This window comes from Neodiprion lecontei, chromosome 6 (genome assembly GCF_021901455.1).
Source record: "Neodiprion lecontei isolate iyNeoLeco1 chromosome 6, iyNeoLeco1.1, whole genome shotgun sequence".
Lineage (NCBI taxonomy): Eukaryota > Metazoa > Arthropoda > Insecta > Hymenoptera > Diprionidae > Neodiprion > Neodiprion lecontei.
This window is the reverse complement of record NC_060265.1, coordinates 27,031,930-27,266,804: the sequence shown is the minus strand read 5'-3', so window position 1 is coordinate 27,266,804 and position 234,875 is coordinate 27,031,930. Positions and strand designations below refer to the sequence as shown.

General features: G+C 38.4%; 22 protein-coding genes and 2 long non-coding RNA genes across 42 annotated transcripts; 14 read left to right on the top strand and 10 right to left on the bottom strand.

The window, feature by feature from the left end:
- Positions 1–14,752: 14,752 nt before the first annotated feature.
- Positions 14,753–20,437, bottom strand: LOC107225236 (erythroid differentiation-related factor 1). Of its 2 annotated transcripts, none has more exons than XM_046743364.1 (9): positions 20,054–20,437; positions 18,771–19,806; positions 18,252–18,671; positions 17,364–18,146; positions 17,067–17,243; positions 16,623–16,990; positions 16,175–16,493; positions 15,780–16,083; positions 14,753–15,667 (listed from the first exon to the last, which is right to left on the bottom strand). In XM_046743364.1, the coding sequence occupies exons 2-9, from the start codon at positions 19,786–19,788 to the stop codon at positions 15,499–15,501; spliced, it is 3,558 nt and encodes a 1,185-aa protein (XP_046599320.1). In that variant the 5' UTR covers positions 19,789–19,806; positions 20,054–20,437; the 3' UTR covers positions 14,753–15,498. The 2 variants fall into 2 exon arrangements, with proteins under 2 accessions (XP_046599320.1, XP_015521122.1); XM_015665636.2 differs by having other exon boundaries at positions 20,087–20,437.
- Positions 20,438–20,577: 140 nt separating this feature from the next.
- Positions 20,578–23,769, top strand: LOC107225212 (charged multivesicular body protein 7). Its single transcript, XM_015665596.2, has 6 exons — positions 20,578–21,103; positions 21,194–21,878; positions 21,991–22,095; positions 22,238–22,463; positions 22,557–22,637; positions 23,408–23,769. Exons 1-5 carry the CDS (start codon positions 20,817–20,819, stop codon positions 22,622–22,624), a joined length of 1,371 nt encoding a protein of 456 aa, XP_015521082.1. The 5' UTR covers positions 20,578–20,816; the 3' UTR covers positions 22,625–22,637; positions 23,408–23,769.
- On the bottom strand, positions 22,654–29,079 carry LOC107225221 (modular serine protease). The gene is made up of 8 exons (XM_015665614.2): positions 28,840–29,079; positions 27,664–27,739; positions 27,194–27,583; positions 26,088–26,515; positions 25,118–25,339; positions 23,848–24,152; positions 23,430–23,763; positions 22,654–23,360 (listed from the first exon to the last, which is right to left on the bottom strand). Exons 1-8 carry the CDS (start codon positions 28,889–28,891, stop codon positions 23,119–23,121), a joined length of 2,049 nt encoding a protein of 682 aa, XP_015521100.2. The 5' UTR covers positions 28,892–29,079; the 3' UTR covers positions 22,654–23,118.
- A 1,743-nt stretch (positions 29,080–30,822) lies between these two features.
- Positions 30,823–54,294, bottom strand: LOC107225209. The gene is made up of 37 exons (XM_046744080.1): positions 53,850–54,294; positions 53,480–53,773; positions 52,889–53,277; positions 52,515–52,739; positions 52,124–52,425; positions 51,700–52,033; positions 51,353–51,593; positions 50,776–51,176; positions 50,181–50,402; positions 49,772–50,073; positions 49,340–49,673; positions 49,027–49,257; positions 45,560–45,716; positions 45,163–45,492; positions 44,673–45,046; positions 44,310–44,534; positions 43,920–44,221; positions 43,496–43,829; positions 43,151–43,391; positions 42,347–42,981; positions 41,831–42,052; positions 41,423–41,724; positions 40,991–41,324; positions 40,666–40,905; positions 39,340–39,527; positions 38,047–38,128; positions 36,487–36,562; positions 35,983–36,281; positions 35,626–35,847; positions 34,818–35,122; positions 34,409–34,742; positions 33,541–33,778; positions 33,010–33,383; positions 32,179–32,400; positions 31,771–32,078; positions 31,343–31,676; positions 30,823–31,258 (listed from the first exon to the last, which is right to left on the bottom strand). The coding sequence occupies exons 1-37, from the start codon at positions 54,005–54,007 to the stop codon at positions 31,023–31,025; spliced, it is 10,347 nt and encodes a 3,448-aa protein (XP_046600036.1). The 5' UTR covers positions 54,008–54,294; the 3' UTR covers positions 30,823–31,022.
- A 3,129-nt stretch (positions 54,295–57,423) lies between these two features.
- On the bottom strand, positions 57,424–78,410 carry LOC107225235 (serine/threonine-protein kinase SIK2). Of its 2 annotated transcripts, XM_046743365.1 has the most exons (12): positions 78,256–78,410; positions 76,988–77,194; positions 76,619–76,765; positions 76,207–76,527; positions 75,990–76,113; positions 75,517–75,740; positions 75,280–75,428; positions 74,078–74,610; positions 73,532–73,944; positions 58,172–58,258; positions 57,905–58,050; positions 57,424–57,782 (listed from the first exon to the last, which is right to left on the bottom strand). In XM_046743365.1, exons 2-12 carry the CDS (start codon positions 77,111–77,113, stop codon positions 57,713–57,715), a joined length of 2,340 nt encoding a protein of 779 aa, XP_046599321.1. In that variant the 5' UTR covers positions 77,114–77,194; positions 78,256–78,410; the 3' UTR covers positions 57,424–57,712. The 2 variants fall into 2 exon arrangements, with proteins under 2 accessions (XP_046599321.1, XP_015521121.1); XM_015665635.2 differs by lacking the exons at positions 57,424–57,782; positions 57,905–58,050; positions 58,172–58,258 and adding an exon at positions 69,605–72,459.
- Positions 58,265–59,967, bottom strand: LOC107225241 (tRNA pseudouridine synthase A). Its single transcript, XM_046743367.1, has 4 exons — positions 59,782–59,967; positions 59,077–59,457; positions 58,553–58,847; positions 58,265–58,474 (listed from the first exon to the last, which is right to left on the bottom strand). The coding sequence occupies exons 1-4, from the start codon at positions 59,831–59,833 to the stop codon at positions 58,402–58,404; spliced, it is 801 nt and encodes a 266-aa protein (XP_046599323.1). The 5' UTR covers positions 59,834–59,967; the 3' UTR covers positions 58,265–58,401.
- Positions 62,749–63,986, top strand: LOC107225217 (probable N-acetyltransferase san). Its single transcript, XM_015665606.2, has 4 exons — positions 62,749–62,965; positions 63,105–63,261; positions 63,435–63,601; positions 63,711–63,986. The coding sequence occupies exons 1-4, from the start codon at positions 62,958–62,960 to the stop codon at positions 63,886–63,888; spliced, it is 510 nt and encodes a 169-aa protein (XP_015521092.1). The 5' UTR covers positions 62,749–62,957; the 3' UTR covers positions 63,889–63,986.
- Positions 64,112–67,992, bottom strand: LOC107225238 (hormone-sensitive lipase). Of its 2 annotated transcripts, XM_046743366.1 has the most exons (11): positions 67,852–67,991; positions 67,434–67,679; positions 67,148–67,349; positions 66,859–67,072; positions 66,500–66,690; positions 66,165–66,444; positions 65,780–66,002; positions 65,500–65,693; positions 65,082–65,428; positions 64,887–65,012; positions 64,112–64,804 (listed from the first exon to the last, which is right to left on the bottom strand). In XM_046743366.1, the coding sequence occupies exons 1-11, from the start codon at positions 67,854–67,856 to the stop codon at positions 64,733–64,735; spliced, it is 2,100 nt and encodes a 699-aa protein (XP_046599322.1). In that variant the 5' UTR covers positions 67,857–67,991; the 3' UTR covers positions 64,112–64,732. The 2 variants fall into 2 exon arrangements, with proteins under 2 accessions (XP_046599322.1, XP_015521125.1); XM_015665639.2 differs by having other exon boundaries at positions 67,434–67,992.
- Positions 68,455–69,799, top strand: LOC107225213 (39S ribosomal protein L41, mitochondrial). 2 transcript variants are annotated; one of them, XM_015665599.2, is made up of 3 exons: positions 68,455–68,616; positions 68,972–69,133; positions 69,278–69,799. In XM_015665599.2, exons 2-3 carry the CDS (start codon positions 68,974–68,976, stop codon positions 69,601–69,603), a joined length of 486 nt encoding a protein of 161 aa, XP_015521085.1. In that variant the 5' UTR covers positions 68,455–68,616; positions 68,972–68,973; the 3' UTR covers positions 69,604–69,799. The 2 variants fall into 2 exon arrangements, with proteins under 2 accessions (XP_015521085.1, XP_015521083.1); XM_015665597.2 differs by having other exon boundaries at positions 68,967–69,133.
- Positions 78,411–81,388: 2,978 nt separating the features above from the next.
- Positions 81,389–82,630, bottom strand: LOC107225216 (40S ribosomal protein S19). Its single transcript, XM_015665603.2, has 3 exons — positions 82,543–82,630; positions 82,220–82,290; positions 81,389–81,826 (listed from the first exon to the last, which is right to left on the bottom strand). The coding sequence occupies exons 2-3, from the start codon at positions 82,288–82,290 to the stop codon at positions 81,436–81,438; spliced, it is 462 nt and encodes a 153-aa protein (XP_015521089.1). The 5' UTR covers positions 82,543–82,630; the 3' UTR covers positions 81,389–81,435.
- Positions 82,631–82,729: 99 nt separating this feature from the next.
- On the top strand, positions 82,730–84,887 carry LOC107225214 (persulfide dioxygenase ETHE1, mitochondrial). The gene is made up of 6 exons (XM_015665601.2): positions 82,730–83,260; positions 83,432–83,576; positions 83,660–83,845; positions 83,914–84,002; positions 84,285–84,495; positions 84,582–84,887. Exons 1-6 carry the CDS (start codon positions 83,108–83,110, stop codon positions 84,644–84,646), a joined length of 849 nt encoding a protein of 282 aa, XP_015521087.2. The 5' UTR covers positions 82,730–83,107; the 3' UTR covers positions 84,647–84,887.
- Positions 84,888–87,032: 2,145 nt separating this feature from the next.
- On the top strand, positions 87,033–127,279 carry LOC107225228 (amyloid-beta-like protein). 3 transcript variants are annotated; one of them, XM_046743361.1, is made up of 15 exons: positions 87,033–87,316; positions 101,132–101,185; positions 101,888–102,019; positions 107,410–107,536; positions 113,447–113,537; positions 114,531–114,661; positions 119,588–119,798; positions 120,560–120,764; positions 121,168–121,350; positions 121,844–121,900; positions 122,216–122,406; positions 122,527–122,687; positions 123,115–123,341; positions 123,447–123,593; positions 123,709–127,279. In XM_046743361.1, the coding sequence occupies exons 1-15, from the start codon at positions 87,260–87,262 to the stop codon at positions 123,817–123,819; spliced, it is 2,085 nt and encodes a 694-aa protein (XP_046599317.1). In that variant the 5' UTR covers positions 87,033–87,259; the 3' UTR covers positions 123,820–127,279. The 3 variants fall into 3 exon arrangements, with proteins under 3 accessions (XP_046599317.1, XP_046599316.1, XP_015521111.1); XM_046743360.1 differs by having other exon boundaries at positions 87,034–87,316; positions 121,177–121,350; positions 121,829–121,900; XM_015665625.2 differs by having other exon boundaries at positions 87,034–87,316; positions 121,829–121,900.
- A 720-nt stretch (positions 127,280–127,999) lies between these two features.
- LOC107225237 (putative ATP-dependent RNA helicase DHX57) lies at positions 128,000–134,373 on the top strand. Of its 3 annotated transcripts, none has more exons than XM_015665637.2 (12): positions 128,000–128,212; positions 128,316–128,514; positions 128,606–128,790; positions 129,091–129,539; positions 129,652–130,175; positions 130,289–130,599; positions 130,861–131,350; positions 131,510–131,895; positions 132,083–132,204; positions 132,284–132,606; positions 132,690–133,301; positions 133,424–134,373. In XM_015665637.2, exons 1-12 carry the CDS (start codon positions 128,142–128,144, stop codon positions 133,565–133,567), a joined length of 3,816 nt encoding a protein of 1,271 aa, XP_015521123.2. In that variant the 5' UTR covers positions 128,000–128,141; the 3' UTR covers positions 133,568–134,373. The 3 variants fall into 3 exon arrangements, with proteins under 3 accessions (XP_015521123.2, XP_046599311.1, XP_046599310.1); XM_046743355.1 differs by having other exon boundaries at positions 128,001–128,212; positions 128,606–128,689; XM_046743354.1 differs by lacking the exon at positions 129,091–129,539 and having other exon boundaries at positions 128,002–128,212; positions 128,606–128,699.
- On the bottom strand, positions 133,884–136,708 carry LOC107225232 (H/ACA ribonucleoprotein complex non-core subunit NAF1). The gene is made up of 5 exons (XM_015665633.2): positions 135,713–136,708; positions 135,476–135,602; positions 135,120–135,388; positions 134,834–135,012; positions 133,884–134,725 (listed from the first exon to the last, which is right to left on the bottom strand). The coding sequence occupies exons 1-5, from the start codon at positions 136,555–136,557 to the stop codon at positions 134,298–134,300; spliced, it is 1,848 nt and encodes a 615-aa protein (XP_015521119.1). The 5' UTR covers positions 136,558–136,708; the 3' UTR covers positions 133,884–134,297.
- Positions 136,709–136,742: 34 nt separating this feature from the next.
- LOC107225233 (N-alpha-acetyltransferase 38, NatC auxiliary subunit) lies at positions 136,743–137,443 on the top strand. The gene is made up of 2 exons (XM_015665634.2): positions 136,743–136,952; positions 137,128–137,443. The coding sequence occupies exons 1-2, from the start codon at positions 136,887–136,889 to the stop codon at positions 137,368–137,370; spliced, it is 309 nt and encodes a 102-aa protein (XP_015521120.1). The 5' UTR covers positions 136,743–136,886; the 3' UTR covers positions 137,371–137,443.
- A 149-nt stretch (positions 137,444–137,592) lies between these two features.
- Positions 137,593–141,815, top strand: LOC107225231 (vam6/Vps39-like protein). Of its 2 annotated transcripts, none has more exons than XM_015665631.2 (11): positions 137,593–137,858; positions 137,977–138,150; positions 138,231–138,483; positions 138,579–138,811; positions 138,899–139,143; positions 139,226–139,669; positions 139,755–140,072; positions 140,191–140,617; positions 140,679–140,789; positions 140,891–141,120; positions 141,421–141,815. In XM_015665631.2, exons 1-11 carry the CDS (start codon positions 137,789–137,791, stop codon positions 141,445–141,447), a joined length of 2,532 nt encoding a protein of 843 aa, XP_015521117.1. In that variant the 5' UTR covers positions 137,593–137,788; the 3' UTR covers positions 141,448–141,815. The 2 variants fall into 2 exon arrangements, with proteins under 2 accessions (XP_015521117.1, XP_015521116.1); XM_015665630.2 differs by having other exon boundaries at positions 140,891–141,215.
- A 327-nt stretch (positions 141,816–142,142) lies between these two features.
- LOC107225218 (spectrin beta chain) lies at positions 142,143–169,791 on the top strand. Of its 7 annotated transcripts, XM_046743339.1 has the most exons (14): positions 142,146–142,477; positions 149,358–149,546; positions 151,131–157,037; positions 157,176–157,267; positions 157,613–157,717; positions 158,117–159,391; positions 159,703–159,845; positions 159,980–160,035; positions 160,679–160,735; positions 162,987–163,091; positions 164,843–164,998; positions 165,935–166,202; positions 166,340–166,522; positions 168,232–169,791. In XM_046743339.1, the coding sequence occupies exons 2-14, from the start codon at positions 149,411–149,413 to the stop codon at positions 168,233–168,235; spliced, it is 8,487 nt and encodes a 2,828-aa protein (XP_046599295.1). In that variant the 5' UTR covers positions 142,146–142,477; positions 149,358–149,410; the 3' UTR covers positions 168,236–169,791. The 7 variants fall into 7 exon arrangements, with proteins under 7 accessions (XP_046599300.1, XP_046599301.1, XP_046599297.1 ...); XM_046743341.1 differs by lacking the exon at positions 162,987–163,091 and having other exon boundaries at positions 142,145–142,477; XM_046743340.1 differs by lacking the exon at positions 160,679–160,735.
- A 5,254-nt stretch (positions 169,792–175,045) lies between these two features.
- Positions 175,046–185,940, top strand: LOC107225227 (sortilin-related receptor). Of its 2 annotated transcripts, XM_015665624.2 has the most exons (11): positions 175,049–175,313; positions 177,473–177,739; positions 178,259–178,420; positions 178,648–178,905; positions 179,023–179,279; positions 179,447–180,497; positions 180,747–183,957; positions 184,237–184,487; positions 184,574–185,051; positions 185,282–185,485; positions 185,679–185,940. In XM_015665624.2, the coding sequence occupies exons 1-11, from the start codon at positions 175,065–175,067 to the stop codon at positions 185,738–185,740; spliced, it is 6,450 nt and encodes a 2,149-aa protein (XP_015521110.1). In that variant the 5' UTR covers positions 175,049–175,064; the 3' UTR covers positions 185,741–185,940. The 2 variants fall into 2 exon arrangements, with proteins under 2 accessions (XP_046599302.1, XP_015521110.1); XM_046743346.1 differs by lacking the exons at positions 185,282–185,485; positions 185,679–185,940 and adding an exon at positions 185,136–185,275 and having other exon boundaries at positions 175,046–175,313.
- A 2,138-nt stretch (positions 185,941–188,078) lies between these two features.
- LOC107225215 (zinc finger protein 347) lies at positions 188,079–192,819 on the top strand. Its single transcript, XM_015665602.2, has 2 exons — positions 188,079–188,926; positions 189,081–192,819. The coding sequence occupies exons 1-2, from the start codon at positions 188,711–188,713 to the stop codon at positions 190,029–190,031; spliced, it is 1,167 nt and encodes a 388-aa protein (XP_015521088.1). The 5' UTR covers positions 188,079–188,710; the 3' UTR covers positions 190,032–192,819.
- Positions 191,919–198,401, bottom strand: LOC107225229 (kelch-like protein 18). Its single transcript, XM_015665627.2, has 9 exons — positions 197,117–198,401; positions 196,617–196,747; positions 196,026–196,166; positions 195,581–195,940; positions 195,322–195,500; positions 195,026–195,206; positions 194,683–194,899; positions 194,440–194,609; positions 191,919–194,306 (listed from the first exon to the last, which is right to left on the bottom strand). The coding sequence occupies exons 1-9, from the start codon at positions 197,519–197,521 to the stop codon at positions 194,096–194,098; spliced, it is 1,995 nt and encodes a 664-aa protein (XP_015521113.1). The 5' UTR covers positions 197,522–198,401; the 3' UTR covers positions 191,919–194,095.
- A 428-nt stretch (positions 198,402–198,829) lies between these two features.
- LOC107225230 (sterol carrier protein 2) lies at positions 198,830–201,725 on the top strand. Of its 2 annotated transcripts, none has more exons than XM_015665628.2 (2): positions 198,830–199,021; positions 199,390–201,725. In XM_015665628.2, the coding sequence occupies exon 2, from the start codon at positions 199,398–199,400 to the stop codon at positions 201,021–201,023; it is 1,626 nt and encodes a 541-aa protein (XP_015521114.1). In that variant the 5' UTR covers positions 198,830–199,021; positions 199,390–199,397; the 3' UTR covers positions 201,024–201,725. The 2 variants fall into 2 exon arrangements, with proteins under 2 accessions (XP_015521114.1, XP_015521115.1); XM_015665629.2 differs by lacking the exon at positions 198,830–199,021 and adding an exon at positions 199,062–199,282.
- LOC124295078 lies at positions 201,660–202,670 on the bottom strand. Its single transcript, XR_006904970.1, has 2 exons — positions 202,517–202,670; positions 201,660–202,411 (listed from the first exon to the last, which is right to left on the bottom strand). It is a non-coding gene; the product is annotated as an uncharacterized LOC124295078 (long non-coding RNA).
- Positions 202,363–206,289, top strand: LOC124295077. Of its 2 annotated transcripts, none has more exons than XR_006904969.1 (3): positions 202,363–202,418; positions 203,060–203,297; positions 203,562–206,289. It is a non-coding gene; the product is annotated as an uncharacterized LOC124295077 (long non-coding RNA). The 2 variants fall into 2 exon arrangements; XR_006904968.1 differs by lacking the exon at positions 202,363–202,418 and adding an exon at positions 202,771–202,886.
- Positions 206,290–208,005: 1,716 nt separating this feature from the next.
- Positions 208,006–234,647, top strand: LOC107225240 (CDC42 small effector protein homolog). The gene is made up of 3 exons (XM_015665641.2): positions 208,006–208,420; positions 229,483–229,822; positions 234,518–234,647. Exons 2-3 carry the CDS (start codon positions 229,562–229,564, stop codon positions 234,524–234,526), a joined length of 270 nt encoding a protein of 89 aa, XP_015521127.1. The 5' UTR covers positions 208,006–208,420; positions 229,483–229,561; the 3' UTR covers positions 234,527–234,647.
- The last annotated feature ends 228 nt before the right edge of the window (positions 234,648–234,875 follow it).

Sequence of the window (234,875 nt, the reverse complement as noted above, 5' to 3'; positions counted from 1 at the left end):
CTTTAAGAAAACTGCATTTATAAAACGATCGACGACTGATGATCTACAAGCAGTCCCGCAGCAGCAGGAACGGTTTGAAGTACTTACTGCGAATCGCTGCGGGGATGAGGAAGAGATTTTTTTTTTTTATCAAACCATGTACCCAAGACTCGCAGGGATTCTCGACGCGCCTGAAGGTGGGCACGCAGAATCCACTCGCGGCTTTCCGAACAATTAGGTTCACCTTCCCTTCCCTTCCCTTCGATTCCCTTACCGGATCCAGGATCCCCTCGCACCTCCCGATATAGATTTTAGAAGTCTAGAGGGACTGATTCGACGCTTGGAAAGGGGGAGGGGCTCGTTTTTTCCGGGTGTAAAACTGCAAAGTGCGTCAAGTCGTAAAGGAGCACCGATCCAGACCCGTCCTCGGCATCTTCGCCTCTACGCCTCGCACCATCATGCGAAACCATTCCCAGGAGGAGAGCTCTGCGTATACCTCTTATACCGCGGGACCCGTCGTTTATTTGCGGAGACAAAAGGGGCCGAGGGAGGAACGACGGGAAAACCGAAGACGATGGCGGAGATTAGAACCATGGAATCGGAAACGATGCTCCGTATCCGGATAAAAGTGTATTACACCCACGTGACGTGGAACATGAGTAATCTCGTGTGAATGTCCGTTTGGTACGACGGTGAAATTTTATGTTGTAATGATCACGGGGCGGGGTTGAAATTCTGAATTTCAAAACTTCCGGAAACGTCAGATTCCGAATTTTCTTATGGCGAAACTTGAAGTAAAGAAATCAAACTTTAACGAAACATCAAAGTTTCGAAAGTGCGAAAATGATCAAATTCAAAAACCTGAAACATCGAAATTCCGGATGATCGAAGATTTTCAGTTCTGTAAATTTCTGGCTTGGTGAAATTTCACTACCTTGATCTTTCTTTCTTTTGTTTTTGGATTTTCGATATTTTTAGGTTAGAAATCCTGATCATTTTGATTTTCAAAATTTGCACTCTATCCAAAGTTTACTTTTCGAAATTTTTCCAACCATTCGAAATTTTGTTGTTTCGTGAAAGTTTGATTTCTCGATTAGGCGCTTTCAGAACTTCAACCCCGCCCTATAATAATCCAAGACCACAAAGCTACCGTAATTTTATGAGCAAGCTATTAATTTTTCATTTCATTCCAATGACTACTCAATTTTCCGCGATTATAAAAATTTCATGAATATAAATGAAATTGACGAAAAGCAGCGATTTTACGTGGACAAAAAAATTAATTCTTCCAAATGCACTCATCGCCGAATATATTTCTGTTACGCAGGGGGAGGTTTCAAGTCGCGCGGCGAAAGTGGCCGAGACGTAAATCGTGGAAACTTCAACGACCCTCTCTATTCGGTATATCGAACAAAAGTCCAAGGGGAAAGCCTTTCAGTCCGCTGAAACGATCCATTTTTTTTCCGTTAAAGAGACTCGGCGATGGTCCCTACGCAAAATAGGATTACGTACTTACTTCGAGTAGTATTCGGTCCGTTTTAAAGAACTGATAAAGAACTACGCGTTTTTCAACCGCCCTGGACATTATTAAATACGTTTCGTTTTGTTCTATTTTACGTAACAGACATAACGACGAAAAGTGTGAAAAGCTCCTTTCAAGAGTTGGAAAATTTTGAAAATATTGCAGCGGGTGTATAATTTATCGATTTAGGCAGAAGCAAGCGCTTTCTAAAATTTTCGTAACAGCAGATGATTGCCGGTAAAAATAATCGAACTAATTCCCTGACTTTCCCTGATCAAATTTTTATTTTTTTCTGGCTTAATTTCGAACACCTTTCGTGAAAATTTCGGCATCGATTATGTTACAAGGTTCCGAATCGATCGGAAATGAAACGAAAATTTTATCTATCACCCATTTCCTAATGGCCATGGAACCGAGCACACGAACGAGAATTGTTCTTAAAATATCGCTCTTTTGTGACGTAACGAAGCTTTGTTCTTTCTCTCTCCAAACCGCCACAAAATTACCAAACTTTACCCTGCCTACCCTGATCATTTTTCAAATTCCCAGACTTTTCCTTGAATTACCAGTAGCCATGAGTAAATATATTTTGGTCGGGGATGAGACTTTCTAATTATGTCGTTGATCACCCTCCGCGCTTAGCGATTAACGCAATAATCGCCTTCAACGAGCCGATACACGCAGCTAGGTGGTTTAAATTAAAGTTTCGAACTGGATTTGGGCGCGGGATGGAAAAAGCAGGCGCGCGGATTTGCAGCCGGTCGAAAATCACGTCGTTATTAAAAAATGGCCGGGACGTGCCCGAGGGTGGAAATTACGAAAAAGGGGGTGTCGAAGCGCGGCGACGTTTGACGCGACGTCGGCCTCATTTATCATCTTGCAAATTTTCAACTCATGTATATTATTTTACACCCTCCACACATCCGTACATGCATGCGTGCATACGCGTACGTACGGCTATATTTACGCACCGTGTGCGGAAAAAATAGACATACAAACTGAGATGAATTTCATTTTTTCAAAAAACTGTTTAAATATTGTTAAAATTACGAAAAACGAGTTACGCCTAACCATTTTCCGCCATTGTCGTTCCTTTTTTGGTAATTGCAACGCACAATCGGTTTGTTCGGTTTACTCTACTTTTTTAGTTAAACAAGGCTTTAACGTTAATTTATTGTTGCACGAGCATTAAATTTTCGCAACAGTTGCAAGAAAATCTAGCAAGAGTGATCGTAATGAGAAAGAATAGTAACGGATACCAGACTTTCCGGTAACGGCTAGAAAACTAATTTTCATTTTGTACCTGCAGCTATATTTTCGATTGTGGTAAAAAAAATGAAAATAGTCAAGGTCTGAGCGGTAATCGGAACTAAAAATTTCTCTCAGTGCAAGAACCCTTGTAACACATATGTATGTGTGTGTGTGTTACGCGTTTTCACTGCACTCACAACGGGAATTTAAGCGAGACATATTCTTCTTTTTTCATCCCCCCTCGTTTTGTATAAATTGTCCAAAACGACCAGTCAGCGCGGAAAGCCACGCAAAGCGAGCCCCTTTTTTTTACCCCGTCGTTTTTGTTTCCCGCTTGTTTTTTTTTTTACCCGGTTATGGAGAAATCACCGCGCGTGCAGATTGACGAAACTTTTGTGCTTTCGCTTTATCTCCCATCATTTTTCATGTACATATAGTACATGTAACACAGTACGTACATACAAAGTTTCAGACATTATCGTTGAAAAAAAATCCCTGTATGATATATATCCATGATATATTATGTATATATGGAGAAAAATTTTTGAACCCGATATTTACTTTTCAGGAGATAGAAGTTAAAGTGAGAAAAACGAAATGAAACTTTGGAAACCAATATATATATATATATATATTAATTAATTATTTATTTATCGATTAACTTATAAGAATAATAACAAGAATATTTCGTGAGCCTGTTTGCAGTTTCTTTTCCTCTATTTTTTGGGCGGTTGTTCTCTGTAAACTTTCGTTTTTTTTTCTCTTACCAAGTATTTTCCCCTCTCTTATCTTACACGCCGGGTAAGCCTGAAGAAGAGGAAAAAGCGAAGAAGAAAAAAGAACTGGTCTAATAAATTACCCCGAAATGAAGACGCACCTAATTAAGTTCCGTTTCGGAGGAGTTTAAAAATCTGTTAAGCTCCGTCGAGCCTTTGAAAATGTCTTACATGTATATACTTACTTGCATTGCACGTGCTGAACTGCTTGTAACTTATACATAATACGTACATGCCTTTTCATATGCGTATTTATGCACAGTACTACTGGTAATATGGTTTAATAAGCACGTATAAGTATGCCAAAAGAGGAGAGAATAAAAGGACGTAGGGACGAGATAAAGTGAAACGGCGTGTAGGTGAAAAGACGAAGAGCATCGTGGGGCGAAAAATGGGACTAAATATGAAAGAAAAGAAGGAAAAAAATACGAGGACGCGGAGAATGGAACACGGACTTAAAAAGTTTCCTTCGCGTTTCGCCAGAATTCACTCGCAGCTGTCCTAAACGTTTACTTTCTCCTTCAGCCCGTATCTTGACTCAGAAAAAAAGATCTATTTGAATATGAATCTATTGGAAAATTTGCCGACTCGGAATAAGAATTTATTTGATGGAAATAAATTTCGATCGTACGTAACAAAATTTTCTCGCTTACGCCATGAAAATTGTCGTTTCGGTTTCTTGCTCCTAGACATTTTTCAGCGCGGTTGTCAAACGTTTACGTTACGTGTAATACGATATAACGTACGGTACATGTAGGTATGTTTTGTACGACGACATGAGGAAAGAGTGCGCCGCATGGAAAAATCTCATAAGCCGCGAGTAGGTGCGAAGAAAAAATAAAGAAACAAAGAAACCCTCGAGGATTGTCGCGTGCTTTGGAAGAGGCTTATTACGCGGTAGGGCGGAGCTTTCCTGGTGCACCGGAAACGACGCATTCGGGGAGAAAAATAAAAGAGAATTAGTCGCGGATTGTCTCGAGGGTGTTTCCGAGCGTTTCTTTCGCTCGCGCCGCGGCTGCAGCACGCAGGTGTCTTAAAGCGGTTCGTTTCCCGTTGGACTTCCGGTTCTGCAAGCAGCCGTCGCGGCTCACAGACTCGTACCTACACTTTTATTGTACGGAGAACAATGCCGGGGATAAATTAGGAGACAAACTACGAGCCGCCACGAATCCCGAGAAAAAATTAACGCGGCTGGTGTTGAAAAAGAAGGAGAAGCTTTCCTGGGTGTAAACTTGACGAGGAGACACCTCGAGGCTATTCGACTCTCAACTACTGACGCAACTCTGCGAAAGGTGAAATATTGTTTGCTTGGTTGAAAACAAAAAAGTGAATTATCATCACCACTCTTTGCGTGCGGACGAAAAATTGGGCGAGTGAACGTAAAAAGCTCCCGTGATGTGGTTTCTTTGAAGGAGAAACGGATCAGGGTTCAAAAATAATAATAATAAAAGCAGTAATAACAGTAATTACCGCGGTCGGTGAAATTCGAAAAACTTTTCTGATTGGAAGCTTGCGGGAAAACCGAAGGATTTTGTTACAACTGGAAAGGTTGGTTGGAAAAAATGTGTAATTTTGAGTAATTTTATTACGAGATAATTGTACGTCGAGTATTTGTCAAATCAATGTATTCGCGAGCTCCGGATATCTCTGATTTAAAATACAAGTATCGAAAATATTAGAATAATCAATAAAAGCTCGAGTATCGATGCTTCATTATTCAAAGCGCATGAAAATTGTTTTCAATCTAGCATAAAATCGTTCAATTCTATTTTACGAAAACTCGTTTTGTGGGGAAAAATATATTCCGGCGAAGATGCGAGAACCGCGTTTAATCGTACAACGCCAACAATAAAATAATGCACGCTACGCGTGTCAAACTGAGCTTTAGGTTAGGCCGGTCGGATTATACGCATTTACACAACTTGCGGCTGGCTGTTGGTTGGGTTTGGGATCCCGAGGGTGAAATCCGTCATCTCAAGGGCCGAGGGCCATTCGTTAGGATGCCCGCGCTCAGATCCGAGACCGTGTATAATATCGGCCAGGTTTCCGCCAAATCACTTCAATCAATTTACGCAGATCAAAGAGCTCCGCGTAATAAACGGCAAACTTCCGCAAGTTTCCGCGCCGGGCAAAGCGAGTCCTTTCACGAATGGCGACGCAATATCACGTACTTCCATTTTTAGTTTTCAATTACAAGGGTTTAGAGAAACGGCTCGGTTATTGCAAATTTAATTGAAACTGCCACACTCGTAGAAAAGTTTCTTAAAATCAAACAAGTTTTTGCACGAATTCTTATTCAATTTGAAACAATATATTGCACACCCTTCTTCATTCGATACAAATAAAATCGGTTTCTCCTCTCAGCAATACCCGTACTAGGGATAATCTACTTCGTTGATCGTAAAAACTGTCTTTTTAAATCATATAAATTCCTTGAGAAAAGAAACGAGTTAAAAATAAAAGAAACTATTTTTATACGCATTTCGGAGTTAAACAAAAGTTTGTTTGCTTTGGGCACATTTCAGCCTCAAGATTGAAGAAAATATTTTGATACGATGAGCAACAATCTTTCTCGTGCGATTTGGAAAAAACTAACACATTTAAAAGAAGCATAAATATCAGCAAGAAAATTTTTTATTCGTCTTTTGCTCGTAGCAATCTTTACTTTAGCGGCGAAGCCGCGCTTTGAGCTTTGAAAAAGAAGAACAAGAGCGCATTGTGCGACAAGTGGTCGCAGAATCATGGCACGCAAGGTTCCATCTCTTCGTTTCAACCGGCGCCGCTTAGTTTTCTTTTGTACATAGTTATCAGTTATCCGGTTGATACGATCGTCGCTGCGAGGAGATCGCGGCGGAATGTCGGTTGCGTATTTTTTCCCCCGAACCGCCGGACGCGTTATCTCTATACTACATCTTTATAGACATCTGCAGGCGTTAATTAATCCAATGAATAGTCTTTGGGGCGGGCGGCGAGCTTTTCGCCAAGGGAGAAAGGAATGCGCGGCAGCCACGCTCCTTAATCCCAGGTCGACGATGCCCGGATGATGAAATAATTCCTGCCAATTCCGAGCACTCGATAAAGCAAACGAGACTCGTTTCCATCTAGCTGTATGTAACCCGCGAGTATTAGTAACGGCTGCGAACAAAGTCAGACGTGCCGAAGATGAAGGGAAAAAAGCTCCTCTTCACCTCGCGGGGAAAGGTGGCAGAGCGGAGAATAGAACAGGGACGAGCTTTCGTATTTTCCGATTACGCAAAAGCTTTATAATTTATTCTCATCACATCGTGCTTTTCTGCTTCGTCCAACTTTCCTTTACCCTGACTCCTTGATGAAATAACTTTCAACTAGTTGATTACACCCTCTATGACACTTTATAGATGGGGTTAGAGGAGCTTTCCTTGAGATTTCATAAAAATCAGATCTGTAGTCGCTGATACAATCGATTCCAAACGCACGCATGTTTCTATTTTAAATATCATAATCACCTAGGCTAATACAATAAGACTGATCAATAACGGAAAAAACGATTCTCGTCACAATATAAATTACATTATAAACGTACAAGGAAAAGTCGGGCGATTATTAATTCATCTCTTGCAATGAAATTCTGTTTCCAATTCCTGGACGTGTTTTTAATGCTAGCAAAATGTTAATTAGCAGTACCGGAATTGCGGCCGCTTTTTTCATACGTGCTGCGCGAGCCTCCGTGACGATGCGATGGTTTGGTGAGGAATAAAAAAAAAAAAAAAAAAAAAAACAGCCAAACAGACAAACGGAAGCAAAGAAGATAAAAAGAGAAGAAAAAAACATCGGTGAAACAAAACCGAAAAGGAGCGGGAGAGGCGGAGGCCGGAAGGGGGGGGGGGGGTAAAAAAAACACTTGGGGGGAAAAGTTTCGCGTTCGGAGCTTTCGCTACCTACCGTCGTCGCATCGTCGCGCTAAGGGCAGCGTTGAGCTCGAGAAAGTGCTTTCCAGAAGCGCTCTCATTAGGAGGATCCTCCCAGGCCGCCCCTCTGCGTTTTCTTCCCCATCGACGTTTCCGTCCTTCTCCCTTTCTCCCAGCCACCCTTCCGCTTCTCCTGCCTCTTCTTCCTCTTTTGTTTACCGTTCTTTGTTCCGTGTCTGTGCGTATGTATACGCTATGCTTATATGTGTTATACGTATACACATATATATATTTAGAGATGAATAAAAGCCGAAAGATGAGAGACGAAGATATGCCTGGACAGATCTCGAGAATTAGTTTGCAATTTCCACCCCCACCCCCCCCCCCCCCCCCTCCCCCTCCTCACCTCGCCCTTTTCGTTTCCGTTACCTTTTCAATTCTGTTTCGCTTTTGCCCGCTTCTATACACCTGTATTTATACCTGCATTACATATATATATATATATATTTATAAGTATATATTCTTGACGAATACTCCGGCTGTAAGGATCGTTGGTAAGAAGAGCGTTCGGTTGAAATTAAATTTTCAACATCTTCAGAATCCGCGTTTTGTGCGTTGTATAAAGTATAGGTCTGGAAAATATTACATCAAAGTTTGATGTTTTCGTCGTATTATTAAAGCGTGTATAGAATACGCGAATAAATTATTTCAAGGAAGTATTCTCCGTTGTAAAAATCGTACGACTGGCTAGCCCGCGTGATCATCGCGTTTTTAATTATCTATGTAATTGTACGTACTTGCGTACAGGTTTGCGGAGAGAGTGAGAAAGGCAATTTCTTCAACCCTCGTCGATAAAAAAATACCGCACGCCGCGCGTAGTAAAAACAAAGGGTCAAAATAGAAGCTGGGAAAAGGTGAAAAGGGGATGCAAAGGGTGTGTGATGGCAGCTCGTTCCCACTCATAAATAAAAATTGAAGAAGTAACGCGAAGCGAGAACGACGTGGTCAAAGAAAGAGAAAGGGTTTCGACATCGGGGGAATACGTGTATAAAGTATAACGACAGAGTACGAAGAAAGAAGGGAGGAGAAAAAGAAGAAGAATAAAAAGATGAAGTCACCCGACGAGGGATGGGGCGAGTATACCAGAGGGGATGAAAAGTGAAGTGGCGTACCCGCGAAATGCGGGTTAAGTGTCCTCGGAAAGGAGGAAGGGAAAGCAAAATGAAGGAAAGGAACGAACGAGGAAAAAAGAGAAACAAATGTAGCCGCATCGCGAGAGCTTGCAGCTCGGCGGAAATGTCGAGGCCTCCGTTGTATCCTCGCAATCAGCGTAGGTATACACGCCAGACGCCTCGTGATTAAACATCAACGCTCTCCAAGTTTCAAAACTTCCCGTGAGAAGCGACGATTCGACCGAAGCCCCGCGGAATTCATCCCTTGTTTCGTTTCGTCCGCGCGGCGATATTTCACAAATTATAGGTACAGATCAAACGCGTATCGTATACACACAGGGGGGAAAAGCTCGGCTGTCTGTTGTAACATACAACCCGGCCGTTTCTTCTTTCTCTTATCATCCCTCTAATTTCTCATCGCAACCTTTGCGGCTCTGGTAACTTTCTCTGCTTCTCCTCCTGGCGTGATACCCGATTACGGATGGTTCGTACCATCGACGGTAGACCCTGAATACCGATTTTTGCTTCAAAGCTGCATCCCTGCGGCTGCGTTAAAAAATAATTGGTGCAAAACCGACTGAAAATGTTTCTTCGTCTTCTTCGCGGTTAAAACTTCTTCGAGACACTGAATTATAAAAACGTTGCTCGGAGGAATAATAAAATTGTTACATTCGGCTGAGATGTTTCAAATGTCCCAATTTGGATTCGTATTGATTCGAATGCGTAAATCATATTTATGCGTAAAACGCGGACGATGTTCTCAATTCTTTGTTTTTTTTTTTTTTTCCAACCCATTCTCGGCGCCAAAAGAAAAAGGAAATCGAAATCGAAAACCCGCGAATAATTTCCCCTCGATTCTGGATATCATGCATGTCAGAACTTTCGTAGGCGAAGCTCGCGGTAATCGCGGGAACCTGACAAGATTGGAAAATGGTTGTAACAGGATCGAGCCGCATCTTTTACTCGCTAAGAGCGATTATTCCTCATTTAGTTGAGGGGAGGAATAAAGGGATGTTTTATATATATATATATATACACGCATCCGTAGATCGAAGAAAATCGACGAGATCGGAAAGACCAACCATTAAGGGATAAAAGGTGCGCGTAGGTCACGTACAGAGGCCGAAATAACGTCTGGCAAACACGGCCTGTAGGCAATATCGCCAGTTTTTATATTCCTATCAGTACGTTTCTTTTCCTGCACCTCCGTTGTTCATTATTTTTTTTTTTTTCTTTTTATTTTTTATTTTTTGCGTACTTCGCCAATATTATCGCATTTTTCTCCTGTCCAACTTGCATTGTACTCTTGTAATATACCTAGCAGGCGCTTTCCTTTTGTGTCCCGTCGTGTCGCGTCGGTCATTTCATTTCTTTATTTCGTATATTTTAATACCTACATATTGTATATTTATAATATGTACCTATACCTGCCTGTCGCTTTTCTTTCACCGTCTCTCTTTTCACTTTCATTATCATTGATATCCCCTCACGACGAAATTTTATTGATAGAATTCCACTCGCCCAGTCTCGTCGCCTGTGTTCCCACAATTGCGGTATAATAATATTTGATACGGACTCGAGGGTGGTTTTCATAATTGAAGAATTAATGCTCACTCGGCGCCGATGAAGATCCAACGGTAACTAGATATATAATATATATACATGTACATGACGTATATAAAGCTCTGTATCTATCTACCGAACGAATAAATACGAAGGGGCACTTTCGTTATGGTACGAATAAAAGTTGAGTTTCTAAATGCCACGCGGTAGGTACACGCCCCCGTCATGCAAAGTATAAAAGGGAGAAAGAGACGCCCGACGCAGACTTAACCCGAGGCGTTTTTCGTCTTTCGGTTCGTCCGCTTTTACGGATAGAAAAGAGAAAAAAAAAAAAAACTTGCGTGTCCAAATAACCGCCGCCCTCCCCTGTGTGGGAGAAAAAAAAAAAAAAAAAAAAAAACTAGCAAAACATAAATTCCCAGGTTGTGGAGAGCTTTATACACTTTCCAATTGCAATTACAATTGTTGGCACAATTTTATACGTACGCGTGTATGTAACTTACTCTTTAAAATCATGTTATTGCGTTTCAAAATTTGTCAAATCGATGGATTTGAGGGGTGCTTGATTATCGGGTATACATATATTCAGCCCCTCTGCAAGAACAAACTTTTTCGTGATCACCAACTTGATGGCAAAAATTATTATACGATAGCGAGAATCGTACGTGTGCGTAAAAACGTAATATTTGATATTATTTCAATTCTGTTTTTGTGAAAAATGATTAAAAAAAAATCAATATTCAGTTATCCGCAGAACGAATCAAAGTGTAGGAAAGATAATATGCGAGTACACGTGGTGAATCAATAACGCTTGAATTAACTTCCTTGCCACAGTTCGTTCCAGAATAAATTAATCGAACGGATTTGCCCGGAGGAATTGTAGGCAGATAAAGGGTGAAGTGTAAAACCGTTGTTTGTGGCTGAAAGATAGATAGAGAGAGAAAGAGAGAAAGAAAAAGAGAGAGAGAGAAAGGAAAAAAAACAATAATCCCAACTGCCTATTCACGGATAATTGTATTACACGCGGCCGAAGCGGAAATAAAATAAAACTGCGAAAAAAGCCCCGGATCTCGCGTGTAACGCGTTCGCGGGGACGTCGGCACCTCCTATTATTAAACCGTGGTGGGAAAAAAATGTGAAAAAATGATGGAGTTAAAATAGGAAAAATCCCCCCCCAACGCTCTTCCGCAACTCTTTCGCCACTCTTCCGGCGTGTTTCGTTGCTTTCACTAGGCATTGTGCGGACAAGCAAGAGGCCCGAAAGTAACCCTGTACACTAGGAGAATAAAAAAAAAGAAGAAGAAAGAAAGGGACAGCAATTTTATTTCAGTCAAAGTATATATATATATATATATGTGTGTGTATATAATCGCGGTGACGAGGACCCGAGATTTAAGTATGGGAAAGCTACGAAGCGGTAGAAAAAAAAAAAAAAAAAAGGCGAGGCGTGGAAGTGAATGCTTGGCGATTTTTAGAGGGGAAAGACGCGTATAAAAGGGGGCGGAAAAGCCATCGGTCCAAGAGGGATGCGACTGACAGTCAATTGTTATCTCGCTAGGTGCCTTCGGCCGCCATTGATCATCCGAAAAGGACGGGAAGATAACCCCCAACCCTCGGGAATCCGTGGAGAAGCTACGGGAGCAGAGAATTACGCGAGTATACGTACGTGCGTGTATATATATATATATATATGTATTATATACCTACTGCGATGGAAACAATTTGTGCAGCGAAATAACTGCAGCGGGGTAAAAACTTTCCCTCTGTCAGGATAAATTCCGATCGAATTAGAGTTTGTAACGCGCGGGAATAAAGGGAAAGTTTGAAGAAAAATTCCGGCCGTCTCAATATCGGAGGAATGGAATAAGAGAGGACAAAAAGTATAAAAATAAAAATATTAAAAAAAAACCGTTATACGCTACCCAGCTACGTGAAAAAAGTAAAATAACTGGGTCGATCTGCTTCTGTATTATACGCAATATAGATGCGTATAAAGTATCGTTATACACATATATATATATACATATATGTATGTATGTATAGACGTCGCAGTGGGTGAGAGAAAAAGAACAATTCTCTCAAGTCACGTCGTTTCCCTGCAGTGCAGCAGTATAAGCGAGAGAGAGAGAGAGAGAGGAGAGAGAGAGTAGTGCGCGTGTGTAAAATCTACAAAGAAATTTGCCGAGTAAAGAAAAGATGATGAAAAAAAAAGGGCGGGGGTGGGGGGGGAATTTGAAAGAAAGAGAAGAAAAGAGAGATAAGGATAGCGGGAGGGAGGTGAAAGGGGGGAAAAGCTGTAAGCTGAAGCTCATTCCGATCCACCCCGCGTTCGCAAGCATCAGGGTGTCGGCATAAAAGCGGCGGCACGGCGGCTAGTCTAACGCGATCTGCACATCCAGTTAAAACAATTATATTGAATTCCGAGAAGCACGCGGTAAAATAAGAAAGAAGAAAAAGCCGGGGAGGAGATTATTATACGCGAATTACGTAAATGAAATCGTCAGACGAAAAAGGAACGCGCGGGAGTAACGCGCGGATGATACAAAAGAAAATGGTCAAAAATGAAGTTTAAAAAAAATAAATAAAAGAAAAGAGAGAGAAAAAACTTGAAAAAAAAAAAAAAAAAAACGACGAACAAGGAGGGGTGGAGGATTAGAAGTCTAGGCACGTCCAGCAGCCGTAGAATCGCCACGCGAGAAGAACAGACGGACGGACAGGCGAACAAAGAGGATTCCTCGGGTTGTTTGCTCCTTTTCTTCTCACTCTCTCCCGTTTTTTTTTTTTTTTTTTTTTTTTTTAACCTTTCCTTTGCTTTTTTTTTTTTGTTTTTTTTTTGGTTTTGTTCAGTGAGCCCGAATGAATTCCTCGCTCTCTCACTTCGACTGCAGAGTGTAATAACATTGAAAATGACAATCGTCGTGTCTTTGGATCGATTAACCAATCATCCGACGATCTAGAACGATCCGGATTAACGAAGAAACGAAGATAAATTAACGAGTGACTGAAAGTAACGAAGGGGGCAAATCGACTGCTGACTTTGAAAACACACAATTTCTTCCATTCGGACCAATAACAGAATTAGTCACTTGAACAAAAGCGTGTTTCGGAATAAAAAAATTCCCGTTTCACTAGTTGAGCATAATGAAATTGAGACATCATAATCTATGTGCTTTTGCCTATCGATATTTCTACTCTCCCTACGACTTGGAAGCTTTTTTTTCCCTCAACTTGAATTATATCGCTAATTCTCGTTTTGTCGATGAGAAATAAAAAAAAAAGAGACTTCAATTTTTGACAATCAAATTTTAATCCGACTAAATACCTCTGGTCTTGACTGCGTTATTCTTTATGCGATGGTTTATTTAAACTTCGCAGCAAATAAGGGAAACAGAAACTTGGCAACTAGCCAAGCGATTGCGCGTACGCAAAATGCAGGTGTAAAATATTTCCGCCGCGCAAGAGTTTTCTCTCGCAGGCTTCGTCCTTGCTTTATACTACTAGGTTTCGTGCAAAACGCGTGAAAATAGACCGTTTCGAAACAGAGCACGTAACGTCTGTTTATTCAAATTTTACCACACAGGAGCGGAAGGTGTTCGTTCCTCCCGGCACAGCAATTTGATACCATATTTCATCTACGGCCCCGCGATATCCCGTTATATCGTAAAAAGAATAAAAACGGGTCAAAAGATAAAGTAAAATGGAAAAAGGTCGAAAGCACGCCGTCGCGCTAGTTTTTCCTTTCATTTTTCACCATTTTCAAAGATTTACGCACTTTTCATAACACAAATGTTAAAAATTTTCACCCAACAATGCCCGCAGTGATATCTGCAATTCTTTAATCACTTACCTGGCTTCGGTAATCGACAAAATGAGAAACGGAACGGAGCTTTTTTACGAATTTTTACTTTCGAATACCCTTTCGCTACAAGGCACAAAATTTAAAAACACTCGCGTCAGTTTTCGAGGCAACGAAAAACAACCGCTTTCAAATTTTTGGGATGCTTTTAGAGATTAGCCGCAGTCTTTGAATTTGGCCCGGAAGATTTCTCCAAAGTTCAAAGTCCAAACATCTGCGTAAATTTAATTAGGGTTAATGATATTCGAAGTGACGATTGGCATTCGGAAAGATTAGCAAAATTTCTCACCCTTCCGGGCGCCTTTTTACCCAACGAAAGTTTCACGTCGTGATGGAATGGAAATTTTCGAATGTCTGATACTGCCATATTCCAGTATAAAATACGTTATTCAAATAAAGTCGAATTTAATTGCAAAACTCGTTTGTCGTCGAGGTTTTTACTTCATATTCAAACAATGCGTCAAAATGAAGACTGAACAATTTGTACGAAATTTTTCACGCCTTGATGTTCATCTAATCTAAACTTGAAACTGTGATCCGGTTCACTGTTCATAGCACTGAATTACTCGCTCATATTACAAAAATTATCGTTAAAGATCATTCGTAACGTATAAAGATTATTGTAATTTGATTATCACCGTAGAGGTGATTACAATAAAAGGATTTAGGATTTGATTGGTTATCATTTTTTTTTTTTTTTTCGTTACTTCTCTTTTTTATTATATAAATAAACTTTACTCGTTAAAACATTTATATAATACGTTTATTATGTACACGTTAAAAAAGTAAATATCGACTTTTACTCCGGCGAATATCGAGTAAGATTTCCTTAACGTCGAGCCTAATTATAGCAATACCCAAGAGACGTAGTGAGGATAAATCCGGTCACCAGCGGACAACCCTTCGGTATTATTCTGCTTAACATCTACGATCATATCACGTTGCGAAAGCGAAACAAATGACTCAGCTCACGGATTAGGAATAATCAGATACAACATCGCACAACAAGCGCTCAGTGGTTACTCTTCACCGGGCAGTTCACGGACGGCTAATAATGAATGTCTGATGAAAATACTTTTTTTGAAAATTTCAACACTAGACGCAAACAACCTCAGAAAAACAATAATAACAATAAAACAAAAAAGCAGTTCAATAACGATATACCATAAATATACACTGGTCCTCATGCATTTCTCAACGTCCATTACTATCACAAGTTATCGAATCTTTTCTCAAGTACAAGACGACTTTCTCTCTGAAAGCAATCGCTAACTTTATAGACACAAAGTGTTGATGAAAGAACCATTTCGACATGTATTATTGAACGGTCAATATACGAGACGATTTGACAAAACTTGACCGAGTTCTTGAATTATCTCAGTCATTTAAACACAACGATTTCACCGAATTTTCTAAAATTACCTTCAAGTGCAACCATTTTTCAGTAAAGAAGAAACTAGATATCCCATTTCAACTATGGACATACCTCGGATTATAGTCTAGAATTTGAGCCGCTGTGTTGTACTTCAGATCCGCTACTGCACTCTTGTAGGGTTTTCAGAAGATCTTTCATATGCTCGACGAGGGCGTAATTAGACAAACTTCTTGGTCTCAACGTTTTACTGTAGCAGCTTTTATACAGAGCAGCAAGGTCTTCGCATCTGTAATAAGATGGAAATTCGATACCGCATGTTAACATAGTTTCACAATGACTTACTTATGTCAATTGTGTTTATACAGTCATTATACGCAAGAAAATCTCGCTCTGCTTACTCTTTTTTTTTCCCACCGGGATTTTTGGCAATGCAAAGCTTGGCGAGAGACCGAAGCAAAAATTGCAACCTCTGTTCTAGAAGAACAACAAGCTTTTCATCTTCTTCCGTCAGTTTTTCGTCGTCAGTTTTCTCTGTGACTACAGATTTTTTTTCATTTTTATCATCACAGACTTCAGACATGTCTGGTTGAAATTTAACGCCCTTGTTTCTCTCGTGTAAAATTTCAAGGATGGGTCTACATTGCAGTATTAAATCCACCCCACTCTGATAGAATTTCAATTTACTGTTAAACGTTGTTGAGCCTGAAATATGAAGCAACAGGTTTATATTCAAACTGCTTAGAATCTATTGTAGCTGATGGTGCGTTATTTCATCTTAGACTTGCTTACGCACATTGTGCCTGAAATTCCACCAAAGCAACGCGCTCCATCTGTACAGTAAGAAACTCCGTAGTTTGTTCCAAAGACAGTAACAACTTTGCTGCTTTTTCATAGTACAGCTTGCAAAGTTGTAAAGTTGTTTTTCTCTTGTTCGCATCGACGTCTGCATCCATTTCTCTGTACACACGATGGTAAAAGGAAGCGAGTCGATGCTGAATATTCGCAGCTCTGAATTGATAGACAGGTTGCCTTGGACCCGGTGTCTCTGTGTCACAATGTTTCAAAGCTTTTTGAAGAACCTCAACTACCTCTCTTTCGAGTTCTTCTTTGCTCTGGAATATTCGAATGAATACAAATTTAAAGAATCACAATTAACTGTGACAGAATAAAACAGCAAATTCCGTGTATGATTGCAAAAAACTTTTTTTATTAGGAAATTTTTTGAACTTTCACATACCAACCTTATTTTCAGAAGTTGGATAGTCCTGTAACAACGAAGCCATTGTGTATAACGTTGTTGATAATTCCCAGGTGACTGTGTCCCAGATAACGGTGTTAGATTTGCGAGTTCCCAAAACTTGCAACGCTTTTTGATAGCTGATAAGTGCTTTGTTGTAAAAATACCTCTCTTGCGTTTGTTGTTTCATGTGAATGTGAGCGCAAAGACGCATGAGTCGCCCTGAATTCGAATGTAATAGAGCTAGATTTGCTTCATCGTGCACTGCTTCAAATGTCTTTACACCAGCCTCCAAGTGTGTCAAAGATTGATTAAGCAGCGTTGCAACATCCGTGGTTGTATCATCTGTACTTTCTTCTTGCTGATGGCAAGCTAAAACAAGTGTACATTAAAACAGATGACTAAAAATACACCTTATCATAGACGGTAAATCTGAAATATCGCATACCAGCTTGATTCATGTACAGAACACCCAACTCATTGTGGATGTTTCCCAAACGTCTTAACAAATTATTTTTATCATTTTCCAGAGGCGCCAGTGAAAGTGCTTTTTCATAGCATTTGTAAGAAGCCTCTAACATTACCTCGAGACTGTCCAAGGTTTGAGGCAACAGCTCGACACCGTCTGCAAATAATCATTTACATGGATATTAGTTTTCAATGAGTACAAAGTCAAGGAAGCGAGCGTTCATGGGGGAATAAAACTACTTAATATACTTCATCTCTATACTTGCTTATAACTCACCTGATTTTATATTTTTGACATGGTATATTTCATCGAGAATTTTTGGGTCAATGTTCTTTAGCTCATACTCGTTTCTGTGCTTATCAATGTTATTCCAGTCTTGAACAATCATAAAACAGCTGTCGCCAGCTCTTCCCAGTAGGTAGCTGATCAGTTTATCGTTCTTAATGTGACAGAACGTTTCCATGATTTCCTGGCACCCCAGAACTGCTAATATGTATCTCAACGACGCTCCGTAATTGTTTCTAGAATATTCGTTTTCTGCCAGTACAGTAAAGATTAAAGACGTTTTCTCATATAACAGGGTCTTAAGATGTGCATTCCAGTTAAGATTGTCGCTCGCTTTTGGGGCCTGCCAAGTTGGCAATGTTTCCACTGTAGATTTACACAGCAAAGCCTTCGGTGTGGCGTCCTGAACTGTTGGTTTTGACACGGTTCTGTCTCCCTTCTTGTTTTTCTTTGATTTTCCTTTGTTCTTTGGACTCATTTCTACATTCGACGATGTGTCATCCGAGGTCTGCTTCAAAGGCACATATGGCATAGGAATAGCCTGGAAAGGTTTCGCCATTCTTGGATGCTCTTCCTCTAATTCTTGCCCGTTTTGTCCACATGCTTCTTCGTCTTTTCTTTGCTCGTCGTCAGAGGAATGTTCAGTTGGAAAATACTCCAAGCATTCAAGTCCATTTTTAACGTGCTCCAACGCAGCTTTACACCTCTCTTCAACCGTGCCACATAATGGTGGCGGTTTATACTTCAGCTCCTCATTCTCTCGATATCCTTTCACTGAAATCAAGTTGAAAAACAGTCAGAAGTGCGTGAAAACTAAATGCATAGAAAAAAATTCTGCCAATAATTTAGAACTTTTTCAATCAAATAAATAATGCTTACTGGGAGCTAGGCTCAACGATTTGATGGCCACGCTAACTTCCTCATCAAAGTTGTCTATATTACTTTCTGCCTCTTGATTAGCACTGTAATCGCTTTGAGCATCTTCTTCGTCACTTTGATCCATTAAGCCAGGGCTGGCAGGATCTGTATCAGCCGGAATATATAGATCCGAAAGCATGTAGTGTGCCGAAGTAACAATTTGGGGATATTTTTTCTTTGACAGCAGCTCCACACAGTTTTTCAACAGCATTCTAATGGTTCCCTGCTGCCTGCGATAGTCAGACGAATATTTCATATTCCTAGCGACACGGTAGAGTAACATAGCTACTGGTACAGTGAATGGATTTTGTCCTTTTTCATCGGAGAAATCGGTACAGAGCGAAGTTAAGTCATATAATTTGACAACATCATCATCCTTGCCTTGAATGGAAAAAATATTCATTATGATTCCTATTTTCAATAATGTACAAAACTATCATAATGATCATAATAACATAAAAGATTATAAGAATGCTTTACCTTTGAACAGCCAATAAGTGTGCCCAGCTTTTGTTGCATTACTTTTTAGAAAGCTTAGTATATTTTGGGCTACATCTCTAATGACTTTAGGGCTGAATTTGGAATTGTCTAAATTGGGTAGATCCTCCGTTTTGATCAGCTCATACTTCTGGACGATTCCGTCGAGATGGTAGCACATAACAACTTCTGGTACGTTACACATAAGGTTGTCCAACCAATAATCGATTCCAGTTAAAACATTAATCGGCTTGGCCATATCCCTCAGTCTCAAGCTGATGCAGGGATGAGTCTGTCCACCGAATATCGGCATGTCTGTCCCAATCAGCATTTGGATATTTTCAAAAGTCCAAACAACATTTCTAGCAAAATTATGACTGTGATTTGGATCGGGTAATTTCTCTTCTCGTGTCGGCTCAGGTAGCTGTGGTTCTAGAGGCTCAACGGGCAGCTTCGGTTTCTCGCTTTGCTTCGTATTGTCGGCAACAACCAGAGAATGATAAAGAAACTTGGAGACAAGATTTTTTTGCTGCAACGTATTCCTGCTGTTCGTTTTATGAAACAGTCTCTTTTCTTTACCCCCGACGCTATTATACACATGTCCGTAGATAAATTTCTTAAGCCATTCCCAATCACTCTCAGCCTGGCGAAGCAGATACTTATGAATGTCAAAGTCATCAATCAGTAGAGTATTTTCAACTCTATGCACCATCATGGAAACTAATGCCTGACTGTAAGGTAATTTAAGGAGTTTCTTAATATTCTCTGCATCTGAAACAACATCCACTTCCCCAACGCAATCAGGAAACATGTGAGCCATTCGAAAGCTAGAAAATCCCGTATTGTGAGACCAAACGCTTTGAAGACCATAACTTTGCGCCGAAGTACTGAGCCAGTTACTCGGTGGTAGATTCAAATCTGTGTTACATTGCAGTGTAGCATAAGAGGCTGGCGCTGCTACCGCAGAATACTTGACAACAGCCGTTGACTTGACTGGCTTCTTGGGCGAGTCTGGAGACATTCTGTCACCTGTCTCTTCCTGAAAAAGGAGTATCACTTATACTACAAACAACGAAACAGATTATTCTTAAGCTTTGAACAAAACAAAATCGGCCGTCTTTGGCGAAAAGGATGTCTGGGTTTAAATTTTATTCAATTCTCTCCACCGGTTTTTCAACAAATTCCATTGGCTCGAAGACATAATCGAATGTTTTTCCGTTACTTCTGTTGATAACATTGGACATTCGTACGTACTAGATAGAGTATTGTTTTCATATTGATCTAACCTATTGTTTTGTAGCAAAGCAACTTGTTCTCACCTCTTCGAGGACGGTGTTCTCTTTACTAGACATTCTAATCGTTTTTATACCGTGGAATACCGTCACCGGTCACGACTGTATCTTCCAAACATAACTTTTAACGAACATAAACATCACGACACAACCATCACGCACAATGTTTCGTCGCCGATTGCCGAATGTTACCGAATGTCGGATTAACGGTTACTGTTAGGGGGTTCTGGAAACTACTAGCAAAATTGAGGTTATGTTACACGCACCACTGAAATGTATGTATAGAACTACATTTCAGTGGTACGCACCCCTGTGTAGATGCGTACTTGCGCATGCGCTGTAGACTAACTGACTTGACACAGATGATGATGGGTGGCTTGAGCGTAACGTCACTGACTGAATGCGCAAGCTTGTATGAAAATCGCTTATCCATCCGTCGAGCACAATCCGAGCACACGTGACTTCTCTGGACCAACCGACGTGATTCTGGCTAATTTTTTCACCTCATTGTCTGTATAAGCGTTCGAACGTGTTGTGGAAAAATTGCGCTTCAGTCTATTCAGTTCTAATGTTTAAACAGACAACGTTGTTAAGCACATCACACTTGCGCAAAGTTACTCAATTCTATACTCGACTCCTGCTTGGCTAATTTCGAAGTTGCAATTTAACTGTCAAATCATGTTTTAAAAACCAACCTCACATAAACAAGAGACTCTGTCAAATATTTTGAAAGCCTGTTTTTACAAGGTGAAATAAAATGCAGGCGCAACAGGATCTCAATGAGAGTCTACCCTTGCCGGCTGAGGAAATGCCTGAATGCTGGGAGAGGGATGATCGTATGAACTCCCTGTTTGCACAGTTTCGAAACCGCTCTGCTAATCCACAGGACTGGGACTCGAAGTATAGATTTTGGCGTGGTTTGATAGCAGATTGGTCAAAATACAGGAAGCGTTGCAGTTTCTCTCTATCCGATCTGAACAAGGCCTTCAAGCGTAACGGTAGATCCCCCGCCTGCTTGTCGATTGTCCTTCAGGAATTGCACAGGTGAAAGACACACTAGGATGTGCATAAGAATTTAATCATGATTACAAAAACTCGTCCGAATCGTTACTCTACTTTTCCTAATTCTTTCAGAAATGGTGAGATTGTTCCAATGTTGAATTTCATTCGCGAATCCCCCAATTCTTGGGGAGGGTGGGCGGTTGATACTCTTGTAAAACGACCGTTGTTCTGGTCATTTTCTGTGCTAAAAAACAGCATAGTAGAGACATCGGTAGATCCAGAGACCAGATATGTCCATTTAGAGACAGTCAAGGAATTAGGAGAGCTGATTCTCTCGACAATTAAGAAAAATGAAGAGAATACTCTTTTTTCTATGTCGGACATAACGAAAAATTGCATAGAGAAGGTGGATATAAAGAAAGGTAGTTTGTCTGATGATGATGTGAAACTTGCTATGATATGGTTGCGTCTCAACAAGAAAGCTGCATTTCATCTTAGTCCTGAACGAGACAGTAACGATACGCTAGTCAAGTTGTCAAACACCCATGTTAAAGAAGTAACAGAGGCTGAGGAAGGTTTATACCAATTGGAAAAGCAAGAAGAAACCTTGATCAAAAACTTGGAGTTATTGGAAATGGAAAAGGAAACCGTTATCAAGAATGCAAAAGCATATTTGGCCAATGGAATGCGACAAGTTGCCAAAAGTTGTCTAAGAAAAAAAAAAGAGCTTGAGAAAAGCATCGAAAAACGCGCAGCTGCAATTCAAAACATACAAATTATCATCACTAGGGTTCGCGACATGCGTTCTGACTCTGAGGTGAACAGATATTGATTTTTTCATCAATGACAATGCGACAGGAATGCAACCAAATATAACAGAACTTCTGTAAAATGTAATATGGGTCAATAAAATTATCGTTGTTTTACAGGTACTTAATTCCTACAAAGCAGGAGCTGCCGCCTTGAAGCAAAAATTGGCAGAAGATGGCCTTAACGAAGACAATGTTGCCGATACCATGAACGATCTTTCAGAGGTGAGCTGCACTGTATTTTTTTCTATCTTTAGTCCCAACTTCTGCAATTATATTTATGGAAAAATAATACGAAGCTCTTCAAAATCAACAGAACATTTCTGCATTCATCCTAATCCAAGTCTTTGTACGGATTAAATCTTAGGTACTGGAAGAATTTAGCGAGATGCAATCAGTTCTAACTAAACCAGTCGACTACTACGATTCCGATCTTGAAGACGAGTTAACCGAGCTGCTCGCGGAATCAGAACATGATGACTCAATCAACAATCCTGAAAATAATTCTGGTAAATCACAAAGTAACTCCAATGTGAACGGTGATAAGAAACAGCCAAACATTGATAAAGAATTCTCATCCCTGCGTCTGGAAGGTAATATTTTTAAATGCAATTTGCCATTTACACAAGCCCTCTGAATTATGATTTGTTTTTCTTCTATCCCCACTCACCGGTTTTTTGTTCTAGACCTTCCGCCGCCCCCAACAAAATACTCACCGTCTATTAAGTCCCCCGTACCTTCCGGGGGCGAGTAAGTTGATGTGTCATGTAAGTAGCGTTGTTGTAAAATTGTAAGTTATTTTATTTATGACGACGTTTTGTGTGTACGTATATTAATCATTGTCAATTTGTTACTCAGATGAAAATCTATTTTTTATCACAAGAGGTTTCAAGCTGGTTATTCCTGTAATTTCAAGTCTTATTTCAATATACGCTTTTATGTACATATACATATATTTTCACCAACACCGTACCTCCAGTTATTCTCTGATCAAACTGTAATAATCGTCATCTTCCTCTCATTCACTTTTCAGATTTCTAGTTCGCATATCTTGTTCAAGAAGAAACAAAAAACAAGTTTCCATTACCGCACAGAAACAAACGTCTTCCGAAAATTTTCTCTCTCACAACCTTGCATTACAAATCGATCCGTAAAGTAGAACTAACGACGACTATTCTCACATGAATAATTTTCTCCCAATGGTTAGCATCGACTGTTTTGGAATATCGTCAAGTTGCACAATCAATTTTAGACGTTAGATCCGCATGACCGGAAAGACTGGTATTGTTTCAAATTGAACATCACGTCTTGAATCCATGCCATGTAAGTGGAGACTTTGGTGTAAAGCGAGTAGGAATATTTGTCGCACGTCCTTTCTCCGTTGCTGGTGTCTACGCCAAGACCAACGCTGACGACCCCCATAACGTACCATAAGTCATTTTTCTTGAATACCAATCCACCCCCACTGTCACCTTCACACACAGCCGATCCTGAAACCAATAGCAAATTAATAATCGTTTCTAAATACATGCCTCAGCTCATCGACGATCCTGACAAACCATTTGTGTAACCGGCGCAGAACTTGTCGTTGCTGATGAAAACCTCAACCTCGGAACTGTTGCTGGAAGACTTGCACTGGCTGTAGGATATGTAAGGCAGAGTTAGAGTCTGCAGGACGGCACTGGTAGTGCCTGATGCTGTCCTACCGAAACCGGCAACTCTTCCAAAGACACCAGGCTCCAGTATCTGCTCACTAAATCCAGACACGTCCAAACAAGCGGGCTGCAGAATGCTAGAGAATACGAACGGCTGCCGAAGTTCCAGCAATGCAATGTCAGATGCGTAGTTTCCATTCAGTCCGTAATACTGACAATACAAGTAAACATTTTTCACCTGAAACAAGATGCGAATACATATTTCTTGCATTCAATTAACGGATAAATAGCAGAAGAACCGAGTATCACAGTGCAAACGGACCTCGGCCTTTCGAACGATGTTGGGATCGTGTAGCGGCGAGTCATAATCGCGGAACGCGTTTCCGGTGACGACGAAGAATTTCTCAGGCGATACCGCAGTCTTGGTGTTCTCGTCATAGACGCAATGAGCGGCAGTCAAAACCAGATTGATCTCAATAATTGTAGCACCACATTGAAATTCCTTTTTGGGTCCTTTAACCGTGTTCACCTCCTTGTAGAGGGTCGCATGCCACGGAAAGTCGCCGATGGTCGCCTTGACTCCGTTGTACACCAGTGGGGTCTGGTTGGTTCTTGCGATACCGCAAACTAAAAACACGACAGTTACAAGCTAAAATCTACGAAGTAGTCTCACCATGATTTCTTAATTTATGCGATTAGTTTGTGCAATCCCAGTATCAACCAGAACTTATTCACACGAAAGTGATCGCCGTGCTTGACTGTTATCTCTATAATTTACTTCTATGATGATTTCATAGAGATGTTGCAGACACTTGAAGTGCAAACGAAAGTAATCAGTGTCTGCTGATACTTTTGAAACAAGGTACTGAAGGTGATTGATATAAACGGCAGAAGCGCCCGTTGAGATAATTCACAGATTGGTTCGAAAAAGAAGTTCCCTTTACTGTAGTAACATAGAAATTTCAACTAACTTTGTTGGGTCTTGTCTTGCGAATCCAGCTGATCGGAAGGATACGGGTAACGGAGAGATATCTTGAGTCGGTTTCGTTGTATCTTCATTTATTGGAATCAATTATTTTTAACAATAGCATGGGTTTGGCGCCAGCCGTTTCTAAAATACAAGACTAAACATTTAAGGAACAACTAAATTGCACTAATCTATCGTGACAGAAATTCAAACTCTCACAGTCTACCTGAAGAAAACATAGATAGAAAATGAAAACGCGGTACAAGCGAATCAAATAAATAATAACTAATATTTGTGGTAAATTTGTCCTGTGAATTATCTCTACCGAGCTCGAATCGTAAAGCTATTCGTCAATCTCTCCCGCCTTATAGCTGCCATAAACTTCGTGGCAATTATGGCCGGATCAGAATGTCCTCAAACTTGCGGGGAATATGTGTCTCGGGAAGGGAAGCACTCAGCTTTACGTCAATGTTTGGTACGACATCGCTGTCACCCCGTTGACCGGTGTAGACGATCACTTTATTGCTGGTAATGTCAACCAGGTTAACGCCGCTCGCGTTCTCCGCATTTCTGGCAATCACCCTTATTACACCCCCCTCGATTTCAACGTAAATCGTAAGCGGACCTGGTATGCATCTGACGGGATCCGGTTCCCACTTTCCATTCGCATTGCACGTCACGGACGTTCTACGCGTAGTGAAGGAAGTCGTGTCCATCATGTATCCTTGACGGCAAGATAATTGCGCTCGAGTACCCGGAGACACCGCGGAGTCGCAGCTCACCCACTGGCCCTTGGAAGAACAAGCCGCCGTCGTCGACGGGGAGTTCAAAGCGCTGCATTTTATCTCTGTAACAACATTCGTTAAATGATCATCTGCAAATTGGTCTTTTCTACGGTTAAGATGGTGAATTTCCGACCCTGATCCGATTGTTCAGTGCACGAACAGTCCCAGCATACGTAATTATTCCGAAAGACTGTGATTCAAAATCCTCTTGGCTCTATGTTTTTTGATGCACTACTAAGTAGATGCTGACTGCATGGTGTACTATATGAGACAAGTCTGGAAATGCAATTGTTGCAAGTATCTAAAACCTCGATTATCCCAATAATTGGGACCGTGCCGAGTTCGAATGACCGAAATGTAAGTTTTGTCTCAAGGTAGAATAATATATATACATACAACACAAATTTAAATCGAACAGTCCGTATTAAACATCAAAATATATGTTGAACCTCATCCAAACAGTGAACGATTATTTAATTACTTTGGTTCTACAGGTATATGTAGTCGTTTATTGTCAATTGACGAACGGCTGCTCCACATACTTTAGGGAGCAACAATGTATACTTTGCACCAAAAATGTATTCTTTGACAGTCTTGGTCAGGATAATCGAGGCTCTACTGTACTGTCTGTTGGAATAAGCCACAGGCTGATTCGTGCGACCGTCACATCATCGATTAACTTCGTCATATGCCACCTCAAATGTGAAACGCTGTAGCAAAAATTTGCAAAACCAGTTCATCCGGTCACTTTATCATTCGAACAGACTTTCATTTTCGAATGAAATTAGCACCGACAGAATTTATACTCACCAACGCACACGGGTGTTTTCGACCACGTTCCCGTGACTGCGCAGAAGACTTCGGTGCTTCCTCTCGCCTTGTAGTTTGAATTGCAGGTGTATACCAGCTGGGTACCAGGCTCCAGCTCGACACCCTGAGGAATCTCGCAGTCAAGCTCGTTGCTGCAGAGTGTTCGATGGAGCTTCCAGTGGCCGTTACTTGGCTGCGGCGGCACCAGACAAGCCGACGGCCTCGCTACAGGCGGCCGGGACGACGGTCTTGGAGTCGGCGGTGGCGTCGGCGTCGGTGTCACGGGAGTAACGGGCCCCGGAGTGCCCGAACCACCGCAATGCAAGGGATCCTCGTCCGAGCCGTCGGCGCAATTGCGGACTCCGTTGCAGGTGAGGTCGCCGTCGATGCATGCGCCGTAATTGCACCGGAATACCAGTTGGCTGCAGCTTTATTGGATTTCGAAAGGGCTTTAGGCTGTCTTCATTATTCACGTATTATAATAAATCTTACATCTCTCGCCACAGGAATGTGCCAGAATAAATTCGGAGTGCGTACACAAGTCGATCGAAAAACTACCGTCGCGTTAATTTTGGAGATGAGGTCCAAGGTGAACGAACGATAAAATCGTAACTATAACATCATCATCAGCGTAGAAATTCTCGTGAACTAGGCTAATTGGAAAGACTCGCTTGATGTCTCGTTCTGAAATTTCTTCACGGACCTGAAGCAGATTCTCGTGATGATTTGCGGATCAGGTAACGTTGATGGACAACGATACCCCTGTAAGACCGTATTGTGCCGCAAACCAAGATACGATCTACTGAGGAGACATCAAGAAGGAGTCTACAAAATCTCTTACACCGAGATACCTGTATAGTACCTCTTCAAGATATGCTACTGATGGGTCTATCAGTACTCGCGTACGATTGTACCAGTGCAGTAACAAAAAATTTTTTTAAATCTTCAATCAATCTGGTACACATGTGACGATCTCTGTGAAGCTGAGTTCACTCTGCGCAGAATAACGAGGATATACATGTGTTGAACGCGAAAGTAGCTTTTGCAGATGACCTTATTGTAGGTTCCTGGAGAACCAACAGTAAAAAGTCTAAAGTGCAGCTTACGGAAAGGATCCGCAGGCAAGGGTAGTTTCGTCACTCTGATCGGCGCAGTCGACGATCCCGTCGCAGAGAGACGTCGAGTTTATGCACTGCCCATTCCTGCATCGGAAGTCCCCGATACCGCAGCTCGCCTCAGGGTCAGCTGCCGAAATACCCGGGCACCTGCTAAGTGCCTCGTCGCTGTTGTCGATGCAGTCCTTGACGCCGTTGCAGACCGCGTCTCCGTTTACGCAGGCACCGTAAGTGCACCGGAATGCGTAATCCGGACAGGTCAACTCTGGCTTTGTGCACTCGACCTGGGTCTCGTCGCTCTGGTCGGAACAGTCGGCTCTTCCGTCGCACAGCAATTCGCTCGCGATGCATTCCCCGTTTCGACAAGCGAACTGGTTCTCTCTGCCGTAAAGTTTTCGTCATTTGTTTCGGAAATTCCATGCCATCTGAAATATTCGAGTCGAATCGTGATATCCACTTACCCGCAACTCCTTCCGTTGACATTGTTCGATTGTGAATTTCTAACGACTTCTTGAGCGCTACCGGATGCGAAGAAGGCTGCGCACCGGAAATTCCGGGAAAAAAAAATTTCAGCAATTCAATGGTTATGGTTCCTTCAATGTTGTATTTCTAGTTTTTACTGACTGTTGTTAAAAAGTTTATCGTTTATAATTATGCGAAAATCGACAAAAGTTCACGGTCATTTTACGGGCCAATCAACGGGAGGTCAACCGCGCGTTAACCGGTTACACAAGTTCTTCGAGTTTTTTTTTTTTGTCCTTTATATCTGAACAGTTTTTAGATAGCGCGATGAGTAGCAACGATCACATGCATGCGGATTTAGAATGTGAATACTGAAGATTATCCTTCGTTCGAGCAGACAAGATGACGCGAGCATGGTCGTTTTAGATCCGGCTTAAGTCTGTTTTACAGATTTTCTAACTGTTGGTGAGAAACGGGTCTTTTTCTACGGTCGATGTTCCTCGGAACATGCTGAGTCAAGGATAAACGTCGTCTGTGTACACGTATTGCACGGGTATTTCCCATCGGTCGGAGAAGGCAGTCCAGAGAGTAAACATATTTAATATGATTGAGAAACACTACGAACCGTATCGACTTTGTTTGAATTCTCTGATAACCTTTGACCGCTATGGATCGCGAAAAATACAGAGAAGTTTTATACGTGTTCACGTTTGACGAAAATATTTCAAAATTTAAAAAGAATCGCTACATATTCTTTTGATCTAGCTATAAGAATGAAACGAGCCTCTCGTGTTTTACAATTCATGAGCAAATCGAACTTCACGATTCAAAAACCTGTTATTCAGTTTTCAGGAAAATCGAGCGTGAAAACTATGACGCGTTTCAGCAATAAACTTGGCCGTCAGGTTGCCACAACTTTCACAAAACTGTAATGAAATTGTTCGATTTCAAGTTCAACGCAGTTGTCCTCGTACACCGTTGTTACGAACACTCGTGGTGAAATACTTGGTTAAAATAAGAGTGAATTGAATCTCATTCCCACGTTACCGAAAGAGATTGAATTTAGAAAGTTTCATTAACTTTACAAGAATAACAATCTGTATTACTCGCGCATCCGGCTAAAAAATGAATGCATCTCCATCACTACACTAATAACAATGACGTCAATCACTCACCACAAACGAAAGTTAGAATAGCGGCACGTTTGACGGCGAGTATTGCCGTCATTATAGCCTCACGGACAATTATCGGTTGTAAATAACTGCAGTGTATGTCGAGCGTTTAGGAAATCCCAAACAACCTTCTACGGAACGACAGAACAGCAAGAACTACGTGCTGGCTCGTCGCGCGTGTTCTGCAGCTAACGAACCAACCTGCAGAGCGGTCAGCGTAGACTGGTCAGTTTGAGAGAAACAAGTATGGTCGAACTCTCTGCTGAGGAAGGAAAAAAATGCGTAGAACTGTAATAAAAATAATCATAAGAAGAAGAAATTCCCCGCTCAGAAAATCTCAGGCGGCGGATTCGCTGCGCAGCTCGTGTGGGCACGAGACTTTATCAACAGTGCTTAATTTATTATACCGTGTAACGCAATAAAAGGTAACATTCAAAGCTTTTCACGGAATACATTATAGCCCCGTCAATAGGGAATAAAAAATGTAATGATTTTCATGTATGTTATTTAGTTCCGGGCTCCGATTGTGTTAATGCGAAGTATACCTACTCTATCCACCGATTCAAATCTACACTCGAAACTTTTTCTCCTTAATGGGCACATTTCACCACCTCACCCCTGTACATAGAAATATAATAATGTAACATATCCAAAACGGATCTTGCATGAATTTCGGAGCGCGCGACGAGCTTTGTATGGAGTCTGACAGTGTTACCAACTAAATTTACGGTGAAAAAATTTCTCACGAGCGAAATAGCCGGCACTTCAAGAGCAATCCGAAATATAAGTTCAAGTGCAATCCGTTCTTAAAAGAAAATCCGAGACAGTCGGTTTTTCACGGTGCCTTCGATATAATCTATATTTCTAATGTCTAATCGCGGAAGCGATATGAAAGTGTATAAGAAGGGACAACAAATGGTACTATTTACGGTACACGATATCGTTTGTATCAACGAAAATATGTAGAAAACTGATGTTAAATAACGAGGTATTAAAGCAAAAACAGTACAGGTATAAAGACAATTGGCACGAACACACATCGATATAAAGACAAAAGTGTATAAGTAAAACGACTCTCTAATGAAATTGTTTAACTTTGACTTCAACAAAATCGCTCTTCAATCTCGTCATTTTCGAGACCTTAAGTAAATTAATCGGTTGAAACCTGAGAAAATTGAATCTTTTTCCCAGTTAATGAAATCGAATGAATTTGTAAAAAATACACCTCATTTGACAAGGATAGAAATCTCAATTGTACTTACGTGTATCCAGTTGTGTAAAATAAAAACTTCCACTACACTAGCAAGCATGGCATAATTCACTCACCACAAGCGAACAGAGTCAGAATTGCGAATACTACCGGCATTATAGTCTCACAGCAAATGATTGGTTTTAATCAGCTACCGTATAAGTTGAGCTATTGAATAATCGTAAGTAGATGTACACGAAGAATAAGGATAAGTTTTTGTCAGCTAAATAAATAATTGATCGTTCTGAGGAGGGCCCCTAGTCGGGCAGAAACGTTAACGATAATTTACGTAACGCACTTCTGACCGCTCACCAATATTGACCACTTCGCTTCAATAAGGATAACTACATGCTGGCTCTTCACGCCGGTTCTGACCAGCCAATCACCGCAGTCAGAATAGTTTGAGGAGCTTGAGAGAAACAAATATGATCGGAGTTTATGAGAAATATGGAAAAAATACAGCTGCAGTAATAATAATCATAAGAGGAAATAATCCCCCAGACGGAGACCTCCCCGCGGTCAGTAGGAGTAGGAGACTTTATCGATAATATTTAACTTTTGTACCTACCGTGTAACGCAACAAAGGATTCCATCCAATGGTTGTCAGATCATACATGTACGATGGATTCTCCTAGCTTGATCAGTGACACACAACGCATTACGACGAATGCTATGTATAGTTCACATTCTGTAATACAAATGTTTTCCATGTACACAATTTACAGGTTACTTCGATATTTATTCATATTTGTTTATTGATCGGGATTTGAGACATTTGCGCATTCTGCTCCCTCAAAATATTATTCAAACATTCAACCTTCCGAGTGAGTATTTGGTTCCTGTCTTACCTGATCTTGCACAACAGCCAGTTTTGTCGTGCTTCAAGAATATTTTACGTGACTGATGATAAAATATGGTCAATGAACAAATGAGATTATCAGGCTTTAGGTTTGCACGGTGGAAAGGATTGATGTTGTTCTAAACTTGACATCACTTTTCGAATCCATGACATGTGGGAGGGAACCTTGGTGTAAAGAGAGGTAGCGTTACCATTACAGGTTCCATCTCCACTCGACGGCCTAAAAGAGGTGCTCAAGACTCCCATGACGTACCACTTTCCGTCGTTTTCGAACACCAGACCACCCCCGCTGTCTCCTTCGCAGGCGTCCGTTCCTGGAATTTAATTGTAATTATACTTCCCTTCTATTCTGAGTTGTTACCTTGGAGTAAACATAAGTGGAAATCTTTTAGTATCACCGTTGCCGCTGCCAACACAGAACTTGTCGTTCCCTGTAAGCTCCAGGTTGTCTTCGTTGTTATTGGACATTTTGCACTCGCTAAGAGCTATGTAGGGGTTGTTTGTAGTCACAAGAGTTGCGGTCGACGGGCCGGTTCCTGTTCTACGAAATCCAGCCAGTCTTCCCACCATGCCGGATTTTAGTAGCTGCTCTTTGATACCCAAGGTATCCATACATGCTGGAGTTGAAATACCGGACAGTCGAAACGGCTTCTGTAACTCGATGATCGCGATGTCGGAGCCATAATTACCGTTCAAGCCGGAATACTCGCAAGGGATGTGGATGCTTTTCACCTAAACAGGCCATATTAACGAGTTACTACTCGGATAGTGTCGAGAAAAAAGGTATAATGTATTTCTGAAGGTGGATCGCAATTATGCTACTAACCGCAGCCTTCTGAACGATCCGTGAATCGTGGAGCGGAGAGTCATAATCGCGGAACTTGTTTCCAATAATCACGTGAAACCTTTCAGGTAACTCAACCGTCTTCGAAATATCGTTATAAACGCAATGGGCGGCAGTCAACAAAATGTTGTTTTGGATTATCGTTGCACCGCACACGAACTCCTTGAGGTGCTGGGAAGTTTTTTGCTGCTTGTACAACATCGCGTGCCATGGAAAATGTGGGAGATCGACGACGTTTCCATTTACCACGGTTCGAGTTGACTGCGCATTCAATATTCCGCACACTGGAACTGAATTCAACGGATACGTGATTACAACGATGTTAAAACGACCGTGTCAATGACTTGTTAACCATGTGAACGTCCTCAGTGAGATGCCGTAACCACCTACCTGGGAGGCAGGTGATCGGGTCGGGCTCCCATTCGCCGTTCAAGTTACACGTCACAGTTTTGCTGCTTGTCTTCTGAAGAGTCGAATCCACCTCGTAAGACGGTCGACATTCGAGTGAAGCCGTAGTGTTTGGTAGCACCGTAGAACCACACGGCGTCCCTTGATTCTGTATATAACAAGTCGTTGTCATCGAAGTAGAGTCCAGTGAAGGGCAGGTGATTTCTATAAAATACAAGTTAGAAGCCGATTTTTAATAGCCTGCTCCCTTCGCTGACAGTATCTTATCAATATACGTGCGTAAGGTGCCCCATTTCCGAACAGTGCGCTAAACGACGCAATTAGTTACCTGACCCATATTTCACACACTGTCAGTGACACCTTCGTTTCTTCTCAAATCGTATTTCCCTTTACACATGCTTGAAAGAATGGCGTACGTTACACGTGCGAATAGGCGATACCTGACTCATGTGATCCCAGCACTCGCCTTGGCTCATGCTGCAAATTTCACATTCATCGGCCCACATTCCGCACTTGTATCACAATGTACTATTTATTATCGTTTACATTTTTGTGAATAGCAAAAAACGATAGACTCTCGTAAAAATTTACAAATCCGACGTCTCAAGAGCGTCTCTTTCTCGGCCATTTACGGTGTAAATAGAATCGAACGGAACGTGCTTCGTTTTTCTGATGCCTATTACTTTACTACAGCTACCAAACTATGAAATGCAACTACCGGAGAATAAGAATAATTTTTTGAATCTATCTTCCGAGGACTGAGGAAACGTAACGAAGCATGCTACGTTCTACATACGAAAAGCTTTAACCCACCGATGCAGGTGGGTATCGCTGACCATTTTCCTAGCTGCAGTCTACAAAAAACATCAGGGCTGCCATTCATTCGAAATCCAGGTTTGCAGCTGTATAACAGCTGACTCCCGGGTCCCAGTGCTGCGCCCTCTAGAAGACTGCAATCCGCGTTTGCCTCGCAGAGAGCCGGATGAAGTCTCCGTTCGCCATTGGTAGGCTGGGGTGGTACCCGACAAGATCCTGGCGGTATTCGGAAGTCAGTGGGGTCCATAGTGCTCGTCTTTGTCGTTGTCGTCGGCGTCGGCCAAGTTCTAGAAGTGGAAGTGCTCGGCGTCGGAGTTGGGGTCACAAACGGTCGTGGAGTATGCGATCCGTCGGGCGTTGGTAGCGGCGAACTGTTTCAAGACAAGTTGCATAACCGTACGGTGAGATCATAAACGATGAAGAATAGAGAGATGCGATTATTCATCCCACCTAGAACTACAAGGCTGGAGTAATTGATGCAAGGGTAAGAATAAAACCAGCCCATAAATACGCGAAGAAAAATCTTACACGTAGGAACCGCATCCCTGGTAAGACTTGTATCGCTCCAAATGGAAAATCACGTCTTGAATCCACGACATGTAAGTCGAGACTTTGGTGTAAAGCGAGTAAGAATATTTGTCGCACGTTCTTTCTCCATTGCTGATGTCTACGCCGAGACCAACGCTGACGATCCCCATAACGTACCACAAGTCATTTTTCTGAAACACCAATCCACCCCCACTGTCACCCTCACACACAGCCGATCCTGAAATCAACCAAATATTACGGCCCTCCATATTTCTATTACTTCCTCTCTTATTTCCAACAGTTTCACTCGTTAAATTAGCTCCAAATTCAGCCAAAGAACTTCATATGTAACTCCAGCTCTCGTTCTCTATGAGAAACCGTATCAGTGAACAGTTTTTTTTCCAACTATTTTTCGGAACCGCTACAGCATATTCGCTGTGAGTTTCCATGTACAGGGAAACTGTATTTACAGATGAAATATAAAACTGGATAGCATGCAATACTGAATTGAATTTGAAATTAGAAAGTTATCGATATCTGCACGTTTGTGATTATAATGATAGAAAACCATGTCGAAAAAACAAATTTCGACACTTGTAGAAATATCAACTGTCCAAATTAGAGTATAATTCAAGTGATTAATTATTTTAACGACTTCCGAAGAACTGTAGAGAAAAAAAACACCAAGTAAAACTGTGATTAATGGCACGGTTCTCGTCGAGATAGAGAACTGGATAACACAGAAAAAAAAAACTTTGACGAATTTGGAACTGATACAGAGTCAGCAACTATAAGAATTTCAAAAGTACCCCAAATATGGACCGTACTGACAAATGCGTGCCTAAATTCATCGGGAATCGTAACGCACCATTTGTATAACCGGCGCAGAATTTATCATTGCTGATGAAGACCTCAGCTTCAGCATTGTTCTTCGAAGACTTGCACTGATTGTACGATATGTAAGGTAGCGTCAGAGTCTGCAGAACGGCACTCGTCTCGCCTGCGGCAGTCCTACCGAAACCGGCAACTTTTCCGGAAACACCAGGCTCCAGTGTCTGCTCACTGTATCCAGAAAGGTCTAAACAAGCGGGCTGAAGAATGCTGGACAATTCGAATGGCTGCTTAAGTTCCAGCAGCGCGATGTCGGTTGCGTAGTTTCCATTCAGTCCATAATACTGGCAATGTGCGTAAACATTTTTCACCTGAAAAAAGATGACCTTGAACTTGATTAAAAAAATAATAGCAAAAGAGCCGAATACGACGCATTACGAACGAACCTCAGCCTGTCGAACGATTTTGCGATCATGCAGCGGGGAATCATAATCGCGGAACGTATTTCCAGTGAGGAGGAAGAGTTTCTCCGGGTCCTCCGTAGTCTTACTGTTCTCATTGTAGATGCAATGAGCAGCCGTCATCACCAGGTTGGTATGAATAATCGTCGCGCCACAGTGAAACTCCTTTTTGAGCCCTTGCCGCATGTTCCTCTCCTTGTAAAGGGTTGCGTGCCATGGAAAGTCGCCGACGGACGCCTTTTCTCCCTTGTGTACTAATGGGGTGTGGTTGGGTATTGCAACGCCACAAACTGAAAACATGGTGAAAGGAAATCGATTGTGAGATGAACCAAGAACCAAATATTAGTTAGCGATTTTTTCATCATGATGCGAAACAAACAACTTGATCGATTAATCTGAAATTTGAATAAAAAATTATCTACATCTAGACGATGTTACAGTAATTTTTTCAAACCTTTTTTGCATCCGGTTTCAAAATTACGAACGTACAAACTTATAGAAAATTCGTAACTCCTACATTCTTAAGATCGTTAATTGAACTGTAAATTAAAATTTCAAGTAATTGAAACACATTTTTAAGCATCTTTGTGTAATATTCAATCGCATCGTTTACAATTTCTCCGTAAGTAGAATTCCAAAGGAACCACTGATTGTGATCGGCATATGTAGATATAATTATGCGCAGTTGAGCTTTACGCGAAAATGAAAAGCTTTTCGGATCGACCGCTTATATAGATGAGAAAGCGATGAAAGTATTATAAATACGTGGCCAGCACAAATCGTATGCGTATACTTGGTATGCATCTTATGGGGTCCGGTTCCCACGTTCCGTTCGGAGTGCACAAGATGATCTCTCTGCGACTCGTTAAGGAAGTCGTATCCGTCCTGTATCCCTGACGACAAGATACTTGGGCTCGTATACCCGGGGACACCGCAGAGTCGCAGCTCACCAACTTGCCCAAATGATAGCACGAAGCCGTCGTCGACGGGGAGTTCAAAGTGTTGCATTTTATCTCTGCAACATCATTCGATTAACGTTCATGTCCATCCGGTTGATCGACCGCTACTGCTGAGATGCTGCGTCACTTTTACACTCAAACCATCGAAACCATTCTCTAATCGTACAAGATTTGATTGAGATTGGACTCACCGATACATTCGGGAATTTCAGACCACGTTCCCTTGACTCCGCAGAACACGGCAGCGTTCCCTTTTATCCTGTAGTTGGGTCTGCAGGTATAAATCAGCTGGCTACCAGGCTCGAGTTGAAGACCTTGAGGAACGTCGCATTCCCTGTTGCTGTCACAGAGTGTTCGATGAAGCTTCCACTGACCATTACTTGGTTGCGGTGGCACCAGGCAAGGCGATGGCCGTCTTAGACCTCCTGTTTCCGTGTCTCTTTTAGAACGAATGGCCGACTCGACGGCAGTCGTATAATTGACTACACCACTGTTCGAAATGATGGAAGCATTTCAAATATGAACAATTCTGTTTTTCGGCAATGAGCCGGTGGCAGTTGATACGTATGAGTTTGATGACGCGATATGTCACGTGATAGAATAATCAAATCCTCATCTCGGCTGACGAATTAGCCTGTGTGGTTGTGTGTTGTGGACTGGATAAATATTTGAATCGAATTCTGATTTCCACTTACCCGCGATTCTTTTCGATGACATCGTTCGGTAGGGAATTTCCAACGACTTCTTGAGCATTATCGAATGCGAAGAGAACTGGACGCCGGGAATTGCCACCCGAAAATAAATTATTTCATTATTTGAACAAAAATGCATCTAAACATTTTTTAATATATATTTTTGTCTTGCAAAAAATTGTATATGATGAAAATTGTAACACTGATAATACTCGTAAGCTCTGGAAGCATTGTTGAATCTAACATATAAATTTCAGAATATTAAAGACTGATCGAATTTAAAGAAAATTGTCAATGATTTTTATCGAAACGAGAAAATAATTCTTCATCTACTTAATTTCACATTTCATTCACGCTGCGTGTTGCACATACTCGTATGGTAATGTGACTCAATATGCTCGCGCTTAACGTAACTTCCGTCACATCGTCGTCAGATGTACCGGAAAAAATTTTGCGGTTTCACTCGCATGACGTGCGTCATACATTTGTTAACTGTATTATAATCATGTGAAAATCAGTTTAGCTTTAGAGTCATTTTCCCGGCTAATCAGCATGAGGTCAACCGCTCGTTATTAAGTCACACAATTTATGAAAAGGAAGGGAGAATTACCAAACAATAGCAAAATCATTAGTGCGAGTAGAAGCGATTATATATGAGGACGCGGGCGTTAAACGTGAGCCTGAAAATCCCCGTTGCAAAAAAAATTCGACGACGCGAATTGCAGGTTACTCGGAATCAGACTTTAGTCTGTATCACGGATTGGCTGACTGTGGAAGAGAATGAATATTTTCCTATGGTTGATATTCCTGAGAACCTTCTTTGTCAAGGATAAACGTCGTCCGCCTGAGCGTATTGCGTAGATATTTCTCATCGGTCGCGAAGGACAACTCCGCACATGAATTTTCGTTGCTTTGTTACAGTGAGAAACACTGCTTGGCGTATCAACTTTGTTCAGATTCTTCAGTGACCTTAACGGCCATGGATCGAAAGAATCACAAACATGTTTCATTAACGCACTTAACTATAGGTATATAAAAACAATAAGCCATATTATCAAGAATATCGAAATTGAGAAAAAACCGGTTTCTACTTTCCCTGTACGTATGTACAGCTATTAAATAAAGCACGCCTTGTCTGATACGCATTAAATAAACAAAATAATTCTGTTGCCTGAACGGAAAACCTGTTCTTCATTCATCGATCTTTAAATCCGTTCAGTTTTCAGCGAGAGCGTTAATTGAAAAAAACCAATTCGCGTTTGAACAATAAATTCCATCGTCATGTTGCCACAACTTTCACAGCTATATGATGAAATTGTTCGTTTTCAATTTCAACACAATTTTCATTAAACTTCGTTATTAGAAACATATTAATCTAGATGAAATGATTTGGTCAGGACCTGAGCGAATTGGATCTTTTCCCAGTTACTGACGGTGCAGGTTGAATTCGGAAAGGATGAATGACTTTACAAGGATGATGACCCGCATTATAGATGCACCGAGTCGCATCGTGCACAACTATCTGTACCCACTACACTCAAAATCATGACGTCGATCACTCACCACAAATGAAAGTCAAAACTGCGGCACGTTTAACAGCGAATATCACCGTCATTATAACTTCACATTCAATTATTAGTTGTAATCAACTGGAGTGTTTGTTGCACGTTTGGGTCATCGCAGGAAACCTGTCCGGTAAGTCGGATGAGCAAAAACTACTACACGCTAACTTCGCACGCGTGCTGACCAGCCAACCCAAGCGGTCGGCGTAGTCTGAAGAGATTGCGAGAAACAAGCATGGACGGACTTTACGTCGAAGAAAAAAAATACACAGAAGTACATAATAAGAATAATCATCACAAAGAGGAAGAAATTCCCGGCGCAGAAAACTTCGCGTGGCCGATTCGACGCGCTCATGTGTGTATAAAACTTCATGGCCGATAATGCTTATTTGTTACCGTGTTACGCAGTAAAAGAACTCACTCATCGAAATGTTTTTGGGGAATATATGTGGGCATAACGTGGATCTTCCAAGTCATGATCAATTGACGTAATTCTGTAACGTAGTAGGCGATGTATAATTTAAGCTTCGTACTAAAAATGTTTCCAAACATAAGTTTGGTTTTATTGGTTGTTACATATTAGTAAAGTTTCTTGTCCAGACTTCTCGAAGCGAGGATTCTCGGAAAATCTGGCCTTACTCGAGGCGAGACAAAAGTGTCGAGAAATCGAGAAATCGAGAAATCGCGTCTTGATTGTACGTAAGTGTAGATACTGTATGCAAATTTTATTTAAAGATTGTTTCTATGGAGATACTGCAGGTACCTACTATTTTTTTTATATCAATGTCTGTGTGAATAATATTTTTATTTACCGCAGGAAGGAAGCTAAGATACATATTCAAAGTGGATACCTACTTTTCAATAAAAAGAAAAAAAGTTTTATAGAAATATACTCAGAGTTTACTTAGTTTAGTTAGTTTTGTTAGAAAATGTGCAAGTAATTAAAATTTTTATTTAAACAATACTGAATAAATAATAAATATTGACGATTATAATTAGGTTTAATTTTAGTTTGCATTTAATTAAAAATTTCATGATTTTTTTTCAGTTTTAGAGAAAACTTGGAAATTCGAGGATTCTCGAGTTCCGAGAATAAAAATAAGTCGAGGAATTACAAACCCAGGGACATTTTGGGTAATCATTCATTACAGACGTTAGTTTCGCATGACGGGTGATACCGATAACGTTCCAAATGGAACCTCACATTCCGAATCCACGATATGTGGATGGAAATGTTGGTGAAAAAGGAGTAAACATCACCGTCGCAGATTCTCTTTCCGTTTGACATATTCACCCCGTAAGTGACGCTCAATGGCAAACGGTCATCCCTGAAATTGCATTTAGATTTAGCTCGATTACAAACAAGAAACAATTTTTTACTACCACTTTGGCCTTCGACGCAAAACTTGTATTTTGTTGTGAGCCTCGAGCTGTCCTTGATACTGTCAGATATTCCGCATTCCGAATGTGGCTTTTGATAGCCTACCGATGTAATGAAAAGTTATAAATTTTGGCTAAATGGGCAATTAATTAAACTTTTTCGCCTAGTTTTGGGAATTTTTTCTAATCAAAGAGTGACCTGAACATATACGTGATATTAAAGTTTTACCGAAATACATTATTATATTGTCGATGAATCACGTCTATGTCTATATAATTTTTTGCGAGACAACGCCAAAGGAATTGACGTAATCCAAGTTATTTAGCTATTCACACCGAATTTTATAATTAAGAATCGCACAGTTGTGTTCATATGCTATTTTCAGCTTGTTCGGTTGGCTATTTCACCTTTAATCGCATCGGTCGTTGGAGTCTTAGTCTTAGTCCAAGTATTAGAATATGTAGGTGTTTGTATGTCCTTTAAAAGCGTTTGCTAACACTGAAATTTACTGGTCTAATGAATCATTTTTTTCCGTGAACAAGTTCGCTACATTTTTCACACTTACAAAGCAATTCGAATTGAAATAGTAGTGTTCAAGCTTTTGTTTATAATTTTGGTCGCTTGTTTCGCACCTTCAAAGGAAACGTGGTAGCTTACAAATATATGAATACAATGAATGTTCGTTGACATAGGACTAGTCCTAAAGTCTTAAATTTTCACTGAAGGTTATCGATTTTAAATCCGATTGACTAATTCGGCCGTTCGTGGACAACTGTTTCTTTTCGAGCGATCGCTTTATGTTCTTCACAGAAGGAAAGGGCAGGAGAATTCCGGACAATAACAAATTCTTATTTTCACTTAAAGTGGCTGGCATATGCATTACAGCCATTCCGCCGTACTTGGAATACTTGAAGTTACTGGTGTCGAATCAACGTGTCATTTCGTCTTTATCCGTGTATTGTTCACAGGGTGTTGAATCCGCAAAAAAAACTAATCAATGAATGCGCCGTACTTGCGAGCCTTCAAACCTTTTATCTACACTGCACATTTATATTGGAGGTCAAGAGTTCCTTGTTAAACTTTTATCTATAGTTGTATGTACAAGTTGCAATCACAAACAAACTTGATAAGTATTTGGTATGTAATCTGTGCGCTGCCGTGCGACAAGTAGGTCTTGTCACGGCCCACTCATATTTGCCACCGTCTGATTTAAAATTTTGTAAATTCACGTAACCATTTATCGACCAGATCCACACGACGAGTAAGTCTCGTATGTTTGTAAACTGGTCATCACGCTCCGAATCCACGGCATGTGGGTGAGAACCTTGGTGTAGAGGGCGTAAGAGTTAGGTATGCAGGTTTTCTGGCCATTCAACGTACTCGCCCCTAAATTGACGCTCAAAACTCCCATGACGTGCCACTTTCCGTCACTCTGAAACACCAGACCACCGCCGCTGTCTCCTTGGCAAACGGCCGCCCCTGGAATTAATGAGATCGAATCAAATTTCTTCCTTTCTTGGCCTTTTTCGCGAAACTGAAAATTAGTAACCGTGTATCTTGGTACCGTTTCGGCCTTTGCCGCAGAACTTATCGTTCGATATAAGCCCCACGTCTTCCTGGTTACCAACGGACATTTTGCACTCGCTGTAAGATACGTAGGAGATGTTCGTGGTCAAGAGGGTTGCGCTCGACAAGCCAGTTTCTGTTCCACCAAATCCAGCTATTCTTGCAGTCCTGCCAGGCTCAAGCAATTGCTCGTTGTTACCAACGACATCCATACAGGCCGGGATTAAGATTGCGGAGAGCTGAAACGACTCCCGCAACTCGAGGATCGCGATGTCAGAATTGTAATTACCGTTCAAGCCAAAATACTCGCAAGGGATGTGGATGCTTTTCACCTGAGCAAGAAACACAACCGTAACGTTACTACCCAAAATAACATCAAAACCTATGCAGGTATGTGTTTCCTGAGAAGGACCGCCATCATGCTACTAACCGCAGCTTTCTGTACAACCCGTTGATCGTGAAGCGGCGAGTCGTAATCTCGGAATTTGTTTCCCGTAATCACGTAAAAATTTTCAGCCAATTCAACCGTCTTGAATCTGTCGTCATAAACACAATGAGCGGCGGTGAGCACAAGGTTGTTTTGGATTATCGTTCCGCCACACTGAAACATCTTTGGACCTTCGGGCCGCTTCTCTTGCTTGTACAACGTCGCGTGCCACGGGAATTGTGAGATATCAGCGGGGACTCCACTCAACACGGTGGGGGTGAGCTGAGTATTCGGTATTCCGCACACTGAAACCAAATTGAAAGAATGCGTGACTCCAACCTACTGAAAATACACCTTTTAAGTGCCTGTTGACAATACGATTGAGCTAAACTAGGCGCTGTCGCTGCTTACTTGGAAGGCAAGTGATAGGGTTGGGCTCCCACTCGCCGTTCGCATTACATCTCACAAATTTACTGCCAGCTTTTGCAAGACTCGGATCTTCAGTATAAGCAGGTCGACATATGAGTGAGGCCGTGGTATATGGTAACGCTGAAGAGTTGCACGGTGTATAACTATTCGACTGATAGCAAGTCGCTATCGTCGATGCAGAATCCAGCGAGGGGCAGGTGATCTCTGTAAAATATCCCAGTCAATTGCGCATTGAAAGCAAATATTAAAGTACATCCTGTGCCCTTTCCATACAATGTCTTGGAGATCTTTTTTTATTTTCAGCAGAAATCGGGAAGAGTCGCCAACTCTGGTTAGAATTAACAAATCGTTTGCTCTCGTTCAGTGCGATTTCACGGTTTAGGGAGCGCGGTCGTTCTCTCATATCACATTGCGATTGTGAAAGTACAAGAATAAGAATTGGAATCTTTTGATCCCCCACAACATTCTATATTCAATGTACAACAAATTTTGACCCACCAATGCAGGATGGGATTGCTGACCAGTTTCCGTCCAATCCGCAGAAGACGTTTGAACTCCCGCTGATTCGAAACCCAGGTGAGCAACTGTATACCAGCTGACTTCCGGGTCCCAGTGCCGCACTCTCAGGAAGGCTGCAATCGGTTTTTCCATTGCAGAGAGCAGGATCAATCCTAAATTTCCCATTGGTAGGTTGTGGTGGTATCACACAGGGTACGCTTGGTGCATTTAGCGGCATTTGCATTTCAACCAAATCAGGAGTTGGCATCATCATCATCATCGGCGACTTTGCTGGCGACGGCGACGGCTCGACCGGTGTTATGGGATTGGCTACATCTGGCGATGATTGGACCTGTGTTATGGGATTGGCTACATTTGGCGATGATTGGAACGGTGTTATGGGATTGGCTCCGTTTGGCGATGATATGACTGGTGTTATGGGATTGGCTACATTTGGCGATGATTGGAACGGTGTTATGGGATTGGCTACATTTGGCGATGATTGGAACGGTGTTATGGGATTGGCTCCATTTGGCGGTAACTGGAATGGTGTTATGGGATCGGCTAAATTTGGCGATGATTGGACGGGTGTTATGGGATAAGTGGTGTTCTGCGATAGTTGAATCCGCGGTGGGCTGTTTCAAGACAATAAAAACAACGACACAGTGAGATTTATGAAAATGAAAAAGACAGATAGTAGAAGAGAATTACTTTCATGTATTTCATCTAGAACCAAAAGGCTCAAATAACTCATGCAAAGCTGAGAATGAAATCAGCCAAAAATATTGTGAAGAAAGAGCTTACATGTAGAAACTGCACACAGGGTAAGACTTGTATCGCTCCAACTTGAAGAAAACGTCTTCGATCCACGGTATGTAGGCAGATATCTTGGTGTACAGCGAGTAGGGATTTTCACCACAGTTCGTGCTGGTTGAATCCACCAAACTAGAGTGAAAGCCCACACTATAGATCCCTACGAGGTGCCACAGTCCGTTCTTTTGCACCACCAACCCACCCCCAGTATCCCAGTCACACACAGTCGTTTCTGAAATTATCAAAATTTTGCATGAGATCTTCCTCTGTTCCATTCACATGATTCCATTGATTGAGATCAGTACATACAGGCGTGTAGGATATTTATCTACGTACCGTTAGAATAAGCACCGCATAATTCGTCATTCTTTATTATCACTTGAATCCCAGAGTCTTTGTACGGCGTTCTACACTCGCTGTTTGACACATGACTGACTTCTACAGTTTGAAGTATCGGGCGAGATGCTGTGACGGAATTTATACCGAATCCATCGATCTTTCCTGGGACGCCGGATTCGAAAACTAGTTCACTTTGCCTCGAGTCGTCCAGACAAACGGGAAGTATTTTAGTCGCGAACTGAAATGGCTCCGACAACTCGATCAGCGCTATGTCCGAGGTGTCGTTGGGCAAAAGGTTGGAGTTCTCGCAATTTCTGTACACATTTTTCACCTGGCAAATGAAAACTGAACACCGTTAAGAATATAAGTACATTAGGCACTTAAATAGAACCAGAAAGAATACGAAAATGATCATCACTACCTTGTGAACGATCCACGAAACGCTGTGGAGATCACTCAGATCCCGATAAACATTTCCCGCAGTGACTCGAAGACGCCCAAGGTTTTCGGATGCCCCTGATGTTCTTTCCAAAACACAGTGAGCTGCGGTCAGCACGAAGTTGGGCCGAATAATGGTCGCACTACACCGGAATTCGTGCTGGACTATCCCTTCGGAGCTGATTTCCGTCCAAAGGTTGGCGTGCCAAGGAAAACCCCCAGTTTCTACAGAGATACCGTTTACTGTCTCCTGCTTCCGACCGGAACGATCATCCAGTCCACAAACTGAAATCGCAGCGTGCAGTTAAGATGTTTATAACAACAGTGAAAAGAACTTTGATACTCCAATTTCAATTTTCAATCGACATCATACTTGGGCGGCATGTAATTGGCTCCGGCTCCCACCTTCCGTTCTGATTGCACTCAACATCTTGTTCAACAACGGTCGGCACTGGGTTCGATTCCAGTCCATAATTTACCCGGCACGTAACCTTCGCCCTTGTACGGGGCAAAATGGAGTTCTGGCAGCTGACGCGCTCCCCAAGACGGGAACAAGTAGCCGCCCTTGAAACTGAGTTCAATGGTGTGCATGTGGTGACTGAAACATGTCCTGATGGTCAAAGAAGATCTGAACTCACGCGGAGACTAAGCGATAGTCAAAAGCAATGAGTTTGCATGTTTTCGCCGTTTAACACTCAAATCCATGCAGTCAAGCTTATGGAATCAATGTACCCACCGATGCACTCGGGAATCGGTGACCAATTTCCTCCGGCTCCACAATAAACGTCGGCGCTTCCTCTGACTCCGAAATCTGTATCACACGAATATACCAGCCGGCTACCAGGCCTCAACGCGATACTCTGAGGAATATTGCAGTCTTCGTTGCCCGGGCAAAAATCACGATGAAGCCGCCACTGCCCGTTCGGAGGCTGCGCCGGCACAATACAGGACGAGTAATTCGATGTCCTGATCGTTGAAACTCCCAGCGATGTCGACGGTGTCAATGGTTTCGAATCCTCGCTGTCGAATGCAATTGCCGGCACCCTGTTCATCATTGGACGCCTGACTTTGTATACAACCTTACGACGCGTTGGCTTTGTTTCTTTTTTGCTAGATAATGATCAACAATAGTTGAGGTGCTGCTGCTAGATCGCGTATTCAAAGTATTTCTGGACGCCATTGAATTTGTAGCACTAAAATATACAAAAAGACGTTAATTCAATTACCCAGGCAAAGTTTCAGGCTGTTCGACGTAATGATTTTCCGCCTCGTCATCAATTCTCACGTGAATTAACAACTCGCGTTTCTGCGAAGGTTTCGGACACTCCGCAAGGAGTTCGTCGCTGTTGTCGAGGCAATCCTTGACGCCGTTGCAAACTGTATCCTGGTTGACGCAGGCACCGTAATCGCAGCGGAATGCCGACTTCGAACAAATCCGTTCTGGCTTCGAGCATTCGGACCGAGTCTCGTCGCTCTGGTCCGAACAGTCGGCTCTTCCGTCGCACAGAAATTGATCCTCGATGCACTCACCGTTTCGACACTCAAATTGGCCGTCCCTGAAGGCATTTCACAATTAAAAAATCTCAATCCGCGGTGCAATATCGATTTGAACGTGGGTCTTACTTGCAAATCTTCTGAACGTCGACGACCTCAACCAGAGCCTTGCTCTTGGCGACGACGGTTTCGGTAATGCAATCGGGCCTTGCAAAGCTGAGGAGAAACGCTGCATTTAAATGCAGTGCGAAATAGAATATCTTCACCGTCATCGTCGCAGACAATTAGCAGGTTCGGCAAGGCGACAATCCGCCGCGACGTTTTGAAAAGCGAAAAGTACCGTCGTTCGGTGGTAATACGGTCAATTTTACTCAATCAATGAACCGTATTTCGATACGAGACTAAGATTCCTGTACTTATGTAGTTATGGATTACTACATTGGCCTGACGTGTTTATATACAGTGCGATTTTGCAATGCCTACGCAAACTACTGCTGCCGTTTATCTACTGACCAGACTCTTTATGCGAAACGCTTTATAACTGCCCCAAACCGACACTTACACACAAAACACGCAACCCGTGTACAAACGAATTAACGAAGGTTCATTTTAGAATACCGGTTTTCGAATATTCTCAGTAATAAACGGAAATAAGTTTCGAGATAGAATTTCAAACTTACAAGGCCCATGAAGAATCATCTTTCCATTGAGATAAAAGAAAGAAACTGAAAGCGGGGAAAAATTCTCCTTCAATTCCTTCAGCTCGCCGTAAACTTCGTTCGGTCAAATCGTTTGAATTTATAATGCATTTTCGAGAGGGCATGATCTTTGATAATATGTTATAGCTATCGCTTTAATAAAATCTTAAATTTTGACGTGCCAAGAATCTGTGAATTTTTTTTTTTCTCTTTAATTTGTCAACATTTTCTGTAGTCAAAAAATGTTCTGACGCATGCGTCCTTCAAGTTTTACCGAACTTGCAGCATCGATAAATCTATCTATTAAGATGTAAGTATTTGTATCTTTTCGCAACAAAGCACCGACGTAATTAACGTAATCCAAGTTATATAGCTATTCACATAAAAGTTTAAATTTCGGAATTGCATGAGAATGTTGAAATGCTGATGTCAGATACAGCGACTCTGGCTAGTACAAAGTACCCTTCGATTAGTTATTTCACCTTTAACCGCGTCGATGACATACATAAAAAATTTTTACCTTGACATTTTCGATGCCTATATTACATGAGATATAACGCACTTTTGTGGTGCGATACAATATACATTATGCTCAACACTGTGTCTATTTAAACTCATCGATTACAATTTTATGAAACTCCACCAGATTCGTGAGTCCCCATGCACGTGGTCCACAGTATTCCGCATAAGTGTATACACCTACAGGTAGAGGCGTGAACGTATGAACCGGTTTTTATATCCTAAAGAATTTAATGGGCCAAAAATAGATAATCGTTATTAATTTTTTTACGACGTAGTTATCGTATATTTAATGTTCATCTGTCAAGTATTCGTTACCAGGAGGTTGATTGAAGAAGAAAGTTTAGTCACGGAAGTCAAAATGCTGAACTAAGAACATCTAAGCAGGAACAGGTCGTCAAAATTTCTTGAGGATGGTCGGCAGGGCCCGGCCGAAACCTCGACAACGTTAAACATGTTGCGTTTTCCCAACAATTAAAATTTCTCCTTACCTGACCGAAATTTTCGACTAAACTTTCTTCTTGAATGTTCATCATATCAATATCTTCGTAAGCTACGATCGGACGTTTTACGTGAAAGAATAAAGAAACGTTTGACTCATAAATGAAATGGCTTGGATAACAATGTTTTGCTTCGAATCGCTTCAAAATCAGGAAAACCCAAGTGGATTGTTTCGTTATTATTCTACGGTGGTTAATTTCAATCAGGAACATTATTTCCACGATTCCACATGAAAACTTTTTTTCGTCATGTCGGCATCGTTAAATATTTAATTTTACAAGACGGCACCAATATTACTAGTAATACTGGATTGGCCTGCACTATAAAACATTTGTTGGAATGAACTCCCACATGATCTCACATTTTCAGCGCTCACGCAACAATCTTACTGGAGAAATATAGCGGGAATAACCCAATTACTGGTGTTAATTCCCCAATACTCCCATATTCGCAAAAATCCACACACCATACAATCGTACTCCACGCAGGTGGTGACTGAATCCACTCATCCTCAGCCGAAGAACCCAGGGTCAAATATCCGGGGATTTCCGCAGTCAGTGACGCGTCTGAACCGCGGTTTTCCGCATCTGCTCATGCCGGCGAGGTAGCTGCATTTTGAGCCTCTCCAACTTCATTCACCAGATCCACCACCGTGATGAGTAACATTGTCTCCCAACCTTCCGTTTTCAGCATCAGCCACACTCTTCAAATGTTCACATCGTCAGCCGTCAGTTAGCTGTGAAATTGTACGAATCGTATGATTACCCGCCCAGCGGCATAACCCCAGCTTTCGGTTTCGGGAAAACCTCACTAAGCCTAGGTTTGCTTCCTTTCCGTGCGTAATAGAAGCAGTTCAGCACGTGCTAAGCTTTTGCAGGCCTAAGACGTTGATTGTAACAAATCAAAGTTGAACTTAATTGAATTATTTATTCAAATTAGGTGTTATAATGTAATAAACTATGCTTAATGTTATGTAGATAATATCTTGGATATGTAGGTGATGAAAAAAGTGCCGTAGTAAATTTCCAACGTTTCGGATACGGTGTGGGACTTTCTCAGGGAATTTATTTTTTAACAAAACAAAGGAAGAATATGTATTTATACAATCCGCTATTACGCACAGCAACAGTAGATCAAATGATGGACATAAATTAAGTAACCTAACTTAACAAGATGTCAGTCAAAGATAAGACTCATACAACGTCGCAGCCTCATTTCTCCCGTAGAATATTCAAATTGCGGATTTATAACTAATAACGACCCAAATAGAATTTTTACATCAATTTCACATGTGTTCCTGTTTAGACACATATGAGGAGGAACGTACTAACTCAATATTTACAAGTAAGTCAATGATAAGGCTCGCATAGTCTTCCATCTCAGGTATCAAACTTGAAAGGTAAATCAGATACATATCATTCATTTTGTCTTCATTCAATTCAATATTGTACATTTATGCAGATGACCTACGAAAATTTCGATTTATTCGTAGAACTTAGTCTACCGACGAAGATAAAACTTCTTTGTTTTCGCAGGATGAGAGCGTGTGTGGTGAAATTTCCAATATTCATAACCGTTTGACGAATCACGCATTCCTACAAAGAATGATATACCGTTCAATATGCGATTGTGAACCAAATGCTTCTGAATATATATTTCAAGGTAGGCGTTATACTAGTTCAACAGATTGAAAAGAATCGAATCGAGAATTTCCGATTGATTAAGAATCGAGACGGTTGGTACGTGCCTCTTTCGAATTATGTTCAAAAATTCAACTTTCTAGGCGTTAGGTAATTTTTTAAGCCATTACAAGTATTCGCAACTTCTCACCTGATCGATCATTGCTATATACATACATGCATAAATACTACATGCTACCGCACGACGGGTAAGTTTTGTCGCGCTCTAGGTGAGTCATGACATTCCGAATCCACGCCATGTGAGAGGAAACCTTGGTGTAAAGGGAGTAAGCTTTAGCGTCGCAGGTTTTCTCTCCGTTCGACGTATCTGCCTCTAAATTGACACTCAAAATTCCCATGACACTCCACATTCCATCACTCTGAAATACCAGACCACCACCGCTGTCTCCTTGGCAAACAGATCCCGTCCCTGGAAATTAATTGAAATCAGAACTTCTGCCTCCGGCGCACATTTTCTAAATAACATATAAACAGCAATTTGCTTGTATAACCGTCTCGATTCCCGCCACAGAACTTGTCCCTTCCAATAAGCACTTTGTTATCCTCGGTAACGGCGGACATTCTACATTCGCTATACGATACGTAGGGGATGTTCGTAGTCAAGAGAATCGCGCTTGACAAGCCACTTTCTGTTCTACCAAATCCAGCAAATCTTCCGACTGAGCCGGTTTCCAGCAACTGATCGTTGTTACCCAAGATATCCATACAAGCCGGGATTAAGATACCGGACAGCTGAAACGGCTCGCGCAACTCCAGGATCGCGATGTCAGAATCGTAATTGCCCGCGCGTCCAGAGTACTCGCAAGGGACATAGATGTTTTTCACCTGAGAGGAAAGGGCCGAATAGTTACTGCTAGAAATGACATGAAAAATAATACAGGTATGCATAATCCGTAACGAAGGATCGCCGTTACGCTACTAACCATTGCTTTCTGAACTATCCTCTGATCGTGATTCTTAGAGTCATAATCCCGGAACTTGTTTCCGGTGACCACGTGAAACTTTTCAGACTTCTGAACCGTCTTATATGTTTCGTCATAAACGCAATGAGCGGCGGTCAGTAGAAGATTGTTCTGGATTATCGTGGCACCGCACTGGAACTTTTTAGGATCCTGAAACGGTATTTCTTGTTTGTACAATGTCGCGTGCCATGGAAATTGTGTGATATCGGCCGATGTGCCGTTCACTACGGTCGGAGTCAATCGGGTGTTTGGTATTCCACACACTGAAACCAAATTCAAGGATCATGTGATTTACAGGAAAATCTGAAATGACCGTTTCGATCGGGTATCGACGATGTGATCGTCCAGGGTTGGACGTCGTATCGCCTACCTGGAATGCAGGTAATCGGGTTGGGCTCCCACTCGCCGATCATATTGCACTTCACAGTTTTACTGCCAATCTTCGATAGACTCGGATCCTCCTTGAAAGCAGGGCGACACGAGAGTGAAGCCGAGGTGTTTGGTAGAACTGAAGAACCACACGGCGTCCAACTATTCAATCGATAGCAAGTCACCATCCTTGAAACAGACTCCAGAGAGGGGCAGGTGATCTCTGAAAAATGACTCAGTCAATTATACGTTAGAAACAGTTATTTAATTGCCTGCCCCTTTACCCTACAATGTCTCTTTGATATTTTTGTGATTCGAGAAGAAATAGCAAAGATCCGCAGCTGTGATAAAAATTGAGAAATCAAATGTTCTCGTTCATTGGTGATTCAAGATATTGAGATGTATCGTTTTTGCGTATTATATTACGTATAGGAGAAAACGAACCACAAACTTTATGTTTCTGATGCTCATTTCTTTATTATGGCTACCAAACTAAGCAATACAATCATGAAAGAATAAGAAAAACCTTTTGATCCGCTGAAGAAAGAGGAAAAGTAGTATATCACGCTACGTTCTATAAAAGGAAGATGACCCACCAATGCAAGTGGGTATAGCTGACCAGCGTCCCTGCCGTCCGCAAAAAACGTCAGGACTCCCCTTGATTCGAAATCCATTCAGGCAACTGTATACCAGCTGACTTCCGGGTGCCAGTGCAGCACCCTCAGGAATACTGCAGTTCTTGTTCTCCTCGCAGAGAAGCCTCCATTCTCCATTGGCAGGCTGCGGTGGTACCAGACAGGATATGTCTTCTACATTTTCCGGCATTCGTATATTGAAGGGCTTCGGAGTGGTGGTGGTGGTCGTCGTCGTCGTCGTCGTCGTGGTCGTGGGTGGTGGCGTTGGCGTTGGCGTTGAAGTAGTGGTCGTACCCCATGTAGCGTTCCACGTAACGAACGGTGGTACAGTCGACGGTGCGGTGGTCGTTAGTACTGATGGACTGTTACAAGATAACTCGCATAATTGTAGAGTGAGGTGTAGATTTCTTTACAGAATAAAATCAGCAATAGAGAAATACGTTGATTCATTTAATTCATGTAGAATTCCAAGGCCGAAAGTAAATAATGCAAAGATGAGAGTAAAAACAGCTTTCGAAAGCACGACCACGGAGCTTACATGTAGAAACTGCACACAGGGTAAGACTTGTATCGCTCCAATTGAAAGAAAACGTCTTGAATCCACGCTGCGTAGGCGGAGATCTTGGTATACACTGAGTACGGATTGTCATGACAATTTGTGCTGGTTGTTGGCACCGAAGTAGGGCGAAGACCCACGCTGTAAATTCCCATCAGGTGCCATAGTCCGTCTTTTCGCACCACCAACCCACCCCCCGTGTCCCAGTCACAGACAGTCGTTTCTGAAATTAACAGAATGCTCTGTATCATCCGTTCCTGTCACATTCACATGATATTAATAATTGAGATCAGGATAGTTATGTATGATATACTTAAGTATGTCCTTACCGTTAGAATAAATACCGCAAAACTCGTCATTGTTGATTACCACTTCGCCTCCATATCCACTATACGACATTTTGCACTCGTTGTTGGACACATGAGTGACTTTCAGAGTTTGAAGTATCGGGCTAGACTCTTTAATAGAGTTTCTACCGAATCCATTAATCTTTCCTATAACACCATTTTGGAAAGCTTCTTCACTATGGCTCGAGATGTCTAGACAAGCGGGAAGAACTACAGTCGATAATTCGAAAGGCTCCGACAGCTCGATCAGCGCTATGTCCGAGGCGTAACTGTGCACCAGGCCGAAGTACTCGCAATATCTGTACACGTTTTTTACCTACCAAACCAAAATTAAGTACTATTAAGTATACGAAACATTTGGGTAGCAAAAAATGGTTAGGGGATATGCGAAACGGATCATCAGAACCTTCTGAACGATCCATGGAATGTTTGTGATATCATTTGGATCCCGATAAACATTTCCCGCGGTGACCCGAAGACGCGCAGGGTTTTCGGATGCCCCTGATGTTTCATCGAGGACACAGTGAGCTGCGGTCAGCACGAAGTTGGACTGAACAATGGTCGCACTGCATCGGAACTCGAGCTCGGGTCCTCTGGGGGAGGTGATTTCTTTCCAAAGATTCGCGTGCCAAGGAAAACCCCCAGCTTCTACAGGAACCCCGTTAACTGTTACCTGTTTCTGTCCAGAACGATTTTCCAAACCGCAAACTGAAAGCGTGACACAGAATTGCTATGTGTATAACAAGGTGAAGAGCTACGATTTTTTAACGGCTGGTAGTTGTTAATTGACATCATACTTGGACGGCACGTTATGGGCTCTGGCTCCCATCTTCCGTCCAAACTGCATTCGACATCCTGTTCAACGAGGGTCGGCACGGGGTTCGATTCCAATCCATAATTCAATCGGCACGTAACCGTCGCTGTTGTGAGTGGAAGAATGGGGGCCAGGCAGCTGACGCGCTCCCCAAAACGGGAACAAGTAGCTGCCCTTGAAATCGAGTTCAAGGGAGTGCATGTGCTAGCTGAAACATGTCACCATTGTCAATGAAAGCGTCAGCCATATAGAAACTAATTCATAACTAAGCGATAGTCGAAACCAATTAGTTCTCGCAAGTTCTCGATCTCGTCTTCATTGCATCCAAGACCACATGCACAAAGTCGACGTACCCACCTATGCAAACGGGAATTCGCGACCACTTTCCTCCGGATCCACAATAAACGTCGGTGTTTCCCTTGGCTCTAAAACCTGCAGCACATGAGTATACCAGCTGGCTACCAGGCTTCAACGCGACACCCTGAGGAATGTCGCAGTCTTCGTCGCCCTGGCAAAATCTTCTATGAAGCCTCCATCGTCCATTTGGGGGCTGCGACGGCACAATGCAGAACGAGTACATCAGTGGTATCAATGGATCGAAAGCGCTGAAGGGGGTCAGCGCTGTTGACGGTTTCAATGGCCTCGGACTTCGTATCTGGCCTCTGCGTAACGCCGGCGTTCTTCCTCTCGTTTGACCCCTGATTTCGTAAAGAGCCTCACGACGCGTTGGCGTTATATCTCGATAGCTAGATAGGAAATACCAATTATTCAGAGGCTGCTGCGAGATCGTACGCGATAAAATCATTGCTCTAGATTTTGAATTTGCGAACATGAGCAATGGACCAGGAATCCCAATCTTTTCCTTCTTAATTGAAATTTCGACCCGACGTGTTTGACCGCAAGAACCAAAACAATGTCATCGCCAATAATAGAAACAAATAATCGTACTTTTCTAAGTCATCAATTCTCAAGTAAACCGGACGCCTGCGCCGCGATGGAGGTTTCGGACACTCCTCAAGGAGTTCGTCGCTGTTGTCGAGGCAATCCTTGACGCCGTTGCAAACCGTATCCTGGTTGACGCAGGCACCGTAATCGCAGCGGAATGCCGACTCCGGGCAAGTCAGTTCTGGCTTCGAGCATTCGGACCGAGTCTCGTCGCTCTGGTCCGAACAGTCGGCTGTTCCATCGCACAGAAATTGATCCTCGATGCACTCACCGTTTCGACACTCGAATTGCCCGTCCCTGAAAAAATTATGCAATTACCGAAATCTCCATCTCCGATGCAGATATACAATACGGACCCAAACGTGTAACTCACCTGCAAATTCCATGTTCCTGGTTTAATTCAGAGATGATATTCCCGTGGTCAACGATGATTTGAGGACTGCATTGAGGCTCAGCGAGACTGACGAGAAACGCTACAGCATTCAATTGCAGCACGCAATAGAATATGTCAATAGTTATCTTCACAGACATTTAGTAGATACAGCTAAAACGGTAAACAATCTGACCCGACGCTTTGAAAGCGAAAACTACCGCTGTTCAGTGGTCAGGGTAAATATTACAAGAGACGAGGATGTTGCAACGATCGGTTTCATAAGCGTGAGTGCACGTGAGGTAGGTTCGTGTTAATACACGCCGCACATTTTCATCTTCTGTACAATTTTGCAACGTCTACTCGAAATGCTGGTAGTCTACTGATCAGGGTTTTTGTTTAAAGCTCTTTGTCGCTACCTCAAAACAAATAGGTATACATGACATGCAATTTACGCAGTCTTGTTATGAATATATTAATGCGACTGACTAAATTATACCGGTTTCTGAAATCTCCAGTAAACAAAATCGAACGTTGAATCATCCGAAACTTTCATGGTATATCAGGCAATTAGGTAAAAAGAAGAAACTGAAGTTGATAGAAAAGAAATTTTTTTTTCAACATTCTTTTCAGCTCGTCATTATCTTGAACCAATTAAACCATCTGAGTTCATTATGCATATCCCCGTAGGCGTAGCATTGATAGCTCACTGTTATGTTGAAATAGTAAAAAATTTTTTTCCAAATATAGAAAATCCACGTTAGATGAAAATTATCTATTGCTCAACTACCGCAGCCGAAGTGAAATTCCTATTATAACAATACTTGACGCGACCTTCGCTGGCTTCGTTCTACCGATTTAATTTACTTCCGGGACTTTGCTGATGCGATAGAATTTTTTTCCCTGATTTTGAAAATTTTATAAGATCGACAAATATTTTGACATATGCGTGACATCAAAGCTTTATTGAAATACCTGATTACATCTTCGATACGCCATTCATAAATACACAACCAGATGAACTTTCGTAAGTATACGACGCCTATAAATTGATGCAATTCAAGTTAGCTATTTCACATTGAATTTTAAATTTGGGAATCGCCCGTCGATGGATATACACATTAGTTTCAGGCTACCGCAGCCTTGGCTGATTTGAAACATTCTCGTTATATCGACTATTTCACGTTCAACCACGACTGTGACACACAAAAAAAATGTTCACCTCAATATTTTCGGAGCGTATATGACCACGGTAAAGGTGGATTGTATAATACTCGCATGTATCTATTGACATTCATCTGACAAGTTGTCAAAATTTCAACACACTTACACCTCCCACGCATCCGGTGCATGTGTTCTGCATACGCATATTCGTAGACACGAGTGCGCAAACCGGTTTTTCAAATGTCCTTTAATTTCCGATGGTTATCTCGTGGTTTAAATTTATTATTATCTGATTTTAATGAGGTGTATCTATGCGGATAAACTATGAAGGTTCCAATTCATTCGTGGAACTGAGCCTTTGAATAAACAAAGACCTCGTTCAATCGGCTCCGGTATCGATCTACGTAGATACATTAATTTTCACGACAAATATGACCGTGGAGTCGAAAATTCGCAAATACGATAACACCAAGTCCATTGTACAGGGTGTAAAAAAATTATTAGTCCCCGTTTTACCAGATGAATCTCCAAGTCAAGATCGATGAAGATTCTGAAACATATACCTCCGCAAAATTGATCTTGATCTTGATTATCAACGACAAATGGGGTTGAAACATTTTAAGATCCTGTATAATTCTATATGTATATTCGTCGAGAGGAACGAACGATTCTCTCAGGCATCATGCGTCGCAAACAACTCGTTCTCACAGAAAATGGTCTTTGAACGTATAAAAATATCTATAAATTTAGGACAAAATTACAAATCGGCATTCCACCGTATTGTGAAATTATTTAGTGAATTCTCTTTATCTGTCAGTTCAACAAGCAGTTTTTCGAGACTCGGGTTCATGAGTTACGATCTAACTGATAAGAAAAGCGCCTTTAAGACTAACAGATTCGGAAACATAGAAACCCGACAAATATCAGCCCCACCATCACTTGCGGGAACGAGTATTCAAACGATCTTGACATTTTAGTGACAGTGAAAAATATGGTTACAATAAATAGTTAACTGATACTGATTCTTTTTAAAAACATTAACGGCAAAAAAATTAGAAGATAAATAGGTAAATAAATAAATAATTTTAACTGAAATTCTGTTACAAAAAAGTTCCACTTCGTATCAGCTTATACTATATTTTCATAAATGTTGTGTTCCAACAAAAGGTTAAAATCGTTTCAATACTCGTGCCTATGAACCATGCGGGTGCTGATATTCGTCGGGTTTCTGTTTCTTTTGTTTTGTCACTCTGAAATACGCTTTTTTTCCAGTTAGTTCGTAACTCATGAATCGAAGACTCGAAAATCCGTTTGTCGAACTAACAGATGACTGGAATTCACTAAATAATCTTACGATTCGGTAGAATGCCAAATTGTCATTTTTTTCCAGTAATACATTTTTTTATATGTTCAAAGACCAGTTTCTATTTATGAGTTGTTTGAGACGGATGATTCGTGAGAGACTTACGTTCCTTTCGACGAGTGGAATTTTTTCGGATCTTAAAATTTTTTAACTCCATTTGATCTCGATAATCAAGATTGAAACAAATTTTGCGGAGGCATGTCTTTTAGAATCATCACCATTGCAATCTCAACACGGAAAATCATTTGTTAAAACTCCGGTGCATAAGTTTTCTACATCCTGTACAACTTTTCATATACTCATATGTTTTTCTTTTAAACCAACCTCATTATTATACTCAATTACGTTAAACTCGCGATAAATCGAGTCCGGAAATGCATGTTTGAACGAACAAGAATTCCCCGATTCTTATTGACCGTCATTAATTTAACTTACGTTAAATTTTCATCTCGTCAGGTTTTTATAATGTTAGAATTTTGAAATTGTGATTTTCTACATGTGATCGATTTTTTGAGTCGCTAAATATTTAATGTAATTTTACTCAACTCACCAAAGACGGTCGTTAAACTTGCCAAAAATTTGATACTAATGAACAGGATCATGTCAACGAAAATATGAAACACTGTCTCGCCCTTCGGCGTGCCTCGAAAAGCGCCGGAAATCAGGAGTTCAGCACATATATATGAAAAGCCAGTCTTCGCGAGTCAAATGGTCGTACTGAACTGAAAGGATTGGGAGAAATATTGTCCGTGACAGCGCAGAAGAGAGAAAGAAATCAGTATAAACGCAACGCACGTGGTGGTGAAATCAGTGAAGGCTGAAGAGTTATTCGAAAAAATGAATGAAAGTGCAAGTTATCACAAAATTTATGTACGACCTTTACAATTCATTTGCTGCGTTGCATCAAAATAATTCTTTTTATAATCATCAATACCGCATCTGGACAAATTTCTGAATCGTCAGTAAATCGAAAGAGAAATGGCCGCTTCTATTTTTGAAACATTACGCAATACTATGCTGAAATATAACTGAATAATTAACAAGTTCGACGACATTAATTTTGGTTTTTATTAACCTTAATTAGTTTGTGTAAATTTAAAACCATTCCAGCAAATATGGAATTGATTAATCCTTTTCGCATTATTGCTTACTTTCACATATGCTCATACTAATTTTCTCTTCAATTCAATCCGTTATTTACAATAATAATTATTAGAATGTAAAACAAGAAATGAGGAGAATACTGTATGTCAAGGATTTAATACATTATACGTGTTATTAAATCAGGGTATATTGCATCTATTATATTATAATTGATAATCAATTTGGAAGCATGACATTAACTGATAACGCTGTCTTCGCGGATATCGTAGCTATGTCTGCACAGTGTAGCCAACCATTGAAGCATCCTAGGAATCGATTAAGGAAAATCTTGGAAGTGTATGATGAAACTTCTAACTTTGACAAGAGTATAAAATGAAAGATGAATAAAAGTATAGATTGTCACTAAAAGTCATCAGATCAAGGATACGACTTTTCACTCTGCTCGCTCTCACAGATGTAGTTCAGTATGTAGTCTTCCTTGAATTTGACAATCTCATCATTGACCTCTGGCCATTCTAGAGCCTCGTGAATTCCATCCGAACTATATCGTTTGTTATATCTGTCATAATGAACCTAGTGGCGATAAATATGATTCAACTGAACAAGTAAAACAAGGCGTTTTTGCAGAAAGTAAAAATACAAATGCGGTTCCAGAATTCAAGAAATTAATGAAGATATCGTATTTTTCTCGAACCTGATCCAAAACTAATCCTAAACTAGGCGCCATCGGAATGTCTAGCTTCCCTGGTCCAAAAGCTGCATTCAAAGTTTCTTCCGATGTCTGAGTTCTGATAATGGCTATAACCAATGCAACCATTTTTCGAATTTGGTGCAACATAAAACTTTGCCCCTTGATCTTAAGAGTAACAAATTCCATATCATTGATGACGAACGGATCGCTACACGAGCAATCTATCATATATCTCATTGCAGACGGATCCAATGGTTTTCTGCGAATAAAAATTCACCATTTGTTATTCGCGCTATTAACGTAAACCTGAAAAGGAAAATTCTATAAGCTCGTTGCTCTTACACTTTTGATGTAAAATTATGGAAATTATGAGTTCCTTCATACAGTTTCAGCACCGATTGGACCTTCTCAAGTACATCTGGCTGTATCCGGTACTTGTGGAATGGTTCACCATTGATAACAGAAAGCTCCTCAATTTTTTTATCAACGTCATATTCCTCGTTTAGCACTTCCGAATCTGGCGGTTTTTTTGCAAAAGCGAAAGTTGGCATCGTGTAGATATAAGACCGAGCATCACAGCTGCTTTTACTGTTGAAACCTTTCGTTACCCTCTTTATTCCAAAAACTCTGATTTCTTCGGGCAAAAACGCATTTATATCTTCCTTCTTCCCATGCTCAGCTGTGAAAATGATCTGAATGGTGAATCAATCCTTGATATAACTTTGAATATCTCGCCTAAGTACAAAACGTCGCCTATTAGGTAATTCAAGGCCAAGTATACATGTTGAATACTGAAAGTAGTCGAAGAGTCAGATATGTTTACTTCGCAGATCGGCTAACTCACTACCACAAGCGTATCTTAAAAATTCCATGCACAGTCGTATTTGCCAAAAGTATTTTAATCTTACGTAGTTTCAGAGAGACAACCTGTCTGACTGCAGAAACACCTTTGTCTGTTCTAGCGGCTCTTTGAAACTGAATTGTCTGTATAGTTTCAAAAGCTTCATCATTTATGAGCTTTGCTTGGAGTAAAGCCTGTATCAAGTCCTCCTCTATCGTTTTCATTTGTGGATTTCTCTGCATACCGTAATAATTTTTTCCCAAATAACCCAAAAGCATTGCCACTTTTCGCTTCTTCACTCTGTCCGCATTATCCAATTTTTGTTTCTTGTTATCGCTATCCTCTGGCGGCTCTTCTATCAGCCTTTTGTTATCCAGAACTGGAACAGCGACGTTCTCATCGACAACTGGGGCCAGGGCAGAGAACATTTTCCTGCATTTAAAAGACCCTAGGGAAAAGTTGACAGGTTATGTTCAGACAATGAAGTGAAATCTCAAAGTGTGGAAAATTTGAATTACACTAAGAGAAAACACAAAACTTCTATGCAATAATGAAATATGCCTTTTATTGGAATACTGAGAGATGTAACACGCAACATGCATACGGCTATTATCGATAAACAAGTCTAACGGATTCGAAATGTTTACGATGAAGAAAAATTTATTACGATTGGTACTTCTCAGCGAATAGGCGACTAGGTTATGAGCCCTGCACTGAGGAGTCGTAATGATGGACTGAAATTAAGTATAATATGGAATAGACTAGTACTTACGGAACAAGCAAAGATTATTGACAAGTGTCTCCTTGCAAATATAGCGATACATTTGTGGACGCAGTTTCCTTATGCGCAAAATTCACCTCGTTTACACGCGAGGAAATATAGATACCTTCAAGACATGCTCAAGTAAAAAGCTGCACAACCAGCATGCACATACTTATATCCACTGTGTATATAGAGATCCACACACTGTTGAGTGATCGCCTACGCCTATGGTGTGGTGTCATGGAGTAATCACATTCTGTCAGAGAGCCAGCCTTATGGGGATTTGTGTACGACAAGAATTGAATGGTAACTTACCGACATCAACAATTATGGCAATCAGTAAGCAATCTGTAGTAGCGGTACGGCTGATGCATTCACCTAGAAGATCTAGAATCATGCGTTTTTCTTCACTTTACAATGAATTTATTATCATTTGCTTCTACAGTCTTTAGCTCTATTATTTCTGTTGACAAGAAAAAATTATACGTTTCTTAATCAACATTAAGCCGGCTTGTAAATACCGAGCCTTCGACTTTTTCTAAGAAAGCTCCACTTTCCTTAATAACCAAAAAAATACCAAGTCGACGCGCTAAAGACGCGGTCAAACTTGAGAACTTTAATTAATCTGTAAAAAAACCTTAAATATCTAGGACTTGTCGGAAATTTCTGTCGAATCCCAATCCGCATCTGCGTCTTCTCAAATCCGACACATTACGATGCGGATTGTTTATTCTCAGATGCGAATCAAGTCCGGAAGGGAGGTTGAAAGGCATGCATTATTGTGTGGCGTGACGGTCGGCGGTCCTCTTCGACGCGAAGTCTTCGAGCTCAGCATCTCTCCCCATCCAGCGTACCACGGAACGCAATAGATGATCCAGAGATGCGTTTTGCCCATTCATACGATCACAGAGGTCAATCGAATAAAGCAATGATTAGTAATGACTGAATAATTGGATCGAATATCGTTAGGTTAAAAAGCTTATAAGCTTATAAATGATTCCAAGATTTTTGTACCGCGGAGTCGTTCTTATGTTTCAGGAGGGGAATCTCTGTGTTCGTTTGACGCTGTGGATTAAAAAAGTTAGTAACATCACGATACATCGCGGCCTTCCTACCCTCGCCTGATTCCCAACGGAACCACCCAACGGAGATGTTGAAAAGAAAAACTCACACGCAAATCCACTAACACAGCGACGGATCCCAAAACGACCACCTACGTACCCGGTTACCTATATTCGATCTAAACGATCCCCCATTTTTTCCAACACACATCATTCTTCCTCATTCGCGCCGTGGTCACTGTGACTTACTTTTTCGTTGATCACCTGTAGGGAGCAAAATGTTGCTGTACTGTAGTCAGCCAGGTGCAATAAATATACTTCGTTTAAGTATTTCAATGATGCTGGAAACTATTGGTACATCAACATTTTGTAAAATTGATTAGTAACATATCCTGTATGCTCATCAGTAATTATCTAAGCGAGCTAAATCTGCAGTTGATTTGTACTTGCTGAATCGTAAAAAATTCGAAATGATTCAAGGTACGGCATGAAATTCGATTACGTTACATTATGCCAGACTTTGAAATTTCATCAATTTAACGATCATGTGAATATGATTAAACGACCGTATAATTAACCCTCTGGTGAATCCATCGCAACGGGCAAAATTTCTAAATTCAAGTAAGCTACTGCCAATTAGATTGCAAAAATAATGATTTGACTGAAAGAAAAGCACCGTTGCGATCGTGAATGAACCTATCCAGGCAAGAAATCGAAACAATTTGTGTAACAATTGTTACCGCCACGCCACGTGACAGAGGAAAACCAGGGAAATACCCGTAACCTAACACATGCAAACTCACCAACGTTGCCAAGTAATGGAGAAGTTACTCGGATGTCTCTGCTTAACTCTGGAAACGACAAAAAACAAAACTCGAGTTAATTTAGCAAACAGTGCCGACGTACATGTAAGCTGGAGATTTTCACTACTCTAATTAATTATCACTGTTGTCTATTTCCATATTTATTCACCGCATGTTATTCAAGGACAAAAATTCGGTTTCAAAGGGACTATTTTGAGTTATTAAAAAATTATCACCCTAAGTATTCTTACTTTCTCCAGGTTGCTCCATACTTTGAATGTAGTAGTTCTCGTAGTAGCTGTTCAGGTTGAATGGTAACACACTTCTAATTAGGCTGTTATAAGGAAATAGTAGAATTTTACCCACACTCATTACACACGCGACAGTTTTTACGTCACTAAAGACTGTCCGTGTCAAAAAAAAACTTTTTCTTCGTAATATTTCAGTAACTTTTGATGCACTAAGAAATGAACTACGCAACAGAATAACAAAAAACTCATCACATCGGCACAAATATTAAATATCTACGACACTATTAGACATACCTATGCATTTTGTTGTAGCGATCGTATATCACTTCTCGTACCCGAAATAAACGCGACGAAATAAAAATGGAACGTCCTGAAGTGAATAGCATCGGATGATTTTTCTATGAATTCACCGAAAATATTTCACCAATTTAGTCATACAGTTGAAGTACGTAACAGTCGAATTGCTATCGTCATTTGTTCAGCGTTAGAAAATCCGGTCGCAGGCATACTTCACTGAAACGATCCTCTTGGTGACTTTGAACTGTTTATTTGACGATCAGTTCACAATGCCAGCCTCACAAACCGGGTTAATGACAAAAAAAATCCTCACACTAAGCAGAAATTCGCACAAATTCGACATTCAGCACGCGACCGAAGCACGTTCGAACTTCTCATCTTCCCAGAATTCCGTGAGTTACCTGAAGGCAGCCGCTGCAGAATCACGCTTGTGCTAGCGGTTGAGCGGCAAAATAAAAAAAAAAAGAACATCGCAATTTTGACTGTCGGTACGTCGACATGAGGGGTGTTCTACTTTGCTGACTGATACTGCTTGTAGATATCTTCACAGGGCGTCCACTAACCCTATCCCGCCTATTCGTATCTTTACCACCTTCACCTAGCTCCGACTGCAGACGAAATTTTCGGAGGGATTCGAAGTACCGCACGAATCGCTCATTTTGATCTGAATATTATTTATTGACGACTACAGTACCTTACCTGACTAGCGTTTTCACGCATTTATTTGTAGAAATTTATTTATTTTGAGATAGGTGAATATCTATTAACGTATAATGACAAGGTGAGTAACCGTGTGTCCCAAATTTGAGGTTAGACTGCCGACCGTTGCTGCATGCTCGACGAATTGTATTTAAAAATATTTTTGCCCATTATACCTTGCAACTATATAGCAATAATTATTTTCCTTTATCAACGCACAGATCAAAGATAGAATTGGGGGATGTTACACCCCACAACATAAAGCAATTGAAACTGCTTAATCAAGTCGTATTTCCTGTCTCGTATAACGAGAAATTCTACAAAGACGTCTTGGAGGCTGGCGAGCTGGCTAAACTCGCTTACTATAATGACATTGTGGTATGTTATTTAATTCGACTCATAGATAATTATATATCCCTGACAAGCAAAATTTAGTCTCCTTTCACACATGTGGTATTCCAATCCCAGCTACACAGATTTACGTATGAAACAGTTCGGATGTCACTAGCATAAATATTTTCAAACAGTTTATCTTCAAACACTAATTTCAGGTAGGGGCTGTGTGTTGTCGTGTAGATACCTCAGAGAACTCGCGCCGTTTGTATATAATGACTTTGGGATGTTTGTACCCTTATAGACGACTGGGGATCGGCACTGTTATGGTACAACATGTACTTAATTATGTCTCTAAAGACGGGAATTTTGACTCGATATTCCTGTAAGTTATTTGAGTTACTTATTTAATTTACAAAATCTCCACACATAGTCTAAATTGAACTGAGCGCATGAAGTTCTTTTATTAACGTGTTGCTTCTGCTTTTGATCAGCCACGTACAAGTTAACAACGAGGGGGCTATTGATTTCTACAAAAAGTTCGGCTTTGAAGTTGTTGAAACGAAAAAACATTACTACAAACGTATCGAACCTGCAGACGCACATGTGTTACAAAAAACTTTGCGCCCGCCAACAACAGCTAATCATCAAAATCAATCAGCAAGTCAATGAATAAATTCTCTTCATGTATCAATCTTCCATCATCTGTTTTCATCGTATAATGTTATCTGCTGTACAAATTGTCAATAAAAATTGTTCCTTATATCCAATTTTTGTATAACCTATCGTGAAAAATTTAGCACTAGTAATAAAATGGACAGTTCTAATCAATTTCAATTCGAATTGAACCACATACAAACAGTGTCAACACTGAAAATTGAACACGATCTAGGTGTTTACTAAAAAAACTCGAACATTTATTGTTTGGTTAGTGTACAACATAGATAAATTTAGTTAGCTTCATAATTTTTCAATTACATCTGTTACAACATAGATAAAATTCAACTCTGGTAGGGAGAAATTCTTCAATTCACGTAACTTTCACCGGTTCGTAATATAAATATAGCATCGTCACGTATTTGTTACTTATCACCAATAACACATGAATTATTTCTGGAAAACTTCAATATACATTCCCAGCATAATAAGTACTTCAAAGAGATTTCACCTTGAATTATTGTGTAGCTGCTTGATCTTACATATATTTTGGAATCTCACCTGTCCTGTACGGCTTATGACCGTATTTTGGAATACAACTAAATTGACTAAATTCATGTATAGAAATAGATCGCTCATTAGAATAAATATAATACAATTCATTTAAATATTAGATGTGCAAGCCAACATGTAGTAACAATTGAATCCTGTAGTTAGCAACCAGAAGCTTATTACCTAAATGGTTATTATGTGAAGCAGGTGCTTCGAGTGGCTTCAATAATCCACGATTCAAGACTAGTACTCTTTCACAACTTTCAACATTCGAAATTCGCAATGCACCTAGGTAATTGGTAAATAACTATTTATATTCCAACAGCTCTCGTATTCGTCTTACACAAAGATTAGAGCCATCACTTGCTTCCTTTGATACCTAAGAAAAAAAAGATTTCCAATTTATGGAGTAATATAAAATTTGACAATTTCATTAGCGTTTAATACTCTACACTATTTACCAAGCAGAAATTAAGAAACCCATGTGGTAATCCAGAAAGTATATCCAGCGTCACTGGATTTCCCAACGTTTTCAATTTTCTAGCAAACATCACACAATCGTCCAAACAAGGATCTAGTTCCAGAGTCTGCACACACCAAATAATTACTTATTCCACTGTTATTAAAGAAATACTAAAATGATACGTTATATTTACCAAAATTTTGACTGGCGGTATTTGTGCCAATGTACTGCCAGATGCTAAGTATGGACTTAAGTGTGGATCTCTAGGCACAGTGAAGACGAATTCATCAGAAGGACTTTTTTCGCCTTCAGCATCCAGGAATCGTGCCTTATTACCACCGCCGAAGCTCCAGCCAAATAAAGACCACGATTTCTCATTTCGTGGATGCTTTTCCTCTTTAGTTCTTTCCCCGTTTGAGACGGCTGCTAAATTCTCAGATGATTTATTTTTGTACAAATCTAAGAACTGAGTAATGTACTCCTGCGATTGCGTTTGTTCTCGCAAATTCGCCTTGCTAGGAGTAGCAGCATCTAGGGTGACTGAAACAACCAATTGTCAATGTCTTTCACATATCTCACTTCTCAATAAAGTCTTCTCCATAAATATTGACCTTGTACTGCATCAGCTTCAGCAAGACTGACCGAGTTCAAAGTAGAATCAGATGGGAATGAAGGCAACTTGTGCTCTTCATTAGTTTCATCACCATTAGGACTGAGTGCAAGTGCTATCAGATCGCTTTCGCTTACTTCTGCAAACGACTCGGTCTCTGATGCTTGACACTCCCCGTTCTCTCTCTCCTTAGCCCTACAAATGATAAATTGTGATTAATTTACTATCGCTATACACAGTATTCTACTGAAAAGTCACCCAACAAAAATTTTATCGTATACCGTTGAGACTGTTGACTTTCACCCGAAGCATAAGCTTTCAAACATCGCATCATAAATCCGAATGGCAGAAGCGGATCCGTAAGACACAACAAGCGGGCCGGAGAAGGTATGAACTCGACCAGAACTGGTGTGTATGCCATGAAAATTCCATCTGGTTTTCGAACATTCAGTTCTAAACATTTTAAAGTGGCTCCCAAGTTTAGATTAGCTCCAGCAGAGTCCCCTGTAACCATTTCCAATGAATAATTATTCCAGGCAAAGAAATAATATTGCTCCGAGAAGTGTTTTGGCTTCTCATAAACGTAGATGCTCAAAAATTGCAAAGTATTGTTTTTCACATTTAGTTGTGGTTCTAGCTGTATAAATTTACACAAATACGGCATACCTGCAAGGATAACTTTCCGCGCTGAACTTCCCAACAGTGTACTGGCATTTTTTAAAGCCCATGCGTAAGCATAAAATACTTCTTCCAAAGCTCGAGGATAAGGAGCTTCTGGAGCTAAACTGTAATCTATACTCAGAATTGGAACACCAAGCTGGACCGCCCAATCACGTAAATAAACTTCATGAGAACGTGAGCTTTGGGCCACAAACCCACCCCCGTGACAATGAATCACCAGTCCTTCTGACAGAGGCAATGACTGATCAACTCCACACGAGCCGATCTGCGGAATACAGTTATATGAAAGTTAGTTTTGGTCTGTAGACTGACAGGCTTACCATCCCTTTTCTGTGATGAGAGCTCAGAAGACGAACAGACAGAGGCATCTCTCCTAAGTGACTACATGGTACGGGAATGGAAACCATCGCACCATTTTCAGATTCAAGAACCAGTTCCTCGGGAGGGATTGAAATCATTTGGTTTACTGCAAGTGTGGGCATCATCATAGCAGGCAACCGTTGAACCAAATCTGAAAGGTTAAGACACTTATACCTGTCTGTAGTTGCAATAGTGTTAAAAACGAATATTTACAATAAAACAAAAGTTTCAACTTTGGTAATTCGTAATGTAAATACTAATTTAGAAATAAGAGTTAGAAATATAGTTTCAGCAGTAATTGATTAACAATATTATGCACCTGTTTCATTGAGCAGCCAGAAGTCCTTGCAAAAATTGATGTCAGCACATTGAGAAATATTAACTATACGCCGTGCCCTTGCCTCTGGATCGACTAGATATTTTAACGAATTGGTACACCTTCCGATAAGCGTTCCATTCGCGTAATATACTTCACTGAAGGAGACCATGCAAAGTGATATTGTTTTCAGCACTCGTTTAATGCTGTCGCAAAACTGTAAAGATAAATGGCATATCTCGAATCAAAAGAAATCGATAAGTTCATATATAAAATTAGTAAAATTATATACCTGGAATCCTAAGCATCTCCCATAAAAACTATACTGATTGACACTTTCCGTTTGATCTAAGAGCTCCTGAGGACTGTGAGAATCCGAAGAAAACAGAGAGGGCTTTTCATTGACAGGTGTATCGCTCCATAAATAAAGAGTTTTCAAATGTTGTAAGCATGTGCACAAAGATGCTAACAATTGCAGACAAGCTTCTACCTCTCTGAAAATAGTTAAACGTAATGTGTGAAAACATTGTCGCTATTGAAATAATCTTCAGGAATCGATCGTTATTTAGATCGCATACCTCATGTAATAACTTTTGCGGAATAAAACGGAATCTCGCTGGCAGCATAGCTGGCGGCAGATGTAGACGGAATGTAATATACACTTATCAACTATTGAGAGAAAACTTCGATAACCGTTACCCGGTGTTTGAGAGTCAAAATCAAATAGCGGTGCTATCTTGGATATCTCTCGATACAACGGACGGACCTGCTCCAAGTGATCCAGCATTGCTGATAAAGCTGCATTTAAGCGAAAACCAGCCTCACTATGATCAGTTGCAAAGTATTCGGCATTAGCTTTACATAACTCACGCAAAGCACCCCAATGCGGTGGTTCTAGCTCAGCGAATGGTTTGGCAAAGTCATAATCAAATGTAGACATTGTATATGAAGTTTATATTACAAAGTTTTAAATAAATAAATAGAAAATGTGATTACTTCATTAAATATATTATCTATGGGATTGTTATTTGTGTATTAATGATAAAACTTTTGAACTTTCGCGGACGATTCAACGACAAGAAATGGACGGAAGAATTTAAAATACGTTCGAACTATTTCTTTGTTAAATCATGATTTCGTCACCGTTGTTGTTTGTCACTTCTTCCTGTTGACAGTGTATACACGTAGACGCGAACATTGCCCTGAGGTCAAAGTCGAATAGGTTAGAATGAACAAATCGTTTACTCAGCACTGAAATATCTTAACCGATATCATTGAAACCGTTGAATTCCGCAAATTATTAATCGTCCAACTGTATCAATCGGTCTTCCATCGTTCACGAAATTTTTATCGTCGATTGACGTTTAACATTTGCCTGCGGGCCGCCATATTGATTTAAATGTCATGCACGCAACACACACGACTCGAGTGGCCGACTTTCAATTGTTGATTTTCAATATCGTACGCTAGCGCTGCATATAGAAATTTAAAGACAACAATCGATCAGAGAATAATTTGCAAGTTGAATAATTCTTTACATCCTGAATTTTTCAACTGTCTGCATTGGATTTTCTCATATTGTTATTATTTAAAAGTAGTAAAATTGCACTGCTATGCTCCCCCATTGACTATCAAAATGTAAGGCAAGGTGTAAATTCTGTGTCACGTGGTTCCGAAACCTGCCAACGCGTGTTTAAGTGTATTCGATTTGATACTGTTTGATATCGGTTCCTGCGGTGTTCTTAGGTTCTGTACTCACAGGTATGTAAGTACTGATATTCCTTTATAATTAATTAATCTAAGAACATTTCATCATTAAGTCCACAACTCGCTACTCATATCGTAATAAGTTTGACTGCAACACATGTTTGAGACAGCCGATGGCCAAATATTGTACTGAATGAAAGTTAACCTCAAACTGTTGTGAAGATGAATTCTATTTTAAGCTTAATCCATGTCTCTAGTTTATTCTTTTGGCGTAGCTTATTTTTTCCTTGATGCTATAATATGACACGTAGAGAAAATGTAACTGTAATGTCAGAGTAGAAAGAAGAGGAAAATTTCTGGGTCTGGTTATTAGTCGTGAATAATTTTTGATATATTTTCACAAGCTTAGCCATGGCTTCTGCCTGCATGATTATACAGAGGAGTATCACGACAAGCTGTGTCTGTCACGGGAAGCGTAACTTTCGGAAATTCCTTTTATATAACAAGCGTGGTACCAAAAAATTCAAGGAACAACAGGCGATAAAACCGCATCCGCAAATTCCTATTGACCGTGAGTAACACCAAAAATATGTAAAATCGTCAACATGTTTCCTCGGTGACTAATTTTATGATCAGACTTCAATCAGAGTACGAAATATCGATGGTAGGTTAGCAAAGAACATTAATAAGGATATTTTTCATTTTAATACTACAGGTCGTGGAGTACGACTCACTGGCTACTATCTTGGGGAAAAATGGATCGAAGTGCCTGAAATGATACCTGAAATAATTGTTCCATCGCTGGAAGGCTTTAATCTTAAACCTTATGTAGCTTATCACATCTCTGAAGTACAGCAGTCAGAGTTCACCCCTAAAGACTTGTTCGATGCAGTGTATTCGAAAAAAATTACCGACGATTTCCGGAATAAAAAACTGGCTGAAGATGGTAGCCCCTTAAATCCTAGTGAAAATGAAAAACTAACTGCCGAGGAGGCCAAGCTGTTGGCCGGGAAGACTGGCTGTGATCTTTTTGGTGATTAAATCCTTTACTCCCCATGTATTGTATAACCTAGTTTTATCATATTCGTAGTTTTGTAGATTTATCACGTTCTGCCAGATATACGTGAAGATGTGTTAAGATAAATGAGTTCTTATTATACCAGAGCCGCTATTGTTTTTCCGATCACATAGAGAAACTAGATTCTCACATATGTGAAAATAAACACGTTAAACCTCAGTCTATTGTCTGCATACTTTCCTGAAGCTACAAGTTTTTATTTGAAACGAGATTATGGGAATCGATACAAATTGATTTCGACTAAGGCTTGTTATACTCTTTATTTGTTACAATCTAAGCGCGTTCTAAATTACATACACTTATACTTATCTACAGATTATATATGGTAATTATTTACTATTATTTGTGATTGTTAAATGTCGAAAAATTAAGTATAAATTTAGATTGTGTCAGCATTTAGCTCTTGTTAACACACTAATGTAACAATCTGGGCCTTATTTGGTGGCTTAGCTCAATTTTGCTTGTGTTAATAGTAAATAATTACCTAAACAAATTACTGTAGTTATTGACTAGTATCAATGGCATCTTAGACCTTTTATGATAAATAATACATTGGTTTCAATTTACAAAATACCTATTCAATCGAACTTACACTGAGAATTTAAATCACTTTTGTTAAAAACTCAAGTTATTATATTTTATTGCTATTAAATGAACAGTACGTTTTACAAATCGATTCTTACACTATGAACTACGTGTAATACATAAAACTTATCATTTTGAATCGGGCTTTATTTTACTTTATTTCAATTTATCATTGAGCTACTAACCAGGTTTATTTTCAATTTTCAAACATAATGCGATGCACACCCAGTGTCTCATTTAAAATGAACGGTGAAACAACAATTAGTCTACCTTATCTGCTATTAATCCGCTTATCAAAAGTTTTTGAGCGAAATTTGATTGTTTATTGGGTAAAAAATGGCGAAAAATTTGAATAGTAAAATCGTTGTCAGTTGTGCGTGGCCGATATTGCTTCAATGCTTCCAAGTATCTTATGAATATACTAATCAAAGGAAGAGAACTGAATACAGAAGTCATTATGAGACTGATTCCATATATCTTCTATGCTTTTGTACGTACATAATAATAAATCTGCTTCAAGTGGTACAAAAACGCATAAAATTCTTAATAGTCGATATTTAAATATTAAAAAATGAGAGTCAAATTCATATTTATTGTCTCGATCTTAAAATTTTTTCTTTATAGGTTCTGATTCTATTATTAAACAGAGTGTTCTAAAAAAGTATGCTCTAAATCATATCTCATAGCTTACACTGATATTCCGAACTCTTTCACTACGCTCTTACACCTTAGCTAACGTTCATTGCTACTATCATAATAATTATTCGTATCTAATTTCCATCAGTATTGGTATGACCAGCGGAAATCATGTAAGACCGTTTTCTGTATTACCTTTGCTTAGTCCAAAAATTCGTATTTCCATACTGATTTATCAAATATAATTAACTTATAGTTATACTTATTCGCTCAAAGTTTGATATTTTTTTCTTATTAAGAAGTACATTACTTCCACTTGTCATAGTTTTTGAAGGAGAGAACACAAGTTGATCAAGTCCGCTATTATATTTCAATGATAAAACTCAGAAGTTTATTCTCCGGACTTGTTGTAGCAACAGAAAATAACGTTTTTCATGCATATTATTATCTATTCAAGTTTTACTTTTTGCTAAAATCTTTATCGATGGACTAACATTTATTACCCAATGATATACTCATTGGATAAAATAATGGACAGTGACTTACTTCACTCGAGTTTCTGGGTTCCTCATTAGTAGTTAATATTAATAACGCTTGGTGTTTTTTCTTTAGTTTGAATCATCAGTCTGTGATAAACATGGCTAATCAACAATTGAGTTATCTATGTGTGACAAAGATAACTTGTGCAGTTGGCGAGTAATCAATCATTGATTCTATCTTCCATAATTTCAAATAATACAAGAAACATATATTTTATGTAATGCAAATATGGTGTACGCTTATTTTTCTGCCTGCCTTCTTTACTTAAAAGTGTACTCTTCTGTACTCCGAATAGTGAAAAAAAAGTTGTAAACCATAGTTTTGCTATGTAAAGTATTGCGTGCTCCATAAAGGCAAAGTCTTCCTCATCTCGTATATTTGCAATACTTGTCTTCAACTCGTGCACGCACTCGCCAACGACTCATAATGCTAACTTATGCTCGGCGTAAAAAGACCTGTTCTGCCTCCCTGTTGCACAATCTACTATTACAGTCCTAAACAGCTAAGTATGTAACACATAATAATGATCCGAAAGATTTCAAACTTTTCCAAATTTTCCTGATCTTGTCAGTATGATTCTTCAATTTAGATTTCAGATTGGTTGATTTTAAAATAATTTAAGTTATTATATGAGTTATTTGTATTTCCGAATCAAAAAACTGAGAGCTAAAAGTGTGTCTACTACGACTTATGATAGTCGTCTGAAATAGTCAAAGTGGTAACAGAGCCCCTAAACAGATTGTTTCCTTTCTTTCCGTTTTTCTGTTTTGAATAACAAAGGATACGATTTAACAAAACCATTTAAGATATGTATCATATTCACAAAAAAGACGAGAGATTTTTTAGGTCAACAGAACGTTTTTCGCGTTGTTTGCCGCAGAACTATATAATACATATCAAAAACGCATGTCAGGACTAGTATGCAGTACACAAGGTGTTCATTCCATAGGGTCTCCGGCGTTTTCAAATATTGTTGAGTGGGGACTGGTGCCGCTGGGCCACAAAAAACCTCCCACTCCACCAGTGGGCAGATACGAAGCCCCTCCACCCAGTCCTACCTATTGTTATAATTTTTATGTATTCATTTACATAACTCATTGTCGACTAACTTCTACATAGCATGAAAAATTTGCAATTCGTGTAATCGTTTATTAAGACACAAATGAAAATTAATTGTAATAACTGTGAAACTGATTTAAAGGAATATCAAATTCATCCAACACTTTTTTTGAGTTTTCGTCGCAAGTTGTTCCCGTAAATATTCAATATCATTGCAGAATTATTAATAATTAATCAAATACGTAATGTTATTATTAGATTTGAGTAATTATGAGGAATTCCAATTGCATAAAGTTAAAATTTCACAAGTTCTTGTAGAATGAATTTTCCCGGAACTTTTTAAAAAAGCAGCAATTAACTGTCACGTATCTACAAATCATCAAACCGACAGATCGATTGGTTTTACACAAAGTAAATTAATTGACTACTAGGAGTCGGGGCACATCTTATCTGTGTGTAAATAAACGTATTATTCACTTCTTATCTCTTGAAAGACGGTTAGTTAGTTGATGATGTGTTTTGACTAGCGTGTGGCATTCTAATGTGTTCTTTGATATTTATGGGTCAAGGATTAGCATGCGGATGAGGTAATAAATGAAAGATTAAATAATAAATGCAACAACTTAAATAAAAATAATCGTTTATTCGAGTCTAATGAATAAATAACTGTAGGAACTAATCGCAGGTACTAGCTAAATGATGTTTGCAAGTCATATTCGAATTATCAATTATTCAACTATCATTTCTGTAACAGGTATCTAAGCTAAACTACAACTAGTTCTAAGCCAAAAAATAGCATATAGTGTCATAGATTTAACATATTATAGAATTCGGGCATGATGATCACAGATAAAGCGCGTATATACTGAATAGTCAATCCATTTCAAGAATTACTCATTTATTTCGTATATTTACCTAACTTGACAATCTGTTACAACGACTTCACAAAATAACGTACCAATATTGTACAAAATTCTCAGGGAAACTTGTTTCACATCTCTCACGCTATTTGATAGTTGCCGATTCTATAATCCAGTTATTCTATAACTTAAAATTCTCTTACGAGATTACCTGCTGGCTCCACAGGAGTGTTCTCTCGGCTAACTGGCAGTCGGCAGCTAATCTAGAGGGCAAACTCTTCCATCTCTCTTCATCTCTATCCCTCTCGAGTTCCCCATCTCCATGGCTCATGGATAAGGGTGGTAGGATTTGTGTACGTTGGGCCATCTTATAGCTATCTTGTCTGGGCACATGATCTCTTCGTCTATTTCCTGCACCAGATGCAGCAGGCGTTGGTGTCGGACTGCCACCACCTCGCTGGCGATGATATAAGTTTCGCTTCTGCTGCAGCATTCTTTGTTGAACAAGCAACTGCAACTGTGTTCCAGAATCAGCACGGATCTTAAATTGTGGCTGGGCCTGCGTTGGTGTCACCGGTGGTCTCAAATGAACCAGGTCTAGATGTCCTCGGGCTTTTCCAGAATCTAGAATCCATGAAGAAAGTTAAGTCCGGTCTCTAGGGATGAAAGAGCAGTATTATAACCATTTGCACATCTTCTGATGGACCAGTAATTGATACGTTTTAATAGCACCTAATGTAATGATATTTAACTGTACCTTGAATACTGCGCTGCTTTGCCGATCGATCTCCTCCTCCTTGCGGGCAAAACAGTAACCGTGGACCTCCGTCGGAAGCTCTGCGTCCTTGAGACACTCTTGATATTCTTGCTGCTACTAATGAAGGACTTTTAGGGGGTGGCGGAGTACACGACGGTAAACTGCTAGTAAAGCATCCTGTAGCAGTAAAGTCTGGAGGGCAACCCGAGTCAAAACTTGATTCAAATAAATCCGATGATGAACTGCCGTCACCGGTGAACAAGGACGTATGATTTGGAGGGTCTGTAGGAGGACTATCAAAATGATGTTGCTGATAATCACTCAACCTTCGATTGACCATTTGACTGTCTATTCGTTGACTTATATCTCGGTCAAGACCAAGTCGGTGTTCTTCTAATTTTATTTGAGCTTCTCTCAGCTCGTCACCACTTGGTCCTTCTTCCAAATCTCCCTCCGCGCTACAGCAACCCTCATCTGTAGAGGAACTTGTTGAACTAAACCGCTTCCCAGCCCTGCTAGCGTCTTCTCTGGTTCTGCAAATAAATTTTCTCAGATTATACTTCAGAAACAGTTATACATTTCGAGCTTACATACTGACAAGCATAAAAGATACAAATTGATATATAGGTAGAGTTCAAGTAAATAGTGTGGGAGATGATGCAATAATAGATAGCTTAAAAACCATTTTACTCTATTATATTCAGATATTTGCCGCATATAAATAAACTTTTCACAATCAAATGATACGATTAGAACAATTAGTAAGAACTGTCTGTGTTCGTTTCTATTCTGATAAGTTCTTTTAATTTGAAAAAAATACGAATGAAATTACAAAGCCAACTAAGCGCCGCGTCAGGATGCCGTTTCGAATTTTGATACAAGCGAGGAAAAAATAAAAAATTAAATTAAGAGTTACCGAAACTGAAAGAGACAGCTCACGATCTTCCAATCCGACCTGTCCAGACAAAATCCCCAATTTTCTCACTGATCATCGATCAACACCAATCAATCACTTCAACGTCCGACTAAGCTATCGCTGTAAATAAAAACCAAACTGTTAACATCTAACCTGACTGATATCCACGATAGGCAGGATTGGAAGTTTAATTTGTGATTCAAATAATACTTGGGAATCCGAACACCAAATTCAGAAAAAAGCAAAAAAACGAAACGCAAATGAAAACGACCAAATTCTTGCCCACCTCGATTTAAACTTCTCTTCTGTGCCGCGACCTGGTGTAGGCCAGCAACTGGTGTTGTTACTAACATTTGTACTGCGATGCTGTTTCAACTTCTCCAACAGTAAAAAGTAGATAGCTGCGTGATGGTCATAGCTGTTGTTTCTGAGTGACTGTTAGTTGAACGAGCAATTAAAATTAAATGAAATCATCATTGCAAATGTTGATCAAAGACTGTTCTCTATTTTTTTATAAACTCACCTCTCTGGTACGAGTCACATCAATTCCAAGGCTGTGCATGAGACGTAAAATTTGTTCATTAGGCTCTTGAACAGTTTGCGTTGTCGTTACTGTTGCAATACCAGGAAGCTCTGCATCATTCGCATCCACAATGCCAGACATCCAACGATGTCTCTTTATTTGAGGAATCGTATATCGCTTTCCTGGCTCCAATACCAGCATCTTACGTATCAGGTTCTCGCAATCTAATTGCAAAAGATACCACTTGAAGCCTGACGTTTACGTCTACTTGCTGAGTATACAATTTTTTTGATTAGAGATTCTGACTTTCAACTGCGGCTGATTACACAGTCTAGTCTGTGTTACAGTCTAGACTGATAAAGTTAATAACCATTATAATACAAATTGCCCTGGTCGATTGCTCCATCCATTGCAGTAATGAAATATACATTCAATCAAAGCATTAATTATACCATATCATATTTTTTTATTACCTGTACTCATAAAATATGGAATACGAAATCTTCCGCTCAATACACGATCTCGTAATGATTGCAATGTAGATCCGTCAAATGGAAGAGCACCGCAAACTAACACATACAGAACTACTCCCAAGCTCTAAAATCATAAACAGTTGCAGTCAATTGCCTGGAAAAATGATTGCAGTCATATCAAAACTTATCGATAATCATAATGCCTGAGTTAACTCACCCAGACATCAATTTCTGGGCCAGCATAGTGTTTTCCACGAAATACTTCCGGTGCGGCATAAGGTGGACTACCACACCATGTACTTAGTCGTTCCCCAGGTGAAAATCTATTACTGAATCCAAAGTCTGCAATTTTCACGTTCATTTGGGCATCGAGTAGCAAATTCTCAGCCTTCAAATCACGGTGTGCTACTCCTATCGCATGACAGTACTCAACTGCAGACAGGATTTGTGCAAAAGTTGCTCGTGCTCGTGGTTCTCCCATTCTACCATACCGGGCTATGTAATCAAATATTTCACCTCTGCTTGCATATTCGCATACCTGTGAAATGCAGTGAAAAATTTGCACTGTTATATTGATCTAGATATACATAGGTACAGTTAATGCTAGAAAAATTTTATTCATTCTTTACCATGTATATCATATTCTTAGTCTCCATAACTTGATAAAGCTTGACAATATGTGGGTGTTCCAATTGCTTCATTATCTCTACTTCACGGTACACCTTCTCCAGATTTGTCGAGTCCAGTTGAGTCTTATCTATTATCTTGATTGCTACCTATTATACACATCAAAATTGTAATTACATTTACAATAATTGACAGTTGAACAAAGTCATCATTGAAAATACAGCCGGTTGAATGGAATATCAAAGTATGCCACATGCATTGATAAGCCAGAGTTTGGACCCAGACCATAGTTCGATAATCATTAGATTAATAATATCGAAATTTGAATTTCAATGTTTTTCTTGATTTTGATCAGATTTATCCTTAATCACCTCTGTTTTGGTGATTCGATGACGGGCTAACTTGACCACAGCAAAGTTACCCTTGCCGATGGTTCCTTCGATGTCATAAAATCCAACACGGATTTGTTTCTTGCTCTGGCATGCGCTACCCTCCATTTTTTCTATCTTAATCTTAATTCGTTGAACGGTATTTGTATCAACCAATTAATTGGTTTCTTCACCGTTTTCTACAAGAACCTGAAAAAATGATTTAATCATATATGCACCATATAATTGTAGCATTAGTATTAGCCTTATTTGAGTTGTGTTTGAAGAAGGAAATGATGCTTCACGTGATACTTCAATGTAATTTGGGTTGCCTGCTATGCAGAAGCTTTTATTGTTACTGAAATCGTACAATGTCTTTGTCTGTATGCAACGCGTGTATTCAAGTTCAATATCCAGTCTGCAGTTTCAAAAAATCCTGCAGTTTGGTGGAGGAATATTGAAATTTCCAGGAAACCAAGGAACTTCGAATGATATACAATTTGTAGGAAGCAGAAACACAATGAGAGATAGTAATTATATACATATAGGCTTAAAATGTAATTTTTGTTCTCGGAGAATGAGTTACGGATAAACGTTTGGGATTCAACAAAAACATTATTGTACATGACGCACTATTGTACATGATCCTGCCTAAAGGCTCAAATCGTGTTTTCTTTACATTAGATTTTTTTTCGATCCACATCTGTTTAACGTGCGTCATCGTGTACGCACCGATGATCACATATCGTTGGGTATGTATAATGTGTATGAGATAAAAATGATTCCTGCAACAAGTGCAGCAACGCAAAAGAACAAACGGTGACTATAATTGACGTCACGTACGTCCATATTATAACACTAGAAAGAAAGTACGCGCGGTCTTTAAGTATGCATGTATGTATGTACTTATCGACGGGTATCTAGTTCGTATCAATAGTCGGTCGATACGCTGTTATTCGGCACTACTAATTTCGTTCACCTAGAAGTCGAGAAATCCTATAAATATCAAAAATAGAGATTCCGCGGTGCGCGTAGTGCGTGTAACTCTGGTATTTGACGTAACGCTTGCGTCAATTGTGACTTTGAAAAAAAAAGACTAGCGAAGGAGAGAAATGGGACGGGGAAAAAGTGTTGAGCAGAAGAAAAAAAAAATGACAGTCTATGGAAGCGTTCGTGAAAGTTTAATCAAATCTCGGAACTTTCCCCACGTAGGTCTACAGCTATCGCGATCAACGGCAGCAAGTAACGGACACTGCTACATATTCACTTACCCAATGCAAAGGATCCTAGCGCCCATGCCATCTGTTAGTGGTTAAAAATTGCCCGATCCTGTTGTCACGTACATTCAAACGACACTCAATCGGCCCATCGCGACTAACCGCGCGGCGAGACGGTTCGATACCGACTAACTGCCGGCCATATTGTTGCCGGCATCCCCTTGGCCGCCCCTGACGTCGCGATCCCCGCGGCTGTCGCAACCAGGGCCTGCCGTACGCACGCGTTATCTTTGACAATTGACGTCAGCCGGATAGCGGCCTCAACGTTAATTGCTTTAATGCAATTACACGGTAAATACAAGATCTATTCAGTCACCTACACACGGAGAGAAAAACCTCGGCGAAACTGTCTAGCGAGGCGCCCCGCGAGGTGCGGCTGGTACTTTGACTAGATACGGTACTGCTTGACGTCATTGAATGACGTCAATGTGTAACTCCCTAACCGACTCCCCCCCTTTTGGAAGAACATATTATTATCGCGCCAACGCAAGAACAGTACTATGTACCGCAAGCTTTCGAATATTCACAGAGGCTTTGTGGTTTAGCCTATATTATTATAATATTATAATACCACAGAGGATGGTCAAGGCTTTCATAAATGTTTTTCAAAGAGAGACTCATTTACAGAGTTCTCCGATTATCCCATGCTAATACGGGTGAAATAATGATTTTACAAATCGCGAGTCGGTATACAGAAAGATTTACTGTACGAGTTACGACATTCATTTGAAAGTCTTGCGCGTCATACTTTTCGAATACACCGTAAAATTTAGTTTATTCTTTTCACCGGGTATCGTTTGCAGCTGTAACCACGTCCGCTGTACAGCATAATGTAATAACTCTGACATACATACATTATACAGTACATTGTAGCAATAGCTACGTAAAAAGGCGGTTTCTACGAGTAGCAGATCGCAGACTGCTTACTTTGATATTTGTCGGACCGAGATCGTAAAATTAGTTTACTCCGCGCTTTTTGAACCCATATAGCTATATCTGCCCAAACTAAAGTCGTCGACATTCTTGAACGTACGCGCGTCACAACAAAATTATTAATGTGATCTGCACGTGTTCCTTGGGGTGTAACAGTCTATATATATACACGTATATAATACACGTATGCGTGCGAAACGATAAATAAGTTATTCAAAATTCATAGGCAATCAGTCCACAAAATTTATTATCACCATATGAGCGATGTAAATTTTTCCGCTTCCGTTGTTAGGTATGATGGTATACCTTCTATTGTATTATCAACGCATGATATTATAATACCGTGTACTCGATTATTTGCATTGTATCTAACATACTTTATTTATAGTATCAGTTAGAATTTCAAATTGATGCTAAAGAGATATTATTCTCGTGAAACTCGTCCCGAAAAGAAATTTGCACTCTAAAGAGGGGAATTTAAGAAAGCTGTAAGTGCCATTTTTTCGAGAAAAAGACCAAAAAAGTATCCTTCAGAAAGTATGTATGTGCCAAGGCCAATGTTTTATAAAGAATTTTTCTTTCTTCTAAATGACATTCGAAGCCTTTTTAATTCGTCTCTTTCGTTACACAGACATCGATTCCACACGAAAATGGAACATCTGCGTATACCTTGTAGCTATGTATATGTTTACACAAATGTGTTTAACTTCGGTACAATATATAGATTTTTATTAAATATTTTAACTTTTTTCGCATGAATTCTATATTTATCAGACCACAACATATCACCTATTCGTAATTCCACTATGAAAACCCTGCAAGATATTAACCACTTCGATTATTTGGATGACGTCATGCCGGGGTTAGCGAAGTAGCTGTAGTAATTTACATTGGGTGCAAGTAATTTCACGCTAGAAAGTGCAGAGTAATTATTCTGTTGTGTCAATTTTCAGACGACAAGATTTTCATACTCCGTAAAATTGTCGTATTTGTCAATAGCTTGAGAATAACATGGATGCCGATTCGTCGCCTTACTGATACTCCAGTCGACAGATAAAAATATGTATTGAACTTGTTGTATTTGACGACTTGAAAATTAAGCAAACTGCAGCTGTTACCCCGAAAAATATGACGAGGTTGCTTGTGTGATCAGCTCAAAGTGACCCAAAAGAGAACATAATTAAACTCGGATAAATTTAGTAATACTTATTTGTTTTCGTATTTTTCCGTACAAATTCTATTTTTTTAAATAATACTTATATCGCGGTCTATTTCCGTCCAGTCTCATGTTCTAAAAATTTTGTCCCAACAGTCGGTAAATATCAGCAAAGTGGCGTGTAATAAAAAAACATGTGCTTAATTTTTGGCTCTTTATCAACTTGAAAATCCCTTTTATTGTAAGATTCAATCATTTCATTCAAATTATCGTTATAGAGTATAGAACATTCCTTAATCTGAAAATCGATGTTCGCAAAATTTTGTTTTGCTACGGTTGAAGTGTTGGATACACTTCAATTGGATCGCAAACAAATACAATAACAAACACAATCAGGATTTGAAAGTTGAAATAAAAAATTTATCTAGTCATCGGGTATCAGGCATTTCATATCCGGGTTGAAGTTTATCATCTCGATAAGTTTTGGCCGGTACTCTGATTCGTAGTGGAGCAGTTAAACCGCAAGATTTTTCTCAAGCCTGGTAGCAAAAAACTGGCCTTGAACCCGACGAGTTGAGCAGCAGTAATCCTTCATCATAACAATAAGTTCTTAGCGATCGAACGCATCGAACGTAAACGCACAGAGATGTCGAAGCCGTTATACCGATGACGTCTATACACCATATAAGTCCAGCACCCTTGCAGATCAAATATCGTTTTATAGTAGGAAGTAATAAATTCAACTCAAGGAGAATTCGTACCGATTTCCGCTCGATCGCCTGCGGCTAAAGTGATTTTTGAAATCGCCACACATAGGCACCACTTGCCGCGTCAAAGCTAGCGCCACTTTGCAGTATGTTTAAGAACTGTTAATACCATTGCGTGTTTCACGGAATGCGTGTAATAAGGGACATCATTACATTTTATAAAATACATGGGGGAACGATTGGTTTCCTAATTTCTACGAATATTCTTTTTAAATACGTAAAAATGATCCGAGCACCAGGGAATATATATTTTGTAAAAATTCAGAACGAGTTTTAAACTTTTTTTTAGAGGTTTATTTTTTTATTCAAATACAGCGCTTATAGTACAAGAGTCTCCTGGAGTTTCAGCTGCTTCTTGCTCTTAGCCTTAACTTGAGCAGCGATACGATCCAAGTCTCTGCGGCCTTGGCTGGTCAATTTTCTGCCACCATCTGCTCTTTCAATGAGCTTCAACTGTTCAAGGGACTGAAGTGCCTTGCGGGCAACACCACCGGCTGACCGACAAAAGTGGCTTGGGTGTGTGCCATTGCGTTTACGTCCTCCAAAAATTTTAGTCACAGCCCCAACGCCAATTGGGCTACGAATGTAGATATGACGAACCAATGCAGCACATCTGACGTAGTACCAGTCGGGATCGTAAGGGGCGAGTTCCTTGAAACGGGCTGACTTGACGATGTCTACCCATTCCGGGACACGCATCTTACCTGTCCTGAAACAGACAGAGAAAATGTTTTTACTCTATTGTCTGAATTCTAAACGTTCAAAAACTGAGCTACTCTTTTTCCCGGTCAGTCATATTTTCGAAAGTTAAGGTATCCGTGAAAGAGCAGTTTGACAATGTGTAGAAAAAATTAAGGATTAGCCACAACAGAAACGAGTGATATCTTTTGGAAGAGATTTGTATGATTTGAAGAAATTCGTACAGGCGACTTGTACGGTGGATTCAGTTTTACAATCCGAATGAAAATACAAACGAAATTCTATTGCCATAGAAGTCAACTTGTTCACTTTACGGCTCTGACTGCGCGCCTAGTTGGCAAAATGTTAGGTTATGCCCGTGTGTAAACTGTGATGCGTAAATTTGCGTAACGCTTTTACTTACTTTTTGAGGAAGGCGGCAAAGGCCTTCACAAATTTGTGTTGATCGACGTCCTTTAAGGTTACGGAAGGCATCTGAAAGAAATAATCCTTCAATTATTAATTGCTTACACCAAATTCTAAACATCAACCACATGGGTCCCGGGGAAACTGGAATGACTTGAGCATGCATTTAAAATACCTTGAAGCTCAAGTTACGATCGAATAATTGTTGAAACGGAAAAATGGAATATCTATTTATAATAGCAATAAGTAAATTTCGATATTTTTAGTATTTTGTTGCATAGAATTACGTTAAATGTATGACAAAACGTCAATTGCACACACCTCGACAACGGCTCTTACCGGAAAGAGCTAAATACAAAATGGCTGTTCTAAGAGGAAATCGTCATGAGATAAACTTTAAAAGACGAGAAACCTCGGTGTCGGTAACATACAGATAGCGTCGCCTAATTTGATGAAACTACTATATCTCGTAGACAAGCCCAGAAACCATTTTTATCGACGTGAGTATTCACGTCGATTCATGTTGCCGCCTGCGTCGTAACGGCTAAAAAAAAAAAAGAACTAGGTGGAGTTTCAAAGTCAAAAACTTGAAGCATCTCAACCTCAGAAATATATACACTACATTTGAGTTGCTAATGTTGTTGATAAATGATAAGCACGTGATAAGGTCAGGATAAAGCAGAGCCCGATTGGTTACAAGTTTTTATCACACAACGCGAGGTGCATCTGTTATTCGGTTGGAATCGGCTGTTAAAAAAAAGTAAAAAAGGCCGCGATCATTCTGTTAATTTTGTTCACACACGTACGACGTATTTTCTCTGCCCTTGATTGATTTTTATCAGTCATATTAACGGATGACTTGAGCGTTAGACAGTCATTGATAAATATGCGCTCACTTCTGGTCGGGTTCCACCGACAATGTCGGGCAGCCAAAAATATTTTAAACTACCGAATCACAATTCGATCTCAACACCAACAAGCTGCGAATTTTGTTTTGACAGAGCCGATACAATTTTCGAGGGACTTTTTGTTTCGGCAGGTAAGAGTTGATTGTTTGGCAATTATTTACATTAATTGTATCACCGTATCAGGTCAGAAAGTTTTTTGACAAATTTCATCATTGCATTAACAACAGTGTAAATAATTTGATATTCGGACTTTGAAACTGTGAAGTCTGATCTCTCATGTATGTACATATTTTATTTTTCAGTTATTCGACCCTGTATCTAGCACATACACTTATTTGCTTGGCGACGTTACAAAAAGAGAAGCAATACTGATAGACCCGGTCATCGAGCATGCCGAGCGTGATGCAAACATGATAAATGAACTGGGACTTTGCCTGAAATATGCAGGTACATAAGTCAAGTAGTAAGATTTTCGTAGTATCAAGCATTCAACTCTGTTTTCTGGTACTTACGTTCCTCTGATTCCACAGTGAATACTCATATGCATGCAGACCACATTACCGGTACCGGAAAATTGAAGATTCTTTTACCTAGCTGCCGATCAATGATATCACGTGCTAGTGGCGCTGAAGCTGATATATTACTGAACCCTCAAGACAATATAGAATTTGGAAGGCATCAGCTCAAAGTCTTACCAACTCCGGGTCACACTGAAGGTAGATTTCATTTCTCAATCTATTCCTCTATATTTATTTACAGCTAACGCGTACATTGTGTTTCAAAGGCTGCGTCACATACGTTTGTCACGAACAGGGAATCGCCTTCACTGGCGACACTCTTCTGATACGTGGATGTGGACGAACTGATTTTCAGGTTAGTATCGCAGTTGAGCAGTATTTTTTTTTTATCTATGAGGGGAAAACAAAGATTGTACAAATGTTCATTTTTTTCTATTTATTTATTTTTCCTCCATATGTTTTTGATTTGTATGAGTCGGTGAATGTTATTATTAGATCGATTTTTCTTGGCAAATAGATAAACAATTTTATTTATTTTCGGAAATTTGTTTTTCCTGTGAGGAGAAAGATTTCTAAATCAGTACGCCGGAACGAAGGAATTATTTTACATCTTAAATATTTTTCTTTGGTTATTCAGGGTGGTTCTTCAGCGACTCTCTACAAATCTGTACATTCCGTGATTTTTAATTTTCCGTTGAACTATAGATTATATCCGGCGCACGACTACACTGGGAGAACTGTGACAACGGTGGGTGAAGAAAAGGTGTACAACCCAAGATTGAGTAAATCTTTGGACGAGTTTATTCATATAATGGAAAACCTAAATCTGCCTTATCCCAAGATGATTGGTAATTAAAGTTCACTCTGTATATAATATGTCGCATGTCCTACGCAGTATTGCGAATGGAAAAGTATCATTCGAATCGTTTTTCAGATAAAGCAGTCCCTGCAAATAAAATTTGCGGATTATTTGAGCTTGATGAACAGAAAAATATGTAAAAAAAATATATAGCTGCATATGTATGCGAAGGTGAATCGCCTCCCACGTGTAAATAAGATATTGTGTCGATAAACAAATAGAAATATAAATATAGAGAAAAACGAGCAATTCAAATGAAGTTGGGGTTTATGCAGCAAAAGATAAGAAATGAATATGTACAACGTATAAATACATATCAAATCCAAAAATATAGTATTGTTATAAAACAAAATTGTTTATTTTTAATAAATTGTGACACATGTCTTATGTAAATAAGTATGAAAAACATTTTATGTCTGGATCGATAAGTGTTATTGCGATAACATCAGCCGCGAGCACAGCTTTCGTTGGTATTGCAAACGCAGAATCGGCTGATGGTCGACTAGAAGAGACAGTCGGGTCGCATCCCGGCGGTTTTGACGGACATCCGTTCGATCCAATCGATCACAAGCAATCCTCGACAATATGACGTCACCGGTGCAATTAAACTTCTACCAAACTTAATCAATCCCCTACACAACAAATGTTCGTCTGGGGCAGCAAAGGCGCAAATTCAGACACGTACATACATACATACATACATGCAGATTATTAGAAAATAAGAGTGAACGGCGGAGGTGGAGGAATAAATTCGAGGTGTTGATTGGAGAATTTTTGAATGAATCATTAATGCGACTGGTTTGATATTCAGCGAAGAAGTCGGTTCCTTGCATTCCGTGCGACGTGCTTCGCGAATCGAATTGCACTTCGTTGAAATTTCTCCAAGTGTAGGACCTCCCGTCACGGCAATACGGGGTAGATTCTTATACCGCATAGCTGAGGGTTGAAATCGATACAGTTTCCATGGTAACGCGGCTACTCGCTGGGCGGCCGACGCTCAGGCCAAGGCTACTCCACTCGTGCGTTTTCATACTGTTGGTCTGAAAGATGGTCTTTTTTTTGCACAAGATTAAAGTAAAAGAAATAAAAAAAACACTAAAAAAAAAAGAAAATCGAAACAATGAAAATTAAAAAACGCTCGTATAACTTTGTCATGGCGGGAAAAAAATTGCGCGCAAAAATTACAGTGACCTCGTTAGCCGCATATTCGTATGCTTCGGACATCTTTTTAATGATCTGCATGTACGTACATGTATGTATGTGCATACACATGCAGATCTCTTTTAATATTCACGTTCAAGGTTGCATAGTTATGTCGCTTATCATTCGGCATAACTATTTCGGATCATACTGTACTTATGATTTGCAAGCCAATAGTTTACACATCGCACTTGATCGGGTTGAATTACATTTCATCGTTTATCGATAGTTTTGTTTTTTCTTTAACTGTTCAAAATTCTCCGAGTCAATATAAGTATAATTTGCGTATCCTTGTTATTGATATAATTATATTAGTATGGGACATTCGGATATTCCACAGCATTATTGCGAAAATACATAATACATACATGTATTTGTGCGTAGATAACTTGTATAAGCTAAACGATCTGAAATCATCCCGAGAGGTTTACTATAATTGCTTTCAATTCGTTGGAGCGTGGCCATTACGCAAGAAACTTGATTGTGTACCGCGGTATGCTCCGCATAATGGTATAATAATTCCCAGTGTCCCTCGAACGCTGAAGGGTATAATCCATCACATCAGCAGCGGGGTATAGAAATGGCAATCAGCCGATTGATAATTTGCCTTTGCGTTTTGCGTCGCTACCGAACGGCGCAAAAAAGAAAAAAATGATGCAGAACTGAACCAAATTGGATGTGTTTTGTTAGCCAAATTTTGAAGAAAAAAAAAGAAAATAAATAAGTAAAAGACTCATGTGATCGGTAAGTATTAAAAAATCCGTCAACGAGCAGCTTTTTCCAATTTCCTTTCCGAAAGTTGGAAAACAAAACACAACCATTAATATCAGACAAAACATCGTCCGCTGGAACGTTGCTAAGTCGTCAAACCGTTGCTGGTTATTTGTATATGCATACAATAAACATTGGTAAACGGATCGAGTCATATTGAAGTTGGTAACGTTACCGCAACGATTCATCCTGAAGAAAAAAACCGTCATTTCACGATTTTGGTAACTGCCTGAAATCCGGCAAACCGTAATAAAACAAAACACACTCATATTTTGACGTCCTAGTCCCTTAAAAATCATTGTGAAATTAAAAATGAGTGATTATTTTCCCAATTCTTCGTTACGATCACGTTACCAACTTTAACCTCGTCACCTCGAATTACAGCAGCGTCGTCTACGGTTCACGCAAGCCGTTCTCCAGCCGGATGCGAATCGCGGTTCGCAAGGCAAAAATTTGAAAGACCAGTTTTCCCGCGCCGTATCGACTCGCCGGCAACTTCAGGCCCCTCGCCCCGCGGTACCGAGTCCGCCATCTTGATTCTACACTGTCGGCGACGACGGCGACGCTTCGCGACCCACCCAGTGCTGCGGTAAACGGGCGATTGAACCCTGCTGCACACGAATTACTGGCTCCCGGAGCAGTCGCGTCAAAAGACGGTTTTCGTGCGGGTAGTAAGGACAGGAGAGAGAATATAAGTTGGGAAAAAAGGGCAGGAGAGTAAACGGATAATAGAAGTCAACCGAACTCGTGATAAAACTGTGCCGCTGCGGAACAATTTCGAGATGACAGGGCTATTGATGCCTGTTTTTATCGGGGTGTTTCTCGCCTTTCGAACCGAGGTGAGTTTATTCGTTATGCCTACATTATACTCCTGCACTGTACGCACGTCACTGTCTTACAATTCCGTAGTATACGATAGCTCTGTCAACTTCTTCATCGTCAACGAATTAAAATGCATCTTCGATCCATGTTATACATCCTCTATATACACCTTATTATACACATATTATATTGATCTCGCGACTGCTTCATTTGTCGCCGCTTGCACTACGTTACAATAAATACTTTTAAAAAAAATCGCTAATTCGATCCGTTCTGTGGCAGGTTTCGTTCTCGCCACTTTTCCGTCGATACAAGCTGACAATAATATTTCTCTCGTAGAGATAAATTTCCCCGTTTCTCGCATTCTCCTCCTGAGTCCGCGATTCGCGGGTTCCTCGTTGATCGTTGCGTTAAATGCGACCGCGATTTACTCGCGTGTGTTGTCGTTAGATAGGAAATATTGTGCGGTTAAACTTCGCCTTCGTCGTTGTGCTAAATATTGATCGGGGTTTTATTCACCCCCGCAATTCTTTCGCTTTGCGTATAAACAATCGACTGTGCACTCGATCGTTTGCACACGTTTCTACGAGCGGCGCCTGTGTGCAGGCGTTGTGAAAAAAAAGACAATCTACTCTCGCCGTACGTGCGGAGTGATTTCGCAAAGCTCGCACGGCGGCTCCTCTATAATACATCAACGTCCCGACACCTGAACGTCCTTTTCATCAAACTGACGTAAAATCAATTATTCGTACAATCGGGCCCTGCAGTGACTCGAGTCGCGGGTATTATACATGGACCGTACATATTTACAGGCATGTATAATCAATCCGAAAACCCGACACGCACACCCGCCGAAATAACTTCGAGTTATAACTTGTAACGTCAATTTTCGTGCGATTCAACGTCAGCCGCGGCTGCTCGTTACAATCTGTGTATTTTACACACATATGCACAACGACGAATCGCTTCCATATCGATCCTGATAATACGGCGTACGATCGAGCCTTTAATATTGCCAGGATTCGTGTTCGTTATGCAAACTTGTCGGTGAAAAAAGCGGGCAGCATTTCCACGCTAACTACCTAGTCACGTTTTCGAAACAACCTGCGCCGGCTTATTTACGAGTAGTTGAATCATCAACAGCAGTTTCACGTCGTCCGCAATAACTTTGTACGATAAACTTGTACTTTTTCAAATTTTATCGCTTACAAATTACAATTCGTCGGTTTCTATTCCCCCGAAATTTCCAGAGGTTGTTAACGTTCGTTACCTTATTACAATGAAACAATGGGTAATTTTAATAACAACTCGTCGATCCACAGCTCCAGCCATAATCCAGCTTACATAATAATATATTTTTCCACAGTCAACTTCTTCAAAGTTATTCCAAAGTCGGAGAATAGTGATTTTTCCTGCAGAGTTTCATCGCGTATCGTAACGCGACTAACGATTCAGTCACCCGAAGTTTCATACGTTCAGTTATTGAAATTATACGAGGCTCTGCAGCATCGACAACGAACAGCTAGCAAAAATATTCTGCAAGAATAGCAGCGCGTCGCTTTGGGAATTGGCTATTTTGCACGTCGTTGGAGAATAAAACCGAGCAAGCACTTCTATAATTTTTACTCGGCAAATTTTTTCTACCATAATTTTACAATCGTCCCAAATGCAATATTATCAATCGTTTTCCAAACGGTCGCGCACCTTGTTTCGACCGACCGTATCGCAGGTGTGTTCACATGCATCCGAGGGATGCGGATGGGACAGGAAGATTTGAAACGGGTAGAAAGGACGCGGAGATAGGGTCCTAGATCCTGTTGCAGCTCGGGCTACCGAAATTGTCTTTTCTTTCATTCTAGCGGGAGTTTCTTCGCTTTGTAAATATGTATAATAATACCACCGAAAAACCCGCGCCGCCTCTAATTTGCGCGTTTAATACTTGAGAATTTTAAGCAGCAGGAAAATAGCGGTTTATATTCATCTTATACTCGGCTAAAATACGAAATTTATGTACAGGCAGGTATATACCGATACGTACCTTTTAAAGCAAATAATAATAAGAATAATAATTGAAAAAGTTTTTAACCTTGATAGAAGTAAAGTGTCTCTTTGAAATGGTAATATAAAGTTTTGTATCATCTCGTTCATCGATTATACGAGTATACGTGTATACGTGACATATAATCCAACCAAATTGGTTCAATTTAACCGGGCCGGGGTTGTATCGCTTTGTAGTTTATATAATATGTAATACCTATAATATGTATGTATACGTAAGCTTTCGTAGCGGCGTATGAAAATCAATTCAATATTGTGAATTGATTGGTACGCGGGTATAAAGTCTACACAATGTGTGTTGTATGTATTGTAGTTGAATTACAGAGCAGACGAGGTTTATAATATATTATTCTCTATTGCGGGTTATTCTTCATTTCATTTGAACAAATTACTCAGGTATTATATTTATATGTAACTTTAACCGTTGGCCATAACTTATTTATCCGCAAATTATTTACTTAATCGACGATTTATAGATTCGCCGTAACGATCAATAATTAATAAATAACAATCGATGGATGAAATTAAATTTCAATGAAGATATGCATCGATTTGATGCCAGACTAACAGACGTAACCGCGTGGAACCATTTCAAATTTCTATCAATGATGCTTCAAATCTACTCTCCGAACTTGGGTTTGAATAATTATGCGATTTTCGTCTTACAGTTTATACGCCATCGAGTACGCACGTTTAAATCCATACCTAGACAAAATACGATCCATTCGATTATTTTTTTTTCAATCGCGAGATTCAAATGGCAGATTTCTTTTCATATCAAATATTTCGTCAATTATGTATGAAATGTAGGAGGGAAAAATTCGCGAAACCATCTCCACGGAAGATAGCGAGTAAAACATTTTTCCTTTTCAACTTTTCTCCTTAGCACTTATACAGCTTGTCGTTAACCGCTGTCGCAAAATAAACGCTAAAATTGTTGAAAGCGATAAATTGGATCATTTTGATAAGAGCCTAACGTTCTAGATTTGGATTTCTTGTGTTCAAATCGTTGTAAGAAAAAAAGAAAACCTCATTTTGCACACTCCGGTCTATCTACTTTGCGCTGCATCTTAATATAACGTAAATTCGAGTACATAGGCAGGTAGTAGTTATACATCGTATGAAGCAGTCTGGTACGTTTTCGCATCGTTTGGCGCTATCCGATCCGTAGGTATTAACCCTGTTAATTATACGTTAACGAGGTGTTAACTGTTGAAGAGACTGCGTTAACATTAATTCGGATGCTGCAGCCTCTCTAATTAAGTCGCTCCAATTATTATACAACTTATAACGCCTCTTATACGGAGTACAGAACTCTGCAGCAGCGCAGCGATTGGTTACAATTAGAGCAAATTTCTTCGAGGATATTTGATACGTGTTGCACGTAGATGAAGGAGGGGGGGGGGGGGGGGGTGCATATTAGAAGAAAATTCCCACACTTGTAGGCATATTGTTAAATGTTGCACGCGAAACTTTTCGCACACGTGCAGCTCTTCTTGGCGAACTGATTGCTTTACCTACATCGACATGTGTGCGTGTGCATATATATATATATATATATATATGCATACAGGACATATAATGTATAATACTTGAGGCTGGAAACCAGATGTGTAACCAAAGTCGCATCGATCGCGCTGATTATATGTATGTAGGATGTAGGTACACATATGTAACAGGCGGGTACGTACATAACACACATGCCGTATATTGGCGGTATGTGTTCCCCGGTTGATTGCCAAGTTTTGCCGCCCATCGACGGCCGAGCAAACAATGCGCGTGTAACAATTTTCCCTCAATAAACATAGGCACGTACCTGTATGACAACGGACTTTTAACGAATAATTAATTGGACAAAAAAAAAAAAATGTCTCGCATGTGTCTGAGCGTGTGTTTGTTGTATGAAAAATCAGTAATACTTCAGACCTTGACCCGCAGAGGCAGGGGGCATCGTGGATGCGTATCAGAAATGTTACACGTATTAAACGAATGTTTAGTTTATTTTCAAATCTATTATTAACGTCCTCAGCTGTGTTAGGGATCGAGGAGTCGTAAGTTGTAACGGATGTGTGTACGAGTAGACGTTTTAGAAAAGTTTGTTGAATGAATTGGGCGGTGAAACGGTCTCGCAGCCTGTTATCCACGTGTGTGGAGAGTCTAAAGCGTCGCGTGAAGCTGAAGCTTCTTAAGGTCGCCCCGGCGGTCAGATTCACTTAAACGCATTAGCCTAATCCAGTTAGATCCAACCTATAACGGTGAAAATAGAGAAGAAAGGAAGGAAGGGACGAAGAACAGAGGCAAAGAGAGTCGGGGTATAAAAATTGAAAGCTTTCCCGTATAATCAGCTTATTATTTATTACAAGATGCGAACGATGCACGTCGAAAGGTGCGACGTTGCTGTAACTACGTTTCATAATAAATTGAGCGATACAATTCGATCTCTTTATTTCGCATCATTGCTGCATAAGTATATTTACAACTCGACATTCGTGTATTACATTTTTCACGATATTCAACGCGTGTTCCCTATCGATTTTTTTATTTCTTATCGATCTTATCCTTGTTGAAGATCCAGCTTTGATACGTTAACGCGCCTACACGAGGGTTAATTCGGGGCTCGTTGAAACGCATCTGTTATTCTTTCTACGCGTGAAGGTTAAACCTGCAACCCTTGTTCGTTGCACGGACCTTCGATGACTGTAATTCGATTTAAGTGAGATGAAAGGATATCTGCGAGACCTTTTTAGCGGAGAGTTTTTCCTACGGTATTTATTATATCTTGATTTATCTCTCTCTCTCTCTCTCTCTTTTTTGTCTCTCTTCCAATACGGGCGTTATTCTTTATTCACTGTATTTCCGATAGTTACGAAGTTAAGAAAATACCCTCGTGTCAGTTGCTCGAGTCTAAAATACGATTCGAATCGTTGGTATTTAACGCACAACGCGATGAGACTGAAGTTAGTAACGTTCACGTAACGAAGCATCGTGAAAGAAAATCATTATTGTACAATTTTAGAATGACTTTCAAAATTTAAGACAATCCTTAAAGTGCCAAGTAACGAAGTTATGATTTTTTCCCAAACACGAATCATTACGATAACGTTACTAACATCCACCTCATTTTCATAAACATGCATCGTTACGGTGAAGCTACCGACTTGATTCTCATGCAATGCGTACATAGAACACATAGAATATATCATATATATATATATATATATATATATATATATATATATATATATAACCTCGCAATTACCAAAAAAGGATCGAAAATACCGCAAAATGGTTAGGTGTACCTCGTTTTTCCTAATTCCAAAAATATTCAAACAGTTTTTTAACGATACCTGTTTTACTGAATATTTCAACTTACTGTAAGAAACGAAATTTTTCTCAGCGTGCAGCAGCGTTTCAAAAGTTTATCTTCATTCCACCATGCCGGTCCATTTATACATATTGTATTTGGGTGAAAAAGCGGCAGCGAATTGATCTCTTACGAATCACCCCGTTGTGTCGAGCTCGATAATTTTTGAAAAAGTATAAAGGAGGCTAAGAAATATGTATTCCGCTACGAAATTTTCCTTCCATTTATTTACGCCGAATTCTCACTGAACGCGGGTCACAGTAACGAGAGAATTGTTTGTTGCGCGGAGATTAACGAAGATGAGAAGTACACGCCGGTGGTAAAACGCTATCACAATGTGTGCCCTTGTTCGAACTTTCACACTTTAATCCTGGCCGACGAGGAGCCATGGAACGAACATGAAAACCTTTTTAACTAACGCGAGTTCCGACAACGACATTTACAACAACGTGGGGCGAAAAATAAAATTTTATTTATCTCTCTTGTTGCGTCTGGGCTTCTTCTGCTTTTTTTTTAAATGTTTTTATTACGATTATGCCAAAGGTTGCCAGTTTTGAAGAAATAATATATCATTTAAAATTGCTCGATTTCAGGAAATCAAGGCACTTCAAACTAACAATGCGCCAGCTTGTTTGATCTTGTAAAATCGTTTACTTGCAGTAACTAGAAATTATTTACCGGACTGTCAGAAAGATATTTAAACGAAACAAAAATTGCAAACTTCGTCGAACGATTAAAAATTTGTGTAAAAGCAATTAACATTTATTACGTGAGTTTAACGTGTATCGCAAGGTGAAATCCGACGAAATATTTCATCGGTAGAACGTGATGTATTATAATTTCATTAGACGTACTGGAATTTTTTCAATCCCGAACCGAATAGTTATTCGTTTCGCAATTACAAGTAAACAATTCTCTATTTGAAAATAAATTTTACAATTGGTTAAAATTTAGCAAGTTTAAGAAATATTTCTCTAAGTTGTACGTTTTACTTGTAACGCTCAATCTAACTTCAGCGACGGGAAAGAAAATCAAGAAAACGAGAAAAGCATAATCTATATATTACGTCGTCTGTAATGTAGAATAAATTGCACATCCGGATATCGATGACTCGAAACGAAACGAACGGATGCAGAAAATGATCTTTTGATCGTTCGCGATCCGAGCGTCCGACCTTCCTATACTTTCATCCGAGGGCAGGGTGTTAAAAACTCGACGTTTAGTCCTCTGTAAATCCCCGTAAGAACAGCTGCAGCATGGCGGTGAAATCGCGCAGCTCAGGATCGAGACGATGATCGCGATTTGAATGCCTGAACAGGCCGGCGAGGATCAATTTCTCCTCTCGAGTTTAGATACGCGGACCGAATTCCTACCACGATTTTAATAACCTCAGGGTCTGACTCTTATTGTACAGCCTAGCCGGGGAATCCGCTGCGGAAAGGCTGCCTGCGGAGGATCGAAATTGACTCGCTATAAGTTGCCAAGCTCACATGCCGACGTGTGTTTATATCTGCGTTACATCCGTTCGTTTTTCGCGTATCAAACACACGTTTCCCAAACTTGAGTTTCCCCCAACGATTGTCGGCTTGTTTATTGCACATTATTTATCATTCATTTATACCGTTATCCAGAGAAGAGGCACCGTCGTAATATCGGGAGAGTACCTCGAGGGTTGAATGCATCTTCATAGTTTCCTACGTGCGTGCCGAGTCAGAGCACCGCAGGATAACACGCTTGAGTGCCCGTCGTGCCGTGTAATCTAAATGCGAGTATATTGTAACCATGCCACGCGGCTAATCGCGGCTGCAGTTCGGTATAAACCCGACATCGTCAAAGCTTGAACGAAAATCTTTGAAGCAACGACGAACGCAGTCTAGTCTGCAGTCTAGGGTGATTCATTTTTTCAACTTTTCTTTTTTTTTTTTTTTCTGTTTTAAGGTGTCACACGAAAAGTATGCAACAAATATTGAATAAAAAAATAACCGTCAGAAAACCTGGAGGATGTAAGGAAAATATTTAGAGGTCGGTAACGATTATTGTGATATTTTTTATTTATCTTTATATGTACATTAGTCGTATTTTTTTCGTATCGTAGTCCAATTAATCATTGTTCGTAAAAATCAGTACCGACAACGAAATAGGGTCGTTAAGGTGATGCTATACTTTGCTTTCCGTAGCAAAAACTGTTATTTAAATTTCTCCGAGACGATTAATCTTTCGGATAAACGACGATTACAGCCGCAACTGTGGAGTTGTTAGGCGCGGTTTGATGCTGATTGGTGAACGATTAATTGAATCGCGTTACAAAAAATACAAAGAAAAAACTAATACACGTATATATATATATATATAAATCCGCAAGGTGTACACGTAAAAATAAATAAAAAATATTACAATAATTGGTAGCGACCTCTAAATATTTTCCTATCTCCTACAGGTTTTGTAAGAGTTTTTTCTTCAGTATTTGTCACAAAGTGGCAAATTTTTCGAGTGGCGCGTTAAAAAGAAAAAAAGAGGTAAAAAATGAGCAACCCTCGTGCAAGTCTCTTCTATTCTCTCAATTTGTCACTAATTGACCGATGGCATTGGTCGCCTTTTTATTTGGCGAAGAACAAAACTGCTGCAGCATGACTAGCTATAATGTTATGTCATTCGCCACACCTACATACATGTGTATATGTATATATATATATATATAGATGCATGACGTCGTCGCGAATGAGTCAAATAGTCATAGTTGAAGGGAAGTCGTCGTTCGCCGCGTTCAACGCACTTCTCTTCAGACTACGAGGGGGGCCATATGTAATATGCATTATGCCTACATGTCGCATATCATCTCCTCGAGAACTCTCTGGAGTGTTGAAAGTGGTGCGTGTATTGAAACAACCGCGAATTTCTCATTTTGAAAATTAAAAGAGGGGAATCAACGTTCGTCTTGATGCGTGTAATGATATGTTTGTCAATTTTTCGAGGCATCGATCGGTGTTTGCGTACGTAATTGCGAAGTTTCGAATTGAGGGAAAATCGATCGGTTTAAACGACTCTTGAGAACGGACCTTGCAGTTCACGATTCGAAATCGCTTCAGGCCTCCTCCTTTCCTGCTCAAAATTACAATCGAGATCTGTCTGTTACAATATGCTAATTCAAGCCGAATAAGCCAAGCCTTTCAGTTTCATTCGGTATGAATTACACACGCAGAAGCGTTAGATCATCGTTCGCGTAGAGAATAACGATGCGAATCAAACCGATCGTGGATCGGTTATGCGTAATATTACACGCGAGCATCGGCCCTCGAGGTGTAGGAGAAAGAAAAATCGACTCAAAGTTTTTCGAATTTGATTTATGTAAAAAGCGAATAATTCTTACGCGTTGTCCTGTAAAAAATAGCGGTGTTTAAATTGACCGAAGTCATCCAGCGGTTTCGATCGTACCGTAAAAAAACGTTCCTGACCAATTCGAATCAACATCTACGCATCGACACACGAAACCATATTCCATAAAAGTCGGACGCGTTGTATTCGCGTTCATTATTACACATGGTGTAAGAAACGAATCGAAAAGCCAACGTCGCGCAGCTTTTACGATGCAGGAACGCAAAACATTCGGTCGAATCGTTTCGGCTCCAACACCGTCCTTGCAACCTGACGGCGAGTGATAATTGCGCCTTTTGTCTCGAGTATTAGACGCCTGGATTTACGAGGATATTCCACCTCTGCGGCTAACTGTAAGAGTCGTTTTCGTAAGGTTACACTTGGCGCGAGGTTGGCCTCTGGGGGTGGTTTTGCCGCTTTTGTTGTCCCCGAGCGAATCGATATGTCCGATTCAGAGCACTGGCGGGTACCTTATATAATCCACACACCGCGCAGAGCTTTCGCCGTTATCCGTCTCTCGACCCCCGCGAATCAGGAGTGACGTCACGCGGACTTTAATCAACCAATCAACCCTAACGCGGCCGGTGCTAAACCCCCACCACCACCAACACCATAAATGTATACGGCAGCTGGAGGGCGAGATGGGACCGGAAATGAACCCTTTCGTCGCTCCGCCATTTACCCCCTTCACCCTCCTTTCCTCTACCGGCAGTCATCCCCACCCTGCGGATAAATACCCCCTGTACGTGTCCTGTACACAGGAAGACAACGCGCTTACCACCGTCACCTAAATTTTCCCGCTTCCCCCTTTCCTCGTTTCCTCTTTTTCTTTTTCTTTTTTTTTACTTTATCTTTTCCTCTTCGTTTCGCCGAAAAGCCACCACGTCCGCATCCACAGCACTTTGTCCATTCGCGGCCAATGGCGAATACGTTGGCGAAAATCGAACGATTTCAGTCGGCGTTGTTCGCGGAGGATGAAGAAGAAAATGGGGTGGACGGATCGAGCCGGAGGGCTGAAGGAAACCCCCAATGCTGCTGCAGTCGTGGAAGAACGAAACTTCCCGCAACGCTTTTGCGTCGCCTCGAGTGTGTTATCACCTTAGAGGCCTTGGATTTGGCTGATCCGATAGACACGGAGCCGGAAAAACTCGAGGAAAACTCCTGTGGTTAAGGTTAAATGCATGATGATGTCATTTTTTTCAAATTGGAACGTTTCGCGTACGAGAGCGACCTGGATAATATGGTTATTCGTGAATGTCGGCTGTTGGAGTGATCGAGTTAATTGTATGTAACGAATTATATACGCATCTTAATCAGATCACTTTGATAGTGCGAATTTACTGTCTCTAATTAGTACAAATATATGCATAACCCTTTGAGTGATAGTGGCAAGTATTCTTACCACCTATTTTACATTCATTTTTCGCATACTTGGAGAACTTTGAAAATATATTTCTTATAAGTTTTTTGCTATTTCTGATAGTGGACCAAGAGGTTTTCAATACTCGAGAGTGATTATTGCGATGTAATGTAAATTATTATCGTTGGAAACAAATTGATTGAAAAAAATCGTGAAAATTGTAAGGAATAATTCATTTCCGAGAAATTTACCCCTCTACGCGTACACGTGTTTTACATAAATTATAAGTTTTCGGGGTCGCTGATTACGAATCTGAAATCGGATATAAAAAATTCAAAACGGCGGATCCAATATGGCGGACTAAAATTTCAAACTCGATCGAATCCGGTGAAAAAACTCTGTCCAGGGGTTTTCGGGGTCGCTAATTACGAATCTGAAATCAGATATTGTAACTCCGGTATGGCGAATTCAATCAGCGACCCCAAAAACTCGTGCAAATAGTTTTTTGACCGGATTTGATTAAATCTAAAATTTACGACCACCATATCGGATCCGCCCTCTTGAATTTTTAAATTCTGCTTTCAGATTCTTAACCAGCCACCAATAAAACTACAGACTACTATCTTGTTATAAAAGTTGACTCAAAGGGTTAAATAACGCTTTTGGTACGGCAATTGCTTCATTCCGGCAAGCGGAGGACAGATTGTAGGTTGTTGGATATTTCTAGGTGAAAATGAGAGGAGAATTTTCACGCAACGTGCAGGGAGAACCCTTTTCACTCTCACGATTATATTCCTCCGCAGGAAAAGTTTTGATTGTGAAATCCAGGCCACTGTTACAGCCACAACTGTTATTATTATTCCTGGGTCTACGATGTGGCTTGTTTTATTATACCTACTTTATTGTTTGTAACGAGTGCGACGATGATTCGCTCGTAACGCATATCGCGCGCCAGATGAACCGCGAATAATCCTTTTATCCCAGCTCATCTCAAACCCGATGCTTTTGATCCTTACAATCGCGATTATACCTGTGTTGTACTTTCGAGATGTAGCGTGTTCTTTGCCCGATTATTCTCCATATTTATCCGCTCTTCTATTTTTATCCGTATTGTAATACGAAGAGGGCGAAGCTACGAGGATTTTACGTTTATCCATCTATGCGATAAATGTTTTTTTTTTTTTTTAACGCCGCACAATATCGATTCGAACAACTTGAAAAAATTCTGGGATACACTTTGTTAACTATGATATTTCAAGGCAAGTTAGTTATTCTTGGAAAAATGAAATTGGCATCTGAATGTGCAGAAAAAAATTCATAAAACGATAAAAAACCGGGGAAATGGATCGTTCTACTTAAAAAATCATAACTCACTAAATTTTTAATATTTCGAACCAAAGATTCACTGAGTCCCTCTCAAGACACGGATACCTTTTTCAAAAAAAAAAAAAAAAAAAAAAAGATACGGACATGCTGCGGGATGAAAAAAAGGTACAACTGTTTAATTGAGTGAGGTTGAATTTTTTTAAATATAACGAAACAACGATTGTTACGATATTTCATTATTTATCTTCGATGAAATGAGTTTATTTTGGATGTCTGTCATATGGGAATTACGGCGAACATGACGTGGGCTTATTTTAACCCCGGTGTGAAGCGTAAGGGTTACATTAACTATACGCAGAGTGAGAAACGTGGTTTCAAATATTCTACGCAGACTCGTATCTGCCGGCTTGTTTCCGACGCACACTTTTTCCCTGTCTTCTCGGACTTTGGATATAAATTGTTAAACCCACGTTCGCGATTCCGCAGATGAGACTTGAATGATAAATCGAGCATCCCGAATACACGTGATAAAAGAACATTTCCCAAGCTCCGACATTCGCATATCATTCCCTATTGATTTTAAAAATTAATCGAAATCGAACCTACGCGTACACGTTGGCAAAATTTTTCCCAACAACTATACACGCTAACGAATGTGTTGAAAGATAAAATCTGTGATAATATTTTGATTTTGCGTATCGAATGGGTTTTTTTTATTTTCTCTGACTCTGTATAACAGTCTTGTCGGACATCGTGGTCGATGGTCGGGTCTTAATTAATAAATTGTGAGACGTTCGTAAAGCGTCCGGGGCGTTTATCGCACGCTTCGAAACTTCGGTATTACACGTGGCTATGTTATATCGATCCTTTGAAGGAACCGAGTCCGTTCCGTCGGCCATTTTGAGGGCAATTCGGACTCAGGGTACCTCGTACCTCCTCCTAAAAAGTAAAGTTTAAAGTAGAATCTGATAGAGTTTAACGTTTGTTTAACCTCTCGCTTACTCTCTCTTTCTATTCGCTTCACTTACGTGTATCCGTGTACGAACATACTTATCGCATGTAACATATACCGATATGCGTACGCGTAAATTCTCATTGGATATTCCGAATATACGCAAGTTATAATTATTTTATTCACCAGCGGAAGGAAATAAGGGGAGGAGGGAATAAGGCGGGCCTCCGTTGCCTCGTTTCGAGAAACCAGAACACGATTATGCTACAACGCAAATTATTATTCAAAAGTACCTACCTAACAACCAACGTACTCGTGAAAATCCCCAAACTTTTGTCGTTAAGAAGTTGAAATTCATTTGTAAAAAATGCATCCGACGACGTGGCTGCGCAATTATTCTTTCGTCTTGACAATCTTTTTCTATTTTTTATTTTTCATTTATTTACTTTTTTTTTCAGACAAGATAGGATTGTAGGAGGTACATATAAATTCCGATTTTTTCACAAGAATAAAACCTATTCCCTTCAAATTGACGCCATATTTGTAAAACTGAATATCTCCTCTTGCATTTTTGCAACTTTTTTCAAAATCTCTCTCGTTTTTTATTCTAGGTTAAAAATATCCTTCCAGCGATTAATCCACCGTCGTTTTGTTTTTAAAATAACGCATGAAAAACGGAAATTTAAAAACGTTAATTCGTTTCTCTCAGATAAATTGGATACCCACTAATGAGCGTTCGACGTTTCGCAAACGGTTGAATTACAGTCACTCGTGTTTCGATGACGTCGTTTTACGTACCGCGATGAGGTCAGTCGCTCCTCTAATATCACTTCTTCGTCGTCGCTCTGCAAATTCTGACAATCGATATTCCATCAGCCCGTCCCGCTATCATCTTCTATGTAACATATATAATCTATACACACACACACACACATATATATATATATAGAGGTATGTATGTCGGTTCTATCAGGCGCTGGGATGAAGTCGTTCTTATCCTTCGATATCCTGCTTTGCGAGTTCATCGTTCCGCGCCGCAGACGTAATATACGCGCTGAATTCTGCCTCCGTTGCGAAATTTAATAATATATAATATAATATACCTACCTGCAGACCAGTTTTCAATTACGTATACGTCTCATATTTTACATCTTCGTACGAGTTTATCATATTCATTTAGCGCTTTATTATGATATGTTCCTTCGTTGAATTACTTCTACGTGCAAATGTTGCCAATCGTACCACCGATGACGTTGTGTAAAACATTGTTGGTTTATTTTTCTTTCTTTCTTTCTTTCTTTTTTTTTTTTTTATCAATTTTTTTTATTCAATTCGACAAATTTCTGGATAATTCCATGGCCGGTAATTAATGCTTGCGTGTTTTCTATCGCTTGTTTCAGGCTGTTTCGGAGAGACTTGAATTGGCACCAGCCGGCGGAAGGTGGGAACCTCAGGTAAATTGGAAAAAAGCATTCAAGTGTTTAACAGTGTTTACTCTAGATATTTATGTATATATGTATATGTATATACATAATTAAGGGAACTGTTCCACCCCTGCAGAAATTATGAAAGACTTTGTGTGCCGAGTAACGAAGCTCTTGGAACTTATTTGTGTATGATCAATATTACAGCACAGCTCTGCAAAACTTACCGCCACTAATAAACGAGATACATTGCGAAAAAATTTGCTCTATAAGCATATAAATAACTGTGACACGTGATTATGCACACCGTATAAAAACTCGTAGTATATAATAGATCCAGTTTTTCGTTTCTGCAAATTATCACAATATGGTATGAAAACCCCTTTGAACATTAAATTGTTTATTCTCTAATTGAAACGAAAGTCGGAGGAGAATTCATCGTCGGTTTTTAGAGGTCAAAAAGAAGCACGAAATGAATAATTTACCGGGTCCGTTTAATTATGCATGAAATAATATTATCTCATTGCGGTCGAGCTTTCGAGGCTTGCTTGATTTGATATGCAGAACGAAAACCGTAGGAATTTAATTAAAAATAATACATAAATAAATACGTGAAAAGAAGAAACGTTAGTTTTGTGTTTGTTTTTTTTTTTTTATTTTTATTTTTTCGTCGATATCAACGACAATGCATCATACTTATCGCAAGCATCTTTGTTCGCATATCTCATCAAGGTTGCGACACTCTGCGAGGCGGGTGAAACCTACTTGACGCAACACATCGGCGATCAAGGTAGATGGGTCTCGTCCACCGACAAGAAGGGTTGCCTGACAGACAAACTCGAGATCCTCGAGTACTGCAAACAGGTGAGTTTTTACAAGAGGACGGAAATTTCCTCTACAATAAATCGTTAGCCGCAATTTTTATAATTTTATTTCCAACAAGTTATAATTTAGCCCGCAGTTTACATTGTATTAATAACAATTGAAAGAAGAAGAAGAAGAAGAAGATGAAATAAGAGTAAAAATTTCTGAAACAAATATAAACTTAATACCAAAGGTTGTACGTAAAATATATATTCTATAGTGCAATACATGGAACGTAAAAATGAGTTCGAAGCGTTTCAGTTCCGAAAGAGATGTTATTGTATGTGTAGTAATAAAATACATAATATACTGTAGGTAAAAGTCGTTGAAAAGCTCGTTGAATGGAGAAGTAAAATAAGAAAACGAAGACACTTGTATTATCATTGTACGTAAAAGCGCAAAGTTATCACTTGATATCATACACGTTATGCGGTTGTATATTTGTAGTATGACATTTTCTGTGTTTCGATAATACTTGTCGTTGATATAATTTTCAATTACCCGCGGTGAGAAGAATTGCATGCCTGCGCGGTTCGCGAAGCTTTTCAAACGATCCGACCATCACACCACCCCTCTTTGACTTACCCCCTCATCATCCCTCGACACGCCTTTGCATTCGATTCTACACGTCGCGTCCCAACGGCGCCGCTGTCGAAACCGACGAGAAATTAAAGTAAAAGGTGATAAAAGGGAGAGCGAAAATGAAAATTACGTCAAAGAATAAGAAAGGGAAGAAAAAATCTAAGGTAAAGGAAAGAAACGTCTAGGCGGAACGAGTAATTTAAAAGTGGGGAAAAATCGAGTCGAATATATAAATTAAAAAGAAAAAAAAAAACATACAAATTCACGGTCAATTCAATTTTCATCACTTTGCAATTACTTGTCTCGCCTCTTAACATCCATCTTGGTGTAAAAATTCTAATTTTTCAACAAAGAATTGGTGAAAAAATTTCGAAAAACGGGTTTCCCCGTTTTTCAGAGCGGTAAAAATCAAATCCGTGGTTTTCGTACGCCGTACATGAAACCTAAAAAATAAAAATTCGTTTCGGCGTCGAATGCCTCACCGTATACCGTGTCGTTGTATCACGCCTATATACACCTAAGACATACGTCGTGCCCAATTTCATTTCGATATACAATTTCGGAAAGTGGTTTTTTTCGCCAGGAGGAGGGCACGCAAGTGCATAGGTATACGATACAATATGTCCGGATGTATCGCGAAAATAAAAGCTGGTCCGACGTTATTTTATTCGCGCTGCTTGCGGGTCCTCTTCGTCTTCGTCCTCTCCTGTAACCTATACCTTCCTAATATTACATCAAGGGTGCGTATAGGCAGGGATAAAAGGTGGATGAAGGGGGATGAAGGGGGAGGAGACAGCGACTCGATCGCGTCACCCGGTATGTGACTCGAGGGGACTGTTTCCTGAGTCACTCTACTTACTCCTGGCTGCTGTTGCTGGTTTGGTGGGTGGGTTGGTTCGTTGGTTGGTTCTTCCATGGTTCGTTGGTTCGTTTATTCGAGCCGGAGGGAGAAATGGGAGGTAAATATATTGTATAGATACCACGGGAGTCAACGCACCGATGTGCCAGCGTTGGGTATTCCATATTCTCAAATTGGTAATTACTAATTACCGTTGAGCATTGGATATGTAATGAATTTTATTACATACACTTCGTACGACACGCGAACGTAAATTTCGAATATTGTATTATATATTTCTTACTTTCGGTGTGAAATTTGTGTCGGCATGGCAAAGAATTTTCAAATTAATAACTTGGGTATTTTCTATATTTGTTTCTTTTTTTTGAAAACCAATCGACTCGTCGTTGTAAATGGATTTATCCAAAATTCAAATCAACTATTGTAAAAACGTGGAACGGTTTGACGGACTTCGGTGAACATTTTCTCGGACGTTTCTCACGAGTTATTATACCCTGGCAAAAAGAATTCTTCGTTTTAAAGGCTGAACATTTCTTCGTCGTCAATTCCTCGCTACCATCCGATTCGCGTGGAATGCCACGCTGTGAGACGTAGGTGGGGTACCTATAAGGTAATAGACGTGGACGGATGCCGATATTGTGTCTTAAATTCTGTAACGCCTTCGGGGTGTGTAAGTATGTAGAAACGTACGTGTGTATATGTTTATACAATATACAGGTATACGCGTACGTAGTATACGTTATACGGACTTTCTCGAGACTCCGGAATCTGGAATCCAGAGACTGCGGGCGTAGCTTTTAATTCTCCAAGACTCGTCCGTTTATCGTTCCTTCCTTTCTCTCACGTATACGTATACGTGTGTGGTATACACGTACATACCTATGTGTTACGGATAGAGACAGAGCTAGCCAGGCTATTATACGATTCAGGACTTTGGTGCTTCTGCTTCGAATCTTTATTTCAAGCTTTTCTACCTCGAGTCGATTTTTATCTTCAACGTCTGGTCCTCACTCTCTCTCTATTCTTTCGATCTTGGACTCTGCAACCCTTGCGGTCCAGGGGCGGCTTTTCCGTCTATTTTTTTTTTTTTTTCTTTCCCTCTTTTTTATCTACCGAACCCGGTTATTTTTATCACCGTGGATTATACATATAGAGTATCGTACCTGTAGAGAATGTCGCTTATATATTTCTGAGTTTCTTTTTACCTGAGCGAAGTTTATAATTGAATTATAGAGAGGGAGAGAAATAAAATGGGGGAAAAAAAAATTAGAAGATTGAAATTTTTTGCTGTATCATCTCGAGACACTGTTTTTTAATTTAGATAATCAAGTATTTTAACCAACTGCAGGCTGATCAAATCGCGGTTCCGTTTAAACAATCGTTAAAAAGTGGACGCGTTTTTTTTTTTACTGATAATTGTACGAAAAATTTGCGATTTCAAACTTTGTCGTCCAATCGTCGTATTCTGGAGAAATAATTCGATGGAAACCATTACAAGAATTAGTAGAAAATTTTGTTACGCCTGTCACTAAGAGAGAAGGGGGAAAAAAAAATTTTGTTTCTTGAAAAAGTTGTCGTTTCCCTTCCCGAGGATCAACTCCGAATGGAGAAAAACCACGGAGGATTTAAATTTTAGACAGGTTTATTTTTGAATGATTTGTAACAGGTTTAGAGAGTGTCGGAACGGGAAATTTCACTGGGCTAAGAGTGAGGATCACCCTAATACCTACAACGTATAAGTATAATAGACACCTTAATTAGGCGCGTCAGTTAAAGGGCTAATTGTAAGTGATTATTCTTCATTTCGGTGTAATATATAAATTAACACGATAACGATGATAAAGTATTAGCGAAGAATTTTTATTCTTTTCTTCAAGTTTTGTTCGACAACTTTGTGAAATTTAATAACACAAGCAAAGGCGAGTAGACGAGGTGATTATTCATCGACTATTACACGCGGACAATACATCGTTAATCTTATATACCTACCCCGTACATTCGCCTTCGTATACTTACTCACAAAATCCATTAAACCTCCATTTTACATATTGTTCTGCTCATCCGTAATTCTGCTCGCGCCCCCGCGCATAAACCATACCTAACGTATAAATCGGATCTTTTGAGTGTCTACGGCCATAAAAACAATGCGATCAACGAAAGCGGGTAATAAAATTTCAAACTCGCGTGTAGATTTGTTTCGAATAGAAATAAATTTTCTCCATTTCAACACTGTTTCCGCAGAAGAAGTGCAAACTTTCCTGCCGTAATATCGTATGTCGCGTACGCGAAATTTTACAATTACACCTACAAACGACGTGGAGAGAGAAGGGAAAGGCATATAAAAAATATAAAACTGCGTGTATGCACGCATGTTCGTATATCACACATCGTTACCTACGTAACAACAAACGCAGCGTCAAAGTGCAGGAGGCAGAGCGTCGTCGTCTGGTTAAAAAGAGTCGGTTTACACCCACGCAAATACCTTATACCTGCCCACCTACGTACCTACGTGTCTACGGATCTACCAACCGAAGCGCATCTAATCTTGTACACATAATTTACATACACATGTGCGGGATATTATACCTGCGTGTGTGTGTAGACAAAGTAACGTGCCGTAAGGCGCGATATTGGACCACTTATATACGTATACGTATAGATTTATACATGCCGTAGGATATTACGGCTGCAGCAGGCGCCGGGCGATGCAGTCTCGCCATTTTCTCACGCCTATAACTCTTTTGGTCACAAATTGTTATGCCGGGTGAAGTTTCGTAACGAGATGGTATTCCATGGTTTTTCGACTAGCTGGTTACGAATATGAAATTAGGTTTCGAGGATTCGAGATCGTTGATCCGATACGGTGCACGAAAATTTCAAATTTAATCAAACCCGATCAAAAAATTATATTCACGAGTTTTTCGGATCGCTGATCGGATTCGCCATACCGAAGTTTCAAAATCCGATTTCAGATTCGTAATCAGCGACCCCGAGAACTTATAATTTATGTAAAACACGTGCACGCGTAGAAGGGTGATTTTCTCGGAAATGAATTATTCCTTCAATATTCACGATTTTTTTTCAATCAATTTGTTTCCAACGATAATAATTTACATTACATCGCAATAATCACTCTCGAGTATTGAAAACCTCTTAGTCCACTATCAGAAATGGCAAAAAACCGATGAGAAACATATTTTCAAAGTTCTCTAAGTATACCAAAAATGGATACAAAATAGATGGTAAGCATACTTGCCACTGTTGGACATTGGATGACATATCATATGTCTATGGAGGACATATGAGGTATAATCGTAAGGAGCTATATTCACTGTCTGGAAAATCACCCTTATCTCGTGTTCACCTTAACGCGCGTTTTCCGGACTCGTAAATCCGAGGCGAAAGGGAAGAGATATAAGAAGGGAAAATAAAAGCAGGAAAGAAGTAGATGTAGGAAAAAAAGTAAAAATCTCGAGAAAAGTGCGGTATCGCTTAGCGAACGGCACAAGTCGCGGCAATTGCTCTTGCAGATATGATTCAATCTGACGGTGCAGGCTTCTTCGGGAAGAGTGACGCGATTTTCTTCTTCTTCTTCTTCTTCGTTCTTTCTTTTCTTTTTTTTTCCCCCCCATTTATCCGCGAGAAAACGATCAGGCTGAAGTTACAGCGAGGTTAACGAACGAAACGAAACAACGGCAAGAAATTCGTTACTCTACAATGTTGAAAATCTGCACTTTCAGAGAGTCTGCTTTTCGAAATACATTGATCGACGTGTTTCGTTGGTTACTAATCCTAAATTTCAGACAGGCATATTTGGCGAAGTAACGATAATTTTTTTCTAAACACGCATCGTCACGGCGACGCGACTAACGATAAGCTCGACGTCGTGCGACGGAGAGATTCGGTTTACGATTTTAATGAAATTAACCATCTTCTCGTAAATTTCCAGGCTTACCCGAGCCGGGACATAACGAACATCGTCGAGTCTACCCACTACGTCAGAGTGAGCGGATGGTGCAAACCCGGACGAACCAAGTGCAAGCTTTCACGATGGGTTCGGCCCTATCGATGCCTCGGTAAGTTTATGCCAGCCATTCGCCCGCACTCGACAAAGGTGAAATTCTTTGGCGCGCATCGCGGATTAGCCGTGTAAACCCAACCGCGTGGAAAATAACTCTTATAATTATACGAGAAGAAGAAAAAACTATTGTTATAGCAGAGAAATTGAAAAATTCTGGTAAAATTCATTGATATCGATACGATGATTTAAATATTATTATAAATTTGAGCACTTGAACAATATTTTCCGACTGTCGCAATGTTTGTAATACCTCTTTCTTTCGTTAACTCGTGCGTTTTTATTCAGTCAAACGAAGCTGAGACGTTAATTTATCGTCGAGCCAACGTCAAATTGTTATCGCAATAATTACAATAAAATATGGTATAAGTGACCGTAATCAACAATCATAGCGATAATAGTAACACATTTACAGTCGCGGGTTGATGTTCCGAATTTGAAAAGTTAGGAAAGCGCCAAATTCCGAATATTTTGCTGGCGAAACTTAAAGCAAAGAAATCAAACGTTGACGAAACATCAAAGTTACGAATGGTTCAAATCTCGACAATCAAAGTTCCGAAGGTGAAAAGTTCCGAAGGGACAAAATGCCGAAAGGTTTTTTTAAAAATTAAAAAATCTGAAACATCGGAATTCCAAATGATCCAAAATTTTCAGTTCTGTGAACTTCTGTCTTCGTGAAATTTCATCACTTTGATTTTCTCATTCTTTGCACCCACTCCTTGAGTAAATTTTACCCCAACCAAACTTTATTTTCCGCAATTATACTTTTCGGAAATTTGCGCTATCGTAACTTGAATTTTCGGAACATCGACCCGTCGGCTTTCCGACCACTCCAAATTCTGTTTTTCCTTCAAAGCTTGACATCTTCGCTTCAACTTTCACCACCAAATAATTCGGAATTAGGCGTTTTCGGAACTTTTCAAATTCGCCTCAAAAAAACGTCAACCCCGCCAACACACCTTACATTTTCTGATGTATTGCAGTTAAAAAAATCATACTTTAATTTTATCTTCGTAACTGTAACATCTTTCGGTTTAGGTAAATATTGAAAATAGTTGAACATTCTTACATACGCGTATATGTTATATCATATATATATATATATATATATATATATATATATATATATATATCTCGGCGTATCTTTGCCCGTGATTAGAACCACTCCGAGACGCCGTGGCCGAGAGAAAATTCTTTTTCCGTCAAAGTGAGTCAGAGACTTTGGCGCACAGGCGGCTGCCGTGCCTCCTCGACTCGTTCACCAAACGATATTAATACGCCCCTCGATCAACGAGTGGATGGCACGAGCCCAAGGGTGCACCAAGCCTCGTCCCCGCACGAGATACGCCGACGAAGACCTCGGTGTTTGCAACACCGGCATTTCATTTCCCGGTTCAATGCTTCCCGTATATTATTGCACCACCTTGCAGTATTTGCAACGATTCTGCCCGCCTTCTTCGTTCGGCTAGTCTCGCGAATACGTGTCGGAAGCGATTCGCGGGGTCGATAGACGTGTCCGCGTATCGTTGTATCGCACGTACGTATGTACGTACCAAACGTAAAAAAAGTCTCGACCTACGTGTGAAGAAAATCAATATATCCTCACAGGAGAAGCAAGCCTAATGGACTGAGAGCGTATTGTGTATGCCATTATATTATACGTAGGTATAAAAGACGATCAAAGGGATCTATAATTATGTACGTTCCAAGCCACGTGTGAATTTCACGTCAAAGGATCTCTAATGACTTACTACGTGTACGTGCGTATACCTGTACGTGTGGAAGTTGAGATTTCGGCATTTTATCGCACGCTAACGCGTGTGCGTGTTCTTGCTGTTTACGGTGGTAGTAAAATGTTCGAGAAATTTTCTCTAATATATTATACTTGAGGGGAGAAAATTTGGCAACTTTTTTTTTTTTTTTTATTTTACCCGAACAATAATCGTATAACGCGGAGAATTTAGATTATTTTTTATTGTTTTTTTTTTTTTTTTCTAAATCCAAGCCGAAAATATGTTTTTCGAAATGAGGTGAAAAAGATGCTGTCCAAGTTTCAGTTTCTAATATTAATTAATTCAGAGGTGCCTTCGTTTAAATAACATGGGAAATTTTGTTTTCAAAATCTGGAGTTTTATAACTCGTCGACGCGTTAGTTTACCGACAAGTCCACAGAACGTATTTTTGTCGGGCATTTAACGCTCTACAAAAAAAAAAAAAAAAAAAAAAAAAAAAAAAAAAAAAAAAAAAAAAAAAAAAATCTCGTTATCAATTTATGATAAATCTACTCCTTCAAAAGTTATTTGAGATCCTTGAATACCTTTTGACCTTTTGAAAAATAAAAAACAGTTGCGATATACTGAAACTGAAAAACACTGTAGAAGATTAGATTTTAGAAATTGAAGTTCCGATGCTCGTATAACAAGATCGCTTTTTTGTGTCACAACAATTCGGCCAAAGGTATACGTGTACACATATATGTATGTATGTATATCACAAGACGCGACAATGCCGCCGAAACGCGGTTCGCCGACGACGTCGCGACCTAAAACTCACGGATTATTACGTACACCTTCACCTTAAATTTATAACTACCTACCTGAGGTGCTCGCGGCGCCTGGCGACGAATTACGTCACCGTCACAAGTAGGTATCCGTTCAAACGTGGTTCAAACATTCCGTCGTCGTCGTCGATCGCGATGCAAATTTTACATCAATGGCGTATTGTTTCTTATACGCCAAGGTAAGTATAGCTCAAGACGCGCGAAATTTTTCCGATCTGTATCGCGATCGTTTAACGTGACGAATTTTGTTGTTTTCTTTCTTCCTCTTGCATGAAATGATCTAATTACGGAACTTTACCGTTTCGCGTTGTCTTGTTTAGGGTCATTTTTTCAGTCATTACTGAAATTAAATTACAAACGCTAGCCGTTTACTCTGCTAGATTCAAGGTACTTTGACAAATTGTTAAGGTATAATAATAATAATGTGAAAAAGAAAAAAATGAAAATGAATTACCATTTTGGAAAATCTCGCTGTATTCTGCAATAAGGATAGTTGTAATATAAATACAATTATAATTACGAGGACGAAAAATTTGGATAATTCGCATCTCTGCGGTTTTTATTATTATAGACGCAACGTGATGGCGTATTATGCTATTTTTTTTTTGCTCATTTTTGTTAATTAATCCATCGTCATTTACACACAAGTTTCACTGTTTTTTTTTTTTTTTTTTATTTTCTTACTTTCCATCTTACGCCACAGTGATTATAATTATTTCTCTATTTTGTTTTTCACAACAGTTTAGTCGCGTAGACTTGATAAAAATTCCGGCGTAGAGTTGTAATATTTTTTATCTCGTAGATTGGAGATGTTATGCGTTATGGAAGCAGAAATATGGATGGCATAATCGGGGAACGAGGGCATATAAGAAAAAATAAAAAAAAAAAAAATTGACAGAAGGGAAAAAACGCGGCTCCTTTTCCCTAATTCGATAAAACGGTTTAATACGTATAATATGTATATTGATATATGTATATATATATGTATATTATACGATACGTCCCTTATAAATACATCCGCAGGTGACCCTGATAAACGATTCGGAAAGAGCATATTTCAACCTTTCCAATTCGCCATAATATACAGAATATTTCAAGTATACATATATATATGTATAGCAGGCTGTAAATGTCGACCTAACAATACGGGACGCGGGGGTTGCGTAGATTTATTTATAAATACAAGGGAGAAAAGTTTGGCAAGAAGAAAAAGACAAAGAAAAAGTATAAGGAGAACAGTAGCTACGGGGCTCCGTAAGCCGCGAGTATAAGCGACACCCTCCATGGGGTTGATATTTTTTTTTTTTTTTCGTCCAAACTCTGCGGTTTCACCCTCGATATAACTGCCGAATTTACCAGACACGATATCGTGTCGTCTTCAGCTTATAAATTAACGGAGGAAGGACGTAGAGTGACGAGAATAATTGAGAGCTTTTTTTTTTTTTTTTTTCTTTCGTTTTGTTCTCAAATTTCCTAACTCGATTCGTTCTCTTTTACTCTCGCACGGTGATCCCGGCACCTCGCGAAATATTGCAGCAACGACCCGACCCTTTCCCATCTTTCCGGTATTCGAACACAGAGGCGGACGAAAAGCCGATACTCCTTCTTTTTTTTTTTATTTTTTATACGACCCATCGATCCATCGCCGTAAACAAATCACAAAGAGTTTCTTCATTGCTCGAACTGTACATCGCGTTTCTGTTCTCGATTTTTCCTAACGTAGGAAAGCCACCCACCTATATATATATATACATATGCGTGTGTGGGCGTGTATCACATTTGTACGAATGTGTACGGATTGAATTTCAATAACACACGTGGCATTCGAGTTTTCCCCCTTATAAATATCCATTGCCAATCCTCGTTTCGCGTCAATACGTCATGTCGACGATCGGCACACGAGTTTCGCGTACATTTTTATAATATATGTATACGTATTTGAAAGATACACGCGCGTGTATCCTGAAGCTTATCGTCTCGTTAGACACGCGAATTGCGCATAGCTTTTGTAATTGTATTTGTATTACGAGTCGCGAGATATATCGTAGCGTTACGGACAGCGACGCGAGATTGTCTCATTTGTGGAAATTGCCAGAGGCTTTGCCGAAAGCGACGAATCCGCCAATCGCTTTGTTCTCGCATCTCACGGAATTCCGCGGTAATCAAATTTTCATACCGTACAGGTACGCGTGTGTCCTGCGGGTCCTTCGATTGAAGAATGTTGCGTTGAAACATTTCGAGGTCCGAACGAAATTTCGTGAAAATTATGACTAACGTAGAAGTTGAGGTAAAAAAATTAAAGAAAAAAATAAAAAAATAAAACGAGTAATTACTAGATAAAACATATTTCATTGAAGCTGAGAAACTGATTTAATTGAAGAATAATTACAAAGTAACGGTGAGTTACACCTCGGGTGAATATTTAATTGCAAATGCTCAGACGGCAGTGTATATCGAATATACCAACGGTGAAATAAAACAAAAATTGAATTACAATTTGAAACCCCCGTCTGTATTTTTCAGCGAAATTTGGCGCTCGTTGCGCGTTATCATATCAGCTTTGAAAAACGATCTCATACAATCAAACCTGTAATTTTTATAGAAAAAAAGTTTTAGTGTATAAACGCGTTGAGGTATAATATGCGCGATTTTTTTTTTTTTTTTATTTTATTTTTTTTTTTTTCTTTGTGTTGAGTGTTATCACCACACCCGTCGCCGCTCGTTCGAAGCTCGACTTTTAGGTGTAGACCTACGTACACGTACGTACCTTTGTACTTTGTAGAGGTTACGGAAGAGACGAAGTGAGGGATCTCGCGTAAATTATACCCAAGGGGCGTCTGTCGTGAGTGGGAATTTCCATGCGGGATGATCCGAAGCGTGTGTGTGTGTGTGTGTATGTTTGCACGGATACAAACACGCAGAGACCGCGAAAACGCTCGGATGCTTTCAACGTCACTCTCGCTAATTCCCAGTGCCAATCAAATTCGGATTAACGTTCGTAGGTATTAAGTCGCTTGTTGTACAAACGTCGCTGGATACGCGATGTGTCCTCCTTGTACGAGCTCCAAAGGAACTGGCAAATTGTGCAATATCCTTGGATTTCGGGTGGTTCGATCGTGCAGCGGCCGTGAAAATTAAACCCTCGCCCAGACACGATCTCAATATTCATTAGGTATACAGGCAATTAGCGCGAGTTGCCGGGGAAAAGTCGAGACCTGTAACGTGATCGATTTGCTCCGGCATTGTCGTATAGTCGTCTGTGCTCCGGTCTCTCGACGCATCGGGTATCGTAGAATTGGAACGTGTCGTTGAAACAGGCTTGTTCATCTTTGATCTTGTGCTTTTCAGAGGGTCCGTTCCAAAGCGATGCTCTTCTCGTACCGGAAGGTTGTCTCTTCGATCATCTTCACAACCACACGAAATGCTGGGAATCTCACAGGTAGATATTTAATTTACCTATTTTTAGTAATCTCGGGCCCTTTTCTAATAATCAGAGGATCGGCGTTGAAAGATACAACATGAAATTTGCACACCAGCGGGATTATCGGGACGGTATTCGGTTTAAAATTTAAAAAGCAAAGGAATTTCAGCGATTTCGGTTCGTTCTCTCGTATATTATAATATTCGTACCGTACCGTCGATGTCTTCGGTATGATATTCTTCTGTACGCATTGTTAACCCTTTGAGTTATAGTGGCAAGTATTCTTACCACCTATTCTATATCCATTTCTCGCATACTTGGAGAACTTTGAAAATATATTTCTTATCGGTTTTTTGCTATTTCTGATGGCGGACAAAGAGCTTTTCGATACTCGAGGGTAATTGTTGCGATGTAATGTAAATTATTATCGTATATATATTCAGATTCGTAACCAGCGAGCCCAAAAACCATAGAATACTATCTTGTTACAAATTTCGATTCGGCACAACAACGCGTGACTCGAAGGGTTAACGAATAAGGGAATATCCACAGCGTGGAGAGAATTTTTTTAACCAACCCGACGTAACGAAAAAGAATGTACGATTTGCTCAGTCCGTATCTTTCTTTCATATTCTCCTCTCAATTATCCTTCGCGGTGTGACAATTTCACGTATCGACCTGATACATAATTTATGCTATAACGAGCCGTCCGAAATCCGGGCAAAGCGATAAAGCCGAGAGTTTCCAGTTCACTGCATTGTTAAAGGCTCGTGAATGCGAAATTTTGTGTACACACCTGCTGTACACAGTTGTCGGTGTTGTTGTAGTAATATGATCGAGTGGCGAAAGAGGATCTCGGGCTAAACGATCGCCATTCATCACGCCTATCCTCTTTTATGCCGTTTTTCATATTCGTCTCTCTTTCTATGCACACGTTATTATTCTGTCTTTCTTTCTTTCCCCCCCTTTCTCTCTCTCTCTCTCTCTCTCTCTCTCTCTTCCGCATCACAGGTGGAATTCAACCGCCGCCGATACCTGCCGGGAGCGAAATATGAACCTTCGGAGCTTCGCCATGCTTCTACCCTGCGGCATATCCCTATTTTCTGGTGTCGAATTCGTCTGCTGTCCCAAACACCTCAAGGGTGAGTATATCGCACAAAGGATTAATTATGCGTTAAATCACGCACGTGCGAATTTTCAGTCCTATGAAAGAAAAAAAAAAAAGAAGAGAAAGAACAATTAAAAGATAAAAAAATAAATCCCTCAAGAAGCGTATATCGTATATACGGTGTGAAACGAACCACCCTTAAAACTTTGCTAATTTCTTCACCTTCCAAGCATTGGTCGTGACGGGGTTGGGTTTTATCGGCGTCACACTCACGAGAGCGAGACTGCGAACCAGACCCGAGCCGTGTATAATCGATGTGTCAGGGTGTATAAGGTATTTTTATATTCAAAGTCACTCTCCAGTTGAAGAATCGACCTGAAAATCCGCGTCCCGCCCGCGGTGACGTGCTTGACTTTTACACATCGGAACGTTGAATAATTCAAGGTCAACAATGAACTTTTGTCGCCCTTTTCGACCAGCTCAAGTGGTCCCTCATCCTTTATATTTTATTTTAGTTTATTTAAAAACTTCTTTTTCCCTTCTCCTATTTTCTTTAAACCCTGGAGCATACCTTTGTACCAAACCCATCCAAGCCGCGGCGAAATTTCTCCGCTCAAATTGATAAGGAAGATTTATAACACGATTTGTACGTACCTGTGCAATACTCGGGAAGAAGAGGAAGGGAATCTTTTCCCAGGATTCGTGCGTCCTGTATCTTTACCGTAGCTGAAGAACTGTGCAGGTATAATCAATTGCGAAAGTTATCATTTACAGGGACAACTGTATACAACCTACAACCTTCTCCGATCAGTCGTGAAATCAAGCTACAACCATCCGCTTTATGCTCTCGTACATAGGCTGGAGGGATTTTGTCCCTCTCGATTGCTTTCCCGGGTTAACGGAATGTCCAATAAACGGCCGAATCGAGTAACTGATTGACAGAACGAAGGTCTGAACGAGCGAATACGAAGGGTCGACGCACAGCACGTCCAAATCCTGCAGAGAGAGATACAATCACAGCGTGATAAGTCTCAGGGATTTTTTCTGGTCCGTGTTCTTATCCGTCTGTATCCTGGTTAAACGGAGTTATATATTTTCTTTCTTCCATTTCCGCAATACGTCCGTGTGTATTATATTCAACAGTTTGAACGCGTCTTTCTTGGAGTTATTGATTTTCATATATTATATCTCATAAAGCTGCATTGCAGCTGGGTGCAACGGAAAAACGACGAAATCGTCCTACAACGCTTTAAGAAGACTTCTACCACGCCCCGCAAGATTCAGGATTGAGGGAAAAGAACAAAAATGAAATTCAGCGATAATATTTTCTACAATACGGTTGTATACTTGAAAATTAAATTAAATAATTTTACAAGAACTCGAGTACCGTGAAAATTAGCGTTGAGACAATATCCGTCTCGTAAAGAAACGCAAACGACAATCTCTCTGGAGGAAAATTTTGACGTTTCTGGAAGAAGCGAAAAACAGTAGAGACTCCGATTCGGGATAAAAAAAAAAGAAATAAAGGACAGCTGTTGTAAGCGTACCATTTACGACATCTAAATGGAAATGATTTTTACAGCTGGTCCGGATGTGATGAAATTTGAATGATCGAAACGATGCGTCAATGAACAATGAACGCGATGAGTGGTGTAAAAAAAAAGAAAAGAAGAAAACACGTCAAAAAGCAAGAGCGAACGCGATGAAAACTTCGTCTGCAACGAAGAAAGCGCGAACGGAATGTTTACGCTGCGAGTCCATGGATGTGTACAAAAGGGGGTGCGGTGCATGAGAAATGATCGGTGGCGACGAGCCCTTTGAGTCATATGGTCCAGAGCTCCGGAGTCGGGTAAGGGTTGGTTTTATGCAGAATAAGGAGTGACAGTGCAAAGTGGAAGTGGCTACGGCGAACCAACGGGGAGGTGTGTTAAATGAACAGAGAGACAGGGGTGGGCAGGGGTTGTATAATACGCGCACACAGACGGACACACCCACATGCCGGTGGCGGAGGGAGGCTTTTCGTTCGTCGTTGACTGGCTTGCTCGTGCAATCAATAATGTAAGCTGACGACTGCGCGTCGTACGCGATGGCGATGCCGGCGATGGCGAGGGTGAACGAAGACGAGGTGGAGGTGGAGGACCAGGGAAGGTTCGGCGCGATTCGGACCCCCTCGGCGTCTTTGCCTGCAGACCGAAACCGTCACCGTCACGATTCGCGTCTGACCGAAAGGGGTGGAAAAATTTTGACGCCAAAAATACGTCCCGCACACCTTGTACCTACGATGTATATGCATGTATAATTTTTAGTTCCGGTTACCGCTCAGTCCTTGACTATTTTCATTTTTTACCAAAATCGAAAAATGAAAATTAATTTTCTAGACGTTACCGGAGATGCTAGTATCCGTTACTATTCTTTCCCATTGTTTAACTAAAAAAGTAGAGTAAACCGAAGAAACTGATTTTGCGTTGCAATTACCAAAAAAGGATCGGCGATAGCGCAAAATGGTTAAGCGTACCTCGTTTATCGTAATCTCAACAATGTTCGAACAGTTTTTTTTAACGATACCTGTTTTACTGAATTTTATACGCGTCTGTAGAGGTGGCGGCGTGTGACGTACTTTACCAACCGGGGAAGGAAACCCTGATGGATATGTGTGCGGATTTTGAAGGGATTTGATAAGGGTATAACGGGAGGACGTTTCTCTCTCCAGGCCAATATCGCCGGAACGTGACGACACATATCCAGCTATACACTCGCGTGATGCACGGTGTGTCACGCGTTATGATTCACGTGCATCGTCGTTTTCCGATACTTCTACACCGCGGGAGAGACGACGAAATTAACCCTGACATAAATTTATAACGAATTTACACGAATGAAAAAAAGATGCAATCGGTATTCACGCAGAGTAACTGCGTGTAATCTTGAATTTTGGTAAATTATCTCCAAATCTCGAACTTATATCGTTATCTTTCCACCCGATCCCACTGTCTGTGGATAATGGAACAAACATACCTACACCAAACCTACTTTATACGTACGTATCAAGAACGACTCAACGTTACTTCGGGGTTATTCTTGACTCGGTTTTTCAAGCATCGTTCCGAACTCATACCAAGAGAATCCACGTGCGCAGCGACCAATGAGGATGAGTATTATAAATGACCTGCGACACACGTGCGTCACGGGCTTAACTAGGTGTACATATCGTATCACAAGAAATATAACATATCTCCGAGAGGAATGCATAGAAGGTGTTGTACGTATCTATGTGTGCATGTGTGTACATTAATACGTGTACGTAGCACGGCTCCGAGCCACGTGACCTATTTAAAAAGTGCGGCATAGCGCTGCGGAGGATACATACACGTATCCAAAGCAGCATATACATAGGTACATGTATGTATAATGTATGCATTTACACATACATTCGTGAAACAGCACCGTTGCTGCTGCAGCGCATGCAGCGTGTTTCAGAGAGCTGAGTTTTGCGGGTCAGTCTTTTGTTGTTGATTTTTTTCTTTCTTTTTTTTTCATGTTTTTTCACTCCGACGGTGAAGACCATAAAGTTCTCGACTCATCAGAGACGAGGCGCGTCTCTGTCCTCGGAGAATGCTCTGTGAAGGAACGACTCGAGAACCTAGTTAGCAGCGAAGTTACAACTCGAGCTGCAACAGAGCCAAATTAGCGTTCGTTGAAATTATGCAACAATTTCAGCAAAGTTCTTCCGCGTCGCGGTCACGCGTGCATCACTCGAGGATCTTACCGTGCCAACGACACTCTTCGTCATCTTTCGGCCGTCATTCCGTCTAACGATCAGCCGTAATTTTTCATTTTCACCCCCGACTGTAATGAATAGCGGGATAAAAGGCGAAGCCACGTGATATAGACATCGCGCTTATTACGGTGGTTGAAAACATTCGGCTGGTGGAAAAGTGAACTCGTAAAATTCGCTGATTTTTCAACGTGTAAAGAACTTTCTGCTCACAGCTCGCGAACCTTGAAATTTTTACGTTTTATGACCGAGAGTCCGGGAGCTGAAAATTGTGCCGACGTATAAGTAGGAGCAAGGGGGGAGAAGGAGAAGAACGAGCCTGAAAATAATAAAATGAAAAAACTCACCCGCATATCGGATCCTGATATTCTATATTCGCTTGAATATTTTCACGGGTAAATCTGCAGCTTTTTACGGCATACGCGTTAGCATTTAGGTACGTAGTATACCTGTATTCTTCGGGCTGATTCTCTTGCGGATGTATTTTGCATTGTAAAATCAAAAAGGAAAATTTTCCCAGGCGTTGTTAGATCAGACGAGCCTTGTCGAGCGAGAGAAGACCGTGCGGTAAAATTTCGCACAATATAGCGGGTATCGAAATGCCGCTTGTATTATCGCCAAATCCGCTCTCGATAACCAGACTCTGCCGTTGCTACCGCTGCTGATGTTACTGCACAACCCCATTCAGACCTCAAACAATGGGGAACGCCTTGAATGGGAAGGTATTCTGATAAATGGCGCCGTTTCGTAAAGGACTTTGCCTGCGCCGTTGCCAGGGATCTTCGAGAGTATTCGATTTGGCATTATTATACGTTTATATGTATATACATGCCAACTTTTTCTCCTTGTATATATGTATATGTATATCGTATACGTATATATATATATATATATATATAATATGTACGCGAATTAAAGCAGCGAGTTTATCCACTCACGGTAGAAAATGACAAGCTTTCGCAGGGATGAAAAAGAGAATACAGAATCCTCGACGGATTTCGCTGGTAATTTATATCCTTGTCGACTTTTTACGTCAGGCTTAAACCTCCTTCAACCGAGTATATAGAAGAGACATGGTCCGGTATTGCATAATACCTCCTCTCATGTAAGACGTTGTATTGTCGTTTTTTTTTTTATTCTTCTTCTTTTTTCTCTACTATTATTTAATGCTTCTTTTATCTGCAGAAAATGTAAAACCAAAGAAGCCGGTCGACCTGCCGCTTCCAAAAGGCATCGACGAGGACGTGGACGAGGATGAGGACGATCTTGAGGACGAGGATGACCTGGCCGATGACGACAGTGACTCGGACGGTGACCTGGACGATGTTCTCAGCGACCAAACCGACGAGGACGAGAGCGACGAGGAGTACGTCGACGATTACGATACCACGACTAGGTAAAGGTCGTGGATATGCGGTGACGTGATATTTTCGAATAATCAGCGATTCTATAGCTGTGAAAAGCAGCTGCTGGGAAAACGGGGGCACTTTTTGAAGACGGATTTCTTCTTAGAATGTGTAATATTAATCATCCGAATTTACACGAAGCAAAAGCTCTTGAATGCGGGTCGCGAGGGCGAGAGTTGCCGAGTAAAGAAATGGGGGGACTCGGGGTGAAAGTATATATTCGACGTCAGCTTTTCTCTGGTAAAGAGTGAAAAATCGTGCGAGGTCTGAAGAGAAGTGGGAATTATGATTATTCGTATAACAATTTCGTTCAAGACTCGCAGATCCTACTTCCTTTCGTTTCATTTAAACGAATGTCATGTCATATCTTTCTCTCGAGTCGTGACGTGTTTCTATTGTGTTTCCTTGGCCGCAAGGTGCGCCTTGCATTTGGCGTCTCGTTCTTCTCTTCACGTGTATAAATGCAAGTAAAACAGGCGTTTACGTTACACGAACACGCCGTCTCTCGTCCGTTCTTATTTCGCATCTTCTCTCTCTTCTCGTATCTACTATCAAAGAGGAGAAGGAAAGATCGAAGAGGGAATATCGGTACACGTAGATTCCTTTGTCACGTTTAAATTGTGTAGGTACACGTTTCCCTGCAGAAGCGATTCCAGCCACATTGACGAGCACGCATTCCTCTCTCGTGTTCGTGTGTTTTGAGATGAAAATTCTCCCGTCGCTAAACGTCGATTTGCATCTCGCATTACAGTCGGCCAGCTACAACGGTATCAACGACTGAAAAATCGGAAGTTACTCCCATGCCGCTTCCGGTGAGCTCCAGCACTCTTCAACCCTCCCAGCCCCACGCGACCCCCGACCCTTATCTCACTCACTTTGATCCGAGATCCGAACATCAGAGCTACAAACAGGCCCAGATGCGGCTGGAGGAGGTTCACAAGGAAAAGGTTACCAAGGTAAGTGAGCGCGACTATACGCACACATGCTTCTATCACCCTCCGCAACCCGGATACCGAAGGCAATTTATACACCGGAGAGTGGGTGAGATAAGAAAGAAACTACCTTTCAAGTTGGAAATCAAGCTTAGGGCACGTCGTCTACGTCTCGCATCGTACATTTGTGAAGCAAATCATGCGGTCAAAGGTATATTCTACGTCATCTAACGATCGAGGCACCCGATTCGTCTTGTTTGTTCGTTGGTTTTATTAATTTAAACGAAAACGAAAAACGAATTGTTATAAACATTATTTTACACGTGATTCAAATCACCGTATTGTACGATTAATACTTTGCGTTTTCTTTCAATTATTTACCCTTAAGAATTTTATCCGCGAAATCTGTGTGCTACAACGTTTTTAGGTGATGAAGGATTGGAGTGACCTCGAGGAAAGGTACCAGGACATGAGGGCACGAGATCCTGTTGCCGCTGATGCTTTTAAGCGGAAAATGACAGCCAGATTCCAGGAAACTGTTGCCGCACTTGAGGCTAGCGGCGCTGCCGAAAAGCATCAGCTCAGCGCTATGCATCAGCAACGCGTTCAAGTTCGTAATCTGCATGTATTTTACTTACCTACCCTGGATTCTTACGTGTAAAATTTGCCGTGGTGGATTTTTAATTTACGACAGGCGTTGTGATATTTATTTCCAAGGGGATAACAGAGTTGTGAACTTCCCAAAGATGCTTTACAAAATATTTCAACTACGTTTTTTTTTCCAACTTTAAAAGCGAATGTTGGACAAAAAACCGCTTGGCAGGTTCTACGAAATTGTCGAAATCGATGTAGAAGAATCTGTTATATTACGAAATAATCAATATTCACAGTGTCGTTGGATACGTGTTGTCGAAAATTTTTAAATACGATGATTTCACAGGAATTTTTAACCCAGCGAAAACTGCAGCTCTTCTTCCGGAATTATGTGTTATTGTACTAAATTGCCTGGTTTTTCAATCCCGGTATTCTGTTCGTCGGATATTGCTGCCAGTGCTTACCAAACTCTATTATTTACTCCTTCTGTTTAGGAGGCTGTTAAACAGAGGAACGAGGAAGCTATGGCATGCTACACGGCGGCGTTGAACGAAACTCCACCAAACGTAAGTCTCTGAGTGTCCATCCGTACTTATGTACGTAGATATATACAAATATACATACCGTGTAAATACGGTAGGTATTATACTCAGCCTTACTCAGGTACGAAAGCGTACGTAGCTCGAGCGTTGAAACATATTTGAGTGTTGAGTTCGAGTAAGCGCGCGCTACCTTTACTGAGGTTTTTTCATTTAACCCAGTTTCCTAATGGACCTTTCATACGAGTCCAACTCATTTAATAGCCGCGTGCACCTGCGCCGAGTCCGCGGGAAGAAGGGGGGTTTATTTCCTTTTTTTACCTCCGTGTTTTATCGTTATAGATGCACCGTATTCAAAAGTGCTTGCAAAAATTACTCAGAGCATTGCACAAGGACAGACATCACACGATTGCCCACTACAAACATCTGTTGGACAGCAGCTTAGAACAAGCACAAAGAGAAAAACCTACCACTTTGGAACATCTAGCCGAAATTGACAGAGTTACCAATCAGAGTCTTCTCATGTTGGAGCGGTGAGTTGTTATCGTTGATTTTTACGTCTCAACATCACGGATGCTCGATAAAAGAGAAAGCTTACATAAGCCAGGTCTCAAGAGAACCACGTATCAATTGGTATCAATCTCTGTTATCAGGTATCCTGAACTGAGCGCCAAAATTGGCCGTCTGATGGACGACTACGTTTTGGCACTGAGAAGCAAAGATGAAACCCCGGGACTGCTTCTAGCTATGACCAGGGAGGCTGAGGCATTTATACTCGACAAATACGAAGCCGATGTAGCCAGTAAACAACAAGGTGAATATGTTGCGTTAAATGATAAAATTGTATAGCCAAGGAACAAGATTTGAAATGGCTTGTCCGATTATATGAGTCATCTGGTAATTCATTACTGCTAGATTCGTGGACGCGATACAGTTTTTTTCTTAGTATTGTGTGGGATCGAATGTGATTTCCAACTTTTTCCGAAGGATTCTGATTATTCAGAATCGGGATCAACAAGAGTCAAGAAGACAAGGCATTATTTGAAAGAGATTAAATCTGAGCCAAATAACTGCCATTGCTGTAATTTGTTTGGTACCGAGTTGGGAAAATATCGTTACAAAATGGCTCATATGTATTGCAAAATTATAGTTGCTTTTCAGTATGAATTTATCGCACTGTTTATCGTCATTTTTTGTAGGATAGATTCTAACAGAATTTCTCACCATTGTACTGTATTTAGAAAAAGAACACCAAAAGCAATTGGAGAGAGTGCGCAAGGAACAACGAAAAGCTGAACGTGGGGAACTAAGAACTGAACAACAGCAACATGAAGATGGAAATCCGATTGTTGAAAAGAAGGACGCTCCTCAACAGTTAGAACCGTCTGCAGCTGGGGCGGCCATGCATAACGAGGGAATCGTTAGGGCAGCCCACAGCATGACTCACGACAATTCTCATCCTGAAGTGGTAAGCCAATTAATATTTCAACCCAACTTAAAAAAAATAATTGTTCGTCTTGCATATTTTGGATCCCAATAATGTGTGACGACAATGCCGTAATTTTATCTTCAGGGATATGCCGTGAGACGTGAAGTATATCACAAGGAAAGTCGTTCCGTTTACTTCACCCTCGCTTTTGCTGGCATAGCTTTGATGGCTGCTGCAGTTGTAGGCGTCGCGGTGTTCAAGAGACGCAGTGCCAGGAGCCCTCACAGCCAGGTGACATCTATCTCCGGGAAACAAATGGAGAATTATATTTATATACATTATTTTATAACCGTTTGATCGTATAATTATGAGTTTGTATTGTTGACACCAGTTTGTAATTTTCCAGGGATTCATCGAAGTTGATCAGGCAGCCACACCTGAGGAAAGACACGTAGCTAACATGCAGATAAATGGCTACGAAAATCCGACCTACAAATACTTTGAGGTCAAAGAATAATTCAATCAAATTGCAATAAGAAAATTGGTCTTAGTACCACGTTTCAATCACTTTACCGTAATTTCTTTAGGAATCTCAACATTATGTTAGAATCGAATAGAGTTTTTCTTAACGGCGTGGTTCACGTCGCCCAGTGGGAGCCAGAATCGAAATTTTAAAACACTCGAGTTCGCTGCGTATTCGGCGATGCAGGTTTTAAATACAACTGCTTTGCGCTCTTCTGCTCGATTTCAACCACATCGTGAGATATCTCTATCGTGTCGAGTTCGTTTACTTTAACAACATTGTTGCAATCGAGTCAACTCAAGTCCTTAAAACACTGATCGTGTTGTTCCTGTAAACGAAAGAAATACTCGATTACTGTTTGGAGCCCCTCAAAATTCGAATATTGCCTTGGTTCATTTGCGCTAAGAATGCAGAAGAAAGGGCGTTATAGTCACCTATATTATAGAAGTAAGTCTAGTTTTGGTTTTCCCCGCAATGTTGTTTTTCTCTCTGTCAAAAATTCCAATTCAGTTTAAGCATACCAAGACTTTGAATGATTATCATGATATTTTTGTAACAACGGTGACGTATTATTAATAACCCGGAAGTATTATTACAGTATTTCATTAGATTGGTTTATTTATAGGCTCTTTCTCCATTGTATTCTTAGGTTCTGATATTTTTTGAGTATCTGGCATGTCAGCGAACCCGCAGCAATTTGTGCAGCTTTCAATTGTAGCCTGATGAAAAACGGTAGCAGCTTACTGCAGAGTATATTAACAATACTAATATAATATAATATTATAATCGCGAATAACATAATACTCTCAAAGTATCAGAACAATAATACTGATTTTTAGCAATTTTCGACTCGTGCTTTTGTTATCAATTTCCACTGCCTCTTTTTTTTAAGTAATCTCTCACTCAGTACTTAATATCTTCTTAGACTAATACTATCACTTAAGAAATAAATAAATTTAAACAAAAATCATTAACGTATTTAAAGTTAACAGAAATAAAATTCTATCATTCCAAGCCAAGGTCCACTGTATTCGAGGTGCTTGTGACATATTGGAAAATATTGGAGAGTCTTATTCGATTTTCTTGGAACATTCCGTTGATGAAATTTCAAGAAAGTCATGTCGAAACTCTCGAATAAGAGGAACAGATAAATGGAGTTATTTTGAATGGCATATACCTCTACCTTCGTTAAAAAAGTGGCGGCTGTTGAAACAAGGATTTGTTTCCTCTTTGTTTTTTGGAAATCGTTCATACAATAACTATCTTAGGATATTAATAATTACTAATTATATATGATGATAATATATTACACGTTTAATGCTTATATATTTGTATATGAACAAGAAATAATGACGCGTGCTTTGACCGAAATTACTATAAAATATATTTCACCAATATCTGTAGTATTTTTAAATCGACAAACATATTTCTGCGTTACCTCGTTGGTCTCGTTGGACTATTTTAAGGTAAAAAACAAAATCCTAAACGTAATAATTCCTGATAGATTAGCGTATTACGGATACATGTGCAGATATAAATGGAATAAAGCGAAAGCAGGAAAACAATTGTCACACGCCATAGTTATAATCATAATGTTATGAACAATCTGCTATAGTGAAAAATTCATACTTCGACGGTCGATCACGATAAATTAATGAACAACTGAGTTATAAACGGGAAAATTACTTTCATATTGGAAAGTAATAATCTTCTCAATTACGATTTACGAGCTTCATATATGACAGAATGAAACGACGCAGTCAAGAATTGGGTATTCTGTTCTATTGCTGGAACATTTCCTTTCAAGTTTTTAATCGATTGACGTCATAAAACGGCATAATATGCATGAACCTATGTTGATATTGGAAAATAAACAGTGAATGTTCAATTTCATGTGATTTCGGTGAAATGGCAGCTTAATACTGACACAGAAAATCATACACACACACACGCGAACATAAATACACACAGATACACATATAAACTGCTAAATGTTATAAATAATATTTTAGATATATTAAGATGATAGCAATTACCACGTGAGTGTACTATGATGAAGAAATACAACAAAATAGCATCAATAACATTAATAATAATGATACATATATATTAAATTAATTATATATTAATTATGTACCTATAGCATATAACCGTTATACATTGACACGTCATCGCATGTAAACTCGGCTCGACGATGGCACACAGATGAATTAAGAATTTTGAGATAAGTAATTGGTAGTTGTCTGTTATTGGCAATACCACAAATAAAACAGCAATTCACATGGTCAACTCAGATATTTAAATAACAATAACTTACCGAGCATAGCTGACAATAGTTTTTGATGCCAGCTATTATTCACTCCAATATTCATTCCTGTCGTGTAAAACGGTCGCCTCAAGTGAATATGTACGTATAGACAATTACCAATGTTTCGTTTTAGAAGATGCTTAGAGGGATAGCGATTATCAGTATTAGTGGTCAGGGCATATCAATACATGACCCAAATGAAAAAAAAAATTAATATATTCTTTCAAATACCGTGAGTCAACGTCGAGCTACCATATATAAGTTTAAGAATTGATTTTTGTAAAGAGGTAATAAGTATATTATTAAATATGGAAGAAATAATTGACTTAGTTTAAAAATCACGTGAGATGAGAGAAAAGAATATACGTCCTTTAGTAGAAGTCCAGATTCGAGTGAAAAGAAAAATAAAAAATCTAAAAAAAAAAAAAAAAAATAACTAAAAAATGGAAGTAGATCTTATTTTTACAGTTTTTTCGGTGTTGCTCTTAAATTATATTTATCTTCGAATCATATTCATCTGTTTTACTTATAAGCAAATGTGGTGATAACATTTGCTCGTCTAATCGTATAAGACATACATGTCTTCGCTACAGGTGTCTCTCCACAGAACTTCTCATTTTCTTTCAAACCTTTCAATCGTAAAAACGCGTGTCTACTCACAGTTTGTTACCTTCAAAGGCACATATTGCTGAATACATTATATAGTCGCTTCTTACGTAAAATATCTAACAAATTATAGATCTTGTGAAGGCACAATACTTTATGATATATTAAAAGTGACTCGAACTAAAGAAGGAAAAACAGAAAAGGAAAGATTCTACAAATAATTATTTAATTTCGACCAATTAGACGAAACGCAATTTTTCCATAAAATTTATAATTCGATAAATTAGGTGTGAAATGTTCGTTCGAGTCTGGTTAAATATTAAATAAATAATGCATATGTCGGAATAAAAATCACTCGAAACATTAGTCTTTAGCTTTGCAACAACGTGTCGTTGTCACACTCGAATTGATTTCCCGTTTAAAATTATATTTCTTTTAGTATTTTGCAAGTATAATAATACGTGTGACATAATATTTGTCATATAAATCTAATATTTTTCATTTTGAATAAATAAAAAAACAAAAAAAAAAAACAACAAACAGCAGCACGGGTACTTGTTTCCATATTCATCGTTGACGTTGCTTTCGGTTGCGCGTTGCAAAGTTTTTATGGAAAAATATATTTAATAATAACATCACATGTTTTTTTGTAAAAAATTTGAGCGCGAATTAATTTCAGTACGGTACACCTCCCCACCCCCAAAGAACTATTGTGTTTGTGGATATGTGTAATTTTACTTATCAATAAATAAATGAAAACATAAATGAAAAGTTATTCTATATTTTTGAATTGCGGGCCGATTCGCCAACAATAAAATGGTGAACGCGGAGTTGCCATAGACGGAATCTCGGTCTACCGAATGAGATCATCCGCTTTAGAAACGAAATAGGCTTGTGAAACGTCAAGACACATTCATGTATTCAGCAGATTGCGCCTCCAGTTTTCTATTACCTTTACGTGAATGTTTGAAGTGGCGTGCAATCAGGCGTGAAAAATTCAGAAATATAGATAATTCACAAATTGTTTGATCTTGCGTTAGAAAAATGAATGCCGTGTTTGGGAATTTCCGGAAAGCCATACCAATACAGTTAATGGAAATAATATGGTAGATAATCCTCCTGTTTCGTAAAATACGTAATGAAAAGGCAACCTTTCTGAACTGTCAAGTATTGTGACGTCACTACAGAGCACGTGCGCACGCGCAACGCAACTTCCACGATCTTTCAACAGATGGATATTTGTCGTATAGGTATAACCTCGTGCGTCAGTCAGTTCAGTTTCTGGTCATCGTTGCAGCCTGACCATACGACTGTAATAGTGCCTCCGGAACCCAATTCTTTTACAATATCTGATTCTATATTTTCTACACTGAATAATAATTCGAGAATAAAGTATCACATCATGGATCATCACAGTGCTCAGTTAATGGAAGACATAGTATTGGAAGATAGAAGACCACCAAAGAGCAATAGGTGAGACAAAGTGACACAGATTGACACGTTGTAGGAAAGTATTTTCTATATTCAAATTATTGATGTATTCCCAATCTTTCATCTTTCTTTTACATTCTTAAAGCAAAAATACTTCAACTAAGAAGTCAACCAAGGACACCGGTAAAATACAGAACGTTCCAAGGACCAGTGTGCCCACGCAACGAGTCCCTGATAAATCAAATAATGTGCCAACGAATCTTAAAGTTGAAATGCAAATGCTGAGAATTACAGACGATTCAGAAAGGCAACTTTATGAAACGTTGAAACATATATACGGCACTGTGAGTATATAGAGAAGTTAGATCTAGTTACATAATTTGAGCGAATTCTTCTGAGAATAACACCTTGTTAATTGGTGATAATTCCTTTCAGAAATTCCGACTTGCGGATGCCTCAGAATTCAAGGACCAAAAATCAAACTTGGGCAAACAATATTGGATGGAACGTGGAAATTTGGTAATAAAAGGTGTTGTTGATTATTCTTCCAAAGAAAATACTCCCAAGACTCATGAACAAATCACCAGACAATTTGCAACTTCGAAACTCGAAAGCTACAGGTTCGATGCAATTCAGTAAAACATGCTTTCTCTCAAAATATAAATTGGAATTTTAACGAAATTGAGCAAACTGCAATAATTGATCAAATCATTACCACAAATATGATTTTATTAATACTGTCTAATAGGTCTACCTTACTAATATTTAAAATATTTGTAATCTTTGTTAATCACACGTATTATGGGTGTAATGAGTCTGATAGGGCAAATATTGAAAATAATCTTTTCTTGACTTACGATAATATTTATAAATGGAAATGGGATATAATATTGTAATTACTCTTTGTCATCGATCTATAGCTTTCACACATCACATTGCATTGAAGCATTGGAACATGCGAAAGGAAATGTCGGAAGTGCGTTAGAAATATTGTTTTCAAAGTACTACGGAGTAGAAAATCTACAGCGAATGAATAATATTGAAGATATATCCAAAGACGAATTACTTGAGAGACAAAACGATGAAAAAATGGCTCTCGAGTCAATATATGGAGAGTCGTTTGTTGAGAAAATAAAAAATCGAATTTGGATAATCAACTTGAAACTAGACTATCTGGTAGAAGAAAAAAAAGATAAGACAACAGTCTCAAAACCTGTCAAGATAGATAAAAATATTTGTCGTTTATTCGCCAGTGGAAGTTGCAGGTTTGGTAACAAGTGTAAATTTGTACACAGACAACCTGACGTCGTTCAACAGACTATACCAAAGGATGATGCTCTTTTTACTTTGGAAATAAGATTTCCAGATCGTACGTTAATACTTTTTATATGCTGTTCTGTGTTCAAAAAATGTTACTATCTATATTTCAATGTGGATTAACGATTATCCATAGCATACTAAGAGTTCGTAATTGTTTATAGATCTGACCTACCCCTACGATCCGCCATACTTTTATTTTTACAAGAATACGCCTCCTTATCCAAAGCTAAACTGTTTACGAATAGCAAGACGTCTTTACAACGAGGCATTGGAGCACTGTGTGGATGGTGCTCCGTCAATATTTTCAGCAGTATCTATATTAGAAAATGAGTTTGAAATCCAGTCATACTTGGTAGAAAGTAAGGAGCAATTCTTAGACAAAGATGATCCACTATTCCCAAAATCGATAAACAGCGAACATGACCAGCATATACCGACACACTACAAAAAAGGGTCTACAAATAGACGAAACAGAGACAATGTATCGTGGAAAGAAATTTCTAAACAAGATGACGAAATAAGAACTAAATTCATGGAGAAGCAGAAGAGTCCAAGGTACCTGAAAATGAAGGAAGCTCGAAGAAAACTGCCTGCTTGGTCAAAAATGAATGAAATCTTAGACACTATTCATGAAAGTCAGGTGACTGTGATTTCTGGTGAGACCGGGTGTGGTAAAAGTACTCAGGTAAAGATTGTGTAATCAATAATACCAATCATTCTTATTTATTTAACTGCTATTTCTGCATGAGTTCACATACTTGCAGTATATTTATATTAAATTTCAAATTTTCGGTGCAGGTGCCTCAATATTTACTAGATGATTGGATAATAAATAGATCAGAAACAAACAGAGAGCATGTCGAAATAGTTTGCACACAGCCTCGTAGAATCAGTGCTATTGGAGTTGCGGAAAGAGTGGCTGCGGAACGAGACGAACGTATAGGAAACACTGTAGGATATCAAATACGATTAGAAAGTAAAGTGTCTTCCACAACAAGATTGACCTTTTGCACAACAGGAATCTTGTTGCAAAGGTTTTCAGGAGATCCAGATCTGTCTTCTGTGACTCATGTCATTGTAGACGAGGTACACGAGAGAAGTGCTGAAAGGTAATCAGGTAAATAGTTATTATCAGTGAATGGAAAATTATTGTTTTATGCATAATTTTCCACAATGTGCCATCAGTTGAACACACCACGAATTTTTGATATTTTCTCTTTAAGTCACTTTAGTAATTATCAGAAACCATAAATTCAATACTTCAATCTCGACCATATCTGTTTCTTCCGCATTTCTCACTCTATTTAAGATAATTAATTACAATCTTATCTTGGTTTGTAATCAATAACACGCAGAAATTTTGTTTCCAGTGATTTTTTGTTAATGTTATTGAAAGAACTGCTCTCCAAGAGGCCGGATTTGAAGATTATTCTCATGAGTGCCACCCTCAAAGCTGATACATTCTCAACTTACTTTGGAAATACTCCTACTTTGGATATTCCTGGAAGAACTTTCCCTGTCGAGCAAATTTTCCTGGAAGATATTCTGGAAAGAACTGGCTTTGTAGTTGAAGAGAATTCACGGTTTACTCGAAGGATCAAAGGCGGGTTTGAAAAACTAGAAACTGAATTAGAATCCGCTGATGTTGAAGCTATGGCTGGTGTCTACCCCAAAGATAATATATTAGACGAAAATCTGGTCCTTGCCCAACTCATGGCAAGATATGAAGGATATTCGAAACAAACTTACAAGAATCTGTACATCTTGGATCCGGAGAAAATTAATTGTGAGTTGATTGAAAATGTTTTAGAATGGATTGTCAGCGGAGACCATGATTATCCAAGGACTGGTTCAATACTGGTACGCATACATACCAGTATATTCTATATTCATTAATGATTGCATTTAGTTATTCAAATCATTCAATTTGAAAACAACAAAACAAACGAAAATAAGTATGCTCTAACTTTCGAGTCTGATTTACCAATTTCATCAAATGCTATTTTTTTTATTTTACAGGTATTCCTACCAGGTATTGCAGAGATAATGTCACTGAAAGACGCGCTTCATAACAATAAGTCACTATCGCCAAAAAGTGGAAATTTTATTATCGTACCGTTGCACTCGTCTCTATCTAGTGAAGATCAGAGCTTAGTGTTTAAGAAAATGAAAGATGGTGTTAGAAAAATTGTTCTCAGTACAAATATAGCTGAAACGTCAGTAACGATAGACGATTGCGTGTTTGTTGTGGATACAGGAAAAATGAAGGAAACGAGATTCAATTCAAATCAGAATATGGAAAGTTTAGATATGTGTTGGGTCTCCCGAGCAAATGCCATGCAAAGGAAAGGACGAGCTGGCCGAGTCATGCCAGGAGTCTCCATACATCTTTACACATCACACAGGTTTGTTAACAAACTTATCTACCTTTTTTGTATTTTCATGCTATATATTCAGAAGGAGTAAGTTCTTCAGTATCACAATTTTTTTCCAATCATTCCAAAAATTGTTTCCAAAGTACAGTACGAATACTGAAATCATTCCACCTATCAAAATGTTTCTGCAATGCCAATATTAGTAATTTTGTTTCAGATTTAAACATCATTTCTTGGCACAGCCGATTCCGGAAATATTGCGAATAGCTTTAGAATCTTTGCTGTTGCGAATCCAAATCATGAGTAAAGGAAAAGTAGTTGATCTTCATGATATACTGAGTAAAACTTTTTCCTATATATATATAATTTAGTAGAAGAATTATAATTGCTAATTCATATCCACAATATTTTTTTCCAGGCAAAGTGCTGGAGCCTCCATCTGAAGACAGTATTTCAGATGCAATAAAACGTTTACAAGATGTAGGAGCTATAGCTCCAGATTGTAGTTTAACTCCATTAGGTCACCACTTAGCTGCCTTACCCCTCGACGTTCGCATAGGAAAACTAATTCTTTTCGGAGCTATTTTCTGTTGCGTCGACTCTGCATTAACAATTGCAGCCTGCTTGTCCCATAAAAGTCCTTTTGTTGCGCCATTTGACAAAAAGCATGAACTTGATGCAAAGAAAAAGGATTTTGCTACAGCAAATTCAGATCAATTGACTATTCTAAAAGCTTACAAGGTGCGTACAGTACATAAATACGAGCTATTGTGTCAACTGACCTCAAAATTTAGGATCTTGACCTTAATTGTTTTCTGTTTTAGAAATGGCTAGATGCTTGTTCACATAGCTCGTATGCGGGTCAAGTTTTTGCTAACGAGAACTATTTATCTACGAGAACACTACAAACATTAGCTGATGTTAAACATCAACTTTTAGAACTTCTGGTATCAATTGGCTTTGTTCCAGTCGATGTAGGAAGACGACGAGCAGGAGATGACAGGATCTTGGAAATAACGGGACCAGCAATGAATTCGAACAACGAAAATTATAAATTGCTACAAGGACTTTTGTGTGCTGCCTTGTACCCAAACGTAGCCAAAGTTTTCACGCCAGAAAAATCATTTCAACTACAATCAGCTGGCGCTATACCAAGACAGCCCAAACCAGAGGAGTTGAAGTTCAAAACTAAAGATGGATACGTGAACATACATCCTTCTTCGGTCAACTTCACAGTCGGTCACTTTTCTAGCCCATACTTAGTTTTTCAAGAAAAAATTAAGACGAGCAGAATATTTATAAGGGAAGTATCAATGGTACCGATGCTGGCGTTAGTCTTGTTCTCTGGCTATGGTATCGATATAGAGTTACACAATGGAACTTTCATCTTGTCACTAGAAGATGGCTGGATAATGTTCAGCGTTGAATCGCACAGGGTATGTGAATCTTATTGAATATTTTCAGAGGTCAATGGAGAGTAGTTATAACAAATTAAGATAAACGATTAAAACAAGCAAACAATTAGCAATTCACTGTACTAACAACCTTTATTTCATAGGTTGCTCAACTGTTGCAACGCATGCGAGTTGAATTGGTTAAACTTCTCGAAGAAAAGATGCAGGACCCTTTATTGAATCTGGTTCACCACTCGAAAGGAAAAAAAATTATTCAAACCATCGTGAATATAGTAACCAGAGACTAGACGTTCTAAGTATCAAATAAATTATTTTTAATAATATTCCTCACGTTTAATTTTAAAACGGCTTAAATTTTTTAATTGATTTTGACTTTGATTTTCTCAGATTTCATAAAATTTGATTGAATTCATTCGACTTATCCATACCTACTTAAATGGATCGTATTTGTGTTATAGATCTATACACGCATATCTGCACACTTAAAACTTGTGACAATTATTCGACAATGTGTCCTAAAACTGTAAAAAGGCATTGTAAATATTCATCAATATTATCTATACGGAATACCTGGAAAATAATAACGGACAGTGAACTAAATAATTCAGAGAGATAAATATATTTCAAATATGTTTACAAAAAACAGAAAAAATCGTGCATTACCGTAGTTATTGCTGGAAGCCCATTTACTTCTAATCGTTACCTCTGTACACATTATAGTATCCGTAACTAATGGAGTGCTACATGGTTGACAAATTAACATATGTGATGCTGAATATTGATGTAAGGTTTATTAAATCTTTAAGCATGTAAGCTAAAACATGAAACTTAGAATTACACAGATGACGGAGGATGTGGCGGATGAGGAGGAGGAGGAGGAGGAGGAGGAGGAGGAAGAGGAGGTGGTGGTGGTGGTGGTCCCCAAGCATGTGAGGGGGAGGATGAGAATCTGGTCGTGAATATTGATGTAAAGTTTATTAAATCTTAAGTATGTAAGCTAAAACATGGAATTTAGAATTACATAGATGGCGGAGGAGGTGGGGGAGGAGGAGGAGGTGGTGGTCCCCAAGACATATGAGGGTATGGATAAGGATTAGGTCGATAAAAATTCGTTCCATAATAGGGAAAGTTAGGCCGAAAATTCGCCGGTTGACCAAACACATATTCTGGATTTGTTGGAAGACACATATTATTTTGTTGGTACCGATTAGTATATAGATGACATTGACACTGACTAGAATTAAATGTGCTGGGGTGTCTGTACCGATGAGGGGAAGACTGATTAGGCGAGTGAGTTACGTTTTGTAAGTTGGGCGAATTTTGAAATGAAGGCCGACAATTATCAGAGATCCATCGAAGCGTACCATGGCCGGAATTTGGATTTGGTGGGCGGTTACCATAGTTTTGAGATCTCCAGTCAGTGCCCCAAGGATTTCGAGGACGTTCTATAATAAGCGTATTAATGAAATTTCATAATATTTTTTATGCTATCACATTACCCGAAATTAGCTAACTTTGTTAAGAGATTTACAAATTTACTGAAACATACTTACCGGGGCATTGACGTTTTTGTGGGATCACTACATCACCACAGTTATCATGACTCTCTGACATTCCTGGTCTGTGACGTTGCTTTTGTCTTTGCAGCTGATTATAAGCTCGTTCCTCCTCATCATCTGAAAATTCTGGAGGCTCCATATCGTCTTCTCCAGAGATATCAGCACCTTTCAGCCTAGTAAGAGTTGAAAATACGTGTTTTCAAATGTTCACTAACTGACTTGGGAATCGATGGCCATGTACTGAGAGACTGCGATGTAAACTTAAGAGGTAAATATTTACTTGACTAATTCGTGAAGGAAGACCAGAGATGTGTGCTCATCGTTTAGAGAATAATATACTTCCATTCCCAAAACAATCCCCGATTGTTGAATGTGTGCTTCGCTGTTGAATCGAACACAATATTGAGGATCAGCCACATGACCAAATACATCAAACACCTTGCCAAGGACTTTTTGGCCTTTTTCAAGAAATAAAATTGAATCAAGATTTAGAGTGGGTTTACCCGAAACTGGTCGTACTATAACAAACTCCTCTACAAACCCAGTGACCTAGAGGCATATAAAATTATTATTTCACGAAAATAAAACAAAATTACATCATCTATTCTATCTTCCGTCAAATATAGAAATATTTACCTCGCCTAGGTGGTCACATGATTCTTCAGGTACTGTAATTTTCAATTCTTCGATTGGCGGTAGACCCTCAAACTCACTTTTAATATTTTTGATTTTTGGTAAATCAATTTTACTGACCCGTATAGGGCTGCAATGTAACAATCATACGTCACAAACAAAATCTTGTCCACACAAACTGCAGTATTCATCAACAAGCAATTTTTCACATCAGGTAAGGAATATTTAGCAATGTCTTACCTGTCTGATTCGCTATCAATATCACTATCGGTTTCTGTGGTATAATTGCTACCACTGGAATTTATACTACTAGATCCACTTTCAGAGTCATCATCTATAGACTCCATTCGATACTGTGTGTTATTTTGTCTCACATTGCCACGGTCATCAACAATGGTAATTACTTCGCATGGTGATGATGGTCTTTTTTCATTTTCATCCGAATCAGAACTTGCATATTCTGCCGCTAAATACGATAAGGAATTTACTACGTTTATTACCTCTACTTTGGAGATACCATCCCTTGAGTTTGAAGCTGCCTGAGCTTTTATTAAATCCATCGAAGCTGCGTTCTCAACGCTTTTGTCTTTTTGCATCAACTCATTTTGATCACTATTTTTGATCTCAATAGGCCTGTCATTCTGTGCGTCTTGAGCAACCAGTTGACCAGGCAATGTGATCAAATTTGCTGTCCGAGTTGCGTGTCTTTCTTGTATTTCTGGAGTATCAAGTCCATTTCCAACAACTTTCAAGGATTCGACATCATCTATGCTAATAGGTACATTAATCTGACCTTCCTCAGTGGTCACATTGGCCTCGACAGAATCATTTACTGATTTCATATACGAGCTGTCAATCTCCATTAGATCATGCTTCGAACTTGTTTCTGACGTATGTTGAAGCAACTTTATCGAGTCCGTAATTTCATCTTTCTCTGTGACATCTTTGATGTTAGAATATACAATTTTTACATCATCTACAGTGTCTCTTACATTCTCTTCACCGATATCCACCCTGCTTGATTTTGAGGTTAGAAGAATATCTTCGCGCTGATTCTCAGGGTCCCTTACGCCCTCGGAAGACATGGTATTATGATTTATTGGTAATTTACTTTGGTGTAGACAGTATTTTTACATGCGAAATGAACAATAGTTAATGATGTACATACCGCGGAAAGTTTAAAAAATACCATGCGCCATAGCTCCGCCGTCTCAGCTACTTTCCGCTCCCTCTAGCTCGGTATTATCTAACTTCCACCGAGTTTCTTCAACACTTTGATAGATGTCAGGAACGGTTTTATTTTGTCAACGATTTTGTTGTTGCTGGTTTTACTTGTGGAAAATTGCGCAAGCAAACTGATTGTAATTGTATAATACGTTTAGATTTTCACCTATCCTAATAAATCAACAAGAATATGAAAGACACGGTGCACAGCATGTCGACAACTCCAAATACTGAGGCTGTTCACGGTAACGGAGAGGTAATTGGATCGTGACAATTAGCGAATGTGACGGTTATGATAATTTAGAAAATTTTTGTCTAAAAATGTGGTATTATTTATTTCAATTAAAAATGACTACCTTTAGCTAATACAATCCATAACTGAACAAACACATGAGGTATAATTGATTTGTTTTAATTCATGTTTTTTTCAGGCCTTGCCAGTGGAGGAATCACCAGCCAAACTAAAATTGAGAGGATGGCTGAATCGTCACCTTAAAATCAAAATGACCGATGGCCGAGTTTTGACGGGGGCTTTTTTATGTACAGATCGTGATGCCAATGTTATTTTAGGCTCGTGTTCGGAATTCTTGTCAGAAGAACACACCGAAGCTAGAGCCCTGGGGCTTGTTATGGTGCCAGGTCGACACATTGTAACAATTCACTTAGACGCATAATTAATAATAAGTATAAGAATAAACTATTCTACGTCTGTACATTGACCAGTCAATACATTTTAGTAACATATTATCTTACGATTCTCTCACAAATATCAACATCCAGCACAACTGAAGTAACCTGTAAAGGTCATTGTTGTCTACAAAGTTATTATAATCGGCACAGCCCTCGGCTCAAACAAAATGATGGTTTTTGGATTGATATTCTTTAAAAGTAACATCGTCAGTCAGTGGAGACACCATTTTTGAATACCTAACCAGCTGACGTCAACGTTTAATGTAAACAAGTGCTGCGTGGCACGGTAACTGACAGAAGCAGAACCCCAAACGTCGTCGTGGAGTGAAATGTCAGTGTAAGATTCCACGGTGTTAAAATACCGTGAAGATCCAAACATCTTTGTGCAAACGGAGTGTTAAGATGCACGACGCCTACGAAGCTTCACCTCTCTTGAAATTGACAGTTCAGATCGAATCAATTACTGCTTACGGTAATGAGCGCCAAACATAACCTCAATCGTTCTACACCTTAACTGAAATAACTGTGCAGTATTCTAAATTATATATAAAACGCAACTTTGAATTATCAGTGAAACTTTTTACTTACAGATGATAACTTACTCATCGGCACTAGACAGGGACATTTGTTAATGTACAGTGTTCCTCCAAAGTCAAACGACAAACAAGAATTACAATTGCTTCGATACGGTAAAAACTTTAGCAAAAAACCTATTTTGCAGATCGAAGTTGTACCAGAGTACAACTTGTTGATACTTTTGACCGGTGAGTCGAATAAGAAAATAAAAATTTGAATTTTCAATTGCCAATAAGGCGATAACAATGTCCGAAAATCAATGTTTTAGACAACATCATTTGCGTACATGACTTAAATTCTGCAACAATCCCTCAAATATGTCAGTTGCAAAAAACGAAAGGTGCGACGCTCTTCGTGTTGGATGTACAACGTACTCAGAGTTTGACAGGTGAAAAAGATACAATTGTTCGCTTGTGTGTTGCTGTGAAGCGAAAATTACAATTGTACGAGTGGAAGGTGGATCAATTTATAGACTTTGGAGAAGAATTAACTGTTCCTGATGTGCCTCGAGTCTTGTCGTGGTACGAAACAAGTTATTAGATTGTAAAAGAAAAAGGTTGAGCAGCAATTGGTTGCATATCTTATTTAAATTTGCTCGGAACATTTTACGCTGTAGGTGCGGAGAAACTGTGGTTTTGGGATTCCGTGGATTATCTTATATACTTTTGGATCTAGATGGTACAAGTAAGGAATTATTTCCAAGTGGAAAGTCTCCTGAACCAGGGATAACAAAACTGTCAGACACGTCTTTTGCTTTAGGAAAAGATTCACAGTCAATTCTTATGAACACAAAAGGAGAATTGGTCCAACACAACTCTGTCAAATGGCCAGATTCGCCTAGTGCTACAGGTATCAATAATCAGTAAAACAGTGTTTCTTAAATACAATTCAATTCGAGATATTAAAAAATATATTGCGAGAATATTTATTTTCTAGCATGGGATGATCCATTTCTCATGGGTATAATTAACGATACTTTGGAAGTTTATACCTTGGAAGGTTGTTTACACATTCAAACGATACCAGAACTTAACAAAGCTAGATTATTGTGCAGGTGTAGAAAGGGCCTTGTTTATGTAGCATCAGTTAGCCAAGTTTGGTGTATAAATGCCGTGGAGGTGACGCATCAGATTCGAACACTTCTTGAACAGAATCAGTTTCAGCTGGCTTTAAAATTAACTGTGAGCATATCATTTATTATTGAAGAATTCATAAAATAATTGTTTAAACAACCAATGATCATGGTAAATTATCTGTTTCTAGCATTTGTCTGACATAACAGAAGAAGAAAAAGCAAAAAAAACGTGGAAAATACAAACGTTATACGCCCACTATCTTTTTGCTAATAAAAAATTTGCCGAGTCTATGGAGCAGTTTTTCAAATCAGGTACTGATCCGTACGAAGTAATCAGACTTTTCCCTGATCTGGTTTCCCAGCCAACCAATGCCAATGAAACTAGCGAACATGTTACAACTGTGCCAATATTGCAAGACCGTGATTTGGAACAAGGCTTGCTTGCCTTGATTAAGTTCTTGACAGAAGTGAGACATAAATTAATGGGTGATACGCAAGCAAAAGATAAAGAAAATGAGAAAAATAGTGAGAAAGATACAATGAAAGGAGAGAAAACCAAGAATATAACAGCTGTGGCTACAGAGCAGCTTTTAAAAATAATCGATACAACATTACTCAAATGTTACTTACAGGTAAATCTCAATTTTGTATTACTTAATATTTTGGCTATTCAGAATAAAATGCAGTCTTCAATCTTACAATAAATTACATTTACAGACAAATGATGCCTTGGTAGCGCCACTGTTGCGTTTAAACCATTGCCATTTAGCAGAATCGGAGAAGACTTTATTGAAATATCAGAAATACCCAGAATTAATTATATTATATCAAACAAAAGGTCAGCACAAGAAGGCTTTAGAGTTGCTTGAGAAACAATCCAACGAAAGTGATTCGAGTCTAAGAGGTACCGAGAGAACAATTCAATACTTACAGCACCTAGGTAAGGACCATATGGATTTGATTTTGAAGTTTTCTGGATGGGTTTTGGAACAGGACCCAGAACAGGGCCTCAGAATATTTATGGAAGATGTGCAGGTAATAATAATTAGTAGCATACCCACATTTTTCATCTTTCTTATATTCTGTGAATGGAATACTCTGTGGAAGCTCCCTGCCGTTATTTTACTAACTTGTACATATTTAATGCCGACAGGAAGTTGAACATTTGCCACGTCCCAAAGTATTGGATTATCTTTTACGTTGTCACAAAGACTTGGTGATAACGTACTTGGAGCATGTGGTTCATTTTTGGATGGATAACAATCCTCTATTTCACAACGTCCTGGTACACCAATATAAAGAGAAGTGTTTAGCAGGCTTGAACCCAAATGCTTCGCCGGCTGAAAAGCAAAATGTTCAGCACCTTCGACAGAAACTACAACAATTCTTAGAGAAGTCAACTCATTACACGCCAGAAACGGTCCTAGTTCATTTACCATTTAATTGCCTATTCGAAGAACGTGCGATTATTTTAGGACGATTGGGTCGTCACGAGCAGGCCATCTCCATCTATGTAAACTTATTAAATGACGTCCCCAAGGCGATTCAATTCTGCAGTAATGTATATGCAAAATTCGAAGGTTGGTATCATCTAAATGAATAATAAAAATATTCATTCTACATGATGAATATGTATTGAAGGTCAGAAAAATTCAGAAAAGGGGAAAAATCAAGATGGGGCCGACGAAGTCTATGTTACTTTGATCAAGCAACTTTTGAAGCCGGACAACGAAGGTGTCTTGGTAGCTACTGGTAAATCTCTATCATTTTCAAGATTCGCATTGTGTTACAGAAATATTTTTTGAAGTTGCGCTTTTAAGTGTACCTGTTGGTAAACTTATTTTATACTGTAGGGTGCACTCCAGAGAACCGAAGGACAGCTCAACCTGACTTGGAAACAGCTTTGGAATTGCTTGAGGAACATGCTGCAAAAATCGAACCCTTGAAAGCCTTGGAGGTTTTGCCTGACAATGTACCAATAGGTCGGATAAGACATTTCCTCGAGGCTAGCTTGCAGAATAATCTAAATGAACGACGAAGGACCCAAATTCTGAAAGGCTTGCTTTATGCTGAACACCTCCAGGTACAGGAGCAAAGAATGCATTACGAGTCCCAGAGCGTTCTCTTAACGGAGTTCAATATTTGTCCGGTATGCAAAAAACGTTTTGGAAATCAAAGGTAAATCATTTCAAAAATCTCTATTCGTTAACCGAACCATAACTGTGATTATAGCTGAATGATCCTTGCATATTGTCATTAAACTTAATAAAAACATTGATTGGTTGGTATACGCTCCAAGGACCATACAAATTACAAATTTTGAAACAGTGTTACTCAGTTTTTTCTAAACTAATTACAATTATGTTTTTCTTTTTGTTCACAGTGCATTTGCAAGATATGCCAATGGTGATATTGTTCACTATTCATGTCAAGAGAAAAAGGCGTAACGTATGTGAAAAGAATATGTATATAATTTTACATTATCGAAATCGAACATTTATAAATACTACTATACTATGATCCCCAAGTAAACGTGCAAAGGTATTGAAGTCAAAGAATCTATTATTGCATATATTACCTATGAATTTATTTTATGTGTTTCAACGTAAACGCATATGCTCGGCTGGTAAATCTTGGACTGTTGAACCTACTATACTTATATAACAGCTGCCAGGCCTGTATCTGTATAATCTTAAGGTGCAAATGCACCGAACGAATCAGTAGCTATGTATATGATCAGTAAATTAAATATCTGCCAACAGTTTGGTCAAAAAATAATTTCTTTCAGCCAAGTCACTCTCATTCCTAGTGTAAGATAACACAAAATTATGGATAAAATATATAACGATACTACATCTGCTAAGATTGATCGAACGCGTTCAAAGCCGAAAGATCGTGCCCGGGATACAACGATTCTTCTGTGCCGAGATTATCGCCCAATAATAACGTATTAAGTATCGAATAAATATAAAATACAGCAAATAATAAGGATCATTGAAGGATGGGGCGTGCCCATCGGCAAAATGTGTAAACGGGGCCGATGATGTCATACTCTTAGTGTATTCATACGCCCAATGTCACTATAGTCCGTGAGTCTATAGTTTACATGCGTGATCCCTGAAATTGACTAAAAACGCATGAAATCGGAGTCTGCAATTCACTTTTCGGATGAATTATCGTTCGGGATACACCGTCGTCTTTTACGGCGGCCAAATATTTCGCCGTGAACGTGATTCTCGGCGTCGCGACGCGCGAGTAGGCGGGACTAGTTCTTCTCCGCGAGGTCTGGACGCCGTGTTGCATTGCACAGTTGGTTGCGCGCCGGTCGTGTGAGTGAGGAGACGTACCGAGTGAATCTAGAAGTGGTTTATCGTGTATTTTGTGGAGTTTTTATGCAAGTTTTGAGGTGAAACGGTGCTTGGGAGTATTTTTTAGCCAGGGTAAGTCACACGTCGAAACAATTGTGAGAGAGTGTCGAGTATAGCTACCGTTTGTAGGATCGTACGCGGATTGACGGGCGGAATCTTGTCTCCCGTAAAAATGGTGGTCGATTTACTCTCGGTTTCCTAATTTACTGATTATAACGCATACCGAGATATTTCACGACTCGATACCACGTTTGAAGAGATCGCCGTACATCCTGCCACGTTCAATTTTCCCTCAAGGCGCTCGGTAATACCTCGATTTTCAAATTTTCACCGAAACTATGTCAATCCGATTACCTGCATTAACGGCGTCCACTGGGATGAAGAAAAAATTGAAGTCCGTTTCTACTCGATAATTTCACTGTAATTGAAATAAAAATTGAAAGAAATCGTCGCGGTTTATACAAATCGCATCAACGAACAATTGTCTGTAACGACGTTGCCCACCGCATCCTTATCATTAGCCTAATGATTTAGGCACGACGTTCGATCGAGCTTAGATATAATCCCTTCCGTACCTGTCAGGACTGCCAATGACCAAATTGTTGTTACTTAATTCGAACAAAAACAGAGCCAACAATGATACAGTAAGCTGCCTTTTTGCTTCATTCCGTATTCCAACTCTCTCGCATCGTTATTCAATTGTTCTCGGTCTGCTCTGTTTACTGTTACGTCAAGCCGGCAGGTGCAGGAGCTGCGCTCTAAAGGGACGACACAACGCTGACTGAATAAATTAATAAATTAACAGTATACGCGAAGAAGTTCCTTTGCAACCGTTCGTCAAATCCCTTTCCCTACTAAAAAAACCTACTCAACTTTTCATTTAAATATCTTGTGAATTCGATAATTTACCGATTCTCTCCTGACATCGTTTTATTATAAATAAATTGTTTGCGCGGAAGATGCGCGATAGAAATCATTTCCTCCGACGGTACACGTTCTCTTCGTTCTTTATTATTTATTTTTTTTTCTTTCCCTCACATCGTACCGAAGGAATGTTCTAATTTCGGCACGATATAAAACTTTTCGTAGTCGATGAAAATTTACTATACGCATACATTCGTGTATGAAAAGTGTGTTTATTATATAGCGTAACCCGGTCGTATAAATATTTGAAAACACGATATTCATACAACGTGTGTATGCGGTAGTCTGGAACATAAAATTTGTCGGAAATGCGTCCGCCTTCTTTTATCCAATCGATTGCCAGGACGAAAATTTTATGCAAAGAAGCCAACCGTCTTGACGATGTATTTTGTATGCACCAGCTGCCTCAAGCAAACTTGACTACGTGTCTATACGTTTGAAATGAGACTTGGAAATTACGCGCAGTAATTTGTCTCTTCTGAAATAATATCGGTTGAGAATGTATTTGAAAAATCAGTATAATCTCGATCCGTTATATCTTATCCTTACACGTATTCCCCTTTGTATACCTTTTATATCTTTTACATAGACAAGCGTCCCTTGAGTTTCGTCACGTCAATACACGCAGGTATATAATTGTACGCATATAGGTGTATATAAAATCAATATTAAAAAGTTCCCTTCATATTCGGTTATGTATATAATCGTCGTGAAATTAGACCATTCTTAACGGTTGATTAAATCGACAGATATATTACATACCGTATATATATGATATATCCTATATCTACGTTTTTTCCACCTTATCTACCATACCTTAGACACATACACATAGTACACATATGTACTTGTAAGAGCCTGACATAATGACTGTTTCGAATTACGACCAAATGTACGGTCTATCTTTTTACTGTTCGCTCACTCATTTTAAGTCGGTATACTTAAATTCCAAAATAACGTGCGCGTATGTTTTTCGTTGATTTCATACGATATTATTTTACTTTCGGTGCATGTAATCTTTCGCCTTATAATAGAAATAAAAAAACGTCTACGGTACTCTAAGGCTTCGTCGTTTTATAACACTCTAACCACATGCTCACATGATCTATGCCCTATTCTTCAATCACATTCGAAACTTTCACGCAGCGAGCGTAAAGTTTTGCCTCATTCCTCCTCTCCGCATCTCACGGAGAAGAACCTATCTATCCTGTACCTTCTTTACGCGTATCTACTCGATCTAACTGTAGAACCGTTATGAACAAAGTATACAGTCACTGTGCAAGCCGTCTTTCCTTCGTAGTACATTATACCCCGTTGGTATACTATATGTGTATACCTATATGGTATAATACAATGGGAAGCTGTCGCGAAAACTCAAGAAGCTGGTACACACGGATATTTCTAACGGACTGCGGTGTTTCTCGGAAGTAGAAAGAGAACAAAAAATCGCGAGATCAAAAATTAGAGAAATGGAAAGGTTGGGGAAAAATCAGAGGCGAAGTAGAAGGGGAAAAAAAACGTAAAAAACGTGGAAAGATATTTTGGACACCGTATATCGTATATGAGCCTAACCCTCGTTGACCTAATTTTAGACGAGAGGCGTATACACGTTGCTGCTCAGCACACCCTTCCTTTGTATGTATACATAATAGATATACATATATGCATTGCGTTGAGCAAAATTGGGTCATTCATTTATGTATATAACACACGCACCAAGTTCCGCGACTTCTAGCTCTGCAGGTCATTTACCGAGAAAGGATTTCCGCCCTCCACTGTCCACTTGTTTTATTTTCACTCTTTTTATTTTACGCGTAAACAAGAAAGAACAGCCTAAAAATAAATATAATAACATTTATCGACGTTAAACGAGCGAAAAATTAATTAACAGATTTGATAACTCACCGCGGGTGTTGAGGTATTTTAAACGTCGATAACGAACAATCGAATGTAGTATTAAATACCCAAGTGTTCGTATAGGCTTACGTGCATGAAACAACGATCGTCACCGGCGAATGGTAAATTAGCGTAAATGCGGATGTGACGTTGTGGTTGAGCAGTGGACCAATGAGCTTTACAATTCAGGTTTACAGCATGTCGCATGTTTCACGTACGCTAATTGTTGGGAGACGCGTAGGTGGGCGAATTTTATTTTATTTGAAAAAATTTATTTCAATTTCTTTTTTTCGTATAATATATATAATCAGCGACAACGCATCCTTTCGAACGGACGATTTCTTATTTTCCAGATGACGTTACCTCATTCTCTCGGCATTCGGTCGCGACGATCGGTGCGTGGAGTGGATGAATCGCCGTTCCATTATAAAAAACAGAAGAAAAAAGAAAAGAAATTAAAAAAAATTATCCATAAGAAACTTCTCAACTTTTATCTTCAATACAGGCTTAACAAATCTCTGAGCGTGAACTAAATAAAGGTTGTTTAATCATGAAGATAGAGAGTAGATTGCATTGACGTAATTACACATCGTTACGTAATCAGATACATGTAGACGCTCGTTGTACTATCTCCCGTATGTACACAATTACAGGTGCGATTTATCGAACTTTGTTATATACGATTTGTCTCAAAGAGTAGGAAATATGCGTTTATTCTATAATAACGTTGGATAATAATGACGGCGACTTAAAAGCTTGAGCAAAACATACCGTTGAAACACTATCGACATTATTATGGATATATATTATATGATGATATGAAGATGGAATGTGCGGTAGATTTTTTGAAACTTTGTCCAGAGCAGCGAAGGTTCGGCTGTAGGCGCGATCAGCTCTGCGTTATTGGTTTAAAATTAGGTTAACCTTGCCGCAAGATTTTTGTCGTTAAACAGAGATTACAGGTGTTTCGGTCTTCCGGAAAGTCTCGCAACGTTGCGTCTATAGGCAATTCAGAGTCGTCCTGGCGTCACGACGACTGGAGTGGAAAATCAATAGCCATCTTGTGTTGCGTCTTGTTCCTGCGACAATATAAGTAGAATAAGACAGGTCAACGGTGTAATAACAACCGAGTTAGACGATTATTAAACTATATCCCACGTACGGTGATCGATCGTATATAGGTATACATGTAACATTTACCCTTTGCTGTTGTCTGCCGTTGTTGATTTTCGTCTGATATACACCTTTCCTCGTTTATATTTATTTATTAAAATTCATTCGAAGACGAGCCGATACTACGTACGATGGGGACGAAATTATTCTTGAACACGAGCCAGACGATAGTCTGCTGCTTCGCTGCAGCGACCACATCATGTAACATAGGTATATGTATAATGGCACGTATACGATAGTATCGAAATTTCAAGCGAAGTTTTATTTCAAGATACGAGTCATTCGCATTGTTATTTAACGACACTTTAACGCCCACTTTACGTCGTGATCACGCATTAAGCATGACGTCACTTAATTGAACTTAATTTAAAGCAACTGTGAAGGTCCGCAGATGCACACACGGGAATGTCTGTTCATTCATTACGTTGTTAAAGCTTGGGGTTCACGGGGCATGACATCTTGGATGAAATTCTTTTGACAATTTGCATTAACCTGTAGTGTGTATTTTAAACAGAGTTGCAATTTTAACGTCGAGAATGTTCAATGTTATTTAATTAGACCTCGCGTTAATTACCGAATTAATCGTTTATGTATTTTACGATGAGAGTGAGATTGCAATAATTTGATGTTCCCTGCATGTTTTTGCAGGACTTAACGTGAAACTGTTTACTGCTCTCGGTTAACACACGTTGCGACACGATCGCTTGTTGTTAATTGAATCTTTTATTATTATTTTTCTTTTTTCCTCATTTGCCAAAAGCGATTTTCCACACGCTTTGAGAATTTATTTTCAAATTACGCAAGCAATGTATTTTACCCGAATGACATCATGCAACTACTCGCGTCATCGTGTTACACCGGCGACACTTGAAACGTTGAAACCTTCGACCATACACCGTATTAAGATTAACGCTGCGTGTATATGTGTGTGTGTATACATATATACAAGTATATATATATACCTGCCTACCTATGAACGCGACACTCGCAATCGGGGATATTGTTAGTAAAAACGTTGAGAAATCGTTTAAATCTCACCGACGAGTCGTCAAATATATTTGTCATTTCAATTTCGTCTGCGATGATTTTTTTATGCAAAATAAATAATTTGCTCAGAATAAAGTACACGTGCGATGAAAAATTGTATCTTGAATTTGAACAATTTTCTTACCGTTCATTTTCTCTTCGCACCACTACCGCATAGTAAAAAAGAAAAAGATTATACCGAAGACCGATGATAAATATGATCGTCGCGCTCGTTTCTGGAGAAATGATACGGTTAACAAACGCCCTTATGTTATTTTAAGTTTCATGCACGCGACGCCGACGAACGTTTGCCTGAATTCTCGCTTCCGAGTTTCGTGCTTGTTGAAACGTACAGCGTAATATATTATTCAAAAATATAATTTTTAAAAATGAAATTTTATCGCTCTACAAATACATCGCATGTAATGTATAAACGAAAGTTTTTTTATGTTTTACTTAGATATCGTTTATTCGTTGCTCTATTCTCGGTTCGGGATATAGGATGATTCAAAGAAATGGAAAACTAAAACGATATTAGACCAAACAAAAAAAAAAAAATAAATACAATACCGGTCATTCGGTCAGCCGTATTTATAGCTATAATGAATTCAGCGAATTGCTGACGTAATATTTCGATTTATAATTAATCATTTTCTTTCATCGTTGTAAGTTGCACATCTTACACGAATACGCGTGTAAGAGATTCTATGACACATTCGTTGATTTCGTAGTATCGAATCTACCTATATATACCTACATGTATGTATAAAACAAAGGTAATCCCGGTCAGTTTAAATTCGTAAATCGAAGATGATAAATTTAGATAACGCATGTGTAATAATACTAACCGCCTAAAACACGTCGCCCCCACTTTTATACACGGTGTTGTCTTAAATTGAAACGGGATGTAGCCCGGTCTGCGTGTAACTATATCCAACACGGCCGAAACAAGTACTTTTATCTGTTGTATTATTTTCAATTTTTATTCTCAACTTGAGTTGACTTGAGTATAAGTTAGATAACGTCGACGCAACGACGAGTGCACGTCTATAAAGCAGAAATTACGTGATTAGTGTCAGATAGGAGGGCGCGGTCACTCTCCTCCTCCTCCTCCTTCTCCTATCCAAGAACTTCCTCGTTTGTTTAAGTTAGGTTAGATTAGGTTAGGTTAGTTCGCGTTTACATTAATATATTGTTTATCGTACCCTCGGTATATCTTGTAATTTCTTCGAGTCTTACATGCACTATTGGTCTATAAACGATAATAGATGAGTAAATTAATTATTGAATGTATGTACATGGAGAATGTTTTTATTCATTTTACATCGACAACGAGAGAGAAAATCTTCGCTTTAATCCATTAACTACTTTATTTCATCTGCTGATTTTGTATCTTAGTATAATCAGTTCTTCTTTCCTCGGCACAGATAGAGACGAATCATTTTTTTCTCTTCAAATAATATTGCCAAGGAATTATTTTTTTTTTTTCTTCACAATTTAAGATCAATAAAAATAATAACAATGACGCTTGTTCCATACTAATAGAATAACTCACCTTTTAACTTAAATTATATGTATGTACATATTTAGCGCTTCATGTTATACTGCATAACTGTTATTTACATAACAAAAAAATGTGATAATTACTATGCACTTAGTTGGAAAGTACTAAGTAGATTTAGCCATTCAAAAAGCATAAAATAAAATTTCATCTGATGTAATACAAAGCTGGTCTTTTGCTTAAAAATAAATATAGGCACGTAAACTTTGTGAATTGTTCTCATATTTTTTCTCTACTTAAGTATTTTCATCATCATTATAAATAACTCTTTCGTTCAACCATATGATTAATTATGAATATGGGTTTAAAAAAAAATAAATAAAGAAATCTGTCTAAAGGTATTTTTCATATTTTGTATTCTTCATTCTGCAGGAGTGCCCTTCACAAGGGTAAGGGAGTTGTGAGCTGTTGGTCCGACTGAAAAAATGACGACCGACATCTCGGTGGTGCGCGGGGGTTGGGACCCGACGCTTCAACAGGAGATTGTCGACGAGTACGAATACGATGGAGGAAATTCCAGTTCGAGACTTTTTGAACGATCCCGTATCAAGGCTTTAGCTGGTAAGCTGTTTAACTTGAGTCAAATGTCAATTATTAATATCTTCATGGTAATGTGCCTAAAACAGTACATTTCAACGATTTTGAAGAAATTTACTTTTTAACGATTAATCTGAGGATCATCAGTGTTTAAAAACACTAACTTTGAATTTGAATGTGTTACTACGTATATGTTTTATATTTAAAGCATCATGAACATGTTGTGTTGAGTAATACTATGCGTACGCTATTCTTTTCCAGGAAGTGAGTAAGGTAGACCACAGTATCCTGTGATAAATCGTAATCTGTTGCAAATTTAGTTGAATAATACATTTTTCCACTGTAGTCAGTAGATGGTTGCCATCGTTAGAAGACGTGTTATGTACACAGTAATAAAAACCAGTGAAATTTAATTATTTATTAATTAGACTTGTTATTAAATACATTCCTATGTACAAGTTTAAGAAAGTCTTTCTTTGAAATCGTTCATAATAATACATGAAAAATTGTGGGTGAAAAGTTTAATAAAGTATATCACAATTCAATTTTTAATAGTGGTGTATAAAAGGAAAGCCGCTCGGCTTGGACGAGCTGATGCAATCTCAATCATTCTAATACAATTTTGAATTTAATAACATAAATTTCTTCATGTAGCAGTATTTGCATTGGTCTGACAGGGAGGCTGTGTTAGATTTTGAAAAGACTACATTAACATATATTTATTAGAGTTGGAAGATCGAATATCCCCACTGTTGATATTAGCAATTTCCGATAATTCACTCTATACTTGATAATGGGTTTTTTCTCGCAGCTTTGGATCAAAATTTCTTAAGTAATAAATTTCAAACAGAATTTCAATGTAATACGAAATTTTTTGCAGTTTGTTAAGCTTATTACTCTTATCAAACTCTTTTCGTCTTATCACACTGGGCGTCGATTTGAGGTGAAGTTAGTTTTCCGTCTTATTGCAAATTCTATGGCAAATATTACCACGGGTTTCGAGTACCTCTCAAACGAAATATTTGCTCAGTAATCAATAGTAATTTTCTGCTTTGAAATATTATCCTTATCTTTCCCAAATCCATCCGTACCCAGTATTTACTCTTCCCTGACTCATGGGTAATGGTTTTCGCCACGTCTTATCTAACATGTGCAACCCTAAGAAAAATGCCAATGTACACGAATTATTTCGTACAAAGCAAGTCCTCCAATTCTAACCACGTTTTAAAAAATTTTTAATGTAGTAGCAAAATTTTATCAGCATCAGATCGAAAAAAAGTCCAACACTTTAATAGACAGATACAGACATATTGTGAATTTGTACTGTGGATTTCAAATTTGATTAATTTTTTTACGATTTGTAATGGATGATTCACAACAAATTTCGCTTGAGGAACCCTTAGAAGAATACTATGACAAAGTTGTTTTAGATCTTAGAGGTGAGAAGTGAATTTAAAAATTACTGCTCTACCCGTATCGCCAAATTTTATCCTCAACTATATACATTTTTTCACTGTATATTCAATTTTATAATAAAAGTAATCAATTGATAACGTTGACTTTTTAATAATGCAAATCAAAATATTATTTCACATTTTTATTTCTCAGGTGAACGTGAATCGGTACAGAAGAAAACATTTCAAAAATGGGTGAATTCCCATCTGGTACGATGTTCTTGTCGTATCGGAGATCTCTATGTCGATCTTCGCGATGGAAAAATGCTTATAAAGCTGCTGGAAATATTGTCGGGCGAACGTTTGCCACGTCCTACAAAAGGAAAAATGCGTATCCATTGTTTGGAGAATGTAGATAAGGCACTGCAATTTTTGCGAGAGCAAAGAGTCCATCTTGAAAACATGGGATCACACGACATCGTCGATGGAAATCCAAGATTAAGCTTGGGATTAATTTGGACAATCATTCTACGTTTCCAAATTCAAGACATCACCATAGAAGAAACTGATAACCAGGAAACTAAATCAGCCAAGGATGCTTTGCTTTTGTGGTGTCAAATGAAGACTGCTGGATATCACAATGTAAATGTTAGGAACTTCACAACATCTTGGCGAGACGGTCTTGCGTTCAATGCCATAATACACAAACATCGTCCAGATTTGATCCACTTTGACAAGCTATCGAAATCAAACGCGATCTACAATTTAAACAATGCTTTCAATGTCGCAGAGGATAAATTAGGTCTAACAAAATTGTTAGACGCAGAGGATATTTTTGTTGATCATCCTGACGAAAAGTCTATAATAACTTATGTTGTGACCTACTATCACTACTTCTCGAAAATGAAGCAGGAGACCGTTCAAGGTAAACGAATTGGTAAAGTTGTCGGAATTGCCATGGAGAACGATAGAATGATTCACGATTATGAAAGTTTGACAAGTGATTTACTTAGATGGATCGAAGGAACAATTGAAGCTTTGGGTGATCGTCGTTTTGCTAATTCTCTTGTGGGCGTTCAGACTCAACTTTCACAGTTTTCCAACTACCGTACAGTAGAAAAACCACCTAAATTTGTAGAAAAGGGTAACTTGGAGGTGCTACTGTTTACACTGCAATCCAAAATGCGTGCCAACAATCAGAAACCCTACACACCCAAGGAAGGTAAAATGATTTCCGATATCAACAAAGCCTGGGAGAGATTAGAAAAAGCTGAACACGAGCGTGAATTGGCGCTCAGAGAAGAATTGATACGTCAAGAAAAATTGGAGCAATTGGCTGCAAGATTTAACCGAAAAGCCAGCATGAGAGAAACTTGGCTATCTGAAAATCAACGACTTGTATCGCAAGACAACTTTGGCTTCGATTTAGCAGCCGTAGAAGCTGCAGCTAAGAAACACGAGGCTATAGAAACTGATATATTCGCTTACGAAGAACGTGTGCAGGCAGTTATGGCTGTGTCTCAAGAGTTAGAGGCTGAAAACTACCACGATATAGACCGGATCAATGCCCGAAAGGACAATGTTCTAAGATTGTGGAACTACCTTCTGGAATTACTGAAAGCACGAAGAGTGCGGTTGGAATGTTCACTTCAATTACAACAGAACTTCCAAGAAATGTTGTACATTTTAGACAGTATGGAAGAAATTAAGATGCGATTGTTAACTGATGATTATGGTAAACATTTGATGGGCGTTGAAGATCTTCTTCAAAAGCATTCACTTGTTGAGGCCGACATCAATGTCTTAGGTGAGAGAGTTAAGGCTGTCGTACAACAAAGCCAAAGATTCTTAGAACAAGGAGAAGATTATCGTCCTTGCGATCCAACCATTATTATTGAACGAGTGCAACAACTTGAAGATGCTTACGCTGAATTGGTCCGCCTGGCTGTTGAGCGTCGAGCACGGCTTGAAGAATCTCGTAATCTTTGGCAATTCTATTGGGATATGGCTGACGAAGAGAATTGGATCAAGGAGAAAGAGCAGATTGTTTCTACGGGTGATATCGGTCATGACTTAACTACCATTAATTTACTTTTGTCCAAACACAAGGCCTTGGAGAACGAAATCCAATCTCACGAACCACAATTGATGTCAGTTGCTGCAGTGGGTGATGAATTGATTAGTCAACACCATTTCGGTTCTGATCGCATTAAGGAAAGATTACAAGAAATATTAGGCATGTGGAATCACCTGTTAGACTTGGCGGCGTTCAGACGCAAGCGGTTAGAAGAAGCTGTTGATTATCATCAATTATTTGCTGATGCCGATGATATCGATATTTGGATGCTCGATACTCTGCGATTGGTATCGTCTGAGGATGTCGGTCGCGATGAAGCAAATGTGCAATCTTTGCTGAAAAAACATAAAGATGTCACTGATGAACTGAAAAATTACGCTACAACCATTGAACAGCTGCATCAACAAGCATCGCAACTTGGAGAACACGATTCTAAGTCTCCAAAGGTATTAGAAAGACTCGCCTCAATTGATTCGAGATACAAAGAGCTTCTGGAACTGGCTAAATTGCGCAAGCAAAGATTATTAGATGCCTTGTCTCTGTACAAGCTGTTCAGCGAATCGGATGGAGTTGAACAATGGATCGGAGAAAAGAACAGAATGTTGGAAACTATGGTTCCTGCCAAGGACATTGAAGATGTTGAGATAATGAAACACCGCTACGATGGCTTTGAGAAGGAAATGAATGCCAATGCTTCTCGCGTTGCTGTAGTTAATCAATTGGCTAGACAGCTACTACATGTTGAACATCCGAACTCAGAGCAGATTGTTGCACGTCAGAATGAATTGAATCAAAAGTGGGCCGAGCTAAGAGAGAAGGCTGAAGGCAAACGCGAAGCACTTAACTCTGCACATGGAGTACAAACCTTCCATATCGAATGTCGTGAGACCGTATCTTGGATCGAAGATAAGAAACGCATCTTACAGCAAACCGATAGCTTAGAAATGGACTTGACTGGTGTGATGACGCTACAACGTCGGCTTAGCGGTATGGAGCGTGACTTGGCAGCCATACAGGCGAAATTGAATGCACTTGAAAAAGAAGCGCAATCAATTGAGCAGGAACATCCTGATGAGGCTGCAGTCATTCGTGAACGAATCACCCAAATTCATACCATGTGGGAGCAATTAACTCAGATGCTTAAAGAACGCGATGCCAAACTCGAAGAAGCTGGAGATTTACATAGATTCTTGCGTGACCTTGATCATTTCCAGACTTGGCTTACCAAGACCCAAACAGATGTTGCCAGCGAAGATACACCCACAAGCCTTGCAGATGCTGAGAAACTGTTGACCCAGCATCAGAATATTAAGGAAGAGATTGACAACTACACGGACGATTATCAGAAGATGATGGACTATGGCGAGAGGCTAACAAGTGAGGCTGGAGATGGAGATACACAGTACATGTTCTTGAGAGAAAGATTGAATGCCCTGAAAATGGGCTGGGAAGAACTCCACCAAATGTGGGCAAATCGTCAAAATCTGTTATCGAATTCGTTGAACTTGCAGGTCTTTGACCGTGATGCTCGCCAAGCTGAAGTTTTGTTGTCTCAGCAAGAACATATCCTTACCAAAGATGAGACTCCGACGAACTTTGAACAAGCAGAAAATATGATAAAACGCCACGAAGCATTTATGACTACATTGGAAGCCAATGACGATAAGATCAACTCGGTCGTTCAATTTGCGGGCAGGTTAGTTGAGGAAGGCCACTTTGCGGCGGACAAAGTCAAGAAGAAGGCAGATGCAATAAATGATCGAAGAAACGCCAATCACGAAAAAGCTAATCAAGTGATGGACAAATTGAAGGATCAACTTCAGTTGCAGATGTTCTTACAGGATAGAGAGGAACTCGTTGAATGGGTACAGGAAAAACACATCACTGCTCAAGATGAAACTTATCGCAGTGCAAAAACGGTTCATAGCAAATGGACGAGGCACCAAGCGTTTGAAGCAGAAATTGCTAGCAATAAAGATCGTCTGCAACAACTGCAACAGGCTGCTGATGAGTTGATTCAATTGAAGCCTGAATTGGCTGAGATCATAAAGCCGAAAGTTGAAGAATTATGTGACCAATTTGAAGAGCTGGAAACAACAACAAAAGACAAAGGAGAGAGACTATTCGATGCTAATCGTGAAGTCCTCATACATCAGACTTGCGATGATATCGACTCGTGGATGAATGAATTGGAGAAACAGATTGAAAGTACAGATACTGGATCTGATCTTGCCTCTGTCAATATTTTGATGCAGAAACAGCAGATGATAGAAACTCAAATGGCTGTGAAGGCTCGCCAAGTTACAGAGCTCGATAAACAGGCTGAACATTTGCAGAGAACAGTACCAGACGAGAAGATGGAAGAAATAAAATGCAAGAAGGAGAAAGTTGCGCAAAGATTTGAACAGCTTAAGGCACCACTTACCGATCGACAGCGTCAGCTGGAGAAGAAAAAAGAAGCGTACCAATTCAGGCGTGACGTTGAGGATGAGAAATTATGGATTGCAGAAAAAATGCCACAAGCTACCAGTTCGGAATATGGTAATTCCCTCTTCAATGTTCATATGTTGAAGAAAAAGAATCAATCTCTCCGTACTGAAATCGAAAACCACGAACCAAGAATTAATTCTGTATGTAAAAACGGTCAGAAATTGATTGACGAGGGACACGAAGATAGTGCTGAATTCACTCAACGTATCTCCGATCTTTCGGATAAATGGCGCGAACTGAAAGATGCGGTTGACAACAGGAATAAGCATTTGTTACAAAACGAAAAGGCACAACAATACTTCTTCGACGCCACGGAGGCTGAATCGTGGATGAGCGAACAGGAATTATACATGATGGTTGAAGATCGTGGTAAAGACGAGATATCTGCGCAAAACCTAATGAAAAAACACGAGTCTTTGGAACATGCTGTCGAAGATTATGCCGATACCATCCGTCAGCTAGGTGAAACAGCAAGACAATTGATAAACGATCAGCATGCATTGAGTGATCAAATTGCAGTCAAACAATCCCAAGTTGACAAGCTATATGCAGGACTAAAAGATTTGGCTGGCGAACGCCGTGCCAAGCTAGACGAAGCCCTTCAATTGTTTATGCTAAACCGAGAAGTTGATGATTTGGAGCAATGGATAGCTGAGCGAGAATTAGTTGCAGGCAGTCATGAGTTAGGTCAAGATTACGATCATGTTACTTTGCTCTGGGAAAGATTCAAGGAATTTGCTCGTGACACAGAGACAATAGGATCGGAAAGAGTCGCAGCTGTAAATGGAATTGCAGATTCTTTGATTGCAACAGGACATTCGGATGCAGCTACAATTGCAGAATGGAAGGATGGCCTGAACGAAGTCTGGCAAGATTTGCTAGAGCTTATTGAAACACGAACTCAAATGTTAGCAGCTAGTCGTGAGCTACATAAATTTTTCCATGACTGCAAAGATGTTCTTGGAAGGATCTTGGAAAAACAAAATGCAATGTCTGATGAATTGGGCCGCGACGCTGGCTCAGTTTCGGCACTTCAACGTAAACACGGCAACTTTATCCAAGACTTATTCACCTTACAGTCGCAGGTGACACAAATTCAAGATGAATCGTCTAAACTTCAAGCTAGCTACGCAGGGGATAAGGCTAGAGAAATCACGAATAGAGAGGCCGAAGTAGTAGCAGCTTGGAATAATTTACAATCTTTGTGCGAAGGACGTAAGGCAAAATTGGAAGACACCGGCGATTTGTTCAGATTCTTCAACATGGTTAGAACATTACTGATTTGGATGGATGATGTTGTTAGGCAAATGAACACTTCAGAAAAGCCCCGTGATGTATCAGGTGTAGAACTACTTATGAATAATCATCAAAGTTTGAAAGCTGAAATCGACACCAGGGAAGACAATCTTACTGCTTGTCTTGACCTAGGAAAAGATCTATTGGCAAGGAATCATTACGCTAGCGTCCAAATTAAGGAAAAACTACTAGCATTGACTGATCACAGAAATGCATTGTTGCACCGCTGGGAAGAAAGATGGGAGAATCTGCAGCTAAGTAAGTTTCAAATGTAATTTTACATGTGGAAAAAAAATGTCTAAATAATATGAAAATATTCACCTTCTATTCACTAGTTTAAAAATTTTATCTCTGTACGCAGTTACTAAAACAATTTACATGTCAATGTCTTTTCAGTTCTTGAAGTTTACCAATTTGCCAGAGATGCAGCTGTAGCAGAAGCTTGGCTTATTGCTCAGGAGCCATATCTCATGAGCCAAGAACTTGGGGTAAACAAATTCTTCAGATTGCACTATTTAAATCTCATATATTTTTTCCGTACAACTTCGTCCGAGTATTCTTTACCTGAGTGAGAAATAATTAAGCAAAATACAGTTCAAATTATGCTTAATTATCATACGATATGTCAGAAAAACTGATAGAGCGTTGGAAATGATAAATTTAGCCTACACCTCCATCAGTTGTACAATGGCTTCTGATTTTACATAAAACAGTTTGGGTATGATGCCATTAAAAAATATTCATGCTTAATCAATTAGAACTACTGATAAAGTTACCTAACAAGTTTTACTAATATTTCTTTCTTTTCTAATTTCATACATTCGTGTTTATAGCATACAATCGACGACGTAGAAAATCTGATCAAGAAACATGAAGCTTTCGAAAAATCAGCTGCAGCACAAGAAGAAAGATTTAGTGCTCTACAACGACTCACAACGGTAAGTAAAGAAAGACCATTATAGTGAATTATTTGCATATATTATGTACAACATGGTAGAGGTGATTTTTGAGCATCGGCTAATAGCTATATTCCTACTTTATTTGTAAAAATTTGATCTTTCAGCACAATGAAATAATTTTATTTCATTTCTTGTGTTTTAGTTTAAATTGTGTTACTCTAGATCATTTTTAATTTCATGAATTAATATTATAATCATATTTTGCTCTATGTAATGGTGATTGATTAATTTGATTTTGAGTGTTAATAATCGCACTACATGTCTCTGTATCATAATGTCTTCATTTCGCACTACCTAACTGTTATAATTTTTCATTTCTCATTTCTATCTGTGTTGCATGCATCTTTACAACGCCCTGTCTGTTCGTGTCTATCGTAGTCTGAGTGTCCTGATAAAGAATGCGGCCTGTACCCACCGGTGCTGGAATTTAGTCACAAATTAATCTTTACTCCGGAATGTCCTCCGTCATCTAAAATCCCTATAACACAACCCAAAAAATACCTCAAATCCCAAGGTGAGATTGTGCGTGACATTATTTTGTACTGTGACAGATTTATCATGCCTGATACGATGCAAAGACGTGAGTGTACATCTACAGGAACTAAAATCATTTATCCAAATGCTATAAATTATAGAACTGATAAGACAAAACCCTCCAAGTCTTTTCTATGGAGTTCTAGTTGGAATTCTACGAGTAAAACTTCTCAAGGTTCTTCTGGCAGTCAACCCGTATCACCTTATGCAGAATTCACAGATGTGCCTGTATTCGATGATGAGATTGTTACTTCCAACGAAAGAAAAACCTTAAGAAGAATCAGCACAATCAGTGCTCATAAACCAGAATTTTTCAGGTTACATTCCACTCCTGAAATTACGGATTTGACTGTATTGAATCCGAGGAAGTATTGTGTGTCAAACTCTTCCTCGGATACCGAATACAGTGAAATAATTGACACAGCTTGTGTTCCTGAAAAGAGAACGAAGAGTTCGACCAGTATTGATGTCAGTCATTCTGTAATGATCCACAACCTCGTGGATACTGACAATGAGTTCAATCACAAACATGTAAATGTCGAACTAAAAACTCAACTAGTCAAACCCACAGATACACAAATGAATGAATATGGTCTGGAAGCATATCTTAGAGACAAAAAGTCAGAAAAAGCATTGGCTGAGATTTCTTTAAACGACGAGTTATCAAGTGAGGATAGGCATAGCCTAGACCTCGAAAAATCAATAACTAACATAAGGAAGTTACGTCTTGAAATTGGGGCATTTACGGATGATTTAATAAAAGCAGACCTTGATCCAAGTGAGTTGCTTATTTTAGCAGAGCGTTGTTTCTGTAATGAAGATAACAGTATTCGTAGTTTTAATCATTTAATGCAGGTAAAATTCAATGATCACGATTATATGTCATTGAAATCACGCGCAATGCCACCAAACTCCTCTAACTTACTAACGAACGAGACATCGAGTGTCCGTGAACGTAGTAAATCCCTTTTGGGTCCTAAAGACAAGTTCAAAAAAAGTTCTAATTTGAACAAAGTTGACCCAAACTTATCCGCTATCTCGGATTCAGAAAAATCATTCCCTTCCCAAGACCACTCCTTTTCTTTAGACAATGTAACCCTGGAAAACAATGTTACTCAAGTGAGTAGTGCACGCTTTCTTACAATGTACTCCATAAATCACTTTGATTCCCAAATGCATGTTATAAGGAATTTATCATATCGTCATAATGCAACTATTACTATCCGTTATGTACTTTTATTCACAATCCTGATACATTTGTTGGCTTCAAAATGCAGTAGTAATGCAGTAGTATACATTTATGCGTATAGCATCTACCCTATCATTGAATGTTACTGTGATGTAGAACATTTTCATTGGTCCATTTTTGTTTTGTAATTTCTAGCTTCTTTGTCTGTTTAAAATAATAATCAACGCGTCTTATGATTTAGTTTGAGTTGAGAGAACTTAAACGACAAGAACAAGAAAGAGAAGAAGAAGAAAGGCGTGAACAAGAAGAAGCTGCTGCGGCAGAGGCTGCGAAGTTAGCTAAAGCGACACCTGCCACCAGTCCTGACGAGCCACCCAGTGACAGGTAAGCTAATTTTATAATAGCATGGATTTAGGAAAAATGGATTTGTAAAAATTAGACGCTGTTTCAATATCAGTATTTATTATTAAGATCGCGTAGTAATTACTGCATCAACCTGATGATTTTTTGTAATACAGAGTTGATGGCGATGGTAATCAAAGCGGGGAACAAGCTGGTGAAGAGGATGGTCATGGTTAGTTGAAAATCTTTATAAACATACATATATTACAGTACTGTCGATCATAACAAACAAGCAGTAATCTCACAGACAGTGCTACATGCTCAGAAATATAAAAAATTCAGAATAACTTAGCACAGTGGATTGTTATTATGAAATTTACAAGACTAATCTAGAAAATCACAATGCGTTCATAAATATCATTGATTGAAAAGGCTTGAGTCTACGACAAGTGTGATTAAATTTTCAACCAACGATTTTGTGTATATCAAGTATTGTATTGACGAATTTTTAAATGGAATTCGTTGTAAATCAAATGGTAAAATTAATGAACGCATTTCATGATAAGATTGTAAGGAGAATTAGTTTTATTCTTGTCCTCACAATCTTATTTAAAAATTTAAGCGATGGTTTTCTTCAGTACTGAAGCTCAGGGGTTTAATATCTCAATTGCAAGTCTCACTCTGCTGTATCAATAAATCGTACTACCTCTGAGCCTTAGTGCTGAAATTTTACGTTTGGGCATGAAATTGCTAACAGCACGGTTATTTTTGCCTCCCAATTACCCGACCTTCTTCAATCCCTTTCTGTGACCTCCTGTCATCCGCAATACATTTCCCAACACAACCAAATGCTGCACGGAATGCACGAACCACAGTGGCACTACGCAAGCCTTCAACTAGATCGCCACAAACCCAAGAAAAACCCAAGGAAGGTGAGTGTTGGGTTCAGAAAATTGAAAAACAGTCACGTTTATTAACATCAAAATTATTGTCTCTCATGGCCAATTGCTTAAAATTTATTATTTATCAATGTATGATATTTCCAAAAACTATTACATTTATTATGTCTGAAATTTTTGATGGACCGAAAATAAAAATAAACATCAGTAGATTTTATAATAATATGGCAGTGGCAAAGCGAGATGATATCACATGAGAAAGATGAAGGATACTCAAATTATATATTCACATAATATTTGATGATTGTGTTAAATGCTCTGTGGTTCCCATTTCTGTAAACTGAAATAATTCAGTTGTATAATTTGGGTATTGCTGCATCAAAAGCTGTAACTCATGAAGGTGATGGAAAAGTATGATCCATATATCTTAATCTACAACTAATCACATCAAGTTGAATATTTATTAACCGCATATTAGAACACATTTGAACAACATCTTTCAAGCCTTTCAGCACAATCGCAGCAACATGGCACCAATATTAATATTCATTCAAATTTCTCCATTTCATTTGCTTTTGTTAACATGTTTTTTAGCAGGTGGAGGAGCATTTTTACAGATTGGGCTGCCTAATTTCATCATGTAGTGTTTTAAGTAGATGTACACGTAATACTTGCCGATACCTGTCTTATAATTGGAAATGGTTTCTTTAAGAAGATATTTGAATTGTTTTTACAATAATGTGCCTCATGTATTTTTAACGTTTTATTAGAAATTTTTATTTATATAATTATACGATAATGTGAGTATATTTATATGTATTTTATTGAAAGACGATTCACATTAAGCACATATCGAAACTCCAAAAGTGAACAAAATGGTGGCAGCTAATTTGGAATTATCAGTTGCCCTTGTGTGTCCTGTCCACCCATCTTGTGATAATGTGAAAATTTTATATATAGTACAATTACTATTCGAATCCTCTAGGTACATGGCGTATCGTAATCTGTCTACCTGTTCATCTATTGGAAAGTGTTCTTATGGTACATTGGTTCTCTACATGATAACATTTGTGGCTAATTGCATATACTAAATTGTTTCCTTTTAAGCTTTCCTAAATATTGGGTAAGTGCATCTTATCAAAAAAATTACTGCTATTTTGATGTTATCGCAGATCAACGAATTCAGATAGTCATAGAATAACAGAATGCACGATTTTTTTCAGTTATGCATTGAGTATGTTAATACATTACACATGTGCTTCTCACGTTCTATGAATCTATTTGAGTTTTCATATAGCATGTGGTGAAACTTTTTGTTTACATTCATATCGTACAGAATATTTAAAAAATTTAGAATTCGTGACCCGAGAAAGTAAGTTGAGGAAGAAGTTCGTCGGGGAAGGTCATTGAAGTGACAATTTGCAAATTAGTTACATCGCACTTTTGTGACGTTTCAGCTGAGTCCAGACAGCCATCATCAGGGCAAATTGGTTATTCTAAGCGTTTGGGATGTTCGTTACAAACGAAGTCAGCCGAAACGTCGCAAAACTGCAATCGACTAATTTGCAAGTTGTCACTTCAATGACCTTCTCTGACGAACGTCTTCTTCATACAGAATGATCTACATGTTAATTCGAAAATCTGGCAAAGTTCTCCATTTCATAATTTCATTTTATTCACGCTAACACAATCATTGCTAAATATGCCTGTTTCTCATTGTATCATATATTTATGTTTGTTGATGTACGACATTGAAGCGCTCACATGCATGACGACTTGTCACATTCATCAGTTTATCAGTACCTACTTGTTAGAGTTGATAGGATTATTGATTTATAACCCATATATATCATGAATACTTGAATTTTTGTTCTATCGTTGATCTACATATTGAATGGTTTTCCAAAGTAATTTTCGCTCACAAATCTATCCATATATATTAACAATTTCTTTTCTATTCATTCAAGTAGGATTGTCAATGTGATCAGTTTCATGCACAGAACACGATTTCTGAAACAATCTCGTAATTTTGTTTGCAAAATAGTAGCAAATGCATGCTTTTTATGTTGTTTTACGGAAATAATATTTGTCACTTTATATTGTTATATTAAAATCAATACTCAAACGTGTTTCTTCAAGACACTTTTGTGTGCCTGTGTATGATATTGCGCACATGGAAGTAGGTGCACCTACTTATATACATATACATATACATAAACATAAACATATATTATGTAGCCTCGATTGAAGTTTTAAAAAGCATGATGTAATTGGTGTGGTGTAGTGCATGTTCAGAAGCCTGCACGACTATCGACACCAGATGTTTCAACACCGCCGATTTCTCCAACATCTCCAAAGTCCCAGTCGTCATATCCAACAACACCGACAAGTAAGTGTGCTAGAATACTTGATCGAGGGTACAATATTTCATCTTCACAATGTTGGAAACTTATTCTTGCAAACAAATTGAAGTAGAATAAGCGTGAATAAGATTTTTTTTTATTTCATTCATTTTTTTTTTAAATTGAATATTCTAGCTTTTATATTATTTTTCACAAATGCAATTCATTGCAAAACTGCAATCATTTTTTGTCATGCTATGAAATTGTCATCTTAATGTAAATATTCTGCTATCAAATTTTCATTTGTTTTCTGTAAACTAACAGAGAGGATATACATTTGATGTTTTACATTCAAAAATTTATTAGTTCACGTTATATATTCATTATTACTTTCATACTTGTTCAAATTTATTATTTTGTTTTCTTTAGACATTCTAAAGTTCATGTTGCATTGAAAAATTCTTTACATCTACTTGGTTCAAGATTTTTATATTGCTGTTTGGGTTTCCAACCAGCCGGACACATGTCGCCATATTTGTCTGTAAATTGATATGCTTCTATCAGTCTCAAAGTTTCATCAACTGAACGAGTCACCGGCAAATCATTGATAGTAATTTGACGAAGGTTCTGTTTATCGTCGATGATGAATAATCCTCTTAACGGAACTCCAGTTCTCTCATTCAATATGCCATAATCTTTGGCAATCTGCAAACTTTTGTCAGCTAATACCGGAATCCTCATTTCGCCTAATCCACCCTGTTTTCTAGGTGTAGTTATCCATGCAAAATGCACAAACTGAGAATCCGTAGAAGCCGCAACCACTTCGCAATCTTTAAAGAATTTAATATTGAGTTTCCTTATACTAATAAAGTATTTATCAAAATTACCAAAATACTAAAACAGGCAGGAATCAGTGACACATACCAATATTTCGAAACTCATCAATACGGTCGCTAAATTGAATAATCTCTGTAGGGCAGATGAATGTAAAATCATATGGATAAAAGAAAAAAACTAAATATTTTCCTCTGTAATCCGTTAGTGAAATTTCTCTGAACTCTGCATTGACTATTGCCATTCCCTTCCAATAGGGAGCTGGCTTCAGTAATGCTGGAACAAATTGTTTGTGGATATGGTAATGTTGCTTTTCATCGTCAGATTCGTTAGGATTTCGATAATTATTTTCGGTTGCTAGTAGTTTCGACATGATATCATTTAGACATTCAGTACTTCAATATTTAGTCATGTTATAATTTTTTTATTTTACTTATTTTATTTTTCTACTTTCTGAAAAGATCTGAAAGGTTTTGATTTGTGTCAAAAGATTGGAAAACAAAGCGACGTAGACTTCAAGTTGTGAAGTGTTTTGAAACTGCATTGAATCAGCAGTTTTTGTTTGCATTGTTTTGGTAAAAACAAGTTTTCAATTTAACATGCTATGAAACTAATTTCTTATCTAATACCCAAAATTTGACAAGCACATTTAAAAAATCTAGAGCAGGTCATAACACTTGAATAATTTCAATTAGATATATTATTTGTATGAACCACTTTCCTTAGTTTTAAACGTAAGCTTGTATATTGTAGTAAATATACTGTAGTAGCAGTCTCTTTCCACGAGCACGTTGCATGATGAGTTTATATTTGATGAATATTTTCAAACGAAAAGAAACCACAAAACACTGGTTCCCGGAACTCTGGTAAACACAGACAACTCATTACACGTTTCTGCAAACTCAAAAAACAAAGTAACAGTAAGTAATAAATGAAAATAAATTTAATTGTGTGCTAAATGAAGCTCCGAAGGGTGGCAGTGGTTCTGAATCCGGTACTTTGCGGCGCAAGGAACGAAGCCGTAGTAAATCACCATTTAGAAGTTTCCGTTGGAAAAAATCAACAAAGTCACCTAGCCTGGATCGAAGTGGTGTGAGCGATGATGATCATAGTTATACTGGTAAGCGATTGTGCGATATTTTTTTTTCATTGGTAAGGTAAAAACTTATCATAATTAAAAAAGCAAGTTGTGTGGTGTTTACAAGAAGAATCAACTGCGAGGTATCATACTTGATTGTCGTCACGGCCTCTGTATGAAAAGAATTCGTATAGATTTATCTTCACCTCACTGAAAATTGACTGTGCAAAAGTTATCCAGCTTCTTTATTGTCTCACGTTGTTTGTACTGCATTGGCATAACTTCTCTTACAAACATTTATGCACATTATGTTTTTTGATCAATTTTATTCACTCTACGGATCGTCCTTCTCATAATTTTTTATAGCAATCAAAGGTGCTAATAGCAAATCAATGTAAATATGTTTACATATAAATTAAATTTCTTCTACAGTCCATTGCTTATAAGCGAAAAGATTTCAAATTATAAATAATTTAATTTGTTTTCATATCAATTTCAGGTGTCGCATCTGTGGTTAGCTCCGTATCGAGAGAACACTTCCAATTTTAAAATTTCAATCTCATAATAATAACAACAACAATAATAATAATAATCACTCCAGTCCCGCCATACTCTTTCAGATATGTCCCCATAAGCTGATAGCGTGAGGGAGTGAGGAATTAGTGGCCATCGTTACGCTCAACATTTATATATTTATACATAGTTCTGAAGACATAAGCTAACAATTCATTATGTGTATATTTCATTAACCACTGAAGTTACAGGATATAATTTATCAAATAACGACTGATGAATCAGATCATCTAATTTGAAGTATTTCACAATGTTGATCACCTTTCAGGACTTCAACATGCAAACTGATTATTTCTGGACAAACGGGCGATGAGCTGAAACATTTCTGTTTAGTTTAAAATACTTACGTGCAATAATAACAGTAGCGGAAATATAGAATAATATTCTGATGTTTCTTATCTACAGAACAACGGAGTCCTGGCGATGACGAATTTGAAGGAACGTTAACGCGTAAACACGAATGGGAAAGCACAACAAAAAAAGCCACGAATCGATCATGGGACAAACTATATATGGTCGTACGTGGGCAAAATTTGGTAGCTTACAAAGATCAAAAATCCTACAAAGCTGCTGCCGACCAGCCATACAAAGGTGAACCACCTCTAGATCTTAGAGGTGCCTCTGTACAGGTCGCCAGTGAATACACCAAGAAGAAACATGTCTTCCGAGTCAAGTGAGTGAAAATTTTTTGTTTACTGTCAAGTGTTTTGACAATAGTGCAATAGAATATATTCTGATGATGTGCAGAGAAAATTCTGAAAATAATTCACGCAAAAATTGATAAATCGAAACGAATTACAAAATCCTTAGGTCTCAGAGCGGAGCAGACTTCCTATTCCAAGCTAAGGATGACGCAGAAATGCTTGAGTGGGTATCTGTGTTAAATCAAGCTGCACAGGGTGTATCTGGCGCGAGTACATCTAGAGCACATACTCTGCCAGCACCGACGCAAGCTGAAACCAAGCGGCGTAGTTTCTTCACACTCAAGAAAAAGTAAGTGACGGTATATTAATTAATACAAGGTCACTGATTCTTCTTCTTATAGTTCTAAGCGGTTTATACGTGATAACTTTTGTATTGTGCGAATTAGAATAAAATATTCTACCAATGTACATACTCAAGAACAAGGGGCAATTTCGTTAAAACATTGTTCAAAAAATCACTCGACCCTGTTTATCAACAGGTTGTATTCTTAAGTGCGAACAAACTGTTCTTGTGCCAAATTTTCATGCCGTGGTTCTCATCGATCATCATATTTTTGTTATTAAGTGAGGTAGATGTACAGCAATCAGTTATAACTTACATAAGTTAGAACATAACAAATATTTAACATCAACGCATCCTTAGGGCATTGCTTACAAAGTTTCAGTTTAAATAGTCCAGTTTTACTTGGTTATTTTGGTGTATCACTAGCGTAATGAAAGTTAGAAAGTAGCCCGCAGATCACATTTCATTTGTCATATTTTAGAAAAGCGAAAAAGTAAAAACGAAACCAATGAACTAAAGAACCGGTACGCAATTGGAACAACATTTAGATGCGGTGAGTCGCACCCTACAATAGTATATTACTGTCTGTATTTGCACGTCCAGTGAAATCTTACCGTTTCTTTTAATAGAAAATTGTTTTCTTTTTTGAATTATTTTTATTTTACATTTTAATTATTTCTTTGGGAACCTGAGAAGAATGTTCTTCCAATTGTCGATGCGGAATGACGTACGAATACTCCCTGAAAACAGTGATTGTACTCAGTGCTCATAATTTAGTAAAATTTTCGTATACGTTCTCACATGGATCGCATTATCGATTCTATAATTCCGTACGATTAGGGCATCATACCTGTTTTGTAGCTATGCATATCGATTAAGCAGCATGCATCGACAGATTTTTGTCTTTGCATTGAATACCTGGTGGACATATATAAACAATGATAATATTTTTCATAAAATAGAGGGGTCTCCTTAAGTTTTGATCTCGTGGTATTATTATCTCTGTATCTCGCACCTTTGACTCAGAGAACTTTGGAGCTGCTTTGTAATTTGGTACAACGGTAAACAAACGCTGGACATCACTTAATTAATCTCATTGTGTGAAGAATATATAAAGCACAGCAGCCTGTTCTCAACTTGATATAGTATGCACAGATAGACCCATTTCATCCTTTGCAGTTTTTTTTTTTTTTTTCTTCTTGTAACTCCTGTGTTTTTTTGATTCGTTATTCAACCTTTTAGTAGTCTTTATGATTTTTGTAGTGCTTACTGTAGTTATTATTATTGGCAATGATTCAGAGAATGAGTTACTGCTAGTATTAATATGCAGTAACCTTGGTAATGTTATTTCGTTAAAAATTATTTTATCACCCTCATTGTTACCCTCATAATTATACTTTTAGCATCATCCAGGAAATTTGTTAAATCTCTCGTGTGAAACAGTTGAGCAAAAATTTGCAAATACACTATCTTTTCGGTTAAACGCTGACACATGTTCAGATGTTAAATGTATAAACTTTTGCCTAAGAATCGGAAAATTGAATACTTGACTTGGTAAATTTTACTAAAAAAAACTCAGCTTTTTCTCATTGTTAATTACAGTTTTAAACTATACATACCTTTCGAAATTCCTATTTGACAAATATGACTGACATATGCAATATATCTGGTATATTGCATTCGGATTGATTCCATACTCGTTTGATTTTTTCCAGCTAAATTGGAGCAGTGAAGAGCGTGCTAAGAAGCCGCCAGTACGCGCCAACGCAACAAATAACGTTTGAAAAAATGCTTTGTCGGATATCGCCTAGCTAAAGGCTGGTGAAGTAATAAATTAACACTGATAATTAATTATTTAACAAGTTAAAAGAAGTCCTTAGACAAATTGAGAATGAAAATCAATGTAATTTTCAAAAATCCATTTCGCTTTCAAAGTTTAAACCATTCACTGTAAAGCAATATTTGCGAATATTGGGATAAAAATTGTTGGAAACTTGATGGACATTTTAATTTTGATGTCGAGTGTTTCAATTCACTAAATATCACTGAAACTGGTCAAGGATAAATAAAGTTCAACGTCCCGAGTTAACATGGCTGATGTTATTGCGTTTTTAAATGAGTTATTTCGTCTATGCCCTTGTTTTCATTTTGTTATTAAATTTTCGTTTAGTATATTTTAATGTTATAGGGAAACAAAATACTTATATAAATTATTTACTTGTACAAAGCAGGTTTAATTCGGTAGATGAATCAAATGATGTCAGTTTTTATACATGTTTTTTAGAACAAAAGCAAACATTACAGATCGTATCCAAGTTTTAGGTAAAAATTCTGATTTAGTGAAATATATTTTCATTAGGAAAACATACTGCTCCCAACATTATTTTGCGGATATTTCATGTGAATATTTGTTGAATGACAAGTCCAAAATATGTGCAAATGCTTTGGATTAATATTTATGTGTAATCGTTTCTAAACCGTATCATGTGAAAATTAAATTTTCCCACTTTACTATGCCTTTTATTCATTCTTTGACCACTCGAGTATGGTAATTATTTTAGCTGTACATTTTTAGCCATGCTGATGCGGGACACTTCACAATAAAGTAGGTTAATAAATTGCAGTTTAAAGTTATTTTAAAAATATGTCTATCGCAAAGATATATCACATTACAGAAATATTAAAAATTTGTAATAATTAAAAAAGATTTCTTCAAAATCCTAAATCTCATAGTTTAACTAAAAGAAAAGGTTAGACGGATCTTCGATTTTTTGCCATCTAAAAGCAATTGAGACCTGTATCACACAAGTAATGATATATATTAAAAAGATTCGTTTCAATTCTATCTCTATATGTATATCGAAAATTGGAATTGTAAGAGATACTTGTTTAATACAGGTTTAGATATTCGCATAGCATATGATGGCTTGTATATTTTTTAATTGTTACTTTTTTAATATTTTAAAAACCTATCCTACTTTTTAGAAATTAAGATCAGATTTCAAGATTACGAATTTGCTATGTAAACTTCATGGACAGCTTTAGGGCATCATTGCCTTCTTAAAATTGTATGTTCTTTGTTTTCATTCATAAACGTAACTCGTCTTTAGTTTAAACGAAAAGTATGTGTATGATTTGGAAATCTACTTTGGCAAAAGACATACTATAATTCCAATCATTATTTTATTATCTTATTATTTTAATTACCATACGTGATTAAAGTACCTATCGAGTTACGTTGCAAATATAAAGAAATAAAAACCAACTATATTGTTCGCCCTGTGTTTTTTTTATATATAAATATATATATATATAATATAATTAAAGAAAAGATTAATAAATTATAATAAATGAGAATGATCGATAATTATATATATAATATATATATAGAATAATGATTATTGTACAACAGCCATCTCTTTCCTAAAGAGGCCTTTTCTACTGAATTTTTATCCAAACTGAAAATTCAAGAAACACTTTATAACGTGAAAGAAAGCCAGCAAACGATTTGAATGACCAAAAATCGCGTTGGGATTTATTGAATGCAAGTCGCAAAAATGGTTTTGCAAAGTTACATTCAAAACAAAATATCGCACGTTGATAAGACCGCTTTAGCGAAAGATAAATCTTTGCAAATAAGTTTCGCGATTCATTACATTGTTAGCCTTACGCTAGATGCCTGCTGTTTTAACGTATTTAAAACAAGACCTAAATTTAGTTCGGTAAACTATTTTTCAATTTTATCTACTCATTTCATTAATCGAAGCTCACTCATCACTATTTTAAAAACTATCCAGGACGTGAGGTATCCGTTAGACATCTTTATCAAACGATAATTATTATTCCATAATTTAACGGACAATTACTTGAGAAAATAGAAGGTTATTGTATTGAACAAAGTTTACCGAATAGAACTATGTCTTCAACTTAATGACTGCTTGGGAAGGAATATTATTATTATTACGAAGTAAACAATTATACAATAAATGCAAAAAATTACACTATTGAGGCATATCACATTTATTTATATACTATGCATATGTATTGTACGGATACATGTACATAAGTATCAATAAGCATCTATTTATTTATGCGTGTTATACAAATAATATACGAGCAGTGAGCACACATAGGTACGTGTAAGCGTTGCTTAACACTTTACATTTATCAGTTTGATCGAAATGTCATTTTCGCAAGTATCCTATTAATTGTCATTATTCTAATATTTTCCCGATATGCTTTGTTTGATTAATTTTGTGAAAATCAACGTTTTTACTAACAATTATAAGGGGCAATATTTTACTATTTAATTTGTAAAATCTTGAGAGAGATCTGCTTACCATAACTAGAGCTGTATTAAAATGGTCAGTTCTCTGCCTTTTTAGAACTTTCCCCAAGACCCCCATCAAACCCTTGCTAAATTGTGCTAGGCATAATTGGTTTGAGAATTTGATTAATTAACTAAACAAATGTAGGTATGTCATAGTCAGATGATCAGCAGCTCGTTGGTTACTCGTTAAATAATCACAGCCATCAATAATTACGTATCTCATTGCGGCAATACAGCAGTCTTTTTCAGCGTAACGCGCAAAAATTGTGTTGCAGTGAAACATGTTGCATGACTTGAACGCGTTGTTTGAATTATTGTAGGATTTGAGAGCAAATTTCTATAACTTGTCTGACAGTATGTTTGTAATATTTAGCCTTGATGCAAGATTTTTTTTACTTATGAATCTGTGATGAACGAGAACTCGTTTTTTTCTTTCAAAAACCTGTTTTATCGTATATGCATCTGTATTTTGTGCCTCTTTATTCATTTCACCATCAAGAGCAGAATGCTCGGGTCGCAAAAACATGCCTAAATAATTATCTTGATATTATAGTACGACGTTTTTTGAATAATACATATACTGTCACTGACGGAAAATGATTTTTATAACGAGTAACGACTGGCAGCAATTATGATTGTGAGCTGCGACTTATAAGTGAATAATAAGTATAACAATACTCAACAATGTGAATGCTTCTAATAAATCATTGTTGAAAAAACATTTGACTAAAAATTGAGTTTCACAGAATCCTTTTAGCGTCAGTATTTCGAACTTTGCTAATAACTTTCATGTTAAATATTTTTTTAATTTCAAAGATTAACACTTTTCTGCCAGTCTGATAAACTTTGGTAGATGGTAAGTTTCGCAGAGTATTCCGCTAAATTATAATACCAAGTATGTAATCTCCTTTTATTCTGAAAATGTAATTCCAAGTATCATGTCCAACTGGATATATCTATATTTGTACTTGTTCAATAGCATGAAAGAGAGCACTAATGAGCTTTCTCGGAATTATGGTATGTAAGCCATTCCGTGTTTATTGGGAAACAAACGGGCAATTTCATAAGCTGGCATGTAACACGATTCTCAAGTCTCGTATCTTAGGCTGTGTAAGGTAGAGCCTGGTACGCTTTATTCGTTGATGTTCAGTTGCGTAGCAACTTAAATAGTCGATTGTGAATCTGCTCTGTTAAGATGCATCCCACATGGTTGAAATATGTTGTATTACTATGTATGTATGTACGTGTATGCCTTGTGGCCGACGAATGCAACGCCCTACTACGATATTTTTATGTTATCAAGAGCAGACTCTAGCTCATCGCGTCAATGGGATTGATGACACAGCGAGGGCAGACCAGGGACATCCGGAAATTAACGCCATTATCTCATATACCATAAAATTATTATTATACAAGTTATCGCTCATTCGTTGACGCGAACACCAATTCTCCCGTACACATTTCTTCCTGGATATTTTCTAAAAATTTAGAATACACTTCTGGTAAAGATATTCTTTTATGTTATAAATATTTTTTCTATAATCATCGTCATGAAATTCGTCGGAATGTTTGCAACGAAATATAATTTGTCAATTGAAAAATGTACAGAGAAACAAAAAAAAATATCAACCCGAAAATATTCTCGAGCTTGCCAGTTCGTCTGTGATAATTTTCTGGTTGACCTTGAAAAAAGAAAAAACTTAAAGTAAACTTAAAGTTCGTGGAATACGCAAAAATTCAAGAATTCAATTTCACATTGCTTAATTGCGCGAAACAAACAGGTAAGCAATTATTATCTGCCAATGAGTGCTGCAAAAAACTGCAAAAGGTCTCGATACTAATTGGTAAAATTTTCCTCGTATAGTTAATATACGCAAATTACCGTTCTTGGAACAGCGATACTTTAATGAAAACGAAACCTCGTTCACCTTCACATCAACATGAGATATCTTCGTTTAGATTTGTAAATTATTATCGAAAAATATTTCCCAATTAATATTAAGATTGCCGCGCGTGTTGCTACAAAATTAAGAATTTTTCTATTTAAACCTTGCTGATATTAGCAACTGAACTTTTTTATGTGCAGGCAGTTACCCTTTCGGATACTTATAAGTTGCGACCTCAATTCCGATGTGTTTCAAAAATTCATTAATCAAATCATGCAATTCGAAACTACGTATCGTAGAGAGAAAAAAATAAAACCAGTATGTATCTGTCTCTCACCAGTTTAATAATGAACAACTGGTCTTCACGAGTTTTATACCGCCGAAGGCTAGAATCAGCGTGATTGCTACAGGAAACTTTGTTTATTGGTACCATTACATAAACAATCGTTTCGCTCTTTCTAAAGTGCCTGCATATGCTACATAGGACATTCTTCATCTGGAGTTCAGCCGTTTTTTCGGACCCTCGCGATATCACTTATAACTGGTTAAATCTCACTGCTACCTAAAAATAGTGTCTATGAATTGTTTTAGATTTTTAAATCAATTGTTTTAGGATATGTATTTATTTGTAAAATTCATATCTGGTCGAAAAAGTGTTCGATTCAAAAACAAAGTGTCGTTTTTCACTTAGCTTTGTAATGCAATAGGTCTTACATTATTATTCTTTTATTATATCGCGAGGGCTATTTGAAGAAAAAAAAATTTGAAACAAACATTTGTATCACTCAATTGGTTCCCTTTAACATCTTTTTTAACTTTATACAATCTACAGAGATGTGTAAATAATCTACTGAAAAAACATTTTTCTTCGAAGGTCTCAGCTCGACATTGGGATCTGTAAATATACAGGCTGGCTAACTCAAAAACGGTCGATTCCGCAACAGGTGTCTGTACGTAGGAACTTGTGATTATACAATTAGACAAGGTACCGACATAAATGGTGAGTCGATTGCTATTTTGCAGCGAGACTTGAGAAAAAAAAGTTTCAATTCCGTTATAACCGATGCCTACAATATTGATTTTTCTGTACGTTTTTTACACACCCCTCTAGATGATATAAAATCAAGAGTGATTCAAAGGTATCCGATTGGTAAAAAGAGAATTGATACTAATTTTTTTGTTCTCAAAACAGATTTTGCTACAAAAATACGTATATCAACGGGTCTTATGGAAACAGACGTATTTCGGCAGGCTGGATAGAACGAATCCCGGAAAAAATACCCGCCGAACTTATATTAACATTCTATTCGGACAGAGACTGTCACCTTCGATTATGCCTGTTTCATCTGGAGACCGAACTCTCGGTAAGATATTCATTCCGGGAGTATTTTTCCTGCCTACCGGATAGAACGGACGTATCTCAGAAGATGCTACAAGTTGCGTATAGAGCTCTGTATACACCTATTGTGGTGTCTGTCTAGATATATCCGTTCTAGATTGTTCGCCGAAATACGTCTGTTCCGTAGAACCCGTCGATACGAGGGCTGGTGCATAAACAGTTTCAGTGAAAAACAAAATGTTTGCGAATTCATGGAGAATGTCTCATAGAACGATATAATAACTGTCAATTTGTATTAGCGACGAGTTTTACAGATAATCTAGGCAAACAATTCGTATAGACCTATCAGTCGCCTATCAGTATCTAAATATATAATTGTCATAGACAATGACATAAAACCAATAGAGGAACAAAACTGGAATTCGAACGGTTGGAAAATACGCAATATTCGGAAAAAGTCTAATTTGATGAAAAGAAAGAATTGAAAAACTGAAGATTGAAGTTATAGTCTGCAGAAAAAAACTAGAGAATTTTCGATATACCAAATGCACCTGTACTACAAATTTTCGACGAATAATCTATTGCAGAACATTTACGTGAAAGATTTCTGCTGGTGAGAAACATAATTATTTGGAAGATACGATCCGGTTGATGCATTGAAAAAAAAATCAATTCGCGTATCGCGAATGGCGATAGGGTCGAAATGTATGAATGAATGATGAATTGTGAATACGGAGTTGGTGAACTGTAAATGAGGAAATTGTTCGTTTAAATTTACTCCCGATCAGCGAGAACGGCGAACCCCCAGATAAACGATAAGCAATCGTTTGATATGTGCGCGCCGGCGACAGTCACGCATGCGCATCGTAGTGAAGAGTCACTCGTTTGTATGTCGACTGTGGTTCGTGCATGGTTCGTGGCGTATCGCTTCTTTTGTTTCCCCCTTCCACATCGCCGCTCAATTAAAAGTACTTAGAAGTCAGTGTAGACAAGATGGCCGTCCGGGCGACATCGGCGTTTTGTCTCTTCGCGTTGATATTGCAGTTATTTATATTAATTGATTGCAATTACGGTCAAAGATTTGACGACAAACCGAGAACTCTATATATTTCGGATAACGATGGTTTTAGGCACCGCAGAAGTCCGCTAATTATCGAGTCTGGTAACGTTATAGATTCCGAAACATCGTTCGGCCGCGGCCGCAGGGATGTTTCGTCTAATAATCACAACATTACAACTAAGGTGACTGAATTTATTATACGTGTAGCTAGTGAACCTAGTCTTATTCCCAAAAGTATCCCTAATTTTATATTCATTAAATAATAGCTGTATCGTATTGTTCGTATCGTCGCTGTATACACACGCAGCACACTGTGTTGTTTTTTCTTGCAATGTCAACGTATGACGTTACAGTTCGACGTCTTACTAAGTGAATGCAGACGGGTGATTCTATTACTGTGTCTTCTCTTTATTTCTACAAGTCACCCCTTTCATCTCTGGAACAATTCACATTCATTAGCAATTGTTTATGGAGTTATTTTGAGTACGCAGTTTTACACGCAAATCCTAACTTCAATGAATTCTGTCATTACTTTCACTTGATTCATCCCTTAAATTTATAATATTTAGGGTATATTTTATAATGTATTCATACAGTTTGAAACTTAATACACAAAATCATGTGTTGCATTGCGATTCTGTCATGCTGCCGGGATTCCAATTTATTCGCACACAATTGTTTATTCTGTTCAACTTCGTCCTATTAACTTGAGTTGTTATTTTTTATTATTCCTATAGTTATGAGTTGTGAACCATACATCCATATGACTCACTACTCTCTTAATGTCACTCACTCGTGACATGTATCCTCCACAAACACTTATCTGTACATTAGTCATGTGACCCGACTGGCACTTATTTTTATACGATATGGATTACCGCACTGTTTTCTTTAGTACATTATTACAAAGAATAAATCACAATAACTTTCAAAGACAGCGTTGACCGTCTTTGTATTCTTACATGATTTCTTTTTTCTTCTTTCGTATATCTATTTGTTTATTTTTATATTCAAATTATCTACTATGCAAGAAGTTTTTGATACCAGTATCATTTAATTCTTTATCGTGCAAACATCTATTTTATATAGGAAATTCGTAGTATGTGTAATTATGACTTCTAATTTTCACTGTCTTTTTGTTTTCGTACCTATTTCAATGTATGAATTCTTTTTTACTCTTGCTGAGATATCTATATACCAGGTAAAAGTTTTACCAAGAATATATGCCACTGATATTATGAATGTAAAATGTGATCGAAGCTGAAATATGAATATATGTATAGATCCCAAAATAAATATTCACTCTTTTTACGTGAAGTGGTTTTTCTGAGAAAAGATTTTCGCTTGAGTAAGAACTGGTTCTGTTTACGAAGAATCGTTAAAATAATTAGTATTACCAGTTGATATTGACATCTCAACTGAACTTAACAAATCGCTTCGCAAGTAAGGTGGATGAACATATTGTTTTGATAAATTCTTGTTTATTATCTCAGAATACGAAATTATGCCGATAAGATACTCTGTAATTGGTATACTTGTGGCTAATGTTATCTACATTCTTGTTTTACTGTAACTATATATACTCAGGATGAAAAATATCCACTTGGTAACAAGTTTTTTCGTAACAAGCAACAAATGTAAATGAAGGTTAACCAAGGCATGTATATTTCATTTCTAAGGATGCCAAGAAATTTATTTGCGCAACACTTCACTAAAATACAAAGTAGCCGTGTGCATTGTTTTACTTATTGCCGGATCAGCTCTTCATTATATTCATTACATACGTCTGATACATGCTGATCTTGCAAGTCATTTTTTGCGAAATTTCAGAGTCTTGATTACTAGAATTCCTATAATTCAAGTGTACATTTAATTCTAAAACTTTATCACCTTCTATAGCTTGAACTAGTATTTATGTTGCCAGTAAATTGATGGTACTTTTGATATATCACTCATAGGTCATTACTATTTTTGCCTTCGCAGGCTATTAACGCAAACTGACAGTAACGTTTATATAAGTACCATATTTTTTTTCCCCCAATTTGGTTAGCATTTGAGTGAACCTGCTCACTGAATGTTTGTCATAATGACTTGATTAGACGTGGTTAGGCATAAATCCAGTTATAACTGTTATAGTCGGACCATCTTCGCAATTAATAATAACCAAATGTGGTAGATCCACTCATGTGACTAATTCACTTTCACTTTTATCAGTTAACCTAAATAACTGTAATTTCTAGATACTTGAGGTCAATCTGTTGTTAAAAACGTAAAGAAAACTTTTACAATTACCATTCTTGTGACACAGGTTTATAAATTGAAGATTAAATTTTTGTTTCAGCTCAATTGGTTGAATGATTCTCATCAACAACTGATGGTACATTGGGTAGGCGAAGGTTCAAATGTGATAATTTGCCTAGCAAGAGATAGTACTCCGCTTGTCCGTCTGCCAATAAAAACTAATCCCAGCGCAGTCTACATCAGCTACGATTATGGAGAAACCTTCGAAAATAAAACTGATAAATTCCGTGTTTCCGATTCCAAAGAGCCAAGTGTTGGATACGCCACCCTGGACAAATTTTACAACCATCCGAAATTCAACACTCATGTAAGTTAATCTTTTACATTGACAATTCGAATTTGTGAGACGAGTTTAATTAGTCGACCATATAAGTATTACATAAAACATAATGAGAATGAAGTTTGTAATGGACAATAAAATAAGAGACAACATTTTTTTTTATCCATTCTTGTTTGTATGTAGTCATAAAATGCATTAACCATAGGGAGATGTGTATATTATACTTTGAAATATTTATTGCCTCTTTTCGCCAGATATGATTGAATGTTTTCTCTATAAGACCAAGAATGAAATTCACTTGACTCATCGAGTGACATACTTCTTGCTTGTACCAATATTTGTGACATGATACAAATCAAGCAGCAAGTATCCTTTGTTGCTCACAATTTGACTGACTTATCCGGATTCAATCTGCTATGATAATCCAAGATTTTTTTTTATGACTGATACTTGATAAATACGACCATAGTCACAAACGCTGGTTGTCGAATTACTTAAACGATGTCTCGTTTTAATGATAAATATTCTTCTCTTTTTTCCTTTTAGTGCGTATTTGCAGATAGTTCCAACCAATTGATATTCACTACATGGAATAATGGCCAAGATATAATCAGACAAAACTTACCATTTCATCCAAGCGAAATTTCGTTTTATGAGGATGATCCAATTACATTTCTAGCATTGGACAAAATTGACCCAGAGCGGAAGGTAATGTTATATTAGACTTTCACATCTGAACATGATAAGATAGTAGGCTTTAAATGATGAAGCATATATGTCTGACAACTTATTTATTTGTTTCTCAGCATGGACAATCAGTATAAACCACGAAAATGAATAAGTTGATAAATTGTTATTTTGAATCTGTAAATATTTCAATCAATTTTTCAATAATTTCATTAGCGGACTATTATATGACGCATTATTAATTGCAGTTATGGCTTACAAGAGATTTTGGAAAAACATGGGTAGCTATCCAAGAGTATGTCAAAGCATTTTTCTGGTCATCTAAACAACCGAAGACATTGTTTGTTGAAAGACACGAACCATCTGGTGTTAATACAGTTTTAGAAAGTAGAAAATTATTCCAAGCTGAACGAAACTTTGGAGTTGTAATAGCTGGTATTGAAGATTTTCAAATAAAAGGTGACTGCATGTTTGCAACGACTAAAAGCCGAGCTAAAAGTGCCGATGTAAGTAGATCTTCGATTGCTTAAAAATTATTGTAGTAGTTTGAGATAAAGCTGGAAGTATCTTGAATGAGTACCACTAAATTTTATAATTAAATGGGAAAAACATTATTGTTTCAGAAAAATTTGGACTTATTTATTTCGTGTAAGAATCGGCCGTTTGTGAAAGCTCAATTTCTTTCCGAATTGGATCGAAAAGACTATCATATTGCGGATGTTTCCAACAATCGTATTTTAGTAGCAGTTTCCCATACTGAGTATATAGTTAATCTCTACGTTTCGGAGATAGTAGATTACGACAGCATTGTGTTTACATTATCCCTGGAAAGAATTCTAACTTTCTTCCCGAATAGCACTTGGAAGGACAGCTGGCTCAAGTAAACACACTTATCTTTTTTCTAGTATTCGCCTTATATTAATATTCATTCAAGTTTCTGTACAATTATACTGTAAAATATGTATTCCTATGCAGTAAGTTTTAATTTTTTAATTTTAATTGTTCAATTATTTACCAAGTAATTAATATCATTTAATTTTTTTCCAGTGACGTCTCGGATGAAGCTTTCACTGACTTATACAAGGTAGAAGGGCTGCGAGGTATTTATATCGCATCCCAAGTAAAAGAAACTCCGAAAGCTGGAGCAATTGGACCCGAGCATCTCGCATCTTTGATAACTTACGATCATGGTGCAACATGGAATCCAATTAAAGCACCCGATGTTGACAATGATGGATTTTTCATCCCATGTCACGACGATTGTTCCTTACATCTCAGCCAGAAGTTTAGTCAGCTTTATCCAGCAACTCGTTCTGTGTCTATAATGAGTTCCAAGTCGGCACCTGGCATTATAATTGCTACAGGAGTGATTGGAAAAAGTCTGAAGGGTCATCCAGGTGTTTTTGTATCTCGGGATGCCGGTTTGACATGGAAACAAGTTCTCAAGGATTATTACTTTTTCAACATGGGAGATCATGGCGGAGTTTTAGTAGCTGTCAAATACTTCAAGTCACGCGGGGAAACTAGACACATTTTATACTCGACAGATGAAGGAGAAACTTGGCAGATGTATGAGTTTAATGACAATATGCTACGAGTTTATGGATTGATGACAGAGCCTGGAGAAAATACAACCGTTTTTACAATGTTTGGCTCCGAAAGCTCTCGGCATCAGTGGTTAATAGTTAAAGTGGATTTACGGAAAGTATTTGAAAGAGATTGCAACAAAGATGATTTCAAGTTTTGGTCTCCGTCTAGCACTGAACAGCCCACAATGGCCTGTGTACTCGGTCGCAAAGAGACTTATCAACGAAGGGCTGCACGTGCTAATTGTTATACTGGAGCTGATTATGATAGGCCTGTTAAATTGGAAATTTGCCAATGTGATGCCAAGGACTACCAGTGCGATATAGGATTCATACGTAGTACGCTTCCCTATCATTGCATTCGGGACAAATCTTCACACAGTAGCTTCGATCCTTACGAGATACCCAAAACTTGCAAGCCAGGCGCATTTTATAATCGAACCAAAGGATATCGAAAAATAGAGGATGACGAATGCTCAGGGGGCTTGAACAGAAATTTTGAACCTGACGAGGTACATAATTATTATTTATCACATTATTGCAGGGTTTCTTTTCTTGTTTATTTCACGTTAAACGCATTTGTTTATAGGCTTGATAAATTTACTTTTTATCGATCTCCTGAATTATGAATTATTTGTCATATTAGTAAATTTGTGAACAATTATTATTGTTTCTAATCGAAATATCGTTGAAAACTATGAGGTGTTTTAATCTCACGATACCACCTATAATTATCTCTAGTGCCAATAATTGTGTTACAGATACCATGTCCCATGGAAGAAATTTCTTCTGAATTCTTGTTAGTTGCTCAAAGAGATCATATAACTCGAATCGATCTAAAAGAGCAGAGATTGGAAGTCTTACCCCTACACGGTTTGAAAAACGTAATTGCAATTGAATTCGATTTAAAAAACAATTGTCTATACTGGGCTGATATTGTAAATGATACGATTGGAAGACAGTGCCTCAAAGATGGAACAAGCTACCCTGAAATTTTAGTTGAAACGGATCTCAGTTCTATTGAAGGAATGGCACTCGACTGGATCTCCAAAGTTCTCTACTTCGTCGATGGTGTACAAATGAAAATCGAGATAATCAGGGTTGATATTTCCACTATGGGAAGAATGAGGCGAACAATTTTAGATTCGGCTGTGCTTAAAAAACCAAGAGGCATCGCCGTTCATCCAATGAATGGTTATATGTTTTGGACTGACTGGGCACCTGGAGATGCTTCGGTATCCCGTGCCAACTTGGATGGTTCAAATGTTAAGCGATTGTTTAATGACAAAACCGTTGAATGGCCAAATGGAATAACAATCGATCACATAGCTGAAAGAATATATTGGGTAGATGCTAAACTCGACTATATTGGTTCGTCCGACCTTGATGGGCAGAGATTTAAAAAAATACTTGCTAATGACGAACGATTGGCTCATCCTTTTGCAGTTGCTGTCTTTAAGGATAACATGTACTGGGATGACTGGAAACAGTCAATGATATTTGTAGCAGACAAAGATCATGGCTTAGGATTAACTAATGTATTTGGACAGCTAGTTGGACTGATGGACCTGAAAGTATTTGCACATAGTGTACAGGTTGGCACTAATAGATGTGCCAACAGCACATGTTCTCACATTTGTCTCGGTGCTCCTAATAACGAATTTTCATGCTTATGTCCGTATGGCATGGAAATGACTAGTTCAGGAAACTGTACTTGTCCCGGAGGGATAACACCTTATCTCAATTCTACATGCCCTCGTGTAGCTAGTACTTGTTCCGCAAATCAATTCTATTGCAATAATAATATTTGTATACCAGAGTTATGGAAATGCGATGGTGATAACGACTGTGGAGATAATTCTGACGAAATGCACTGTAAACGTGCATCCTGTGAACCGAATCACTTTGCCTGCGATGAAGATAAATGCATTCCAAAGTACTGGGTTTGCGATTTCGATAATGACTGTAAAGACAAGACCGATGAGTTAAATTGTCGTTATGCAAATTGCACAGAAGCGCAATTTAAGTGTCAGAATGGCCAATGTATCTCACATCAATGGTTTTGTGATGGAGAAAGTGATTGTCGCGATGGTTCGGATGAAAAAAATTGTTCGATTGCTCAAACGACCACTTGTGAAACTGGTCAATTCCTTTGCAACAAGACTGGTTACCAAACGTGTATTCCATCTGCATGGAGATGTGATGGAGAAAGTGATTGTGAAAATAGTACTGATGAAGCATTTTGCGATAAACTACAGTGTGAACCTTGGCAATTCGCATGTAAATCTAGTAAGCGATGTATTTACAACTCTTGGGTCTGCGATGGAGATCAGGACTGCAGAGATGGCTCAGATGAAGTTAACTGTTCAATCTCTACTCAAACTCCTCTACCACTGCCACATCCATTGTTCCCAAACAATTCCTGCAGTGACTGGATGTTCATGTGTAACAATAAAAAATGCGTACCATATTGGTGGAAATGTGACAGGGTTGATGATTGTGGAGATAATTCAGATGAAATTGGATGCGGAAATTTAGATGTCTCGACAGAAGCACCTGCCACTACACCTCAGTCACGAACATGCCGCATGTATCAATTTCAATGCTACAATGGGGCTTGCATAGAAGAGGCCTGGGTTTGTGATGGATACCAAGACTGTTCGTCTGGAGAAGACGAATTGCATTGTGAGGGAGTTACAATTGCTTGCCGTAATGACCAGTTTAAGTGCCGTGTGGATGGCTCATGCATTCCTGTGATAAATCTCTGTAATAACGTACTTGAATGTCCTGATGGTAGTGACGAAATAGGCTGCAATGATGATCTAACAACTGCCACAGAAAGCCCTCCCTGCGATTCTGGTTTTTTCCCTTGCGATCAGAGACACTGTATTCCAAAGGCTTCGTTTTGTGACGGAAAATCAGATTGCTATGATGGTTTGGATGAAAGTGATTGCGACAAAAACAGTTCTAGAATTTATCAAGTTTCTAAAATGGGAGTTGATAGCAAATCTATTAACGCATCTAGCTTATTTTTGTATTGGATGATCCCAGTGCCGAGCAATGTGACCTTTGAATTCCTACCTTCAATAGCAAAATCTGAAACAAACGCTACTTGGACAAATGCCACAAGTTGGATCGAAAAAGATGAATATCAGTTCAACGGTCTTCGGCCTTACACAAAATATAATTTAACCGTTTATGTTAAGCTAAAAAATCAAACCACAGTCTTTCCTCCAGCAGTATATACGTCCGCTATGACTGCTATAGGCGTTCCATCTCCACCGTGGGATGTTACTGCTACCCAGAAAAATGGAACGAAGATTGAAGTATCTTGGCGTCCACCACTGTGTCCATATGGACCAATAACTGGTTATGAAGTATTTATGCAGCCACCAATCCCTCCAAAATCATATACAGTGCAAAAAACATCACTGATTATTGACACAGCATTTGAAGCGGATAAAAAGTATTCATTTTGGGTTATTGCGAAGAACAAAGAATATGAATCGAATTCTTCCATTGTTGAGATTATAGTTTTTGACGGTGCTGCTAATATTGATGATATAGAAAACTTGTCAGTTCTTGCTGTGACTAATTCAACCGTTAGTTTGACTTGGGATAAAAGGCCAAATGTTACTGGATATCATGTTACTCCAAAAGGCCCTGACCCATATCCTGCGTTGCGCACAACAATAACTGAGCATAATTCATTAGTTGTAAAGAATTTGGCACCAGGAGTTCAATACAAATTTGACGTAAATGCATTCAAAAATAGCTTTGTTGGAAAAGTCGTAACAATCAGTGCAACTACAACTGGCACTCCATTACCTACAGTACCAAACTTACAAGCACAATTGATGAAGGATCAAGGAACAACCGTTAAACTTAGCTGGGAACCGCCAAAGGACTCCCGGAAGATCAAGTGGAAGTATGCAATCTACTATGCTCTGAACATGCCAGATTTAATGGAAGGTGAGTAGTAACATGAACTTTTCAATAACGACCGTTTTTAAATTTGCCTACAATATATAAATCTACTGTGAAAATGGGGTGAAATGAGCCCTTATGATAATCATGGGACAAACCTACAGTGCTAAATATGACACAAAGTCATCTGAAAAGTTTTGCTTCACCGAATCCGCTTAGTGTGGTATAGCTGTAGAAATAATTTGTTTATATAAAACTGATGATAAATGGTTCATGTCGAACAGTTACAAAACCGACTCAATGTATTTGTATTTTTTTCTACAGAGGCCAGGTTTACTACAAGCAATCTTACAACATCTATTCGTAACTTGGAAGCTTGCGAGGTATACATGTTCGCAGTTGGAGTTTTGGGAGATTTCGGTGCTGGTCCTCTGAGCCCTCCATTCCAGGTGTCTACACACTACAACATCAGAGCAGCACCAAAGCAACTCAGCATCACAACATCAGGAAATGATGAAATAATTGTGAGCTGGAGTTCAAGCTGTCCCAGGATAGATGAGCCAGTTGTTTACATGGTATTATAATTATATTGAAAACAATAATTAAATATTACTTTGTTAAATTATATAGTATTCAATTCGATTTTACTTGGACGTTTCAGGTTACGGTGACCGAAATGACGCATAATGAAGTCCATACTGTATCGTTGAATCCAACGAATGAAACTAGATTATCACAGAGATTCCATCCTATACAGTATGGTGGAAAATACAGTGTGACGGTAGTAACAAATGCTACCAATGCAATCCCAAGTCAACCTGTTATTTATCTGGCACCACCAATATCGCCACCGCATCAGTTGACAGTACAGTATAAGAAATCCGGTTATCTTATTTACTGGCAAGAGCACAACTTACCAGGCAGTTTCGCTAACAAAACGAAGTATCATTATCAAATATTGATATCAGAGGGTGAAAGTATAGTCAATGAATCTACTGCGCAAACATTAAATGCTGATGAACCCCCGTACTTATACAAGAGTCCAATAATGGACATCTGTGCCTTTGCTATGAGGCTGGTTACTGAAAGTGGATATCAGAGCGAACTCAGCGAAACTTATGTTATGAAAAAATCCCCATGTAAGTTTCCATGTAAATAATTGATATGCTACTAAGCTTTCAATAATTTTTAATACAGCAAGGGTTTCTTGTGGTTGGTTTCAGCTTCCAATGCAGATATATCAGAAGTCTTAATTCGTAGTGATGCTATGATATAGCAGTTGCTTCCTATGTCTTGTTATAATATCTAGCTAATACATACAGTTATAACGACAATTGTAATAAATCACGTATTCTTATATTTACAACAGCTGCAACACCATTGGCAATATATACGTCGAACGTTCTGCCATTTGCCCTATCAATCTGTCTACTGATCATTGCTCTAGGAGCAGCTCTTGGATATTTTGTAGTACGACACAGAAGATTGTCGAACAGTTTTACACAATTCGCAAACAGCCATTACGATACGAGACGCGGACAAGCAACGTTTCCTGGCACTACAGATGGCTTAGGTAAACTATGATCGATCGTATAAAACTTATTTCTTTCTTCTGTTTTATAGGTATTTGATCACACAGATGTATTATGCGATCAAATATCTAAAATATATGAAACTACCATTTTGAGATGGTAAATTTTATAAAAATTACTGATGTCCTGCTGGTGATCAGAATTTTTAGAAATACGTGTTGCTTGTTTTAACAGATGATGAAGACAGCCCTGTGATTCGAGGCTTCTCCGATGACGAGCCATTGGTAATAGCATGAGCAAATTTAACCTTCGTTTTCTAACAAGATAGAACAATTTTTTTGGGGGTATCCAACAACTCTGAATTCACAGATTACCAATAAGTGGTCATGTTTACATTAGACATGTGCAAAAAAAAAAAAAAATATTCTTAATATTATTACTATCTTAGATTTTTATTGCATAATATCAAAGGGTTTTATGAAAGTATACAAGTACTGGTAGGGTTACTAGGATCGTAAGTCATTGAACAATTATTTAAAAAATTAGATGGCAATGCATGGATAATGTCCTAAAAAGATTATGCACGAACTATATGGCATGTGTGAGAAATTTGATCAAAAGTAGGTTCTCAACGCGACAGGTAATCATTCATAACGTTGAAATATCCTTTTATTATAGGTGTTTTTTATTATATGACGTGCTCATTGCATCGTTTTGTGTGTTTGGACTGAAAAGCTTGTTAGCTCACCTTTCGTTTAACGTAGGTGTTATATTCATTGCATTATTTGTATACTTACGTAAACTCTTTGCATAAACAAGAATTACAATATTAAGAATTATTATTCTATATAGTCATGTTAATTTACACTGTAAAATTGAGTATAAGGTAGTGTATTTCCATGGTTTTTCAAATTATATTGCTTACAGAAAACTCATTGCCTCTTATAAGACTTCATAAGCCAGTTTCAATAATATTATGTGTGATTAGAATCGTAATTGGTGAGAATTGACTACTATGACCAGTAGAGACTGTAATGAATATAAAACGACAATATCATTTTCTCAATCATATATTTTTGGGAATAACATTTCATCGTCACTTTTACTTTTGAGAATCTATTAGCGTATTGTAAATTATAATTTCCTTTCGATATGAACAGGCGGAATAAATTGATTTTGTTAGAAACTTATATGCTAGATTTATCTGGCACCAATCATGAGTATTGAAGGTAACTTAATTGTAAATAATAGGAGACGTCTGTAAGCAATAAAATTCGAGACAAAATAAATTTCATGATGCCATAAGAAAATCAAAGAACGTGATTACAATTACGTACTAAAATATTCTTTGGTTGTCTCTTTAATTTTCTACTTTAGCTTTTGAATTTAATATTTCTGTGCAATTACTCGAAAAGAATTCTATATACTGTGATAGTGTGATTTTTAGAGCTTCCAAACAAAGACTATAATTCTAATTGCTTTGTAAAGACGATGCTTTCCAAAAATAAGTAATTAATGATTTCAGTATGACATTGTTTTCCTGTTACTTGCACAGAAGTACTTGTTTCTATCAATTCTACTGAAACATAAATTCATTAGTTCTTTCACTTTGTAACTAAAAAATTCAATTTTTTAATTTTTTTTAATTTTCTTTTCCTACTTGTCCAGTTGAAGCCTTGTGATCGTGGCAGACTGTTCTACACTGCAATGACCAAAAATCTATTTTTTTAACAGTTGTGCTAATTTCAGCATATATCTACTATTCGTTTGATTTCAATTTAAACGTCAAAGTAATATAAAATTAATCACACCATTCCTACTGAAGAATTTTTCTCAAAAGGATTTTCTATTTTTCAATATTTCTTACTGTGCTGTATATACACTTCTATTTTGAATGTTGATAGAAATCAATATTCAACACAGAAACATTCTACAGGATGAGTTTGTGGTTAACTTTAATGAACAATGTTCAAAACAAAGGTGATATTCTCCATTCGTAAAAATAAAAAAATATTCAGTAACTGAATTGTGTACTAGCCTTTGTGAACCATATAATTTACTTATACTTTTTTGAAAAAATTGAAGCTCAGAGATGACGAACGATATGTAATATATGGTGATTAAGTAAATCAGCCAAAAAAGTCTGAAGAAACACATCACAGTGTTAGTAATAAAACACATGATTTCTTGTTTTTTATGTTGCAAATGCATGAAAAACTACTAAATTTAATATTAATACCTCCTGGGAATTTGAACTGAACTGACACAACAAGGGTTGTGATTAATAATTGTGAAGTATGTTATGATTAATTATTAAGGAACAAATTATTTGTCTTTTTTTTTTAAATGTAATACTACTTGTTTCTGCTCCTATCAAAGGTCTAAGGATATTCCATAGTAACAGAAGATCGTAGTTATTACATGTAAATCAAGAGGTACTATATAATATATTTGTGTGTAAATAAATGAAAAATAAAAACTCAATAATGAACGCACTAACGTCGCTGTGCAATCGACGAATTTATTTTCTTCACAATATTTGGTGGCAAAAAAAATAGCGCAGTATACATTCACGTGATAAATTCAGTGTGATCTACCTTATTCGAAGATAATTTCGTAGCTATTGAAATTGTTCTTTATCCTAACACATTTCTACAAAAATTCAATATGATTGCAGTTCAACAATCCTACTAAGGTTGAAAATGTTTTTAATAAAATTGGACCGATAATGCATCACGTAGATCATTTAGAAACCAGAAGGATTGTAGAATGCATTATATCGATGAGTTCGGTAACAATTTTACTTGCAGAGTCGCGAACTGTGTAGTACGCAACGCCATTGGAAGATGTCTGTAATTTTGTTTTTTTACAAGCGTTATTCCTAATTCGTGCGATTAAATATTCCAAGTGTTCTATGCATTTCTAAACCAATTTCATAATATACAAAGCATACTACGAATAGGAAGGCAAAGGAAGGATTGTTGATGTTAAGTTGAGGTTATGTTCGTGCGTAATTCCGGATTAGCGATCTACGCGACAGGTGATAATTACATTGCACGTTGAAACCTTATGTTCGCAGTATCTCGTAATTAATAAAATGTGCTCATGAATAGTTTCAAACTGTTTGGTAAACAAATGTGAAGTGCGTCAAGTGTAAATAGTGAAACATAATCATTTTTATAGTAAAAGACATCTTTAAGCCTAACATAACCTAATTACATATTCAATGAAGGATAAATGATACAGAATTTTGCACCACTACTGTAATGGAAACAAACATCGGTACAGAATTCAAACTAAAAAATGGCTCAACTACAGAGCTCTCTTCAAACTGTCAAGAGTACGTTGATGAATATCCATCGCCATATATCAAAGCAGAGTTGCCTTTCATCAGCGAAGAACTTGCTCGCTCTGCAACATTCTCCCGTTGCACACAAGCTGGACGTGTTAAAGAATGTATTCGCATACAAGATCAAAAATCCGTAAGTGCGAAAAATGACCGACAAAAAAGTAATGAACAAGTAATCCATGATTGTGTAAAATTTTTTTTCGACAATTATGGATAATGTCAAAATATTGAGACTTTCCTTCGTATTCTTACCAGTAGCTTCTTACTCTCTTAATAACCTTTTTCAGACTACTCTTGGTACGAAGGATGATTTTGTAGATACCGAAACATCATCAGAGAACAATTTTGGCTCGAGAAATGTAAGATCGGGGAGCATTTTTTCATGGGATTCTCTAATGAAATCGTGGCAAGATTCTTCTACTCAGTGCGACAGGGATATCATTCTCAAAGAGAATCCAATTGTAGATGATAATTACAAATATACGGCTCGTTCTGATCAAGAACAGTCAAGTACTTCTACAGAAAACATCATTTCTGGGCAATCGAATGATTTTGTACAAAATGACAAGGAAGAAGAGGATAGGGCTCAATGCGAACTGTGTAAAAAGTGGGTCAGAAAAAGTTATCTAATACGTCATACGAGAGGCCACTACGCCAAGAGAACGCATAAATGTCCCCAACCAAATTGCAATAAGTCTTTTATACAAAGATCAAAACTCCTAGCTCATACTCAAGTCCACAATGGCACCAGACCCTATCAATGCAATATTTGTCAGAAAAAATTCTCTCAGAGTTCTCACTTGACTGTTCACATAAGCGTTCACACTGGTGAAAAACCTTATGAATGTAACATTTGCAATAGAAAGTTCACTCAGAAATCGGCACTGACTGTACACTCGTTGATCCATACTGGTCAAAAATCATACGAGTGTAGTATTTGTCAGAAATTTTTTAGGCAAAAATCACACTTGACCGTACACATGAAATTTCATGCTGGTATAAAGCCGTATGCCTGCTCTATTTGTAGTAAATCATTCACTCGTAAATCAAGCTTGAATCGACACGAATTAACCCATAGTAAAATGAAGCCTCACAAGTGTCGTATCTGTAAAAAAACATTTATTCAAAAATCAAATCTAAGTCGACATGTACAAACCCATATGGAGCAGGGGGTGACAAATGAATTTGTCGAATGCATATTGCCAGACATCAAAACTGATCAATTATACCGTGCGTAATCGAATATATATAATAATTGACATATTTTTTTTGTACATTTTTATTGTAATATGTAATGTTATTTATTTGTATTTTAACAGATTGCAATGCAACTTTATTGGTCAGATTCTACATCTTTTAGGAATCATGTACATAATATTAGTGTCTAGATACTGTGAAAATATGATCATTCTTAGATCTGGATGTAATAGAAATATTTTACTTCCATGGAAAAAAATTTAAGGGGAGCCTCCATTGAAATTGCGATGCCTGGCATTTTTCAATAGAACTAAATGTGTATCAGAATACTTGTTTTCGGATCTTAAAAATTACGAACAACTATCTCAAAATCGAAAATATGTTTTTGATAATGCGTGTTTCAGTCTTTGATAGACTCTAGAGTAAACGCTCTTATTTCTTCCGAGCAAGATGTCGGACTGTCGCATCAATTTTTTTAGGATTCCTAGCATTCATACGAAGAATGCCTAGGATTGCTTTCATGTTTTTAGAAACCCAAATTTGAAACAAAAAATGAAAGCCCATATTTTATGACTCATATTTTGCCTTTCTCTTGCAACCTTTGTGTTAGTCCCACAAACCAAGTATTCGTAACTTCTTCAAATTTCTTTTGTTCCAAGGATCTATCCGAAGAATACCTAGCACTGGTAAATGTTTTCCATATCCTATCTCTCGAACAAACACTGCAAGAAAAAGGACAAAATATGAGTTCTAATTTTTTCTGTCGGTTTCGGGGCCATGAAAAAATAAAAGCGATCCTAGGCATTATTTGTAATGATGCTAGGACAGGTTGGGAAAATCGGGAATAGTCAGGGAATTTCAACTATTGGACAAAGTTAGGAAAAAGTCAGAGAGTTATATTGGACCATAACAAAAAACGTACTTTAAAAAAAAATTTTTCCAAATTTCAGCTATGTTTCGTAAATTCAGCTAAGCTAACTTTCGGAAACGGTATTATTCAATTTCTAATTATTTGAGAAACAATGCAGTGCTATGTGGTTTTGAATCTTAATTTATGTATTGAAGGTGCGCAATTCATGGAGCTTCTGGTCATAAAAATTGCCAACATTACCCAAGTTTCGTAGAAAAAGGTCAGGGAATTCTGTATTTTTAGACAGAAAAAGTCAATGAAAAGTCGTAAAATTTTATTTGAGCAAGGTTGTCTCTACGTTTCAGAAATCCTAAAGATAATCGATGCGACAGCTCGACATCTTGCTCAAAAGAAATGAAAGTGCGAAGTCTGGAACCTGTGCAAGTTCAAAACACGCATTACTGAAAACATTTTTTCGGTTTTGAGATCGTTGCTCGTGGTTTTTAAGGCCCATGAACAAGTAGCCTGATGCACATTTAGTTATTTTGAAAAATGTAAAACTTAGCAAATTCACCAGAGGCCTCCCTTAAATGGCATAACTGTTGAAAGAATTGACATATCTTTAAAACAGTTTCAATAAAAGTCGATTATTATTCAACCAAGATTATTGAACATGGTTGAAAATTGCACAAAGTTCAACAATACTCTCTGCTTGTGAAACTATATTTACACTATTTATATTACCTCAAAAAAATAAAAAAAAACAACACTCTTACTCCAATTTCAGAAACGAAAAAAATAAAATGAACTAGCTCACAGGTGGGTAAAGGAAAAGGTTTTAGAGAAAAAATTCTGGCAACAAAATCTCACTATTACTAATATTTTTTTCATCGTTCCTTGTATGTGTAATAAATCCAGCTTGTTTTGTTACACAAGTATATTACATTATTGATAGAATTTTATCAAAAAAGATTAGGAATAGTTGATATTATTCATGTAATCAATGAACAAGAGTTGTCACCGCATAGTGAAATCATGTCATGAATATATGTATAAAATATACTTTTTTTGGAAATTGTAATTCTTATATACTTAATCTACTTGCTAATCAATTGGTGATGTTATATACCATAAAGATATACATGTAACGCATTGTTCCGAGTATAAGCCGACCCCCAATTCTGAAACAGTATTTCAGGATGTTTTTCTTGGTTATCCGTACATAAACGGGTCCACGTATAAGACAAGGACGATTTTGACAGGTGTTGTCAATGACAAAAAACCTTGGGTTATATTCAGAACAATACGGTATGTTTATGTGTATATGAGAAATTTGATGGGCAGTATTTGATAACAGTTTTAGTACCAATTTAATAAATTCAATTATTATTTTATTATTACACACATTAATATACATTTCGGAATGTTAATTAATTATATGTTACCAGTGAATAATATTGCACGATTTTTCCTGCTCAACGTTTTTCAGTTAGAATCATCGTTGCCAGGAACAAAAATTTATAGTTGCTATGGTTTATTGTTAATTGCAGAATGAGGTCAAAACAAATATTGCAAAATAATATACGTTCAATTGTTTGGCGTACCTTTAAAATTATTTTTAGCCGACACTAAATATTCTCAAACGAATTGAATGAAATTAATGTTATATTCTTTAATTAAAGTGGTGGCATAACTAGTTAAGTTGATTCATTTGTAGATCTAAAATCATAAGTGTTTATTGCAATGTCGTCGCCTTCATTAAATGAATCGAGCCCTAAAAATCTCGAAAATTCAACGACGGATAATGAAAGCGAGCAAGTCAGTACAGGTAGGTATAATAGTTCTATACAACGTATCTCATATACGAGGTATAAATTTTCAGCAGGATCAATACAGCAACGCAGTATTCATGAAAATGATTGCGACTCTACTATTCAATCGGAGAGAACGATAGTCTCGCTGTTATCATCAAGTGTTGACAGTGTTAATGAAAAAATGAATCCGGCTGTAGCCTCAGAAGATGCAATAACTTCAACCAAACAATTGCAGACTGCATTTCATTCATTCACATCTCACATACTCTCGAATTATGACCAAAACGTTAGCACTGCTTCCAGTAAAATTGTAGAAACCCCGGTAAGTTTAGTATCACATTAAAAAACTTACTAGAAAATGATGTGCTGTATTTCACACTACTTTAATGGTGATATCTATGGTTCGGAGTTCAAAAAAAATTATTTCTTTCAGTTGGAAGCGGATTTGCACCTGTCATTGGCAGGTAATTATTGGCATGTTTGGCAATCTGTTCGGTGTAAATCATGAATTTGACTTTTCTAAAACTGTTTTAATAAATATCATGTTACAGAAGAGCAGGATGCCGATACCGTCGTCCACGGGATTAAGAACCTAAGTAGTGCAAAAGGGCACGCGGCTAATAGGGACCCTATAGAAAACTTAGTGTTGGCTACTCTGGCTTTTAAAGAAACATCATTTAATCAATGCGATTTGCTTAGAGCCCAAACTAGTGCAATTAATAGACTAGCTACAGCGATTGAAGATCAAAACATAATGATGAATCGGTTTCATACATTTGCTTGTAAAGCAAGTAATAATAATTTGCTGGATAAGAATAATAGTTAATTAGTCTTTTGAGTAAGGATGAAAATTAGTTCGGGCTTCAATTTGAGAATGTTCTATATACACATATAACGAGAAATTGAACAATTTTTTGTTGAGCGTATGAAATTTTATTGATTAATATTAACATTGATATAAAAAAAGTCGTAAATAATTAACAAAACTGATTAGAGAGTATAAAATGAGATCAGTGGTAATTATCAGTGTTCGGGACATACATCACCTACAATTGACAATCAAAGAAATTAGTATGCTTGAAGATATGTCCAAAACATATAAGACAAGACAAATAAATTTCCAAAATAAAAAAATTTGACATTTACCAATCGTTATACAATATTCCATAATTAATTCAAACTAATCAGACCAGGTTCGATTGATTCCTCAGTTCCACTGTCAGTTCGTCTTGTATAATTATAGTACGTCACATGGAACAATAAAAGCTCTACCGAATAAATAGATAACAGCTGCATAAGTCTCAAACTTTAATATAAAAATAAATTAGTCAGTAAAACCTGTTATAACTATCTAATTTTTTACCGATACAATCAAAATTGACTGATCAGCGAAGATGTAGAGCGATGATGGTTGAAAAAGGTGTATGAATTGTGTACTACATTAACAGAGTGGAATTACTCCCACACCCACTCCGCCTTCGTGTGCACACATAGATGCAACAAACGACCATGAATCTGTACTTGGGTCGTATACTTCTACAGTTGACAGATTTGAAACTCCATCGTATCCACCAATTGCCCACAGTTTACCCATGTTAGCCACTAATGCCACACGGCTCCTCATTACGTTCATTGGGGCCACAAACTTCCACCTGATGGTTCAAGAAAACGGTATATTTTTTTTTTACCCCAATCCGAGTATTGATATTTCACTTCACGTAAGGCGTTGCAGCCCTTTGATTACTATTCAAAAATTCCAACAAACTATTGAACTATTTTGCTTACGTATCAATAACAGGGTCGTAGACTTCTACTGATTGCAGAAAAGTCGATCCATCGTAGCCACCGCATACGTACAATTTCCCATTAAGTGTCGCAACTCCTAATCTACACCGCCTTGTTAGCATTGGTTTAACAACAGTCCAAAATCCACTCAATGGATCGTACCTTTCAACCTGTTTAATTTCCATTTAAAATATGTGAATAAATAGAAAGTGTGTGAAGAGGCACACGATTTGTACAACGTACCGAATCAAAGATAGATAAACCATCATGACCGCCCAGAGCATAAACGTAGCCTTGGAATGCAACCACTCCACCAGCAGAGCGATGCTTATTCATTGAACTAATCATTTTCCATTTATCCGTGTTTGGGGAATATCTTTCGACCGTATTCAAAGAAGTGACTCCATCGTAACCGCCGCATACATAGAGGTGATCACCTAGTGCCGTTGTACCGACAGCACTATGCATAACATGAAAAAATTCACAATCATCTGCTGGTGTAACTGCTTCATTGAATATAATTCAATAAGACTTTGAGAATTGCATGAATGGAAAATATTTCCACTATAAATTAGCGCATATTTACCTGCGCTTACACTGCATGGGGCCAATTTTATTCCAAGTCCGCAAACAAGGATCATAAACTTCAACTGTTGAAAGCCTCTCCGTACCATTATAGCCTCCAAAGGCATACAGTTTGTTTTTATGAACTGCAACACCAACTCGGCTTCTAAGCATGGTCATGGCTTCCGATGTCTGCCATCTACCTGCGATGTAAGAAAAAATGGTACAGTTTTTTAGAAATCATTTTACGATATTGCTTCGAATGATTCTGTTTCTTCTTTTTTCTAATTTCTGTATTTGCAAATAATATGCACATACCGACGAATGGATCGAACACTTCAACGGTGCTCAGCGAATCTCCAGACTTTGTTAGACCTCCCACAGCAAAAATGTGGCCCATTATGTAGTTACAGCATCTTGGACGGGATCTAAAACTTTGTAAGAGATGTCGTCTCTCTGGCATTAGGTGATAATCACGAGCTTCGTCTAGTAAGTCTCTAAAATTTATCAAACGGAAATTTAGTAATTATTGTGGTTCAAAAATATATCATACATTAATCATGTTATTGGCAGATACCTGCATTGATGAGAACTTCTAATAAGATCTTCCTTGGCAATGTGATCAGCTAAGTATTGAGGTGTAAGCAGAGGCAATCGGACGGAAGCTAAAAGTTCAGGTAAATTTTTTGTTCTATTTTCTTTGTCGTGTCTGACCCACCGCATAACGGCTTCGAATACTTGTTCTTCAGAGACAACATGCAGTTCATCTCTGCAGACCAATTCTTTGAGTTCGGAGAATGGTTGGGCAAGAAATTCATCAGCTACAGATACTTCGTGAAAATATTGTTGTATATATTTGTCGGCTTCTTCAACAAGAGGTAGGCAACTCAATGTGTCAGCAAAATGACGAATTCCAATCGCATTGTGTGGATGAAATCTAGAGAAAAATCAATTACAGTTTCAGGATTATTATATGAAATCTCTTAACATGGTTGGACCTGTTTACTTGATTCAATAATCACCGTTTTTTTAGAAAATCAGCACATGCATCTCTGACTTTGTGTAGATGAAGAAAAGATGCACCCATCATAAGACTTTGAACATTGCTATTAGTCAGAGTAATCCGGCCACTGTATGCAAAATTAATTGCTGCCTCTAAAGCTCTGAAATAATATTGAAAATGTAATCGTATAGAGCACCCCATTAAAATTTACACAAGTGTGTAAATATAATTTCAGTTCTGTTCCACATAGAATTATATATGAGATTTCGCTCTGAGATTTACATTACTTGTTTGACGTTTCGTCATAAACAATAATAACAAGTAACGAAAAGAAACAAAGCTAGGTGCATTGCTTTGCCAAGCTATTGTGTATTTCAAAGGTAACGTCATTGGCAATATAGTAAAAACAAAAATAAGCTTCAAAAATAAAGTAACAAAACTTGCCAGCAACTGGCAAGTACGAAAGTAGATAGCACCGAATTTCAAATTAAGAATATTTTCATCCACAAAGAAATGAAAGTAAAGAACAAAGTAGAGAATTTGGCTCATTGCCAAATGTGAACCAAAGATTGTACCTTTGTAGCATTTAAGTGAACTTTGTTCAACTTACACAGCGTCAATCCCCTGTAGTGTTATGTCGTTTTGTTTACTTTCGATCATATTGTTCAAAAACATTGCATTAAAGTATGGTATCGTCGCAGCCAAGACTATCCTGTGAGCGCTGAAACTTTGATCATCGACCTGTAAAATTGGAGTAACACATTTTATGAAAATATAAGCAAATTGTGTTCGAGGGTGTGATGGTGAGCTCATCAAGGGTGCTTCATCAGTGAAAAAATCGTATTTATATGTAAAAAATAAAAGGGATTGCTAAGACGACAAAAAAAAATTTTCTACGACTAGGTATATAATACATCGTATTTATTGTTATCACGTCGTTAAATACTAGTTGATCGTCCTGCTCTGATTCGTCATTAGAAACTGTAAATATAAACACTCTTGCTTTGTTCTGACATGTCACAATATCTAGACGCATATTTACTCCATCTGTCAAAACAAAAACAAACGAGTGAAAGTGGGGTTAGACTTGTAGGCGTTCCACTGATTTACCTTAAGCGTGACATCGCAGAGTTTCCCCTGTCTCCGTATTTCTTCAAAGACTGGAAAACCTTGGGCGTAAAGGTCAACTTGCTCGAACACAATTTGCTTCTCGTTATCCACGGCCGCGATATCGAGGTTTTCGCATTTTTTCTGTTTAGTTTTCATCGCCTCCATGTTTACCCCGCGCGATCTATGCGACGCGCATCCCGGTATCGCGGTGCGCATTGTGCTCGACGACGACGACGACGATGATGATGATGATGATACTGTTTCATTTCTGGTCCAGCCTTGGGTTCCTGGCAACGCTTGGATGATATTGTTTATACCTCGTCTGGCCAAAGAGGTTCTGTTTTCAACCGGCACCAAGACACCGGGTATTTCACGATCTAAATTTATTCTAGATGTACGAGACATTTTGCATCACTGGATTGTAATTCTGAATGTATGTGATGTATGTATACACCGAAAATATGACAAAAATTCGATCACGCCGTCAGGTACACCGTACAATTTTTATAACGTTCGTTTAAACTGTCGATTTAATTTTACAGCGTCGATGGTTAGCCTCAAGCTTTTATTAGGGCGTTATTTCAATTGGAAAACTATCGATTTTATAATAATTATTTCACGGTTCAGAATATGTAAAGTCTTCTATTCAATATTTGTCGTATAGCTGCAGCGCGATGTGCCTGGAGTATAAATTCTATTCAGCGCGAAGCGTAGTTCAACTTTATAGACAGAGTCGTGATGTACGCGTATGTAGGAGCTCTGCTGTCTAACGATAAGTTTAAAACTGTGATAAACACGCTTTGTGTATATAAAAGTCATACACCTCGTCCCCAGGTAGTTGCTTATGTCCTTCGCAACAAGCAGCCGTTAATGTTTATATTATTAAGTTCAATTGATTTTTAACAATTATACTGACTTACGAAATCTCGTACTTTGTGATTGTTTAATTATTTTATCTTTAACGGAAACATTTAAAGTCACGCATCAATATATGTATGTATGTAATATGGTTAAGGTGCTAAGTTTTGGATACACGAGTTTGATTTTTTTTTATCTCAATACGACATTGTACTTATACACAATACAGACTTGTAAGTAGATAATATTTTGATCGATTTAAACGTTGTCTACTCCAGACCAGTGATCGTCTGGAAATGAATCATCGAAAGGCAACGAACTCCTTTTAAACCGCCGTTCTTTCTTTGTGTCTAAACTTGGATTTGGATTTATACTTAAGCTTGCAAGACGACGGAATGCGTTGTATTTTAAATAGCGACTTGCGCCGTTACTTCGAGCTTTCGAGCTATAATAAGAATAATAACATAAATAATGTAACGATTCATTTTCACACATGATTTTAATAGATTGATATAAATGATGTGGTAAAAGGAAAAAATTATTTCTCTTGTTCGATTCGCAGACCCCTTTGTGTTTCGAAATAAAACTAACGGTCTAGCGTCTTACAGGCATGTATCAGTTGAAGGAGAAAAACACGAGTCAAGTTTAAGATGCAGGAGATTGCACAGTCTCATGCAAGATGAATCCGATCTTAACCTGTAATTAAAACCCGATACGCTATTTCACATAAAAATTATAAATAGCAATGCGCGTATCGCATTGCTACAATTCGAACGAATACCCACGCAAACAAGTTTTGAACGGTAGCGCAACACCCAGAATGCACTGGGCGAATTGCGAAAACGGACGTGACGTATGCGATGTCACTATTTGTACAAGCTGATTAACAATTGCGATTATTCCGATTGACATTGTTAAATAGGTGTTAAGTTTATGAGATTCTGATCCAGAGGCAATAAGAAAGGAGGTGAACCTGAAACGGATAAATAGCATCTCGAAAGAAAATCCTTCACAACGTCCAGGCGACATCCGTGAGTCAAGACTCTGGTAAGTTTTGCCAAGAGCTATTCAGACTGACGTCGGCGCAACCGAACAGGTTAATTCACCTGCCTATCTACACCTGCATTTTAATCGTGATTTCTATATACATATATATATATGCCTACATGGCACACACGCTAAGCGCTAGTTAACTGCGGGTCATCGTTCATAGCCAGTGGAGTTGAGCCTTGATCACGAATATTTATCGTTGTGTATTTAATCACATGTGTGTTACATAAGGTTCAAAGTCTTCCTTCACACAACAAGGTATACTTGAAAACTTTCACTTTTAGTTATCGAGTACAAGTCCCAAAGTTTGGGCGACAAAACTGTCTTTAGTGTTGTTAAAAGTAATTCTCAAATTATAATCTCAGGTATCAAGATGGTTCACAAGCCAAAAGTCTACGTAGTCGGAGTGGGAATGACCAAGTTTGAAAAACCGGGTAAACGGGATGACTTCGACTACCCAGACATGGCCAAGGAGGCAGTAACCAACGCCCTTAAGGATGCTAAGATTCCTCATAGGCAAATTAAGGCTGCCTGCGTTGGATATGTCTATGGTGACTCGACCTGCGGTCAACGAGCCCTTTACGAAGTTGGCATGACCGGTTTCCCAGTTTATAACGTCAACAACAACTGTTCGACGGGATCAACAGCTCTGCTGATGGGAAAACAAATCATAGAGACTGGGAACGCCGATTGTGTTTTGGCGTTGGGATTTGAGAAGATGGAGCGAGGTTCTTTGACCTCAAAATTCATGGACCGAACAAATCCAATGGATAAACACGTCGAGCTAATGGCAGATATAGCTGGTCTTGATGCTAGTCCGATAACAGCTCAGATGTTTGGAAACGCCGGTATTGAGCACATGAAAAAGTATGGAACAAAGCCTGAACATTTTGCCAAAATAGCTTACAAGAATCACCTGCACTCTACGAACAACCCTTATTCTCAATTTCAAGAGAAATATAGCCTAGAACAAATAATGAAGTCCCCAACGGTTTTTGGCCCCTTAACAAAACTTCAGTGTTGTCCAACATCCGACGGTGCAGCCGCCGTTATTCTGGCAAATGAAGATTTTGTCAAGGCGAATAATTTAGAGGCCCAGGCAGTCGAAATTGTGGGTATGGAGATGTCTACGGACCTGCCATCAACGTTTTCTGAAAGAAGCTGCATCAAACTCATCGGTTACGACATGACTCAGAATGCAGCACAGAAATTGTTTACTAATACACCGTACAAACCATCGGACGTTGACGTTATTGAATTGCACGACTGTTTCTCGGCAAATGAATTAATCACATACGAAGCACTGGGTCTTTGCCCTCCTGGAAAAGCAGGAGAACTGATAGACTCTGGGAATAATACGTACGGTGGTAAATTCGTTATTAATCCGAGCGGAGGACTGATCTCTAAAGGTCATCCTCTTGGCGCTACTGGATTAGCTCAGTGTTCAGAACTTTGCTGGCAATTGAGGGGCGAAGCTGGTAAGCGACAGGTTAAAGGAGCGAAGCTTGCTCTCCAACATAATATTGGACTGGGTGGAGCAGTTGTCGTCGCTTTGTACAAACTTGGATTTCCTCATGCTAAAAATTCGGTACAGCGAAATAACGTGGCTGCTGTTGAGCCTGACAAATTCCAGGCTAACGTTTTGTTCAAAATTCTTGAAATAGCCATGCGTGAGGATACTGACAATTTAATCGACAGAGTACGTGGCATCTACGGGTTCAAAATTACTGACGGACCAAACGGAGAAGAGGGATTGTGGATCGTAAATGCGAAAACTGGAAAAGGAAGCGTGGAGTTTAACGGGAAGACAAAGCCCGATGTTACAATTACTATAAGTGATAAAGATATCGTAGACTTTATAACAGGAAAACTAAATCCGCAGAAAGCATTTTTCCAGGGTAAAGTAAAGATCAAAGGGAATATGGGCCTGGCTATGAAGCTACCTGACTTACAGAAGAGGGCGGCAAAGAAAATCGAGCTTATTAGATCAAAATTGTAATAAAGTCTATTGGCAATATTGCAGGGATACTCTAAAAAATGAAAGTCACATTCAAATTCGGAACTATCTTGGAGCAGTGATATTAGTTCGACTAAAAGTTGAAATAAAATGAACAAATTTGTAGGTGTTCCAAAGGGATTTTGAATTCACACATGAACAGTGAAGTTAGCAAGTTTACATGAATTTTACTTATAATATATGTATATCATGTATTTGTTGGGAATTTCAGGATCAGTTTATACACTGGTAATATAATACCTATGGGATATGATAAGAATAATCGATAATTATAGTATATATTTTCCAGTTGTTACATGACAAAATATGACTAAATCAAAGATCAACGTATTTCGGTATACTGGAATTTGAAGATCAAGCCTTGTTATAATTATATTATCAATTAATTATGTTGAACGAATAGAACTTTACCCTTGTTACTTGATTTTATCATAACGTTAGAGGTGTTATGGGTTCATATCTGTCTTATTTACAACATTCATTCATTCCTAACAAAGGTATAGGTGCTATTTTCTATGAATTTGTATTTTTTATAATTATATACGTAAATAAATACAGATATATTTTTATAATATACATATACACGCATGTATACAGGTATAATAGGTTTTTGACCAATTTTCATTCTAAATCGAATGGATTGTTCTGTAAATGAGTTGTTTCGAATAAACGGTTACTCGTAAATGCTAGCGTAGAAATCAATCGATCCAACGATATGCAGTTATACTTTCAAAAATTAATTTAGTAAGAAAAGTATTTCTAAAACTAAGAGAGAAATTTCCATTGCTAATTTATATTCATTATTCACGAATTCGTTGCCAAAATAATCCTGAATAATTTAGTGTCATCATATCACGTGTGATTTACATACTTGTGATCATCGATATTCTTATCATTGCTGTGAAGTATTTTCGGCATGATGCAGTTAGGCTTTTGGCATAAATTTCTCGACAAAATTATTCTTTACGAGAATCATTTTACACCCTTTCGTTTCCTTTTTGACGTATAGCCTGACAGTATCGAAAGATCTAGTTGCCATTGAATTTGATAACAACCGAAGTAAAACAAAGTTTCGCGTGGTAAATAATCGCAAGTTAATCAATATTCCTGAGACCCATGAGACCTTGGCTACGCTTCAGCAAACTTCGAGTCATTCTTGATTTCATTTGAAATAATTCGCGTACATGTGCGTTATTATATTCTACGGTCAATTTGAATACAATGAACGTGTCGCGCTCAAACTTTGCGACGAAAATACGTAATTTTGGGCCGCGTTCACAGAGCGCAGCACCATCTGAAAAATTGTTTGTTCCAAAATGGCGACAGCGAGGTGGGGATTTTTGAGCCGTTCTTTCCAGCTAGAAGATTGCCTAACGGGTAATTGCACAATTTACACTATCGGCGGAAGGGGCGTGTTGTTATAAATGAAAAAAGTACTTTACCATTCTCTTTAATTGAATTCCAGTAGATATTACCTTATATTTAATTTTTTTTCAAAACGCTTTATGGTCTGCATTATGTAGGGGTCGAGCACCGTGTGTACTAAACCGTTTATCCCATATATGCGCGTTTAATTAACTGTATACCGCATTCTTATCCCGGTTCTAAATGCAGTGCAGCAGAAAGGCTCGGCTGTTGAACGCGTTGTTCGGAAACCAGTTGTTTCACTCCAACCCCATTTGCTGCAAATAGAACACTTCGCGTTGCGCGTAGTCGTTCGTATGACATACCTGTGTATACTTTACGTCGCCCCACATCGTCTCAAATCACGGGCAGAGGCATCGGTCCCGGATGAAGTGCCTAAAAATTTACTCAGCAGACGGGTGGCCCGCATCATGGTTTTCGGTAAATTACACGCACAACGAGGTGCAGAAAGCATCATCAAGATTGCCTGTCGTGCCGTTTATTGTGATACATTCGGTTATGATGCAGAGGAAAAATAATACGACAGAGGCTTTTTATTGTATTATTATATAGGGCTCTCTTGAAGTAGTACTGTGTTTGTTTTTCTGCACCAGATGGCGTCTTCCAATGTGAATCAAATCTGCACCTCGGATATTCACGATGCATTTACCCACGCTGATTGCCTTGGCAGCATCTCGAAACCTGCGAGCTGTAAACCATTCTCGAAAAGTGCAGCAGCAGTTCAGTTTGCGCAGATACCTTATACATCACACTCTGCGATGCTGACCACTTGAGATGAATCTGAAGTGCGCAAGCTGCTCGGGTTGCAAAATCTTCGCGAGTGACTGAGAGGTGCCACTTGGCGTTTATTGATTACTTTAACTTCTTGTGTGGTGGAATGATATCATTGATGAACCGAAGTGTTCCATCAACTGGGTTACGCAGTAATGTGATACAACTAATAACACACGAGTGTTATTTCACCCGGCGCTTGAGCGTCACTTCAGAATTTCTTTGCAAGGCGGTCGAAATTGATTTGCGAAATACGAGACGTTTTCGTATTGTTCCGACAAACTTGTCATCCAATTTATCCTACATTTTTTTTTCATTTTTCAGGTACAGTTGGAAATCGGTAATACAAAGATCTATAAAAAATATTGAACAAATCCTGAAAAACTTTGATTATACCCTGGCTACTCGCCAGTATACTCGCTGCATATTTAACCTCTATTGCCAACTCGTGTCGCGGTGTGAAAATGCCGAAAATAACTGTAATCGTGTTATATTTTTGTCGCGGTACTGAACTAGAAAAAACAAAGCTGATAAGGAAAAAAAAAACCAAACATATAATAACTCAACTACCTACGTTCACCCTTTTGGTATCATATTTATCTGTATTGGATTCTAGATTACAGAAATGATCGATGAATCTTGTCCGATGAATTTATGACTCTGTGACTTTCTAAAATATCGAGATAAAGATCTAACACATGAACTAATTGCATGCCGCTGCACGCCCGCCCAGATCTATGTCTTGTCTTCCGAAAGGGCCAATGGCAGTATGTAAAGTTTCTGCGGTTTTTTTCTTTCTTGCGAAGCGTTTTCTGCCGTCCAATGTTATAATAAATATAAGAAACGCGTTGCTTTCTGTAGATTAATTTTCGACGGTTGAACTTGAGGTATTTTGGATATAAATGGGACACGAACACTGCAGCTAAAAAATTATTGCAACCTTCCGAAGGAATTTCAATCGAGGACCTGCATGAATTCCGTATACGGGATGTGAGAGGATACAATAATAATGAGCGTCGACGAGGGGCGCGTCCGACCCCACGGATGACAATAAATTATGAAATAATTAAAGGGAGCAAAAAGAGAATCACGTCGGAAGCCGAATGTTGCCGCGGGTTAAAGGATGTGTTATAATGCGTTTATAAAGTGTAGAGCTGGAACGGCGAACCGGTTGTCCGTTCAACATTGATGGATGTCCGCCGACCCAGATAACACAGGGTTCCGGATCAACTCCACCTCGTCATTGTGACCCATACATCTCTCTCCACTGGATGTGTTTAATCGCTGCAAGAAACGGAGGCTCGCGAGTTTCGTGTACACGCCATCGTCGAGGACAGAATTGCTGCAGGCTCAGGATTACAGAATAAGACGGACGGACGAACAACTGGGCCGAAGCCTGATGAACTGAGCGATTGAACTGAAAACGGCGACACGGTCACTAGATCTTTACGAGGCCTCTGACACCTCCGTTATCCTATGTCTCTTATACGACTACCGGGTCGTCCGATTATTGTCGCAGTTCCACGATGCGTAAGAACGTCTTTGTGAGAGCAGGAATTATCATCGAATCAGAGTTACGAAACTTGTAATATTTGTAATTTTTGTAATATCGCGCAATATCGAGAACCCCAGAGAAGCCTGCGCACCGATGCAAGTGCATGGCAGGTGAGACCCAAAGTATCGTTCCGATTATCATCGACGCAACATTATACGTATATGTATACATCTGTACGGTTTATCCATGCACGTAATTGTAAGTGAAAGGTACTTGGTGCGGAATAAGTTTACATCAAATTACAATTTCGATATGGGCGGGATCGGTCGTCACGGTCATTTCTGCACAGAATTGCAAATTCTTATTATAACGCAAATCGAAATTCTCATTGAAACAAACAGTAATGGTCGAGGAATTTCGGTATCTACTTTTTCTTTTCAAAATTCTCATTGTAAACTGGAACTCGGATTCATTGTTCCTTTAAGTTTACTCCTAATTGATTACCACATTATCAGTAAGATTAATTATCGATTCAAGGTTCGATTTGTTTCGGTTTTAAAAACTCTTCAATTACCGGAGCTTTGAGTAGAGACAATCCGTGAGTCCTGTGATCCTTGAACCCGCGACTACACCTCGCAGATACACGTAATGGACCGGAGACGAGATCAGACTCGCATTACTTCCGCAGCAATTTATTAATCTTTTGCCAGAGTCATCGGGTATATAGAGGTACTCGAACCTCGAGAGGGTACCAATCATGTAACGCGATCCCTGTAATCATATCTCCGTCTTAATCCTACGTTAGAAATTGTGTACAAGTACTCTGCACTCCGCAGCAAACCAGAATGCTGCAACGAGCTCTTCCGTTGTCGAATTTTTAATTACGCGCCGAGTTTACGATACAGCGACTAGCGCGATCTCTTTGACCCGAAACCGTTACGCGCAGATGAAATCGTTGAGAAAATCTGAGTTCAATCTATTACGGATATCGCCTCCGCAAGCGTAGAGCGGTTATGGATATTACATAGAAATATCTATAATCAAAGAACCGCTGCTTTTCTCGCCATTGAGTCTGCAGCTGCCATTAAAACTGGAGCAATGAATTGCGAAACACTTGAAATACAATTTAACGACGCGATTTGCCAGCTCATCCAATTACACGCCAACTTATCGCCGTCGCAGACCGTGTTTGTAGTAAATTATCTGACAAACATGATAGTTGGTGATAAACATAAATCGTCAATTGATCGCGTCAAAGTTGATTATATCGTTGTAGCCTTTAAAACTTACCCTTAACTAAAAATTCCTCCTATCGCTAAATTATACATGCTATTGTGTGAATCGGTTGGTTACTTGCGTAAACAGTGACGCACTCGTAGTCTGGGTTTCGAACATAAGCTGGCTGACAATGTGCAAGCGCTGCAAGAAGGGCTGAGGGGTGCAGAGTACAACAATCATTCCAGAGTCGAAAAGGTTGCGCTCTTGTTTGAGCATTAGTTTAAATACACGAGGGGATCCGTGATTCAAAATACATATTAAAATTACTTGGAGTCTTTAGGCGTTTATTTGAACTTGAAAGCGAACTGCTGCCAAAGTATGTATTTATTTATAAAGTATTCATTTTCACAAATCATTGCCTCCCTGAGAGTCGTGTATATCTTTAACACGGTCGTCTTACAGAAATCGGTGAATCAGCTGTTATTGTTACGTCGAGTGATAAATTTTTTGGTTGGCCGAAAACTGATACTTTCTACCAGATCATTTTATTTCGAGATAGTCGTACATTTATTGCCTTACTGTGTTCGTGAGCTGCGAGGATCTCTTTGGAAATTCAAAAATAGGAAATACAGGAATTACAAACAAAAGTCGAAATATCGATGCTTCGTTTTAAATCACTTCAAAATTGTTAATAATCTAGTGGATCACTCTACGATGAGTCATTTGAATCCGAAGATTATTCAGTACGAAGTCACTAATTTTAAAACAGATTTTTCTCGTTTTCGGGGTTCGATCATAATAAGTATCGGTGCAATCACGAAGTGATAGTGGTAAAAATGAATATATTCAACGATGCGAACGTGGAGAAATATTTCAGTAAATTTTTAGAAAATAATCTTCCGAATAGAATGACCCATCATAGAGTGCAATCGTGGGAATCTACTATGTTCATAACTGTTCGATGGCCATTTAAATAACGAAGCATGGATATCTAAGCTTTCGTTTATGACTTTCGTATTTTCTATGTTTCGATTTTTGAATAGCTCTTCTTCTTAGCAAATAGCTCGACTATCTCGCAATAAAAAGAACCTGAAATTGCAGTTTTTCTATACCGCTACTTCTTTTTTCTAATGATTGGTAGGTAAAGTGGGGGGAGGTTAATGGAAGTCTAAATCCAGAATTTCGATCAGATGCTGCAGTATATTTTTTTTTGTAACCTTTGCATTTGCTACGGCTCTATAATCAAATAAAACTTCTTATCTATTTATCCATCTATCTAGCTTCAGCCGCTATCTGATTGAATTTATGAATCAAGTTAAAAAAATATCCATCGTAAGAGTTGAATTTCCTGCAAGTTTAGTTATGAGTATTTTTAGTTCAAAGTTGAAAATGGGCGAGTTATTTGACAAACACAAATTCCCCGATAAATTCAAAATGGCAGCCGAAGCTAATGCAGAATGAGCAATGATCCCTCCCCCCCTCTTCCCTCCTGCCCCCCTCCACCAACGATTAGAAAAATAAAATAGCGGTATCGAAAAATTGCAATTTTAAATGTTAGATGCATTCCGACTGAACCAGGAGTGAGGGAAGGATAAAAATTCTTGGGTGTGACGTTCATTCTAAAAAGTAGAAACTTTATTTAATTTCAATTATACAATACGAGTGATTTATGACATAGGTATACCTAATGATAATAGTATTCACAACCATACAATTATTACTAAAGTTCCAGGATGTAAAATTCTTTACCTACATTGCCGGAACCTTTATAATTTTCGAGGTTAAGAAACCCCGCTTTACATTCAGGCTCTAACATCCTAAAAGTGACTCAAAAGTATTCTAAATACATGGTAAAACAAATAAACAACAGGATTATAAGAGAATATGTGGTCCGTTGAACCACGAATGAGAACCACTGTCCGGTAGTCGCGAAAACAAGTTCCACACATCGCCGCGGCGAAGAGCCGGGTTCATGGCGCCACCGGCGCTCGGCGGATGGCCGATCTGTCCCCCCCCCCAGCCTTACGGCGGGCCGCCCACACGCTGCCGTTTCTTCAACTTTGTGGTTTGCGTTCGAGTTCAGTCGCGCTTGGGTCTCCCTGAGTTCACCATTTCTTTTAGTCAGGGACGAGTAACGGACGTCGAATCGGATCGGGTCGCGTCGCGTCTCCCCGAGATACCCAGAGTCAATTCGAGTCGAGCCAAGTCAAGGAAAAAAAAAAGGAAAGGAAAGGAAAAGGATTGCCGAAGGAGACGGCGGCGGCCAGAAACAAGTGAAAACGATTTTCGAGTTCCTAACGCGGGATAAAAACAGTGGTACCTAACATAACAGTGGAGATCTCGAGTCTTATCACGTTCCGGACAAGGTCACGTGGTCTCGGCGATTTTCCTACCTTCGCCTCTCTGTTCGTCTTTCGGATCGAGCTCTCTCACCTGTTTGGCACCGCATATCCTTCGCTCGAAAACAAGGGTGAGTTTTACGAAAGTGATATGTTAAAGACGAACGGCAATTTGTAGCCGCGGCACATTCATTGTCGTTTCTTTCTTCGTCACTTCACGTGCCGCTTGTTTCCCTCACAGCCGGTCATCGTTCGGCTTTGTTTTCTCTGCTCGAAAATCTAAACGCCGAAAGTGAACGGCGGTGCAGGCCGGGTGTCGGGTATACATGCCCATAAGTAAAAACCATACACACATGTAAGGTAACCGTCATAGGGACGAAACGCGATGGCGTTCGTTCCCTCGAAGGATTATTTCACGGCGGTGTTATTTTTTTTCTTTCTCGTGCTGCTTTTTCTCACTTCATTTGTTTTCATTTGCACGGATTGCCCGACTCGATTCATCCGAATTGCCGTTGTTGAACCCCGCGAAAAAACAGCAACACACTCGCTCATGAATGTGCCTGAGATATTGTGCCAAAGAGTAGAACTGGGATAATAAAATCTGTTATGACGTGACGATAATAACAACAATATTGCTGTTATTACAATAAACCACTGCACGTGCAGCCCTCTTCTTTTTTTTCTCCACTCTCTTTCGTAACATATTTCGTGCGGCCTGTTTCTTCATCGCGAGCAATGTTGTTTCTAAAATTTTTCTTCGGCTTATTAGTTTACTCTGCTTCTTCTCTTTTTCCATTTTTTTTTCACCACCTTCGTTTACAACGACAGTGATTTACGCTTTAGCGTTTCCCTTATCATCTTGTATATTGTATAGTTTTTCAGCCGACCGAAGTTTTCAGCCTAATCACGCTGCCTCGGAAACTTGGATTATCTATCTCATTGACGTTGGCAATGAATGATGCGTGATCGATCTTTTCGGGGAACGGGGGCTTGATTAATTTTTAGTTAACATACCTATTTCTTTTTTCCCTTGTTATCTCAAACCGCTTGTTCAATGGTTCATATTATTATTATTATTATTACACCGGAAGTTCCGAACTGTCTGTACTGTGCGGTAATTACATACAGTTAAAGGTAAAACTGCGGATTAACGTTATGAATATCAATTATATATGTTGAATTTAGTGATTTGTATAGGAAAATTCCTCTCTTCTCTCTCTTTTGACGACGACGAATCGCGCGTGCGGTTCTCCCAGTTTTCCGAATTTCCTTACCACGTCTGCATACCTATGCAGATAAGATAGACAGAGATCGGTAAGACCCTGATATGCATATGTACGTACGTACAAACACACGCGAGACCTGCATCGACATCACACACGCACTCTTCGTGACGCATTCCTGAACGACATCTGGTGCCTCTGAATCGACCCTTTTTTGGTTCACTCCATTCCTCCTCCACCATCTCTGTCTTGTCGTTGTTGCCGGCATACAGGAATACAAGTATTCTCGGATGATCGTTCGCTCACCGAAAGAACGGAAATTAGTCCCGTTTCGCAGGCTTAATACTGCTAATCGTAAAATCAAAGCGCGATTATAAACTCTTCTGTAAATCGTATCACGGATATTTCTGTTACAATGGAATTTGACTCATCAAGCTTACATTAATACTTGTCATTCACATGATCCACAGCTTATCGAATCTGTCAGAGTCTAATCCTAAGAAATGTTTGTTGGTTTGTTTCTCAGTTTGTCACGGTTCTTATTTCTCTCTATAATTTATTCTGCACTCCGAGTGTACAACACTTTAGAAAATTTTCATTGGTAATCAAACCCGGCGCGCACGATCAACTTGAACTCATCGTTGGGTGATGGTGATTAATCAACAAGGAAACCAACTTATGGTTGAGATATAGCGTGATGCAATATCTGCTGCCAATGTTGACGATGATGGCACGCCGTTCGATACTATTAAACACACACACGCACTTTCTTTATCTCTCTCTCTCTTTCTCTCTCTCGAATTGGCTGTAAAAATAAAAGAACTTCTCATTGGCGTCGTTCCGGCTCTTGGGAATCGTTCTTTAAGTGCTCTCAGCGGCTATGTAAACAGTGCTGCACAGGTGTAGGTACGTAAGAATGTGTGTGCGTGTGTGTGTGTTGAGATTCATCGCGATCGCATTGGCATTGAACATCACGCATGACGAGAGAGAGAGAAGAAAAAGAGTGGAGTAGAAGGAGGAAGAGGAGGAGGACGAACCTTGTCCCGTCGGAATTAACATTTAACAGCGTACGATTTCCCGTCCGATGGGAGTCAACTCCCTACCCTCACTCGCTTCACTTCGTCTGCCGCCAATGCTTTATAATGGCGATAGCGATGGTGACCCACCATCACGCCGTGTAGTTACTGAAATACAGCAGAGGTGGATGCATACGTACGGTAGAGAGTGCAGAACCGGAAGCGCCACACCACCCGCAGAAAAGGAAGCGTCAAACATTGTCATAATCTCAGATAACCGACTAGGCTTGTACAATGATGCATGTATCTATGTTTTCATTCTTTCCTCTCTCCACTCTTGCCTTCTCTGTAAAAATCTAATTACGATCCGCGGTGTTTGATTACCCAGATATGATATACATACTGTTGTATACCGTATTATAGATATGTACAGTGAAATGCATTGATGCCGTAACTTTACGGTTGGCTAAATCGTTTTTTCGGTCCGAAACAAGACACGGCTTCAATTTCTATACGGATTATGCGACAGTGGATCCAATTTTTTCGCGTCAACTGCACCGCCAGTTATTTTCATATAATTCGTACGGAATTGAACTCGTGATTTTTTTTTTATTTTTCGAATTGAATCGAAAACAAGTTAGCCGGAACGTTAAGGCTTTTATGCTGTTTATTATCTAACTAATCATTTTTTTACTCCTCTATTTCGGACGTTCGATACGCTAGTTAATCAATTGCTCACACCTCGATGTTGTGTAAAATTTAGCGGCATGTAGAAGCTTCAATGACCCAGCAGGTGTATATTCCATTTAGGATTAACTGTGTTAAGGATCATATTATTATACGATCCGTGAGGAGGAGCAATTAGCAACCTGTTTTGGTTCGACGTTCGGTTACGCCATTCGATGTGCATGCTGTATGTTGTGTATGTATGCGTTACGTATTCGCAAACCGAATAACAATCGTTTAATTACGATATACAGGTTGTGCAGGCAGGCAGGCTTCCTTGTATACCTACAGTTTTTTTTATCATTATGCCCTAAGTAACCTGCCTGGACAGCATAAACGCGCTGGTAAATAATTGAAACTGAATTTCGATTCTCGTTCACAATTATATATATATATATATATATATATATATATATATATGTGTGTATATATAATGTAGAAGAAATACGTATTACAACCTTCGTCGTGCAGTAATGATATATGAGATGAATCACCGAAATCTGAGCAGCAAGACAATTGGCTCTTGGCCCTTCATTCCTCCAGATATATATATTTTTTTTTTTTTATGTCTCGGTCATATAAGCCCTTGAAAACATGACGACCTTTCCTTGATCGCTTTCTGATTTTATTTTTTATTCTCTCTTTTGTAGGAGATTTTTTTTTTTTTGTTATCTTTATAGCTCAATTCGTATTCTCTTCTCGTTTCCCCCGTACCGAGGTATAAATCTTTTATAGTTTTTCGCTCCGGCGCCGTGACTCTTGATATTATTATATGTATCGTTATTATTACACACACATGTATGACTACCCGGTGCATGCGCAACTTGACGCGTTGTCAACTAACGGCAAACTTGCATGATTAAACACGAGGAAGTAATTGAGTTTATAAATCCTATACGTATACATATGTATTATAAAATTGTTCCAATTGTTCATTATGATGCGTAAAACCGCTTACGAACCTATTTAACTATAATTTAGTTACGTGCTAAGGTGCGTATGGTTTTTTTTCCGTCCTGGGTCCATGGTGTGGGTGTTTATCTGTTCCAACACGTTTGCACAGACGGCCATGGAGAACCGAACGCATTATCCTTCGCCCACGGAAGGCGTAAATAGACCACTCTTGCTCTCGTAAAACGTGCGGTGAAAGTGCCACGAGACTCTCGTGTGTGTGTGTGTCCGTGTGTAAGGTTTTATAGGTGTGTGTGTATAAAAGTGTTTGTGTCGGAGGAGGAGAGAGCGAGAAGCCTCTGTCTTACTTATCGTTGGACTGTCTGCAGCCACTCCGTGAGGATCACCGGAATAATCGACTAATTTCTTACGCGCAATGGGTGCCATGCATATACGTATATTCAATACAATCGTGTATATTTTTATCGGTGGGGTGATACGCGTACGTGTATGAGGAGGAAAAGGATGGCTGGGAAAAAGCAAAAACCGCATCGCGTCAACTTAACGCGTTGTGTTAGATTTTGCGTACATACATATATGTATTATAATAGGAGAATTATTTTATATATATTTAAATTAATTTTTATAGTTTTTGTTAAGAACTAGAAAAAGAAATATGATATTTATATATTTTTTCTACCGGTATCGTTTGTTTGATTGATATTTTTTGTGTTACAAATCGATTCCGTTTACGTCGTTTCGGATTGTTGCGTTATAGATACGAATAGAAATAATATAAATTATACATTTTCTTTGATATTTGTATTTTATTTTTTTTCTTATTATTATTCTCCTGCCGTGTGTAATACTTATTTGAAATATATAATAAACAAATGTATCGTGATAGTCAAATCAAGGGGTCTAATTATTCGATAGGTATCTTTTGGTATTGCATAGCTGATAATATGTTTTTTCCCATGGCTATTTTCGAATGCAGGTTGAACATGATATTGTTTCTAAATTTAGCATCGTCGTATAACTGGGAACAAGCATCGGTCGTATATGTATTATACCTGTGTAGGTATAATAGATGTGGAGCAAATGGTTGGGATAATATCGGGTTCTAAAATTACACGTACCTAATACCGCTGCAAAGCGTATACTTTAAATCGTTTATACAAATGTATGTAATACATTCTATTCGAAAGGTCAAAGTGTACACGACGGAAATATGGATACACACAAGTGCGTAGGTGTAATACACGAGGAGCTCATAAATCGAATATGTGTGTGTGTGTGTGTGTTATACTTATTTCAAGGTACAATTTGTCATTGATACGAAAAAGCAGATATCAACATTATGCCTAAAAATGTATGTTATTACGTATAGATAGTTTGTACCGTGTAAAAAAAAAGTGGAGCACTTGTTTCGTTGATTTTTAACACCCAGTTTGCTATCGGCACCTCGTGCCGATAACCTCAAAGATGATGAAATAATTGTCACGTTATGCGTTGTATATTTTATACATGTTTAACCACACTCTTGTTGAATCAATTTATGAGCGCATCAAGTCACGTATAATGTGAATGCTAAAAAAAAAAAACAATAATAATCAAGAAAATTCAGTAAATGTATAAAGCAATTAACGTTAATGAACGAAGCAAATATACGTAATACATCAAGTTTTAAAATTCTATAGAGTCGTTGGGTTACCCGTGTAATTCGGTATCCGAGTGTGTGAAATTGAAATTTTTATTTTGCGGAACAAGACAAGACGCGAGCAATGACAAAGAAAAACATGACACCGTATCGAATTGTATCAATAGCGATTTCGTATTCAAATTATACGTGTCTGCTGATACAAAGTTTCTGATGTATTATTATTATTGTTGTTGTTACTGTTGTTTTGTTACTATAATAATAGTATTTCTGGAAGTGAAAGTGTGGCGGTATATTTTACGACGCATTGTTCTTCTCGCAAACCTTTCGATTTTGTTGTATAAAATATCGATTATCTATGCCGGATCGGCGGTGAAAACAAATGTATCCGGATAATGTTCTTCCTCGGAAAATCTAATTGTAAGGGGGAAGGATCGTAAGAATGGTTAAAAAAAAAAAAAAAAAAAAAACTACACTAAATCAAATTGTGATCTCGGCGTTTAGAAAGAGGAACGAACAGTCATTCTTCGGGCTGGCAATCACCTTATTTAATGGTGAAATAGTTGACGAAAAACACCGTTGTTTTTCTCCCACGCTTCATTCACGTCCGTTAGAAAGGCGACGAAATCATTTTTATTCATCCGGAACGAAAATACGTATACATTTACCTGTATATATTATTTATACATTTATATATATATCGATGTATTCCTATTTACTTGTAAAATTTTGTATTTGGAGCAGAATTTCTTTCGCCTGCATCACTCTGCTGCAAGTTATTACGTGTGACAGAGAGAGAGAGAGAGAGAAAGAAAGAGAGAGAGAGAGATGGGATGCTGTGAAGCGGTCGATTGCTCTAGTTAACTGCTAACACCTATCTATAAATGTATAGAATGTACAGGTATAGGTATAGAAGTAAATGTCAACTTTGTAATAGAATTGTGTGGAGCTTAATCGAGCTCTGCTTCAGATGTATATATATCATATAGATATATATATATATATATGTATATCTACGTCTGTATAATTCTGGCAACAAAAGTTTATATATAATTCTCTCGGTTTAGAAGTTTTGTGGTTTATGTGCGACCTGATTAAATGATATATTTATGCTAGAATACTACGATAACTGAGTTATAACGTCGCCTGCAAGTGTCCACCTGCACCTCTTTAGGTGCCTATGTGTTAGATTGAAAATATTGTTGGTGAAATATTTTTAATGGAAAAATAAAATAGGAAAAACTGGGTGCCTGTAGTGTGTGAATCGATTTAATTGTAAGGATAATTTGAGCAAAACAATCAGCAGCATAGAAATTAAGTACATTTTACGAGTAATTTTTAGATTTTAATCAAAGGTTACTCGAGTAGTTATTTTAATGTTGCTTGTTTGATTCGTAATTGAATTGTTATTGATCGTAATATTTGGTTGACTTGAGACTACGTGTAACGATTATTAGACCAAATTGCTTTTTTTCACCGTTTTGAGGAAAGAGTAAAAAAATAATAAGGACGTTGATATAAACAGCGTGTGAAACAATTAATTTCGGTATTTGTGATAAGAATTGTTCGTTTTATTGGAAATTATTAAAAATGAAGTAAAATTTTACTCGTTCATTCCTTATCGAAGACTTGCTACGTATGCAATAAATATAACACAAAGCTGCATAAAAATTCGCAACTCTTTACGCATGGCAGTGTTTGAATTTTTATTCTTTTTTTTACTCGATATAAATTTCTGTGAAGATTGCATTGAACGAGTGAATAATCGTTGACGGATGAAAAACGTTAGTTTTGTGCGTACTTGATACGACAAGTGTCGGATATGAATCAATGGAAACTTGTTCGATGTTTCATTTTCTATACATCGCTTTTCGCATCCTCCTTCCGTTTATACACAAATACTTACTTATTGTTAGCTCGCGATAATCGTGCCGCACAATTTTATTATCTAGGCCGGATTCCAGGTTCGCCTACCGTACGACCACTAGAAATATAACACATCTGTCTTGTGTGGGTACTCGGATAATTTACCTGGGAATACGTCTGGGTTAACGAGTATGTAGGGATGTTATACCTGTTTGCAGTCTGCATGGAAGTAACATGGAAGTAAGTCAACTTCTCGAATACTGCAACTGTACATAATAATTTCTTGGCTCTCATGCACCGCAGAAATTGCAGAAATCTGTTGTTGCAGGCTCGTAAAACGTATGTCACGCTTTCGGTATTTTCTTTATCTTTATGCACTTCCAATTGCGAATCTAGTTCATTATGGTTGAGAGAAGACGAGAAAAAACGAAGTATCGGTTAAACGAACAAACAAACAAGAAAGTCTCATTCAATTCGCGTTGCCGAATTTCTCTGCCAAGATCCTTTATATTATATCAGGTTGCGGTCAAAGGTCGAAAGTTCAACCGTGTCTCTCCACCTTAAGCTAACTAAACTTCACTCGGTGTCTAATTGCTCCTGGGCATATCAAACAGGCACACAATTATGATTTACAAATTCGCGATACAAGTTTGATCCGTCTTTAAACTGGCAAGATCACGTAATAACGAAATCGCGAGTACCTGCGCTGTTCGATCAGAGGAATCCTGACGAGATGAATTTCGTGAAAGCGCCCGAATGTCCGAAACATTTTTTCCAAACGTACAAACAATGTTGAAGAAAGCCGCGCAGGAATCGCTCGGCACGGAAAGTTATCGCGAGTTTTTCAACGGTCAATTTATTATATCTGCATGTATATGCTATATATCGAAGATTCAGATCAAACATCGGTGCGGTCGAATTCAGGCGGAATTGTTCCGTTATGCATTGTCTTCGTGAAGTATGTACGAGCAGCACAAGCGGCCTGACTCTGCGGAACGGATGGTCAAGATTGCAGGACGCGTTTTATCGCCGGCTTGGCTCGTTGTTGCGCTGTTGCAAGATTTTTTATACAGTATATGCATACGTATATACATATGTATACATATATACAGTGCATTCTATCGATAGAGCCGCAACAGTACAAGAAAGGGGAGATTTTTCACTAATCGAAGGCCCTCCGCCGATTAATTAGATTTGCGCGAGCGTCGCGGCAGGAAAAATTTGCAAACTCTGTCATTGGGTTCGTAGCTTCTCGTGTACGCTTCGGATAACATTGTTTACATCGGTTAGACTAAAATTTCATTTTATTTCAGCCTGGAAAAATACCTTGTGCGCGTCTGTATTTTTATCAACACGTCCGGTATTTTTTTTTTTTTTTTTATTATTTTTTTATATTTTTTTCCTGCACAGTTATTCACGTAAACGTTTTGCACGAAAGATTGTGCGTTTAAAATGGGAATGAGTTCGTTTATGCGGTTAACAGAAACGACAGAACTATTGCAATTTTCCCGCGCCAGGTAGACACGAGGCAGCCGAATACTTACTAAATTACTCGGTTCGTCGTTCCTTCCGATAGCGATAAAATCGGCAACGCTCTCTGCCCAGTCAATGCTCGATGATGAGAGAGAGGAGAGTCTCTCCCATCCCGGCCATCCGCTGTCTGCCTGACCAGAATCGAAAAGAACCGTTTTACGAATCTGAATAACGCTGCAAAGTATACCTATATATGTACGTACGTATATCAAGTCGACCCAGCCTCTTCTCTCTCTCTTTCTCTCTCTCTCTCTCTCTCTCACACTTGTATTATACATACCCGTTAATAGCGAGGTGAATTATTACTCAATGATAATAATAATAATGGTAATAACACTCTCCGTGGAAATTGAAATTTTAATTGTTATTGCCAGATCAATCGCGCTGTTGCAGATCAAAGGTTCAAAATCTGCAGCACGATGAGAAGGTTTATGCCAGATTATACTACATTACATTTGTAGTTATATATGTGTGTACAAGCATACGTATATACTCGGGGGTAAAGATTGTTACACATATACAGGTATTTATAATTCATATTTCTGTATACATGAATTCGTTGATACTTGGGTAGAATGTATTTGGGGCGGGGGGGTAAACCGGGAAAAACTATTCGTTTCATCGGGGTTATTTGTCGGTGCCATTGGTCATTATTTCCCCTGCCCGTTGGCGAACTGCGCGGGTAGCATAGACGTGTTATTATTTCCGGTGGAAAGGTTTAACGCGCATGCGCGCGGTTTAGTATACGTCCTAGCGTGCGTTACACGCGTGCATATCATGGATATGTATGTACAGACACGTGCCAGTTATATGAAATAATTTGTCCTACCGATTAGGTGTACGAACGTTGATTCGCCGTCGGATACAAAAGTAGTAGTATCCGAACCCAGTGCTTGAAATTGAAGAATCCAAAATTATACTCTTTTTTTCACCGTGTGCTTGAATGGACGATGTAACAGGTTTTTTTTCTTTTTTTTTTAAATTTTTTTTTATGGCCTATCTGATAAGTTCAGCGTAATTGTAACACATGTGTTATTTTTCTTCGTTAGACAAGCGTGGGTGGAGCTTCTTTTCTAAAGTCCGACAATCGAGCGAACGCTAATTGAGGCGAAAAAGAAAAAAGAGCTCCGTGCAGCCATCTTCCAATCGTATTAAAACACGTATGCGGTATCGATAGAAAAATTCTCTTTTTGAAACATATCTCCGTCACACCTACAACTCTCGTTGTACAACACTGTTGCAACGGTCTCTTTATACGTATAGATATACGGATCTGAATGAGTATAAATATGTTTTTCAATGATGAGAATCCCTGGCCGAAAACGTGACTCCCCTTCTCATTCGGTGAGGTATATTATGTACCATGGGTATGGTTATAGGATGAGGATGAGGATGAGGCGCAGGCGTTTGCCGGTATAGCCGCACCGATACCAGGATAACCGAGATCACCCTGGCTTATATTTATATATATATATATATATATATATATATATATATATGCATACATATGTAATAAATACGTGCATTCCACACCACGGCATACCTACACCGCTTTACGAGGTCTCGCAGCCACACTCGCGTGTATATCTGTATAGGTATACGCTTCTTCTTTTCTTGGTGTTACTACGGAGGGACCAACCAACTCCATCCGTCGGACGTGTTCCTCCTTGGCTCGGTCTAACGTCGTAAACACACGACCGTTTCGTTTCCTCTTCTCGTCACGTTGTAACACATCGAGTGGTTTACCGAGGTGAGATTCTGGTGTGTAAGGCAGGAGGTTGCAGTTTTTAAACGAGGTCGAAGTTGATCGCGTTGAATTGTAACGAAGAAACATCGAGGGGGGGGGGGGGGGGGGGGGCACCATTTTTTTATTTTCACAAACACGAGTTTGAGGGAACTTGGATTTGACGATACGAGCACGTTTTGTCTTATTTACCGTTTACCGATTGTCAAATAATTTGAAAATTACGAAACGACTGTTCTTCTTAAGCATCGTGAATCGTTGCGATAACGTCGATAACTTCAACGTGATGTTTTTAAACGGAATTGAAGTTAATTAAAGATCAGGGAAAACAATTTTATTGTGCAATGTTTGGAATGCACTTTCGAGGAGTTCGATTTTCATAATATCAACATGTTTATACTGTTATGTTTTTTGCTAACTGAAATTTTGGACAATCGTGAGAATGCGATGTAACGAGTTTTTCTAAACATGCATCGTTGTATTAACCTTTATTACTAACGTCAAACTTATGAATAATCTAAAGTCCCTGGAACTCTTTAACCGCATAATTGTCGTTACATATGTTTTTCTTTCTACTTGGAAAAACTTATTGATACAGGATGCGAGAGACGAGATAGATATTTTTTGTTATAATGGAAATTTGATAGATTCGCAATTACATTCATTCTTCGAATATAAAGTGATCGATTCTTTTCGGTTTCCGAATGAAATTTAACCTCAGGTCTGAACACTGGTTTTTTTTAGGGTACGGTACAGTTTTATGAATATGAATTTTCACAAACAATACTTTGAAATTTTTGTGTCTGCCAACTTTTGGATAGCGTTGTGTCGACAATTCGAGAAAGAGACCTGAACCTTTTCTAATTTGTTGAAAGCCTGGAACACTTTCAAAAAAATTATTTAACAGACAAAGAGTGTGAAAAACAAGTTCTCACACGTAGGGTTGTAAGCCATGCTTTCAGTATAAAACGCCATAGCTTAGAAGACGAAGAAGAAGGACACTCGGTAGAACTGACACGTGCTTCCCGCAATGCATCGCGGATTTGATTTAACCGGTATTCCATACCCTGTCATCTTCTAGAGTGATTCATTCCACGTCGTCTTAGGTGGTAAATAACGTGGGGAGGGGGATAAATAAATAAAAAAAAAAAAAAACGAATAAACGCTTGACGCCGAGAGAAGGAGAACGGTTTTTGAGGTGAGCCACAATTAGACTGATCCTTAAGACCGATAGTAATTTCTTCGCATCCGTTATGCAAACGAGATATCACAGTCGGCCATTATTAACTCATGGAACAAAATTACTCACTGCATCGCTTGCGAACATTTATTATACGTATATATATACGTATATATATATATATATATATATATATATATATATATATATTACGTTTACTTTTTTGCGTTAGCAGCACGTCGTGTTTTCTTGATTTTTAATTCTCAAGTCAAACAACAATGAGAAAAATTGAGTAAAACAGGTATCGTTAAAAAAATTGTTTGAATATTGTTGGAATTAGGAAAAACGAGGTAGGCGTAACCATTTCGCGCTATTGTCGATTCTTTTTTGATAATTGCAACGCAAAATCAGTTTCTTCGGTTTACTCTACGTTTTTAGTTGAACAAGGCTTTAACGTCAATTTATTATTGCACAGGCATTAAATTTTCGCAACAGTTGCAAGAAAATATAGCAACAGTGATCGTAACGAGAAAGAATAGTAACGGATACTAGACTTTCCGGTAACGGCTAGAAAAGTAATTTTCATTTTCTAACTAGAACTACATTTTTCGATTGTGGTGAAAAATGGAAATACTTGAGGACTGAGCGGTAACGGGAACAAAAAATTTCAACCAATATATATGTAGTTGTAAATATTGGCATTTCTTTTACTTTCCCCCCCACTTCATCTATAATGCTTCTATGGCATGATGCGATAGATACGATACATATTTTACGACGTCGTGTGGTGCGAGTTTATACCGTCGTCGATAAACCGGAAGTCTCGAAATCTGGCACGGTCTGGTTTAAGTCTCGGGATATTTAAGCGTAGCTACGTTGCCTATTAATTTATTATAGCTTAGCGTGAGTTTTTGAGGTTAATCAAGTAGCTTTTTTTATCCACGTTCTTCTTTATTTAATATCATTATTTTACTATGAATATCGACGTGAAAAACTTGAGGAGCTGTAATCATTTATCTTTTGCCGTACACGTTTATTATTTGTCGTTATTTTCCTTTCATCTTTTTTACTCTTAAATCTTGCTTGCGTACGGATTTGGGTTCATTCGTTTATGTTTGCCGGTACGCGGCACAGCAGCTTCAGGCTTATCTTATTATTTCTCCCCGTGAAAAGCGTATACATATATTTTGTGCCTGTATACATCTGCTTATCTTAATCTTCGTCGGCATGTGTTGCGTTTCCCTGTTGTATTTTCTCTTGGTAAAATTTTTTCTTTATCACAGAAGCTTATGCTCGTCGGTTCATAATACGAAACGATTTTGTTCAATCATTTTTTTGATCCTTTTTCTTTCTTTCTTTCTTGTTTGCAAAGCCTGCTTATTATCGGCAGGAAAAAGATATAATACGGTAATTTTTTCCACTGACAAGTATCATTCGTTCTTTCGTTTGTGTCACAGAATTTTTGTCCAACTGACAATTAGATTATGTAAATATAGGGAATTTTACTAAACCGTGATTCTATTAGTACATGAGATTAAAACTAATCGTCGTGAAATTTTTTCATGGAAATAACAATCGAATGAGGTTAAAAATTTTGAAGAAAAATAGAAATCGTGTTTGAAGCACGGCTTCTTCCAACACATATCTACCCAATTTGCATTCCCACCTAATCATATGTATGTATATATATATATGAATTCCTGGGATACGTCATTTCCGGTCCGTACGATTGCATATAATAGCCGCGTTAAAATCGGTCTCCCGCAGTATTTGACAAATCGTGCCTGTCGTATGTAGGCGAAAATCTTCTTTTTTTCCCTTTCTTTCGACAAGACAAGACGCTTGTGAAAAGACGGTGACGACGCTCTTGATTTTAATTATCGAAAGCAATCAATATATATGTATAATTTTTTACTCGAACCAACGAACGCGACACTTTATGTTTTTACTTTTTTTTTTTCTTGCAATTTGTCGAACATAACGTTCACGATCGGTCACTTTCGCATATACAAATAGTATGCGATACTTGTATATGTATATATGTATACTGCTTGCTATATGACACGTGTATTAATCAAGGACAAATTTTATGTACATATATATTGTGTATATGTGTGTGTGTGTGTACGGTCGTTAAGTACCTGCAACCTATTTTCATGTAGGCAACTGTTAATGGTTTTATTTAAATCGGTTATATCCGTCCGATGCAGGTTATGTATATACGATATACGTGCATACCTATAAACACAATATATATTTGTATATTACTGCGGCAACAACCGGATGTCGTCACATGGTTGTACATATTTTTATGTAATGACCGACCGTTCTATTATTTAGATGAAAAAAAAGTACTGTAATTGACAATACTGGCGTACAATATAATTATTGTTGTATCGCGTTATGTTATATACATATATATATATATATATATATATATATCTGATGGTGGGTTTTTACTCTCCATAACTTTCCTCTATGTGCAGAATTAATCTTCAATTTAGAATATAATTTATCACCATTTTTTCTTCCCTTAATTATGTACGAAATTTAAATAATTATTCATTTTATCTGTATACGCCTATTTCTCTCTTATTTTATATCTCCACACGTGTCATTAATTTGTATGTGATTTTAAGGAAATTCCGTGCCAGAATTGATATTAAATTTGTCACAACGGTTAACGATGCAGATGGTTTGAGGAAATTCGTTTTTGTTTCTTTTCTTTTCTTTTTTTTTTTTTTTACGTAGTCTATGCAAATTCCTCTCCGCTTTCTCGTATACCTATATATATATATATATAGATTATATATGAAAAATAAAAATTACACAACGAAGGAACAAGAAAGAGAAAAATTGACTGATTGTGAGATAAGACTGAAAGCAAAAATATACTCGCGTTTAAAACTTACTCGAGCTTTAGTTTCCTACAGTCATTTTGTAATAATAATGCAGCATTGCCGCTCCGGTCTGAGGTGCAAGAATAACTTCTCGGCTGGTGCGTACATTATGTATACAGACATCGTACACATGATATTTACACGACCGTTGAAATCTGATCCGTGTTTAATTCGCCGATTTAAGTCAGAGATTCGATCACTCGATCAAGTTTTCAATTTCTTTTCCATATCTTTTCCTTCTTCATGCGCAAAGATTTTTACAAATTTTGGTATAAGATTTATGCACATATTACGACGAGTTATTATTAAACAGTGTGCAATATTTCAATAAGAATAACAACTGTTAATTTGACAAGTATTATTTCACGGACGGAAAGAACTGCAGATCAGGCAATGAACGAAGAGAAGCTTTTTTGCCTGCGTAAATATGTCAAGTGAAATATGTTTGGCGTGTTTTAGATATTTTCTGCAAGCTCAGTTGCAGGTGGATTTTTATAATATCGCTAGTCTTGTCGGCACGCATAATTTATGCAAGTTGTACCATAATCCAAAAATTTACTACTATTTTCGTTCGCACGATGTATATGTAGAGAAATTTACCGGCATGCCTAAATACCGTGTATGTGTATATTTGTGGCAACGCACGCGTGAGTATCGGCGATGACTCACGACTCACTGCTCGAGCCCCACGAATGATTTTCTTCGTAGCAACCACCGGCTTTTTGGGGGCTGCTAGGCGATAAAGCTGAGAGAAAGAGGAGCGGAGAGGAAAGGAGAGAAGAAAAGCTGAGTGGGGTAAAGCTTTGGGGTGCACGGTATGCAAGGGTGACGGTAAAAGCCGTGCCGGCTGCAATTTCAACTCGAGATTCGTGGTGTATAAATCGACGCGAGTTTGCACGCTCGGAATCAGAATCGGACCGAAGTTGTTAACGTAACGAGAGGTCGGAATTAAAAATCAACGTTGTTGGACAATTTAAAAACGACTTTCGAATAATTGACTTTTTAAAATTAACACACATTTTGTTTACAGTGGTTTACCAAAGCTCTCGGACATTTCTAGATATACGAAGTAGCGATTTTTCTTAAACATTCATCGTTACAGTAACGCTGATAACTTCATCTTCATCGCTCACAGCTCTTCGTCGAGTCACATTATGTATACGTGAATGTTGTACGGAGATTTCTTTAACAATAATTCGATTGTGAAGAAAAAAAATTTCACCCCAGAAATATCAAATATTTCCTTTCGATTTGTCGGATATATACAAGATAAAAAGTTTTCGGTTCTTCTTATTGTTGGAATAAAAAAAAAAAAAAATCCTAAGGTAAGGAAAAATTCAATTCGACTGTCGGTGCATCGATAAAAATTAAATTATATTGCAGGATGTTTATTTCTTTTCACCTACGTGTAGTACGTTATACGCGGATATTATAAATATTGTAGAATAGAAAGACTTTCTCCAGGAGACGCGACGCGTATTAAACTGCACACAGATCTCCTTTTCCTTTTACTTCGGCAGCTTGCTGCTGCTGCTGCTGCTGTTGCTGCGTCGTCGCCTTATTTTCGTACTTTAGTGATCGAGGGGGCCTTTGATGCGTCATACCATTGGTCTGGAATTCGAAAGACTAAAGTCCCGCAACGATTTTTGCACGTAAATTTACTAGCGGTTCTCACTAAGTTAAAAATAATCTATGCACAGATTAATCGAGTCGAAAATAATGATCGATTATTTCGTATTTTTTTCGTTTTTTTTTTCGAATCGATGCAAATGAAATAAAAATTTCGTAAATTTCAGTATGTAGTCTTAATAGCGAAATAGTTTTTTGATCATTTATAGTTTCATTGATAATATTTATTCAATTTCAGATGAAAAGTTTTCATTTATCATTCACTTGTTATGTGAAATTCGTAATTAGTGAATAAGAATGGATAATGATTGATGATTTAATCGTATAAATTGATCTTGTACTGCGTAGTTTATGGAAGTAAGAAAATGAAAAACGATTGTGCGAAAAATAATCAAGTCTTTCGACTAATCGAGTTTGAAAAATGATCGTTTATACTCGATTAGGCGGAAAAAAATAATGGACTGTTTTGGTCATTCTTAAATTATTGTTACACCGTTTGAAAATCGGCACAACAGTGAAATATTTACTCTAGATCCATGATAAGAAGAAAAAAACAAACAGGTTCACTTCCCATTTTATTTCCTCTGAGCGCAATAATATTCACTACATACGAGTATACGACGATTAGCTTCCGAAACAACCGTTTTTAATTATTTATTCAATTTTCTTTTTTATAACGTACATTTCAACTACACCTAAACAGCATCGTACAAATCCGGTTTTGCTTTGCGAGCTGGCCTCCCTGCAAGTTTATAATTTCATTCCTGTCGATAAATCAAATAATGGGCTAGGCGAGTGAAACGTATCTATATAGCAGGCGGGACCATTCGATCGTTAATTAGCTGAATTTGTAGCAAAAGACTACTTTCTCTATAACGTGTTTTTGTCATTTTCACGTGCCTAAATTATGAATTTATTCGTGTGTCGTCCTAATTATGATCCGATGCGATTTCTGTTCTTCTTCCGTCATTTTGTGACGAAATTATAACCGATTCGTCCTCGACATAATTATTTCGGTAAGAAGATTAAAACAAAAAGTAGAAAGAGTTGATCACTTTTCCTTTGCGTCTAGAGTATTCGTGTTCTGTAATAGTTCTTCAATGAAAGAAAGAAAAAAAAATTACTTCATTATAATTATACAAGCGTGATACTTTTCTTTCTTGCAATTTTCAAACGATAATCATAACATTTTACATCCAATTTTACAGTTAATTTCTATAATAGCGCTCAAAGAATGAATTTCTGTTATTTTACATCCAGAGGCACAAAGATGCCCTATTATGTACGCCTTCTGGACGTAAAAATTGACGGTACCTGCTTGTTTTGATGGGATAATGATTTAAAACTTGTGCAATTCACCTCATTTTGCTATATATATATAACAAATACCTATATTATAAACCCATGTGTGTAACGGTTCTTCCGAAAGTCGGTCTGTGTTACAAGTATAACACAAAAAATCATGTATAAACTGCGTGCCTACCTACAATGTATGAAATAGGGTAAAACGTACAACGTTATTTATGTACGTACGTTCAACAAGTTAGAGAAACGAATATTCGTAGCGAATAAATAGGTACATATGTATATATATATATGTATGACGTACCTGCCTATACCACTTGATGCTTTTGTGCCAGATTTTACTTGATTGCATCTTCTACTTTTTCTTATTATTATTCTATTCTTGCAACTGGTTAGAAAGTTTGTATTATTGTATATTCATACATGATATGAACGATATTATACATGCAGTGGTGTCACTTCGTTGACCCATATATGGTAAAAAAAAAAAAAACTATTGATGATTTCATATCTTATTGGCGTATAGATTAATAAAATATAAGTCAAGATCAATACATTCCTTGCCAAAAACTTGGGATAAAACTGATTGTGAGATGGGATCCAGAGTGAATATTTTATTGTTGTGCCGATTTTCGAACGGTGCAACGATAATTTAAGAATTACCAAAAATAATCGATTACTTTTCCTCACTATTTGTTTTTGTTTTCCTACTCCCATGATCTTCGTCATACAATATCAAGTTATGTTGAAAAATATTTTGAATGAAACTACAAATTACCAAACAAACTTTTCCGCTCTTAAGACTTTATACTGAAATTCACGAAATTTTCGTTTCATACGAAAACAGTTCTACAGTAATGGAAGTTAGAACCCAAAATTTACCGCATTCGTGCAGTTGTAAAAGCCAGGTATATAACCTACACCCAGGTGTGTATATATAAGAGAATTTACACAAGAAGTAGGTAAAGGTTTTACGTATATCCGGACCAGGATCAGGTTTTCCCGGACGTTGGTGGTTTATTTGTGTATACGGGGAGTGTGCGCGATGCACACAGAACAGAGGTATGTTCATGTTTGGTGTTCGGTCTGGACGGTTGTGGGCCTTGGGAACACAAACCGGCATTGTCTTACATTTTTAATCTTTTTTTCTCTTTCTTTATTCTTCATTTTTATTTTTATTTTATTTATTTATTTATTTTTTTTTTGCATTATTGCAATAGAACAAGTCCCCTGTGGCGGAGAATAATTACCGGTATATTTACGTCGTTACACACACGTTTGTGCACGAGTTTGGAGAACTTGAAATCTATCGGCTTATGGCGCATGATCGATTTGAATACCGATTCGTGCTTCCTCGTTTACTTCGATTTATCCCATTGACGATTATTCAAATCTGGCGATTCGTATACTTTGTTGTTTACACTCAATTGTTGCACGGATATTGATTGGAATGATAAGATTGTAAGGGTATACGTCCGGTGCAGCGGGGAGATTAAAAAACAATTGAAATATTGCGAAAGAAGAAATTACCTTCTACGTGTGGTTTGATAATTACGTACTATATCATTAACCGGGAACCAGAGGAATTGAGTTACCAAGAGTTGTGGAAAAAAAAAAAAAAAAACGTACAACAGGTACAATTATTATGTATGGAGTCCAAAGGGCGCAGAAATTTAACATCGTTCATCGATGTCGTGTTCTGTGGATCGAATTGCTTTTTTCGAGGCAAATATTTCAAATAAAAATAAAAATAACGTTAACGCGAGGAAACTACGCTTTGTGCAGCGCAGACTGCGTTCAACGACTGTGCGAACTTGAATTCCAACCCCGTAGGGGCTCTGCATTTTTTCTTACCTATTTTCCGCGCAACTTCCACATCGCGTAGGTGGTAGTACAGGAATCCGAGCCTCACGCTTTTGCGAATAAAGACATTTTTTTAATCATACACCTATGGTACCAACATAAATGTACGTACGTTACGTTGTACATACATACGCTACGTAAAAGTCAGCGCGAGGCGATCCGCAGCTTTTACTCGTACCCCCGGGTGTATAAAAAATCTCTTTCTGTCTCCTGGCACGCTCGAGATGTAAAATAAAAAAAAAAAAAAAATAAAAATAAACGTGAAATAAAAAAAATGAAAAAATTCGGAGCGGGTAGCTAAGTGCGGACTTTTTTTTTTTCACTTGTACAGTAGCGGCCATCTTGCCAAGTTTTACTTATATGTATGTATGTATGTATATACATAGTCGTAGGCATGCGATGTGATGTGGATAAAAGAGTACAGAGTTGTGTGTTTGTGTCTATATATAATACACGCTTCTGCACGGAGTTGCGAGTCACGTCGTTTGACGTTTAATCCGATTACAGGTAACGAGGACTGTGCTGCCTCTTCTATTTCCATGACGATTACCCGCCTCTCGTATCGGTATATAACATAATGTAGACGTAGGACTGCTAGTATTGTTGCATTCAATCGAACCGCAGATAATGACAACTAATACATAGACGTTATATCGATATGCAATTTCTATATACATAAACGAATCGTAGAATCGTCAGCTCTAACTATACTACCTATGATTATATATTTTCAGTTCGCGAAATTGTCGTCTCGGGTGTTTGCTGTTTTTTTTTTTTTTTGCTTTTCGCACGTTGTTAAAATTTCGTAATTTATTTATACTTCGTTGAGGTTATTGTTCGTTGGTAGAATCGGTGCTATGGATTCAGCACACCTTACAATTATATAGCTTGTATAACTATACAGTATACGTACAGCTGCGGGTATAGTTGAAAAAATTGTCGAGAGAAGAAATGTAGAAATTTTGTATCACGTACTGAAAAAAGCTTTTGGGATTTTCGAATATCGTAATTTTTTTTTATCCTCTCCTTTGAAAGTAATTCATAATAATTTTTTTTTTGTTCTTCGTCAGTCACTTTATCAAACATATACATCCGTATTGTGTCTGTGACGTGTATGGGCGTACTAGACATAATATAACGTCGACGCACTAACGAGCAACGCTGCGATATAATGAATATGATGTACATACATGGTATGTACGCTCATTCATTAATGTAACGAGCGGCGACGAACGTAGGCATATGCTTGCGTAGATATACAATGATATGTACATGTACACTGTCGAATATGTACTTCCTCATTCTTGCAAGTTCAATTTTAAAGATATAGAATGGATAACGGGACGGAAAGATTTTTTTAAATGTTTTTCCACTCCCACGTTATTAAACAATTGTACAATGTAATACGAGGCGTATAAATAATTCAATGAATTTAAACTCTATTCCATACGGATGACGATTCGTACATTTTGTGCGATAAGAAAATTGAATTTGAAAACGAATAGATTGTACATACGTACAATTCTTACGTATACTAGCAGTAATTGTAATATACGAACATAAGAATGTTTCGAAGTTTCTTTGAAGGTGGAATTCATTTTATCTTCTTCAAAATGTACCGTATAATTAAACGCGCGTTATATATTTCTTGTTGCAGAGATTTGAATCCCGCGAAGCGTAATCCTCGTCGTCTTCGTCTTGGTCAACCTATCGTCGTGATAATCGTGATAATCGCGATGGCAGGTGCGGGGGAAGTTTGGGTCCAGTGGTTCACGTGTTGCCTCACGCAGCAGGGACCGGGGGCCCGGAGCAAGAGACAAAGGCCCCACCAGCAGCAGAGGCTAAGGATAGACCGAAGCATGATCGGGGCACCGACGAACTTTCAACACACCGGGCACATCGGCAGCGGTGATCTCGATATGGCGAACGCTCATTTGTCCGCCATTCAGACGCAGATGCAGGGCAAGGGAGGCTACGAGGCCTCCTTTGGCGTTAAGGTGCGTCGTGATTACGCGACCTAATCCAAATAACGTACACATAATTGTAGAAACTATCTGCCCTACGTGTACTATACGTACCTGTACACCGAGAGAAATTTTTTGTTCCGCTTACCGCTCGGTCCCCTTAACTATTTTCATTTTTTAGATTCTACGTCGATGTATCGGATTTTGGCTTGTTTCTTGCTCGGGGTGCTGCGGAAAAAAATTACTTGCCCTTTTCCACCACGGTATTGAATAAACAGTTTCTTCAGGGCGAATGAGAGATTTTTTTTTCACTCTTTTACGTTCTTCTAAATTAATGAAGAATCGTGAATAAAAAGTTTTTCTACTGCTTGCATCAATCGTAATTCGTCACTTCACGTCACAAAGAAGACCCGCACTTGAAATATTGAGCCTCCGGTTGATGTTTGAGAAGTGTGTCTCACGACTTTTTCATCATTAATTCAATCTCATAAAGTAGTTTATAATTTAATGCGAACTTTTAATACGTGAGAACAAGATTTCCGGTTGATATATCGTTGTGTTAGGGATCGTGATCTTTGCGCTGAACACAAATGTCGGGAAAGAAATAATAATTGAAGTAACTACTATAACGTGTTTCTTCACAAATTTAAAAAAAAAAAAGAAAAGAAATGTAAGAAGAAGTGAAAAATCAAACGCGCGCGATCTTCCACGTAACGTACAACGCTCGTCTTTTTACAGAATCTTTCTTTTGACCTGAACAAACTTTTCAGAGAGCGCCTCGGTGGAAAGTCTTAAATTATTTTTCTCTGAAACACCGTTAATTTCTACGTATTACATGTACAAAGTGTTATTTTGCACGAGGAAATGTTTGGTAATCGTCACCTTGCACTTATCGTTGGGGGGAAAGGATTCTGTAGGAACTGACTGTACGAACGTTTTTTTACGTTCACATATACGCGGTAGATATGTTATAGCTATGGGTCACGATTCGATTAGCAAGCAGACAGCGGTGGACAGTCTTACGGGTATTTATTTTTGGATCACCGATGTGTGACTCACTCGGTTTACTCGTTCAATTTTTGCAACGAATGCGCGATGCTCGCCCCCCTTCATCTTTTCCTTTCTATTTTTTCTCTATAATTTCGTTATATTCTGAAACGTGAAAGAACTCTCTTTGTCAGCGATGACTGTATTTATACGCTCAGACATTATTGTGATCTGAATTTCTTTTACCGTACAAACTTTTGAATACGGGTGTATTTTACTTATTCTTTTTTTTTCATATAAAATTTTATTCAGAATAATGACTTTGATAGATTTTCATTGTCCTTAATTGATTGATTGTGGAAACTAAATGTTGAAAAGCACGAACGTTTACCGGAATCGCGTTACAGATACGCATAAACGCGTATACCGAGAAACATGAGCAATTCAGCGTCGTGCGGTAATTAGTATACATTATAGGACGTATAATTACAACGATATGCCGTGGCGAGTATATTTAACAGCCGAAACCATATAAGTATGAAAGTATGCAGTGGCAGTATCATACAGCGTTTACAAGAATATAAAACTAACCAAGGAAGACGTGCAGTATGTAAGCAGAGTCATAATGTATTAATAGAGAGAGAGAAAATAAGAGAGAGAGAGAGAGAGAGAGAGAGAGTTAGAGTTAAAAAACATCGAGTCATCGCTGCGATTATTTCGTTATATTATACTGTACGGTAAAAAGTGTTGTATCGCAATTTAAAAACTTCAATCACTCTAATTAGCGTTTAACGATTATCGTTGCAGGTACGTACATTTATTGTATAATGTGCAAGAATCAACATTACGTCATTGCGAAATCTTGCGTGAATAATTTCATACATCGCGATGGTGAAAATTAATTACAAACAATTTCGAAATTTACCACATCGATTTTACGTAACGACATTTAGATTATTATTATAGAAACTGAAAAAAAAAAATGATTACACGAATTATATGAATCGGGTATACCTATTCGGAGAAAAAATACAATCGTATATTCTTTTGCTGATATAATATAATTGAAGGGAAAAAATTGTTTTGAAATTATATTTTACACGCACGGCCTTAATCAATTTGTTTAATAAAACTGCGCGTCGCTGATCGTTGCATGAATGAGGTGTGCTATAAATTAGACCATTGAAGGTTGACCCGATTCACCATGAGAATAAAGTTGCCTGGCCGAAAGGTCAAGCGAAGACTTGACGCAAATATACTCTTGAAGTAAACTAGAACAAATTCCATACCGCACGTGAGGTCGGCGTATCTAGAGCTATTATATTCCTCATAGTTGACGCGAACATTGTTTCACTTGATCTTCGCCCTTCAAAGTCGTCACAAAAATACTATCCAACATTTTACGTCCCTGTGTATAATATAATATAGTAATAAAAATACCGCTACGATGTGCAATATTCAATATTGTCCAAAAAAAATTTTACGACTTCGTTCTATGCAATAGTTGGGAAATTTTTTTTTTATTCGGAAAGGTATATTACAAGATGAATGTTTAAATGTTTTCTTTTTTACGGCTATATAATGTTGAATATCAAAGAGCGTTGCGCGTTTGATAAATATCAAAAGGCAGCAGCGAAATGTTGTCCCCCCCGTTGTTGCCTTGGCTTTTAAAATCGGCGTGTAAATATGCCTGTAATACCTAACGATTTCGTCTCTTTTACCGACAGACATCAAACATACGTGCATATAGAGATATCAAACGGAGTACAAAAAGGCAGTTGCTTGCGTACAATAAATAAGGAATGTACGCAACGGCATTTGACATGCGAGATACGCTATGCTCTTCAAATATAATTCTATTAGCCGAATGGTTCAGCTATTTATTATCGAAATCACATATACGCCAGTTTTATTATTACATTAATAAGGTTTATATATCGTATATTTATATACACACCTTTTATTCAGGTATGACTAATATTCGTAACGCAATTAGCTAACGCGAGAATTCCCGCGTAATCAAAAACTTGACCGCTTGTTATAGCTATAACGTGATCAAGCTCGGCTGACGATAATAATAAAAGTTAATTGCGTGTGTACGAGTTTGCCAAATTTTATAGTTCGTAAAGAGAAAGAAACGGAAAAATGACTTCTGATTGAGGTTGACGTATTACACGTTATACGAACGTCGCACTCTGGCGATGAGGAAGGAAAAAGAAATGTATCTGAGAAAAGAAAATAGTGAATGCGACGATTATCAGGGTGAAAGGAGAAGAAAGTGAAATTGAGTCAGCTTTTAGAAAAGTAAAAAGGGGGAAAGAATTAGCAAGATTTAGTCTGACTGATTAAATTAGCTAATTGTTTTAACGTTGACACTTATGGAAACAACAATAGTGATTATATGAACATACATATTATGCAGCTAATCTGTAATATAACGCAATTTTTGTCCAGATAGTGACGTGTTTATATACATATAATATATGGATAATTTGAGTTTTTGATGTCCTTGTGATAAAAGTATTAACGGAGCAACGATTAGGCGTAAAGAGAAAAATGCGAAAAAAAACTAACAGATACGAATGATTATCTCTCGACTCCCTCGAATGGCGTAGTGTTCCATCAACGGGGATTGATGTACGGGTCACAGGTCAGGGATCGTTATATTACACGGAAGAATGGAACGCGTGCCGCTGCCGCTGCTTTATAACAGAACGAGGATGAAACTGAGGAAACCTCAAGGTTCAGGGTTCAAGGTTCGGCTTTGAAAGTTCACGGTCGAACCGGGTTGTTGAGACGGTTAACAAACCGCGGGATGATTCCAGGACCGAGCAGCAACGATTCGTTGAATGACCCAGTTCAACTCTGGCTTTTTTTTTTCATACACGTGTAATTATTGTCATTTGTCATGCATCGTGGATGAGAATTACGCCTGTCGATCGTTTACATACTCTTATACGGTATGCGTGAAAGAGAAAAAGAAAGAAAGAACAAGAAGAAAAATAAAAAAAAAAAATTATCACAACAAAGAAACGGAGAAACAGCTGACATGGAACGTTTAACAACCGCGTCGGAAATTTTAATCGCGATAACGCGCAGAGTATTTAATTTAACACGATATGTATAATGCATATTGTTATGTTCGATCGTTCAATGGAAGCCTTGTCAATTCGTCTCGACGATTAGCTATTAGTATTACTATCATCGTCATCGTTGTTATTATAGGTACACTGACATGCACAGACAGACACCTTATACCAGAGTTATGCACGTCGTGTGCATAGATCCTCACAATAGCTTCTTCGATTGACTGTGGGGGCGGTCATTGACATCGATGATGACAACTTCGTTTGATAACTTGCTAACGTCACGCACGTCTCGCGCGCGCGCGTGTATAATATAATGAATTATCTTACAGACGTACGTATTTATGCATACGTTGTTACGTTGCATACTGTCGACGACGAGGCTTCGCACAGCTGATTTGATTTCCACGCGGATGACGATGAGACTGCATTATTAACGCCTGGCGATTATTACCGATTTAAGATTATCGTAGAATCAGAATGCGTTTATTCTATTGTATATTAACAATAACCTTACGTACAATGGATTATAATTGATAATTGTAATCGATAAATTGGGCAGATTGGATGTTTGTTGATTTTGGTTGTTTGTTTTTCTTTATATACTTATCCTCTTATTTTTTTTATTTTTTTTTTTCTTGTTTTTTGATTGCAGGCTTGCTGAGACACGGTCGCCCCGAGGGCATTGGAGACCGACTTGTGATGATCGTCCCTAGGGATATTTTGAACGTGTTGAAGATATTTAAAATATGGTGACGAGAGGGAGAGAGAGAGAGAGAGAGAGAGAGAGAGAGAGAAAAGTGTCGTTGTACATATAAGCTGCTATCGCTGCGCAACCGCTGTTGAAAAAAAATCGTTTGTGACGAAAGTCCGTTTACTAATTTCGGACTGACAACTGGGTCTTATGACGTTGAGCGTTGCAAACGTTTGGTCAATCGGAGGTGTTCTTTTTTTTCTTTCTCGTTCTTGTTTTGATTTTTATTTTCCTAAATAAATAAATAAAATATATATAT

What these genes read in the sequence shown, in the direction of transcription:
- LOC107225212 (XM_015665596.2), top strand. Translation starts at nt 20,817, where the DNA reads ATGCAGGCGCAACAGGATCTCAATGAGAGTCTACCCTTGCCGGCTGAG. An exon ending in ACATGCGTTCTGACTCTGAG is followed by an intron (nt 21,879 to 21,990) that starts GTGAACAGATAT and finishes GTTGTTTTACAG; the next exon opens with GTACTTAATTCCTACAAAGC. An exon ending in CTCATCCCTGCGTCTGGAAG is followed by an intron (nt 22,464 to 22,556) that starts GTAATATTTTTA and finishes TTTTTGTTCTAG; the next exon opens with ACCTTCCGCCGCCCCCAACA.
- LOC107225233 (XM_015665634.2), top strand. Translation starts at nt 136,887, where the DNA reads ATGAAAGACACGGTGCACAGCATGTCGACAACTCCAAATACTGAGGCT. An exon ending in CTGTTCACGGTAACGGAGAG is followed by an intron (nt 136,953 to 137,127) that starts GTAATTGGATCG and finishes TGTTTTTTTCAG; the next exon opens with GCCTTGCCAGTGGAGGAATC.
- LOC107225237 (XM_015665637.2), top strand. Translation starts at nt 128,142, where the DNA reads ATGGATCATCACAGTGCTCAGTTAATGGAAGACATAGTATTGGAAGAT. An exon ending in GGAAATAAGATTTCCAGATC is followed by an intron (nt 129,540 to 129,651) that starts GTACGTTAATAC and finishes AATTGTTTATAG; the next exon opens with ATCTGACCTACCCCTACGAT. An exon ending in GGTGTGGTAAAAGTACTCAG is followed by an intron (nt 130,176 to 130,288) that starts GTAAAGATTGTG and finishes TTTTCGGTGCAG; the next exon opens with GTGCCTCAATATTTACTAGA.
- LOC107225230 (XM_015665628.2), top strand. Translation starts at nt 199,398, where the DNA reads ATGGTTCACAAGCCAAAAGTCTACGTAGTCGGAGTGGGAATGACCAAG.
- LOC107225241 (XM_046743367.1), bottom strand. Translation starts at nt 59,833, where the DNA reads ATGTATCGCTATATTTGCAAGGAGACACTTGTCAATAATCTTTGCTTG. An exon ending in CAATAATCTTTGCTTGTTCC is followed by an intron (nt 59,458 to 59,781) that starts GTAAGTACTAGT and finishes ACTTTTCCCTAG; the next exon opens with GGTCTTTTAAATGCAGGAAA. An exon ending in GTCCAATCGGTGCTGAAACT is followed by an intron (nt 58,475 to 58,552) that starts GTATGAAGGAAC and finishes TTTCCTTTTCAG; the next exon opens with GTTTACGTTAATAGCGCGAA.
- LOC107225215 (XM_015665602.2), top strand. Translation starts at nt 188,711, where the DNA reads ATGGAAACAAACATCGGTACAGAATTCAAACTAAAAAATGGCTCAACT. An exon ending in GCATACAAGATCAAAAATCC is followed by an intron (nt 188,927 to 189,080) that starts GTAAGTGCGAAA and finishes AACCTTTTTCAG; the next exon opens with ACTACTCTTGGTACGAAGGA.
- LOC107225235 (XM_046743365.1), bottom strand. Translation starts at nt 77,113, where the DNA reads ATGGAGGGTAGCGCATGCCAGAGCAAGAAACAAATCCGTGTTGGATTT. An exon ending in GCCCAGAAATTGATGTCTGG is followed by an intron (nt 76,114 to 76,206) that starts GTGAGTTAACTC and finishes TTATGATTTTAG; the next exon opens with AGCTTGGGAGTAGTTCTGTA. An exon ending in TCCATATTTTATGAGTACAG is followed by an intron (nt 75,741 to 75,989) that starts GTAATAAAAAAA and finishes TTTTGCAATTAG; the next exon opens with ATTGCGAGAACCTGATACGT.
- LOC107225221 (XM_015665614.2), bottom strand. Translation starts at nt 28,891, where the DNA reads ATGACGGCAATACTCGCCGTCAAACGTGCCGCTATTCTAACTTTCGTT. An exon ending in GTCAACGGAAGGAGTTGCGG is followed by an intron (nt 27,584 to 27,663) that starts GTAAGTGGATAT and finishes ACTTTACGGCAG; the next exon opens with AGAGAACCAGTTCGCTTGTC. An exon ending in CTGCGCCGGTTACACAAATG is followed by an intron (nt 23,361 to 23,429) that starts GTTTGTCAGGAT and finishes TATTGGTTTCAG; the next exon opens with GATCGGCTGTGTGTGAAGGT.
- LOC107225238 (XM_015665639.2), bottom strand. Translation starts at nt 67,795, where the DNA reads ATGTCTACATTTGATTATGACTTTGCCAAACCATTCGCTGAGCTAGAA. An exon ending in GGAGATGCTTAGGATTCCAG is followed by an intron (nt 67,073 to 67,147) that starts GTATATAATTTT and finishes TTATCTTTACAG; the next exon opens with TTTTGCGACAGCATTAAACG. An exon ending in TGAAGCTGATGCAGTACAAG is followed by an intron (nt 65,429 to 65,499) that starts GTCAATATTTAT and finishes TGGTTGTTTCAG; the next exon opens with TCACCCTAGATGCTGCTACT.
- LOC107225240 (XM_015665641.2), top strand. Translation starts at nt 229,562, where the DNA reads ATGGCAGGTGCGGGGGAAGTTTGGGTCCAGTGGTTCACGTGTTGCCTC.
- LOC107225236 (XM_015665636.2), bottom strand. Translation starts at nt 20,119, where the DNA reads ATGTCTAGTAAAGAGAACACCGTCCTCGAAGAG. An exon ending in ATCGTTGAGCCTAGCTCCCA is followed by an intron (nt 18,147 to 18,251) that starts GTAAGCATTATT and finishes ACTTGATTTCAG; the next exon opens with TGAAAGGATATCGAGAGAAT. An exon ending in TGTCAAAAATATAAAATCAG is followed by an intron (nt 17,244 to 17,363) that starts GTGAGTTATAAG and finishes GATTATTTGCAG; the next exon opens with ACGGTGTCGAGCTGTTGCCT.
- LOC107225209 (XM_046744080.1), bottom strand. Translation starts at nt 54,007, where the DNA reads ATGTCTGTGAAGATAACTATTGACATATTCTATTGCGTGCTGCAATTG. An exon ending in TTTCGTGGATCGTTCACAAG is followed by an intron (nt 43,830 to 43,919) that starts GTAGTGATGATC and finishes TTCATTTGCCAG; the next exon opens with GTGAAAAATGTGTACAGAAA. An exon ending in GTCGTGTGGATCTGGTCGAT is followed by an intron (nt 39,528 to 40,665) that starts AAATGGTTACGT and finishes TTACATCGGTAG; the next exon opens with GCTATCAAAAGCCACATTCG.
- LOC107225213 (XM_015665599.2), top strand. Translation starts at nt 68,974, where the DNA reads ATGGCTTCTGCCTGCATGATTATACAGAGGAGTATCACGACAAGCTGT. An exon ending in TCCGCAAATTCCTATTGACC is followed by an intron (nt 69,134 to 69,277) that starts GTGAGTAACACC and finishes TTAATACTACAG; the next exon opens with GTCGTGGAGTACGACTCACT.
- LOC107225214 (XM_015665601.2), top strand. Translation starts at nt 83,108, where the DNA reads ATGCGCTCACTTCTGGTCGGGTTCCACCGACAATGTCGGGCAGCCAAA. An exon ending in AACTCCGGGTCACACTGAAG is followed by an intron (nt 83,846 to 83,913) that starts GTAGATTTCATT and finishes TGTGTTTCAAAG; the next exon opens with GCTGCGTCACATACGTTTGT. An exon ending in GCCTTATCCCAAGATGATTG is followed by an intron (nt 84,496 to 84,581) that starts GTAATTAAAGTT and finishes ATCGTTTTTCAG; the next exon opens with ATAAAGCAGTCCCTGCAAAT.
- LOC107225227 (XM_015665624.2), top strand. Translation starts at nt 175,065, where the DNA reads ATGGCCGTCCGGGCGACATCGGCGTTTTGTCTCTTCGCGTTGATATTG. An exon ending in GCCGAGCTAAAAGTGCCGAT is followed by an intron (nt 178,906 to 179,022) that starts GTAAGTAGATCT and finishes TTATTGTTTCAG; the next exon opens with AAAAATTTGGACTTATTTAT. An exon ending in TGGCACTACAGATGGCTTAG is followed by an intron (nt 185,486 to 185,678) that starts GTAAACTATGAT and finishes TTGTTTTAACAG; the next exon opens with ATGATGAAGACAGCCCTGTG.
- LOC107225228 (XM_015665625.2), top strand. Translation starts at nt 87,260, where the DNA reads ATGACAGGGCTATTGATGCCTGTTTTTATCGGGGTGTTTCTCGCCTTT. An exon ending in AAATGCTGGGAATCTCACAG is followed by an intron (nt 113,538 to 114,530) that starts GTAGATATTTAA and finishes TCCGCATCACAG; the next exon opens with GTGGAATTCAACCGCCGCCG. An exon ending in CCAGGAGCCCTCACAGCCAG is followed by an intron (nt 123,594 to 123,708) that starts GTGACATCTATC and finishes GTAATTTTCCAG; the next exon opens with GGATTCATCGAAGTTGATCA.
- LOC107225217 (XM_015665606.2), top strand. An exon ending in CTTACTATAATGACATTGTG is followed by an intron (nt 63,262 to 63,434) that starts GTATGTTATTTA and finishes CACTAATTTCAG; the next exon opens with GTAGGGGCTGTGTGTTGTCG. An exon ending in AATTTTGACTCGATATTCCT is followed by an intron (nt 63,602 to 63,710) that starts GTAAGTTATTTG and finishes GCTTTTGATCAG; the next exon opens with CCACGTACAAGTTAACAACG.
- LOC107225216 (XM_015665603.2), bottom strand. Translation starts at nt 82,290, where the DNA reads ATGCCTTCCGTAACCTTAAAGGACGTCGATCAACACAAATTTGTGAAG. An exon ending in TTTGCCGCCTTCCTCAAAAA is followed by an intron (nt 81,827 to 82,219) that starts GTAAGTAAAAGC and finishes TGTCTGTTTCAG; the next exon opens with GACAGGTAAGATGCGTGTCC.
- LOC107225232 (XM_015665633.2), bottom strand. Translation starts at nt 136,557, where the DNA reads ATGTCTTCCGAGGGCGTAAGGGACCCTGAGAATCAGCGCGAAGATATT. An exon ending in ATTGATAGCGAATCAGACAG is followed by an intron (nt 135,603 to 135,712) that starts GTAAGACATTGC and finishes GTTACATTGCAG; the next exon opens with CCCTATACGGGTCAGTAAAA. An exon ending in TTCCTTCACGAATTAGTCAA is followed by an intron (nt 135,013 to 135,119) that starts GTAAATATTTAC and finishes AACTCTTACTAG; the next exon opens with GCTGAAAGGTGCTGATATCT.
- LOC107225229 (XM_015665627.2), bottom strand. Translation starts at nt 197,521, where the DNA reads ATGTCTCGTACATCTAGAATAAATTTAGATCGTGAAATACCCGGTGTC. An exon ending in TCTGCGATGTCACGCTTAAG is followed by an intron (nt 196,748 to 197,116) that starts GTAAATCAGTGG and finishes CCAATTTTACAG; the next exon opens with GTCGATGATCAAAGTTTCAG. An exon ending in GCTGATTTTCTAAAAAAACG is followed by an intron (nt 195,941 to 196,025) that starts GTGATTATTGAA and finishes ATTTTTCTCTAG; the next exon opens with ATTTCATCCACACAATGCGA.
- LOC107225231 (XM_015665630.2), top strand. Translation starts at nt 137,789, where the DNA reads ATGCACGACGCCTACGAAGCTTCACCTCTCTTGAAATTGACAGTTCAG. An exon ending in GTGCCTCGAGTCTTGTCGTG is followed by an intron (nt 138,484 to 138,578) that starts GTACGAAACAAG and finishes TTTACGCTGTAG; the next exon opens with GTGCGGAGAAACTGTGGTTT. An exon ending in TGTATATGCAAAATTCGAAG is followed by an intron (nt 140,618 to 140,678) that starts GTTGGTATCATC and finishes TATGTATTGAAG; the next exon opens with GTCAGAAAAATTCAGAAAAG.
- LOC107225218 (XM_046743339.1), top strand. Translation starts at nt 149,411, where the DNA reads ATGACGACCGACATCTCGGTGGTGCGCGGGGGTTGGGACCCGACGCTT. An exon ending in CCGTATCAAGGCTTTAGCTG is followed by an intron (nt 149,547 to 151,130) that starts GTAAGCTGTTTA and finishes TTTATTTCTCAG; the next exon opens with GTGAACGTGAATCGGTACAG. An exon ending in TGGTGAAGAGGATGGTCATG is followed by an intron (nt 160,036 to 160,678) that starts GTTAGTTGAAAA and finishes CACGAACCACAG; the next exon opens with TGGCACTACGCAAGCCTTCA.